Source organism: Desmodus rotundus, chromosome 2, assembly GCF_022682495.2.
Source record: "Desmodus rotundus isolate HL8 chromosome 2, HLdesRot8A.1, whole genome shotgun sequence".
Classification (NCBI taxonomy): domain Eukaryota; kingdom Metazoa; phylum Chordata; class Mammalia; order Chiroptera; family Phyllostomidae; genus Desmodus; species Desmodus rotundus.
Genome location: NC_071388.1, coordinates 163,138,644 through 163,427,001, shown reverse-complemented (window position 1 = coordinate 163,427,001; position 288,358 = coordinate 163,138,644). Strand labels below are relative to the sequence as shown.

General features: G+C 40.9%; 1 long non-coding RNA gene and 1 pseudogene across 1 annotated transcript; both read left to right on the top strand.

Moving 5' to 3' along the window:
- Positions 1 to 18,276: 18,276 nt before the first annotated feature.
- Positions 18,277 to 20,964, top strand: LOC123479821 (ephrin-A5 pseudogene; annotated as a pseudogene).
- Positions 20,965 to 153,467: 132,503 nt separating this feature from the next.
- Positions 153,468 to 269,505, top strand: LOC123479823 (uncharacterized). The gene is made up of 3 exons (XR_006655578.2): positions 153,468 to 153,661; positions 219,281 to 219,349; positions 269,448 to 269,505. It is a non-coding gene; the product is annotated as an uncharacterized lncRNA (long non-coding RNA).
- The last annotated feature ends 18,853 nt before the right edge of the window (positions 269,506 to 288,358 follow it).

Genomic DNA, 288,358 nt, shown 5'->3' with positions numbered 1-288,358 from the left:
GAGCATTTGCTGTCACCAAAAGAGAGATAGGCTGAAGAATGAGACTTCAGGATGGAAAGCAGTGTGGGGTGGAAGGTCATTTGGGGGCCTCTGGAAAGCCCAAAGACAACCCGGCATGAGGGTACTAGAGCGAGGAGTAGGTTAGTTCTGAGTCCAAGAGGCTGGGAAATGGGCTTTGCTAGCTGAGAGAGTGACAGAGAAACATCCTCTATCTTATCATTTTAGGTGAGACAGGTCCTATCCCATCTTCAGCACAAACTACTGTATGCCAAGTGGCAGCTTCTTTCAGGAAATGGGTCCCGAGAGGGAAGGGGGCCTGATGGATATCTCTCTTCGCCATGCTGCCTGCGAAGCCTGGAGGTAGGGCTGAGGGAAGCAGGAAAGGCCTTAAAGAGAACCTCTAATAGAGGACCTTGACCTCTGGCTTGCTAAGAAGGGTCTGGCTCTGATGAGTAGCAGCAGGTGAAGGTGTATACTTTGGGATGTGCACAGCTCTGATGCCTTCAGTTTCCGAGGGGGCTCTGCCTCACTCCCACCTTCAATTTTTGCCACATTGGCACAGATGTCACATAATACGGGGATTCACAGCAAGTAATTGGGAGTCAGACTGTCCAGATTTGAACCCCAACACTACCCCCTGCTACCTCTGTAACTTGGCACCAGTTCCTTAACGACTCCTATGTGGGAGGAGATAATACTAGTACCTTCCTCATTCTACTTGACCACAGTATGTAACAAGACCAGAGATATATTATCATTGTAAAATTCAATGTGGAGATTGTTTGTGTTTTACACACACACACACACAGAAAAAGACATTGGGATTCTATGTACTTTGCGCCTGCAACAGTGTATAGTGTCTCTTCTATTATGTCAGATTTCTCGCCAATTGTCTTTTTTTTTCTTTCTCCAAGGTTTTTTTTTATAAGGTTCTTATATGATTAAATTAATTATAATATAACAGAGAAACTCAAGAAGTCAACTATTATGTATGTATGTATGTATTATTAGAACAAGTGGGAAAATGGTTGAAAAAATAGAACTCAGGCTCAGAATGTAAGTGTGTACTGACTCTCTGTGATGTTGGTAGAGCGTGATGTAGATGGTGATAGCCCATTATACTTCCAAAAGTTAGTGGGTGAATGAATATGCTCTCAGTTGTGCTATCAATTCATGCAATGGAAATAACATTAAATCCCTAGGATTTAATGAATTATTTTTACAGTTGAGCAGTATTAAATCCAAACAATGTTATTCTCATCTCTGTAAGACAGATCTGCTTCTTGGTTAGTCCCTTGCAGCAATTCTGACAATCAAAAAACTGCAAATAGAAACAACATGCAGTTCGGCTGGTTCTCGGGGGTGAATACAAGAAGGAACAAAGAAGGACCACTGGCAGAATTCTGACGTAATGCTAGAAACGCTATGAAGGGCTGTACAGATAGAGTAGACAGAATCCTGAATACCTTTTTTCCCCTTTTTGTAAGATACAAGCAAGCTGCATTTGGGAGGACTGACCAGGTTGGGTTTAGAATGATAACACATCTCTGTTGTTGTTTTTGTCCTGTAGCTGCTCACAGAGTGTGCTCACTAGCATGTGCTGTGTGTTTACTTCACGCTACAACACCAACCGTGAATTCCGTTCAGTCCCAATACTACCATGGCCTTTGAAAGTTGTAGTTATAGTATTTTAAACACTATCTATTAGATATACTAGTGAAGCCATATTATTTTTTTTAGTTTACATCTTAGATTTCTTTAATTTTTATTATTTTAATTATTTGCATGTAATTATGCTCTTACTGTACTTTTTTCGGAAGGTTAATTACCTTTTGGTGAATTGTCACTTAAATCAGACGATATCGTATGAAGTATATGAAAGAATAATTATAAGTATTCTAATAGACAGTGATTTAAAGTTAAAGCAGTTTTAATGAATTCTGGAAATAAAATTTATATATTACTTCAATAATATTATTTTTAAAAATATTTTATTTATTTTTAGAGAGAGAGGAAGGGAGGGAGAAAGTGAGGGAGAGAAATGTCGATGTGTTTGAGTTGCCTCTCACACGCCCCCCACTGGGGACCTGGGCAGCAACCCAGGCTGTGCCCTGACTAGGAATTGAACCAGCAACCTTTCCATTTGCAGGCCAGCGCTCAATCCACTGAGCCACACCAACCAGGGCTATTTCATTAATATTGTTTTAAATTTGGACTTATCTTTTTAAAATTTTTTAAAATTTTTATTGTTATTCAATTACAGTCATATGCCTTTTCTCCCCATCCCTCCACCCCACCCCAGCTGAACCCACCTCCCTCCCCCACATCCACCCTCCCCCTTGATTTTGAAATTTGGACTTAAGCATTAATGATTACTATTAGGTATAAGATAATTTAAAAAGCAGAAAGCATTGTTATTACACAATACAGCAATAAAAATGTTTTGGGGGAGAGAGAAAGGACGTTTCAAATACATCTAAGCAGGAACCCAAGCAGCTTGATAAAAAATCATTTAGCATTAAGCACCTTCAAATGTTCAGAATACTTGTCTCCATGTGTGTGAGGGAGAATTGTTACAAATTTTGACCCTTCAATTTGAAATAATTTTAAGTATTTTCTCCTTTTGGCTAAAAAAAAAAAATGACCTTGATTTCTCAATTTTGAAATTACACAATCCTTAGTCTAGACCTTATAATAAGTAACAAAGACAAACTGGTCACATGCCAGTGTAATTGCTAAAGTTAGAACTGTATGAGATAGTTAATCTAAATTTCTACACGGTAGAAAACTGGCTCTCCTTTTATGAGTATTGCTATTTACTGAAAGGTGAAACAGTGTTACAGGGTGTAGCACCCCTCCAGCTGCTGGGTGTGCTCACTGCTCTACTCAATCAGAACCCTGCCTCCCACACAGCAATCTCTCTGCATCTTGAGTCTACTCTCAGTAACCACTCTGGGTTAATTAATTCCAGGCTGGGCACGTAAATAATTGTTCCTAGTAAACTAGCAGCATAGAGCCTTGTTAAAAACCAAGAGTTTAGATGGTCCATGAAATCCTTCCAAGTGCTGTTTTCTCTTCACTGCCTATCAGAGATCAAGCCAGCCCCACAGACCACCGGGTATACCCCCCGTTGTTTTAGACTCCGCTCATTTTGTAAGTAAGGAACAGAAAGTAACTCAAATTAGTTCAAATAAAAGGGGTAGGGACATGGGATAATAAAGAGATCACAAAACCAAATATAATCAGGCTTCATAGAAATAAGGCTGTAAACTGTGAAGCTGTCAGGAAGCAAAGAATCTGTATTCCACCTTTTTCTGTCTCAGTGGGGCCAAGTAGTGTCTCCTCTTCCTTTCTCTGCCCACATCTACTCCTTTTTCCTCTCTCATGTAGCTGGCACATTAATGCACATGTTCCCAAAACGGCAGACAGCCTCTACGTCTATATGTGACCTTTCAGGATGACCACCTTCAGGCTTTAGTGCATGTTTAAAATCTACGGCGGGTGGGGGACGCGGTGGGGAACAGAATGCCATTTCATACGGGAAAGCCAAAGGACAGACTAGTTTTACCTCAGGTGTCTGTCTTTGATCCGGTGAACCCCAGTGGCAGTTCTCCCAGACATTAAAGATTAATCTTGTTTATCACCAAAAAGAAAATGAAAAACAAAACAAAACAAAGAAAATGGAATATAAAAAGCAAAACAAACAGGAAAATCAATGGCTTTTCAAAATTGTAACAGTTACTACATTTTAACACTCCCTGACATTTTCTTAGCATGATAGCTAGATTTCATGATATCCAGTTGGTAGCAGCTTAAAATAAACTGTAGGAGCAGCTTTGCAGTGTGGATGGAGTTGGGTGATGGACCATTACTTTTTTATACTCTGTACTTGTTTCTATGTATGTACTTTTCTTCTTTATTTTATTTTCATTCAAACAAAGGCAATACCAAATTTCTAATTCTAACCCTAAATCTGCTAGGGAGGCATTTGATAAACCAAAACTTTTGAAAATATTTAGAACTATCAAAAGTACCAAACCCTCATGGCGGTTATTACAGTATTCTGGAGCTGGAAGACTTACAGGTCATTTGGTTCAATTCCACACTTTTACAGAAGAGTAAGTCAGAACATACACAAAGAACGTGAGTGGTGCAAGGCCACACAGACCACTGGACATGGAGCTGGACTTAACTTTTTATCCCTGCACTTCTAGATTCACAGATCTCGCAAGAACACTGCTGTGGACTGAATGTTTGTGCCTCCTCCCCCTTCATATTTTGAAACCCTAATTCCCAATGTGTTGGTATTTGGAGGTGTGGCTTTGGAAGGTAATTAGGTCATGAAGGTAGAGATCTCATGAATGGGATCAATGTTCTTAGCAAAGAAGTCACAGAGAGATGATCTGTCTTCCTCAGCCATGTGAGGACACAGTAAGAAGGCTGCCATCTGCAACCAGGAAGAGAGTTCTCACCAGACACCAAATTTGTGGTCTTGCACTTCCCAATCTCCAGAATTATAACAAACAAATGTTTGTTGTTTAAGCCATCCACTCTATGGCATTTGTTACATATAGCAGCCCAAAGTGACCAAGAGAGACAGATAAAATCTAATAAGGTTTTTATCTCAATATTTGATAATTTTAACAAATTTGCATTAGGTTGACAGGTTGACAGGTGACCAGGAGTGTGTTGCTTACTCTCTAGGGACAGTCCTTTTGAGTTATTATAATTCACTTTATCATAATGAAGTTCTTCTATGTGAGTTCAAAAAATGAATTGCCTGATCGGATTAAAGAAAGGATTCTATGCCTCAGGTGTTTCAATTAGGTCATTGTTATTCTGCTCTCACTCTATATTATTTATATTTTATTTTTTTCATATCGTAAGAGAAAGTTTATTTAGAAACTTAACAGAGGTAGTAAAAGTGAGCCGTAGAAGAAATGAGCTCAGGAAACAAGTTACAGAAATAGAAGAAGGGCCCTCGGAGTGTAGGGGAGGAAAAGGCAAAGAAGCCCCGGAGGGAAGGAGAAGGGGAAGGGGAAGTTGCAGGCGCGCTCCCAAGAGGGAGAGCCTGAAGTTTTATTATAATAGAATTTAGGATATTAGACCTGGAAGAAATATTAGAAATTATGTACTCCATCCAACTCCCTCATTAATTTATGCCATATTTTATTCTTCTAATTATTGATGCAATATGCTAGTGAGGTACTATAAAGGAATATGAAAAATCTGGAACTACATAAAATGAAGCAAGTTTTGGAGAAGAAACAAAACTCAAATGAGGCTTTATCTTTATCAGTGAAACATTATTCATTTACACCATAGTGATTAGTTGAATATTTATATAAGATAGAGTTTTGTTTTTTGTATTGCCTGAATCATAGTATTTACAGATATAAAATAAGAAGGTGGCCATGTTTATGGTTTCTGTTGTAGAAAATAAAACCAGCTCATAGGAATTCTCCTACATTCATGAAAGCCTCAAAAAACGTAGACTAGAAATACATCATTAATGTTGAGATTTTTCATTGTAGACAAATCTAAAGAAGCTTACTTAAGTTTTACAATAACTTTTGAACATCCTTTATGCAATTTGATAACAATAGCTCATTTCTATAATACATTCCTTAATATCCGCAGGGCTCTGATGAACAAGGCACCATCTCAGCTATAAGGAAAATGTGCTCTGATGTCCTGAAGCTAAAGTTCTGTGTGAAACACTTAAGTTTTGTTCATGTTTCGTGACCACACACCTTGGAGAACTGAAAGAAGTCTTTCAGCAGAGCAATGGCAAGGACAGACACAAGCTGTTTTTTGTTGCCAAGAATATCACATTCTAGCCAGTACGTTTTTTTACATGGTACCATGAGCCACGTCCAAGATGTCATTAAAATATCCCTTAATACGTGGAGCAAAGATTGTTTTTAAAAAGTGCTCATAAAGTAAAGTTTCTGAATAGTAAAAGCCTTTAAAAATCTATATTTAAATTAGAAAAAATTCTTGCTCATTCCTTTGAGAATCTGCTTCACTAGAGCTGAATAACTCCCAGGTAAGAACTCTGCAGCCGCCTCCCCCACTCCTGGCTCTCTGTCCATTTCAAAGTTAGGTCCTGGGCTGGGAGCTTGAATTTCTAAGCAATAAAGATAACGAGGTAGAAACGACATGGCTTCTCCTTTTCACCTATATTTAAAAGGTAGAAGGTGGCTGGAAATGTACATAGTTTAAGGGCCTGCTAGGTGCCAAAAGTGTTTGCAAACATGGTTTGAGTTAATCCTCTGATTGGCCATAGGTAGGTTTATTATGCCATTTAGAGATTAGAACACTATGTGTCAGAGAAGCTAAGTACTTTGCCTAAGATCTTACGGCTCATAAGAGGAAGACTGGAGGAAAGTAAGAGGTCCGGCAGGAAGCAGAGATAGTGCGAGCTAAGTGCGAGCTCAGTGCATCGCTGTGACAGCAGCCGCCGTGTCTCTGGGCCTGGCCTGCCCACTCACAGTGGCAGCAGCAATAGCTCAGGCAGCCCTGGGCCTCTGTGCAGGAGGAGGCAATGGCCATTCCACAGAAGCTTTAATTATCTGAACTACAGCCCGAGAACTGCCAAAAAACTTAAGATATATTATTGAATTCCTTCTTTTATTAGCAGTTTTGTAGTAAAAATTCTCCACATGGAGTCAGTATAGCTCATTATGCCGGGCGATGTGGGACACCTGTACCAGAGTTGCTTCCTCTTCTGGTGACTTCACATAAGCCTCGCAGGCTTATTTTTGTGCTTTCAAACCATTTCTCCATTTGATTCTCTCAATTAATTGGTAATTTGTTCCTTAAGACTCAAAACTGGCTTTTAGTAAAGATTATTTTTCTTTCCGAAGTGGTGAGAAGGTAGATGCTAATTGTGTTTTGCTCATCTAATTAGATGTGTGAGTTAAGGGGTATAAAATAAGCCACTAGCTACTTTCTCACAATAAATCTCTCAGATCGAAGAACAAAATGGCATAAATTGTAATCAAAATTGTATAGGATATCAGTTCATGCCAGAAGAATGAGTTATTTCCAAGGGCTCTCCCTGAGGAATGAGGTTGGGAGACTGGCTAAGCCCTCCCTGTGCTTTTATCCAGAAGAGAAACAAAGCATTTCGCAATGCACAGTTTAAAATGAAGTTATATTTATCACCTAGTAATCTCTTACCATATAATTTCTAACGTTTTCACAACATTTTGTTTTGACAATTTTCTGCTCAAAACAAGTTCAGAAGTAGAAACTATTGACTGTCAAAATCAACTCCTTGGCTAGATTACATACTAGGATAACAAAACAAAAAATTGCTGTACAGGGAACAAAGCCTTTGATCCATAAGAAGTGTACACAGCCACTCACCCCAAATGCCAGTATGTCATCTGCAGATAACAAGCAGTGCTGCTGCCCCTAAAACTCCTGGGAAGGCCTAAACAGAGCAGAGCCAGTTCTCTGCCCTCAAGTACCTTCGGCAAATTGGCACTTTTGTGATTTTCTTATGATAAATCCCCTCTAGACCATGCTCTGGCTGCCTGAGGCCCCTGAATCCCTTGCCCACACACCCAGAGCACATGGCAGAGCCCTCAGAGTCCCCTCTCTAGATCTCTCCTTCCTAAGTTGCACCATTCTGTGGGCTCTTCAGATGAACGGGCTGCAGTGAATGGGGTCCAGAAGAATACTGCAGAGGCTCCTCCTAGTGTGAGTCTGAGCAGGAAGTGGAAAGAGAAGGTGGGGGCAGCCTGCAGGCACTGGCCTTCCTTTGTACTCTTGCCCCAGGCCCTGCAAATATTACCTGTTTTCCTGGGGGAAACTAAGGTGGGCTTATTCTACCCACCCTGGGGCCAGGCCTACAATGGAAAGTGATTGCTGCGTGCAGAAATTAAAGTGTGTTGCTTTCTTTTAGGGTTCATGTAAGGAGTAATTTTGTCAATACCCCATTGCCTTGTGGAAGTTGCATGTTTGAGCACCCTGAAAAAATGTATACAATTGCCACAAAATACATTTTGATTTAAACCATCGATTATTTATATATCATGTATTGCATGGAAAGTAGAGAAGCTAGTTCCCACTGCTCCCCCCTGCATGGTGTAGCTGGCAGAAGGGACACCTCCTTATCTCAGACACGCTCTGATCTAATTCCATTGAAATGAGCAAAGGTCCTTGTTCTGTGCACACAGAACGGCAGCTGGGGCTTCCATTTGATTATGGTAATGGGCATACCATGCTGCTCGGAGATTTCGGGGAAAGAATTCTCAGGGAAAATGGGAGATGGTCTTCTTTTCCTCTGAACCTTATGCTACACTATGTCAGAGACATCTTATGCACTTAGATTCTTCTGAGCCCACAGGGCAGGTTGTTTCTTTTTAGCCCAAACACAACTGACTGGGGCCCCCGGTGGTTCTGCTGCTGGGCCTGACAAGTTGTTTGTGGGGAATGTTGGCTCTTCCTTGCGACTGCTGTGCCAGTTTTTGGGTTTCTGGCTCCTCCCACCACTCTGAGACTTGGATGAAACACCAGACTAAACAGCATGGTAGCTGGCTTCCCAAAAGGTTGCCTAAGTATCTGGATGACGTAATGCAAAGGGCTGGGGATTAACTACACATGGGATGAACTTCGATCAGCAGAAATAGGAGAGCAGGCAGATCAGTCAGGGTCTGCCTTCCATTGACTGCCTACGCCCCAGCGCTGTGTTTCCATAGAGGCTACCGTGCATCACTCCCCATTCTTTCCTGACTCTCCTCTCTCTCACTGACCTGGGTTTACACCTACCAAATGAAGCAAGAGCACTCAATCTCTCCCTGACTGTTTTCCAATAAACTGTGCTAGATTGTAGGCCTGCCATAGGAATATGAGAAAATAAAATTCTGAGGATACGTAAATTACAAACTCAGGTGGTCTTAGGAATAACTGATAAAAACCTATTTATTTTATTTTTCAATTACAGTTTATATTCAATAGTATTTTGTATTAGTTCCAGGGGTACAGCATTGGGGTTAGACAGTCATGTGCTTTAGAAAGTGAGCCCCCTGATATTTCAAGAACCTTCCTGGCCCTATGCATAGTTATTATAAAATTGACTACATTCCCTATGTTCTACTCTACATCCCCATGACTATTTTGTAACTACAAACTTGTACTTCCTAATCCCTTCATGTTTTTCATGATAAAGACCTATTTTTATACCAATATCTTCAAACTGCATGCATAATAAATAATTATTTCAATATAAATGTGGAGGAATAATAGTGTTTGGATATAAATTTCATCTCTTTTCCCTCAGTCTCCTAAGACCTATATCCTAATTAATCAAGAGTTCATCAGGCCCTGACTGGTGTGGCTCAGCGGATTGAGCGCCTGCCTCTGAACCCAAAGGCTGCTGGCTCGATTCCCGGTTGGAGCATACGCCTGCACTTCAGCCAGGTCCTCTGTGGGGATTGTGTGAGGGGTGACTGATTGATGTATCTCTCACACATCAATGTTTCTTTCCCTCTATAAAACATTATTTTAAAAGATTTTTATTTATTTATTTTTAGAGAGGGAGAGAGGGAGAGAAACATCAATGTGTGGTTTCCTCTCATGCACCCCTCACTGGGGACCTGACCAGCAATCCAGGCATATGCCCTAGACTGGGAATCGAACTGGTGACCCTTTGGTTTACTGGCCAGTGCTCAATCCACTGGGCCACACCAGCCAGGGCTCCCTCTCTAAAAAAATTTTTTTTAAAAACAGTTTATTGAGAATCGAGTAATGTCCAGCACTATGCAGAGCTTTGGAAACATTAAAAGGTCTTAAGACACCTTCTCCGTCCTCTGTCCTCATAATATTGTTAGGACAGGACGACAATATATGAGTACTGATTTGTGTTGTCTCAACTAAAATGCTGTACCTCAGCGAAATGGGGAAATAACCGACGGTCTCAAGGATGTGGGAAGATTTCATGACAGCCATGGAAGGGTTCTGCATCCATGGGAGGGGAGGGTTCCCCACATCTACGAGCAATTCTTAAACACCAGCTGTCCTAAAATTCAGCTCAGTTCTGACCCTATCTGCCCATAGATAGATTTTAAGACATCTAAAAGATATTCTTCTCAAGAACCTGTGTCTATTTTTTACTTTGAAATAAAATATCACAATACTTTTGGTAGGAGCGACACTGATATTTTTTGAAGTATCCTTCCTTTAAATGGGTTGGTCTGCATGGTCTCCTATAGGCAGCCTCAGGAAGACACAGGAACCTCTGGCTAGCATCATGTTGCTGAGAAAATGTCATTTTTAGGGTTAAGAAATTAAACATTTAGCTTACATTTAATCGCAAAAAATTACCAAACCTTGCTCATGTTAGCGTTTAGTAATGGGGTACTTTACAACCGTTTATTCTCATTTCCTCCAAGCTCAGTCAAAATTTGTCTCCTTGTGGGTTGAGTAATTTGACCAAAGCCTAACTGCTAAACACGGGCAAAGTCCAAGTTAAAACTCCACATTTTTATTGCTTATCTCTTTTGCTTTATTTAAAAAAATCCAAAGACCTATTGCCAGCATCTGAATAAAGTGCCCCCCCAAAAAAGCCCACAGAAGCTGTAAAATAATAAAAACATATTCATGAAAGAAACAAAGCATATTTCTGTAGGTAGTGTTTGTCAGCCGAGCTCCATGTGACACACCAGAACTAGAGCTCCCTCCCCTTCCTGTTGCGCCTTCACCGAGCTCTTCTAGCAACAGAATATCCTCTCTGCCTGTTACTTTCCTGAGGTTCATTAGCCCATATCTTCCAGGTTAAACAAAGAAATTTCAGTAGAGTATTTTTATACATGTATATATGCATGGTAGCTTCCTCTTCACTCCATCTTAGGACAAATTTTCAGCATTAACCAGGCACCTCTTCTGCCTTCTTTACATAGAAAAATGTTCATGAATATTTGTCTTGTTGTTATTAGGTACAATATAAAACATGATTTTCTTTTAGATTAATTTCCTCTTTCACTACTTATCTGGTTTTCCACAACTACACTTCTGACCTAATTGGATCACTCCTAATATAAAGATAGCTCTTGTTTGTTTTTTTATCTTTTGCACTAATTTTGCATTAGGTACGTCCTCCTGAGACTGCTGGTTAAGGGTCCAATCAAAGTTAAAGAAGATTAGATTCTTTGGAGGTTGTGGACAATTCTGTTCTCAAACTTGCCTTGAGATCTTATCATCTAACTGACCACACGATAGAACATAAAGGGAAAGAGGCTGCTGGGAATGGGAATTCGGCTGCTAATGGACCTAGTGTCTCAGGAAAGAGAGGGAGCATGACCTGTAAACTCACAGTGAATCTGCTCAGTGGTGAACTTGGCCTGATGTGACGTCTCAGGCTCAGATCAATCACCAAAAACATTTCCTTCGGGGACTGGTTTGGGCAAAGGCGAGAAAGGAAATTAGGAGAAAGGAGCAGAGACCTTGACTTTTCTAAACCTAAGAAAACAGAACACAATAAGGTTGCGGGGAGAGTGAAAGCCTATAAATGGCAGCATCGGGGTTGAAGTCGGAATGACAAGCAGGGTCACATCAAGGAGAAGCCTGAAGAAGGGTAACACCTGATACAGCCCTTTCCATTGGTGCTAAAGGACATATTTTTTCTAATTTTAAAATTACAGTTGGCGTACAATATTGTATTAGTTTCAGGTGTACAACTTTGTGGTTAGAATTTATACAACTTACGAAGTGATCACCCCAATAAGTCTAGTACCCATCTGTGCCACACAGAATTATGTCAATATTATTGACTATGTTCCCTACGAAGGGCGTCTGTATGGAGAGGTGTTTCCAATGGATCTAATCATGGTGCAGACCTTGATGCTGCAGATCTTTGTCTCCAGGCAGCATGCTGTGGAAAGTTTGCTCTACAAGTTATGAATTAGTCTTATGGGCCATTGTACGTTCTTTACAGTAAATCAGGAGGTTTCCTTTTTGTCAGTGCAGGTCCATACATTCCTTGATCTAATCTCATGGGTCTGCCAGTAATAATTTCAAATGGAGACAGTCTGTATTTGCCAAAGGGAGTAGATCTTAGGTGGAACAACACTAACGCCGGTTCGATTCCCACTCAGGGTACATGGTTTCGGGCCAGGTCCCTAGTGGGGACCACGTGAGAGGCAACCACACATTGATATTTCTTTCCCTCTCTTTCTCTCTCCCTTGCCCTCTCTCTAAAAATAAGAAAATAAAAATTTTAAAAAATCAGTAAGCATGTCCTTGGGTGAGGATTAAAAAGCAAACAAAAAGATTATATATTTCATTGATCTCTTGTTAATGTAATTAACAGTATGTTTTGCATATGTGACAATAAATCCTTGAATCATAAAAAAATACTTAAGTTTTGCCTATTGAGTTTTGATTACTCTGGTAGTCAGTTCTGTAAGATTGGAAAACTGGAGATGACAAGAACAATGGAAATGTTGCAAAATTGGCCAGATCTGACAGATTGTAGCAGTTGTCCAGTGAAATGACTTCAAGTGGGAAAGTCTTTTCCAGGAGTATTTTATTTACTACTGAGACTCTGGCTGTGAGGCATGCGAATGCTTCCACTAAAGACAAAACATAAATCATCATTAACACATATTTGTACCCTTGAGAAGGGGCAACTGAATAAAGTCCACTTGCCGGTGTTGCCAGACCTCAGAGTCCTGAATGCAAGGGAAAGTGTCCCACAGAGGTATGAATGGGCTTTCTAGGGTTGTGCTTTTGGCTTTTTTGGTATACCTGTGAAGCTATTTTTAGAGGTGGTTTCTAGTAGTATTGTTTTCCAATGAAACCATTTTGTCAGTGTTCCAGTGAGTTAAGTCATGAACAAATTATAATATATGATTTTGTATGCAATCAGGGAGAAGTGGTTGGCCATTTGGACCTGCTCATAGTTTCTTTTTGGGTCAAATTAACAGCCTTGTTCTAGCCATTTCTTTCTATTTTGTTCAACAGCTAAATACTGCACTTCTACCATGTTATTTTTTAAAAACCCAATTGCTTCAGCCAGCAGCATAGGTGCTTCCATTAGAGGCTGCGATTGTTTGAATGCTGCTAATTTAGCAGCAGCACCAGCCAAATGATTATCTCTACTTTCCTCTGCCTTAGCCATTGAATATCCAGGAATTTTTATGATTGCTAAAGATTGAGGTAATTGGATGACCTCTAAGAGTTCTGAAAGGTAAGAACTGTTTTTATCTTTTGTCAGAAAGAAGTCAATAACCCTCTCTGTTTCCAGAGCATACCAAAGTCCTAGGCAACCACGAAGGCCTACCTGCTATCGGTACGAATGTTAGCCATTTTATCTGTGCCTAAATTGCCAGCTCAAATTAATGCATAGAACTGCTTTTTTCTAAAATAATTTTTTAAAAGATTTTATTTATTTATTTTTAGAGAGGGGGGGAAGGGTGAGAGATGGAGAGAGAGAGAGATACATCAATCAGTTGCCTCTCTCATGCCCCCAGCCAAGGGCCTGGCTAGCAACCCAGGGCGTGTGCCCTGACCGAGAATTGAACCAGTGACGTTTCACCTTGCAGAACAATGCCCAACCAACTGATCCATGCTGGCCAGGGCAGAACTCTGCGTTTTTGTTGTTGTTGTTGTTGTTACATAGATTAACCCATTTATTATTGGCTAGCAATGTTTCAAATTGTGGAGCTTCTGCTGGTCTTTCAATTCCTTCAGGCTTCTGAGGGCCGACCTCACTGTGACAGCCGAAGTGGTGCTGAGGGCCAGGCACCACCAGCGACTGCTTTCCTGCCGGGCCGGATCCCCGCAGCTCACTTCTTCATCTCAGTTTTGCCACAAAAGGAGCAAGTTTACTTGGCGCGCTGGCTGATCTCGATTTTCTTCACCATTTTGCTGAGGGAGGAGCCATGACAGGTGCTGTATTCACTGACGATTCTCACTTTCTATTCACTGACGATTCTCACTTTCTCGGTGTGTTTAGCCTAGGCCTCAGCAGAGAGCTCTGCTTTTTCAACAGTAGTTTCCTGAGGCATTGGACTGACCTCAACGGTTTCATTTAGTGAGACAATTGCATAGCCTCCTTGATAGTGGCCCGTTTTGTCTTTTAGGTAAAAACCATCAGTAATCAAAACTAATTCAGCATTTTCAAGAGGTGTTTCCTGTAAGTCCATTTGAGAAATTAGTACTTGCTCTGTTAGTGTCGGGCAGCCATGAGGAATTTTGTCAGAGGGCAGAGGGAGGAGAGCAGCAGGGTTAGAGTATTACAGCGAGCAATACCCACAGCAGGTGAAGACCGAGAAAGAACTCGGTAGGAGGTTAGTCTGGTAGCAGAGAGGTGCTGAGAATGATTAAAGTCAAGTAAGCCTTCTGCTGAAGGAGGCACATAGAGAGTCAGCGGAGAGCTCATTATTATCTCTTCTACATGTTGTAGTAAGTTGGTGGTGGCCGCAATAGCTCTCATAGAGGTAGGGAGATCTTCGGCCACCCAGTGTAACTGTTGACCGTAGTACCCAATGGGTCTATGCTGGCTTCCATGTCATTGGGTCAAGATACCTAAGGCATTTCCCTCTCTTTCATGGACAAAAAGAAAAAGGGCAATTGATAGTTAGGAGGTCCTGAAGCAGGCAGGTCGCAAAGACTGCCTTTAATTTCACTGAAGGCCTTCTGGGATCTCCCTGTCCATGTCAGGGGCTCTGTCTGGTCAGCCTTGAGAAGAGGGTAGAGAAGTTGAGCCCTGACAGAAAAATGAGGAATCCAATTGCTACAATATCCAGCCAAACCTAGGAATCCCCTGAGTTGCCTTTTAGTCTTGGGGATAATGAAAAAGTTAAAATGCCCTGGATCTTATCAGAAACCAAGAGGAGACCTTTATGAGTAACTAAATGTCCCAGATATTGAACTTGAGGTTTACAGAGCTGAAGTTTCTCTTTAGATAGATACCTCAGTCCTTTTTTTTTTTTTTTTTTTTTGCTAGTTCTCCAAGGAAGTGGAGGCTATCTTCAAGGAAGGCTTCTCAGAAGTTGAGCAGAGGACGAGGTCATCCATGTATTATAAAAGGGTGGACTGGTAAGGGAATTCTGTATGGGCAATACCTGTCTTAAAAATTTGGGAAGAGCAAGTCAAACTTTCAATGTAGCCCGAGGCATTATTGTTCAAGGGTTACTTGGACAATACACAATCCTTTTCATGTGAAAGCAAATAAGAATTGGCTTTCAAGATCCACAGGGCTGCTAAAGAAAACACCACAAAGATTTAAAACAGAAACAAATTTACTTCCTGGTGGTATGGCTGAGAATTAGGAATGAGGGCTAGGCACAACTGCATGCTGAGGTATGACCCTGTTATTTATGTTCTTAGATTTTGAACAAATCTGCATCCCTTGCCGTGAGGGGATTTGGGGACAGTCCCGGGAGTTCCTGCCGTGGTTTCAGCATTCCTAGGAAGGGGAATGCAGAGGCCGGTGGGGTTAAGAACTGATAAGGTGGCTCTGGTATCTGCCAGGGCTTTGGTTACCTCTTTCCTAATTGTTAGATCTATTTCTCCTAAATAATTAATGAGGAGCATTGGGAAAATCCCCTTTTAATCCTTGGAACAACGCTATTGCTGAGAAGACTTAGGTTAGACTCCTTGAGGAGAAGTTGCACATTTTTATGGGCTGTTGGCCTTGTAATTATTACCCTTTGAGCTTTAAACTATCTTTGTCCCAACGTCCAGGCTTTTTGCAATAAATACAAACCCCATTGATTGGAGGTTTGCTTATGGACCTTGAAAGGCAGATTTAGACAACAATTGTTGTAATTGTGGGCTCATTACATTTGAGTTGCCTGAATTTGGGCATTTATGACGTGTGTAGCTTTCTTTTTTGGTGTCTTTTGGATAGTTTGGGAGAGCTGCTCAGCATAGTTTACTAAATCATGGATTTACACGGTGGTGCAATGAACTTGTAATTTTTTAACCTGTTGTTCAAGTATGTCTTGTAGACCCTCAACAAAGGCTGAATTAAAAAGTGTTGAGAAGTGCCCTGGCTGGCGTAGCTCTGTGGATTGAGTGCCAGACCGTGAACCAAAGGGTGTCTGGTTCAATTCCTGGTCAGGGCACGTGCCTGGGTTGTGGGCCACGTCCCCAGTAGGGGTGTGTGAGAAGCAACCACACATTGATGTTTCTCTCCCTCTTTCTCTCTCCCTTCTCTCTCCAAAAATAAATAAGTAAAATCTTTTTTAAAAAGTGTTGAGAAGTCATCATTGACTTCATCTATGCTGAAATATTGTTAAAAAGCTTTTTAAAATCTATCATAGTAGTCAAAAACTGTTTCATCAGATTTTTGAACTCATTTTTGAATTTTCTTCCAATCCAGAACTTGAGGAAAAGCCTGGGGTACCTTCTCATGACACCACCGAACCAGTTTTGAGGTGTCGTGCACGGCTTCCCCTCTTCGATGGGAAGAATCTCTCACAGAGTTTTGCCACCACACATTGTTCAGCCCTTGTCTGTCATTTCTTTGTCCTGCAAGCATGTGGGCAAACTAACAGAGGTCAGAGAACCTTAGCTCATACGTTTGGATAGTGAGCAGAAATTCTCCAGCAAACCCAATGGAGTCGTCCTTGGGATTAGAGAAAGCTTTAGTAATGGCACAGAGCTCAACTTTAGTCCATGGGCTGTAAGAAATTAAGGGGTTGTCATCCAGGGCGAGGCACAAGCAACAGTTTAACCACAAATGAGGTGCTAAAGCCAGTGGGGGGTGTGGTGTCTAATGGAGCCTCAGGCTCACATTACAAAAAGGGAAATTAGGGAGTGAAGGGTAAAGACAGGAGGACAGGCGGACAGCAAAGGAGCAGAAGGTGCAGGTAATGAGACAGCCTAAGAACATTTAAAAGTTTCCTCACATTTAGTAAGCTTCTGAGATAAGTCAGAATTTGCTTTGGTTAATTTAGATTTGTGTTTTGAATCATTTGTATGTTTGGAAGCCTCGAAATGCCAATTAAAATATTTACACAGATACCTATAAAGCAAGATATGTCCTTTATGAATTTTTTCAATACCAGAAATGATGGGTGATCAATGAAAACACGAAAGAATGCTACGACACCTACGTTGGAATTGCTCCCTGGCATTTCCTTATTATGAAAATTCATGCTCTAATCAATTTCCCTGTAGTGAGTTTCCCATTAGCAAGGGTTCTCTTTCTGTCTTCTACCCTTGCTCCTTGCAGGAGCTCTTTTCCCCTAAGTTAGTACAGTCTAGATCTTCTTCTATGGTTTTAGGAGAAACCATAGAAGGAGAAACCATAGAAGCCCCTCTCCCCAAGTCCTCCATATGCCTAGCCTCATCTAGAAGACACATCTGCCTCTCTTCCTTCCCTTCCTTTCCCAAGTCACCACTCCTCACTTCCTTCTAGGCAGATGGCGCAGTGACTCTGGTGGACATTTGCTTAGAGTCTCAGATAAGACCCTGCAGGGTGTATGCAAAGTAATTAAACATTGCCTGCAATGAAAAAAGACTGCCCATCTTTCTACGCCCTGCAAAAACCAGATAACAAAAACAAACAACGGCTCCATTGGTTGGGCGAAAGGTCATGGTTTGATTCTGGTCAGGGCACATGCCCAGGTTACTGGTCAGGGTGTGTGCGAGAGGCAACCAATCGATGTTTCTCACATCAATGCATCTGCCTCTCTTTCTCCCTCCCTTCCCCTGCCTCTAAAAATAAGTAAATAAAATCTTTAACAAAACAAACAACAAAAATGAGGGCAAACAGCAGCTCTTGGATAGCAGAACAGATTTCCAGAGCTTCCACACCTAGCAAGTGCTTAGCACATAGTCATCACTTTATAAATGTGTATGGAATTTATGAACTGGCTTAGCCTCTCAGCCAGGCTGCAGTCTGGGAAGGAGCACCTTCTAGGGCTCCTGTCTTTATACGTAATTCTGTGTACCTTTGCCTACCTGCTTCTCCCATTTGGTTAACTTGATCCGTGGAGAAGAGAGCTGCAAGCGTTGTGTGGGGCGTTCCTAGCATGTGCGAGGAAATGTTTATTTCTTGTTCCCTGACGGCATAATCCAGCAATATTTTAAAAAATGGAGTGATTATTTGCTAACAAGAAAGCAAACATAAAAAGAGAGGAGAAAACATGGGTGTTGTTAAGATGTTGCAAAAGCTGGGATTCCTCATCAGTTCTCACTTTTGTCCTTTTATCTCTGGGTGACTGTCATGCTCCCGGAAGCATTCTCTAACTGGGCATTTGTCTGTCACATGACTAGAAAGGACAGTGCAGACTCCCTGGGCTTTCTGAGACAGGAACATGAGAAAAAGGTAATTTGCTTCGGGCCTTCTGCCTACACTCCCCCAAATCAAAAGGCTGATATCCTTCAATTCCCAAGCTGAGAGGGCAGAGGATTAAAATGTGCTCCATTTCTGCACAAATTCCTCATTCAACCAGGCTACTTGTCTCCAAACTTACTGTACTTTTTGGAGAGAGTAAAGGAGAGGGAGTGAGTGAGGGGAGGGGGAGGAGATGAAAGAGAATTGAGAGAAAGAGATAAGGAAAAGGAGAGAGAGGGAAGGGGGGGGTTAGACAATGTCTTTGTGCTCTGGCTTTTATAACTTGAAAGAATTTGTGTGCCTTCTTTAGAATTCCGTATCATGGATTGCTGAGTCTCTGCAAGTTGCTGGGCTTGGGGCCGAACCCTGCGGAGTCGTGTGAGCCGCAGGGACGCTTCTCAGGGCTCATTCTAGGCTGTTGGTACTGCTGGGGCTGGGGGCTCCTTCTCGCTACCCGAAGGCGATCGAAGACTGACATCAGCCCATCCAGGCGTTGGAGGGATTCATCTGAAAGTGACTCTTTCCCCTCCCGCTCTCTTGCCCAGCTGTTGCTGTGGTGTCGTCCTGCAGGTGTGGGCGTCCCAGGTCGGCCTGGCGGGCAGGTTGGTAACCCTGCGCTTCGGTCACTGTGCACCTGCACCCGGCACGGAGAAGCACCTACGGTGTGGTCTCCGGCCACGGCTGTCGGACTCAGCCGGGGACCTGCTGGAAAACACAGAGAGCCAAACTTTTTTTTTGAGGTTTGCGAGGCAAGAGCGCTCCTCGACAGCTTAGCCGACCCTTAACCAGTTCCAGGACGCCGGCGGGGCTGGGTCTGTGGCTCTGGATTCCCACCCCTCACAGTGCCTCGCCTCGAATTCGCAACACAGGCGCCCAGTGCCGCATCCACACGAGCCCTCCTCCTGCGATTTCCCACCTGCCCCCAGAGCAACTTGGAGCGAAGCGGGGCGGGTGCGAGGCCTGGGCGGCCAGCGACGCTGATGGGCCAGTGCAGGTCTCCCCGTGGCCGCGGTGCTCGAGGGTGACTGTGCAGAGGGCGCCGCTGCCTGTCACGACTCACGCGGCCGAAGGCGCACCTCCTTCTGCCGGGTGACAGGCCAGCCGCCGCCGCCCTGGACACAGCTGGGCACCCCCTACCCGGCCTCGCTGCCGCCGCCACACACTCCCATGCTTCTCTACATCTGGTGATTCCTTTTTTCCTTACACACCCTCCAGTGGGGAGGGCGGGGTACGAGTTTATATTCAGCCCCTCCACTCCACTGCCTCTTCTCTTCTCGCTTTCCTCTCCCTCCCCAGCTTGTTGTGTGCCTCTTTCTTTTCTCATCCCTCTTCATATTTATTTATTCATATTTAGTTGGTTCCCGCTCTCTCCTTCCCACCCTCTCTCCAGATCCCTGCTTTCTCCTTGGAGAGGCGCGTCCCCAGTCCAGGCGTGATGTTGCACGTGAAGGTGTTGACGCCGGTGTTCCCCGTGCTTTGGTTGCGTGTGTGTGTTTGTGTATGTGTGTTCAGCCAGGACCAGGCTCCAACGCCATCGCCGACTGCTGCACCATCTGTTGGAACAGCAGCAACCCTAGATTTTAGAAGGGTCACTACCACACTGACGTCTGTATTCATGGCTACCTGGATGTTTTACGCTTTCATTGTGATGACGTGGTCAGGGAGAATAAGACCAAGCGGTTCTTCTCTGCATGGTGAACTTTGGCGGCTACAGTGCCTGCAACCATGCTTACAAAGGGTTCAAGAAATGGGAATGTAAGAGGCCTCACTCTCCACATGGAACACGAAAGTTCTCTGAAAAATTCCAACACTTCATGCCCTCTTATTTAGGATTTGAATTCAAGTCGGAAAATTTCTACATCTCTTCTGCAATCCCAGAAGACGGAAGAAGGTCTTGTCTGAAGCTCAAAGCCTTTATGAAGCCAACGAATAGCTGTGTAAAAACTATAGATGTTCATGATGGTGGTCTCGATATTAACGACAAGGTGGAAAATTCATTAGAACTAGCAGATGACACCGTACATGAGTCAGCCGAGCCATTCCTCGGTGAGAACTTGCCAGGAACACCAAGGATACCCAGCCGCCTTTTGACAATCCTACTGTTCCTCCTGGATGTGGAGGACAAGGGGCCACGTGAGAAACTTGACAAGGGGAGGCCTGCGTGACAGTCTTACAAACTCAGAGAGCGAAAGTAACCACATAGGGTGGTCTGAAATCACCTCCTATTATCTAAAAGCAGGTCATGGTGGGCAGTCGTTGCCCTAGGCCAGAATCTTCAGTGGTAAAAAGTCAATATTTACTTTACTCGAGCCTGTCTATTGTCTTTTTTTGCATCTGTGACAATGTACCTTTGGAATGTCAGGTATGGTACCTGGGAGCTGTGCACCTGGTCAGGCCACCCACGGGGAGACCTGCATTGGCCGTCCTTTTTTTCCAAACCCTTGGGGCACCAACACCACATGACAGTAGAGACCACAATCCCCCCCCCCATTTTTACCGTGATCATGTTCATTGTTGACTGTTAACTGCCCTGTACCCACCTGCATAAAAGAAGTACATGTTTGTCATTTTACCTTGTTATCCAATCCCAAAGTTTCTCCCCCACCTTTGCTTTCTCCAACCTCCCTTATCTATCACCAGTGGATTTCCTGTAAACCCCTTGTGCCTCCTCTTTCGATTGTAATGTATACAATAAGGTGCCAAACTGACATTTTCCAGAGCATTTTCTCAACCCGTTGAGGTTTTGCTTCCTGGCAATTGTCGTCAGTTTGGCTTAAATAAACTTGTAAAAATTCTTACAGGTTTGGATGTTTCTTATGTTGACATGGCGATGCTTCTGACACTATAGCATAGCCCCCTCCCATCAGCTATCACAGAAAATCACAGGGAACACCAGACAGAGATCCACCTAACTGCGCATCCTAAGAAGGGATGCTTTTTTTTTGGCAGATGTCTGATTTTTTTTTTCTTCCAGCCTGAATTCTAAGCAACAACTTGGGGCAGTGCAGGGCTAAACCAGTTGCTGCTTTCTCACCCTGAAGCAGGATAGTAAGAAGCTAGGAAAGTTCCTCATTAAGTAGAATGGGGAAACTGAGACAGATACAGAAGCTCACCTCCCTAGCGATAACAGTTAGGCCTCAGTTGTATTTCAGCCCCAGGCCCAGAAAAGCAGCAAAACCAGGTGGGCAATGCTAGGACCAGCTGCAGTAACAAAGGACCCCCTGCCCTGGTGGTGCTGACCAATCAGTGAAGACCACAACCCTGAAAGGACACATCTGGAAAAGCTGATAAATATTCTATTGAGATCCTTCCCTAAGACCTTCCCTCAACTCTCAGCCTTTAAAAACCCTCTAGCAGAGGTGTCCAACCTTTTGGCGTCTCTAGGCCATACTGGAAGTACAGTTGTCTTGGGCCACACGTTAAATATATTGTGACACATAATCACAAAAAAACCTCATAATGTTTTAAGTAAATTTATGATTTTGTGTCATAGCCATCCTGGGCCACACGTGGCCCAAAGGCCACAGTTGGACACCCCTGCTCCAGATGAAGGATGCAGCGCATGCTCTCCCTCCCTGGAGCATGCCCGCACCTTTCCCTTCCCTTCTTCCCCCACAGGTGTGCATCTCCTAAACTCTAAGGGACCTTACGAGACTTGCAACCAGGGAGCAATGGGCAGAGGCAGCTCATCCTGGGCTAACCCCCTGACCCTGTCTCCACAGCCTCTTTTTTCTGACTTCTCAGTGAGCCAAAGCAGCCCCACCTAGTTTCTCTCCTGTTGCTTCTTCTATTTGAGGCCCTTCCTTGTTTTCAGTGTCCCCAGCTTTTAATAAACATCCTCTCAAAATCACCTGGACTCATATTGCAAATTCTTTCCTACATGAAGTCAAGACACCACACACTACTGGCCAGCCCTAGGCAGACCTGCTCTGGGTGGTTCTGCTCTCGTAACAACCCCACCCTGCCCCCAGCCCTTGCTCTTGACTTTTCTTACCCTTTCTAAACTAAATGGACTCCAGATTAAAATGCCAAATTTTTCAGGTGACACGAATGGCCACCAGCTCCTGTGCATTCTCCTCTAATTGCTCACTGGATCAGTATATGGACAAGGAAGAAGAGTTGCAGAGGTAGCCAGCGATGGTGAGGCCCAGGAGGGTTTGACTCTCTCACCCAATGTGTTTGCCTTCTCATTCAGGGCGGTAATCATGCCAGGCATCACGTCACGTCAGGTCCAGAGGGGAGGTGATTAAGAACACATGTAATACTACACCATTTCCTCTAGGAGTATGTAAATGAAAAGGCTTCCAAAGGGTCAAGACATTGTTTGCTTTTCTTAAAATTTTTATCCTATTTTATTTTTTAAGATGACCTTCTTAAAGCATTCTTGACAGCAAGACCTGTGTTCCGATAAAGAAGCCTTTTTTCCTAGGAGGCGGGTAGGGAGTCGGAATGCTAGCACAGAGCAAGTGTGAAATCAGAGAGAACTCAAATGTGGTGGGGGTGTGTATATACAAGTACCTGTAATTTTTTTGGTGATTGGCATTGTGTACCAGATGTTTTTTTCCCTTTGAATACAGATCACCATGGTGCTACAACTATATTTTTAAAAAGAAACTCAAAGAAGCATTTTTTTTTTTTTAAATAGAGTGACCTTCCCCAGGGCTGACAAGCCAGGGTTGATGAGTGCATGAGGGAATAGCTTTGGATAATCCTGAGGCACAATATGTACCCAGGAAAAGATGCCAATGGCCAGAGAAGATGGGATTAGGCTTTGCTGGAGTGCCAGCGTGGTGCTGCGGCCTTTCCCCGACTCCCCCCGCTGGTGCCCACGTTTTGCTGCCCACTCCTTGACACAGGGGCTCGGGCACAAATACCTGTCATATGGGGAGTCAGTCAGCCCTATTTGGGAGGGCTGAAGGGAAATTTGGAATAAAAATTCCAAAGTGTGGAATAAAAATATTCAAGTGTTTAAAAAAAATTCCATATCACATTAAATTTGAGTCAAAATGTGTTAAATTATATACTGAGACTCTCATAGGATGAAAGGTCAAAAGGTTATTTGAATGAGTGGAGGGGAGTTTATTGGTGGTTACTAAGTTCCTTCTCTGTATTTTTAAAGTTCTATCGCTGAATCATAAGCCTAGAAAAATAGGATTTTAAGTGTTGGTAAGCAGCAATTTTGCAATCTTAGAGACAATCACCAAAAATTTCACTATACAAAGTTATTTTACTATGAGTTTTCAACATGTGTCCCTTGAAGCATTGAAGTAGAGAGAGGGGAAGGAGTGCTGGGAGTGCGCAGAGGTCTCCCAGGTGGGCTGATTGCCACAGCAGATCACTGGCCTCTCTCCCTACGTCCGTGTTCAGTGACAGCCATGATGGGGGCATCTACACTGCAGAAAGCAGCAAACCTCCAAATCAGGTTTTCTGGGAGAGCTTGTTAAGCAGTTACCATCACATCCCTGGAGCACGTTTGATTTCACCTGTATTTATTGAGAATGTCTATGTAAAATATAGCTTTTGAAAAACGCTTTCTGGGCCACAGAGAAGTTGGAAAACCATGCCTCAGTTGGATGTTTTCTTCCTTTCTGAGTAAAACACATAGTGAATATTATAATTTGAAGAACTATGAATCATTTTGTTATTTTACATCACTGTTTTAAGAGATGGCATTGATTTTATTATTTACTAAAATGATAGCAGTTACATTACATACCATTAGCTTTCTTATAAATCTACATAAAATGACAGTTTAAAGTATTTAAAATGTTTTAAGGTGTATCAAGAGAAAAAAACAAAAAACTTTGGTTGTGAGCTTGGAGTTTTGGAAATTCAGCCCTCATTGGATTAATGAGTTAAGTAATTACAGGAATGGATGTGTTCTGGAAAAATGCCACTCATCTCTGTTTTATGTGCCAGAGAACGGAGTTAACACTTCTTTAAGTTCTTGTGAACATTTTTGTTCCTTGCGGGTAATGGTATTGGGGTACTGTATTGATTTGTTCCACATTATGGCGCTCCAATTTTTTGTCTTCACTGGCTTGCTGTAGTGGGTCCCTAAAATTGCACTTTGAGATCATCAGGGTCAATCACAGTACCATAAAATGTTGGTAATTCAAGCGTTAGATCACTCTGTCTCTGCTCTCACTCCCCTTCCTGTTCCTTTCTCAGGCTTTATTCGGTCAGATTTCAGGTCACCATCTGGGCTATTTTTTACCTTGGTCTCTTATCCCATGAGACTAGCTGGCTTAAGGCATGGAAGATGCCAAGACACGCATTGGGCTCAAGAAGAGGAAAGGAACTCATTTCAAGTTAAGCCCAAACCATGTGCTTGGCCTATTAACCACAGAGCTCTGCTTTGGGATTTGAGACGTCTGGTTCTTGGAGTTTCCGTTTCTCATTGCCTCTAAGTATCTTTCCCAGGACCCGTGGGGCAGAGAGGTGACTGGGCGGATGCAGGAGTTACAGGAGTTAGGTACTTTTGGGTCCTGCCGTTTAGTAGCATGAACTTCATTCCAATCAAGGCTGCCATGTGCGGCTATCTACAGTTAAGTCCCTGTGCTCCAGCCTCCGCCTTGGCCGGGCTCTGATGTAGGGTGTCTTCCTCTAATGTATAGAAAGACACCCCTTGGGCTCGTTTTATAACCTGATAGCAAATCCTGCTTAAGCCTCTAACGAGATGATTCTGTTAGGTATACAAATTCTGACCCTGTGTCCCAATTTACTAGGCTGAAAAACAATTTTAAGAATTGTTTTGAGCCATGGCTGGTGTGGCTCAGTGGACTGAGCACAGGCCTGCAATCCGAAAGGTCATGGGTTCAATTCCCAGTCAGAGCACATGCCTGGGTTGCTGGTCGGGTCCCCAGCTGGGGGCATGTGAGAGGCAATGGATGTTTCTCTCACACTTGGATCTTTCTCTCCTTCTCTTTCTCCTTCTCTTCCCCTCTCTAAAAATAAATAAACAAACAAACAAATAAATAGCATCTTAAGAGAATTATTTTGAGCCTTGGCTGGGTAGCTCAGTTGGTTGGAGCATCATCCTGATGTGCCAAGATCACACGTTCCCTCTCCAGTCAGGGCACATACAGGAGGCAACCAATGAATGCGTAAATAAGTGGAAAAACAAATTGATGTTTCTCTCTCTCTCTCTCTCAAAAAAAAAAGAATTATTTTTAGTGCTCACTTCAGCAATACATGTACTAAAATTGGACCTATGCAGAGAGGATTAGCATGATTGGTGGTTGCCGTAGCTGGGGCAGTGGGGGTGGGCAAAGTAGGTAAAACGGGTCAAAAGATACAAAGTTGCAGTTATAAAAGAATTGTCATGGGGACGTGAGGCACAACATGGCAACTGTAATTGACAGTACTGTGTCATATGATTGAAAGTTGCTAAGAGAGTAAATCTTTTTTTATGTTAAAAAATTTTCAATTACAGTTGACATACAATATTATATTAGTCTCAGGTATAACTATGCATGGTGATGGCTGTGAACTAGACTTATTATGGTGATCATTTCACAATATATACAAATACTGAATCATTACGTTGTACACCTGAAACTAATGTAATGCATGTGGATTAAACCTCAGTTTAAAAAGAAAATTATTTTGAGAGGGGAAAACAAAGCAATCCTCCCATCATACCAGTCAGTCTCTGTCTTCCCTGAGAATGAGTTCTTTTGTTGGGAGACTTCTGCATCTCCCACATTCCTCCTTCTCCTTTCTGCTCTCTCCTAATTTGCTAGACTTGTCTGGATATGTTTGAACGAAAGTTGCAGCCCCAGTTTGAGTCCATTGCCAGGGGCCCCGTGGCCTTCTGCTAGGCCTGCCCCACCAGCTTGACAAACATAGCCAGGCGTGCTTGAACTTCACCAATGGACAATAGATCGTCTACTATGTGAACAGAGCAAGGGAACAGGAAGAGGAGCAAAGGTGAAGAAAGGAGAATGAAGGAAGGCTTCCTCAGGTCCATTTTTGATTTGCAATTTGGTGGTAAATTTGGTGCAAAAATTGCCATACGCTCACCGGTCTGCCTTTCTTCTCTCCATATCTTGGACCATAAAAACTCTGTGGCTCAGGTTCCTTCCTGGCCTAGGTATAGTGCTCATCAAAAATGCTTAAAAACACTTTGGACAAAAAAATCTCTTCTACCCAAGGAGCGGTGATCAAAAATGAACTTAGATGTGAAACTAAAACAAACATAAAAGCTTTTAACTTTGCTTTGAACTGAGTACATTGTCGAAAGAACAAGGCCCTTTCTGCAGTGACATAGTTCAGCTGTGACCAATTTCACCGAGTCCGTTCAAGGACGGCGGGATCAGCTGTGGTGTGTGTCTTTAAGGCTGGCCGCTCTAATTCGCGCTGCCAGCATCAGCACAGACACAACGGGAAAACAACTCCCCAAAGTTAGAATTGATCACATCCGTCCACTTTTCTTTAGTCTGGTCTTTGCAAGAAACAATGAATGTGCAGCCAAACTCCCTATCCTTGTACCTTGTATTTCTGGGACTGTTAATGAAAGATCATAGCAGATATTATAAATTTGTGCGGTGTTTCTTTAAAAGTAGTCAGATGAGCAAGTGAATGGAACGAGTACAAACAGTGTCATGTCAAATCTTGTTGCAGGTTATAATGAGGACTGTTGTCTTAGACTCTCTCAGCAACAGACATGTTGGGGGAGAAAAAAAAGCACCACCCCCACAATAAAATACATTCAGGTGGCCTCAATCTCTTATCATCCACAGCAATCAATATGCTAGTTACTTCTGCATTTGTATGAACGGTGGTCGTGGTGGTGGTGTGGGGGAAGTGCAGTCCTATTACCAGCATCTGTTCATCTATTTATAAAAGGAGTTTTTGAGAGTTAAGAACACAGTGGCTGTACCCAGTGTCCCCTTATTTAGTGAAACTGTCCACAGTTTTCCACTGCGCCTCATTCTCTTCATTCATTCCCCTTCCCTTGCAGCTCCAGGTTAGTCATGTGACTGTGCCCTGGCCCCAGTGGGAAGGGGTTGTCTATGTGGAAGGGTGACGGCTTCTGGGAGCTTCCTGCTTCCTTATGCTGGGGATCCTAGAACTTGAGTCCATGGTCATGTACACCTGCACAGCAAGACGGAGCACCCTGGGTCCCTAACACCAGGGGTCACTCTATCAGTTCTGCCCCACCCCCCCAAATTATGTAAGAAAGAATTTAATCTATGGCTTAACAAAACAAAAGCTTATTTCTTGATCACACCATTTGTCCAGTGCTGGTCAGCAGGGGTACTCTGCCCGTCGCTGGTATTCAGAGACCCAGGCTGAAGTGTCCCATCTCAACCAATGCCTCTACTATTGAGGAGACTGGCAACGGGGATGGAGGGAATTGTGTGCTCTTTAAAGCTTCCACTAAAAATATCACGTGTCTCTTTGTTGCCTAATGCAAGTCACCAGGCCTAACCTCAGAGGGCAAGGAAGTGCAGTCCCACCACATGCTCCAAAGGGAGGAGAACCAGAATGTGTGGACCGCCCTGATGACGGCTGTAATTTCTATCTCGTTTAAGACACTCTTGTTTGTTTTTCCCCCTTTTTATAGAATGTATTGGGGTAACCCTGGTTAACACAATTATACAGGGTTCAGGCACACAGTCCCACAGCACATCATCTGTGCACTGCACTGTGTGTTCGCTGCCCGAGTCAGGTCTCCATCCATCACCATTTATCCTCCATGCCTCCCCCACCCGCCCCACCCCATCTCCCTCTGGCAGTCACCACACTGATGTCCATGTCCATGAGTTTTCTCTCTCTCTCTTTTTCTTCTTTGCTTAATTCCTCTCCCTACCACCCAGCCCCCCAACAACTCCACACAACAGCTGTCGGCCTGCTCTCTGTGAGTCTGTCTCTATTTACCTTGTTCAGTTTGTTCATTAGATTCCACATATGTGTGAAATCATATGGTAGTTGTCTTTCTCTGACTGGCTTATTTCACTCAGCATAGTGTTCTCCAGGTCCATCTGTGCTGTTCTCCAGGTCTATCCAGGCTGTGGCAAAGAGTAAAACAAAAACAAAAACACTCCTTTTTGTGGTTGAGTAGTATTCCACTGTGTAAACGTGCCAGTTTCTTCATTCACTCATCTACTGATGGACACTTGGGCTGCTTCCAAATCTTGGCTCTTGTCATTATTTTGGGTTTTCAGCCACCTGCTGCTTCACTGAATCCCAACCGGCACAGGAATGATCATGTCAATGCTGTGATCATTCTAGGTTTACACCGAGTCCCATGAGGCGGGTTTCTGCTAAGTGTCTCCCTCATACTCTGCAGGATTTGCAGGGGTCGTTTTCTGCCAGGGTTTTATTCTGGAAAGGAAGAAGCCACATCTTTCTTAAGATTCCCAGTCTTTTTCTCTCCCCACCCCCATCCGCCGTGTCATTTGCAGCCACCCCAGAATCATTAGGATCTATTATATTGGAGACAATTGTCTAAATCTCTGGAATTCCCAGAAAACATGCTTTTATATATGTATTTCATGGTGGGATAACAGTAGCAGATAGAAGCAATAAAAGACTTAGTGAGACACAATAGAACCTCATTAGCATTTGGGTGGTTTAGGAAGGTGTTCTGATCCACTATAGGTAAACTTGTATTTGTGTCTGCCTTTGCCCCCAAACACATCTTTGGCAGATGGCCGACACTGATATTTATCCTTTTTAAAACATTCTTTTTTATTGACTTTATTTTTTCTTAATTTTCATAAAGATTTTATTTATTTATTTTTAGAGAGAGGGGAAGGGAGGGAGAAAGAGGGAGAGGAACATCAATGTGTGGTTGCCTCTCGAATGCCACCAACCGGAGACCAGGCCCGAAACCCAGGCACGTGCCCTGACTGGCAATAGAACCGGTGACCCTTTGGTTCACAGGGCAGCACTCAATTCACCGAGCCATACCAGCCAGGGCTATTTATTGACTTTAGAGAGAGGAAGGGAGAGAGTGACAGAGAGAGAGATGAGAGAGAGAGAGAGAAAGAAACATCGATTTGTTGTTCTACCTACTGATGCATTTATTGATTGCTTTTTGTATGTGGCCTGACTGTAGATCAAACCAAAAACCTTGGTGTATGGGTTGATGCTCTAACCAACTGAGCTACTCAGCCAGGGCCTGATATTTATTTCTTTAAATCAACCCTATTCTGTAATACATGTGTTAGATCTGTAATCCAGAGTGGTTTGTTTTTTTTTTTAAGATTTTATTAATTTAGTTTTAGAGAGAGGGGAAGGGAGGGAGAAAGAGAGGGAGAGAAACATCTTTCCGTTGTTGCTCATGCACCCCCAACTGGGGACTTGGCCCACAACCCAGGCATGTGCCCTGACTGGGAATTGAACCAGCGACCCTTTCCAGCACTCAGTCCACTGAGCCACACCAGCTAGGGCCAGAGTGTTTATTTACTGTGTACAGGTGTTACTTAAACACAGGCACAGTTCATTAAAAAAATTTAAAAAATCAGATTAGTCTCGTGGATAAAAATTTTATAGATTATCGACAGAGGAAGTCCTTTTTATTACTGGAGAGGTAGCCTGTACACAGAATGGACCTTGCTTGCTCTTTTGCAGTCTCATTCTTTAGCGGGAAAGCAGAGCTGTATCATATATGAATATGAAGGACAAAAGCACTCTGGAGACATCAAGCAATAGTCTATGTTATAGCTTTAACACACTCATTTAATTTCATTGGAAAAAATAATGAAACTGGTGAAAAGTATTTATGGAACCGGAGGAGAGCATATTTTGCTGGTTTTACTTTATGTTTGAAGTTTTGGGTATAGCTCTGCCCATAAATACTGAAATGCCTAGCATAAAGAACACAGCCTGGGGCATACCCCATAAAACTTACAGTGCAATTAAATGAGCAATTTCAACTGGAAATAAAACAGGCATGTTGAGTGGAATATGAATTAAACTCTGTATAGGACTCAGGCCTGCCCTAGGCTTTGGAGAGGGACCTGCTGGCTTCAGTAGCAACTGATGCAGTCCACCTATAGGTTAAGGCCAGTAAGTAACAAAGGATAACTAGTTAGCATGAAGATCAGAGCATTCCAAATAGTGGTTAATGTAGTTCCCCTGTCACGTCTCCAGGAGAGGCCCAGCCAAATTGAGAGCAAAGGATACAATCTGACCCTCCCTTACATTGCAGGCACTCTGAACTCCTTGTTTTGTTTGCTGTGCACAAATTTTGACACATTCATTACATTTTCACCTTCTGAATGTTCCCACCCACATCAAAGTCACCCAGGTGTCGTTAGATAAGGGTTTGTCAGTGGTGGCAAAAACAGCACCAGGTCTTAGACCAGTAGAGTCAGACCGGAACTTGGTTCGGCAACCTCAACACTTGAGTCCTGCTAAGAAAGAATTCAGAGTCCAGGCTCAAACTATAAGAGAAAGATTATTTAGAGCAGGGGTGTCAAACTCATTTTCACCGGGGGCCACATCAGCCTTGCGGCTGCGTTCAAAGGGCAGAATGAGATTTTAGGACTGTATAAATGTAACTACTCCTTAACAGTTAAGCGACAGCTCGGCACTGCCACCAGGTAGAAACAAGGTGGAGGGCCAGATTCGCCCTGTGGGCCTTGTATTTGCCACCTGTGATTTAGAAAGTCACAGGGGTAGAAGAAATGATTTATAGGAGAAACGGTCTCAGGAAACAAGTTAGAGGCAAAACAAGGGGCCCTTGGAGTTTAGGAGAAAGAGACGCAAGGAAAACGTGCCTGCTGGGGAAAGGTGGTGACATGCTCCGTGAAGACAGCCACCCTGGGTCCCCTATCTCGAGGTTATTTATATGGAAGTCTCAGGGAAGGATCCCAATAGAGTACTCATCAGCTTTCCAGGTGTGCCCTTTCAGGGTCATGGTCTCCACTAATAAGGTCGGTGCCAGGGCGGAGGGTCATTAGTCAATGCAGCTGGTCTTGATGTCAGCCATGACCTCGCTTGTCTGATTTCGCTGCTTTTCTGGGCCTGGGGCTGAAACACAACTTAGGCCTAGATGCATTTGATATGGGTCAGAACCTTATTGTTCTGGGTGCTTAATGATTAAGGGCCATTTTCCCTTGTTCCCTTTCCCCTCTAAGGAGGTCTAACCTGCATGATTAGCAACATGCAAGGACAGGAAAGTTTAGGGGAGGGTCTGAGCTGCATGGTCAGCAATATGCTAGGGGAGGAAAGGTTCCCCCGGGGGGTGAGGTCCTTGTTTTCCCAGTTCTGCTTTCTGCCCTGGTGATCTGCATCTGGCCCGCTGTCCTCGCTCCGCTCGGGCCCGTCTAACTGCCTACCACAGGTTCATAGAGATTTCAACTGGAAAACCATACAGCCATCCAAACAAACATCAGTTGGTGTTGCAGACCACACTGTCTCCTAGTTCACTTCTGGGGCTTTATTTGGAGACTGAAGGACAATGATTCCTTGTCCTAGGGGACAACTCAGCTCAGTAAAGGATTTAGAACTACAGCCCTGGGTGGTACCACATGTATATATTTAGCTCAGAGAGAGACTGGCTCTGAGTACAGAAAACATGTTTATCTCATTTGTACCATAGGGTAAAGAAAGTTACCATGACAAAGCTTGGCTTTCTTTCCTTTGAGGCATTAGGGTAAGGGTGAAGGAGGGAACACTTGACCTTTTTTGTCTTTGAAAGCCAGAGGAAAGCTCAGAGAGACCAGTTCCTTCCCTTCTACTCTTCTCCCAGGCACCCCACCTCCACTGTCCCAGGGGAAATGTGGGCTGTGGGAGGGCGGGTTGGTGGGTGAGGAGGGTTGGGTAATAAGCCTCGTGATTCGAATGAGTATTAGCAGCCATTTAAAAACTTCACAAGTCAAACTATAAAACATTTCTTTATAAAATTATGCTATTTCACTCTAGGTTTGTCTGGATTCACCTCCTCTTGCCAAAGTAATCAGTGTCGGTCATTTTTCTAATTGTAAAAATGTACTATATAGATGAAAATTTCCCAAATGTAAAAGAATATTATCCATGGCGGCATATACTATGAATTTTTCGCATACAATTTTGTTCTATCCAGGCCTAAACCTCAGCGTATCTTGCTTGCATACTGATACTTTATGTCGCGAACCAAACCTGCTCTTTCGTCCAGAGGCCGTCTTTCCCTAAAAGAGCAATTATGTGTTCTTAGAATGGCTGGCCAGCCCCTCCCCAAGATCTGCAGCGGTGGAAGTGTCTGGAAGGCCAGCGTTCTGCTTGTGCAAGAAGAGGCAAGGGCGGGAAGAGAGAAAGCTGCTGTCTTGGAGCATATATGCCATGAGAAGCAAGCTGAAGCTGGTTACAAGGAAGCAGGGCCTAAGCGTGAATCAGGAGCTGAAGCCAGTTTTCGCGCGTGACCCTGATGTGTTGGATGATTCTGTCTTAGACTAAAGGCATAATAAAAAAAAGGGACTTCATTTAGGTTAACAGAGCACTATATAACTGGGAAATTTTAAAGTTTTATATGTATAGTAAATAGCTCGTGGAGGAAAAATAGGACTTCCCCTTGGTTTATTATTTGGATGAGAAAAAGAGCCTTCGCGAATTCTTTAAGGTTTCAATGTTGCGTCTCTGCCTCCCTCCCCCTCCCTCCTCCCTCCCCCTCCCTCCTTCCTCTCCCATCCTCTCCCTCCCTCTCTCGCAGACAGAAGCTTGGAGGCATACAATGGAGGTAATTTTAGCTGGAACGGCAAACTCCGCGCTGCTGTTTTACTGCGTCTTCATAGTTAAAATTATTTCCTGTTTTCCTCCGACTTGCACGGTCAGTCGGAAAGCAGCTCAATTAGCGGGCCGAGGCGCGGCGAGTCACTGCATCTGTAGGGCTCTGGCGCCGGCTAGTGGCAGGACAGGGGAGCCGGGCTGTCGCTCTCCCACCGCAGCCGGCCTCGGTCCCTCGGTCCCGCGGCCTCGGGTTCGCCCTCGCCCCTCTGCGCCCGCCTCCCGCGGCAGTGTAACGGGGCGTCGCTGCGGTGTGGCTAGAGAGGGCGGGCGGGGTGATAGACGAAAGAAGAGAAAAGGCCAGGCAAATGCAGGCGTTTCCCCAAAGGATTTGAGAAGAGATCATTTACTTGAAATACTCCTGCCGTGTTGATGGAGCAGCTCAGTCTTTTGTCAGAGAATGTTTAGCTTTTCGTTTTTCATTTGTAGCTATATCTGAGTATATAGTTAGGACATGTAATAATTATGGAACTCCTCCACAAACACAGCACTGAGGACAGACATGCTGTAAGTCTCAGCTTGTGTTCCTTTTTAAGTAGCAAATATTTCTGCCGTGAACAGGCTGTGGTACCTTGTCGCCGGTACAACTCTAAGATGAACAACTCTCAAATGGTTAATAAAGCAGAAGAAACCTCTGGAACACAATGAAAACATATATTAAAATCTCAGGCACCTCCCCCGCCCACTTTATTTTGGATGTATGAAGTGAATTTAGGCTTAGAGCCCAATCTGTCCTCAAATTGAAATCGCTTATGATGATTTTCAGGGAGACTAAAAAATACAGTATTTATTTTAAGAACAAAGAATCTTTGGCAGGCCATTTTTCACATTTAATTAAGTCATAACTGATCTTACTAGGGTTATGGAGGGACTTCGAATGCTAATACATAAAACCAGAAGCTGAGGCATTAAATAGTGGAAGTTGTTTATAATTCTATTGCTAATGGTTAAAATCAATTATTAGTACTAGTATTCAAGGTGGAATCTATTATGAAAACAAGCTGAAGCTTGTAAATAACATTTCTTTTTAAATGTCATTCATGTATCTATGGCTCTGTTAAGGAGAAAAAGGATAATCTGAACTGAAATGTCTTGTAGTAATATTTTTAAAAGGCAGATCTAATTTAAGAGGAGGTTTCGGGCAGGAAGAATTGTCACAGTCTTACCTGGCATTCTAAATTATGTTACTCTTCTGTAACAGAGTTGCACTTTAAATACATTTCAAATCTCCGTGTGAAACATTGGATGGTAAAATAGCTGGTGTGGTGCTGCTGTGTGAGATTTACATAAACTACTATTTTAAACTTTTGCTAAAAGCTGCCTATTTCATTTAAAAAATTCACCTAACCTTGTTACCCACCATTTTACTTTCTTTTTATTTGTTTGGGGTTTTTTTCTATGTTTTTTTCTTTCTTTTTATTTATTTATTTTTTTCTTACCCACCATTTTAAAGTGTAGACATTTTCTTTTTGATTTTAAGTATCTTGTAACTTTTGGTACATAATAAGGCCATAGTTAAATATCTTAAAATCTTCAGTTTATCTGCTCTCCACTGTGTCTCTTTTATTTCTTTTCTGAGTTGAAAGCTAGGCCTATATAATTGAATATGAGTTTAAAATCAAGACCTAAAAAGGAATATTATTATTATTATTTTTGGAAAAAGAAAATTAATTTTAACAAGGCTCTTTCAGTGATGGTAGATTAATTGAAAGTAAATTGAATGATAGAATTGAATTTTCATAAAATTTTGAGAATTGCAGCAAGATAAAATAATTTATACTCTTTTAAAACAGCTTTGTAGTGTGTAAGTACTTATTTTAAATGCTGAGTTTGTGATTAGGTCTGTCTTTAAAACTGTTTAATGGTTGCCTTAAAATATTTTGATGCCTACTATAATCCTTATGTAATTTCCCACATGCTGCCAAGTAAATGCTTTGAAATGTCCTTCCATCATAATTTGAAATTTACTCATAAAGATTTTAAGATTTATCATTTAAGTTTAGTTTCTTACTACTTTTTGATATTGTAAAACTAGAAATTAACTCTATATTGCAAAATGAATACATTTGAAGGAAGGAAGGAAAACATACCTGAGTGTGTATATATATTTTTAGAGATTTTTCTGATGACTTTGAAATAGTATTATCGGCAAGTAACCAGTTTACTTAATTTAGATCCTCCTTTCATTTGAAATAGTCTACAGAATTTTTACAAAGGAAATAAACGTAGGGAATCATTTTTACTGTGGGTGTCTCAGAAAGTGACCATATATGAACAAACTTTCAAATAAATACATTCACACATCTTTCTGATATTCACACTTGAAAAGAGAAGGCATACTAAAATGCACACATACAACTAATTAAATATTTGCCCGGCCTCCAGATTACACGGCTGCTGAATAGCACAGCCCCCCTCACAGAGTGACACTGGAGCCCTCCACAGACTTCCTTAATAGGAGCTGTTGGCACAGGGTGAGAGGGACACATCTGCCGGCAAAGTGCTGCAGATGGTTCCCCTCATTAGCCTGCAGAACTCCGGGCAGCCATGGCGGAGGAGGCCTGGGATCTCGCTTGGACAAGATGTTAGGCTAGCCTCCTGTTCAGTGTCATTACGGTTTCTCCAAAATAATCCCCCTAGTGCGCCCTGTTGGGCGTGGGCTGGTCTACACGTCACACTCGCAGATTCAAGGTGGTGGCGCTGTGTCCAGTTTGCCAATAGGTATTATATGACTTTGAGATTTCACAGCGTTCCACAGCAAGTGTGACTTGGAAAACTTCTTCTTTTTTAAATCTCATTTGGGGATATGTTTATTGATTTTAGAGAGATAGGAAGCAGAGAGGGACAGAAAGAGAAACATCGATGTGAGAGAGGAACATCAATCAATTGCCTCCTGTACACCACCTACTGGGGATGGAACCCTCAGCCTAGGTATGCGCCCTGACTGGGAATCAAACTTGCAACTGATGCTCCAATCAAGAGAGCCAAGGCTGACATGGAAAACTTCTTCATGTAAATGCAGTGGCAGGACAGCCTTGGTGCTCCCGAGAAGCTCATCAGTGTAGCTTTTGAAATTCCATATGATGGTCACCTTCGTGTACACACTTACTTATTATACGAAGTGCGCCAACAGTCTCATTTCTCCTCTTCCCCTTGACCACCGATTTATTGACATTATGGCATTTAATTTTGTTTTCTTTACCCTTTGTTTATGAATCAGCCTTAAAAATCAGAGCACCAAGCCCTGGCAACCGGAAATGTTAGTTAAGTTTAGCAGTAGAAACAGCAGGGGGAGCCCATACAGAGCATAAAAGCTCTGCAGTTTTTCTGGCTGTATTATTATTATTATTATAATTATTATAATTGTTTTACATTTATAATAAAACTGTTTACAATCTATGCACATTTATAACATATATATTTAGAATACAGATAATCACCATGTGCTAGACTATCACAATTTTAAGTCAAAGAGAGTCCATTTTTATTCTTTAATTTACATGAAACTATTAGGATACCACTAAGAAGAATTGATAAGCGAGAACTTGGCAGTAAGAGTTTTCTTCTGTCTTTAAATCCAGGAAAAAACCCGTTCTGAATTTTGTTATTTTACAAAAGATGAAATCAGCTAAAATCTCTATGTAATCTCTGTGGCTGTTCTCTGGCTATTTCCCCCCCTGAAATAAAGCGTAGAAATGAAAACATACCATCTGACATATGTTTGAGATTGTGGTGGCAAGGGGAGGTCCCACCATGGCCGCTTGGTGTTCTAATGTGACTCAGACTTAATTTCAATTTCGAAGTTAATAAAATGCAAAAGCCCAGTGGCCTTTCATGTTGTTTTCTTATGCTTGATGAGGTCCTTGGGTCAGTAGGTTTTCACTCCTGTAAAATAATTCAGAATATCTGAATGACTTTTTGCTCTCCAAATAAACCATTGTAATGTCTCTGGGCAAACATTTTATTTGTTATAGCCCATCCTATGTTATTCTGCTCCATTGGAGGGGAAGGAATTCTAGAGTGATATTCACACACCTGCATCTGTGATTTTGGCCATAATATCAGAAAAGTCACCTCCCAATGTGAGTGAGATTTCATAAGTATGTTAGGAAGGGTTTTGTAAAATTAAACAATTTCTATTGAGTAATTTTTGAATTTCAAAAGAAATAGCTTGCTGTACTTGAACAACAATAAAAATTTTAAAAATGGAAAAAAAGAAATGGCTTAAAGCTAAGTATCAACTTCACATTGTCAAAGACATTGTATATACAACACATACAATTTTGTTTTAAATTAAGAAAGAATTTATTATTATTATTCCTTTGTCAAAACAGTATAAGACTTAAAATTCCATGATGGATCAACAGTTCTGTGAATCTACAGTTATGGTTCCCTTCGTGTTGAAATAAAAAAAATGCCGTCTGTGATGGGAATACTGTCAGGAGGAGTAGCATTTGAGCAGAGCCCTGGGGGTTGGGAAGAGCTCTACGGGTATGGTGGGGGGGCTGGAGGATGGAGTTGTGGTGGGAGGGAAAGATTCTTCAGGCAGAAAGAAGATCACAAAGGGGTGCGGTTGGAAAGGGGTCTAGTTAGACCAGGAACTTTGGGTACTTACGGGAGGATGGGGACTGTCAATTTTGGATGTGCAGCCGAGCAGGTAGGCCTTTATCCTGGGAGCAGAGGGAGCCGGGGGGGATTTTAGAGGGAGATGTAATGGGAATAATATTGCAGGGAGATTGATTTGGTGACAGGGAACAGGATCCTTGAAGAATTAATCAAATTGACTTAGCATCAGTGTTAGAAAGCAAAATAAAATTATAATTTAAAGTCACTGTTCATAGAATATATCATCTTCCTTGATGAATACAAGTTAGTGCTAAAATCCAGGATAAAAAGTCCAAGGAGAGTTGTGTGTGGGTATTTTCTTTGCATGAATATTAATAATAACATCTTGCACTTGGGGGGCATGTTTTATTATTACAAAGGCTAACATGTTATTTTGCTTTGTTCTTTCACCAACCTGGCGAGGTTAACAGATGCTTACAAAAATAACAGGTATTACTCGTCTCTCCCTCTGCCCCATGATCTTTTGATTTAGTATGTAAGTGTAGATTCATGGATTAGACTGAAGTCTACGGCTATTTTGGTTTTTCTGTGAAGAGCTGAGAATACCATTCTATGGCTACTTCTTTTAAATAAGCTTTGACTTTCATTTTGTAGGGGCCTTAACCTGTGGTACTGTAATTGATTCAATCACACAGTCATGGGAACCGCTTTTTGGAGGGAAATAAATTGGAGTGTTCCTCCAGTTACAAGTAAATGTTGTTCAGTGATGTTCTTTGTTTTTCTAAAAAAATTATGATTTATAGACCTGCTCTATTAATAGTGATATTAATATTATATTGTACTTGATCCAGAAAGAAAGAGATATAGTAACATGAAAAGAGTCCTAATTACAGATAAAGATTTTTAAATTTTTAATAAAATACAATATTTAAACATTTTCAGAAGAAAATACAGCATATATCAATAAATTTATAAGGCATACACTGTACTTTTGAAAGTACCAGAATATATGAGGGGTGGGGGAGCTCTCCAAGACACTCATTTTCTTCCAAACCACCTGACAAGAACCGGGCACTTAGAATATTTGTTTAGCTGCTCGGTGTCCGCAGTCTTTCCGTGCAGGACCTGTGTTTGTCTGTCGGCCCGAGAGCCGCGCCATTCAAGCAACCCATCATCTCTGGCTTATGTGGCCGTAATTGTCGTCTTTGACTTCCTGTCAATGCTTGCTTCCGTCTCACTGTACATAAATATATAGGGATCTTTAGACCCTGTGTTTGGCATTATCACAGTTTTTGCTTGGCTCAGACAGGGCAGGTTGATTATCATTAAAGTGTTATTTATTTCTATTTTATTAAGCCCCTTTTACGTTCATGTTACAGGTTAATTTATACTTTTATTTCATGCACTACTTGGCTTTACTGATTAATATGCCCCATGGCATTCAATAAAATCAGGCAGTGGAGGAAATAAGAGTGGTATTAATTTCTAACATTGCTATAAATTTGCCTTAATAAAACTAGCTCAATAACATTCCAGAAGTAATACAATGGATGCTTCCAAATTGTTAACAAAGATGCAGCTTAAACAATTTCCCTTCCTGAGTTTGATATAACCCTACTGCCTTTTCTTCCACGTGTTGAAACCTGTCATATATTTTCTCCCTCTGAGAGGTAATCTAGCAGCATAGTACCACAGCACACGCTCTTCATTTGACTCATTCCAATGCCTTTCTCAAGCGTTAGGTTACAAACTGTGCAAATTGACACAGGATCACAGACCACTGGGGGTAAAAACTTTATTTTTGGAAGATTTTTCAAAAAAGAGGAAAATGTCTCCAGCACCAGCTATTTGTCCTTCTTTGGTGTATTAATCCCCCATCCCAATAATAATAGTTACTGTGAAATCTGATCATAGGGCGGGGCTAGTAAAAAATTTACATGCTGGAATTATTTTTTTGTCAGTCAACCCACCACTCCCATCCCAACTGCTCAATTAAGTAAGATTAGAATTAAGATTTACAGGAACTTATAAAGACAAGGACACACTACCACCCACTGATTTTTGGATCACAAAATCTTGATGATAAAGAATGTACTCCAGTGAAGGGACTGAGAAGTACAAATCGGCAGTTAGCAAATAGTCGTGGGGATGTGAAGTACAGCACAGGGAATGCAGTCAATGGCAGTGTAATCACTGTGTGGATGCCAGGTGGGTACTGGAAGGCTCGAGGGAACACTTTGTAAATAAACTACATGATTGTCTAACCACCACGCTGAACACCTGAAATCAATGCAAAAATAATATTGGAAGTAAACTTCCATTTGAAAAATAAAAATTAAATGGGAAAACATACAATAAAAATAAATTAAAAAAGAAAAACAAAAAATAAATATAAAAAAGAATGTACTCTATTGTTAAGTAACCAAATTTATGTATCAGAAGCGAACACTTAGTCTCTGCTCTTCATTCATTACATTGTAGCCAGGCTGGCCAAAAAAGTTGTTACAAGTCAGAGATTTGCCCTCATTTTCACTATTCTGAATGCATCAATACACTTTATTCACCCTAAAATTTTCCCTTTCTTAGCTTTTTAATACTTTAAGTTCTAGGATTTATAGATTGGACAGAGATTTGATAAGAAAAAAAGCAACAAACAACATTTAACAATCCTCCTTTGCATAAAAATATCAGTTAGTGTGTTCACTCCACAGATGTTTATTGACCAGCCTCTGTGCCAGGCACCCATCCCATCCTGGGGATGGAATTGTGAGATAGTTATGGCCTCTGTCCCCTTGGACATACAGACTTGCCCTTTTGTTTACTTTCGTACAACAGTGAAATTTCACACATTAGTCAGGAGGATATTTTGGGACGGAAAAGAAATTCTTTTTCTGTTTGTTTTTGAATAGATGAGAAACTTCTAGATTCCTTAAATTCTCTTCAAATTACACCGGACAAAGTAACGGGCATCTTCGCCCACAAAACAGTTCAAGAATCAGTGAGTCATCCTCACACCCACGCTGTGCTCAGGGGCATATTTCTTGGTTTTTACTAAATCAATTTAATGGAGTGATGTTCTTCCTTCCATGCAACTCAAATGGCTCCCAGTCTATTAGAAAGGTAATATGATGTCATCGTGTTTTATCTTGCTTGGTTTTTGGTTAAAATATTTTTAAGTAATTCACATAATAAAAAGATGTGCCTTTTCATGTTAATGTATTTATGCAACCTCTAGCTTTATGGAAAAATAAAATTATGTCTTTGCTGTTTCTGTTACAAAGCCAGAACTAACCCTCTTTGCTAAGCAAAGAGCCCTGGCTGGTGTGCCTCAGTGGGTTGAACACCAGCCTTTGAACTGAAGGGTTGTGGGTTCGATTCCTGGTCAGGGCACATGCCTGGGTTATGGGCCTGGTCCCTGGTTGAAGAGCAACCAATCAACGTTTCTCTCCCTCCCTTCCTCTTTCTCTAAAAAGTAAAATAAAATCTTAAAAAATGAGCAAAGAATAAGCATTTCCAAATCACTCCTCAAAACAGTTTTTAGTAAAAGTTATTTTCAAGAGAGTAATCTACATCCTGGGTCCTAAGGATGCTGATTCAAAAGTAAAGCAACAGTTTTGGAGACTTGAAAGAGTCCCATTTTAGAAAGTTACTTTTAGCGAGTAAAGAACCATTTGTTTCCAGAGATCAATTTGTATCCTGAGCCTGGAAAGTAAGGGGCTTCCATTGGGTTCATAATCTTCCTAGAGCCATTTCCTTACAAATAAGCTGGCGTGATGAACCGACTCAGCCCACCAGAGCGTCTCTGTACTAGCAGGCACTGGCTCCAGAGAATCTGCTTGTTAACTACTTTGGGAAAAGAGTTTGGAATATTTTACCCAAGCTCATTAATTCTGATGTGTTTTGATGGATTTTATCAAGCAGGCAGACACAATGTAGTTTATTGTATTTAAGGATGAATTTGACAATGCTTTTGATTGATGATCAGTTTGTTAATATACAAAAGTAGTTCACACACACACTTCAGCCATTAGGCTAAACCAAAACTAAAGTTTTGCATTGTAATCAAATGAGGAAGTTTTACTTATATAAGGACGAGATAAGAATGAGAAAGTCAGACCCGTTGGTGAAATGAGTGAGGCAGTGAATGGAAACAGAGTAGAAGGTTATGTGTTTTAGCTAATAGGCAGTGAGAACACACTGCTCATAACACTGCAGGCATTCGGGCCCAGGTACAATTACATTGCTTGGAACTCCCCTCCCGTGACCATATTATTTAATCCCAAGTAATTACAAATGAAATAGAAATTAAACAATGCCCAAAATATTTCCATCTTCAATTCCTGTTCTGTAAGTAAATCTAAAAACTTTGTGAGTCTCTAAATCTTATTTCAATAAGTCATTCTTCGCAGAGATTTTTGAGCTGTGATGCTTAACAGAATGGGTGAATTGTAAAAATATAATAGTTTTGTAGATGTGGGTATAAAAAATGTCGGTATAAAATTATATGTATGAAGAGAACTTATTTAATTGGTGAGAACTAGAAAGTTTGTTGCCACTTTAAGTTTCAGATAGTTTCAACCTAAATCTTTAGTTAACTCACATAATCATAACTCTGCAAAATATATGCAAGTGTGAGATGAAGGATGCCAAGATTTCCCCCTCCTGTATTTATTCTTTAAACAACTAAGGTAAAGAATTACTACTCTTTGAGGATAAGGGTATTATTTTCTTTCTGAAGGGAAACACTGTATTCTATAGTATGACTCGTACTGTCTTTTGTGCCATTATTAATACAGTTCCTGTTTAAGGAAGTGACTTTTTTTAAAAAACGTGATAGTATAAGCTTAAAAATAAGTGTTATTGACTTTTAAAATGCCTTATCTTACCAATGTCATTCTGGGCATGAAGGATAAAGTGTGGAAAATGCTTGTCATAATAATATTGTCACGAGACTCTCCTTTTGGAATAAAGTGGCTTACGTTTGGTGTGTTTTGGGGGGAGCACAAATGGGAGAGGGAAAGTAAGTTTGGTAGATGAAATAAACAGACCCTCCACTTTTAGATTTTTAAAGATGCAAATAAATAATATACCTATAATATAAATGAAAGATCAGGGACACCTTCCAAAGATCTCGCCCTCAGATTTACAACGGCCGTACCAGTGTCCTCTTATAGTTCTTTCTCATCAGTTCTGTTTTCTTCATTTCTATTGTTTGTTGTTATTGTAGCTTTTACAATCACAATTTTAAATTTAGCGTTATTTGAATTGCAATATTAAGCACAGAAAACAAGAAGAGCAAAGGTTAAGTTTTATGGCATTAGGTTTTCATGTTGTGTGCTTAAAGTGTGTTCCTCCAGTGAGGAACATATATGCTTATTGTATTTAATAAAAGATGTCGATTCAACCTTGAAAATGCCAGTATTTACTGAGTGGAATCTATATTTTCATTTAATTTATTTTAGTTCAGCTATTTTTCAGTTATAAACTAAGCAACATAGTTATACTGTTAAATGTATATAATACAAGCATATGTTTTAGGTTTTTTCCTCTTTGATATATCTATGACTCTATCCATCTACATATCTATTTCTCTCTATAAAATACCTCTCTAGACAGAGATACAGAGAGAGAGAGAGAGAGAGAGAGAGGGAGTGTTCTTGAGGCCTTAATCTTGAAACAAAGGTGACCCTTAGTTTTGAAAAGTAGAGAGCACTATAATAAATGTTTAACAAATTATTGTCTATGAAGTAACTATCTTAATCATGCATTAATAGTAGATAATATTTATTGCATACTTATTTGAGATAGGCAATGTGTTAAGTGCTTAATGTACATTAGTTCATTTAGTCTCACAAGAAAGCCATGAGGTAGGTGTTTGACCCTCATTTTACAGTGAGAAAACAAAGTTGGGGTTGGGTGACTTATCCGGGTCCCGTGCTAGGTAGTGGCAGAGCTAGGATTTAAACCCACGGAGGTGCAATCGCACACACAGAGTGTTCTGTAAAGTTCTTGATTAAATGTAATGTGGAAAATATAATAATTATGACAAGACCAAGAAATGTTAGAAGGCAGGTTTAAAGGACGAGAATATGATAAATAACCCTTTTTCTCTTTAGAAGAGGGAGCGAATGACAGAGTTACAGAAGGAAAGGTGGCAATGGTAGTCCCGTAAAACTTCGGAAAGAGCATCGATTATTTGCCTGACTCATTAAGTTACTTAACTAGGTGTTTCGTGGTCATTGTGGTGGGTGGTGGTATACAAAGGTGAGTAGGAAACAGAACATGTCTTTAAGGAGTTTACTGTCTTATGAGGACATCGCACAAATAATTCAGTGGTTCAAGAATGATGAAAATCGTACTGCTTACAAAGGAGGGTACGTAATCCAGGAAAGGGTGCGTGGTAGGGGGGAAACAGATCTTTCCTGAGTTTTGAAGATTTGTAAGTGAGGCGAGCCATGTGGTGAAGGGTGGGTGGAGGGTGGGGCCTTCCAGGCAGTGGGAACAGGTGAAAAGACAGGAAGGTCCAAATGAGTTTGGGTATGTTAGCATGGCAATGGATGAGCCTGAAGACAGGCTAAGGATCACAGAGGTTCATGGGAAGGCTCTGGAGAAGAAGCATGATGAAATCTACATGTTAGGACAAACCCTCTGGCTAAAGTGTGGAGAGGGGCCCTGCTGGAGAGGTTAGGAAGCTGTTGGAGGACAGAGGGACATGATGAGGGCTTGACTATGGGTAGAGGTAGGGGTTTGGCAAGAAAGGAACAGCTCAGAGTATTGGAGAAACCAAGGGAAGACAAGTTTCAAGAAGAGATAGCTGACTGTGTGACTCAGTTGGCTGGGTGTTGTCCCGCAAAGCAAAATGTCCCCAGTTCAATTCCCAGTCAGGGCACATGCCTGAGTTGCGGGTTTGGTCTCCGGGCCAGGGCACATGTGAGAGACAACCGATCGATGTTTCTGTCCCTTTCTCCCTCCCTGCCTTCCCCTCTATCTAAGAGTAAATAAGTAAAATCTTAAAAAAAAAAAAAAAAAGGAAAGACAGTTAACAGTGTCAAATGATGTAGAGAAAAGATGTTCCTTGGGTGGAGTAACAAGAAGGTCCCTGGTGACTTTTGCTAGAGCAGTCTCAGGTGAGTGGGTCACAAGGAAGGCAGCTGGGTCGCAAGTAACACGGGATGAGTGGAAAAGAAATACAGTGAGTGTAAATGTTGAGCTTTCACCTTTTCTACTACTGCCTGTGATGATTTCCTCCTCGACTTCCAATCTTAGGAAGAAAAAAGACATTTATTGGGCAATTAATGAGAACCAGTACATTTCCTAAGTCTCACAATGACCCCATGATGCAGGGCCTACTCTAATCTTCATTTTACAGGTGGAGAGTGGAGGGGGTGGGAGGTTTATACACCAGTCCACGGCCCACAGTTGGCAAGTAGCAGTCCTCTAGTTCAAGTCCAGGTCTGTCTGATTCCAGAGCTTACAATCCTTTCATTACCCTCTTCTAAAATTTAATCTTCATGCTTGCTCTATTCTCCTTGCCCCCTAAGTCTGTTTACAATCATAGAGCTGATAAACTTGTTTTCACCAAAGCATACATAATGGATAAAGCTTAACGTGTTTTTCCTGATGCATTTTTGAATGATCATTGGATATGCTTATTTGATGTTTTTATTGTGAAATAAAATATACAGAAAAGGGAACACAAGATGGATGGTACAGTTGGAGGAAGCATTGCCGAGCCCCCAGAAATTGCCTGTGCCTCCTTTCCACTCCCATTCTCCGCCTCTCAGAGGCAACCACTAGCCCAACTTTTGTGGCATCGTTTCCTTGCATTTCTCTGTAGTTTCCCATCTGAATTACACATCCCTAAACAACAGAGTTTAGTTTTGTCTGCTTTGGCATTTTATGTAAGTGGAATTATGTGTATTCTGTGTCTTACTTCTTTTGCTCAAAACTATAATTTGTTTTGTCTGTGGCATTAGTGCATTCATTTTAATGCTGAATAATATTTCATTGTGCAAATTTACCATGTTTTATATCTATTTTGTTGTTTAGGAAAATGCAGATTTGTTCCAGTTTTGAACAATTGTGACCAATGGTGTCCCTTTCCTGATTAAGTCCAAGGCAAGAAGCTCTAAGAAGGCAATTTCAAACATCTTGAAATATTTCAGGTTGGGCGCCCTCTCCAATTCCCTCGACTTGAGCCCCCACAGGTGGTTCCCGTGAGGTTTCTGATTTGCTCACTGGTGAGGCCCACCCTGAGGCCCAGGTGGGGCATTTCTAAATTAAAATGTCTGAAGAGGTCAGGTGAACTGAAAAAACGAAGGAACAGTTCTTACCAGATCTCCCGTTTCCCCAGCTCTTCCACCGCATTGTTGCCGCCTTAGCCAAATGCAGTCAGCTCGCATATTTTCCCACGTCAGTCCTTTGATCAGCAAACTGATTTCTTTTCCTTCCTCTGCACAAATCTTTTGATTAGAGTGAGCTCATTCTTTGAAGAACAAACATGGTAAAAAATGCGAACAACTTGCATAATTTTAGCAACTCTCCTAAATGACTGATTTTGCGTGGGATAAAATGAGAACTATTTAATTTTTGTCAAGTGAGTCACTGAGCTCTGACCCAGCTGGCAATGAGTCCACAGTGGGCCGTACATTTAACAACAGTGCAGGACAGTATCTCGCGGTGGTCCAGGGCCTAGGCCCTGGAGACAGGCGGCGACCAGGTTCTAGCTCTGTCTCCTGCTACCTGTGGCAGCGGGGCGAACCTTTCAGGTTCAGCTTTGCTGAGCCACACGATAAAGCTGGGAAAAGTACTTATTTCATAGGGCTGCTGGGAGAGTCCAGTAAGAAAATGTGTAAGGGCTTAAAGCATAGGGCCTGCTTAGTAAAGCTCAATGCATGTTAATTACTGTTGAGATATTTAGCTCACCGAAAGGGCAGAGTAACTGGAGCATTTATTAACAGAGAGATAGCCATCTATTTACGTCATAGCTCTTTATTCAATATTTAATAGTCTCCGCTGCTGCAGCAGAGGCTTTGGATCATACAGAGGTAGTGTTTGTGAAGACAAACAATTAAGAGATCATAGACAAGTGGCAATATTATGGCAAAATAAACTTTTCATATTTTTCATAGTAAATATATAAACAAAGAGGCACGTTGACATCTCAAAGACTTCAAATTCATATTGGAAATCCAGTTCTGAAATTACTGTAAGAGCCGTTTGAGTAAATAATATATTCCTCTTTTCCTTTGTATTTAGATAAGCCTCCTTCCCCACTGCTTTGACTGTAGGTTGAAGAAAATTTTATTTTGCAGGGTGGCTTTAGGAAGTGTTCCCAGAATCTTTATATAACCCTGCAATCTCTTGCCGACTCCCCCAGATCGGGAGAATCCACTAGATGGCGCCCGGACCCACAGCTGCGTGTTGCCTCCGCGGGCCGCGGATCTGGGAACAGCTGTGGGTTTTCTAAGAATGGCCGGGGAGTTCAATATGGTCCATGGGGGGCAGCTGCCCTAGGGTCTGCTCCAGCACGCTGTTAAGTCTGGTGCTCCTTCCAACTGTTACTGTAATGGCATCACCAAATATGGGCAATGATGGTGTGGTTTTTGAGTACGAGAAAGCCTGCAATTGTGCTTTATGAGAGTTAGCCACAAGCAGTCACACATTCATAGGCAAACAGCGGCTAGCGAAGTAGAAGCCACATAGAAGCTGCTCCTTAATGCCCACATATTGATTAAGACGCTGCTATTACGGGAAAGGGAAAGAAAGACAAGAAGCTATCAAAAAGGAGAGCTTATTTTACTACTAGCTTTCACGCAGACGTAAGCCTCTATCATTTCTGTCACACAATTGATATGCAAAATCGAGAGTATATTCTGATGTAGATTTCAGATAGTAGGAAGTGAGGTGTTTTGCTTTTCTTTTGAATAGCACTGGGCCATTTCCTTTATATTGCATATAAAATGCTGATGGCTTTGTAAAATTGTTTTAAACTTTGTTAATATTCTTCTAAAAAGGGACAGATCTCTTCTTTCCAGTTCCAAGTAGTGGGTAATGACTTTGGCAGCATTTCCCTGCCTGTTTCAAGTTTATGGAAGCTCATTTCTCATCATTAGGCTGAGGATGCAGAAAAAAGGATGAGCCTTACTCTGGAGCTTGTCATCTCAGTGTTGCTTCTTAGGTGATTAAAAAGAAGCAGCGGAATCTCGGAGAAAACGTCTGACAAAAGGTAATGAAACCTCAGTAATGGACGAAAGGCAACGAGGTATTGGACGTAACTGGCCCGGAAAACTTGACCTAGTACACGTGTGCATTTCAGCCCAGGAGCAAAATAAGACTGTTCTTCTGAGGCTCTTAAAAAACCCCCTGCCCTTGCTGGCCCCACAAACTCAGCTTTATTTGAGGCTCCCCAAAAGTGATTAGACCCAGGAGGGGTGCTTTTCTGCAGGTTAGTTTAGGAACTAGCACCAGCCAGATGCTAAATGCCGTCGCTAGTTGGCTGGTTCAAAGGCATGGAGCTTCTTGAAATAAAAATCAGGCTCATTTTCATTTTGGTCAAAATAGATTTTATTTGAACTTTATGTGGAATGAAACAGTATTCTTACTTCCTTTTCTCATCTTTGCACAGCACTCGTTCCCATTCCCATCCTCGGCTGTCGCGATAATGGGATAAGGAATTCTGAAAATCTCCCCAGGGTTTTAATTTGGTTCAGGGATACACAGTATTTTGACATAAATATTTTGAGAAAAAACATAATTTGGGGTGTATGGAAATTGTATAGTAGTCACTGTGCCATTTAAAAAAATGTTTTAGTTAATAATTTTGATAGGCTTGAAGTAGACGAGTGAGCATCATATTCAATGCTGGAGCAGTGTCTGGTGTTCAGCTGGTTTGTTTATTGTTTCGAAGGAAGGAAATTGATATGCTATTCAATCCACAAGTAAACTAGTACTTTTTCTAAAATAAAACATTTATTTTATTTATTAAAATATAGTATTTCAATATGCAACTAAGAAAAAAAAAGGGTTTCTGGTATGTTATTAATGAAAAACCCAGAAGTGACAGAAAGGGACTGAAAAGCAGATTATGGCTAACCACATAAATCTCCGGCAGTAACATACTTTCCACCTCTGGGTGCCACTGTTCAACTGCTTCTTGTTTTTTACGACTGTTTAAAAGCCCGATGCTTCCTGTAGATGTATTCTTGAAAGAATCTGTTAAAGAGACATTTCCTCTATCTGTAGTCATCTGCTAAATAACTTTTTGGCACATGAATGTAAATTCAGTATGGTTCTGGTTTGCCATTTTAATTACCAAATGATGACCAAATAATGTTGAAGATTGTTTGTATGGGCGACTGGCCAGGTTAAAAGCCTGCGTCCATCTCCCATGGAAATGAATCTTGTACTTGTGTTTTTTGGTGTGCATTTAACCAGGAAAAGCTGATAAAACACAAGTGAGTTCTAGTTTAAATTTGTTGTCATTTGTAGACATAATTTTAATTCTGCACAAATATTTTGGTAGAAATCAATTTTGCACGAGGAAAACAATGGGTAAACATTGGGGGAATTAATTAAAATAGAATTTAAGGATCTAACATTAACTGAGATATTATTTTCCACTTAATTTCAAAGCTTAAGTACTTCAGTATTTCCATTAAAAATCCAGACAGAAATCTTTCTATATATTTTCAGCATTCTTAGTTCTCAGGTGTGATTATTTTAATAAGTAAAAATAATAACCATATTTGTAATTTTATAAAATATATGAATACTTTTTTTTTTTTACAATCTGTGAGTTGATATTCTGTACCAAGAGGCAAATGGACATGTTTGCTTGGGTTTAAATCTCCAATTATTTATTTTAAACTTGGGGTTCACCTGAAATGCCAGAAGAACGGGTTATAATGCCAAAGTTAATTTTGTTTTGTCATATACAAAGTAGTTAATCTAAAAATTATTGATTGATACTCTCCCTCTTTTAACTCTTTTAGGACTCAATATTTAAAGCCAAACTAATTTATCTAGGTGTCCTACAGCACAAAATTAATTCTACCGGGACTGGTCCAGGCCAAGCCTCATTATAGACCAGTTCCTCTCACTGAACTAGCTTAAGCCTGATTCTTACAGGGAGACTTTTTAAAAATTACTCACAACACAGAATTTAACCCTTGAGATGCTACAGGATTGACTTAATTAAGCCAGTTGATGGTATCAGGGACACAGTAAAATGAAAATATGTCTTCCCTATGTCGGTGCTGCCTGGGACTTGAAATTAGGCAATTTCAAGTGTGTACATTGGGGGGATTTTAGTCTTGTGATTTATATGCCTGACTTGAAGTATGCATTAAAAATTTTTTCCCCTGCTCCAGTCTGTCACCATAAGCACATTGCTGACCCTGTCTTTTTTCACTTACATGTAAGTGACGGTGAATTTACCTTTTTGCCTGGGTGGCCAAACAGTTCTTTAGATCACGCAGCACCGCTGACTGACATTTTTTGCTCAAATGTCTGATGGAATCATTTGGTTACTTCGGTGTTTTTGTACAGAGAGCCCAAGAGTGTAACTGTTAGACATCAGTTATTGGGTGCAGCCACAAAAATAGTTTGTTATCATTTATACTTTCCTGTGTGTGTGTGTGCGTGGTTAGTTTTCTTATAATTCTTATAATATCTGTACAATATTATTGGAAAATGGATTTTTAAAATGGCAATTTTTATGTTGACTTTTTGCCTGTTGTATAGCTGCTGTAAGGGTTTTCCACTGGAGGGTCTCTTGCATTTCAAAATTCTTTGCTCACTGTGGGCATCTCACCAAATTTTTTCATTAGAGTAGTTTTTCCCAAAGTGCCTCATTTTCCCTTATAATGTCACTAACTTTGATATACATGTATGTATCTCTGTGGCTGGTAAAAATATTTATTTGGTGGTAGCGAGGAGGCACTGTGCCCAGTCTACCAGGGAGGTCTTCCACCGAGAACCATACAGAGGTGAACTTGAGTGTGGATAGGTGTCTATGATGGAAAGTCAGTAGTTCAGTCTTGACTTGGTTGCTTGATCTACATACTAATAAACCCAAACCTGTCTTCCCCCTACCAAGAGCTGACAGATTTTCCTTAAATTAGTAAACTGACTTGGCCCTCATTCTCACGTGGATGTACCAACAGAAGGTGTTGCAGTTGTGTTGTGGAACCTAATTTATCGATTTCAACTCATTTGATCTGAAATGCAGTGACAATTGCTAAGTTTTCCTAATTTAAAAAATAGCCTAAATGAATTATTCTGGGCTATCATGAAACCACATTAAATAAGGAGATTAATAAATAAACATTTAGATAATTCAGTGGTGCTCGATAAGGAAATCCCATTGGTTTATGTAAAAATAAATTATAAAAATTACCTCATTAGGTCCTATTGTTTAAAATAAAGTAAGTTTAAAAAAAAGCTTTGTGAAAGCATAGATTAGCTAGTGAATTTGATTTCTCCATGAAATAATAGGTTTAATAGAAACTGGTGCCTTGTGAAATGGAATTCTCAATCTATAAGGTGCTTCTGATTAAATCCGTTGTAAAAGGTATTTAAACTGCATGGATGCCTCCACCCCCAGCCCCATTCTTGTTAGCTTAGATACGCTAAGAAAGAATATTACTCTATACTTTGTGGACATTTAATAAACATTGGTTTTCATGAACAGTTTAATTATAATCTCCAAATAGATATAGATCTCTTTTAGTTAAAATCCTTTCCCAATAAATAACAGGGTCCAGGAAACTCTGGAGAGGTTTATGGTTCCCCACAAGTAAGTGTGCTTAGGGCTTAGAAGGGAACATTTTACAATTTTTTTCTGAATCTTCCCTCTTTAAATATCAGTACAGTACTACCAGTCCACAGTGAAGGAAAAACCCAGAAAAAAGAATGCCCCCTCCCCAGTTTTCAATTTATTTTTTTAATTTAAGTTGGAAAATCCCCACTGAATGAGTTATTTAAAAAAAAATTAATGTATCCTGGGAACATGCTGTTCAGGATTTTGGAATGGGAACTTCAAACGAAGTTGGTAAGGGAGTCAAGTGCGTAAGTGGAAACTTTGAGGAAACTGGCAACGAGAGACTGGAAATTGGGCAGTCATTTACGTTTTACTCCACTCCTCTCGGCATGTGCGAGTACAAAGCCAGGAGCTGGCAGGCCTGTGAGCCAGAATCTCCTCTCAGGAACTGAGTGCAGAAGAGATTCCCAGCATCTGTTTCCTCAACTATCACCCAGAGGATACCGGTGGTAAATCACAGGGAATAAAAATAGCCTTAGAAGTCTAGTTCCAAACAAATAAGACATGGTGGATATTTGTTAGGGGTGTGGAGTCTCTTCCATCCAAATTTTTCATTAGCTAATTAATAAATATATTGGTTTTACATTAATGAGTTGTATTGCTTAAACTGTTGAGCAAAACCTTGACATATTAATTGATCTACATCGAACTATTTATTAGCTAAGTTACATAGTGTTTGATATTAAAATTTGAACCATGTAGTTTAGTCTACAATCAATAATCACAAATATTAAAGCTTCGCTTCAGAAACAAAAAAACATGTATTTCTAAAATTAAAAAACAACTCTGCCAGCTTCTTAGCATGATATCAGTCGCCAGTAGGCTGGTAAGATCGCGTCACTCTTTGGCTGCAGGAAATTTTATGGCTAGAATCTTACAGTTTAACACAACTTAGGACCCTTTAAGGTTATATTTTGCATATAAGGAAGTCTTTCTTGGGTCTGGCTAGAATTGTTGTAATGTGATATTAAGTTATAGCTTCAGATTTTCAACAAAAACAGCCAATTTAATAGATGAGATTAGCAAGTGGTGAAAAGTTCAAAGCATTTAAGGGAATTGATCTACTAAATTAGCATTGACAATTTTTAGTGGCTATCTTAAATATACATTATTGTCATGAAAGAATTGGTCCAATTAAGCCTTTACATTTGGAAGATGCCCACTCTGACCTTATCCTACTCAATGTAAAAAGTGAGAGGGTTTCTGGGATTATTTAAATTTGGTACTAAATCAGTAAATTTGGGGGATCTTTCCACTGCTATTTGGAAAGGAAAAAAATCCCTCAGAAACCCAAAGGCTCATTATGGTGATACATAGGTTATTAGAACAGTTATATATTGCAAATAAAAACAATGGCCAAAGAATAGAACAATATAACATTCAATAACTAGATCAGAAGAATCAATAAGAGTTGGGGTGTTTTCTTACTATTTCTTACTACAACCATATATTATTGTGTATACTGAACATTAGGAACAAAGGTCATGCATTTTAAACTGAAATAATGATATTGTATTTAATATCAGATTTTGTTTAGAGCATTCTAAATTAATAAATAACCAGTTAATTGCAAATATACATGAAGAAATAAGTGTAGGATTTTCCAGAAATTTACTTCCTATACATCCACAGTATATTTTGTAGTCTATTGCTATAGACCCTTAAATACCATAAAAATAAAATTAAGTTTCGCATTTTAGCCTTAATTGTGCAAAGCTTCTGATGACAGCTGATTACTCATATTTATTATGAAATGATGGGGTCTTGGCTCTGGAAGGGGCTTCTTGAGAGTCCAGCTCTTTAATTTACAGGGGCTTTTCTATAACCTTCATCACCGGATCTGTGTTGCTGGCTCTTTCGTGAAAGCATTCAGTAAAGTGTATTTTAGTTTTGTTGTTGCTGTGTTGTTATTACCCATTATAATATTTAATGGTCTATTTCCCAATCTAGGCTACAGACCCAGCCATTTGGGGACATGTCTAGTAGAAGACTACACATACTTGTGCAGGATAACTTCAGAAGTTGAGAATTGTAACTAATATAACCCTAGCTTTCTTTTTCATAAGTTGAATAATCCAGTTCTATAAACTGAATAATCCAATTCTCATTTATCAACCCCCCCTAGCTTCTAAGTTCTCCCCTGAATGGGCAGCAAATTATTCATATCCATCTTTAAATACAAAGCTTCAAGGGAGAGTTTAGTGCTCTAGTGGGGTGTGCTGAGGGAGATGGGAGGATGCTTTCATTCATTCTTTTTTCCTTTTTTAAAAAATCCTCACCCAGGGACATGCTTATTGATTTTAGAGAGAGGAGATGGGAGGGATAAATAGAGGGAGAGAAACATCTATGCAAGAGAGAAACACTGATCAGCGGCCTCTCAAATGCACCCTGACTGGGGACAAAGCCCACAACTAGGCATGTGCTCTGACTGGGAATTGAACTGGAGACCTTTTGGTTTATGGATGATGCTCAACCAACTGAGTCACTCCAGCCAGGAAGATCTCATTCATTTTCAAGGGCTTATGGAAAGCCTCTCTTGCTGGACTGCTAGGTCCTGGAACTACAGTAAGAAAACAAAACAAAATAAAAACTTGAGGGAGAGAAAGACTTGCCAACAGACGATGGCAACACAATGTGGTAAGTGCTGATGTGGGTGTGCAGAATGTGAGTTGTAGGCTGTGGTCTCAGTTCCGGACCCATGGTCAGAGCTGTATTTTAAACTGCTATTACAATGCATGCAAATTTCTATCTAAACAGTTCCAAATTGTTTCCCACAATCCAGGTATACTTAGAACACATTTTCATACTAAGTTTAATTCTGAATTTTGTTTCTGGTTATTTATACGATTTCACCTTAAATTGTCATTTTGCCTTCTAAGTGCCCCGTTTTGGGCATCTCTGTCTGTTGTTTAGTCTGATGTTACAAAACACCATTTGTGACCTCCTAAATTTGAATGCTTTAGTTATTGCTCCCCAGCCAGGCTGTAGTTAGCTAATGAACAGTTGTCTGCTCCTGGCCATATTTTACCAGCATGTCTTATAGGACAGGATCAGAAGCCTTCCTAAAGTCAAGCTAGGTTTCATCAATTTATTTTCTGTGACCTACCAGGCCTGCCACTTTGCTATGTAAGAGGCTGACTGTTTATTACCAAGACAGGACAAGTTCCTTGTGAAGTCACCTTGGTTATTCACGACTGTATAATTGCAAATGCCTTCGAGAGTTCTGGTTATTTTGGTGCCTTTTTTAGTCTTTAGGCATCTACTCTGCTCTTTGAGTGTTATACCAAAGTAGAGACAACAATTTTGTGCCTCTCGTTCAGGGTTTCAGACGGGAAAAATCAGAGCCAGCGCAGTCACAAAAGTGGGCAAGTCCTGCATGCTGGTCACAGCGTACCCATGGCAACAGTAACTCCTTCCTAGTCTGGCCCTGACCACAGCATGGTGCAAGCTTCTGTTTGGTCACCATGGGCAAGCTCTATGCCTGTTTTCGTATGCCCTTCAGGTTCATCGTAGTAAAACAGGACAGGATAGAGAGCAAAATGATAAAAAGCACAAAAACTCAAAACCACTTGTAATTCCCCTATCCAGAGGCTAGAATTATTAATATTTTACTGTACAGATTTCTGAAGTGTATGCACATGCCTGTGTATGTAAAACGTGTATGTAAACACATAGAGTTCATTTTTCGAAGGAAATGCACGTCATCTAACCACACAAATTCAGCTTTTCAATATCGGATCTCAGCTGTGTTCTTTTTATTGTTTTGTAGCACTTCCTGAATTTCCTGAGTAAAAAGAAACCTCTCTTTCATACATACGACTTAACTTTAAGGAGATTCCTTTTTTCCACAATAACTGTGGTCTTTGAGAGTGGGCTCTACGCACGATTTATTTTTATGTTCCTTACATTTTAGCTGCATGACAACTTTTTACTGACAAAAAGAGTAAGTGAACTTTAGTAATGGAGATTAAAGTCCTGAACCTTTCTGTTTTAGTCTGAGTTCTGCCTCTGATTTTAGTTGGTAACTCAGTGTATCCAGGGATTGAAGGAAAATAAAGCAATTTCTCACTTATCTAGTATGAAGTGTGCTGAAGAAAGTAATGTGCCACAGAATTGAAAACAATCTCTTAATACTATCCTTTTTGGATAAAGCTCTTTTTGATGCACTACAAAATTTATTACTTTTTTTAGGAAGTGAGACAAATTAGGATAAACATCTCAAAAATATAGAAAAGACAAAAAAACAACCTATAATCCTACTATCCAGAAATAAGCCATATTATTTTGGTGCATATTCTTCCAACCTTCATTTCTATCTATTCCTATGCATGTGAAATATGATTTCCACTCAGATTTTTATCAGAATGGGATCATAGCAAATTACTATTTACAACTGCTTTTTCTTATTAATATATTCAGTATTTAAGTTGCTATCTACTTTCTACCTCATACAGTACAAAGAACACTGTAATGAATACCTTGGGTACTTGTCAAGGAAGGGTTGTAAGTATCCTTTTTTAAGCTCTGTTTAGGTAAGCTTGTATTCCTTTTTCCTTCCATCCCCAAATTAAAACCAAATATATCTTACTTGTAGTTCTTCAGTGTATGAGATGGCCTAAGATTAAAAAAGAAATTATTAAATCAGGGCATGCTATGCCAATTGATGATAATGGAATTCCTTTCTGTTTCCAATTGATTCTAGAAGATCTGTTTGGTCTCATTTGGTCTTTTGTGACATAAAAAGTGGATTTCTTTCTTAGATTTAGTGCTATAAATGGAAGAATAAGGACCTAAACGTTCACATTTCCTAGAAGTTGATACCTACCTAAATCTTTGTGTAATTTTATAAAAATATAGGTTTGTAGAGAGGTTGGTTTCTGTAATCAAGCCATTCCCTGGTTTCCATTTATGCGAGTAGGGACAGCACCGATCACTCTTCTCACAGGGCAACGAGAGTAACGACCAACGGAAACAATAGTCAAGTCACCATAAATGGCTGTGAAAATGTGGGTAGTATTACAATAGCGCCTTCAATTAGAAAACACGGTGCTCGTTGCATCCATATCTGTGGGGGTCTTTTGCTTTTCTGACAATAGCATTTGCCTCAGTTTTGCTTTAGTGCTGAGCAATGTTTATAGCTAAGTTTACCAGACCGAAACATTTGTAAGAAAGAGAGTGGCAGAGCGGGCCGAGCACTAGCTGTGCAGTCGTGGGTCTAGGAAATCCAGTACGTTTCGTGTTGTCATACGGGGCAAGTCACACAACCTCCCTGGTCTTCACTTAGTAATCTGTATTTTTAAAAAATCTAATATTTGTCCAAGTGTTTCCTAAGTGATAGGTTCTAAGTGTTCTTCCTCAAATATGTATTCATATTATTTTACTTAGTCCTCACAAAACGAATGCAGTGAATGTCATTATCATTCTATTTTAGAGTTGAGAACTCCAAACTGTAGAAGTGAATCTGCTTGATCAGTTTCTCTGAGGAGAAAGTGGTGGAGTCAGGATTTGAACTCTGACTGCCAAATTCCAGAGTGTGAGCTCTTAACCAACTTCATTATGTTGTCTGTATCTTTTTTAAACAGAAGGGTAGGACTATATGATATTCATGGTCCCTTCTCTCTGTAATTTATAGGAAACTCGAACTTCACATATCTCTGTGGAAATCATCTGTCTTCTGGATGACTGATATATACCCCCAAACATGCAGATATCTGTCTTTTACAACTTTTTAATCCAAATGCCTTATGGTCTGTGTGTCCGGCCTTTGCGGTTTGACCCTAATTAGGTCTAGGTACAGAAACCAGAAACTGCAGGAGATGTCCACCTAGAAGCATCAGAGTTAAACCTCTTGGAAAACATTACATTTATTTCAGAGTAAGAACTTTGGAAATCAGGACTACGATGTTTATCCACTTCAGTGCCATCTACCACACTATGTTTTAAAAAGCTTAAGCCCTCTGGTTTGGCATAGAGGAAGCACTGAAGTAACATTTTGCATTTTTGGAATGAATAAAAAAAGAAAAAGTTGCTACTCTCTTTGCTTAAAATAAATCCCTGTTATTTAGAGATGGTGGGTTTCATAATTGGGAGCTAGAGAATCAAGAAAGATCATTATTATTATCTCAAATAAATCAAAGCTGTTAATTGAGATCTAGTCCTATCCAAAACACAAGTGCAATAAGAGATTACTTTTTTGTTTTGTCAGGTAACACTGAATAACATTAATTAAGTTTGGTTGATTAGAGAATTTTCTCCAAATAACCTGCCAAAAAGAAGTGGTCCAGGTTGTGATGTCTTAGAATTAAAAAAAAATCAAGAAATTGACCAAACTCCATCACGGTTTGTTTACTTAGTAAATCACTGTATTAGCAGAGGTAAATCTACAAACGCATCCCGGGTTTTCACCCGGCAATGTGGAACAGTAAGTTAAATGTGGTGGTCTGGTTGTGCAGGACTTACACTCTCCAGTGGCTGAACAGTTGTGTAGTTGGTGGCATCGTCTGTCTCAGCATACCACCAAAGAATAGCCTGCAAAGAAGGTGACAGGAACGAGGCAGGGGCAAGAAGGGAAGAAAAGAATCGTGGTTAATCAATGCAGTCTAAAGAGAAAGGTGAAAGACTTCTGAGCCTGAGGCCCAGAGTCAAGGTAAAGTCAGCTCTTACAAAGAGGCATTGTGGGATCTTCTGGGACCCGCAGAGCCGGCAGGGCCTCTGCTTTTGTAGGTCTCGTTGGGGAGATGTTCATGCAGTAAGTAGCACTGGACTTGAAGTGATCTCCCTTAGCAGGAGGCTACGAGAGCCTTGCTTGAGTCAGCAGATGGATGGCTCCAGTGACCGGGGCAAAGGGGGGTGAGTTGTGGTGTGGAGGGAGAACTGCGGGACAGGACGTGGGTTGGCAGGATTCTAACATCAACGCTGCGGATCACTGGCTGTGTCCCCGGCAAGCCTCTTCTCCAGGCTGTGCTCAGCTTCTTCTTGTGGAAAACAAGAAATTTGATATTGGATCCTGGAACAATGATCTCTGGGGTTATCTCCAGTTTTGGGGCATCCTGGTCTCAGCCAGCCTGGGTTCCCAGGGCTGCAAGTTTTGCTTGCTCTGGGTGACCTCAGTAGCTGAAAAGTTTTGTTGCGAGGCTTATGCTTTTTGTCACTGTGATGCTCAGGGGGAAGGGAAGATATTGGCGCAAATGCTGAGATGTTTTTGTAAGCTCATTTTGATATTTTGGTACATTTTATTCTTTCTTAAATTCTGAAGCTGGTCTTGAGTCTGTACCAGCAGCACATGCTCCCTGTGAACCTGTTTGTTTTGGAACTTCGGCCGAAAGAAACGCTATTAGTTAACACTTGAGGTTGGCAGGATGTTCTGGTAAAAAAGGAGTTGCTTTTGTCCTTCACCTGATTTTAGAGTTAGCAAGAACCAGAGAAAGTTATGCTAACATGAAGCTACCTATAAACGTCTTGATATTTGGGTTCATGAAATGTGATTCTTAGCCATTTACCCTTATTCTTTACCCTTTCACCATTGGAATTGAAGTATTTACAGTCCTCAGAAAATAGTATCCTTTCTATAACAAAATGACACATTGTTTAAAACATTTAAATTTTACTTAAATTATTTAAAAACAAACCGTGCTGGTGTAATATCTGACATTTCTATTGAGGAAATGTTTTCTTATTGGAGAAATTTGTAAAACAAATTTCCTAAAAACAAGTGTTTGGAAAGCAAGTGTTTCTTTACTTGCTTATGTAAAAATGGCTAATTAATCATTTGTTTTTGAATTGGTATGGATCCAGAAATGGTTCTTATGAAAAATTCTGGCTTTGCCTACAGGTTCTCCTTGGTCCAACTCTGCAAATTTCCTATGGCCAGAATTTTGTTCAGACTCCTTAATGTTCAACAAAGGTATAGCAATTTTATCATCAACTCATTCCATCACTAGTGCTAACAGATTTGCTTCAACCCCAATCAGGAATATTTGTGTTTTAGGTCACTGTGTGGAAATACCTGTTGCTCAGTTTTTATCAATTTAAAGCAGGAGTTGGTGAACATTTTCTATAAAGGGCCAAATAGAAAATATTTTTGGCTTTGCTAGTCTTAATGGTTTCTATTTCAACCATTTAACTCTGCTGTTCTGTAGTACTGTAAAAGCAGCCATAGAAATATATAAATAAATGAGTGTGGTTTGTCCCAATAAAACTTTATTTATGGAGTTGAATTTCATACAGTTTTCACATGTTGCAAAACGTTATCTGCTTTTGACTTTTTTGTTCAACCACTAAAAAATGGAAAAATCATTCTTAGCTCATGGGCCCCATGAAAAATAGGTGGTGAGGTAGATTTGGCCTATAACTTGCTGAAACCTCTTTTGCAAAATTGAAGTTATAAAGAAATGTTTGAAAGACACAACTGATGATTGGTGGCTGAGAGTGTTCTAAGGTGGAGCCAGTGGATGTGAGTGGAAGTGATGTATTTTCACTTTTAGGCCAGGCCCATAGCCTCCCCACCCCCATGCGTGGTTCTATGTTCTTTTCCCATGTGTTGGACATGGTGGCCCTCAAGGTGGAAGGAGCCTGGTTCTCATTTTGGCTTTACATACGTAAGAATTAAACTGCTATTCCCAAATTCAGTGTTAAGCCACGGAGATTTTGGGGGGTTTCTACTTCAGCTGCTAGTGTTATCTTAGCTAGTATGTCAATAATTCTTCCAGATGTTTTTGGTTTGATTCTTATACTAAATTGAATCTCAAAGACTGGATGCTTGGATGGATTCTTTTGTTATTGTCTGCTTCTCTCCTCCTCGTTTCCTTTTTACATTCAACTGGTACATGACAGGTGGGATGCTGTCCATATTTTAATCGATTATATTTGTTGGCCACTAGCTTTCACTGCGAGATGTTAGGAGACATAAGACACAATGCGTTCACCATAGAAATGTCGGTGAGGAAACTCCCCAGTATGAAGCTCACCTGAGAAACTTCTGGAACTCAAGGTCAGGAAAAGATTATCTTCCCCTGAGGAACTTGTATGTTTTCTTATCAACAAAGAGAGTATCGTTGAATGTGCCTGATTGTGTTCCCTTTTCCCTTTTCTCTTTGGTTGCCAAGAAGCTCAGAGCCAAATTTTTGGCTCAATTTTAAAAAACTTTGTAGGACCCTGTGTCCTACATACCTGCATTCTTAGTTTCCTCCTGGTCTTGACCTTCTATTCTGCTGTGTATTTTCCTTGTTCCTGAAGTTTTTTTTGTTATTTATGTTTTTTTAAAAAATTTTATTGCCTGTTTTCTTGTATGCTTCCTCAGATCCTTTGTGGAACAAGGTAGAATGAGTAAAAAATGGCTTCAGCTTATTAATAGAATATAGCAACAGCATTCTTTAATCACCTTAATTTAATCTGGGAACTAGAACTTCAAATGTATTTTTCAGGTGGTCTCCTTAGTCATTGTGTTTCATGGTTTGGTGAAGGAGTGGTTTTGAAATCATGAAAGGCAAATGCCTTCACATTTTTCCATTTTCCGCTAAAGGAAAGAGAATGTAATTTTACTGAAAGTCCCTGTTATTTGCCATAGAAAATGTAGAGAGTTCATAGATAAATGTGACTGACATCTGATAGACTAGGAAAAGATATTTATAAGGTTTAAAAGCAACAAAAATTAATATAAAGGATTTGCCTGTAAGTAATGGCCCGTAAATCAACATGAAAAAGATAAGCTCAACAGAGAGAGAAATGGTCAAAAGATACGAATGGGTTATTTTTGCAAGGATATATTAGAAAAGCTAACAAATGTATGTATGAGCAGATGCTGAAACTTAGCAGTAATCAGAGAAAGCAAATTTAAACAAGTTATCACCCCATACTTATCCAATTGGCAAAATTAAAAGGTGGATAATAACAAGTATTGGCAAAGATGTGGGCAATGGGAACCCCCATGTACCGTTGATGGGAGTCTGGACTGTGTAACTGTTCTGGAAAGCAGTCTGTCAGTATTTAGGTCAAGTGTGTAAATGTCTTATGATCTCTCCTAGGTAGATATTCCAGACAAGTTCTTTCATAAGTCCGTTAGTGGATACACAAAGCGCATCACCGCGTTGTTTGGGGGTGCAAGCCATTTGAGGCATCCTATGTGTCCATCACAAAGGGAGTGAATGAACAAAATGGGATGGATGTGTATTTTGTAATAGTTAGAAGCTATATAAATTTACAGTAATATCTTATGGTTTTAAAAATAGTGTTCAGTGAAGAATGTATGAAAAATTGATATCTGTAGCATAGTATCATTTACATAAATTTAAAACAGCCACAAAAAATAACACAACATAATTTAAAAGGATTCAGACAAATTAGGTTAATGTAGCACACCTATTGGAGTGTGTGCACGTCGAGTGGGGAGGAGGACAGATGATCACCGACCATGAACTCAACCACCTGTACTGAAGTTACGAAAAGGAGTGGATGTCATCTTGCTACCGTTGCCTTTATATGTTCTAAGATACTCAAGACTAACACGAGAATTCATTGGGGGCAGGGGCACAGAATATAAGGCACATTCAGATTCACTTGGCTTTGATCTCAGCAACAGCTTTGCATGTACCAGGGGTTGGCAACAGCCTAAACACAAAAACTTTGTGATAATCTCTGTCTTAGTAAAGGAAGCACCCACTTCATTTAATAATTCAAAGGGCAGCGTGATGGTTGACAGCATGGACTCTGGGCCAACTCCTGGCTTTGCTGTCACTTACTGTGTGACTCTGGGCAAGTTATTTAACTTGGCATTTCTTGCCTTTCTTATCTGAAAGATGGGAATAATAGCAGTTCTTACTTCAAAGGGTTATTGTGAGGGTTACACAAATTAATATTTTAAAGCTCTTAAAATGGTACTTGGGACATAGTAAACATTATACAAATATTCATGAAATAAATAAAGCCATTTAACAAATCATGTAGTGGCTAACACAGGCAAACACTAGGCTGGGTTCTGGGAATACATCTCAGAACAGAGGGCCTTCACTGCTGCTCTTGCCTTGTCCCGAACCAGGGTTTCAGGGTCCAAGTCCTTGCCTCATGGCGTGCCCCCTAGTCTCCATCTATTGCTATATGTGGGTCCTTGTGTTCTTCGCCTCTGCTTGAGTTTGTCTTTATTCTCCGAGAGATATCGTAATTAGTGAAAGACTGGGGGCCTGGGGAGGCTCCTGGGCGTGTGGGGTGCCACTCCAAGTTACTAGACTCTCCAAGGGTTAAATGCACACCTGGAGATCTGCTCTGAAGCAGGCTGCTCTTCCCCATCTGCCAGGCACCTGGCTCCTCTAATATTGCACGCGGTGGTCCCACTTGCCTCTTCTCCTTATTGCTGGGTCCTTGAGTGAACAACTCAGTGGGTCTGTCCAAAATTTTTGTCTTTGCTAGTCTTGCACATCACAGAAGTGGTCTTCTAGAGATTTAAGCCAGAAATCTAGGAGTCATCTTTGATTCCTCCTTCCCCCCCCCCCAATCTAATTCATCAACAAGTCTTATTATTTCTACCTACAAAATACCTCTTGAATCTGCTTTGTTCTGTTATCCTCTGCTGTCATCGCCCAAGTCCAGTATCTTCCTACCTGGTTTCCTTGCTTTCTGGCTCCTGGCATTTTATTCACTACCTGTCTTAAAAATGCAAATTGGATTATGTCAGTCTCTGCTCAAACCCTTCAATGACCTCCCACCGCACTAAGAATTAGTGCTGCTGAACTGTGATTTAGCTGACAGGAGCAAGGTTTGAAATCAGTGTTTTTGAATACTTGGTTCAACTCCAGAGCTTTTTGCTATGAAATTTTCAAAATAAAAAAGAGCACAATTACTACATTTGTCTAATTATCTTCTCTGTTGCTAGATATTTTGCTGCCAAACAGTTGGATGGGAAGGAGGAAGACGGAGGCATAACTGCTTTCAGTTTTAGCTCTGAGAGGCTGGTTTCTACAGTATTCAAGCAGGTGAGCATTTCTCCTAGCCTCCTGAGTCTTCTGTTTTGGGGGAAAGGGTTTGTGCATTTTCTGCCTTAGAACCATGGCCTTGAGAAAGTGTCTTCTAGTTCTGATCAGAATCAGCATCAAGGACCAGCACTGTGTCAAAAACATAGGATGTTGCTCTGGCTGGTGTGGCTCAATAGGTTGGAGCATTGCCCAGTAAACTGTAAGGTTGTGGGTTCAATCCCTAGTCAGGGCACATGCCTAGGCTGTAGGTTCAGTCCCTGGCTGGGGAGTGCACGGGAGGCAACGTTTCTCTCTTGCATTGATGTTTCTCTCCCTCTCGCCCCCCTCCCTCCCCCTCCCTCTAAAATCAGTGAGCATGTCCTCAGGTGAGCACAAAAACAAACAAAAAAGAAAACATAGGATGTGGGTGAATAAATGGAGGGGCCCTGAGTAGTCAAGGTTGGGCCGCCCGATAGTGTCTGCACCAAGGATAGCTACAGCTGGGGGTGAAGCAGACAGAGTCAGCAAGATGGGGAGGGAACCAGGCCAGAGTCGAAGCTGCTTGGTCAAGGTTTGAGGAGAGGGGCAGGAAGGACTGGAGGAGGTCGTCATAGCCTGGGGGAGGACAGTGGAGGTCTCATAAACCTGGCAGGGCTCACTGGAACCCTTTCTTCAAGTTACTGATTAGCTTCTTCCCACTGACCTGGTTTCTTTTCCTGGGGAGCCCGGTCACACAGAAACTTTGTCAGAATTTAATGCTCTCTTTAAGTTGGTGGGTCTTGATCTTATTAGAGTCACTTGGGAAGCTTTTTTTAAAAAATGGGATGCCTAGGTTCCACCCACCTGTGACCAATACAAGGAGTCCCTAGGAGGGTTGGGGTGGCATATGGCTGGTGGGGCTGGGCCCAGGCATACGTGATTTCGTTAAGAGTTTGCCCTGTGATGCTGATGCACAGTGAGGGCTAAGAACCATTGCTTTACACGCCCTTACTTTGAGCAAACAAGGATCGTTCACACTGTTTAAAATTATTATAAATTAGAGACTGTTGCCACTCGAGAATATTCTAGAGCAGTGCTTCTAAACACTTACGTGCACGTGAATCACCTCGGGGGAGGGTCTTGTTAGAAGGCAGATTTTGGTTTAGGTGGCTGGCAGTGGGACCTAACATGTCGCATTTCTCACAAGAGGACCACTTTGGTGCAGCCAAACTTTAGCTCTAACACTGATGGAGGGCTGACTCTGTGTCAGGCCCTGTGATGGGCACTTTGCAGTCACTGAAGTCTCACAAGTGTGAGAGAGGTGCTGTTTATATTTCTGTCTTACAGATGAGAACACTGAGGCCTAGATAAGTTCAGCAACCTTCCTGGGATTGTAGTGCTGGCAAGGAGTGGAGCCAGAATGGGGACTGAGGTTGTCTGATGCCTGAGGTGGTGAACTTGACCACAATGTAAATACGGTTTCAATGGCAGGATGGAGCATTCAGGGACTTACCTTGAACTTCCTTTGTATAAAAGCACATTATCTTTTTTACAGGTCATGTATTTATTTGAGGTGGTTCTTGGAAGAGGGGGATAAAAAGGGGCTAAAGAAGATATGAACAAACATGGAAATACATTTCTCCATTCATTCTTCACCCAGATGGTCACAGCTGTCCACTCTCAGGTAATGCGCTACACACTGGGGACGTTCAGGTGAGTCACACACAGTTCCTTTCTCTCGGGGATTCACTTCTTCTATCCGAGTAGCAGCAGTGCCATGCGCCATGCGGCTGACGAAGTCTGCTCCCACGGGCCCAGGGGGGAAGGACTGTCAGAGAAGGATTTGTGTGGAAGTACTGGAAGGACAGCTCCAGGCACACGGGGGTTGATTAAATCCACGGTACGTGACTGTGGAGTTTAACAGGGGACCCACACTGAGGAAAAGCCCTAAAAGAAGGAATTAATAGCTCATGGCATTTCAAAAGGTGTTGAACTGACAAACACAAGGAAAAAACCTGGTTTCATATCTCTAAGTAACAGTAACAATCTTCCAAGCCAGCAGAGAAAGCCTGTGTTGGCTATGGTTTGGCGTACTAGTTAGGATAGGCTAGGTGCGCTTGCAATAAAAATAATGCCAGGATCAGTGGTTAAACCAAGGAAGTTCATTTCTTGTTCACCCTTCATGTCTAATGTGGATGGTGTGTAGGTGGGTGGGGAATTCTGCTCTCGATTGCAGGGGGGTCAAACTCATTTTCACCCGGGGTCACATCAGCCTTGCCGTTACCTTCAAAGGGCCGAATGTAATTTTAGGACTATAAATGTAACTACGCCTTAACAGTTAAGTGAGAGCTTGGCGCTGCCGCAGGGTGGAAACAAGGTGCCGGGCGGGATAAAATAAGGTGGAGGGCCAGACTCGGCCCTCGGGTCTTGTGTTTGCCACCTGTGTCTTAGAGAGATGGAGATTTCAAAATCTTAAGACGTGACCCACCAGTGTAATACTTTAGGGCTCATCAAAGCAGAGATGAAGCATGGAGTCAAGAACTGCCAATCACTGCTTTTCCCTGGAAGTGATGCACTTCATTCTCACCCTCACTGCATTGGTCAGAAATAATTCTCTGGCCTTATCTAAGTTCGAGGGGATGGGGGAATAATAAGTCTTTGTGTTCCCTGAAGTAGCTAAATGTTTGAATGTTACTAATGTCTACTATAGCCAGTCTCTTCCGCTCCACCTGAGTGTGTTAAAAATAAAAGGATTGTGCATTTCACACATGAAGAAAAAAATGACTTCACTGCTATGCTATTCTTCTTATATATTAATATACAGGGTAGGGCAAAAGTAGGTTCACAGTTGTGAGTACATGAAACCCAGAGTTTATTCTTATATTATTATTATTTATTAATTATTGTATTATTTATTTGCATTACAGCTGTGCACCTACTTTTGCCCCCACCCCATGTGGGATTGTTGCCAATCAGATTTTTATTTAAAAGGAGTAGCAAGATCAGTCTTCATCAATATTAAAAGTATTATTTTAGAGCTTTGAAATTAAACTACCGTGGCTATTCCTTGAGGCAGCATGAATATGAATTCCAAATATCAGCCAGTGTGATGATCGAATGACAAAAACAATTGTAACAGAATAAATTGCCCCTGCCGAGCGCCCAGGGATTACAAGAGCCACTTCCATGTGGAAGCTACCCCAGTGAGCCGGCTTCCTGTGCGGGGCAGCAGCACAATGCAAGCACAGCCCCGCATTCTGAACACAAGATGTACTGTTTTTTGTTTTAATTGTCTTTAACATCTCTCACGCAGTACCACCTCCTTCCTCCTCTGTGCTCAGGAAATATGGGAAAGATTTGAGGAGGAGAAAGGAGAAACCTATGGGGGAAGAAATATGGAGTGGATTTGGTGGGACTAAAATTTTTTTTCTGAGAAATAGGGATTGCTGCGTTTCTTCCTTCTCTCCTTCTTAGTCGACACTTCAAGTGGTAAGGGAACCATTTCCCCTTCCTTAGCTGTGCCCTCCGGAGACCCGTGCTGTGCAATGGGTCTCTCAGCGTCTGTGCTGTTGAATGGGGTGGCCACCAGTGTGGCCCAGGCTCCCATCATGAACAGTGGGGGCCAGGGGACCAAATGATACCCAAAGGCTTTGCAGATATAAAAATGGGGACTATTATAGGGACCTCAGACCTGGTTGGTCATTTTTAAGGGAAGGCTATAGCTTTGGGTATGGAGAAAAAAAGACAGAGGCAAATGAACCTAGTGTGGTAACCTTTTAATGTAGCATGACTTCTATTTCTCTGTAATGTATTTGGGTATAAAATCTTTATTGTGCTTGAAATTCTTATTAAAAATTCAATGAACTTCAGTTTCACATTTGCAGCCTTTCATTCCTCAAATCATTCTTTTGTAAGAAACAATTTTTTTTTGATGGTAGTTGTTCCATGAGAGGCACAGGCAGTTACCAAAGGAAAACCATCCCCAGACATTCATCGTGTGCCGGGGCTGTGCTAATAACAGTGGCACTTCACAACACTGTGCATTTATTTTTTAGCAAAATGACTTCTTAGCTGTAAAGCCCCATGAGCGTGTATCCTGAAAGCCTATATACTTTTCTACTTTTGTTTACTGTTCCTTTTGGAAAACATTTACTTTTATTATACAATAGTAAAAATTAGTGTTCGTACCAAGCAATTTAACAAACCGAAGTGCCTCAGACCCTGTATAACCCGACTAGCCTTCTGGAGGTCCTTGAGCAGAGGCCAATACACAGTGCATTGACGATATCCTCGGATATTATTCTTGGGTCTTAACATGAAGGCAACAGAGTGAAGAGAGGTAGGAAAGCTAGTATGATTCCAAGTAATTTGATTTAAAAAAGACAGGAATTCTTTCAGAATTAAAAACTATAATTCACATGAAATGAACAAGCGCAAAGGAAGTTCTTTTCAAAACATAATATCCAATGACATCAAATTCCCCCCCCCAATGGAACATGCGTATAAACAGGAAAAATTTTTTCAGTGGAGGGTTAATTGTTGACACCACCACATTTGCACTCAAATGCAAGACCATTCCTAGCCCCACCCCCAACATTCCAGAGCCTGCCTTTATTTTACTTTGACAACGACCCAGCACCCAGCGTAAGACTTCGATATGCTAATTACTTCTCCAGATTATACCCCCGGTTCTGATACTATAGGACAAGTGTTAATGGTTTAGATTTTGAGTTCAGAGCAATTGAGTAACTGGTATCATCCTGTGACAAGTTTCCCCTTTTCCTGAGGTCTTTTGACTAATGGGCCTATTGTTATTGTTGGAGTAGCTCAAGCCACACAAGAGCCATGACGCACAAGCTGATCTTTGGTAGAAACGCCTCACGCGTTTATTCCCTCCAGGAAGCCAAAGGGCAACGAAGCCACATTCCAGGTTGGGAACCTGGCCTTTTGCACCGTGACCTCACCTATCCCAGGTGAAAATATTAAGTCAAAAGTAATTTTGTAGGAAAGCTTTTCCTTGGGTTCTTGCAGTGCTTCTCAGTCCTAGCTGCACATTGAAATCACCTGGGGGACTTAAGGACCCTCCCTCTCGCACCCCTCCCCCTGCCCCCCTCTGGGTCTCACCTGAAACTTTTAAAAACGACTGATGAGGGCATCACATACTGACTAAATTGAGACTCCATGGAAGGCCTGGAGTATCTGTATTTTAAACCAGAGTCTCAGGTGATCAGAGAAATTTGGTCAACCTGATTTAGGGTGCTGGTTTTGGGGAAGAGCCCTTAATATCACATTTTTGAAATAAATTTAGTGGTGCTAAAGACATTGCTAATGCTGATATCTTGTTTGTCTTATTTTACTTATTCACATATGAATACTATCAAAGACATTTAACAGAAGAGAAGGTTTACCATTTTTTTTTATCTCTAATCAAACCAGTCTCTGATCCTAGGGGATGCTTTCTTGTATTAAAAATAAAGTTTACATTTTCATATGGCAGCTTTCAGCAGTACCAGATAGTTAGTATGCTGTAGGTCAGAGAGTGGACTTCACCTTCTGCTTTGCGAGGGAACTTAATACTAACGGAAAGGGTCTTGGGTTCTTTTAGTACTGTGAGACCAACTTGTCATTTCATCTCTAAGTGAAATAGCAAGGAATTCATGAGTTTACCCATTTCTTCCATTTAACAAGTATTGTTTGAATATCTACCATGTGTCAGATTCTGTGTGAGGTGCTAGGCATACTGAATGAAGGAGGCTGGGGTTTTTCTCAAGGAACTGGTAGGTAGAGCAGGGGTTCTCAAAGTATGATCTTGGACCAGCAGCATCAGCACTCTGAGCTTGTTAGCAATGCACATTTTCGTACCCCACCCCAGACCTCCTGACTCGGAAACGCTGGGGGTGGGACCCAGCTCTCTGTGTTAACAAGCCCTCCAGGAGTTCAGATTCAGGAGCATCATTGCAGCAATTAGAGTACCGCAGATCCTCGAAAAAGGTCGTTTCGTTCAGTGTCATTTTGTTGTTATGACATTGATGAGAAGAAAAAAAAATAGTTTCTAGTTTGGGCCACTGTGTGGAATTTGCATGTTCTCCTAGTGCCTGTGTGGGTTTTCTCTGGGTACTCCGGTTTATTCCCACGCCCGAACCGTGTGCACGTGACGTGAGTGGGCGTGTCTACATTGCCCCAGTCCGGGGGAGTGGGGTGCGCGCGCGCGTGCGCTCTGCGGTGGAAGCGTGTCCGGCCGGCGGAGGGTCTTGCTTGGCTCCCAGAGCCTTCGGTCGTCCCCAGACCTGAATTGGAATCAACAGGTTGGAAAATAATTTTCTTACTTGTTTTTATTAATCTTTCTTAAATGTATACACACGCTCACAATTATTTCAATATTTAATATGAAAAGTGTTTTGGGTCTTTATTTAGAAGTTTGGTGATGTTTTTGTGACTAGAAATATGCTGTAGGTACTTAACTCTTGTTTATATCAATCAGCCTATGGGGAAATTGGTGTCATCATACAACGTTTCGCTTGCAGTCGCAGTTTCCAAGCATCTGTCCACAATGTGGAGTGAGGACTCACTGTACGCTGTGATAGGTGCAGTGGAGATGGGGAGGGGCCCGGCGGCACCAGGGGGCGCTTCTGGGAGAAGGCAGTGTTTGAACTGGCTCGGAATAGTTGTTGCAGAGTGGGGAGAGGTGCTCTCGGAGCGGTTGGCAGGGACCACACAAAGGAGCTGGTGTTTTACTGTGAAGCATCGTGGAACCTTTCTGACCCTCTAGTCCGGTCATTTGCTCTTACTATCATTTTTTGGCCAAACAAATAAAGAATGGACAAAGCTAGGACTTGTGAAGGTAAGGAAAATGTATAATGGGAACATAGCAGAGTAGGCATTGATTTCTGAGTGAATTGAAAATCCTTTGGTATTAAAAAGGATTACGCAAGACTTCAGTGGTTTAATCAAGGAAAATAAGTATCTCTCTCCATTTTCAGAGGAGCCAGAGTTCAAGGCTCAGAACTACCACGCGGGAGGGAGAGGGAGAGAGTAGTGCCGAGTCTGTCTGCAGTTCTGCCTATGGCGTTAGCATCCTCTTGGGTTTGCCTCCACACTTGCCCCATACAGTCACTGAACACTGACCTGTTTCAGGAACCCAGCACATACTATGTTTAGTACATTTAACACCTCTGAAAAGTAGATATTGTCATTCCATGTTTAAAAAGGAACCCAACATCCCAGGGCACTAGAGCCCAAGGAAGAAGATAATTTATCCAGAAATCATTGGTCAAAACATTGCTATCCACTCGGTCAGAGGTGAAGACACTGGGGTGTAAGGAGGGGGTAAGCGACTTGTTCAAAGTCAGCGTGCTGGTAACTGGAACGGGTGGGACCCAAACGAGGACTGTGTGAGGGGAATTCGTTACCCTGGGAGATCAGGGGGGCGGCCTGTTCTCTAACCTTTTACTGCCCCGTAGCTAACCCAACGATTTATGAAACCTGTTTTTACTTTCTTTATCCAAATAATAAATGGCTGTTTGACACTTATAAGGAGCAGTCTTCACAGATCTCAGTAGTCAGACTTTTCATTTTATTGCTGCAGCATTTATGTGACTCTCTCCAAATGGCATCTGGACTAGGCACAAAGTGCCCTGACTTTTCATGACAAAGAATTTTATAATTGAATTTAATGGTTGGTTTTAGGTCACTGCATGAATGTTGAAAAAACAAAAAGTATATATATACACATAAGTATAAATGTATGTAGGTGTGTGTATGCCAACAATCTATTTTATAGCACATTCTTGTACCTAGCACGGATTATGTAGCATATATTATAGGTTTTTGTCAAACTAAAAGGGAAGGGTAATAAATCACATATAAAAAGCTCACTCATTTAATTCTATTTTTTCTTCCTATACTCACAATAAACAATGAAAGAGATAGATTTTAGTTAAAAAAGTAAAGCTTTCTATAGTTTTATTTCAAACACAATTGGCAAATTTTTACATTAGACATTTCCTAACTTCTTATTTCTGTGTTCTCGTTTATTAAAAAAAAAACCACGGCATGACACAAGGTAAGTAATGAATAGTCCCCTTCTGTCTCTTCAGTTGGATTGTGAGCTTTTTTTCCCATCCAGACAACTGTAACTATGTTTGTTTATAATCTTTTACTATAGAAAATTGTGGGGAATATACTATGAGAGATTCAGAGGAGGAGGAAATCAGAAAATAGAACACCTCTTTCATATATGGGGCACCTGGTTTTGGGAAGTATGCTGGAGTCTGCTGGGAGTTAAGCAAGCTTGGGGAAGGTCTGCCTCCGTCTCTAGTGGCTCTTGAAATGATGGATAAATTACAAACTGACTCAGTTCAAGAGAAGAGTTTTCTCTCCTTTCCTAATCCTCTTTCCCTTTTCTTAGTTAAAATCAGCAGATAGTAACTCAGATCAAAACTCGCCACCTAGATATAAACAAAAGGGCTGATTAAATGGAACACTTTGCCAAGGGAGATGTAGCTGGAGTGCCCATTTTTCATTCAAATGTTTCAGCTTAGTGGAAGTAGCTTCCAGCTCTAAATATATTGAATCCCCATTAACCTACTGGAAAAATAGGAACACAAACACACACTTTCTTATTAGATGAACATGGCAGGTTGTCTAATGCAAACAATTAAATGAGAGCATTTGTTTATAGCTCTCAAAGGGTCTTGACAAAATTCCTTTTGTTGGAGGAACACAATTCTTTGCCTTTAGAGAAGCCTGAATGGAATCTTGACATGTGAATCCTTTGGAGTTTGTAGATTTGTATGTTGATTTGTTGGTAATGGATATTGGTTACAGTGCTCCATAGCTATTAAATGTTCCAGGTCCTTATAGCTCAAAGTATGGCTCAGACCAGCAGCAGCTAACTAACATCCTGTGAGAACTTTTTAGAATTGCAGAATCTTGAGTTTTACCTCTGATGTTCTGAACTAAACTCTGAATTTTAAAAGATTCCCCAGGTGATTTGTATACACATTAAAGTTTGATAAGCACCTTCTAGAAATGTTTCTGGAACTTTAACCTGGATCAGAAGAATTAAAAAAAAAAAGATTCTATTTATTTATTTTTTTAGAGAGAGGGCAAGGGAGGGAGAAAGAGAGGGAGAGAAAAATCAATGTGAGAGAGAAACATCCATTGGTTGCCTCTTGCATGCCCCCAGCTGGGGACCTGGCCTGCAATTTAGGCTTATGCCCTGCCTGGGAATCGAACCGGAGACCTGTCAGTTTGCGGGAGGAAACCCACCCACTGAACCACACCAGCCAGGGTGGATCAGAATAATTTATTAAAATAGAGATTGCTGGGTTCAATCCTAGACATTCTGATTCAGTAAGTCTGGGATGGGGTACCAGAATTTATTTCTCACACTTTTATTTAAATCAGTATGTCCAAAAATGTTATGATTTTGATATTTGATCAATGAAAAAGTTAGTAATGAAATATTTTACATTCTTTTTTGGTAGTAAATCTTTAACATTTGGTGTGTATCTTATACTTACAGCACATCTCAATCTGAACAGCCATATTTCAAACATCCAGTGGGGGTCAGTCACATGTGGCTAGCTCGGGCTGCCTTACCAGACAGCATACTAGGGTTGGTTTCCAAATGTTACTTCAAGGACTGCTACTCTTTGTGAAACTCTCACTGACCTCAGGAGAAATGAGAAAAAATAAGCAACATTTACTCAATTTAAATGATTCTGCTTTATTCTGAGATTACATTTTATCATTTTTTTCATGGCCTCTCTTTGATGCAGTGATTTTCAAAGTGTGGCTCCATAGGGCAGCAGCTTCAGCATCAGGTGGGAACTTGCTAGAAATGCAAATTCGTGTGCCCTAACTCGGACCTACTTAATCAGGAACTGTTGCAAGTGGGACCCAGCAATCTATGTCTTAACAGGCCCTCCACGTGATTCTGATGCACGCTAATGTTTGAGAATCACTGCTTTGGTGGTGAAATGGTGATAAAATAAGTGGTAGATTAAAAAAAATTTATAACTGTAATTGGCAAAATAAGAACTTGGTAACTTTGGGCTAGCCCCTCAATCAAAACTTGTATTTTTTGTTGGTTTATGAAATCTGAAAGTCAGAAAAACAATGTATGGGAGGTTAGGTAAATAGTATTTTGTGTTGCTGTTGATAAAATACAGTTTAAAAAATAGGGAAATGCCAGGAAAATGAGTGTGTATATAAGCATACAAATGAGTCCCAGAAAGTCAATGCTTGCTTCTCATTAGTAACACCTTTATGCATTACTGCTGGAAAAAGAGTATACTCACTTAACAACACTTACTACGAAAATTCACATTGCCTATGCAAAATAGGGAAAATGAGTCAGAAGAAAAATCCCATAAATATTGATGATCTCATTCTCCAGCTCTCTGGTAATTAGTCAATATTTGGCTGTTATTGCTACAAAAGTTGTTCTACAAAAATTATAATGTCTGGTCCTTACAAAATCAAAAAAACTACCCCCTCCCAAATCTTTTTACCAATTGTATAATTCCTTTTAGAAACATTACTAAATAAAGCATGAAGTTAGTATATTAAGTTTGGTTTCTTCAGTCAACTGAGAGGTGGGAGAATATTGGAATGAAGTAGAGAAGCTGAAATATGAAATAATATAAGGACTTCAGCATGAATGATTGGATAGGTGGAAGCAAAAGAAAATCTAATAACCTAAAGAAATATGCGCTTATGCTCGGGCGGCCTGTGGGACTTGGAATTCCAGGCCCGCGTTCAGTTTTGGTTGGCGTATGCGATGCTAGCCATTCTAGTCTCAGGCTCAGTTTTTCTAAATAAACATGAATTGCAAAGCCAGAATATGTCAAGATTGTTGATTGAGGAACCAATGTTTTAAAAAATTTTCTAGATTCCTGAGGAAAATGGTCTGAAGAAGTTCACACCATTATTATTTTCCATTTACAAGAAGTTCCTGTTAGGCTTAATCAAGAGGAAATTCAGGGATATAAAGAGGAAAGATGTGATAAAAGTGACCAGTTCTATTGTTCTGTATGAGTAAGTTACCTCCACCTACTTAATGCTAAAATTAGAAATTTTCTCCTTTGTTGTTTAGAGATCTAATAAGTCTCTGGGTTTGGTGGGTGTGTCTCCCCTAATTTCTAGAGCTGGAGCCAAGTGGATCGTTATTCATTTGGAGACTATAAAGCTGTGCTGTCCAGTATGGTAATCTCTTAAGCCACATGTGGTTCTTGTGCACTTGAAATGAGGTTAGTCCAGATCAAGATGTGCTGTAAATACAAAAGGCACACCAAAATTAAAAAAATTTACTATGAAAAAAATGTGAAACATCTCATTAGTAATTAAAAAATTAGTGATTAGATGTTGAAATGAGGCTAGTAAGAAAGGTTTTTTAAAAAAATTTTAATTGTTGTTCAAGTATTAGAAGCAACCTAAGTGCCCATGAGTAAATGAATGGATTGAAAAACTATGGTACATTTACATGATGGGATACTATGCAGCAGAAAGAAAGAAAGAACTCTTTCTTTGCGATAGCATGGATGGAACTGGAGAGCATTGTGCTAAGAAAGTTTAAAATTACATGTGTGGACTTCTGGTCAGGAAGGCAGTGTAGGTAAAGGCCTCTTCCCACAACTACATCAAAACTGCAACTAAATTCAGACAACCACCCTTCAGAACCACCTGAAATCTGGCTGAATGCAAGTCCTACAACTAGGGAATTAAAGAAGAAGCCTTATCGAGACTGGTGGAAGGGGCAGAGACACAGAACAGGCTAGTCTCACACTCACAAGTAACAAATAAAAATTGGGAGGTATACCTTGGCTGCAGAGGTCCCTCTTGAGGAGTGAGGGATCCCAGCCCCACACCAGGCCCCCCAGCCCAGAATTCCAGGGCCAGGAAGAGAAGTTCCCATAATTTCTGGCTGTAAAACCAAGTGGGGATTAGGCTGAGGAAGACAGGTTTTTGCTGGTGTACCAGCAGTTCCTTTTAAAGGGCCAGCAGCAGAGAAATACAAATAGGAACTGAATTTTCCGGCATTAGGGTGAGAGCTGGGGGGACAGTTTTCTCCCAGACAGAAGTGTTGGCAGCGACTATTGTTCCTTTGATGAGCCTTTCCCCCAGACGAGTGCCACATCTGAGCCTCTATCAGCTTGGCACATACCATTTCCCTGAGGCCCCACCCCAAAGAACTTTCAGGCCCACCCAAGCTATTTCCAATGGCTTTTCCATGCAAATGGCCTGTTTTAGCTCATGCTTCAGATTATAAAACAAGCTGCATCTGGCCTTGGCATTTCTTGTACCTATCAGTAAGTGGCCCCAGGCCTGGCAGTAGGAACAGCCAGACTTCATTTATAGCTAGGCCTCGCCTGGGTACTCCCAAGCCCAGCAAAAGTAGCAGCCATCTACAGATTGCTTTGTAGCTCTTGCCAGGTAGCCCCAGACAGAACACAGGTAGTGGCTGACCTTGGCCTACACCTTCTGGGAGGTCCCAGAGTCAGTACACCCAGTGGAGAGCTTTAGACCACCTTGAAGGATCACTACGCAACCACCTCCACAAAATGACAGACTCAAAGGGTGGATGGACTCAGTGGTCACCAGAGCCCCACTGAAATAAGTCCTGCTCCTAAGTCCTGCTTCGTGGGGGTGTGTTCCTGCACAGCTAATCCTCCACAGTGGTCAGAGGTCCATGGTCAGTGGTCACAGCCTGTCCTTGCAGCTGCTTGGCATGGGGTTAATCCTTCTTGTTGACATACCAACAGCAATCAAGGCTCAACTATAAGAGGAGGGCGTACTCAGCCCACATGGGGGGTACACTTTGAATGCCTAGCTTGGGTGACTGAGGAGGCTGTGCCATTGGACCTTACAGAACATCTGCTACATTAGGTCACTCTACCAAGACATGGAGTCAAACCAGCTCTATGTAATACGTAGAAACAAACACAGGGAGGCGGCCAAAATGAGGAGACAAAGAAACATGACCCAAATGAAAGAACAGAACAAAACTCCAGAAAAAGAAGTAAACCAAATGGAAATAAGCAATTTACTAGATGCAGAGTTCCAAAACCCCAGTTATATGGATGTTCAGTGAACTTAATGAGAATCTCAAAGCATAAAAAAGGACTAATCAGAAATGAAGGAGTCACTAACTGAAATGATAATTTACAGGGAAGTAACAGTAGAATAGATGAAGCTAAAAATCAAATCAGTGATTTAGAATAAAAGGAAGCAAAAAACACCCAATTAGAACAGCCAAAAAAAAAAAAAGAATAAAAATGAGGATGGTGTAAGGAGCCTCTGGGACAACTTCAGGCATACCAACATTTGCACCATGGGGGTGTTGGAAGGAGAAGAGAGAGAACAAGAAATTGAAAGCTTATTTACAAAAATAATGACAGAAAACTAATGACAGAAAAATTCCCTGACTTTATGAAGGAAAAAGACATACAAGTCCAGGAAGTGTAGAGAGTCCCAAAGATGAGTCCAAAGAGGTTCACACCAAGACATATCATAATTAAAATGCAAAAGCTTAAAGGAAAAAAGAGAATCTTAAAAGCATCAAGAGAGAAGCAATTAGATACCTACTAGGGAGCTCCCATAAGACTGTTAGCTGATTTCTCAACAGAAACTTTGCAGGCCAGAAATGATTGGCAAGAAATATTCAATGTGATGAAAAGTAAGGACCTACAACTGAGATTATTCTACCCATGAAAGCTATCATTTAGAATAGAAGGATAGGTAAAGAGGTTCCCAGATGAGAAGAAGCTAAAGGAGCTTCATCGCCACTAAAGCAGTATTATATGAAATCTAAAGGGTCTTCTTTAATTAGAAGAGGAAAAAAAGTAAATATGAGCAAGAAAATGTCAATGAATATATATCTATCCACAATTATATTGAAAAGCAAAATGAACAAGCAGAACAAAAACAGCCTCATAGATACAGAGAACATTTTGACAGTTGCTAGATGGGAGGAGGGTGGGGGAGGTGAATGAAAAAAGGTGAAGGGATTAAGCAGTACAAATTGATAGTTACAGAATAGTCATGGGGATGTAAAGTATAGCATAGGGACTACAGTCAGTAATATTTTAATAACTATGTGTGGTGTCAGATGGGTATTAGTGTTATTGGAATGAGCACTTGGTAAGGAATGTCATGTCTAATCACTGGGGTGTACACCTGAAACTAATATAATAATGCATGTTAACTGTAATTGAAAAATAAAAATGATTTTAAAAATAAAATCACTAGTTTGACTTATTCTGTGTTTCTATTAAATAGCACTGCTGTAGAATGATATTTCTTGAATATTATGAATGCTTCAAGAATAAAAGAATTTCTATAATGCCTTGATTACTATGAAAACATACACTGCTTAATTGAGACCTATTGCTAAATATACTGGGAATGTGTAAAAGTACCTCTTTAAATTTCAGACAAAAAAAAAATCCCAGTTTTGTGACCCTCTTTTACCAGTGCAAAATTGGAGATGGAAATAATTCTTGCAATTCAGGCAAAATATTTTTATCTAAAAACATCAGATCATCAAGGCAAATGTCAAATGTTTTAAATTTTTGTTATAAAATATAGCAAGTATACAGAAGAATGTATGAAATATGTGTTTGCAGTTTAAAGAAAAATTATATGTATGCACATATATATACATATACATATAATTGCTCTCTGTATAGCAGCAAGCCGAGAAATATTGGGTTGCCAAAAAGTCCATATGTTTTTTTTCCATATAATAAGAGACACATTTTTAATTTTCACAATAACTTTATTGATTTGGATATTTTGAGGATGCCAGCTATCTCCCATGTGGTATATAACATTGACTGTTCTCAATTAATGTCTTGATTTGATTGCTATCAACTGCAACTGGTCACCCGACTGTGGAGCATTGTCCAGAGAGAAATCTCCAGCTTGAAACTTCGAAAACCACTTCTGACACATTCGATCAGTCACAGCACCTTCTCCATACACTGCACAAATCATTTTTTTCCATTTCAGTTGTGATTTTACCTTTCTTGAAATAATAAAACATAATATGCTGAAAATGTTGCATATTTTCTTCCATCTTCAATAGTAAAATGGCTACACAAAAATTCACCAATTTTGATTTTTTTTTAATGCATGCTGATATAACAGGTGTCACAATACAATCTAACAAAATTGTTTCAAAGGAAGTTAAAGACAACTAAGCACTACTAGAGCCATCTTACACACACAAAAAAAATCAAATGGACTTTTTGGCCAACCCAGTAGAACATTATCACATCGCAGAATTCTGCTATGTGTCCTTTCCTGCTCTGGAAATATGGACAGTTCTGAACTGTTAATCCTTTCTTTCTTTTCTTCCTTTTCTTCCTTTCCTTTTCTTTTCTTTCCTTTTCTTTTCTTTTCTTTTCTTTTCTTTTCTTTTCTTTTCTTTTCTTTTCTTTTCTTTTCTTTTCTTTTCTTTTCTTTCTTTCTTTCTTTCTTTCTTTCTTTCTTTCTTTCTTTCTTTCTTTCTCTTTCTTTCTTCCTTTCTTCCTTTCTTTCCTTTCTTTCCTTTCTTTCCTTTCTTTCCTTTCCTTCCTTTCCTTCCTTTCTTTCCTTTCTTCCTTTCTTTCCTTTCTTTCATCATCACTGCCTATTTACATGTCCCCAAACATCGTATTGTTTAGTTCGGACCATTTTTAAACTTTATATAAATAAAAACACACTCTATATGTTCTTGTGAATTGTTTCCTTTTAATTTATTTTATTTTTCAGATCCATTTGTGTTGGTTTATAGCTATAGTAAATTAAATTTTTGGTATGGTATTGATTATGAAAAATGCCATGTTATTGATTTAGTCTGTTGAATTCATTGAGGTTGTTTTCCAGTTCTTTAAATTTTTAATCCTCACCTGAGGATACGTTTATTGATTTTAGAGAGAGAGAGGAAGGGAGAGAGAAACCAGAGAAACATAGATGTGAAAGAGAAACATCAATCGGCTGTCCCCCCACACTCCCCAACTGGGGATCAAACTCACAACCTTTTGGTGTATGGGACAGTGCTCCAAGCAATTGAGCCACCAGGCCAGGGCAGAGGTTGTTTCCTTGTTTCCACTGTAATAAACAGTGCTGGCATATACATTCTTCTACACGTTTCCTGGCACAGATAAACAAGATTTCTCTAGGACGTATACATATTGGATCATAGAGTATGTATGCACACTTAGTTTTACTAGATAATGCTAAGATATTTTCCAATTTACTTTCTCACCAGCAGAATATGAGGAGCATATGCATTGCCCCTCCGTCTTATAAAGAGTTGGTTGTACCCTACTTCTTAAGTCTGGCAGTTTTTGGAATGGCCTTTCATGGTTTTAATTTTCCTTATGCACTGTGAGATTCAACATCTTTTCTTGTGTTTATGGGCAATGTGTGCTTCGTTTTTCTATTTGGTTTGCCATTCTTGCAGATTCGCACAAGTTTTAAAATGTATTTTGCATTCTCATACTTAATGAGTTGCAATTATTTTCTCTCAGTTTGAGCTTGTCTTTTTCATTTTTTAAAATGCTTTTGATCAACAGAAGACATTAATTTTAATGTAGTCAGTATTTCCCTTTATAATTTGAACTTTTCATGTCTGGTTTAAGAAATCTTTCTCTACATTGAGACCATAAAGGTGCTGTACTATATTGTATTCTAAAGTTTTATAGTCTTACTTTTCATGGCTTAGATCTTTCATTTACCTGGAACTGATTTTTCTTTATGGTGTGATGAGGGAGTCTAGTGACGAGGGAGTCTAATTTGATTTTTTTCACATTGAAAACAAATTGTTCCATCCCTATTTACTGGGAACCCCCCATAATTTCCCTCCTGACCTGCAATAGCACCTCTGTCATATGTTAAATGGCAATTTCTACGTGGGTTTCTTTGTGGACTCTCTGTTCTGTTTCATTGATCTAAGGTTCTGTACCTCACTACCTTCTTAAAAAATATCCCATTATGTAGTTCATCATTAACTAAAATCTTCTTTAATATGTGTCAATAAAGTTTTATATTTTTCTCCTTACAGGTCTTACACAGTTTTTTTGCTAGGTTTATTCCTAAGCATTGTATTTTGATGCTATAATAAATAACATATTTAAAATTATTTTCTGCTTATTAATAGTATATGGAAATATAATAGATTTTGAATAATTATTTTGTATTTACCATATTTATCAAAATTTTTATTTTATTAACATAGTTTAGACAATCACATCATTTTTATATAACAACAGGTTTGTTCTTTATCTTTTTTCTTCCTTTGTTAGACTGGTTTGGACCTTCAGTTTAATTTTGCAAACAAGTGGGGATAACAGGTAAATGTTCTGATTTTTAAGTGGAATGCCTTCATAATTTCAAAATTGATTTTGTTGTTTGTTATGAGTTTTAGGGTAGATATCCTGTATCAGGTTAAGAAAGTTCACTTTTATGGTTTACTCAGAATTTTACTATTAAGGAATGTTGAGTTTTATCAAATGCATTTTATGCATTTGTTGACATAGTCATATGTATTCCCCTTCAATTTGTTAACGTAGCCAATTATATTACTTTTCTTTCTTTAAATACTTTGAGAGATTTGGATTTTGTAAGTTATTGTTTTGTCTGGGATTTTTGCATTTGTGTTAATAAGTAGGGTTGGTTTATAAATACCCCGTTTTGAATGTCATTGTTGAATTTTGGTATTATGGTTATGTGAGCCTCAGAAAATAAGTGGAGTAGTGTCTTTTTTTCTCTCTGTAATCTGAAATAGTTTCTGTAAAATTGTAATTTTCTTGAATGGTTAGTACAACTTACCAGTAAACTCTCCTGAGATATTGTTTTGGGGGAAGATTTTTAAACTAATGATTAAATCTCTTTAATAGTTATAGGAGTCTAATTTGATTTTTAAACATTCATATGTTTTATTTCTTCTTGAGTCAGTTAAAATAAGTTATCTTTTATAGAAATAAATTCAACTGTTTTTAATATTGAAATAATACTTACACATCTCCTAGCTATCTAGTATTTATTGGGTTCTAATATATGTCCATTTTTTATTTCATATATTTATGTAGTATTTTAATTTTATATATGCACTATTTTATTTTTATTTTGGGGTCATCTCTCTTGTTAATATTGTTACAGGTTTGTAAATTTTACCAGTTCTTTCACAGTACCAATTTTTGATTATTAAATTTTTTATTTTTTTAAAGATTATTTATTTATTTATTGTTAGAGAGAGAGGAAGGGAGGGAGAAAGAGTGAGAGAAACATCAATATGTGGTTGCCTCTCGTGCACCCCCTACTGGGGACATGGTCTGAAACCCAGGCATGTGCCCTGACTGGGAATTGAACCAGTGACTGTTTGGCTTGCAGGCTGGCACTCAATCCACGGAGCCACACCAGCCAGGTATAATTTTTTAATTTTCTTCTTCATTAATTTTTGCTTCCAACTTTTTTATTCCCTTCCTTTTCTTTTCTTTGTTTTCATTATTTTTTAACTTTCTTATTTTCTTTCTTTTTAAAAACATATTAAATTGATTATGCTATTATAGTGGTGCAGTTTTTCCCCCTTTGTGTCCTTCTGCCCGGTCTCCCCTTCCCTCCAGCATTCCTCCCCTTTAGTTCATGCCCATGGGTTGTGCATATAAATTCTTTAACTGCTCCATTTCCTGTAGTTTTCTTAACCTCCCCCTGCCTATTTTGTACCTACCAATTATACTTCTCAATCCCTACACCTTTTCCTCCATTCTCCCCCTCCCCTCTCCCAGCTGATAACTCTCCAAAAGATCTCCATATCTATGATTCTGTTCCTTTTCTGGTGGTTTGCTTAGTTTGCTTTTTTAGATTCAGTTGTTGATAGTCGTGAATATGTTGCCACTTTATGTCCCTCGTTTTGATCATCTTCTTTTTCTTAAAAAAGTCCCTTTAACATTTCATATAACAATGGCTTGGTGATGATGAACTCCTTTAGCTTTACCTTGTCTGTGAAACAGTTTATCTGCCCTTCCATTCTAAATTATAGCTTTGTGGATACAGTAATGTAGGTTGTAGGTTCTTGCTTTTCATCACTTTGAATACTTCTTGCCAGTCTCTTCTTGCCTGCAAAGTTTCTTTTGAGAAATCAGCTGATAGTTGTATGGGAACTCTGTTGTAAGTTACTCTCTGCTTTTGTCTTGCTGCTTTTAAGATTCTCTGTTTATCTTTAACCTTTGGCATTTTAATTATGATGTGTCTTGGTGTGGTCCGCTTTGGGTCCAACTTGTTTGGGACTTTCTGTGCTTCCTGGACTTGTATGTCTGTTTCCTTCACCAAATTAGGGAAGTTTTCTATCATTATTTTTTCCAATAAGTTTTCAATTTCTTGCTCTTTCTTTATTCCTTCTGGCACCCCTATGATTGAGATGTTGGTACATTTGGAGATGTCCCAGAGGCTTCTCATATTATCCTTGTTTTTTTGAATTCTTTTTTCTTCTTGCTGTTCTGATTGAATGCTTATTTCTTCCTTATGTTCCAAATCATTGATTTGAATTGTAGATTTTTCTTTATTTCACTTAGTTCAACCTTCATTTCTTCCTTTATGTTGTTGTACTCAATGAGTTCTTTGAGAATCCTAATCACCAGTGTTTGAACTCTGCATCTGATAGGTTGGTTATCTCCATTTCATTTAGTTCTTTTTCTGGGGTTTTGTTCTGTTTTTTCATTTGGGCCATATTTCTTTGTCTCCTCTATTTGGCAGCCTCCCTGTGTTTGTTTCTGTGTATTAGGTAGAGTTCCTTTGACTCCCTGTCTTAGTAGCCTGGCCTATTGTAGCCTGGCCTATTGTGGAAAAGGCACCTGTAAATTTTGTGGGGTGGAGCCTTAGGAAATTGCCAGCACGAGGCAACCTGCTTCACTGCTTTGTGGCTCTGTGTGTTGGTGGTGAGGGCTTGGAGAGGGGACAATGATGCTGCTTGGCTTCTGGAGGCTTCCCTGGCACTTGCCCCATTTCCAGTGACTTCACCCACTTCCTGTATGCTGCTGGCACCCTCCCAGCTGTTGTCCTGGTGGTGAATCCCAGAGAGGGTGGGTTTGTGTACGTTCTAAGTTCATGCAGGCTCTTTAAACGGAGTCTTCTGAAAATCTGGCAATTTCTTCTATCACCCCAATCCCCACTTGTTTTTATAGCCAGAAGTTATGGGGATTTATCTTCCCAGTGCTAGAATCTTGGGCTCTGTGGTTTGGCTTAGGGCTGGGATCGCTAGCTCCCAAAGTATCCCTCATTCCCGAGGCATCCCTCCTCATTTTTATCCATCATGTGTGTACACGGCACCATTTGTTTGGCAGCACCTCTCTCAGCACCACACTGCGTCTCCACACCTCTCAGCCCATCTCCGCAACTCCTCCCCTTCTACCTGTCTGGATGAATGTGGCTTCTTTAAATCCTTGGTTGTCAGACTTCCATACAGCTTGCTTTTCTGACAGTTCTGGATGTTATTTGTTTTGAGATCTAGTTGTAATTCTTCTTATGGTTGCACAGGGAGGTGAAGCGTGTCTACAACTCCATCTTGACTGGAAGTTCTAGCTTAACTTTTCTTATTTTCTATTTTAAGAATTTAAGGATACACATTTTCCATGAAATTTTCTTTAGCTTCATAATGTAATATTTTATCTGTAACATTTTGTTATTCAGTTCTAAATGTTTTCTGATGTCTATTATGATTTCTTCTTTGATCCTGGATTAATATAGAAGGGTGTCTTAATTTTCAAACATATAGGAATATTTCTAATTAGGTGTTTATGTGTTTTGGTTATGTGTCCAAAACTATTTTGGACAGAGAACTTGATCTGTATATTACCATTTTGGGGGGTGAGGAGGGATTTGGTGAAACTGCTATTGAAAACATTTGAAAACAGCATTTGATTAAAATGTTTTGTGAATGCTTGGAAAGAATATCTGTCCTGAACCATCAAGTGCAGTGTTTCGTATAAGTCCAACATGTATGTGTTAGTTTAAATTTATTCACCGTTTTATTTAAATCTTGTATAAAACAATTGGTTTTTATGTCTGTTTTAGCAGTTGCTGAGAAAGTCTTTGCCCCATTCTCCTTTCCTTTTTTGGAACTCTGATTACCTACGTTAGACTGTCTCACTAACACTGTCTTATAACTTCTGATAAAAGCCTGCACTTCCTAGACTTCTTTACTACTTAGTGTGGCCGTGTGTGTGATCCTTTCCAGCAACGGCTTTTAGGAAGTAGATGTGTGCACTTCATGCTCTTTCCCCTCCTGCCGAGGAATCCAGACAGTAAGGAGGCCCTCGGTTCGGGGAGATGGCAGAGCTGTGAGATGAAGGAGCTGCAGTCCCTGAACCACTGCAGGCAGATAGGCTCTCACAGACCATCACTCAGCTGGGCTCTTATGTGATGGGGAAATTAACTTCTGTTTTGTTTGAGCCATTTTGTATTTTGGGTATGATTCTTCCTGAAACTCACCTTACCTTAATTAATGCAGATTTTCAATTAAAAAAACATTTATTGAGAGAGAATTCATATGCCATACAGTTCACCCATTTAAAGTGTACAAGTCAATGTTGTTCTTCAACTTTTAAGTTCTTTTGTCTCTTTGATCTTCATTCTTGATAATTTCTTTTGTCTATCTTCTTGTTCACTAATTTTCTTTGTTATGCTAGGTATTATCTGTTGTTAAATCTGTCCATTGAGTGTTTAATTTCAAGTGCTCCTTTTAAAACTTCTAGGATTAAACATGCTCTTTAGTATTCTTATCTGATAATTCCAGTACCTGAAGTGTTTTGATTGTGCTTCCCTTTTGTTTCTGCAGTCTCTCACTCATGGCTTGATTGCTCATGTGTTTAGTAATTTTGAACCTTAGGTTTAGTTTTCCTTGGAAATTTATCCATTGAGTTTCACTGTGTCTTGGAATGAAAGAGGCAATTTCTTATCAGGGACTTGCATTTGCTTTTATTAGGCACCTGGTGCATGGCCGATCAAGAACCACTGCAGGTCTTATTTAGGCTGCTTCAGAAGTGCAGATTTGTGGTGCAATGCTGTGTGAGGGTCAACTTGTGGTTACCAGTACTCACTGTATAATTTCTCCCCACTCTGCTCGCTGCCAAGCTTTGAAACTGTTAGTGTTCTGTGCAATCTTTTGTTGGGGGCAGAAATGGGTGGTTTATTCTAGGCCCCTCTTTCACTGAGTGTATGCTTTTGGACCCCAGTTTTATGAAGGTTCTAATGTAAGACACTCCAGCTTGGGTGGTCCCTGGGCTGTGTCTTCTGTCTTCAGAGCATGAAAATCTATGCTCATGTTTACTGGGTTCAGCAAATGTCTCAGTGGTAAAGCTGATTCCGTGCTGCCTTCCTAGGTGTTCCTTACTGTTTTGTTCTCATATGGATGCATTTGAGTTGTTTTAAAACACAGGTGGCAAACACAAGGCCTGCTGACCAAATCCAGCCCCACACCGTGTTTTATCCTGCCCGGCACCTTGTTTCTACCCGGCGGCAGTGCCGAGCTCTCGCTTAACTGTTAAGGAGTAGTTATATTTATACAGTCCTAAAAATTGCATTCGGCCCTTTGAAGGCAACCTGGAGACTGATGTGGCCCCTGGTGAAAATGAGTTTGACATCCCTGAATTTTATCCAGTACTTTTAGTCATTACCAGGAAGGGTTGGTACTGACACAATCTGATATGTTGCCAAAAATCTGACTACCTGTTTTGAACTAATATTTTCCACATAAGTGTTCATTTTTGATAAAGGCTTGCTTATCATTATAAGTTTGTGGAGGGTCTTGGTGGTATGTAGGGTTCATGTAATCATTGGCTCTTTCCATTTGCTGGGCTTCTAGGTATAGCTGGTAAGGAAAGGAAAGGCAAAAACAATTGAGAAGACATGATGTGTAATTCCGTAGGGTTTAAAAGGAAAGTGGAGAGAGAAAGGAAACTACGTGTTGATTCTTTGCTTAATAAATATTAAATCATTAAGCTAGTACTTTACCTGTGTTATCTCATTACAGCTCTCCTATAAATCAGACATAATTACAGATGATATAACAGTTAATGTTTACTGCATGTCAGGTTATTGCCAAGTAATTTACATGTCATTTTTCAACTGACACCATTTTGTAGATGAGGAGACAGTTTTAGAGAGTCACTCGCCTAATGTCACTCAGGAGCCACTGACCAAATACCCAGAGTGCTTTTAGATTTAGGCTAAGATAATGGAATTTGCTGTCTGATTTAAAATCACACCTACTTTACCTCCTCATGTCCTGAAAAGAATAGTTCTAGAGTATTAATAACAACAACTAATGTTTGTTGCCTACCAGATATTTCTCTTACTGCTTTATATGTATTACTCATTTAATCCCAAACAACCCTGGGATTATTATCATTATCCCAATTCCCAAAATGAGGAAACTAGATTTTAGAGAGTTTAAGTAGCTTGCCCAAAGTTGCTAATAAGTGGGGAAGCGAGGGTTTGATCCTCACTGATCTGTACCCCTCGTCTGTGCTCTTGACCACCACACTATGCCGTTCTGAAACCGTGAACCGAAACTTTGAGACTGGAGAGAAAGGAGTTCTGCTTCGTGATGGAATCAGGATTTCTTGCTAGCAAGTAGCCCAAACATATTCACCAGAATCAAGGGACAGTTAAACAGGTGAGGGGATAAAGAAAGGATTGGTATCATGTTTCAAAACTCTCGATCTTAAAATGAATCATGGAAAGGAAAGGCTATCTGCCATTGACCAGAACGCTAACCAGCGAGAAAACTGTTGTGAGCGGGGAACAAGTGACCAGAAATGAATAGATCAGTAGAGGAAGACTTCTCCTGATACTGACTCACTATCAGTGTAGCCAGGTGAAAACTCTCAGGTGAAATGGAGAGTTACTAGAACTCGTGTGTGTGTTACTAATCTTAGAAAAAGCATTCCTAAGCTGCTCTCTCATCCTTCATAAGGGCCCAGAGGATTACCAATGGGTTAATATATTTTGCAAGCCATTTATGACACCATTAAATGTAACTGGTTCTGTTTGCCTGGTTTAAGTACTCATTTACTCTGTGAGGGTGAGCAAATGGGAATTTTGGGATCATAACAAATTATTTTGGTGAAATTTTATACCAAAGGAGGAAATATAATGACTTGCTATAACTAAAAAAATTATTTCTCTCAAAATAATAAACCCAGAGAGCCCTTCTCTAGAGGAAACTAAAAAGGTATTTTTTCTTCCAAAGTTAGCAGTTTCGTTTAGCCTTCTAGTAGGTGTGATTAATATTTATGGGGATCTCGGCTTGAGCCTGGGCTCGGGTTTGAATATGTGTGGATACATCTGGTGGACGCATGGGACAGCACCTAAAAAATATTTGTACAGGGGGCTGGGAGCTTCCAAGGAGAGAACTCATTTTAAAGAAAGGAGGAGCCGGCACGCCTGACTTAGTAATAGAAGTCTGGTCACTGTGAGGAGCAACCTGCCAATAAAAGTGAAACTGCAAACACAACCTGAAGTTCTATATGACCCAGTCACACAGACATCACTACTTTGGAAACTTTAAGCAGGTTGTAAGGTCAACATAGGCAGACGTCGGGCATCATCCCCATCCCACCATACATCTATGGTACCTCTGGTGACATGGCAGCAGGGACTGGTGACGTGGAAGTGCCCGGTGGATGACAGAGAGAACAATAGCAGATGCTGTGGGGTTATTCATGAACATGCCCGAATTTCAGAAGTACCTGACTTCAGAGAACACTTGGAAAGAGCCCTTGAGAGGTTCCACCAGGAGGAGGCAAGAGCCCATAGAATCTGAGTTCTGATTAGTAGTGTGATGCTGTTTGTATTCACTGGTGGGGAAGACCTGGGGAAACTCAGGTTGTGTCAAATTCGTATATGTGGGAGATTTTCAGTACAGCTGGAGGCTACCAAATATATATAATCATGCTGCTGAACATATAGATGCCATAGGGTTTGGTATCCTGAAAGAGCTTTCTAAAATGGGTGAAGGTGATCAAAAGGTAAAAACTTGCAGTTACATCAGATAAATAAGTTCTGGGGATGTAACGTACAGCTTGGTAACTATAGTTAATAAACCGTATTGTGTATTTGAAAGTTGCAAAGAGTAGATCTTAAAAGTTCTCATCACAAGGAAAAACAATTTGTAACTATGTGAGGTGATGGATGTTAACTAAACGTATTGTAATCATTTTACAATATACATATCAAATCATATTGTACATCTAAAACTAATACAATATGATATGTCAATATATATCAATAAAACTGGTAAAAAAGCTAAGATGCATTAATTGACACATCACTGTTTTGAAGTTTAGCATTGTTATATATATTCTTAGGTTTGAAAACAGAATCAGAAAATATGAGTTAAATTAAAAAACTTTACATTAATGATTTTTAATATTATATTTGGATTTTATTACTTTTCATTTCTAATTGGGTAGCGAAGGCTTTTGAGGAAGAATGGTTAATAGGCACCATCAGAAAACAAATGAGTGGTTTTTAAATTTCCACTGGCAAAATAAATAGATATTTTCTAACATCTATTTATTTAATAGTGTGTTTCAGAGAGTAATTGGTTAGTAAATATTTGTTAAGTAAATTTTCCTGATGACGCCAGTGGGCCTCAGGAAGTTTAATTTACCAGTTTCATGTTACCTAGCAATGCAGGGATTTGAAAACAAATTAGGAAGACTGAGCTTTCTAGTGTGATATCAGAAAAAACCATGAATGTGACAAAGACTGAAAACATACAATGTGAGCTTTCTTGGTTAATCTCTCTCCATGTGTTATGCATCCTTTGCTGTTACAGAAACCAATACTCCGAATTGTAGTAAAAACTTTTCTTAGTTGTTACTTCTAATTAGTGAAATTAGAGCATATCTGATTTACATTGAATTTTATTTGATTTTGTTTGAACTTTACATATTATTCAGGGAAATTCTTGGTAGTGTGGACAGGAAGCTCTGGGTGGTCCAAAGGTGTCCATTTCTTCTGGGGGAAGATGAGGGCAGGGAGGAAGACCCTAGGCAATTCTGCATGGAGACCTTGGGCAGGATTGGGTTAACCCTGCCCACATGAGGCAGTGTAAATTTTCATTTTATTACCAGTTGGTTTAATGACTGAAATAATAGAAATAGAAATTTTATGGCAAAATGGAATTTACCTGTTGACTATTTTGACAGAAAATGGAGAATGGGCTGCTAATTTAGGAGACTCCATCTGTGTTACTATAAATCATTATAGTAACTTTATGGTCCTATTAGCATTTATGAAGTAGCTGTAGTGGTAGGATCTATAGAATGATGATTTGAGAATTTGTGTAAGAAAAAAATGGGTCTGAACTCAGTCTCTTTCAAAAACGTCCCCTTTAAGAAGCTGTGTTCTGCACTACTAATTGAAGTGTTGAAATGTTCTTGTGTTGCATTACCGTACTGGCGGTGCCCATTGAAAGCCATCTTCCAGGTCTGGGGGAAGATCTGTTCAAAAGGATGTTCTGTTTCGCTTTTCTACTCTATTCTACACAGTCTTTAGGAAAAGCCCAAGAGAGTTACTTGTTTAAGTTTCTCTAATGTTTAATATGTCTCTAATCTTCTTTATTTGAAAAGCCTATGAAATACGTATACATGGTAAACTATATTTTATCAAGCTTTAGATCTTGAATCAGAAGGCAATTCTGGATCTCTTTTGGTTTCTCTGCTCCTATACTTTAGTCTTAAAGTACTTGCTCCTTTATTTACACAAACACATAAACCCAATTAAACAAAAATAATTCCCCTAATTACCAAATTGATACATATTTACTAACATAATGAAACAAATCACCCGTCTGCCCTTTTCCAGAGATAACCCCTGCTGTGACGTTGATTTCCTTCTTACGTGAATGTGGATGTGAAGACCTACTCAGAGAAGTGGAGTCAAATTATTATCGACTCACCTTTCTGATGCTTAGGGAGATAAACCCGAACTGATAATAGGAATCAAAATATTCCTTAGCCAAGTTATACTGATATATGAAAACTTTCTAATTTATTTACTGAAAGCAGAGCATCATAAACTGAAACATGTTCATTGTGGCTAACGGTCCTTTCCTATGGCAGGATAATCACAGCAGTATTGTTCAGGAAATTCTCTGTGTAATGGGGGTCGAAGTTGTATGTAGTTAGTTCTGTGTCAGTGTTTCCACTCAATTTTGCATTACCAGCATTTTCCATGTCACTAAATATTTTTTCAAAAATATTTTTTAATGACTCCATGAAATTTCATTGAATTGGGAATACCATCATTTATTTTTTACTTTCCTATTTTTGGATATTTTATTTGTTTCCATGTTTTAGAAACATTTTTTTTTTTTGCTTTTATAACACTGTGGAGAAAATACTTGTGTATAAACCTTTGACCTTATTTAAAACTATTTCCTTGAGAATATATGCTTTAAGGACCCATTAACCTCTTAATTGGTCTCCATAAGTTTAGTCTATCTCCTGCCTATTGCTGCCAGAAGAATTTTCCTAAAGCATCAATTACATTACTCATCCCATGCTCAAGAGCCCTCAGTGGCTTCTTATGGACCAGAGGGGAAAAAAACCCTTCTTGATTCTTTAGCTTGGGGATTAAAATTCTTGACAGTCTTGATCCTTCCAATTTCTGTAATCCATGTACCCTAAGTAACTATGCTCTTTGGGATGGACCTGTTCTCATCCAGCATCCACTTTGAGGATTTTCACATATTATTTTTTACCCTCCCTCTCTTTCTCTCCCTCTCTGTCCCAAACCAAACATAAAGTACAGCTCCAGTGATTCATGGGTTATGTTGCCTGTCACAAATAAAATATTTTAATGCATCTTTAAACATCTCAGTTCTTGCCCCAAGTTTTCTCCTTCCAATTAACCTTCTTCTTCTTCCACCCCCAGCTTTTCTGGATATGGCAGAGTTCTGTGTGTGTAGCTATTGTAAAAGGTCTGATAGGATACATACCAAAATTTATCTATGGGAAAGGGCCCTGTGGTAGAAGTTATAGAGAGGATCAAGGGAAACTTTCACTTTTTACTCTGTATACTTCTGTGTTGTTTTGAACCTTTTCAAGTATTTATTTTTAATTTAAAAACAATAAAATTATATATATTTGTTAAAAATTCCTTATAGTGTTGTAAGATATAATGGAGGTAGGGTGTATGAAATTGCTTTCTGAAGTTTTAAAGCTTACAGAAAATGCCAATTGTGGTTTCATCCATGGCTTTGCTCTGATCCTCCAGAAAGCACTTTGCATTCCACTCCAGTAGTTCAGCTCCTACCCATCTTTTATTTTTTTATCTTATTTTTTTATTTTAAAAATCCTCACTGGAGGATATGTTTATTGATTTTAGAAGGAGAGGGATGGAGAGAGAGAGAGAGAGAAAGAGAGAGAGAGAGAAACATTGATGTGAGAGAAACATCAATCAGTTGCCTCCTGTACACACCCTGACCAGGGATTGAACGCACAACCTAGGACATGCCCTGACCGGGTATTGAACCTGCAACCCTCTGGTGTACAGAGATGATGCTCCAACCAACTGAGCCATCTGGTAAGGGCACGTACCAATCTTTTAGAGCCCAGCTCAATTTCTTTTTTTAAATTATGCTTATTGATTATGCTATTATAGTTGTCATGATTTTTCCCCTTTCCCCTGCTCCACCCAGCACCCCCTACTCCCTCAGGCAATTCCCCCACCATTGTTCACGTCCATGGGTCATGAGTATAAGTTCTTTGGCCCAGCTCAATTTCTATAGCTTAATAGAGCCTGCTTTGATTACTGAAACTCACAGTTGTTTGTACCAACTCATGTGAAATCCACTTCCTTGGTCTTCATTTTGGGGGCATGTGATGACAGATAAAAAAAGTGCATTTAGCAGTAATCTGAATTATGAAAAATTGTTCAGAATAACTCTTTACTCATGTAACTCTCTTCTACCATTTTTTGTACTTATAAGGATTATTTATTTTTTGCTTTTTGTGTTTAGTGAGGGGAAATGACTGCAGGTGCACTGCTATCTGTGTGATCTTGGGACTTTCACGTGTCCTTTGGGGTTTTTTTCATCCAAAATATAGAGGGATTGAAGTAGGCATATCTTCTAATGTAACCTCTGGTTCAAAACCTTTGTGATTCTGTCAGATGATGTGATATTTATTGGATAAGTGCCTTAATATGAAATGGTACTTTCTCTTAAAAAGATTTGGAGTGACCTTTTTTTTTTAATCTAAAGACGCTAAATAGGACAACTCAAGATAAGTAATCTATTTGATGTAGTAAACAGGGCATTGACTTTGAAATTGAAAAGACCTGCATTTGAATCCTAGCTCCACTATTACTAAGTCCTGTTATCTTAGACAAGTTACTTGACCTAATTAGTCTGTTTCCTTATTTATAAAATGAGGATAGTCATCTTTTCTTCCCTGGACTCTACGTGTGTTTGCATTCAAGACAATGCTTGATACATAGGATGCTCTCAGTATGTATTAATTGTTTCCTTTCTTTTTTCATGAGTAACTTTGATTTGTAAAAGGCATATCTTAAAAAGAAGCAAATTCTATTTTATGTATTTATATATCTATACAGGAATCCAGAGAGAGTAGAGTGGGTGATTAAAAACCGAGATCTGACGAGTGTGAATACGCGTGAAGCCTTTGTGAATCGTTATTCCAACTGTATGCTGAAGTGCAGAGCCATGGTGGGCCTGTATGTTATTTCCCTTCTTATAGGACTCTAGACTGTGGCTAGTGACAGAAGGGTTATACAAGTGAAGTGCATTTTGATGCCATAGACTGAGTTGGTGAAGGTAGTCAGCAATTAGGAACCCTGTATCAAATACCGTTGTGCCTCCAGTGCTTTCTAGGAGGCACAGAAACACTGTGCCTAGGGCCCACACTGTTGCTAGGGGCCCATGAAATTATTTTAATTTCTTTTAAAATCAGAAAAATAAAATGAGTGTTTAGATGGAAGAAAATATCTTAATATATAACATTAATATATACGTCTTTATACCAATGCAGTTGGAAATACAGTTTTTAATTTTTTTTAATGGAGGAGGGGGACCATGAAAGTCACAGTGCAGCCCCGGATGTTTTAATGAAGTTGAACTCTCCCAGGAAACACAGCTCCTGCGCAGTCAGGCGGAGGAGTGGCCACGCTAATTTCACGCTTTCCGGAGGCGCATCAGGAAGGCGCTTGCTGGTGTGGTCACAGACCCATCCCACTGTATGGTGTCTCTGTTTTTCCCCTGGCTCCAGGAGAAGGCAGGAGATAAGCCTAACATGGCAACAAAACAATAAAAATGTATTTACAACAAGGCTAGTAGTAAGATTAGAATTGTGGGAGCAGAGACTTCCCTCTTATCATAGACTTATATAAATTTAATATATAAACACCATGAATATTAATGAATTTGTGAGAGATGGCTTTGGAAAAAATATTCAACAACAACCGAAGAAATGGTAATCTAATTTTGGCTGAATAACAGAAAATAGGAACTGCTTACAAGTACGATATGTATAGTAGAGATAACCGTCTGAGATGTGGAGAAGCGGATAGTGTGAGAAAGAAGCTGCTTGGCATAATGTCTCAGATGAGAGGATTCCCACCTAAAGTAGAACATTTGGTCACTAGATTAAGTTTGAAGAAATATTGAAGCATGAGAGGGTGGAGTAAGGTGGAGATCGGCCACTGTAATTCAAGGCCAGCTGCTCCGGAGAGCTTGGCTGTGGGAGACTGTCTGAATCTAAGAGGCACCCTTACTCAGAGGGGGTTAAGTTGGTTGGAGAGAAAAGGTAGAAATTGTTTTCTCCCACCACTGGGTTTGTGAGTTTTACTTTTCATTTTAAACTGACCATATTACGTTAATAATAATTTGTGCTAATAATAACTAACATATCAGGAGCACTTAGTATTTGCCGGACACTGGGCTGACTACCTGGATTGACTGTTTAATCTCCCGCAGCCCTAAGGAGTAGGAACTATTATCAGTCCCATTTTACAGATGAAGAAACAGAGTTTAAGGAGGTTGAGGGACTTACCTGAGGCCTTCCTCCAGCCGGGAGCTGTGACAGGGCGCTGGAGCCTGCGTTCTAACCTCTGTCATTACCCCAGCAGAGTCCATCTCTGCAGATTGAATTAGCAAAGCGCAAGAGTGTTGAGGAGTATTATGGGTTTGCATTTTGTTCCCCTCTAAATTCAGATGTTAAAGTCTTAACCCTAGTACCTCAGAATGTGACTTTATTTGGAGACAATATCCACAGAAGTAATCAAGTTAAAATGAGATTGTTAGGGTGGCTGCTGATCCAATGTGACTGTTGTCTTCATCAAAAGGGTAAATTTGGACAAAGGGACACACACAGAGGGAAGATGATATGAAGAGACATAAGAAGACAATGGCCATCTGCAAACCAAGGGAGAAGCCTGGGCCCTGGCTGGTGTAGTTCAGTGGATTGAGTGCTGGCCTGCGAACCAAAGGGTCACTGGTTTGATTCCCAGTTAGGGCACATGCCTGGGTTGCAGGCCAGGTCCCCAACAAGAGGCACATGAGAGGCAACCACATATTGATGTTTCTCTCCCTCTCTTAAATAAGTAAGTAAATAAATAAAATCTTTTTTAAAAAAAAAGAGAGAGAGAGCAGCCTGGGACAGATCCTTCCCACAACTCTCAGAAGGAAACAACCCTGCCAACACCTTGATTTTGGATTTCCAGCTTCCAGATAAAGACATAGATTTCTGTTGTTTATGCCACTCAGTCTGTGTGTGGTACTTTATTAATGCAACCCCAGCAAAGTAATACAGGGACTAAGGCATCCTTGTGTGAACTACACCTATAATAAGATAAGGTCCCCCCAATATTATTTTGGAGGCCTAAGCAGACTCTTTTTTTCTCCTTGTAGGTAGAGAATGATCAAATGTAAATACCATATTTTTTGGACCATAAGACGCACCTAGGTTTTAGAGGAGGAATATAAGGGAAAAAATTTTGAAGCAAAAAATGTGGTAAAATATTTAATAACATAAATAACATAACATTTCACCAATGTAAATGTAAGCTACATTTGGACTATAAGACGCACCCCAATTTCCTTCCAAATTTGGGGGAAAATAAGCGCATCTTATAGTCTGAAAAACATGGTAATAGTTTTTAAGAGTTTTTGACAAACTGAAAATAAAGGTGGTCCGAGGATTTGGAGTTAACAGTGTAAGCGTCTTGAACTTCTAATTCATGGCAAGTAAGACTTGGTATGTAGTAGAATTAAGTTGTCTTCTCTGCCATTCATATAAATGACTCCTCTAACATCAGACATTATTAGCCAAAATAAATTTCCAACTTAATCCCAATATTTACCGACAGTAGTGATGATGGTAGAGTCATCTGTCCTTTAGGACGTTTGGTCACTAATTAGGGGCAGAAAGAAATTAGACTGAGCTGAAGTGCTTTAATCACAATTATGTATATGTCCAATGATACTGGTTCAGATTGCATCAGATGCAGAGTTGTTTTGGTCCAAATAATCCAGTGAAAAATTTGATAAGATAATTAAAAAAAGCTTTTTTTCCCCTTTCAGGCAGATTAATTTAAAATATTTTGTGTAAGACTTAAAATATTATAACCACAGTAGCAGGGTTGCTCATAATATTTGCACTATATATTTATTTGCATATTAATGAAGGGGGTAATTTACTCTTCCTAGATTTCTTCCTCCTTCTCCCACAGCATTTCAACACTGTGCTCACGGCCGTTCTGTGGAGGAAGTCAGAGTCATCTCCAACCACCTGCCTGATGGGGGGCTGCCTACGGCGCTCACTTGATTTCTTCATGTTTCCTTAGAAGCTCTCATTTAATATTTATTTAATTCTGCTAGTTTAGAGGGGCTTTAGCAATTGAAAGTTCTCCAGAATGTCGTTTCTTCTTTAAACTAGTATTTATTGTTTTGTAATACTATCAATGAAAATTCATAGGTGAAAATTCCTAAAAAAAAATCATAAAACTCTTACATATGTCTTCTTTAAAGGAAACCTGTGATCAGAAGATGTTTTTTTTCTTAGTTGTGATTTGAAGATAGAGGCAGGATGTATTTAATTATGGTTTTGAGTCATATTTGACTAGGAAATAGTACACAAGACGTCTCAGTGCACATGATCTGTGTGTCAGACACTGCTCGGTGCCACCTCAGGTCCTTTACCTGTTTCCCTGGAACTCCGGTCTCCTTCTTTCAGTCCAGTTGCTGAATGGAAACTGACGTGGTATGACCCCAGGGTGTAACAGATGGGAGGAAGCTGGCAGATAATTTCTCTCTCCCAGCCCCTGATGAACTATTCCAAGAGAAAGCTTTCTGTATAACTTATCCCAGGAGTCTGGGTCTCACTGCCCTGGGATTACATCTCCCAATAGAGTTTAGAGTTCAAGCCTTGCCCCAGCCTCAATTTTCAAGGGAACTTATTTCAGGACAATCAACATTCCATAAATGTTTAGTAAATTGAAATGAATATGGGCTAAATGAGGGTTTCTGTTTAATCATTCTCATCTTTCTGGGCTCTGTAAGATCTTGATCTGCACCTCCCGATCCTCTTGTGGGCGCCTCTGGATGGTAGGTATGGTGCTGAGAAAGAAACAACCAGCAAATCAAAGTCTATTTAATTGCTAGCAAGTGGTTGACCACATGACTCAAAGAGAAGTTACATTTCTAAAAGCTGATATAATAAGGGAAGAGTAGGAGTGACTGATTCCAGCTGAGAAGAGCGCAGTCCTGATTGTGGGCCCGAAGCCCATCTTTTCCTCAGAGACACAGCTCACTTCTAAGTGAGTAATGGCCACCTCATCTAGGTACCTTTCCTGTGAGAAAAACTCCTACAGAAATTCTGGCCTTGAGAAGAAAGCCGAAGTATTTCTCTAATTTCTATACAATTTCAGTGATTTTATAATGTGTACATGAGACTTGAAAGACTGAAAATGTGAGACTCTTCTGTTAAAAGGACAATAGAAAAGAAAATTAATTTTTTTTTCTTTTACTACTCTTGGCTTTAGTAAATGGCAATTGTTAGGACTTTCCATAGAAACTAAAGGAAAATTGTTGAAGACATTCAAGATGTTAAAAAACATGATATACAGCATCTGTCATATGTTTTAGTGCATGTTGGTGTCTAGGGCCAAGACCTTTGTGCTCTTGGGAAGAAACGCAGGCATTATTGTTACTTTTATTGCCATCACTATTATTAATAATAAAGAAGATTGTTACAGAAATGAAAGAGGCACCAGCAAAGCTGACCTATACAAACCCTTTGTAATTTAATGAAAAAAGACAAGAAGAGACAATGTTTAGAGTATTATTGTATCTATTTTTTTGTGTGTATATGGAATTGGGGTCAAGTAACTATATTCACAGGTAATATTTTTTAAGGGCCATGTAGTCATATCCATGTTAAATGAGGGAAATTATAATTTTGTATAATTTGGCAACTAAAAAGTATGAAAAGGAAAGCCCTAGTAGGAAACTTTAAAAATCCTGAAATGTCTGCTTTTATCGAGATGCATGTGGGGGAGATTTATTAAAAATCAACTGATGGGACTATGACTCATCTTCAGGGATTTTACTGGAACTGGCTATTTGGATCTTACCATCATTGAAGGTAATGCTTGATCTTTTCACTGACCATAAAGATGCTGAAAAACAGTGACATAAACTGCACTCGATAGAGTCCACTGAGGCCAACTGCAGCAGCAAATGTATTTACGTGTTTAGTCCAGCAAAGACGTGATGTGCATCTTGCTTTGACTTCTGCTACAGGGCAGAAATGAAGAAACATTCATCCTGGCTAACATAAAGTCATTACAAATGAGGCTAGAGAGCAGCGGGGCAGAAAGAGCCAGCAGTCCGTATCATTGGGAAAACTAAGGGAAGTTGTGGTTCTTCGTGCTGGCGGGGTGGAATGGGCCGGATTCGTATGTGCATCCCTCGCTGTCATTTCTAAGCTGGCAGGAATCCTGGACTGACACAGCTGATCTGGGCAGGGATTGTGCTCCCAAGTTGCATCAGTGTGTTTGGCTCTAAGTGACATGTGGAACAGAGGAGTGTAAGCAGTAGACAACATAGACAGGCTTTGGGTTCAGGGAAAGGAGAAAGAATTAGAAGTAAAGTATAAAGGCAGACCATCCAACCTAGACTCCTCTTCAAAGAAGAAGTCCCCTTCATTGTGTCCTGGAGTAAAGTGTGGTCAATGGTATAACCTGGTGGGACTCTTAATATCTGTCAGTGGGTTGGCTGCATCAGAATCTCCCAGGGGAGATTCAGATTCAGTAGGTCTGAAATAGGACTTGGGATTCCGTATGTCAAAAAAAAAAAAGTCTCCCCAGGTGTTTCTTATAGGCAGCCATGTTTGGGAACTTCTGATTTGAACTCTATGTAAGCACCAACAGTAACACTGAGCTCATTACTATTCTGTTCTTGGTTCACTGATGTGGTTATAAGTTGCTATCTTGTTTCAAGCCAAATTCTGCATTTTAAAAACAGCCATATTTTGGTTCTCTCTGGGACTTTTGGAGTAATTTAAAGGTCTTAGATTAAGTTGAAGAATTTGAATTTGTAGTGGACTTAATTATCATAGTTTTGTGATTGTGTCCAACAAGGTAGCCTGGGCGAAAAAATGTGCATGGTGAAGTGATTCAGTTTGGGGGATTGGAATGGTGGGCAATCAATGAACTGAAGGATTTTAGGGTGGTAGAGAGGGTAACATTGAAATCACCTTCCATTGCCCGGGAGACCATTGAGGCCTTCAGGGCAGGAGTGGACTGGTGCATGGGGAGCTGCTAACTGTCTAAGAGGTTAAAGAGTGGGTTAGGCTGAGAGAGGACATTCAGAATGGCTATGTCTGCCTTTAGCTTGTCTTCCACTGATTTTCCAGGCCCAGATGCAGTAGGTTCTAAATAGGCTTTTTTTTTTCTGGACTGACTTCTTATGGTAAAGGGTAGATGGGATGGATATATGGGGATGGGAGAAGAAAGTGAGCAGATTGTATTAGAGAAGGAGAATTAAATAGACATCTTAGAGATGATGAGAAAATCCAAGTTATAGCTAATGAATGGTGGAGTTGAAAGTGAGAGCTGTTGAGAAATTTTATGGTCATCAGTATAGATGATTCTGTGATTGAGAGCAATGGCCAGAGATTGGGGAGAGGAACTGTGACTTGGATGCTGAAGTGTTTGAGTGATGGAGGTGGCATGGACGTGAGCTAGAAATGGAAAAGACGCTGTAGAGAACACAGAGTGAAAGCTCTGTCCTGTGGGTGAGTTTGGGCAAGTCCCACATCCACTCTGGACTCCCACATTCTTTCGAGTCGCTGACATCCTCTCCATCTCCCAGAGAGTTGTTGGGAGCTCATATGAGATACAGTGATCATGTATGTAAAAGCCACTTTGCAAAGATAGATAACCTCTAAGGGCTGTCCTAGTTTTGAGATCGTGCAGCTGAACTATTCCAGTTACTACAACATATCATAGGTATGAGGTGTCATAAAATGTATTATAGTAAAGCTACAGTTTCACTTGGAAGAAAAATGTCGAAAACCAGTACACTAGCACAACAGCCAAACAACCATTAAGCTAGGTAAGTGACCTTTATTTCTGGAATTAATAGGTCAAGTTTGGGGAAAATGGTTTTAATATTTCTTTTTCTTTCATATAACACATATTGGCACCTTTTGAAATATCCAGAAACCCACATGTTGAACATGAATTTGGGGGTGCTGTTGTTGAAAATGTACCTCCTATAACTCGATCTTCTGTAATGCCAATTACTCAGGCAAGAATAGGGTGCCACTGACTGGTCCTGTGAGTTTGGTGTTTCATTTTCAAGTTTGTTAGAATTAGTTATAATTCTGTAACTCTAATAAGTTCTAGAGACTGGACATTTTGCTTTAATGTTTCTTTACATATTTCTTGAATTGTGGCTCCTTTTCTGCCTTTGGAATATTTAAAACTCACCACCCATTCTCAGAGGAAGATGCAGTTACAAAGATTAGTCTAAGCATTTCTTACATTGGCTTTATTTTCTATGTAGGGAACCGGTTTGTTCTAAATCTGGCAAATGTAACTCAGCCCTGTATGGAAAACCGACCGGAGTGAAGTGGTGGGCAGGAGCCGGACCATCAAAACGGTTTTCCCATGGGAACCAGGCCTAGAAAATGCATCCAGACTGTTTTGGCTTGCTCTTGCTAAAACTCCCTCACCCTGGTCTGAAACAGTAGATGTTCACTGCCTATCTTCAAGGTAATTTCCAAAGCCTGTATGAAGTTTCCCAAGGACGGAGCATAATCAGCTCACCACCTTTCCCTTCTGCATTTTTTATTTTTGTTTCCTTGATTGTACCTAAAATGTAGACAACAATATTCTGTGTAATAGATAATACATCCTTCTTTAACGTAAGACCTGAGGAAAACAATAAAAGCCTGTCCAGGCAAGGGTTGGGGCACTCTCCCTTTGAGAGAAGTGGCCACAGGACTCTCATCTTAAGAGAGTACCGTCCCGTCCCTTTTTCTCCACAGGACTGCTGTAGGCTGTGCTCTGTTCTCGTCTTCAGCCACAACACGCAGACTCTGCTGGCCGGAGTCTGCCACAGTTGCTTCTGTTGTGGAGCACAGTCTCAAATCTCACATACATCCAGAGATGGATTCAGATATATAGTTTCTTTGAATTGGTCTCTTGTCCCTCATTTCTCATAGAGTGTGCAAGTTAGTCCTTTAGGTGGTTCAAAAGCTTAAAACATACACTTTTGGTAAAAAAAGGAGATATTCCCTGATTCATAGTGTTCTTCCTTGAAGTATAATGAAAGAAACCGAAAGTCCATTTCTAAGAGCCCAGTCCTTGACAGAAGCAATACTTAAGGCATAAGAACATCGCAAATACCCTGGTTTCTTCATTTTGAACCCTCCTGAATGGTGTTCTAAGAAATTGGAGGCCAGAGGTGAAGAGAGGAAAAACATTCTTCTGAGAAAGATGTGCTCAAAATCCAATATATGGAAGGATTTTTAGCAATTTACAATGAACTCGTGTCTGTTGATACCATGTACATCTGTTACTCTCAACAAAATAAGATACAAAGCAATTGGCTGCAAGTTATTCCAAACCCTCTTGCTAAAGAAATAACAAATACAGAAAACTCAGGGGGAATCCTGGACCTAACAGAAGAACCTATTTGGGAGCTAGACATCCCAGAACAGATCTGGATGAAAATGTTATCAAGTTGTTCTCTGTGCTTTGAGTTACAGAGTTTGAAAGTGAAAGGATATTAATGGTAGCTTGCAGAAAAGGAGATTAAACAATAGTTTTGGAAGACTAGAATGGGAATCGTTTGTGCTGCTTTGGCATTTTTTCCTGGGCCTATGTTACTGTAATATGACTATGGCATTTCCTTGCTCTGTTTTGCTCAAAGTTTTGCATACTGTATCTTATGGATTGAATTATGTCTTCCTGAAATTATCTGTTCATACTCTGGTCAGTGTGACTTCGTTGGTAGGAGCATCATCCTGTAACCAAATGGTTGCAGGTTTGATTCCTGGTAAGGGTGCATTCCTAGGTTGTGGATTCCATCTCCAGCCCTGGCACTTATGATTCCTGGTCCATGTGTGTGTGACCCCCAGTCTGGGCGCACGTGATCCCTGGTACGGGTGTATATGGGAGGAGACCGGTAGATGCTCCTCTCTTGCATAGATGTTCCTCTCTTCCTTCCTGTCTTTCTAAAAGCAATGAAGAAAATGTCCTTGGGTGAGGATTACAAACAAAAAAGATCCGTGCAGGTCCTGCCCACCTCAGAACGTGGTCTTATTTGGAAATAGTGTCTTTACAGAGGTGACTGAGGCCGTTAGGGAGGCCCTAATCCAATATGACAAAAGTCCTTATCTAAAGGAAATTTGCACACAGTTGTAGACATCCATGGAGGAAGGACGATGTAAACGCACACAGGGAGAAGACAGCCATGTGAAGATGGAGGCAGAGGTTGGAGTTGTGCTGCCTCAAACACCTGAGGCCAACCAAAGCTAGATTTTCCCTCATAGCTCTCCAGGGGACCAATTCTGATTTTGGATGTCTAGCCTGCAGGACTCAGAGAGACAATAGGTATCGTTAAAGCCACCCAGTTTATGGTACTTTGTTATGACAGCCCTAGGACGTTAATACACTGTACTTCTATCAAGCCTGGGAACTTCCTATGTTTCCTCCAGTCCTTTGCTGCCTATTGAGAAGTAAAATTTCAGATCCTTTAAAATGCCCTCAACTTCATCTTCTACCCAGTTTCCTCTGTACAGCTGTAGATGAATGGCAGGTAAATATAGTCTCTTTTGGGAAGATTCCCACTTGTCCAGATAGGTTGAACTGTGTGACATGAATTGCATGTGAATTGTGATGCAGATTACTTCCTGTCAGGATCAGTAAAACCTTAGACCTTAAGCATCTCCCAGATGAGGGAATATCGACTGATCTTAACTATGGAGAGGGTGTTGTGATAACGACTCCCTCCAAAGAAGATTCAAACAGGGAGTCAGTAACATGAACATCACATCAGCTGCTCCAAGATAAAATACTAGCTGGGGCGTCGACTAATCAAGATTGTCTTGTCCCTTGTGTTCTTGTGTTGGGAAATAACTTAGTTCGGTATCTTTAAGATTTATTCACCTTGTATTTATTTGCACTGATCACATTCATTGAACTGTGGACTGGAGCCAAGAACTATATATTGAAGCTGAGCTGGTGAGAGGCAGACTGTGTCTCAGTCCTTGGAGTGAATCCAGCCACCTTAAATATTGAAGTGTTTCTTTATGATGCTCTAGAGACATTTTCATCATGCTGTATTTTTTTGTGACCTGCTGAGCCCCACTTTTGCATCTGAATGCTTTTCTAGGACAAGTAGATTCTCTTAGTACAGATTACTTCATATCTGGTGTAAATGAATGGCAGAAAATACCCATAGGAACAATCAAGAAATATAAATAAAATATACCTGGTGAAAAGATAAATATTTTGATTTAATGCTTAGGTATGTGTGTCCATACCCATATCCATACTCATATTTTTATTCAAATCTAGTTTGTATTCTAGAGAGAAAGGACTGGAGCTTTAAAATTCATTTGCGTGTTCATGAGTACCTCACTTTGTCATCTTAGTCCTCAATCCGCTGGATATTGTTAACCACCATTGCTACTCCTAGCAGTGTTGGTCCTACTGCTACAGTTGCCATTTAGTGGGTATTTCCTGAGCACCAGGCAGCGAGAGAATTGCTTTGTCTGTGCAGTCCCCTTTATCCCTTCAATAATCCTATGAAGTGTATATCTTTGTGCCCATTTTCCAGACTAGGAAACTAAGGTTTAGAGATACTAAGTAGTTTGGACAAGATCACATAGTAATTGGTGGAGCAGGGATTAGAGGTCCAGATCTTTCTGACCCTAATGCTTGTATTCTTACCCACTTTGCAGTTCAGTCTCAAGTGCACTGTTGGGAGCACAAAACATTGTATTAGGGCAGGTAAAGACCTGCTACGAGAGCTCAGTTTTTTGGCAGAGATTAGCACAGAGCTGATGTAGAGGGAAACAGCAGGAGTGCCTCAGAAACAGAACAATGCAAAAGCAGCGCCAGTGGAGAAAGAAGCCATTCCTGGTGCAAAGCAATCAGGAGCAGCACCTTGAAATGAAAGGAATGAAGACTCAGCCACTTAGTGTACCCCTTGTGCAGCCATAGATGCAGACTGAGAACCTCATGCCATGAGGGCCCCGATTCCGGAAGTCACCTCCCACACAACGCTGCAAGGGAGAGGAACACGTAGGGAGAGCAGATCAGGCAGAAGAAGGCTAGCAAACTTGGGTGACATGAGAAGAGGAAATGGGCAGGATGGGAATAGCTATAACTATCTTGGCCACCTTTGGTTTAGAAGAGAAATTGTGTTAATATAAGAAACCCATACGTAACTCTTTTAAAACATTACCATGTATCCTTTGATACTCTTCTCATGCAGAGGTAGGGGTCTGTGTCTCTTCTGGAATCTGGGAAGGCTAGTGACTGCCTTGGCCAAAAGAGTATGATGGGAGTGACACTGTCACTTCTGAGACTGGCTCACGAAAGACCATGCAGCTTCTGTCTACCTCATCACTCTTACTCTGAGGCTATCATCCTGGAAGGGTCACATGCAGGTACTCTGGCTCAGAGTCCCAGCAGAGTCCAGTCTTACAGCCATTTGCTTTCCTCTTCAAGGTGTCAGATGTGTGATTGAGGCCACTGCCGGCTAAATACAGCAGAGTGATCACCATGAACACCATGGAAGATGGATCACTCAGCTGAGCCCAACCCAAATTCCTGATCAGCACAAACATGGGATATAATAAAATGGCTGTTGTTTTAAACCACTGGGTTTCAGAATAATTGTTACGTAGCAGTAGATAAGTGGAACCCCTAAGTATGGACTTTACTGACCTGGTGGAATAATTGCACGTGGAACTTTGGGGTGAGACGTTGAACAACAGGGGTCTCCATCGTGAGTGAGGTGGTGAGAGCTCAGAATGTATTAATGTGCAGTTTTATTGAATAACATTGGTTATATGGGAAAGTGGTCTGCTTGGAAAAGTAATGGGTTGGGAGAGTGGAGACTCAAGTATGGGGTAGATCTTTGTGGTTTGGACTCTAGCTTTAGATTCCCCTACAGATGCACTGTCAGCACTTGGGCAAATCTTGCAACCTTGGTTAATACTTGGTAGCAATATCTGCTGTACCTACCACCTAGGGAAGGAAATGTGGCTAGTATGTGTGAAGCAGTTTAAAAAGTGGGGAGTACTACAAACATGTATTACTTCTCAGTTCATTCATAGAACTGCATTTATACTGCTGCCTCCCACTTACGACATTGTGTTCCTTACTTCTTGTACCTAGAATACTACAAAGCTCATAGTAGGTGCTTAATAAATATTTGTTGAAATAGCTTTTCAGAGTTACCACTAGATGAAAAAGAAAGACTGGAGAAAATTTAGTTAGAGACTAGTGTAGATTTCCAATGGCATATTTCACAGATCTAGAACAAACATTCCAAAAATGTATATGGAACCCAAAAAGACCCTGAATAGCCTTAGCAATCTTGAGAAAGAAGAAAGAAGTTAGAGCGATCACAATACCTAATATCAGACTATACTACAAGGCCACTGTAATCAAAACAGCCTGGTACTGGTATAAGAACAGACACATAGGTCAATGGAACAGAATAGAGAGCCCACAAATAAACCCATGTCCTTATGGTCAGTTAATATTTGACAAAAGTATACAATTGACTAAAGACATTATTTTCTATAATAGGTGTTGGGAGAACTAGACAGATACATGGGAAAAAAAAATGAAACTAGACCACCAACTTACACCCTACACCAGAATAAACTCAAAATAGGTAAAAGACTTAAATATAAGTCTTGATATCATAAAATTCCTAGGGGAAAACAGGTAGTAAAATATCAGATATCTCACATAGCAATATTTTTGCCAATATATCTCCTAGGGCAAGGGAAATAAAGGATAAAATAAACAAATGGGACTACATCAAATTAAAAATCTTCTGCAAAGTTAAAGAAACCATCAAAATGAAAAGGGAACTGACTGTATGGGAGAACATATTTGCCAATGATACATCAGACAAGGGTTTAATCTCCAAAATATATAAAGAACTTACATGACTCAACACCAGGAAGACGCATAATCCAATTTAAAAATGGGCAAAGGGCCTGAACAGGCATTTCTCTAAGGAGGACATATGAGGGTCCATAGGCATATGAAAAAATGCTCAACATCACTAGCTATCAAAGAGATGCAAATTAAAACCAAATGAGTATCACCTCACACCTGCCAGAATGGCTATCATTAATAAATCAACAAACAAGTGCTGCCGAGGATGTGGAGAAAAGGGAGCCCTAGTGCATTGTTGGTGGGAACGCAGACTGGTGCAGCCATTGTGGAAGACAGTATGGAAATGCCTCAAAAAAACTAAAAATGGAACTGCCTTACGACCCAGTGATTCCATTGCTGGGAATATACCCAAAGAATCCTGAAATACCAGTTCAAAAGAACTTATGCAGGCCAATGTTTATAGCAGTGCTATTATTTACAGTAGCCAAGATTTGGAAACAGCCTAAGTGCCCATCAGTAGATGAGTGGATCAAAAAGCAGTGGTACATCTATACAATGGAATTCTACACAGAAGAAAGAAAGAAGGAGCTCCTACATTTTGCAACAGCATGGATGGTACTGGAGACTATTATGCTAAGTGAAATAAGCTAGTCAGTGAAAGCCAAATGCCATATGATCTCACTTATAAGAAGAATCTAATAAATAGAATAAACTACTGAACAAAATAGAACCAGAGTCATAGGGTCATGGAACAGACTGACAGCTGTAAGAGGGGAGCAGGGAGACAAGGACTGATTGAGAGAAAATGAAGGGATTAGTCAAACAACATATATGAATGACCCATGGATGTGGACAACAGTGAGGGGACTGATTGTAGAAGCGGGGGGCAGGCTGGGTAGTGGGGGTGAGGGGGAGAAAAGTGGGACAACTGTATTACCATAAATAATAAAACCTTAAAGAAAAAGGGGCTGGAGAAAATTTAGAGACTAGTGTAGATTTTTAAATAATGTTTGTAGTATAGAAAGTATTAGAAATAATCCATTCCCATCCATCTTAATTTTCTAATGCACTCAATAGACTACCATGTATTTGAACTTGAGAAATACTATTAAAAAGCCAGATGAGGTCTGTCATCCAGTGGTCGCAGTGGGTATAATACTTACCAGTTTTGCCTTAAAATAGCAAGATGCACGTTAAGAGAGAAGAATAAAGAGAAGAGATAAAGATGTGCATTATTTTATTTAATTTTAATTTTAATTTATTTTTTAAAAAGATTATTTATTTTTAGAGAGAGGGGAAGGGAGGGAGAAAGAGAGGGAGAGAAATATCAATGTGTGGTTGCCTCTCCCATGGCCCCCACTGGGGACCTGGCCCACAGCCCAGGCATGTGCCCTAACTGGGAATCAAACTGGCAACCCTTTGGTTCATAGCCCTTGCTCAATCCACTAAGCTATACCAGCCAGGGCTGTGCATTATTTTATGTCTAATGAATATAGCTCTGTCCAGGAAGTTTATGGCCTGGAAAACCTACCTGCTAGAAACATTGCATGTCCTCTACTGACAGGAAAATGCCTTGGATGCTCTGAAGAGTTACAGAAGAAGTTCATGGGCTGGTTCTGCCTTAGTTCAGATACACAATCACCGTGAGCCCCTGTTGTGCCAGACCCGCTCCCGCTGCTCCGAGTACAGGCATGCCAAAGACACGGTCCCGTCCAGTGGGAGTTTACACTCCGCTGGGAGGACACTGCCTTCAAGTTGTTTGCAAACGTAGGCTGCAAAGCAGTGTTTTTGATGCTCATTCCCCTGCCCAGTAATTTCTTCCTTCCAAGATTTTGGAAATCTAGTAACAACAGAAGTCTACTGTAAAGCTGTACAGATCGGGGGATCCCTTCGCATTCCATTTTCTGTCATCGTTTTGGCCCTCAAGTTTCTCCTCTATGAGGTGGGAATACTAGGGGTTTTTTGTTTGTTTGTTTGTTTGTTTACTGTGTTGAGAACAATTTAAAAAACAATACAGAATATATCTAAAACATTGCCTGTAACGGCAGCCAGGCAAAAACTATTCTTTCCACAGTCTCCCTTTTCTTCAAAAAGATAGAAGGGCTCTGTTTGTCTGCACGTCTGTAATTTGTGCAGCCCTCACAAGGACTACGGATGTGTTTCTACAGTTTGGCCCAGTTCCTTACCTCTCGGTGGCATTGGGGTGGTGGGTGAGAACAGTTATTTGCATGGCAAAGTTTGAGGGGTATCCTTATCTCTAAATGGTTCTACCTCTGATGATCCCTGAAATGCCATTAGAAATCTTTTTTGGAGAAATTTGGTCTTTAGATTTCCTGTTAAAATGCAAAATTTCTCTATACCAGAAGGAGGCAGTATGGTGTAGTTGAAATGGGACTAAGCTTGAAGCCATACAGAACTGAATTTAAATACCTGATGCTCCACTTTGTTGCCTTGGGCAAGTTATTTAGCCTCTCTGAACTTCAGTTGTTTTATGCATAAAATGTCTTGGATGGTTGTTTAAAGGTATACAAATAATGTCTCGTAGACAAAGCGGGAGACAGTCAGTGATGGTGGTTCTTATTCCTGAGCCATCATACCGGCTAACCAAAGCTACCACAGCACAGGGTAGGTGCTTTGGGAAGGAAGAGCCAACCAGAGGTGTAAAGAGGGGGCAAAAAAGGAAGGTGCATAGGCCTTCAAAATGTTCCCTGAGCCGCAGTTTGTCTAGAACAGAGGATCCGTGAACTCGGATGGGAAAAACAAGTTGTCTTTGCTTTCACTACACTCTAAGTGAAATATAACATTTCTTTTTATTATGTATATAAGCCAGAAACCCCAGTAATATCAGCAGTATCTGTGAATTTGTCACCAATTGTAGATATTTTAATAACATATTACAGTGGTTGCAGATACTTCAAAATATCATTTATACTAATCACTACTTTAAGATTATGATAGATCTTAACTCCTGCTGTCAGTGCTTACTGTTTAATATGCTAATAAAAAGCACATATAACGCTATGCCACAAAGTCACTTTAAAGTATTTTTATAACAGTATTTTAAGATAATTATCTCCTTTCCCATCCTACTCATTTGCTTTACGAATTCTGAGAAGGGGTTCATACCAGTCCCATTTCCAAAAGAACTGAAGTCCAGACCCAGGAGTGACATCTGCACCGCCATGTTCATTGCCGCACCATTCATGATAGCCAAGACCTGGAAGCAAACTCAGTGTCCGTCCACAGATGAAGGGTTAAAGAAAACGCGATAGATGTGTGTGTGTGCATGGGAGGCATGTATGCACACATACAATGGAATGATGTTCAGCCTTAAAATCGAAGGGAATTCTGCTATTTGTGGCAACATGGATGGACCCGGAGAGCATCATGCTAAGTGAAATAAGCCAGACACAGAAAAACAAGTACTACATGACTCCACTTACATGAGGAATCTAAAATACACTCATAGAAGCAGAGAGTGGAATGGTGGTTTCCCCGGGGCTGGGAGGAAGGGGAGATGCGGCTAGTTGGTCAAAGGGCACAAAGTTTCATTTACACAAGGTGAAAAAGTTCTTGAGATCTGTAAGGAAAGTGTGTAAAGTTAATGATTCTGAATAGTATACTTAAAAATTTGCTAAGAGGGTTGATCTTATGTTAGATGTTCCAGTCCCACACACACACAAGAGGGTGAGAGGAAATTTTGTTGGTGATGGATATGTTTATGGCCTTGATTATAGTAATAGTTTCATAGGTGCATGTATATATTATCTCCAAACTCATCAACTTGTATACATTAAATATGCACAGGCTTTTGTATGGCAGTCATAACTCCATAAAGAAGTTTTAAAAAAAGGAAGAAATCTTGTCATATGCAACAGCATGGATGAACCTGGAGGACAAAATGCTAAATGAAATAAGCCAGTCATGGGACAAATACTGCATGATGGCACTTGCATGAGAGATCTAAAGCCAGCACCAATGGAAGAGAACAAATGGTGGTTACAACTCTCAAGTTGTTCAGTGAACGTAAAGTTCCAATTAAGCAAGATGAGTAAGCTCTAGCGATCTGCTATACAACGTAGTGTCTATAAAATACTGTATTTTATACTTAAGAATTTGATCTGTACATGAGTACAGTTCTCATGTTAAGTGTTCTCACCCCAATTAAAAAAAAAAGTGGGCCCTGGCTGGTATGTCTCAGTGGATTATGTGCTGGCCTGTGAATCAAAGGGTTGCTGGTTTGATTCCCAGTCAGGGCACATGCCTGGGTTGTGGGCCAGGTCCCAGTTGGGGGCACTTGAGAGGCAACTGCACATTGATGTTTCTCTCTTCTCTTTCTCCCTCCCTTTTTCTTTTTCTAAAAATAAATTTAAAAATATTTTTTAAAAAGGGGTGGAGGGATGGGGAGAAAATGCAGACAATTGTAACTGAATAAAAAAATATTAAAAAAAATAAAATGTAAAAAAAAAAAGTGGTACAGCCACTCTCGGGGGTGGGGCAGGGGGGAAGAATAAGGGTCTGAGAATAAGGGGCTTCACAGAAGGCCAAAGGGGGCCATGGTACAAAAAAATTAAAAAATTTGTCTAAAGCAAGAGCCAGGTGGGCAGTAATACTAATCAGAGACACTGAGGAGTTTATCATCTTTTCTGCGGATTGTTGGTAATGACGAAGACTTACCACTGGGGCCTTGCAGAAATCAAGCAAAGGCAATGGGAGATCTCTGTTTCTCTATGTCTACATCTGTATCTATACCTGTACCTACATCTACATCTGGATCTGCATCTATGTATTTTTTCTCCTCATTTTCACATTCAGGAGTGGTCATCACGGACAATAAACAGAAGTGTGCCAGTGGAATGCATTACAAAGAGAAAGTTTAAAAAAAGGTGCTGCTCTCTGTGACCTTGGACATCATGTGTATTTCTTATGAGTGGGAAGGAAATATGAAGTGAGTCCAGTGAGTAAACTGGAGTAGAACCAGTTTATTATTTTTTCTGAAGCAGTTGAGATACTCTGTCTGTTCATTCCAGCCCCTCATCTATAAGGTAGTCAAGATATCTGGGGTCTTTATGCCTGGCTCCCACAGCTTCTCCCTCTACTTTTCTGTCTTTCAGGTGGGTTTTGTACTGGGGGAGCTGCAAGAAATACTAAACACTAGGAACGAAGGCTCCTCTCAAGTATAATGACTTGAGAAAACAGGAGGGTAAGGCTAGGAGAGGGGTGGGTAGGGCTTGGTGCAAACAGGGAGAAAGTAATGAGATCAAGAAATTTTGCAAGTAGTTCGACCTGAAAAGAACTGGCTTCAATTTTTTGCTCATGTACTCGGTAAGAGATTTTTTGAAAGATTCTTTGAGCCTGATCGGTGGGGTTCAGTTGGAGTATCAGCCCATAAACCAAAAGATCACCAGGTTTGATTCCCTGTCAGAATGTGTGGTTCAGTCCCAGGCCGAGGTGCCTGTGGTTGGGGAGTGTGCAAGAGGCAACCGATCGATGTTTCTCTCCCTCTCTCTCTTTCTCCCTTCCCCTCTTTCTAATTCAATAGGCATGTCTTTGAGTGAGGATAAAAAACAAGGCTGTTTTTAGTTGACATTTAAAATTTTTATCATAAATTTAAAGAGTTGCAAAGTACATATTAGATGACGTGCTGCATATCATATCCATGATTAAAATATATCTTCAGCAAAACTTCGGCGCTGCAGTTTAGCTTATTAAATTTATGGAGAGGGTCCATCATGTAAATTCATTGGTGAAGTTAGTCCTTATTGTTAAACCATTCTGCCAAATTGGACTTATTTTCTGTCAGAAAAAAAAAATCTTAAAAAAAATTCAAATAAATGTGCTTATAACATTTTTTTACAACTTGCAACTCATTGCAAATTTATTGCTTCTGAATTCTGATTCCAGGGAATAGAGGAAAGACTGGAGTGAGGGAGGGAAGAAAGAAAGAGGCTTCCCAGGAGTTTTTCACCCCCCTGCAATATTTATTTCTGAAGCTCTCTTGCTTTTCTAGTAAAGGACTCTCCCTTAGGAAGAAGCTATGGAGGTTTCACACGCCAGGACAATGCATTTGAGTAAGACTATAGTGGGTGAGTGTGTGCTTCTCTTTTGCAAAGTAAGAAAAGGACTATAGGGAAAAAAAGAGTCCTTGTGGCCCCATTTTAGGTAGATTAAGTTCAGGGAAGAGAACACGCAGAAGTTGAAGATTAGGCAGTTGATTAGCCAAAGCCATCCCTGCCCTTGAACCCCTTGGAAAGTCTCCACGCACCCGGGCAAATGTACCCGTATGCCAGTATAAAGACCCCTGAGCTGGTGGAACTTCATCACAGTTGTTTATTGCAATTTGCCCCAGTCCATGTTGATAGTGGAGGAGAGCAGCACAATCACTGAACTCTCCCACCACTGCAGCTCGCACGGCCCCAGCGTGGCCGCAGGCCCTCGGAATCAGGTGGGTGGGTTGAAGCACTGACATTACCTAGTATTAACCAAGTTTATGGGTGGTGGTGATGATGATTCTTTGTAACCTCCTCATGGCTGACCAGCCTGTTTTCATTTCACAGTGCCCTGGCTTCTTTCCCTTTCTGAAAAACACTCTGCCTTTGTTCTCAGTCCTGCTGAGAAGCACGGGAAGACAACTTCTCATTTCCCTGCTGTCCTTGCCATCGAGCAGCAGTGTGGAGCCAACAGCTCTTTTGAAACACAGGAGTTGTTTATGCTCAGAGGGAGAAAAGCTGAACAAACAGATAGGTCTCTCCCTCCAAGTGGTGCTTCCACACCCCACGGGAGTGGGGAGGGGGTGCCTCCTCAGTGTGGTTGTGGGGCCAATTGCATTTTTCCCCACAGGCACGAATTTGCATGGAAATAGCCGCACTGTGTTGGCAGGACTCTTCTAAACATTTCACCCAGAGAATTATACTCAACATGGGAGTTTGCCCTCTGGGCTGTATCTCTGCTGGACCAGGAAAGTGAAATTCCTCGATGAGAAAGGACTTGCCTGGAGTCTCGATTCAGGAATTAGCAGCATAACACTCCAGCAGATTTTATCAGTCTCCTGAGTTGTCTGTGTAAATGTCGATGCTGGGGTGGTGCAGGGTTCTGGGGTAGGGTTTTCATCTTGTCTGAGTGACTGGAGGAAGTGTTCAAATAGTTCCCCAAATTCTCCAATGTTGGCAGGCAAAAATACTGACTGCTGCAGAGCTGGAGGAGGAGCAAGTGGGAGCAAGGTAGGAGAGAAATGCAGGCAAAAGAGGGCAGTGACTGTCACGTCTCCGGTCTCAGGTACCTCGCCCCATCCTCGGTGGGCCTCCCACCTGCTTTGTAGCACTGGGTCTTTCCTTTCTCCCACCATCAAACTGGCCCTTCAGGAGAATGGCTGACATTGGGTAGTTCCCCCTTAGAATGGATCAAAGTTTGCTGAAGCGTTTCCTGGGGCACCAACTTCTGCACCTTTGTGGTGGAATGGAAAACTCGGCCTGAGATTTCAGCCATCGCGAACAGGTGGGGAAGTTTTTAGTTTCTATCGGATATTTGGGTAAATCTTGGTATACAGGTAATTGCCTACTGTTTCTTGACTCAAGACTGGCCTTGTTTTTGACATATTACTCCTGTAGAAACTGGAAAGGATCCAGGAAATGAGGGATGAAAATGCCTTAGTGTTGGCGGAGAGTCGAGTCACTGAGGTGCTGGATAAATATCTACAAACTCCCTCAGAGGGCTTGGAGTCTCAGTCACTGTCCCTCAGGCAGGGTTAGAACCCCCAGGAGGTCCAGGGGGGTGCCAGTCAGATAAATTGTCTGAATGTTTGTGGAGAGGAGCTGGGGGCATTAGGGAAGTGACGGGTTGAACAGGGGGAGCTGACAGGGCTCTTCACTTTAAGAACTTAGAAAAGATACAGTGGCAATATCAAACAGGAATAAAAAATAACTCAAAGATGAGCCTTTGAAATATTTATACCTCCCAAGTGCCTACAGGCAACAAAGGAGTCTGCTATGTGGCTTTGAATGCAAGGCTTAAAAGTTTTAGTCATTTTGATTTATCAAAAATTACTTTGTTGATTTGGGAGTTTGGTCTCTTTATATAATCACTATCATGGAATTTTGATAAGAGGGCAGCATTTAGAGAAGGGAGCCAGGGTTTGGACTGAGGAATTGGGATGATGTGAGTCAAAACAGAAAAGGAGAAGGCGGGGAGTAGCCAAGGGGGAGGGTGGCGGCTGTAGAGAAGGCACAATGAAAAGGAATAATCGAACAAAAGGAAAGCAGAAACTGGGCTTAATTTTTGAGCTTAAGGCAGGGATTGTAAACTGGATTGGTAATCCATAGGTGAAGGTCGTATCTGTGTGTCCATTGCCAAGGACACACATAATTTAAATTATTTAAAAATTGTTGATAACTTTTAAAAACTGAAACTTTACAGAAAAACCTGCGTTTCTGAGTTCTCTGGGAGAATCAGAGGAGCTGGCAACGCTATCCACAGTCCTAAGTAGTGATAACTGGGCTGACCTGAGAGGCGGCTGGTCCCCCTCCGCAGGGCAGCAGGAGCTCAGCAGGAGCTCTGGAGTTTGCAAGTGTACTCCTAACCAATCCCCTTGTTGCTGTCAATATTTAACTAATTATTAATAAAATAAAGGGGAGCAAAGGGGCTTAAACATTGAGCTTAATAAACTGGGGAGCATGAGTTTGCTTGCTGAGCCAGGAAGCTACAACTTCACACCCCGGGGGACCACCACATTGCCCTGCCAAGGGAATTAACACTCCCTGCTTCCCCACACTGGTACTGGATTGTTGGGGGACACGGGGGTGGGGTGGGGTGGAGATTGACCAAAGAAACCTATTAGTCTAAGTAGGGGGTGGGTCTATCCAAAGCCCACAAAAACTTGGGAAATTGATTGGTTCTTTTGAAAAAGCACCTGGTCCATCCCAAATCCAAACTAATATAATCCCAGGGGAACAAAGAAGCACTCTCCCTCTCTTGCTCGCTCTCATGACCTGCACTCACCCAGTCACTCGCCCCAGGCACTCGCCTGTTCTCTCCTTAGCCATGTGGCCCGAACAGCCGCATGGCCTGCGGCCATGCAGAACCAACACGCAGGCTCCAGGAGGGAGCCCGCATACTGCAGCACAGCTGTGGACCGAAGCTGGAAACACACGCTAAGCTAGGCGGATGCTGGACTGGACTGTACTTTACAATGGAACAGAAACCCTGCGTACTGTCTTTTGCTTTGGCCTCGCTGAGGACAAGTTTGGACCTTTTCCATGGTGAGATGGACAAAGATGGGACATTGAGAAGATGGACAGAGATGGGACATTGAAAAGTTAGATGGACAGAGATAGGACATTGAGAAGATGGACAGAGATGGGACATTGAGAAGTTAGGAAAGGGAACCCCTTTACATCATTAATAAAGTTTATCATGGAAATCCGCCCTCCCGTGTGGGTCTCAGGAAATTTTTCCCTTGCAACACCACAAGATCTCCACTTCCACCAGTAACACCCTCACTCATGTACAGCATCTGCTCTGCCTGTGTGGCACTTAGTTTACAGGCAGTGGATTCAGCCCTTCTTGGCGCAGGGAAGGGAGGCTGGCCCAAGGCCTGGCTTCCTGGGTGAGTGAATGGTCCCTGCTGATGTTCCTGGGAACTCCTCTGGTCACAGTCATCAGTGTAAAGGACACTGGCCTTGGTTCCTCCCTCTTGCTCTCTTTTATCACCTGTGGAGCCAGGCTGCCTTTTCCAAGCTTAGCTCTGAAGTACAGAACCTCAGACTGAAGTCTCCAGAAAGGCTGGGCCTTAAACGAGGCAGGGCATGGGCATGGGTCACGTTGCTACACAGTGTAAAACCAACTTTGGAGTCAGTCTCTAGGGCACTTGGTTGCCTGCATTGACAACCGTTATTTTAACTTACCACGTACCTTCTTTCATCTTTATGCTCCTGTGGTGTTGATTTCCTTTCCATTTTTGCCAATTATCATAATTCAGGTAAAGCTAACCAAATGATAACGGGTACAAAGGAATAAGCAAACGGTGTGTGACATTACAGCAACAGCAATGGAGTGGAATGCAGATGGCACGCTCTGGACTGGCTGGAGAGGGAAGGCCCCGTGGGGCAGGAAGGGGGTGCTGTTGGGCAGTGAAGGGATAGAGTTGTAGACATTTAGAAAAAGTCTCTCAGGAGAGAGGTCCTCCTACAATTGCGCTGGTCAAGGACTGCTGCTGATGTTTACGGATTTGAGAAGGTCAAGAGTACACTTTTCAGTGGGGTCTCAGGGAAGGTAAGGAAATGCGCCATGACACCAGGGAGACGGCAGTCACACGCTCTGCTGTCACACGTCTGGATCAGAAATTGGACATGGCGCTCTGAGGAGGGGAGTTGCCAGCCGCAGACGCAGCTCCGAGGTGGTGATTTTTATAATAATGAAGTGCATTAATAAAGCTGTGAGAAGAGAGATCGTCCTGTACTTCAGATAGTTCCAGCAGAGCTATTGAAAGTAAATCTAACTTATGTAGCATTCCAATAAAGTAATGCGTCTAAGAAATACATAGATACTAGTGAGGCGAAAACTCAAACCTACGTATCTTGTTTACTGAGATGCTTTATTCTCACATTCATGGTGCTCTGAATCCCATGCTTAGGCCTTTAAGACTATTGTTTTAAATGAACAGATTCCCATCCCTCTGCATAACAAGGTAATTCGGCCCCTTTTACAGCAGGGGTTCATGATGGTTTAGTAGGCAGGGCAGGCACTGAGATTAGCCTGTCTGGGATACCTGAATTCGAATCCTGTCTTTGCAATTTATTAGCTGTTAATCTTGGGGTATTACTTAAACACTCTAAGCTAATTTCAAAAATGAAGGTAACAATACATAATAATTGGGCTGCTGTATTAAAGGATAAAGTATTCTTTATATATTTACATGGCTATTAGAAGAGAAATATATAAACCGTACAATTGATCGTATGGGACCTGGTTAGTTTCAGTAAATGGTGGCTTTTATTGTAAGGTGATCTGTGTAGCTCTTCTCAAAACCTTTGTCAGAAGGTCTCAGACTCCCTGGGTCATACTAAGTGTGAGCCTGTCAGGCTGTGTAGCCGCAGGGTGAGATGAGACTATGAGCAAAGTGCACAGAGATGTGATTGCCTTCACCATTTTATTCTCTCTCAGCACCTTTGCAAAGCACCCGTAAAACTTGTGCTTATGGACAAACCCCAGTGGGTAAAAAGGGAAGAGCTAAAATAGATGGTTAGCACCAGCTCTGAAATATTAAAGAAAAGATAAAGGAAGAAGAGAAAGACTCTTTACAGTCTCCCAGAGCATGCCTGGCGGAGAAGGAAGGCAGGACAGAGTTGAGGTGCTTGCACTTCACGCTGGGATCCTGCTGGCTGTGCTGGGGGAGCGGTTGGCTTGACTGCCTTCCTGTGCTTTGACTTTCTGCCACAGCCTAGGAGCTAAATGAGCCTAATTAAAGAAGCAAGCAAACACTGCAACAAGGGGGAGCTGTACGGGAAGCCGCTGGGTTGGGAGCTTTAAAAGAAAATTAAAGCTGGGGAAAGCGGGTATGAGGGGAGCTGGATGACCAGGGAAGCCTTGGCCAGCAGTGGCTGTCTGCAGGTTCTCCAGCGTCCGCAGTCACTGGGCGGCAGGGTGGAAGCACAGTCCAGGCTGATGACAGCTGCTGGCGCCAGTGACCCTCTCCCTGTGAGAGCAGCTCCGTCCCAGATGGGGGGATGTGATCTGTGTTGGTGACCAGCCTTCCTGGGCTCCTTAAAACTTTGAACAGAAATTTCTTCTAATGGTAGTTTATTTTCTTCTAATCAATCTTCTTTGTGAATCATGTGGCCAGTATGCTTGCAGGTGAGGGACTTGGGGCAGCTTATTGGGTTGTCTAAAGTCCTTCAGGTTTCTGAATGGGACTTAGAACATGAAACTGCTGACCGAACCAGCTAAGAGGGACCCTGAGAACCATGCTTTCAGAGAAGACATGGTTTTGAGATTTGCGGGGTATTCCCCCATCTTATTTTCCCTGCCTCTCCTGCTTCAACAGCTAAATGCAGAGATGACCCCCATCTGTGAGTTCAGACTGGCCCTATACCTGGGTCAAACTAGAAAAGGAAAGACATTAAATCAGTCATTAAGAACCTCCCTCCCATCCCCCATCTCTGTGTGGGCTTAAAAGCAAGTCAAACTCTGCAGACTCAGACCTGGGAGTCCAAAGCATGACTTCTGGGCTCAGCATCCTTCTCTCTCAATGTTTTTGGTTTACCCAGCAAATTCACTTGTTGCACTTGTCCACCCCGCTCTGTGCTCTTGTGTGTCCTTCATCAGCTGGGCTCCTCCCTCCTCCTCTGTTGCATCTGGCCAGTGGAGAGAAGAGCAAGAGAATCTGTAGCATTTACTCCTGGGCTCCCTCCTGCCAGGCCAAGTGTTGGCGGTGGCTGTGCCCCTCCTGAAAGGCCACAACTGCTGTGTGCCGGCCCTCTCCCACTGCTACATCTGGCAACTCTCTAGGTCAAAACTCCTGAGAGAGTTCCTACTGGCTTTCTTCCTTTTGACTCTTTAGGTGTGGGGAGAGTAAATGTTCCTACTCCCTTGTTCTTCCTCCACAGCACATTGGGTCCCTTGTCAATTTCCTTTAACCCTGTCTCCTTCATGGAAAATAGTCCCACCACAAAACACTCCCTTTTCTCTTTAGTGTGTGCATCGGTTTCCTTCCAGGACCCCAGAGGATCTGTCACTCACGAGCCCTCCTTGCCCATGTGGCTTCCTCCTCACTGGGATCTCTCCCTCTCTCATCTCAGTCAGTCCAAGGATGAGGCTTCTATTTCCCTCAGCATCACAGGCTTCCTAGTTACTCTTCCCCAGACCAAAGCCTGCTTGACCCACACCCACCCAGTCCCTCTTCCTGGTGTGGGCTGTTTTTGCATGACTCTATAGACAGGTCTCCTAGAGTCACGACTACAGCCTCAGACCCCTAGATACCGGGACACCTTCTTCTTCTCTACATGCTCCCTGTCTCCCAGATCTGGTTGGAAACCCTCATCGTGAGGGCTGAGTCCCCTGCACCCCTTCCCCTCACTGTACCATCCTCCCAGTCTGCTCCAGCACCCATTCTAGCTTCTTCCATTCAGCCACCCCTCTGCACCTGGCCTACCTTCTCTTAATGTGAGCCTGTGGTGTGGATGGCACATCCCTCCTTTCTCCTGGGTCAGCCAGAGCTGTGATGGAGAGGCTGACTCAGTGAGCAAGTGAGTAACTCAGGCAGGGTAAAGACTCTGATGCCATGAAAAGTGACTTGCCAGGGAGCACAAGTGCATTGTGTTTTACATCACCCTGATTTGTCATGATGCTAATTGTTGATTAAATAGTTTCCTGCCCTGACTGGTGCGGCTCAGTTTGTTGGGCATTGTCCTATGAAGCAAGGGATTGCTGGTTAGGTTCCGGTCGGGCACATGCTTGGGTTGTGGGTTGCATCCCTGTTCAGGTGGGTACAAGAGATAGCCGATTGATGTGTCTTTCCCTCACTTCCTCCCTCCCTTCCCCTCTCTAAAAATAAATAAAAATAACATCTTAAAAAAATAAAAGAACTATGGCCAACTAATTTAAAAAAGAAGTATGGGGTTGGCCAAAAGTCTGTTTAGTTTTTTTCCATAAAATAAAACCTGGTTTTCACTTTCACCAATAATTTTATTGATTTGGATATTTTGAGTACGTCGGCTATCTCCTGCGTGGTAGAATGTTGATTGTTCTCAGCTAATGTCTCGATTTGATTGCTATCAACTTGTCTACCTGACCGTGGAGCACTGCCCAGAGAGAAATCTGCAGCATGAAACGTTGCAAACCACTTTTGACAGATTCGATTAGTCACAGCACCTTCTGCATATACTGCACCAATCTTTTTTTCATTTTAGTTTCATTTTTACCTTTCTCAAAATAATAAAGTATAATACACCAAAAATGTTGCATATTTTCTTCCATCTTCAGTATTAAAATGGCTACAAAAAATTCACCAATTTTGGTAAGTTTTTAAATTTAAAAAAATTTTAATTTTATTTTTAATTTAACCTTTATTATATTTTTTTACATTACTTTTTAGTTCCCTTATACTCCCCCTCCCTCCAGCAATCATCACACTGTTCTTCATATCTATGAGTCCTTTCTCCTTTTTGCTCAATCCTTCTACCCCTAAGCCCCTCCCCCACTAGCTGTCATCTGCTCTGCATCTATGAGTCTGTCCCCGTTTTCCTTGTTAGTTCAGTTTGTTCATTAGATTCCACATGAGAGTCAAATTGTATGGTATTTTTCTTTCCTTGATGGCTTATTTCACTTAGCATAATGTTCTCCAGCTCCATCCATGCTGCCGTAAATGGTAAAATTTTCTTCTTCTTTTTTTTATGGAGGAGTAGAATTCCATTGTGTAAATGTCCCATAGTTGTTTTATCCACTCATCTACTGGTGGACACTTGGGCTGCTTCCATATCTTGGTGATTGTAAATAACACTGCAATGAGCATAGGAGAGGTTATGTTCTTTCGAATTAGTATTTTGGGTTCCCTCGGATATACTTCCAGAAGTGGGGTCTCTGGGTCAAAAGGCAGATCCATTCTTAATTTTTTGAGGGGTCTCCATACTGCTTTCCACAGTGGCTGCACCAGTCTGTATTCCCTTGGTAAACTTTTAAAAAATGCTGCTGATATGACAGCTTTCACCATAGAATCTCACAAAATTGTTTCACATGAAGTTAAAGACAAGTAAGCACTACTAGAGCCATCTTACAGAAAAAAAACAAATGAACTTTTTGGCCAATCCTATACTTTCCTAAAATTTGTAGAACTGAATAAAAATATAATAAATATAAATGTATACATATGTGTATATAGCAATCTATTATAAGACACTGTTGATATATATTTTCTCCTTATCAGAGTGTAATTGTGTACTTTTCGCCAATGAAAACTGTCAGGTCAGCCGGGACGTCCCCTCTCCCCTCTCAGCTAAGGGGCATTAGCTCACCACGGTGCCAGTGCAGCCAGCAGTGAAGCTCCCTACCTCCCTCCCTTGAGTGGAATGTATTCTTCGGTGTACGTGTTTACTTCCTTCACTCTAATTTAAAGAATACTTTTAGCCCCTAATGGCTGATATAAATCCACTAAGGGATACTTCTGGACTTGTTGCAAAGAAATACAAGAAAAACACCACCCTGGTGTTTGTAAATGGAGGAAATTTCAAGGAAGTGGTAGAGGAAGGGCAGGCAATAGGGATGGGTGAGAAGCCTTTACCATCTTGAAGAACCTCAAAAACGTCCCTGTAGCCTGGGACATCGTCCAAAAATGGTAGGCGTGGTAGCTGGGAGAAATAAGCTAGGAGGCTGTCATGACTCAAGAACCAAGGAGGACCTCTGTCTGATGACTTTGGTACTGATGTAGGGAAGTTATTCGTCATTCTTCAAAGAGACTTGCTCTAAGCACCCAATACAGTTCCAGCACTGTTCTGACCCTGTGTGCTAAAAGGGCTCCAGGAGGCCTTTCTTTCCTGGTCTCTGTAACAGTTACTTTATTTCCCTTATCAGGATGTGTTGTGATAAGTGACATAAAGGGAAAAAAATAGAATTCTGCATAGAGCTAGCTGCAGCTTTGCAAAAGAGGCCAAAGAACGCTAGCTACAGCTTTGCAAAAGAAGCCAAAATAAGCAGCTGTCATGCATTCATCTAATTCAGGACTCTCCCAAGTATTAAATCAATTCCATCAAAGCCATTTTATTGCTGATGGATGAGTGGATTGAAGTAGATGTATGGCTTTAAAAGGGCTTGCCATTTGGAGTAGAAAGCATACTGTGCGGCCCAGTGGTTTGGCTCCATTCTTTCAGAGTCTGACAGTATTACTGAGCAGGTTCCAGCTTTGTTGCTCCTGGGCTTACTTTGTTGAATTGTGCCATTTTAAGAGAATTCTATTTTCTAAGAACTTAGGATCAAATCCAGAACATTTGTATGGTGGGTTGTAAAAAGCCATGGCCATTCACCCCGAATCATTAATGTCTAGGTTAGCGCTTGCCTCCTTAGTTTTTCGGTGACTGTAGCAGAGGAAATAGTATCTGGGTCTAACTTTATTACAATAAATTATCTTACTGTTTCTTTAATTAGCAATTTGACTCTTTAAACATGGGTGACACATAGGAGTCTCTCACCTTACTTATTTATTGTTGAAATTTGAGTGGGAGTGAAATAAAAACAGTGGACCCTGTTTTATGTCTGAAGACTAGCAAGGCGTAGTTGTTTTTATTTCCTGGAAGCAAGGACGAGTTTACATTGGCCTACTTACTTTATTTCACCCAGTCATCATGCTTGTGTAAGAAGGGGCTGGGGTTTGTGCTTCACACCCCGGGCACACGAGAGGTGGCCTGTTAACACAATGAGTTGAGCACTGTGGCTCAGCCAAGTGTAGCAGCTACAAAGAGCCCTGGTCGGTTCCCTTGATTTCTTGTGTCTCTGGGTGTATTTGTATTTTCTAGGGATTGGCAACTGAATAAAGGTAAGTAAGGAACAAGGAACTTTCACCTAGCCGTATGGAATAACTTTCTCTTTAGCCATTGCAAATAATCATCTTTAAGATGACATTCAGTGTACTTTTTAAAGGAATTTTAATGGGGGACAGTTTGGGTGAATGAGCAGAATTTCCCGATATGAGAAGAATTCTCATAGCATATTTTCCATTATGGAAGTGCTTTGTTTATTAGCTCTAAAGCTGTTCAAAGAAACCAAAATGACCTCCTTGAACTTGTGAACCATAGGAGCATAAATTAATCGAGCATAAGTTGTTCAGAGATGAGAATACTAGAAGGTACTTGCCAGCTCCCTGAAGATAACTAGAAGTAAATTTCAAATGGAAATAGACATGGGAGAGGGTTTTCTCGTTGGAGAAATTGGTAGACACTGAAACGAGCTGCTTTGGAAAACTATTGAGTTTTTTGTCCCAAAGACTTTTAAAAATAAGAATAGCTCCTTATTGTTCTGTACTGTTTTGATTCATAGATATAAAGGAATGGTCTGGAGCAGGACTTTTCTCTCTGTGCTCAGTGAGGAGCTTCTCAGGGTGGGGTGAACTGGTGGGACAGGCTTGCCTCATAGGATGTGCTACTAGACGTAGAAAAGAGATACAACCCTCATCTATTTACTTAGTTGCAAATTTTAAATTCAGACAAGAGATGATTGGGAAGAAAATATTAATGGTTGAAAAGCAAGGAAAATTCGCTTTGAAATGAGAGCATTTCTTTAAATATTGTGGCTAAGAGAACTTTCCTTCAATTTTAGTGTATGTATGTTAGATATATTTTATCAAGAGGTACTGTGTGGCTCATAGTGGGTGCAGAGGAGAGCAGACATAGCAAAAATACATTTGGCTTTTTATTACTTGAATGTTATTGCGTATAAAAGTGGTCAACATATTTTTCTGGAAAGGACCAGGTAGTAAATATTTTAATTTTGTGGGCCATACTATCAACTCTACTATTAGCTTGAAAGTAGTCATAGGTAATACCCAAGTGAGTGGACATAACTGTTCCAACAAAACTTTATTTACAAAAACAGATAGCATGCCAAATTTAGCTGTAGTTTGCTGACCACTGGCATAGAGCACAGGTATGATCAAACCTCTCAGCTTCAAAGTATACTGAGGTTAATCGATAAGAGTATTAGGTGTGAGAATTATTACCAGTAGTGGCTTATTGTTGGACCCACATTTTGTATAAAGAGAGTTCTAGACTTTTATTTCAGAATAGCTGGCTAGAAAGCAACTGCAGAAGATATATCAGATAAAATATTGCTATGAGCAATGTCTAAGATTTTACTGCCTATGTTTTCTTCTACAATTTTTATGGTTTTGGGTCTAACATTTAAGTCTTTAATTCATTTTGAATTTATTCTTGAGTGTGGTGTAAGAAGATGGTCTAGTTTCATTTTTCTGCACCAATCTGTCCAATTTTCCCAACACAATTTATTGAATAGACTATCTTTAGCCCATTGTGTGTGCTTGCTTCCTCTGTCGAATAGTACTTGACTGTAAAGGTGTGGGTCTATTTCTGGGCTCTCTGTTCTGTTCCATTGATCTATGTGTCTGTTTTTATGCCAGTACTGTGCTGTTTTGATTACTGTGGACTTGTAGTATAGTTTGATATTAGGTAGTGTGGTTCCTCCACCTTTGTTCTTCTTTCTTAGGGTCACTGTTGCTATGTGGAGCCTTATGTGGTTCCATATAAATTTTTTAAATATTTGCTCTAGTTCTGCGAAATGCATTATTGGAATCTTGATAGGAATTGCATTGTATCTATGGATTGTTTGGGGTAGCATGATGTGGACTCTGGCCAATGGGGTCTGTGTGTCGTGGCTGCGATGAACAAATTTACACGGACTGCAGAAGTCCTGTGGAGAAAAAGGGACAGCATGGCCACTCTCTGAGTGAGAGACGGCCCTGACCCATGCCTGGACAGGCTTGTATTGCTTTTCTGGGCACATTACATCAAGGATGGTCCTCATTTACTATGCACAGGTTCGCTTTAGGTGGTTACCTTTTACAGATAACAAAGGAGAGGAAGTTGCTAATTACTACAAAGAAAAAGGATATTTGCAAATGCAAAGGAAAAAGTGGTTGAACTGGTTACACTCCATCCTTGGGAGATTTGGCATAGATTTTAGGAGGTTACTTTAAAGATATGCAGTAAACACTTGCTGCCTCAATTCAGGGTGAGGGAGTTTTAGCAAAAAGCAAGCCTCAAAGCAGCCTACATACAATGCAGGCCTGATCCCCACAGGAAAACTGATCTGTGGGCTCGTTTCCTGTGTGCCAACTCGCTCCCCATTGGTTTTCCGAGTCAGGGGATGGGCTACATTCACCTTGCCACATGGATAGGTTCCCTATAGTAGCATGGATTTTTTAATGATGTTAATTCTTGCTATCCATGAATACAGTATGTGCTTCCACTTATTTTTATCTTCTTGAATTTCTCTCTTCAGTGTCTTATAATTTTGTGAGCACAGGTCTTTTATAGGCAAGGGAAACAAAAGAAAAAAAATAAACAAATGGGACTACATCAAACTAAAAAGTTTTTGCACAGTGAAGGAAACCATCAACAAAAATAAAAAGACAATCCATGGAATGGGAGAACATAATCACCAATACATGTAATAAGGGGTTAATATCCAAAATTTATAAAAAATTTATAAAACTCAACACCAAAAAACCATACAACCCCATTAAAAAATGGGTAAAACACCTGAATAGACACTTCTCCAAAGAGGACATACAGATGGCCAATAGACATATGAAAAGATGCTCAATGTCATTAATCACCAGAAATGCAAATTAAAACCACAATGAAATATTGCCTCACACTGGTCAGACTGGCTATCCACAATAAATCAACAAACAACAATTGCTGGTGAGGATGTAGAGAAAGGGGAAGCATTTTGCACTACTGGTGGGAATGCAGATTGGTGCAGCCATTGCGGAAAGCAGTGTGGAAATATCTCAAAAACTTAAAAATAGATCTGCCTTTTGACCCCGTGATCCCACTTCTGAAAATATATCAGAAGGAACCCAAAACAGTAATTTTAAAAGAACGTAAGCACCCCTATGTTCATTGCAGTGTTATTTACAATTGCCAAGATATGGAAGCAGTTCAAGTGTCCATCAGTAGATGAGTAGATAAAATAACTATGAGACATTAACACAGTGGAATAGTACTTGGCCATCAAAAGTAGAAAGCTTCACCCTTTGCAACAAAATGGATGAACCTGGAGAACATTATGCTAAGTGAAATAAGCCAGTCAGAGAAAGAAAAATAAATACCATGTGATTTGACTCACGTGTGGAATCTAATGAACAAATTGAACTATCAGGCCAAGCAGAGACAGACTCAGAGAGCAGGATGACAGCTATAGGTTGGGGTACGGGGTGGAGGGATCGAGCAAAAAAGAAAAGCAACTCATGAACATAGATTACAGTGTGGTGATTGTGCAGGCAGGGAAGAAGGGTGTAAGGAGAGTAAATGGTAATGAAAAAATACAATTCAAAAAACAAAACAACTGCATATGTATGTTGGCATATGTTTATTTCATTTTGCTGTCATTTTAGCAACCTTTTTGTCTCAGCTCTTTAAACTCCTGCAAGGTGCTTCTACATAATAAAACATTTGAAAAATGGATTTATCATTCAGAATGAGAAGTGTGATTTATGAAAAAGCTTTTGAAAATGGATGTGAAATTTTTTTAATCCATAGAATTAATTCCCTTTCCTTCTAAGCACAGACACAGCCTCCTTTCTGAGGAAGGAGCCAGCAGTGATGGAGCCAGAGAAAGTCCATGTGATAGCACTAGGCAGTCAGCAGGACCAAAGGCGGGATGTTGAGCACATTGCTGGCAGGAGCAAAGTGGCTGACTCATAAATCAGCAAGGGCTTTGTAAACATCTCATGTGCTGCAAAGCTACTCTCTTTCTGGGAACCCTGACATATTTATTCTTATTCACTCTGTGTCTTTATCTGTGTCTCTCTCTTTCACACACACACACACACTTTTTCAATAATTACTGGCATGCATTTTTACTTCATTTTATTACTATAGTATCTCAGTGTTTTTATTGACTATGGTAACTGCATTAGTTCAAACTATTCCAAATTTGAGCCACTTTATAAGTAGAACATTAATTATTTTGAGTTAGAACAGTAAAAGGAAAGAATTTTTTATACTAGGTGGATTTATGATATAAAACTATCTCATTAACCTTACCTACAGAACCATTAGCATGTTCAAAAAAATCCAGGACAAAATAGTACTTTAGTACACAACTTTTCTTTTTTTTTCTTTTAGCAATTTATAGACAACTAGGGATAAATTTTATTTATGCAAATTCATTTTTTAAAATGTCTGATAAGTAGCAAGTAGCTAATGATTATAAGTTTTCATAATTGTGTCTAGAAAGTATCTGGAATTTTAGCAAATTTGGTCCTGGGATTTTCTGTGGACCTGAGTAAGTCTTTTAGCTTTTACCCCAGTTTTTTCACTTGGAATATGGAGTATCATTTTTGGAATCACAAATTTGAGATAATGAGATGTGGTAGGAGATTAAACCATTTGACCATAGGCCTTTATATTCATTTTATGTTATTTTATTTTTCCTAATGAAGTACCTGAAACTCAGGTGAAATGACTTGTCCACAGCCTTATAGCTCATTGGACTTTTAGGGGTTCAGGGGTCTTTCTCTCCATCAGCTTGCTCTGTGGTCTCACAAGAACAGGGAGTTTTTGCCAAAGGCAGGCAGTTCAGTCGGGGTTGTTAGATTATTCACCTGTTGGTCTTACCAGCCTTCCTCTGGTTCCACTGTCCCTGCAGCCTCTCTGAAGTCAGCTGTACTGACTGATGGCAGGGAGGTTCTGTCATCCCTTGTTCACGTGGGGCCAGTGACCTGCATTGCCTCGGTAGTCCTTTCAGCGCTGCATCATTTCAAGGAAACAAGCCATTTCTAGCTTGTGGTCTGTAAAACAAGATCATAACTAGGACATCTGGTGCCCAGCACTGTGCCAGTAGTCTGGGCTTTCACAGTTAATACGCGCATTACACATTTTCAAGGGGTTAGGCAAGAGCAGAGCAAAGTACATTCTTCTCCAAGATATAATCTACTTTCTTGGAGAAAAATCACCAGATTTTTGGTGAAGAGACTTGGTTCTAACTGTGGTTCTTTTGTTCCCTGATCTGCTGTTATTTGTAGCCTTGGGCTCGTCACGTGGCCTCTGAGCCTCACCTTTAGGAGGGGATACTCCTGTCCACCTCAGGGGGTGGTGATAACGGAAGAGCAGTCCCAGCTTCACTGTTTCCTAGTACTGCGTGACCTAGGGGAAGTTACTCAACCCCTCAGTGCCTCAGTTTCCTCATCTATAAAATGGAAATAATAAAATAATATATGAAGGCCCCCCCATAAGGGAATTTATTTATAAAAAAATGTGTATTCTTACCTGTTTAAACTTTGGTCACCTTCAAAGTACTCTTTATTTCATGCAATACACTTCTTGAGACATCTGATGCCTTTTAGTGCTTCTGTCACATCAGGAAAATGTTTCTTTTTGAGGGCTTTTTCTAATCCAGGGAAACAAAAAAAGTCTCTTGGGGTGAAACCAGGTGAATAGGGAGGATGGGGCACAGGGGTCATGCCATTTTGCAGTGTGGGCAGGTGTGCTCATAAATCACCCATCATGAAACAGGTAAATGCATTGAAAGAGTCTTCAAAACTATTCTCTGAAGCTGAATGCATCCTCTGACAACAACGCCAGCTGGTGCACTGATACTGGTGGGTTCCTAGAACACTCACCTAGCAGGGGAACCCTGTGCCACAAGGGGCCTACCCTCCAGAAGATAATTCCTTTTTTTTGGATCTCCCCCGCCTTGTATACCTGGTGGAGTTTTTGTGAAGAATGAGTTACTGCACGTCACACACTTAGAGCAATGCCTGGCACATAGTAAGCCTTAATAATTCTCCTCCTCCTCCTCTTCCTTCTTCTTCTTCTTCTTCTTCTTCTTATTATTATTATTATATAAAACTACTCTAACAATAGCCAGAGGGGAGTGGGGAGGGGATAGTGGGGAGAGGGGTTTTCAGGAACTACTATAAAGGACACATGGACAAAACCAAGGGGGCGGGGCAGGGAGGTGGGATGGCTGGGGTGGAGTGGAGGGATGAGGAGAAAATGCAGACAACTGTAACTGAACAACAATAAAAAAAAAAATTAAAACTGCTTTGAAAGAAAACTAGAGTAAGGGAAATAATTATTTATTAGTATCTAAACTGCACATGTAAGAATTGGGTTTAAATACATTTCTCATAGTGTGGGAATCCATCGGTACTTGGTAGAAAGAACTTGTTCCAATATTACTTCTCCATGTCCCTCATTTTTCTTTTTATTGAAGTCTTTTTCCTTCTCCTTATCTTCTATTTCTCTTCATTCTCTGGAAAATGAAAAGTGATCTTGAAGGGTGGAAGATTAAATCTCTCAACTCCTCAGTAAAAAGAGGCTATAAAACTGCAATATAATAATGCTAACAATAAAAATAATATGTAGTCAAATCTGCAAGCAGTGAAAACAAACTCAGCCCAGTTCTGTAGTTGGTGTGGCTGCCGAAAGCCTATGAGTTTCTCAAGTGACCTGCAGGCTGCTGAGCACAGTCCCAGCTGTAAGGCCTCCCTGCAGGGCAGCGCAACTGCTGGGAGAGGTGGGGACGGGTTTTGTAAAATGTTTCTCTCGCGTGTAAGATTGATATGTTTGATATGACACAGAAGGTTTATTGGGTAAATAGATTAAAAGTCTGTTCAACTGCGATGTGTTGGCTGGGACTAACACAGTGTTCACAGACTATTGGGCCAGCTGTGTCAAAAGTGGGCGTCATAGGGGTTGACCATGGTAAGGATGTGGGTTATGTGTTACTGAGAGTACTGGGAAGTGAGTAGGAAATATTTTGATAGATACCCTATCGGTTCCTGCAGAGTGGCTCCTGTCTAATTTACACAGCTGGCTCTTTGGAGAAGGATTCTGCCGGACACTCTTCAGCTGCCTGTAAATACCGAATGTTCCTACATAGAGAAGAGGATTCTGAGACCAGCAGAGAGTGCCTGGTACCCACTGCTACCTCCACCTCTATCTGTCCACCCATCCACCCACTCACCCACCCACCCATCCATCCATCTACCTATCTGTGATCTCAGAATCAATTGAATTCAGAGAGACCGTTGTAGAAATTGTCAAGAATCCAAACAAAGTGAGGAGACACTGTCTTCATCCACATTAAGGGCAAACTGTGAAATGGGTTTGGATGCAGTGACTCTCAGGAGACCGTTATATCCATAGCTTAGTGAAGAAATGACTTATTTGTAAATTGAGAAAGTCCCCATTAAAGCAATGTGATTTAACTGATAAGATCAATCCAGAAATTATACTGAGCTTGAGCAATAGTGTACATATTTAAATCCCCCCAGAACGTGTTTATGCAGAGAAGAGCAGCAATGGCCTATTGTGCCCATAATCTGTGCATTAAAGGGCCCCACAGTGCACATTTACACAGCAGACCGTGGTCTGACTCCAGTGGCAATGAGCTGTGTTCACTCACTGAGAGCTACCAGGCACTTCCCCTTACTTGGTAGTAATAGCTCCAGTGGAACCCTTACACACTTAGGATCTTAGTGTAACAAGCAGGATGGAATGAATGCATTTCCGCCTTTACTTCTATAAAGTTTTTTTCCCCTTTTATAAGCTCATTTCTATTGGCATTAACTAAACACAAACATTCCCAGAAATCTAAATTGAAAATGAGAGTTGCAATGTATACTAACAATGTTATTCAAAGTTGAATCATGTTATAATGTACCATATATCATATGTTGTCAATTGTTTTGGCATGCAGACATAATTAATAATAAGCTAGCCATTAATGGTATGATAGATGATCTAGGGACCTTTACTATAACAAAACCAACTAATATTTATCTCTAATGTGCTATAATCCTTATATCACAAAGCATTAACAAAAAGTATATTCTTTAACGCTACACTCCTGAGAGTTTATTTGAACTTTTTTTCTGGTTTAATTAGCTTCTTCATTGTAATTAAAGTACAGTATAACATTTACATGGTGTTCAATCTGAAAGTTAATCCTGTCTTCTTAAAAGATTAAGTACAGTAATAAATATAAAATAATAGTGATTGTATCTCATAGGACAGTACTTTGGCTACATGAACAACTGCTGCAGGAAGTAGAAACTTTCTTCCCCCCTCCCTCCCTCCCTCCCTCTCTCTCCCTTTCTTCCCTTCCTCCCTTCCTCCTTCCCTCCCTCCCTCCCTTCCTTCTTTCCTTCCTTCCTTCCTTCTTTCCTATCCTTTTCTTAATACATTAATGCCACAACAGGCCCTAGCTGGGTAGCTCCGTTGGTTAGAGTGCCATTCCATATGCCAAGGTTGCAGGTTTAATCCCTGGTCAGGTCACATACAAGAAGTAACCAGTGGAAGTAAAATAAGTAGAACAACAAATCGATGCCTCTCTCTCTTTCTCTTTCTCTCTCTCTCCCCTTCCTCTCTCTCTCTCTGAAATCAATGAAAAAAAGACAGTAATACCATAAGAATAGCTTTTTAACCAATTAAGAGCTTCCATAAAAGCCAGATTCCCACCCTGCTGCTCACGAATATTCACATCTCTTGGATTTGAGGTGGAAGCCCAAGGCCTGCTCAGCTGTCCCACAGCCTGTATGTGTGTGTGTATGGTCCACTCCTCTCCTAGACTCTCCCCTCTGTGCCCAGTTCACCTTGACCAGAGAGTCGGATCTTTCTTAGAGACAGGCATGCTTGTCGAAAGCATTATTCTCTAGTCCAGCTCTTGCTTTTGTCCAAATTCATTGCCTCTGTGGGCAACCTGTACAATAAGCACCCTGTCTCTTGGCCTTTGCATTGATGATGACATTCTCTTCCATTCTTAGCCATTCATTTCCACGGTCACATTGCCAGAGACTGCATCACTTGGAAGTCACTTACTCAGACATGCTGTTCTTCAGCCATTACTTCCTTTCCTTCCTGCTTCCACTACAGAAGTACTTCATTAAGACCTCTAGTCCCTCAACTTCTCCATCTCCTCCTGTCTTTATTTCCTTCCCAGTTCACCTACACTTCATGGTCATTTCAATTTCTTTCTTGCAAATACCCTCGGTTCCCTTGCACCACTCATTCCATAATAATACTTCCTCTATTGGATGAAACCAGTCGTTCATTCATTTACCTTCCCCATGTCCATTCCCAAATGGAATCTTGCCCATCATTCAAACATGCTTTTGGACTCCCACTTGAGGGAGTTCCCCCTTAACTTCACCTTCTCATCAGTTGCGTCTTTCACAGTCAAGGTTGTACGAAAACTTGTATACACATTTTTACCTCATTGTCTTCTTATTTGCTCTCCAACCAGTTCCAATTTGGTTCTCGCTCCTACCTCTCCACCAGAATTCATCTTGCTAAGGTTCTCAGTCACTTTCATCTCACCAAATTTAATTGACACTTTTAGTCTACATCTTCTTTTGCTTCACAGCTGTCTTTGTCAGAGCTGCCAACTCCTGCCATTTTGAAATACTCTATCTTGGCTCCAGTGACACTAGCTCTGTTTTGGAAAAAGTCTCCTCTTCTATTCAAGTTCTATGTAGAATATCCCAGATCTTGTCCTAGGTGCTCTGATTTTCCCAAATTCTTGATTTTGAATCCTAAAGGTTCAAATGCTCCTATGTGAAAACCACCAGTTCACACAAAGACCTGTAGGTGAATTTCCATAGCAGCTTCATTCACAAAGCTCCAAATTGGAAACAATCCAAAAGTCCACCCATAAGTAAATGGATACACAAAATATGTTATTCATAGAATGGAATACTACTTAGCAATAAAAAAGAATGAACAACTGATACGCACGACACCATGGGTGAATCTCAGATGCATTGATAAGTGAGACGAGACTGGTATAAAAGAGTACGTATTCTGTGATTCCATTTACTAAAGTTGTAGAAAATGCAAGATAATCTGTATGACATAAAGCCAATCAGCATTGTCTGAGGCTGGGGCAGAGGGAGGGATGGGCTGCAAAAGAGCACAAGGAAAACTTCTGGGGTGATGGAAATGTCCTGAATCTTTACTGTGAGGGTAGTTTTGTAGGTGTATAGATCAGTCAAAACCCATGAAATTGAACACATTAAATAGGTGCAATTTATTGTAAGTTACACCTCAATAAACTTGATTAAAATCTGCTGACAATTCTTACATTTAAGTCTCTAACATATATCTCCCTCACAAGCCTCAGGCTGTGGATCTAATTATTCACATGACCTCACCATTTTGATATTTCATGGGGATTTCAAACATAAATCTAAAACTGAACCCTGGATCTGTTCTCCACGGGCTCCCCCCACCTCAGCAAATTGCTGTCTTAAGAAGACCTCAAAATACAGTGGCTTAAGTGAAATAGGAATTTATTTCTGTTTCACACAGGTAGGGGATCCCAGGCTGGTTGGGTGACTCTACCCCCGTCCTGAGCCCTGGATTCCATTTCTGGGTCCCAGGAGTGTGTCAGTTCTCATCCTGTCCCAGCCAGCAGGTGCCGGAAGTGCCTGCTTATTTCTCTTTCAGGGGCATAACCTGGAAATGTCAAATGGCCACACTTCATCTCAAGGGAGGCTGAGAAATATTGTTGTTACGTAGCGATGTGTTCAGCTAAATCTTTATTCCAATGGTAGAAGAGGAGAATTGATATTGAGAGACCCAACTTTCTCCATGGTGTTGTGGCCACTTAGGAAAATGTTTTTGTGGGGCCCCTTTCTATTTCTTCAATTTGATTAAAAATGAATGACAACATCCATGGGCCTATGTGAAGTGTTTTGTTGTTGAAGATTTAGGAAAATGGGTAGAGAAGAGTTGCTGCCGTATTGGTGTGTTGTCTAATCAGTGCACAGGCTCTGGCATCTGTTCATGTTTTTATGGTCAGTTGCATTGTTCCTGGCCAATTCTGTTTTGCCCATGCAGTAAAAGAAGTAGCTCTTTGTTACTGTGCTTCCTTGATGATGACTGCAAGTCTTAGCCAGAGGAGTCAGGAATATGCAAGCCATCATTTTCGTGTAGCCCTAAATTTTCCACTTCTAAATTTTGGCATAAAGGTAGAACAACACGTCTTCCAGACATGTGTTTTCTTGAACTCCTCAGGTTGGAATCGTTGCATCCATAGAATGTGATCTCTTACAATGCCAACTGCACTTCTGCCAGGCACAGGGATGAGGTGCCTGTGGTAGAGAGGAAGGATCCATATGCACAAGGAATGAATGTCCATCCTTCAGCACAGCTAAAGACTGACCTGAGAGAGCAAGGCATCACTGCCTTCATCAGGGGCAAGAGCAGGTGTGGGTTACAAGAGTCTGTTGTCATCTGGAAGCAGGGGTCTTGGCAGCCTCAGACAAGATAGTCACTCCTCCAGCCCAGGCTTGAGGTGCCTTTCCTGTCCTCCTCAGTGATGGCCCAGGACGCAAGCTGCTTTCTTCTACTTGTACATAGTGCCACTAGCCACTTTTTATGTTTTCTCCAGATGACAGCCAATAGTGTGGGACACAGTATCCTCAGCCTTTCCTGACTTCCAGCTGACTTTGAAGATAAGCATCCAGTCCCTTTAATGGGAAAAGTATGGGAAAGGTACCAAGGGGGAAGCTATAAGCTTTTAGGAAAAAAATGATTCAGTCATAATGACTAAGTCAGGATTCCTAGGCTAGATACCATCGAGTATGGTAATTGGATGGCCCTTTGGAGTCTTACTCGTAGTTTAAAAATGGCATTTCTCAAGTCACTCTTTTTTGAATAGTTCATTTTTTATTGTATTTTTTGTGTGTTACCAATTATTCAAGTCACTCTTAACACAGAAGGCTTCTTCAGCTCCTTCTGGAAGTACCTTCCAGGCCTGGCTAACCAGCCTTGGCAGAATCGGAGTTGTCATCTTGTATCTTTGCGGTCCTGAGGCCTGCCACATCAGGTGTCTCTCACCAGTTTCCCTTGTATGGTGGCCTCACACAGTTTCGAGTATAATGGAGTCTGTAGACATCAATGCAACAAGACTAATGGAAGGTCTCCCTGTTAACATTTTACAATTATTATCCCCATGGTACCTCCAGCAACATCATGGGGAATGATCGTTTTCTCCATTTTAAAGATGGGTAAAGTGAGAGGCAGAAAGACTACATAATTTTCCAAAATCTGTCTGACTCCAAAGAACTCAGTGTTTCTATCTCAGTTATTCTCTCGAAGGGAAGCAATAAAACACAGTTTATGTGTCTTACCCTGATGCCACCACAGAAACGGTTTTGGAGACATTTTGACTAGTCAGTGCCAAATTTCTGTCTCATAGACTACTTGTTCCTGGAGGGTGTGAGCTATGAAAAGAACTGCATCTCTGCAGGAGATTAAGCTGGACACAGCCTGGCCATCTGCTCTCCTGGCAGGGGCTGACATAGGCCGCCTTATGGATACGGGAGATGGAGCAGGGCACGTCACTGGCCGACAGCGAGGCATGGAGGCAGACAAGCTCGCAAGCTGCTGACTGCTGTCAGCATCTTAGAGCCTGTAGACTTAGTGAAAACTGTACATCTTGAAGGAGAAGGAAGAGCTGGAGTCCTGATTGCCGTACAGCTCCAGTGGTGGGAGGGAGGAGGCCCCACTTTGGCCAGCAACCCTGCAAGGTATCATGCTAGGTGCTGGTGTTAGAACAATAAATAAGAGAACACGGCGGATAGAAAGACATTAAGTAGGTGTTATTGCACATGATTATTCAATTGCGATTGTGATAGACTCCATCACACAAAAAAGTAGATGTTCTTTGAAAGCATATAATGGGGAGATCCAAGACTGGGAAGGTTTCCTGAGAAAGTGACATCTATATAGCAAATCCTATCCTCATTGATCTGAGTCAATAAGGGTGGTCTCAGGGCCTTGCCATTGATTGACTGAGGCATGTGTTAGCTTACCGCATGTGATTGGCTAGGACATGTGTTACAAGTTTGGCTGAGACAAAAGAGGAGTCTGCTAGAGGGCTTTTGGGTGTGGGTTACTCTTTACAAGGAAGAGGCACCCTTTCTGCCTGTGAGTGCTGTCATGTCTGAACTTCAGTGGTGCTCACCTGAGGAAAAATCCTGCTCACCAAAGGCAGAGGAGGAAGATGAAAAGGATGTGGGTTCTTGTTGGCTTCCTTCACTGTGTAAATCAGCATAGAGCCCCTCCAGCTTTGGGCTTTGCAGTGTGCGCCTCATTATGTGAGCCAGTTGGTTTGAGTTTCTGTTTCTTTACACCTGAAAAGATAAGTTATCTAGGTAGTAAGTGTGAGTGGAGAAGGCCATTCCAGACAAAAGAACAACACATGCGCAGCCCTGAAGTGGACTTGGGAAGTAGTCCCACGTGGCTGGGAGAGCAGTGAGTGTGGAGGAGTGGAACAGGATGAAGCCGGAGAGTTGGTGGGGCCACTACCATTTTTGGACATTAACTAATGATTTATATTTGCACTCCTTGCAGACATATTTAGGCTTATAGTTCCTTGTTCTGAATGACTCTAACAGAACACAAGATGATTCTTTTCCTTCTGTATTGTGGAGAATGGGGATAGTTTTGTAGCTTGATGGCCTACAATATGAACAGAATTCAGTAATTTGCTTGTTTTATGCAATGATAGCCTGAAGTGATTTCTGTCTGCTGCTCCTGGATTTGCTATCTAGTGGGACTGCCTGAGGGTTACTCAGTCTCCATGGCGTTGAATTGGGTCCTCAGCATTTAAGCATTTGGGACGATACTTTAGAGAGTAGTTATGCTGGTTGAGTTTGTTATTATGAAGCTGGAGATCTTCAAATTGTTTGGTCTAGGGACCTGATGGAGAATCTGGGAATTTTGTAAAGTAACCAGGTTGAAGGTCCAATGACTCTTATAGAAGAGTTCCTGTGTGGTCCCAGCAGGTGGGAGAGGCCCAGGGGAGTAATAGGTCCAAAATACAGCTACGGGGGAGTGTGGTTTCCAACAAGTTCTATTAAGAGACCTGCCTGCTTTGCTCACCCTTGCCCAGTGTCTTTGGTTCTTCTGCATGTGTAGGGTCTTTGCTCATTTCTCACCGTGCTCCTCTGGCTGTCTGTGTCTTCTGGCAGGGCAGCCTTCTCTGGGTGGTGGACTGTAAGATTTGGATCCTGGGTTTCAAAAACTCAGGCCTTGGAAGCAGATACTGCTTAGCACATTATGGAACATCTCCAAGCCATAGTTTAGCCATCTGTAACATGGTACTGATAGCACCTAACTCACAGAAACGTTGTGAAGGTCAAATGGAATAATCTGTGACAAGTGCTCAGCATGGCACAGATGTTCAGTCTGTGATAGCCGTTATTTAAAATCATCACTGCTCGTTCATCATCACTGGTACTGGCATTCGGGGGTTGGGTCCTGACCCTCCTATGGTGGCAGTATGGAGGACCCCATCACCTTTGCCATGGCCCCAGTTAATACAGAGCCACAGCACACCTGTTTAGTGAGCTGTGTGCCAGGCACTGTGCTGGGTCTGGGCACTTAAGAAAGTAAGAACAAACGCACAAACAAAACAATCCCGCAGCACTCAAAGTTCCGGACAGAAAAGCTTGGCTTTACCATGAGCATTTATTTCTCACAAAAAGATCTAAATCAAGAATGTGATTGTGATTGTTAGTATGAATTTTAAAAATCATGACTATAAAGATCTTTTTAAAAGATTCCTTGCAAAAATGTTTAGTATGTTGATCTGTGCTCTTTGATAGGAAGGTTGAGCCTCTTAAATCTGCAGATTCATTATAAGTGCCTCATATTCAGAGAGAGGGTTTTCTTGGGGGGAGGGTGGGCCCTTCTGGGATGTCTCCAGCATAAGCACAGCTCTGAGCAAACCATGCTTTGCAAAGTCAGTTATTTGTTTTACTTCTGCCAGAATATTGAAAGTTTGCCTGGTGAACATTCCCCGAAATCAAAATGACTTATTATCAGGCTTCCTTTGCTTTTGATCCGGCTGCAGGATGGTGTGTTTTCCTAATGATGCAGAATCTCTCGTTAAGTTCAGGAAACAGGATATAAGGATAAGTCAATTGACTCAATTTATGGACATAATAAAATGGTCCCTATTACCTTCAGCAGTCAAGGCAAGACAAGGTGAAACACAGTGTTGTAAAGTTATTATGACAAAATAGTTTAGTATTTACCTGACCAAATAAAGTGAAAATACTGCATTTATTTTTGAAGCGGCATTTCAGACATTATGACCTAAAATTAATAGCGGTAGACGATCATTTATCCTGTCGCACAGGGATATTGCAGAGTTCACTCAAAGCCAGGAATATCTGCTATTAAATCATGGCAAACTAAAAAAATTTTTTTGAAGTATTTCCTCGTGTCTGCTCTATGTCTACTGTTGGCCCCACCGAGCCAGTGTTAACAGCTAAGGCATTTCTTTTTCCATCTTGTAATATAATTAAAAACAACTTTAGAAGCAGAATAGATGTTTTGTTCGTTAGAGCCCTGTTCGTTTTGAGGGAAGGCACTGGCAATGTACACAGATGTTTCTGACAATTACAAACTCAGAAGAGCAAAAAAACGGTGGAAAGAAACCAAACTGGCCAAATATGGTTGCCTTTGTCTTCCAGTGGGAAGCAAGTCTTTGGGGTGCCATAGGAAGAACAGATGTAAATCAAACACTTTTAACCTGCTGCATTCCGTAAGCGATGGACATAAAGCCAAGGGGGTAGAACTGGTTTCAAGTAGTTGAAGACAGAAGACATTTAAGGGTACATATGGTATCAGTAGCTTAGGAAAATACTTAAGGTTTGGGCTAAATTTCGGCTAACTTCTGGCTTTTGGTTATTTTCTCAACTCTAGAGTTTAAAGCCTAAAGTGATTTTGTTTCTGAATTAAAATGGACTATGACTTCAAGTTACATAAGTAAGACTGTGGGCATAGAGCAGATGAGAAAAAGTTCAAGTGTTGGTTTGAGTATCATCTGTTTGCATATGTTGACTGTGAGTTGCAGAGTGATCGACAATTAGATCCTTCAAGTCCTTGCTATCAGCTGCATAAGGCCTACCCCTGACAACTCTTTAAAGTGCATGTGGTCAGATGACAGCTGGTGGGGGGCGCTTAGGGGGTGGAGGGATTGAGCAAAAAGGAAAAGGGCCTCATGGACATGGACAACAGTGTGGTGATTGCTGCGGGGAGGAGGGTATAAGAGGGATAAATGGTGATGGAGAAAAATATAATAAAGATTAAATTTTAAAAAATGCATCTGGTCATGCTCCCTTCACTGCCCCCACTCCTAAACCATCTTACCCACTGTAGCTTTTTCTTTGTTATAGTTCTATCACCTTCTAACATTCTACATAATTTGCTTTTTATGTTTGATATTATTTTCCCTCTCCACTCCCCATATGAGGCTGGGTGGGATCTTTGATTTGTTTGTTGATGTATCCCAAGCATCCAGACCATTGGCTGACACATAGTAGGTGCTCAATAAATATTTGTTGAACAAATGAACCATATCCTTTTTTTTTTCCCCTGCCTAAAACATGACAATAGTTTACATGGGCTTTGTGATAAAAGTGTAACTTCTTTACGTGGCATATATGATCCAGTTTACATATCCAAATACATGTTTCTTTTCATTTTTTCCCGAGTGGTTTCAGCTCTACTAAACCATGGCCTGTCTTGCTTATGGGTCTTGTTCATGCCGATTCTTTTGCCTGGATTTCTTTTTGTTCTCTCTCTTCCTGGCTAACTCTGATAAAGTTTTTAGGACTCAGTTTAGATTTTTTTCCCCTAGGAAACTTTGCTTGGCTGTCCAGGTTGGGTTGGGAGCTCCTCCAGTATGTTCTAAAGTACTTTGTACTTCCCTTATTTGCCGCTTACAGACTTCTTACAGCTATAAACTCTGTGGGGTCAGGAGCCAACCCTGCCTTGTTCATAGTTTCCTTTGTGCCAGATGCCATGCTTGGCACTTTGCAGGAGGTGCATTAACTATGTTGAATCAGTGAATCCTGAAAGGAAGGCTGTGTAACTCAGACATCAGCTAGGATCATCCTACCCAGTAAGACCTGGGGAAGCCTGGCCTAATGCCTTCGTCTAAGGTATTTTGACTATTTCTAGGGGCGTATCACTTCTGGCCCCGATGTCCATTTTATATTCTTATTTCCCTTAATTTAGTATACTGCAGTGCAGTGCCTTGGTGAAGCACATGGCCCTGGAGCTCCACCATCTAAATTCCAATCCCACCCCTGCCATTTATTACCTTGTTAACTTCTCTCTGCCTCAGTTTTCTCATTCGTAACCTGGGGGGGATTATGATAATAATAGCACCTACTTCACAGTAACTTGTAAGGATTCAATCTGTTTGCACATGTTAATTACAAACAGTTTAAGACATCCTAGTTCTTAATACATTTTAGCTCTCCCAATCAACGACTTAAACAAGGCTGATGCATGAAGTAGAATTTGCACTGAAGGTGTGCAGGACCCAAGGTTATGTCACAGCAAATAAATGAAGACATCTCTATTGGAAATAGTCCCTGTGTGTGTTCCACCAACAGTTTCTCCTCAGTGCACTCCCTCCCAGCAGAGGGCTCTGGCCGTTGGGTGTCTCACCAGCCCCTTTCTTCCTCTCCTCTGCTTTTGCTTTTCTATAATCTACATGTCTGCCCCTCTCCCCACAATGGCAGCTGGAAACGCCCGATTCTTCCCTCTCTCTGTCTCTTTTGTAGTGTATCTAAGCTCTACTGTTCCAGGCTGACTTCTGCACTAGACTCTGCACCCATCTCTACCTATATGAAGCTCAGTCCAATGACAGGGTTATCATCGCCAGCTTCAGCAGATGCCTATGTCCCCATTAACAAGGCCATTTTCCTTAGGAAGTAGCTCTAGATAATGGCAAATTTCTTTTCTTTGTTATGAGTAGAAGGAAAAAATGATAAGTACCTTCACATAATTTGTGCAGCTGAAAACACGAGGGGAATAGCTACTCTTTAGCATGTGCTTCTAATATGATTCAGTTGTCTTTTGCATGAACAGGACTGTGGAGGCCTCACAGCCCGGAGATGGCATCCTTTTGCTTTCCCCTCAAAGAAGGCGTTGCCTAAGTGCTGTGTTGGAAGCAGCCACATTAGCAGGGCTGAGCTGCTGCTGCAACATTGTAAATGCCAGCAAATAAAAGTGTCAGCAGCCTGGGCTGTGGGAGGCTGGCAGGGCCTGCAGTTTAGTGCTGTTCTGTCCAGATCGGCCTTTCCAGGGGGCTGGTTCATATCCAGCCCACACCAACAGTGATTCAAAGTTATTTCCTACTGATGGCTCTTCCTAACCCCAGGAAAAGGTGTTCGGAGGTCTCTAGCTGCAGCCCACCAAGGAGAAATACCTGCTCCACCTGAACTGCCCTCTCTCTCCAACAGATGGCTCCATCCCGGTTAATGGGAGGCATTTTGAATGGCTGGTAGATGCTTCCCCACCACTACCTATACCGGTAACGGAATTTTTGTATTCCTTCTCATGGGACCCATAATCATGTGAAAAAAAAATGTTTTCTTTTCACCACTGGATGTATTTATTTACAAAGAGGGACTTTAAATGGCCAGAGGCACACACTCACTGGTAGTAAAACTCCATCCTGTGATTCACTGATTTCTGGGGCTGTGCTTCCGCCTGCACGGAGGGTCTGTAACATCGAAGTACTCAGTGGGAGCTTCAGCCACTTTTGTGTTGTGCCACTGGACAGACGAGTCCTGCGTTTGGTGAGTTTAGCAAAAGCAAATAGTGTTTTAGGCCTAAGAGTACATTTTACATTGAATCTGAGAGAAAAATGCAGCCTTGGCCCTCGAAGTTGTGGAGGAGAAAATGCCTATTTCTGGGTAGTGGATATTCAACAGCCGTGCCCCCAGAGCCTGCCCACCCACTGACGGCAGGATCCTCGCTGGGTGGCCAGGCAGGGTCACCCGGTGAGGTCCCAGCAGAGGCAGGGCCCAGAGCCCCGTGTTGCTGAATGCTCTTGGTAATGGGTGTGTTAACGGCTTGGAAATCACAGACAGCCATTTCAAATGATGTTTTCAAGGAGTTTTTAAGACACAGGAAAATGCCTCAGTTCATTAGTAAGTGAGGGGAACAAGTAGGATACAAAATAGACACAGTATGATCTAAACTCTGAAACAATAATTATTGAGAGGGACAGAGACCAAAATGCCCATAGTGGGTGGTAAGCTAGGAATCTCCTTTAGTCTTGTGTCTATTAATAATGTCCAGTGATTTCCAGGCTTCCTATAGTGAGCCTAAATTACTTTTAAAATCTGCATAAAATAAATGTTTACTTAAAAAATAAAGTGGAACAATTTACTCCCATCAGTGACAATTTTAAAGGGTATAATTTTTTATAATGCAGCAAACCTATTTTTTTCAAAGATTTTATTTATTTAGAGAGAGGGGAAGGAAAGGAGAAAGAGAAGGAGCGAAACATCAATCTGTGAGAAATACATTGATTGGTTGCCTCTCACAACTGGGGACCTGGCCCACAACCCAGGCACGTGCCCTCACTGGGAATTGAACCTGCAACCTTTTGGTTTGCAGAACAGTGCTCAATCCACTGAGCCACACCAGCTAGGGCACAAAGCTATTATTATTCCCTTTTATCGTTCTCTGTTGGGAGGTAAAATGGCCCCATCCTACTGTAGCCAGCTCTTGTGATTTTCTGTGTGTATTCTCACCTCCAAAAGGATGTTTTACATGCGACCTGAGTTAACATTTGTGATAAATGCCAACTTTTGGGGTACAACTCAGGACTACTTGGTTTTAGTTTTGATGCTAAAGCTTTTATCTTTTCATCTTAGAGTAATGTGATAAAATTCTATAAACAAAAATTGCAAGGTATACGCATACAGTTAATATATTTACATATAAAAATCTGCCAGTGTTATTACCATTATAAAATCTTGTTTAAAAAAGTAGTCAAGTAATTAAATATCCTAAGTTATTGAGCTTTTATTTTTGACATTGACTATTACAGGGAAAAAAGGCAAGTTCCGTTAACTCTAATACCCTCTCTCCATCATAGTAAAGCTGGTGTATAAGTTTTAAATGCGCAGTTTATAAGATATATCCTTAGGTCATATCTGTTTAGCCTAATCTCATGCACCCTTCACATCTACATTTATGTTCTAAAGTAAAAATTCTAGAATTATATTTTGTGGAATAAACAGTTCCATGACATATTTGTGAAAAAGGACTGTGTGTATGAAAATTTGGGGAAACACTATGTACTACCATCTCTCAACTCAATTCTCAATTCGTATACTCCATTAAATGTTCTGAAATGTTCTGCAGCAAAGAAATCTTTTAAACTCTGTTTAAACCAGTATTTCCCAAATTTACTAACAAGGATATCGGAAGTACTATTTCCAAAGCACTGCAAGAGCCGTATCATCAAAGAAATATTAAATGACTTTCTTTTACTGTACTGAAAAAGAAGCAGGAGGGTAGACGATAAAATGAAAATTTTCTATAAAAATGACTCAAAAAGGTCTTTATGCTTACATCATAATCCTCTGCCCCAAGCCCTTTGATTAACTGTAGAACCCTCCAGATTCTTAAGTGACTAGAGCAAGGATGGCTTTAATTCAGGTCACAGACACACTAGAAGCCAGAGTGCAGTTCTCCTTGGCCATCTCTGATCATTTCAGTTTATTCCCTAACTTACAGGTAATGCTTGCAATAGCTGCAGAGTTGATCTGTCTGGTGTAGAATGTTAGCATCCCACTCTCGCTCCAGCCCCACCCCCAATAAACTCACCCTTCTACCGTTTCTTTCAATTTCTGGTCTTTCTTGTTTTGTTTCAGACCCCAAAATGACTGTGAGTACAAGGCGATCTCTTCTTAACACCATTTGTTTTCCTAACTCTATCACGTATGAGCATAGGCCAGTAGATCTCCATTCTAACAGGTGCATGCTTGCCCTGTTTAAAGGACAGGTTTTAGGCTTTATTTAGTAGTGACACTTTGAAGATATTACGTCTTCGAGAATGTCCACAAAGTCTTCTGGGCCTGCTTCGTCTGTGACATTTATAGCTTTTCAAAGACTGTGGCTATATTTGTTTGTATAGTGCCTAATGTATTGGAATCTTCCATTATTTTCTCTCGGTGCTTTTGAAACCAGTCCCTGCAGGGTGGGCAAATCCAGAAACAAAGGGAAGTGGTTGGGATGCCATAGTTGTTTTGCAGAAGGTACCCACGACAAGGCTAATTGATTCAGGGGACTTCATTTTCAATAAAGAAACAGAGATTAGTTTACTGTCGATCTTAATTATTCCACCCATCAACTATTTGTTGCCCTGGACAACTGCCCCCATCTTTGTTTCCTGCTAATTTTTGCTCATTTTACTTTAGTGAGACTTATTTCTTTTGTTTCATTTTTGTGTATTTGGATGAGGAAACAAGGACCTGACATTTCTATGGGTAAAATTCTAAGCTGTGCCATGCCGAATTCACCAACAAAAGATATCTCTCTCTGCCCTCCCACCCCCATTTTTTTACTGCTTGGCTGAAATTCATAAACTATATGAATGTGGGTATATGTGCACAGAGTAACCAGTAAATTAATATAAATAACATGAACCTGTAAAGGAACATAATCTGCCCTACTTGCAAACAAGCCAAAATAAGTGAAGAGAAAATATAATTACCATAGCCAGAGGATATTTGGTCAAGGTCTCAAAAGTGTACTGAAGTCTGGCTCTTGGAATTTATGTATGCCCAGTGTTTTTTTAGTTATATTACTTTTAAATTAGTTTTTGGTTTTGTTTTGCTGAACTCCAAATGCCACTCCACCTTTCTGCTCGTCTCCCCAGTGCCGTTATGCATCTTTGCCTTGTCTGCCTCTGCACAGCACGGTCTTCACGGACCACTTCGAACATGTGCGGTCTGGATGGAGGCGCCTTCTAATTGGAGCCATAAGTGGCAGAAGGAGAAGAAAAGACAGGGATGTGTACTGATAAAACACAATAAAATACTTTCAGAAAAAGGACAACCACATGGCTAAAAACACTGGGAACCTACTTTGGTAAAAAAGTACAACACAATAATACTCATTTAAATACTGAGTTTAGATTTTCACTTGTCTGGAAGGTAACCTTGACTCATTTAGAGGCAGCTTTGTTTATGGAGGGGAACAGAATTACAACTGTTTGGTCGCTGCTCTTCCTTCTCATTGTTCTCTATTCTTGGCATCTGACTACACTGTGTAAGTCTGCTCATACATATGTCGAGTTTTCTAGAGCAATCACATGAGATTCATAACAGGCTAATCCAACGTATTTATGTCTCTCCTCTTTTTTTTCCCCTACATGGTAGTTCTCGGGTCACATAAATGACACCTGTGTTTGTCAGATATACTATCTGTTGCAAGGATCGGAAATTCAGTTAAGAAAGCTCAAGTCAAAATAGTGTTGACTTAAAGGGTATAGGACCACTTTCATGGAACCCCCTTATGAGAAATGTAGCTGGGCTTCCTTGGGACTCGAATGCCATCAGGAAATTGCTCTCGATCTCTCTGGCTCTCTCTTCAGGCCAGCATGGTCTTTCATCTGTGTATTTGTCTGTGAATAGAGAGATACTCCTCTGTGGCAGATCAGCTTTCTGTCCAGGCTCCTGGGTTTTGCTCCTTCAAATTTCATGCCCGCAGGGTGTCTGACCACCACTTCACATGCTCTCAGTTTCCTGCCCAGGCCCATTTAATGGGTTCTCACCGACTCCTTGTTTTTCTTACTTCAAATGAAGGGTTATCGTTGGTCTCCCCACGAGGCTGTGAGCTCTGTGAGGGCAGGAGCCGTAACTTCATTGCTCACCAGTATATTCTCTTTGGCACAATTCATGGCATGTAGTAGGTGTACAGGGAATTGGTGAGTAAGTGATAATGCCAATATCTAGGTATTCTGGGGGTTCTTTCTGTTGTCTGATATATTTTTATCTCTTGGTTTTGGTTAAATGATGTCTAACTGAGAGCTGAACATTGTGTATGAAAAATTGAAGAGATAACTGGAGATTCTGGATGATATTGTCCCCTCATCCCCCAGAGAGGACACATTTTTGCTTTTTTTGTCATGGTTTTATGTATTTTTTTGGTTTTTAAATTTAGTTTTTATTTTTCAATTACAGTTGACATACAATATTATATTAGTTTCAGGTGTACATCCACCCCAGTGATTAGACATTGTATAAGCTACTAAGTGATCATCCTGATAAATCTTGTTGGCACCACACATAATTATTTCAATATTGACTATATTCCCTATGGTGTACTTTATATCCTCATGACTATTCCTTAACAACCAATATGTACTTCTTAATCCTTTTACCTTTTTCACCCAGTCCCCCAATCCCCATCCCATCTGGCAACTGTCAAAATGTTCTCTGTATCTATGAGTCTGTTCTTGTTCTGCTTGTTCATTTATTTTGTATTTTAATTTTTTGGTGCATATGTATTTATTGCCATTATATTATTTATATTTTTTGATCTTTTTCTTTTTAAAGAAGACCCTTTAACATTTCATATAATACTGATTTGGTGGTGATGAACTGGGGAGCTCTTTATCTGCCCTTTAATTCTAAATGATAGCTTTGCTGGGTACAGCGATCTTGGCTGTAGGTCTCTGCTTTTCATCACTTTGAATATTTCTTGCCATTCCCTTCTAGCCTGCAAAGTTTCTTTTGAGAAATCAGCTGACAGTCTTATGGGAAATCTTTTGTAGGTAACTACCTGCTTTACTCTTGCTGCTTTTAAAGTTCTCTCTTTATCATTAACCTTTGGCATTTTAATTATGATGTGTCTTGGAGTGGGCCTCTTTGTATCCATCTTGTTTGGGACTCCCTGTGCTTCCTGGACTTATATGTCTATTTTCTTCCCCAAATTAGGGAAGTTTTCTATCATTTTTTCAAATAGATTTCAATGTCTTGCTCTTTCTCTTCTCCTTCTGGTATCCTTATCCTGCAAATCTTGGACCTCTTGAAGTTGTCCCAGAGGCCGCTTATACTATCCTCATTTTTTGGATTCTTTTTTCTTCTTCTTGTTCTGATTGGTGTTTATTTCTTCTGTATGTTCCAAATCATTTATTTGATTCTCTGCTTCTACCTTTGTTTTCTGTAAATTATTCTTTATTTCAATTAGTGAATCCTTCATTTCTGACTGGATCTTTTTTATGCTGTTCTCACCAAAACTCTTGAGCATCCTTATAACCAGTGTTTTGAACTCTACATCTGATAGACTACTTATCTCCATTTCATTTCACTCTTTTTCTGGAGTTTTGATCTTTCATTTGGGCCATTTCTTTGTCACCTCATTTTGGCAACCTCCCTGTGTTTGTTTTTGTGTATAAGGAAGAACTGCTATGACTCTCTGTCTTGATAGTGTGCCCAAATGTAGTAGGTATCCTGTAGGATCCAGTGGCACAGCCACCCCTACCACCCAAGCTGGGTGTTCAAGATGCACCCTTCGTGTGTGCTGAACATACCCTCCTCTTGTTGTTGAGCCTTGGTTGTTGTTGGCAGATCAATGGGAGGGATTTATCCAGGGCAGTCAGGTGCAAGGATTGGCTGTGACCACTCACCACCAACTTCCACCCTCTGTGGAGGATCAGCTGTGCAGGAATAGGGTGGTGGTTCTCCGAAGTGGTCTTTAGCTGTCGACTGGGTGTGCTGGCCCTGGGGTTTCCTGAGTGGCACAAGGAAAGTTCAGCCCCCACCTGTGTTCTGCCCAGGGCCACCCTTCCTGAGCTGTAAAGCAATGTGAGAAGGCTGCTATGTGTGCTGGGCTTGGAGATTCCCAGGTGCGAAGCCAAGCTGTGAAACTAATCTGGCTGTTGCTAGTGCCTGGCCTGGAGCTCACTGAGGCCAGCTATTGCTTGTTCTATAGGTTTAGGAAGTTGTGAAGCATGAGCCAAGACCAGCCATTCATATGCAAAAGTAGCTGGGTGTGCCCATAACTTGGGTGGTACAGAGTCTCTAGGGATATCTAAGGTGGGTCAAACAGTGTTAACTAGGTTGACGGAGTCGTAAGTAAGGCACCAGCCTGCTGGCTCCATGGCTCTGTAGGTGGCAGCTCAGAAAAGGAACTGTGGCCTCTGCTTGCCTTGATGCCAGACACTTCAGCCTCTCCCAGTATGCCGCTGGTGCCCTTCAATGTGCTACCCTGGCTCTGGAGCTCAGAGGAAGTGAGACCAAGTAGGTGAGTCCATGTGTGTGTCCTTTAAGAGGAACTGCTTGGGGCCCCAGCAGTTCCTTCCACTGACTCAGTCCCACTGGTTTTAGCAGCCAGCAGTTGTGGGATATATCTTCCTGGCACTGGAACTCTGGGCTGGGGGCTGGTGTAGGTCTGGGTCTCCTCCCTCCAAAGATATCCCTCCCAAGTTTTTATCTACTATACATGGGTGAGAGACCAGCTCGTTCCATGTCTGTGTCCCTCCTGTCAGTCTGGATGAATGTCGTTTCTTTAATTCCATAGTTGTCAGACTTCCATTCAACTCGATTTCTGATGGTTTTGAGTGATGGTTGTTATATTTTAGTTGTAATTTTGATGTAGTTCTACAAGGAGGCAAGTTGTGTTTACCCACACCTCCTTGATTTTGACTGGAAGTCCTAGAATCTGAATATTTCCTGCTATTCCCTTCTGGCCTGCAAAGTTTCTGTTGAGTAATTAGCTGACAGTCTTATGGGGGCTCCCTTGCAGGTAACTAACTGCTGCTTTTCTATTGCTACTTTTAAGATTCTCTTTTTGTTGTTAATCTTTTGCATTTTAATTATTTCTTGGTGTGGGCCTCTTCAGGTCCATCTTGTTTGGGACTTTTTATGCTTTCCAGACTTGTATGTCTATTTCCTTCATCAGGTTAGGAAAGTTTTCTGTCATATTTTTTCAAATAGGTTTTCAATTTTTTTTCTCTCTTTTCTCTCGGCTCCCCCATGTGAATGTTGGTGTGCTTGAAGTTTTCCCAGAGGCTCCTTCACTACCCTTATTTTTTGGATTCTTTTTTGCTCTTCTGATTATGTTTTCTGCTTCCTTATATTCCAAATTGCTGTTTTGATTCTCAGCTTTATCTATACTACTATTGATTCCCTGTAAATTATTCTCATCATTTCAGTTAATGTGTTCTTTATTTCTGACTGTTTTTTTTTCTTTTTTTTCTTTTTGTCCTTTGTAATGCTGTTGAACTTGTCTGTGTTCATCTACTTTTCCTCAAATTCATTGAGCATCCTTATAACCAGTGGTTTGAACTCTGCATCTAGTAAATTTCTTATCTTCTTTTTGTTTTTTTTTCCTGGAGTTTTGTTCTATTCTTTCATTTGGGACATGTTTCTTTGTCTCCTCATTTTGACAGCCTCCATGTGTTTGTGTCTATGTATTAGGTAGAACTGCTGCATCTTCTGGACTTAGTAGCATGGCATAATGTAGTAGGTGTCCTTTGGAGTCCAGTGGTACAGCCTCCCCATTCATCCTAGCTGGGTACTCCAGGTGCCCTCCCCCTATGTGGGCTCTGTGCACTGTCCTGTAGTAGTTGAGCCTTGATTGCTGTTGGCATGTCAATGGGAGAGATTTACTCCCAAGTTGGTCAGCTGCAAGGACTGACTATGACCACCATGGAGGATCACAAGCCTACCCCACAGGAGCAGGATTTACTTCAGTGGTGCTCTGGTGCCCACTGAGCCTGTCCCTTGACTATTTTGCTTGTAGAGGTGGTTGGGTGGTACTTCAATGTGGTCTGAAGTTTTCCATCAGGTGCACTGGCCCTAGGATCTCCTGGGAGGTGCAGGCTAAGGTAGCTGCCACCTGTATTCTGCCCTGAGGCCACCTGGCATGAGCTACAAAGCAATCTGTAGATGGCTGCTACTTGTGCTGGGCTTAGAGGTGGCCCAGGGGAGGCCATGCTGTGAACCAAGGCCAATTACCACTGGTGCTGGGCCTGGGGCCACTTAGTGATTGGCAGCACTCTGAGGCCAGGTGCTGCTTGTTTGAGAGATTTTGGGAGTCTGAAGTATGAGCCAAGACAGTCCACTCATATGGAAATGCCACTGGAAAAGCTTGGGTGGGCCTGCAAGTTGGGTGGGGTGGGGTCTCAGGGAAGCCTCAGGAGTCTCAGATATGACACTTGTCTGAAGACTCTGTGGGTGGAGGGCTTAGAAAAGGAACATTGGCCTCTGCTAGCACTTCTGTTTGAGAGAAAGATGCCCTCCAACCCTGGCTCCCACCCTTCAGTTCCTCCCTGTATGTCCCTGGTGTCTTTTAAGCTCCTTCCTCAGTGCTGGAATTCTGAGCGCTGGAGTTCCAGTAAGTCTGGGCCTAGCCCTTTAAGATCTTCCTGAAACTCCAGAAGTCCACTCAGCCACAATCCCCACTGGTTTGTACAGCCAGAAATTGTGGGGAATTCTCTTCTTGCCACTGGAACCCTGGGCTGGGAGGCCTGGTGTAGGGCTAGGATCCCTGGGTTTTCAGGGGGTACTTCTGCAGCTGAGGTATCCCTCCCAATTTTTATCCACCACACATGGGTGTGGGACCAGCATATTCCTCATCTCTGTCCCTCCTAATAGTTTTGATAGGGCTTCTTTAAATCCTTAGTTGTAAGACTTCTATTCAGCTAGATTTCAGGTGGTTCTGAATGATGGTTGTTCTGTAGTTTAGTCGTAATGTTGCTGTTATACTTTTGTTTCTGAGGCTTGGACAAAACTATTAGGATAGAGGCTAATTACCTTAATCTAATCTGAAACTTATAATTGGAGTTTCTGACAGCTAATATTTTTTTCAAATAGGCTTTTACTTTTATTTTTGTAAAAAAATTTTATTGTATTTTTTCCATTATCATTTAACACCCTTATAACCCCCACCCCCTGCAATTACCATACTGTTGTCCATGTCTATGAGTCCTTTTCACTTTCTGCTCAAGCCCTCTACCCTCTAACCTCACCTACCACCGCAATAGCTGTCATCCTGCTCTCTATGAGTCAGTCTCTGTTTGCTTATTAGTTCAGTTTGTACATTAGATTCCACATATAAGTGAAATCATATGGTATTTGTCTTTCTCTGACTGGCTTATTTCACTTAGCATAATGTTCTCCAGGTGCACCCATGCCTGACAGCTAATATTTGTTCTGGTTCCTCAAGTCAAGCATCCAGGAGGCCGGATGGTTTAGGACAAAGCACAACTGAGCAGCAGGGCAGAATGAAGGACCGGTGACAAAATGAGGCTTGATATGCATTAGTATGAGGCACCACCAAATACCTCTCTTACCTAAAATATATTGCCTGGGAGTCCCTGAACAAAGGCTCAGAATGAAAATATGTAGGTGAACTTAAGAGTTGATAATAATGCACACATTCTTGCTTGGCTAGCAGGTTTGAAACTCGGAATAAAAATGAGGAAGAGGTGCTTCATTGGGGAAAACAGGAGCAAGGCAATGAGTTAAAAAATAAGGCTTTTCAATTTTGCATATCAATTTTGCTTCAGCTTATTTTTATTAGAGTCTGGAAAAATTGAAGCTATACCCCAGAACACTTTTTGTCCTTTATGGCTACCTAAATTTGCCACTTAAATATAGCAATAACATTACCATTATCATGAGAGCTAACACCTACTGAGAACTTATTATGTTCTTAATATCCATCATTGTTTAATTCTCACCACAGCACTATTTCAAGGCATTGTTGTGACCACATTTATAGATGATGAAACTGAGGTTAGAATGGGTAAGTAATTTTCCCAAGGTCACTTACAGCTTACTAAGTGGCAACGGCAAGTTTTTGAATTCTTGGACTGACATCAGAACTCTTAAATGCTACACTACACTGCCTCCCTGTGTACATGTAATATGTATTAAAATGTTTGTTTTTATGACTTTCTACACAGTAAGAAAAGTGTATGGGGAAGTATGATTTTCCATAGGAAAAGATTTTCTGTGTATTAAAAGGTTAAATTAAAATGTCCATATTTGTGTATTTACTAACCTGCTGTTACTATATGCAGTGACTCACAGAAGACAGATGCCCATTGCTCTTTCATCTAACAACCCGGGGGAAGTCAAGTGTCTGACATCACCCAGGAATTGAGGTTATTTCTCTCTCATTCCTCTGCCGGTCCCAAATGTGTTGCCCATGTCCGTCCAGTTGAAGCTGGCTTTATGTCCACATTCCAGCCCATGGGAAGGGGGAAAGAGAGAGAGCAGAATACATATTCAGACTTCATCAATGCCAAGAGCTGGATGTTGCACACATCACTTCTGCTTACATCCTATTTATAAGAACTTGGTCTCACGGCCACACCTAGCTGCAAGGGAGGCTAAGAAATGGAGTTTTTATCTGGGTGGTCTGTGACTTGTTAAAACTTAGGAGGGGATTTTGTTTCCAAAAGGGAGATTGAGCAGATGAATACTGGAGCCCAGTTAATAGCCTCCGCCTGGTTTCCAAATTCGTAACACAAACAATATATTTATGAGTTTGGAATTTTTCAAGTTAGCTGTCATTGGTTATGTGATTTTTTTCCCCGCTTTATAATAAAACTACCCTGTCTTGGATATAATCAAGAAGATCAGAATAATGCTGTAACTCAAAGCAGTTTTATATACTACATTAAAACCGGAAGCGATTACAGGCCATTGTTTTACGGCAAAAGACATAATAAACATCATTAAGATAAACTTCACTGTATAACTAAAAGATATTTATAGACACACATCATATAAGCCCTTGACTAGATATTTGGAAACAGCTTACAGGGATTAATTATAAACATGCTATCTCTTCCCTATTCGATTTGTGAGATAAGATTGATGGGGGTACACACAGAACAAAAGGGGATTTAATAACAGGGTTCAGCCTCACACCAAGTAGGCGGTCTGATTTAAAACAAACACAGCAGTCAGCACACCAGCTCATGACTCTAACCCTCTAGGCTTGATTAGCATCCTTGGGCCAATTAAGAAAATTTCTTAAGGCCCCCACGGGGGCCCATACAGAATGCAGTCATCTGAGCTGCTATCAGCCCAGGAAAAATGATGACATCTAGGCCTGCTGTTTTTATTTCCAAAGAATGTTTGCTTTGAAAATTTCTGTGCATGCATGTGGATAAAGATTCACAATGGTCCCAATTACCGTGTAAAACAAAATGCCCTTTTGGGTGCAGTGAGCCTCCGATTTACTGCCATTTGCCATTTTTGGAGGGTGGTTTGGTCTCCAAAGTCAGAGCTTGTTTGTTTTGGTGATTGCACATTCTTTTTTCCCTCATGTAGTTTTGTAGTCCTTGCCTGAAGTGATCATTAGTTTTAGTTCATGGACCAGGAAGGAGCTTCTCTAGGGATGGGCACTCAAATCATAGGACATGAAACTGTAAGCATTTCACAAACAGTCCACCCACGGGTGGGCAGTTGAGGGGCTTCATCGTGGCTTCCCAGCCAGGGCAGGGCAGCTGGGTCCAGAACCTGTGTGTCTGCACTCCTAGTCAGTGCTCTTTCCCAGTCTCCCTTGGATGTATTAATTGCGCATATTAGGCAGTTTGGGAATTTAATCAAAGTTCTCTGATGTCCTATCTATTTGTCTAAAGTCCACTTTAGAGTCTGAAAATTCTCAAGTAAATTAGGCATTTCCTGACACACAGGGCCTGTCCCAAGGCCAGGAAGGTCTTGCTCTGACCAAGGGCTTTTATTTGGACTTGGACGTTATTTCCAAGTGAGTTATTTATATCCAGTCACAGTAATTGTGTGTATGTCATTTCAGTACATTCATTTGTTAACTCTGAACATTTAAATAGACCCAATTTTTATAACTGTTTTGGCATAATATATTTCGTTTTAAGAAAACAGTAGCCTGGACAGTTGACTGCCTCATGATCTTTTAGAGATGTTTGGGATGTCGCCTTGCACAGGTACAGAGTGGAAGCGGAGTAAACATTTGTTGAACCGAGTTTGGGTCCCGGTCTGAGAATTGAGCTTCTCCTCGATTGCTTTGCTGTTGAGTTCAGTCCTGGTGAAATCAGCGAAGCACAGCAGAAAGAGCATGGGGCCTGATGTGAAGACATGAACATCGAAAACTGACTCCACTGGTGAGTTATGTAGCCTTCAGCCAGTCGTTTATTCTTCCAGAGCCTCAGTTTTCTCCTCTCCGATATGGGAATAAGATATTCCCATATTGTTTCCACAGTAGCATTGTGAAGCATGGTTACATCTTCAAATAAGATGTTTGCAAAAGTCTTTTGAAACGGGAGGCGTCATTCAAATGTGAGGCATATTGGTTTTTGTTAATATTGGAGTAGCTTTATTACTATACTACTTCAATTGTAGTTGATTTCCAGTTCAGTGGCCTACGTTCTAACAGGGTACGCTGTGGTGAGCTAGATGAAAAAATGTGCCAACCTGAGTATAGGGAATTGTGTGTGGCCCACACATTCACACAGCGATACTAGAACCTGACACCCAGCAGCATACCAGCAGATCCAGAATATCTTTGTCCACTGATGTGATACCTTTTTTGAGCCCACCCCCCTCCCCACCCCAACCTGCTAGGGGAAGCCACTCAGCAGCTTCAGATGCCCCCAGAAAGTAAGGATGAGCTGTATTTAACCGCCAGCATGCTCCTTAACCGCCATCTATTCTCTGCTAACCACCTTCATCTCCCTGGGTCTATGTGATCATAGTTAGGTGGCCAAGGGAGCAAACACTGTCCCTGATCAGTCACAGCGACCTTCCTGTCCTTTGAGCATGCATGACATTGACAATCTGAAACCCTCTTCCTATGTTGGCTTTTTTTTTTTTGGTAATGAAGTCTCACAAATACAAAAATCGGAGGGCATTTGTTCCAGACATAAAATGCTCCCTCCAACAGTTACCCACTTCCTTCTTTGAGCTCTACCTTTGTCAAGGTTCTCATGTTACTTTGCTGATTAAAGTGAGGAGAAACTCTTAATGGTGGCCTGGCAAGGAAACTGCACCTGCAAAAGTTCAGAGGTCATTGAGACCCTGGAAGTCCAAGTACTTGAAAGATTCGTTGTGTGAGGCACTGAGGCAGGAGAGGGCAAAAGGCCAAACAGGCTGGCCTTGTAAGCCAAAGAAGAGAGTTTGCCATTGCCCAGTGGGCAACAGGGAGCCGCAGAAGTGTTTTAAGCTGGGAGATGACAAGATCAGGTTTGCATTTGATCCCTCTACTCCTCCTCTGAACCTTCAGTGGGAGGCACACAGAGCTCCTGGGCCTGTGCATCTGGGAAACAGAGGAGTGGAGTCTGCAGGCATGTGTTCCAGAAAAACACAATGGCTTAGTGGGGTAGAAGGGCAAGCAATTTCCTTGAAAGGGAGAAGTAATAACGAGGCAGATTATTTTTGGATTTATGGCAACAGAGAAGACTAAGCACTTTGAAGTCAGGAGAAGGTCCTTGTGGTCAAGGCCCTGTGGGAGGGGCCGTTTGCAGAAGTCTTCCTGGGGCCTGGTCACAGTCACATGCTGCTCCCATGGCCTGGGGCCTGAACACTTCGAGAACAAGTTCAATTCTGATCAACCCTAACCAGACCCGTCTCCAGCCACCCTGTGCATAGCAAGCTAACTTTACAGTGTAGCAAAGCCTGGTCCAGAAATCAAAGGAACCTATACCGAGACCATATGGTTACCGCAGAGTCACTGTGGGATCTGAAGTTGTCCCATGCTGTAGGTAAACACCGTTGGCCTCCCAAGACAAACACAGCTCTTGGCACTGGGATCAGTGTTCTGGTTTACATGAGGGCATGTTGGTAGTTCACAGAGGAAATATGTCCTGAGCGTCATCACGGGAAAGGGCTCGGTGTCGGGGCACAAACTCCACAGAAAATGGGGTCCTGTGAATTAATCTTTGACAGACTTATGTAATAATTTTAGCATATTTTATCACAAACTATTGTGATGGAATTAACACCTTAATCTACAAATTGAAGAGGAAGTGGGAGGAGCCGAAGACTGGAATGATTTCATAATTTTGCCTGGGTTTGGCCTTGGTCTCTGTTTTTATCCTGAGAACCAGTTAGGAAGGCCTTTCCTTTTGGAAAACCAGACTTGAGGTGTGTGTGTCTGTGGGTGGGGGCAGGAGGCGGGGGGCTATCCTCTCCCCCCCTCACTTATTTTAGTTCAGAAAACAGGTTGCTTTTGTTACATGCAGTTAGTAAAAAACAGAGCAGTTCATAATTTTGCCGGGGTGGTTTGGGTTAGGTGATAGATTTGCAAGGCTATCTGGAGAACTGCTCTTTCTTTCAGTTCCTGCACACAGCAGTGGCGGCACTCCGAGTGAGAGTTACGGGGACAGGAATTCTCTTACTTCAGGGCGTGTCTGACTCACCTTTGGGCAAATCAGCGAACAGAGGTGATAGGCTGGCATCTGTGAGAGGGATGCTGGGAGGGTATTCTGATATCGATGGAGGGTAATGAGTGTAGAAGACCTTCTATGGTCCCCTTTAATTGTAGGGCTCTGCACTTTGGTGGGGGCATGGAGGGGTGGGAGGTGTGGAGAGAGAGACAGACAGAGACAGAGACAGGGAAGGAGGGAGAGGAGGAGAGGGAAACAGCTCAGGCCTCTCCGAATTGTAAATGTGCGAGCTGAAGTTAGGAGAGATTATCATTGCAACTATTGTGTGAAGCCTAATTGAATTTTCTTTGGATTTTTTTTCCTCTTGTTTTCCTTCCTTTTTGTCCTTTTCTTCTCTCACTTTGCTGCCCCTACTGCTCCTCCTTTTACTTCTCCTTCTCATTTTAAAAGAAACTGGTAAATAGAACAATTTCCCAATCTAGTACGACATTATTGTGAAAAAATCAAGTGTTTATTTTATCTTGGGATTTTAGGAAATCTGACTCTAGTAAAAATCATGAGAATGTATGTGGTGGAACAGAATTGTGAAACACACAGTCAGTTACACAGGTATTTTAAAACGGATGGTTCCGAGGGGTGATTTGATTAGGTAATTACCCTTGTAAGGAAGTAACTTAATCTCTGAGACACTCCCCCAGCAAAAAATTCATACTGCTTTAGTTTAAAATAATTTCTTCACAAATTGCACTTAAAAATAATTGGAAATTTTAAAAAAGCAAATCTAATTTTTCAATAAAAAAAATCAACTTTTAAAATTCCTCCCTGGTGGTCCGGTATTATTAAATATTCTTCTGGATTTTTTTTTATCTTGCTTTATTGGAAGGAGAAAAACAATTATCTGTAAACGTAATTTTTAATGCATGGTAATAAAAATAAATGGCATAGTTCTGCCGCAGTTCACCTAAATCTTCTTCCCTGGTGGTCTAGTGGTATTAAATAATCGGTACCACATGTATTCATCATCCGCTGACAGCAAAAGAAAAACTTTGGCATTTTATTGTCTAAAAAATCAGGCATGATGTTATTTAGGCTTCTGGGGCGACTGTGCTGATGGTCTGTGAAGAAACCTTCATTTTCCTTGCTGATGGGGCTGTGCTTTTGTGTTAATTTACGCGACAATTAGTATAAAACCAGAGACAGGCACTCTTACAAGGTTGATTTGAGTTCTCGCAGGTTGCCCCGAGAATTTTTAAACTTCTTTCTGCATTAATTTGGGGCAGTGGAAATGTTTTATATATTGTTAACTCTGTGTTGGGGGGGACTACTGCAACTGGGTAGCACCTGAAAAATGGTACTGAGTAAGTGCTATTTTCTTTGCACTTGTGTTGAAGGTGAATCGTTAGCCATCTGAGGAGAGCATTTTGACTTTGCTTGTGCCTACTACCCCTTTTGCGTGGATGAGGCTGAGCTTATTACAACTTATGTACATAGCAAATTTCAAACTTGAGAACTGATTCATATTCCTGCTTGTGCATATTAGAAACAATACCTTGTATTCTTTTGTGACAAAAAGACAGACTTATAAAAGCTTAAGTAAGATAAGGCCCTTACAGGTGTGTATAGTAAATACAGCGGTTATCTGGAGCGCAAGAAAACATTGGTTATGATCTCTGTGTCAGGTTTTAGAAAGTGCAATGGAAGGCAAAGTGATCACATTTGCACACTTCTTTGTTTATACATATTTATTGCAAAAGCAGTAAGTCCTTTCTCCCCCAGAAATACATGCCTTATATAATCGCAGAGATTGGTGAAAAAGCAGAGTGCCCCAACCAGGGATCGAACCCTTAACGATTCAATCTCTGGGACAACGGTCCAACAAACTGAGCCACACTGGCCAAGGCTCCTATTGTTATTCCTGATGGGGTGGCACTATATCATAGCAATAAACTTCCAGACAGTGTTGAGTTCGAATCCTACCACTGTTCCTCATTAGCTGTGTCACATCGGGCAACTTAGTTAAACTGCCTGAGCCTCAGTTTCTTCAGTTATGGAATGGAGGGTAATAATACTTCCCTTACTGGGTCTGTGACAGTTGAGTAATCTCTTGGCACAGTGGCTGGTACATGCTAAGGGCTCAGTATTTGCTAGTGTAAAAAACAGGAAATTTATAGAGCAAATTAGTAGTTTTCATTTTCGGTGGGACAGTATATTGCTTTGAATTTGTATAATCCTACTCAAAAATTACTCTAGTCTTGAATCATTCCATAAAATGAGATTTTTTTTAAAAGGGAGAAAACTTATAAAATCATAACCTCTAAATCAAAAAGGACAATGCTCTCTGAGCCCATTTTCCTGAGAAGTTTCCCAAACTGCCTTCCACACTGCCTTTTTCTGACCACCTTAAGCCCTGGAAAGAGCAGAACATTGGACATTTGAGGTTGTTTTAAATGTTCAGAGCTTGCTGTATTTGAAAGAGTCTGTAGGTACTACTTATACTACATACTATCCTATAGGTACTCTACTATATATACTAGATATTTATACTTAGAACTATAAGTACTACTAAGAAGTACTTGTTGGATTATAATTAGATGCAACTTTGATTTCACTATTCAAGAAGGTGTGATAACTTAACTTAAACCAAAGTTGCAAAACACTTTTTAAAGGTAAATTTCCCTTTACCAGGGTCTCAACACTTTCCCCGTCCTTGGATAGGCCATGTGGGAGGTGGTACAGCTTTCTTCCTGAGAAGTCCAACTACATGAGCTGTAGACATTCCCCCTCAAAGAGTTTCTCCCACGCTAGCAGTATTAATTTGAACTCTGATAGAAATCTACGGGTTGTAATTGGAAACATGTGTGCTGGGATCGAGTGGAGCTGTTGCTGCCAAGCTGTGTGTGGCAGGAGTGAATCTCCACTGAGCTCCAAAGCATTCCTGATTTTATGGCAAGTCTCTCCATTGGAGTCCTTATTAATAGGTTTTATGTAGGTGGCTTTTTGATGATCGACTGGAGAGTGTAAAGCTTTTTGTACAAGGGTTGAAAAGCAACATTAAAGCCCTGGAGGGAACAGGTTTTAATTTTGTGGTGTTTTGATTTTAAATGATATTGGATGCTATGGCTTTGCCTTTAAACTTCTCCCCCAGTTGATGCTAGCAGCCTCTCTGGACTTGTGCAGGGAAACTCCCTCACAATGTAGCAATTACTGATTTATGTTCCAGTGATAAGAATGTGTTTTATTGTGGTCATAATATTTGTTCAATTTAACTACTATGTACTATAAAGTATCATAAAAACTTCTCCTCTGATCAAATGTTATGAGACAAAGGATCATCAGCTGCTCCTGATCCATGCACTCTACTCCCGTGGTGTCTACGGCATGCCACCACGAAGACGACAGGCTGTGGTCCTGAGGGCAACTTTCTGTGTCCTCCAACCCCTATTTTAAAGTCAGTCCCCAATGGTTGCTTAAGCATTTCTGATGCTTTCTTGCCATCAGTTGAACTCCCTTTCAAGACTATTACCTCCCCCTTTGTAAAAAAGTTTGGAAAGACTCTTCATTTCTCACCGCTAGCTCTCAGCTTCTCATCAGTCTTTCCCTGGAGCGCCTCTTTTGGAAATGAATTTCACTGAGTTTTGCTGTCAGTATTTGAACCTGAGTTAGGTTTTTATATGTTCTATGATCATATATAAAGAAAAGGAAAAAAACTGAACTTTCCCCCCTTCTTTTCTTTAATTTTGATTTATTAACATGAGGGGCCATGGAGAACCTCAACTATAAGTAGGCAGGGCTCTTTCCCCAAAGCAAGGTCACCACCCAAGCTCTGGGGAAAGGACTTCTCACCTTGCCTCCGTCCTGCCACAGCCAGTGTGCTCTTCCTGGCTCTGAATTCCCCAGCAACGCTCCACAGCCTTCAGAGTCAAGCCTCCATTAGTCTCTAAGGCCTGTGTGTTTTTAGGCCATCTCTAGGACACCCCATCTCCTCCTCACCATCTCTTCTGCTCACTCTTTCTATCCTCCAGTCACAGGGAACTATGTCGATTCTCCAACAGATTCAGCACATCATATTCTTCAAGCTCAGCCTTGTCTAAGAGGCCTTTCCTGCTGCTCCAGTGGGCTCCCACAGCCTTCACTGTGGACGAACTGGAGCTGGACCGGGGGTGGGGGATGTGCTTGATTCTGTAATAGAACCACTGTGAGAGGATTCTGCGTGCTGGTCCTGATCCATTCAATGTGAAATCAAACAGAAATGATTTATATGCCTCTTTACATCTCCCTATAGACTGGAAAACATCACATTTTGTGTAAGCTCTGTCCCCCTTCCATCTGGGACTGAGCTGAGGCCAGCTAGTTTTTCCACAGACACTGCTGAGGAAACCCAGGAGGGAAGGACAAGAGCAGACACGGCCTTAGTGTCGTGTTGTGGGATGACCCTCTGCTGCCTTCACCCTGCAAATCGTGACCTGAGTGGGTCAGTCCTATGTAAAGGGAGAAGCACAGACACAGGATGAGATGTGGTCAAAGGCCAGGGTTCCTTCTGGGCAGTAATTTGTATTCATCTTTTGCAACCAGGTAGGTATTTCTATTCATTAAAAAAAAGAGTTGATGAATTTGATCGCTCTATTGATTTTAAATGTCATTTTTATTATAATAAAATGCTAATAACATTATATTGTAAAAATTAATCATTAAACCTCTAAAAACTGTATTCATAATCATTGGGCCTAACAGTTACGGAGGGGCTACGGAAGGGAGTGGGAGGACAGGTTGAGGTGAGATAGCACTGTGGTAGAGCAGTGGGCTCTGGAGACCTGCTGTGTGGCCTTGGCAACTTCCTTAGCCTCTCTGTGGCTCAAATTTCTCATCTGTTAAAATAGGGAATAATAAACGTACCTACCTCAGAGTTTCGTTATGGGGAATAAATGTGTTAATTTGTGTAATGTGCTTACATCAGTGCCTGACACTTAGCTAATATTTACTGGGTACTTCCTGTGATATTTTTTGGTCAATTTTTTTTAAATAGCAGCTGCTTGTCTTCAAATACCTCTAAAGAAAAACCAACTGTGCCCGTTTACTTGCCTTTCTTCTGACTAGATTCTGAATTTCTTTAGCCATCTTTCTGTCCCTAGCACCTACCCTACAGGAAACACCCATAATTATTTCTTGAGTGAATTAATGAGCAAATGGTAGTGAACTACTGCTCTTCCTGCTTTCTATTTCATCATGGAAGAATGAGAAAGGAACGTGAATTCTGCCACAGTGTGTGATTACTCTCTGGGGGTTGTCTGACCATGGCAATTAAGAATTCACAAAGATGATTAATCGTACACGGCTGTGCTAGTAAAATAACTTTGATAGGCTCGTTGAACGGGAATTTCCCTAAAGGGTCATAGAAACCATCTTCCTGCTTTTGGGCAGGTGGCTCTAATATAATGTAGAAATGTTATCTGTGTACTATTTCTAATAAATCTCCCAAAGAGAAAATTCCTTGTCTTTCTTGGTGCTCATATATAATAATTTAGTGGCCTGTATCTCTTAAATAGGAACTTCATTGGGTAGTTTTAAAGGCACTAAAGATTTAGGTGAGGTATAATGAAAATGAATATCAGACATTGGAATAAATTCTCATCCAAGTATCTGTCTTTCCTGCTTTAGAGAGTCTTTGAAAATAAAGCTGGGTAAATGTCAGTCCTGCATGGCTTTGTCCTACCTAAGAAGAGGTCCATTGATACACCAATTGATGTGCCTTCATCAGGTGTCTATTGCGTGCCTTCCATGTACCATACTGCATGCTCTGGACTGGGATGTGGTAGTGTATACTGTGCACTTGGTCCCTGCCCTCTTGGAGCTTGTAGTCTAGTTCTAAAGCTAGACTTTGAACATGCAATTAAAAGGGTACTGTGTATTTTAAAGATCTCGGTCAAGGGAATACTTCTGGGTGGGTGTCCTTTAAAAAATAGAAAAGGGGAGAAATTCACTCAGACAAGGATGGAGAAGTAGTCAGGGGCCAGACCATGCTGGATCCTAAGACCATACCTGGTGGTTTTGGACTATGTATCCACCATACATAGTTTTGGACAGTGAAGCTGTATCACGTTTCCCAGAAATCCCACTCCCTGTATGGTTCTGTGTTAGTACAGGTCACAAGGGACATTTTGTGGGAGCTTTGGAGGGTAGAAGTGAAGCATCACTCATACGTTTTATGCTCTGAAGATTGGCATATGGCTCTATGTGGCAGCTCATGCATGCTGTCCTTGGTCTGCCAGCAAACCTCGTTAGTGTGGGGCAGCACCTGGATCTAATGCTCCCCCCAGATCGCTTCCTTCAGCTTCTTCGAGTCCAGGGCTAGGTGCAAGTGTAGCTCCACGGCTAAAGTTGAGGTTGGAGGTGGTGAGAGATGGACGTGGGTTCCATGTGCCTTCACTATTTCCGTTGCCCAGTTCATTCTCATTGGGCTCCAATTTGTCGTGGCTCTTGTCCACACCCAGCTGGTTTCAAATCAGCAGTCTGGTTGGTCTATGATAACTTCAGGCTCAGAACTGGATGCAGAGGCACTGGCCAACATAGGCAGCTGCCCCATCAGCTCCCACAACTGTGTAATAATAATAAATCCCTTTAATAAATAAATCTACCCCATAATAAATCCCTTTCTTTATCATGGTGGTTCTTCTTGTCTAACCAAACCCTGACTGATGCACCATGGGAAGGATTTCAGTGTTTGTCCTAAGAGAAATGGTGGCCATTGAAAGGTCCTAAACTGGAAATTGTGGTCGGAATTTTTTCTATTCTGTCTGGGGTGTGGAGAAGGGCTTAGAGCGCGGTTGGTCAGAACAACAGCAGATGTGAGGAAATCTCTGGGCAGCGAATACTAATGCTTACCAAGAACCACTTTTTTTCCTTCTGGCACAGCATTAGATAACTTTTCCAGCCCTTTCACAATTTGGTAAGGTTGTGTGGCTGGGTCCTGGCCAAGCAATGAAAGTGGATGTGATGTTTGCCAGTGCCATGCTTGGCAACTCTCCACGTTTCTCTCTCTCCTCATTTACTAGCCCGAAGCAGCGGATCCAGTGGAGGACTGGCCTTGCTAGGCTGTCGTCCTCACTTTCTTCCTGACCTGGGCCTCTTCGTGGAAGATAAAAGGCAGGGTAAGATGATCCTCAGGGACATATTTTTGTTCTGTTTTTTTTTTTTTTTTGTGGAATGTAATTGTCAAGAGATGCTCAGTCTATTTCTAGAGGAAAGATGATTGCTAGCCTCTACTGTTAGACACAATCTTTTATGTCTTGGAGGATATTGATAATTAAAATGGACAATAGTGATTTTTCCATTTTTACTGGCTTTGGATATTGGCCTCTGAAAGTAGTATTAATGCCCATGACCAAATAGGCATGCACTGATTTTAGTTTTCATATGTCACCTATCAAGTTTGGATGTAAACCAGTAACCCAGATGTAGGACACATAACATCCTACCACTAATCTCTATATCCATAATCTTTATTTTCTGTGCTTGCCTCTCCTTCCTTCCTCTGGGTAACAATTTAGACTGGTCTAGACTCAAAATGGATGGAAGACTTAAATGTAAAACCCAAAGCCACAAAACTCCTAGAAGAAAACATGGGCAGTAAACTCTCTGACATTTCTCTTAGTAATATTTTGTCTGTTATATCTCCTCAGGCAAGGGGAACAAGAGAAAAAAATAAACAATTGGGATTATATCAAACTAAAATGATTTTGCATAGCAAAGGAAGCCATCAACAAAACAAAGAGACAGCCTACCAACTGGGAGAAGATTTTCATCAATGATACATCCCATAAGGGGTAAATATCCAAAATTTATAAAGAACTGATTCAACTCAACACCAAAAAAACAAAACAAAACCCAATCCAATTAAAAAGTAGGGAGAGGACCTGAATAGAGACTTTTCCAAAGAGGACACACAGATGGCCAATAAACTACAAAAAGATGCTCAATGTCACTAGTCATCAGAGAAATGCAAATTAAAGCCACAGTGGGGCATCACCTCACACCTGTCAGATTGGCCATCGTCAATAGATCCACAAACAACAAGTGCTGGTGAGGACAAGGATGTGGAGAAAAGGGAACCCTCGTGCATTGTTGGTAGGATTGCAAATTGGTGCAGCCACTGTGGAAAGCAGTATGGAGGTTCCTCAAAAAATTAAAAATAGAACTGCCTTGTGACCCAGCAATTCTATTTTTGGATATTTCTCCAAAGAAATTCAAAACACTAATTTGAAAAGACATATGGACCCGTATGTTCATTGCAGTATTATTTAGAATACCCAAGATATGGCAGCAACCTAAGTGCCATTCAGTAGGTGATGGGATGAAGAAGTGGTACATATATACAATGGAGTATTACTTGGCTATACAAACAGCATGGATGAACCAAGATGGTACAATCTAAGTGAAATAAGAGAAAGACAAATACCATATGATTTCACTTATATGTGGAACCTAAAGAACAAAATAAATACACAAACAAAACAGAAACAGACTCATAGACAAAGAAAACAAGTTAATGGTTGCCAGAGGGGAGGGAGGTTGGGGGACTCGATGAAAAAGGTGAAGGTATTAAGAAGTACAAACTGGTAGTTACAAAATTGTCATGGGGATGGAAAGTACAGAATACATAGAGAGTACAGTTAATAATATTGTAATAACAATGTATGGTGTTAGGAGGGTACTGGATTTATCAGAGGGATTACTTCAATAAATTATATAAATGTTCAACCGCTATGCTGTACACCTGAAACTAATATAATATTGAATGTCAGCTGACATTCAACTGATAAGAAAACAAAAACTCAGATTGGTCTAAGTGTGTTCATTTGTTCACTCATTCATTCAACTAATAGTTTGTTCCTACTATATTCCAGCCAAAGAACAGAGTGTGGGGATGCAGAACTCAAGAAGATAGAGCTCCTGTGTTATAGTTCATATTTCAGTGAAACTATATACAAATTATTAGGGAGTTTTGATCTGGAGTGGGGAAGTGCTATGGGCACATGTGTAAAGGGAGCCAAGCCCAATCTTAGAAATCAGGAAGGTTTACAGAGGGCTAGCCGTGTAAGAGTGAGAAGGTGAGGTGTTGGGGAGGCAAGGAGAGGAAGTGCTTTTGCTGAGGAAAAGCATGTGCAAAGGGGGCAATTTTCTGACCTTACATGGGGTGGCCGGTGTGGCTCCACACACTACCCACAGGAGAGAGGGTTCTCAGACTGCCCCGCACTGTTCACAGAGGACTCTCCCAAGGGAACTGGAAATAGGAGACATCTACAGCTTGTTCCTCCTTTCAGGTTTGTGTAGGATGCAGTTTTTCCAATATTTTGAGTTTAAACTTGTTTCTGGATGTGTGTATATGTGAGTGAGTGAGTGAGTGAGTGTGTGTATACATATTCATGTCCTCAGACCGCAGAAGAATGCCCAGGTACATTGGGTAGGGTAAGACCTGGGGCTGAATTCAAATACACATTGCTGTCATTCTTCTACCGATGCCTGATCGTGGTGTAAGGGAGACAATGGTTAAAAACCCAAGGCGGAATGGGTCTACATTTTAGGCACCAACGTCCAGGGGCAAATGTGCTCAAAAGTGGTAGTCAAACAACATGGCTTCTGAGGTGAGTACGTAGCTGTGGTTGGCAAAAACAGGATGGCTGGTTTTTTGTGTCAATGTAGGAAAGAGCTGAGGTGGCCTTGGATAAACAATATTTGAAACTTCTCTGGGATTCCCAAGGAATGCTCAGGGGATTCAGATTCAGAGGTCCATGGGGCACGATTTTAGGAAACAGTGCTCTGAAGAAATCAGCTTAAACAAGAGGTTTAATTTCTCTTTTTCCCGCAGCCCCATGAAATTGTTTCCCGTTTGTTTCTGGCTCTTCCTGAAGACATTTCCACAGGACGACACAGGGAGGGCCCGTTTGCAAATCACCTGCAGGCTGGCCAGAGAGGTTGAAATTGAAGTATCAGCGGTTTGCAAAAGGAAGGCTTTTTTCCTCCCTCCCCTGCTCTGTTATCACCTTATTCAGTTTACACTTTATTTTGAAGCACTTGTGTAGAAATAAGCAAATTATTAATTCAAGCTCATCTATTTTGTGCTTGGCCTGCAAACCCCTAACATCTCTCCCAGTTCCCCAGGCGGACTGCTGAAGGCTTGGTGATAGGCTGCCGTGGGCATATTCATTATTCAGTGTGAGCTGCAAGCACTTTGATGTTTCATGTGAGCATGTGGCAGAACTGGGTGGGGGGAGTGCCATTCAGGGGAATATGGTCTGGGCTACTACCATTTTTGTGTGTAGCTGAAGGCTTACCATTAGCCGTGCTCACATTTCAAGGGTAATTCCATTGAGAATCTTGGTTGCCACCAGGTGTTTTTGTCTCTGTGACATGTCCTATTTCTCTGCGCAGGGGAGCACTTCTTGAGCCAGGCCATATGCTCGGCATCGTGGGGGCTGTGTGTGTTCCTGCTGGAGCACTGGGAATAACGAGATGCTGAACAGCAAAGGGCAGAGTCCTTGGGAAGCAGCCATACTGTGGAGTTGGGGGCTGAGGCTCCAGGGGCATTTCTAGATGGTGCATGCATCGTCTGCCAACACCTCTATTTCACTGGTGGGCACCCACCCCGTTTGAAAGAGCCCTGGATCTTATGCTCCATTGTAAGAGAAATGTGCTCCACATTCTTCCTCACACACCTAAAAATGTCTTTTCCTTTGCTTATGAACTTGTAGGTTGTCACCAAGCTTAGGATCATAGAATTTTAGAACAGAAAAGTCATTAGAGTTCATTTGTTTTACAGCTCCCCCCACCTCCCCATTTCTACCTCTGTGGGAATTTGGGATTGCAGAGGGTTAGGGGATTTGTCTGGGACACACGGCTAGTTAGATGCAGCCCACAGACAGACCCCAGAGAGATGGATTCTTCAGTTGGGTGCTCTTTGTGCTAAGATAACAAAAACCCAGAACAGTGCTTGGAACACAGGGAGAGCCTCAATTATGTATACAGAGAGGAAAGTATTTTTTGTAAACTACAATATCTCCCCAAATGTTTGGTCTAAAATGTATTCATTTTCAAAATCTTTTCATTTTCAAAACCTTTTCCGTCAGAGGGTCTGAGAAGTGCTGTCTTGGTTATCTGAGAGAGCATGTCTGCAGCTTTTAGAGTTCTGGAGGCTGAATGTATCCCCCCTCCCCCTTTCCCTGTGTTTTATGGAGGGACGGACGGCTCAGGTCTCCGTGGCTGATTTGTGAACCGAGTATTATCAGTGGTCACTGTGGGATGAGAACAGTGTGTTTGGAATAAACAATGAATAAGCTGGCATTGAGTTATCAGGAAAAATAACAATGAAAACGTCTTGGGTGCCCTCATCCCAGCCATTCTAAATCTTTTTTTTTTAAGCAACAGACCTGCATCTAATCTGCTGGGCTGCTTCTCTGATTTTGCTTGCAGCGGACTCAAGTGCCAGGTTAACTGGCAGACAAGGACACTTAGGGCACGGACAGAATGTAGCCAAGGAGCACGGGAGATGGGGATGTCTTAGCAGAACTGCTGGGCAAATTAGCACAATGCTCTCTATTAGGGTAAAAAGTGAAGTGAAGAGACATGAAGACTTAGAAACTGGTTTTCCTCAGAGCAATGTTAAAGAAGCTTCTGAATTCTCAGCTTGCATTTGTTTTAGCTTCAGTTTGTACACACACACATGCACACACATTCTCTCTCTCATACACACACTCACACTCAGGGTTGTGTTCATTGTCACACACCAGGTGTGACTCTAAAGCGGTGGTTTTCCTAGGGGGGTCGAGGGACCTGGGGTCCTGAGACCTTTCAGGGAGGCTGTAAGATCAGAGTATTTTCGTCATGGCATTAAGATATTATCCATCTTTCACACTCTAACCCTCTTACAGCGTGCAGTGAGTTTTTCAGAACATAAGACATGTGATTGACAACAGATTGAGCGTAAGGGCAGGACAAGAATCTGGCAATCTAGGGAGCCAGACATCAAAGGGATTTGCAAAGATATTAAACAATGCCATTATCTTGCTAAATTTTGTTTTGTTCTGCAAAAAATGTATTCATTTTGCATAAAAACATGCTAGTTATATATATTAACATGTAGTGGGTTTATTATTTTATCATGAATCAACAAACACTTCACACATTTCTCAGTTTTAATTTCTAATATGGTACAAATCAATAGCTATAGTTCACATAAACTTCTTTGGAGTCCTCTGTAATTTGAAAAGTGTAGGGGAGTCTTGAGGCCAAATATTCAAGGACTGCTGCTCAAAAGCAATGAGACATTCTCTGTCTCTTTCTCTCAAACAGATGCTGAACCATACATCAAGTGAGGGTTTTCCCTTTCCAAATAGTTGCTTTGAAATCCTATATTCCTAGTCTAGTGACGTCGTTGCTCAGTCCCCTTCTAAATCTCCCCTTTGGAGCTGTCTTGTTGACCAGTTTTTGAGCTTCCCGGAAAACCCAGTTTTATGATTTTATCTTCAAGCTGGTTTTTGATCCATAATGCACTGTCTCTATTGAGAACCTACGTTGCTAATCAAACCAGGCTTCAAATGACTTTGGACTCTTTCCAACAATGAAATTCATCACTCAAGGGACCCACATCTGCAACCAATAAGTTGTATCAGAAGGCTGTGCCTGAGTTCAGAATGCAGGTCCTCAAAAGGAGTTTAAAAAATGTTTAATAACAGCAGTATCATGGGAATTATGTAGCTTTCAAGGATTCTGCTTTGGGAAAGAATAACTTTTATTGAGAATGCTTAAGTCCTGGAATAATTGTTAAAACTTGTTCTCATTATTTTAGGATTTTATCTCATGAAGCTCAGAATTACAGGACATGCACTCAGAGTTTGTATTTTCAAGCAGAATGCTTATTTGTATACTAAAATGAATTCTTGTGAATTTTCAAATACTTTTTGGCTGAGTAAAGATTAGATCTTGTTTCAATCTCTGTGAGAAAACTCAGAAGCAGATATGCTCAGTGAATTCCTCGCTCCACTGGTGTCTCATTGACCCTCAGCAGGACGGCACGCCTGTTTGTGATCATTTTAAAATGATGCATTATGTTTTCTGTGTTCGGTTGCCTGGTGATTCTATTTGAGAACAATTTGTACATTTTTTAAAAACCTCGCCTGAGGATATGTTTGTTGGTGAGAGAGAGAGAGACAGAGAAAGACAGAGAGAGAGAGAGAGAGAGAGAGAAACATTGATGTGAGAAAGAAATATCGATGGGTTGCCTCTTACATGCATCCTGTGCCTGGACCAGGCATCAAACCCACAACCTAGGTACATGCCCTGACCAGGGATCAAACCCACAGCCTTCTGCTGTACGGGATGATACTCCAACTGAGCCACCTGGCCAGGGCTGTACATTTTTCTAGGGAAAAAATATAATGGTACGGTGCTTTGCAAATCTCTTAGGAAAGAGCAATCTCAGCATTTCTTGTTAGAATCGCTTTCGCTGGGCTGTGTAGCATCCTTTGCAGGTGAATCGCCCAGGGCAGTTTTGGTGGTGACTAAGGCAGGCGGCAGGCGGCAGGCGGCAGGCGGCAGGCGGAAGTGTTAAATGCAGTCAGTACTCTGAACAATGGAGGATTTCCTTTTCTGCTGTCGGGCTCTTTTGCTTTGTTTATCAATGAATTTTAAACAGAAAACACCTTAAAAATACAGAGGATGGTGACTTACCAGGAGCAGAGGCATTTTCAGAAACATTGGGGCCCACGTCTACATTACTGTAATATGTGACGTTAGTGGGTTTTTTTTTTTTTTTAAATGGGAAACTACATAAGCTGATGGATTAGAAACTGCCTCTCCTATCTATTTACTCCAGTTTTCTACTTCTTCAGATGCAATCTCTGGCATATGCAATTTACTTAGAGATATCAGTATATCATGTGTTCCATATACCTACATACATGAAAATAAAAAGGGAACAACTGAACACTTCTTATGTTTGCTTTCTTGGAAACATTAATACATTATAGTTATTATTTTGTGTGTACATTTCATTATGTATTTTGTGTTCTTGCATAGGACTACTACTTTATCATTTCCCAACAGGACACCAAAGCCCAGGTGAAGTACCTTGTTTATAACTAAAGGCTAACGATGAAATTGAGTTTTAGGGTCTGTTTGGCTACAAAGCACAAACTCTTTGCAGTCCATCAAGTTGTTTATGTCCTCCCTTAGTAAAACAGTTGAGATAGAAGTTATTTTGTCTTTCTTTTTAAATAGTGTAAGAACTGCTCTGAGAAATAAATCTTGGTGAACTGTTCTGGGGCCTTATGTCTTCCCAAAACATACTACTTAAGTTCATGACCAGATGGGTACTGATTTTTTTAAAGATATATTTTATGGATTATGCTATTACAGCTGTCCCATTTCGGATGGGTACTGATGGACCAGGGGTTGGGGAGGCTAGGTGTTTTCTTGGGGAAGAGCCCACATTGGGCTAGAGAGATGAGGCAGTACATTATGATTTGTTGTAATTTGTATACACATTGTATTAGTTTCCTATTGCTGCCACAACAAATTACCAAAAATTTAGTATCTTAAAACAACAAGAATTTTTTTTTTACTGTTCTACTGACATGGGTCCCAGTAGGCTGAGATCTAGGCATCGGCAGGGCTGTGTTCCTTTCCGGAAGCTCTAGGGTTAGCTGTCTCATTCCTCGACTCTTTCAGCTCCCAGAGGCTGCCCACCTTCTTTGGCTTGTGGCCCCCTCCTTCAGCCCGTCTTCTGTGGTTACACTTCTCTCTCACTGACTAGGGAAAGGTCTTTGCTTTTGTGAGTAGATTGGGCCCACACGAATAATCCAAGATAATCTCCCTGTCTCAAGGCCCTTAACCTTAATCACATTTGTGAAGTTCCCTTTGTCATGTAAGATAACATTCACAGGGGTGGGGGCTGTGGGTGCTGATATCTTTGAGAGTCCATTATTCTGCCTACCACTTTTACAACACTTAGCTAAGCATGTGGGAGTGCCCATGCACCAATCTGTGCCAATAGAGATGCCTAGTGTCAAAATGAACCAAGTTTAATGCTGAACTAGTGACTTTATTCAACAAGTATTTATTAAGTTTATTGAGCACTCAGTGTTTATTGAGACTTTTTTAATGAATAGATTTTATATTTTCTAGAACAGTTCTAAGGTTATAGAGAAATTGAGCAGAAGGCACAGAGAGTTCCCATGTACTTTTTCTCCCATCCCACTCATTACCCCCTATTATTGCATTGGTATAGTATATTTCTTTCCTTTTTTAAAAAAGTTTTATTTATTTATTTTTAGAGAGAGGAAGGGAGGGAGAAAGAGTGGGAGAGAACCATCGATGTGTGGTTGCCTCTTGCATGCCCCCTAATGGGGATCTGGCCCTCAACCCAGCCATGTGCCCTAGACTGGGAATGGAACCAGTGACCCTTTGGCTCACAGGTTGGTGCTCAATCCACTGAGCCACACCAGCCAGGACGGGTATGGTACATTTCTTACAACCGATGACTCAATATTATCTTTAACTAACCTCCATAGCTTACAGTAGTTTCATTCTTTCTGTTGTACAGTTGTCTGGATTTTGCCAAATGCATAATGTCATGTATTCACCATTACAGCATCATACAGAATAGTTTTACTGCCATGAAAATCCTCTGTGTTCCACCTGTTCATCTTGTTCCCCTGCCCCTGGCAACCACTGATTTTTGCAGTCCCTAGAGGCTGGCCTCTGCCAGGATTTCGTACAGCTGGCACCATGTAGACTTTTCAGGCAGGCTTCTTTCACTTAGCGATATGTATTCAAGATTCCTCCATGTCTTTTCATGGCTTAATAGCTCATTTGCTTTTATTGCTGAATAATATTCCATTGCATGGATGTACCATAGTTTATTTATCCATTTATTTACTAAGGGACATCTTGGTTGCTTCCAGGTGTTTGCAATAAACAAAGCTACTATTAACATTTGTGTGTGGGTTTTGGGTGGACATAAGTTTTCAACTCATTTAGGTGGATATTTAGGAGTGTGATTGCTGGATCTTATAGTAAGACTCTGTTGAGCTTTATAAGAAAATTCCAAAAGATCAATGGTTTTTAACTTAGAATTTCCAAATAATTGGGGAAAGTTGAACTGGCAGTGTTTTGGGCCTGCTCTCAAAACTTAGACTAAAAAGTTCTGACTTAATGAATTTTATATGTTGAGGTTCTGAGTTAGGATTGCTTTTACAAAAGAATTCTGCTGCTAAAAAACAATTTGGCTCTGGCCAGTGTGGCTCAGTTGGTTGGAGTGTTGTCCCATAAACCAAAAGGTCACAGGTTCGATTCCAGTCAGGGCAGATGCCTATGTTGAGGGTTCATCCCTGGTTGGGCTGTTTGTGGAAGGTGACCAATTGATGTTTCTCTCCATCTCTTTCCTTCTCTTTAAAATCAATAAGCATGCCTTCAGGTGATGACTAAAACAAACAAACAAACAAACAAAAAACACCAAACAAAAACAAAGAACTTGAAAGCTTTTGAAAATCTAATGTGGCTACTAGAAGCAACCTAAGTGCCCATCAGCAAACGAGTGGATCCAAAAACTATGGTATATTTACACAATGGAATTCTATGCAGCAGAGAGAAAGAAGGAGCTTATACCCTTTGCAACAGCATGGATGGAACTGGAGAGCATTATGCTAAGTGAAATAAGCCAGGCGGTGAGGGACAAATACCATATGATCTCACCCTTAACTGGAACATAGTCAATAGAAGAAAAAAGCAAACAAAATACAACCAGAGACATTGAGGTTGGGAACAGTCTAGCAGTGGCCAGGGGGGAGTGGGGTGGGGACAGTGGGAAGAGGGGATTGCAAGAACTATTATAAAGGACACATGGACAAAATCGGGGGGGATGGTGGGGGTGGGGGAGGGAGGTGGGTTCAGCTGGGGTGGGGGGGGGAGGGAAGGGGAGAAAAGGCATACAACTGTAATTGAATAACAATAAAAATTTTAAGAAAAGATTGATGATAATATCTGATATATAATAGATGCTCAATAAATACTGATTAAAATCTTAAAAAAAAAAAAAAGAAAATCTAATGTGCCATTACAAAGGTCATCTCCTCTCACCTTCTACACTTGGCCCTGACCCTTCAAAGTCCTCCACTCTTGAACTTGACTGGGAGCCCCAGAGGTGAACTGCATTGTATGGGGTGGGGTGTAACTTGAAGGACTTTGATTATCACCCTGCAGTGGACCAGGTGCTGATCATACTGGTAAGAAGACAGGCAAACCTTCTCTCCTGGAGAAAGATAACATTGCATTCTGAAACACAATGAAATTACTGTCCTAACTATAACATATGAGAGTGCTCTGCAGCAGAGCATAACTCCCTAAGGGCTTATAACTCTGCCACTATTTGTCTAGATAAATATACATACCATACACCACACACTCACATACACCCTACTGACAGCTGATACGCACAACCTTAGTTGACTCTTTTAAGTTGCTACAGAGACTGTGTCTTAGTAATTCAAAGGGGTGACTTCAGCATGGGTTTGAATCCTAGTTCCATTACTAACTTCCTGTGTGACCTTGAGAAAATTATTTCTCCTCTCTAAGCATCAGTTTCCTCATCCACAAAGTGGAGGTAATATAACATTTACCTTGTAGGGTTGTTGTGTGGATATCATGAGAAGCACGTAAAACCCATTTCTAAGCACATAGTAAGTTCTCAGTAAATGCTAGACAGGCAGAAGACTACCTTTCCTTTTTTTAAATTTAATTTTTATTGTTATTCAGTTCAGACTACCTTTCCTTTCAAACTCCCACCTTGTGGTGAGAGGGGCTGTTTCCCCCAAATGAGATTCCCACAGTAGGATGGTATTTAATAATCTCCATGTTCTCTCACTCGAGAATTCCTTTCACCCTGGCAACTGATTTATTTAACCCCTGTTCTCCACCCTCTCCACCTTTCCAGCTCATTCCTTCCTAGATTTCAGTTCCATCCCTGACTCCAAGAAGATGGTTTTAGGGCATCCAAGGATGTGTGCTCGTTGGCCTGGTTTGGTCAGTTCTTGCATCTGGTCTCAGTCTGTGCCTGACAGCTGAGCTTTTCTGTGGCCCAATTGCTGCCGTGTGTTCCTCTTCCTTAGTGATATTAGATGTTTTTTTTTTTTTCTGGGTGTTTTATTTCCTGCATGGATTTCTGCCTCTGAACTCAAGTTCAGCACATACCTGGGTCATCAGAAAGGTGCCCCCCACCAAATCTGTGCTCACCACTGAATGCCTCTCATCCAGCTGTAAGCTGGTCCCTGTTCTGCCCCCGACTGGAACACTTGTTAGCACCTGGACTAACAGTTCTTTGTGCCTCTTATCCTGGATTGACATGCCTTCAACTACACCTTGCAAGGCAGTCATGCCTCTTAGCCCAACTACATTTTTTGACTCCCAAACTCTACTGTGTCTTGCAGTCTGTCTCAACACTTGGTCCTGACCCTTCCACAGTCTAGCCTACTCCAGTATGGTCAGAGGCCTGAAACTTACTAGGACCTCAGCTACTGCTGGCCACAGAACCTAGCATTATAAAAAGGCATGCCCTGACATATCTTAAAAACTGGTCAAAAATGTATGTTTTCATGTAGGAAGTGAATTATTCAGGACCTTGGCAGCAAACAGATGGCATATTAAAGATGGTAGTTGAGGGGAGATTAATAAATAGGCTATCTGAAAATGTGTGGGTAGGGTTTGGGGAAAGCAACAAGGCACAGGGCGGAACTGCTGGGCTAATCCCAGCAGGGAGTTATTATACCACCAGGCCTGGTGAAGCAGGGGAAAAGCAGTTACTGGAACCCAGAGAGAGACAGAATGTGCATTATGGGGCCATTGACAAGTACTGGGACCTTCAGCTGAGGCATGCAGCCAGCTCAAAGCCACTATGCTGGGAGACTGTCAATAAAATAGATATCTCCTCTTATTCTTTTTCTTGCCTTTGATATGCTGATATTCCCATTGGCTGAGCCCACCTGGAAGACTGAGATGAGGAAGCCCACTGGTTCAGTTTACACAGGTTACCCAGTGCAGTGAGAAGTGTGAATAGTGAATCCTGAAAAGGCAAACAGAAGCCAGGGGCCAGCATGCTCTGCGTGATGTCTGGCCATGTATGGCTGTGTTCTTTAAAAACGCCGAGCATAATTATGTCAGTGTTAGTATTAAGGACGTTCTGCACCTTCTCGATGACCTTATGGTTTATATTGACTTCTGTGACGGCTGACTACAATTCAGGCAGAATGGTGTGAGATTGCAGATCTACTGCTTAGCAATAATAACCATGTTGTTTTGAGCCTATCCTTTTGGTGATAGATCAAAGGCAATGGCGCCTTTGAAGAGATGTGGTGAGGGTGGGGAGAGAATCTATTGTTTTCTTTATGATTATTAAGTAAATGCCATGGGTTGAGTCACAGTACTCAAAAAAGGCTTGTTTATTCAATTTCAGTAATTTATAATTTTATGATCTTGTAGAAGTTTAAAATCTTTATTCATAAATTCAAAAGGTGAGCTACTTAAAAATGGATAATACCGGTCCAGAAAAACTAGATTTTCAAGATAGGTAAATGAAGAAGTTATTCATACCAATATATATTTCTTCTCAAAGTGATTGAATAGTTGAATCACAGTAATTAAACATGAAATATGACTTGATTTCCAGAATGTAATTTTCCAGGATGCATTTTTGAGTAACGAAAGGTAGATTGTATTAATAATATTTGTAAAAATGGACAATATGTAGGATTAGCAATAACCTTATGGACTGTGGTTGGAAGGCTCCTTGAGGGTATGTGATGTGTCCACTCAGCTGATGTCTAAATGCCCTCTTCCCTAACCTACAAAGGGCCATCCAAGCTATGCTTGACCTTATTTCCTCAGCAAATAACAGTTGTCACGGTTCAGATAAACTTGGTCTTAATTTATCATAATAATATGGCTAATTGCATTATAATTGTCTATTATTAAGATAGAAACTGGCTAGTGGTATGAAAATAATTAATTAGATTTGAACTGTAAGAGTCCTCATTTGCATCAGATAGTTTTAATTGGGGGATAACAAGGTAGAGGACTGGCTGGATTGAGATGAAACTGCTGACAGAGAACTTGAAAGAGTAAGGAGCCTAACATCTCCCTTCAGGTAGTCAAGGAGCTTGATGCCCATTTTACAGATGCTAGAAGAGGCCTCCCAAGGGTAAGCATAATGCCCAAGGCCATGGAGTTGGTGAGTAGGAACTTGAACACAGAGCACCCTCTTGAAGGTCAGGGTTCCTTAGATGAACTTCTAAGGGGCAATAAGTGTGGGGAGAGGCCATCTGGCTGGGATAGGGGTGTACTTCTCAGAGTGTCCTTTTGCTCTGTGGCATTGTTGTGAGGCTCCTACCTAATAAGGGGAATAGAGGCGATCATTGTTCAACGTTGGCCTGGTGTTAAAAACCTGTTAGACTGGGTTCGAGAAATGGCCATTTTTCATTCTCATTTCTAGAGGAGGAAGGAAAGGCCTTTATGTGTACTTGTAAATTCTGTCTTTTACAAATAGCCTAATGGAACAAAGAAGTTAAAAATAGCCAATGCCATTTTCTTACTGGATGCAATTAGCTGACCAAATGTGTCAATTTGGTAGATTCATCCGTTTAGTACAAATATTACTGTGGTTAATATAACTGAGTTCTTTCCTCTGTTTTGTACATATTATTGTGGCTTCCACTTTTCCTGGTAATTAATCCCCTGGAGTTCTCATTCTGACTTGTCAAAGGCAGGCCCAGTTTTCGCAGATCCCATGATGATCCCCACTGCCAGGCCATAGATGATCCCCGGCCCAGCCTCCTTCAGATTTCTGGGGCAGGTTGCCAGGCTGCCTTCTGGAGATGCTAGCCCTGTGGAACAGATCCCAGAATCTGCATTTTTAACAAGTTCTCCAGATAATTCTGAAACTCCTCTAGGTATGGGGACTAATGGTCAAAGATTATGTTTCCAGGAAATTCCAGATATAATTTTCTCCCCAGCCTTTAAGAGTCCTTGGAAAAAATATAAGTGTTCTACATTAATACTTAGGGCCTTTCATTTTTGTAGGGCAGAACTATGGGGCTGGTGGGTGGGGAAGTGGAGAGCTGGTGGGGCTGGGGAGGATGGTGGCGGTGACAGGCCTGAGGGATGAGGACTCTGCAATGAAAAGGTCTGGGAGATACTCAGAAAGAAACTTGGCCCTGACTGGTGGCTCAGTTGGTTGGATGTCCTCCTGCAATGAGAAGGGTCACCGGTTCTATTCCCTGTCAGGGCGCATGCCTGGGTTGCAGGTTCTGTCTCCCATCGGGACGCGGTGGGTGTTTCTCTCCTATATTGATGTTTCCCTCCCACTTTCTCCTTCCCTTCCCCATTCACTAAAAAGAATAAAATAAAAATAAATAAATAAATCTTTTTAAAAAAGAGAGACACTTGTCCCATTTGACAAGCATGCTTTGGGTCAGCTCTGGATGAGTGAACACAGCGTGTAACCTTTGATATCTTACTTCCTTTGAGATGAAGATGAAAATAGTAAGTGGGGTGGAGGGTTTTTAAGTTTCAAGAATTGATATGGTATTGTGATTTTTATATTCTTCTCAACCTAAGGAACAGAATCGAATGGTTATGTCATCTAACCAGCAAGTCTGAGTGCTAAATGCAGTCTTTGAGAACTTTTACTAGGACTTTTTAGATGTGAAAGTATCTGACTTAATCGTGAGGAGGCCACATTCAGAATTTGATGGTGGAAAGTTGAATGTTCCAGTCTGTAAATATTGTATTATTCTTGACTTTGAAGAAAGTAGATACATAATACTTGAGAATATTCAACAGCCCTAAAAGGAATAGAGCCCTCGTGTGTGGTGGGAAACTGGAGGCTGGTGTAACCATGCGGTTCCTGATGGGCCCTGGGTGCTGGGTCCCAGGCTGAGACTAGGGGGACGGACACCGGCACTGCCCCTCCCAGCTGTGTGGACAGCAGCCAGAGAGTCCAATGATAGGCAGATTAGTTAATTGAAAAGTGTTGTCATTTAAGAAGAGTTACCGATGCTTTTTGCTCAAGAATTTCAAAACAAAAAGACCCCATTTTCTCAAGTATTTCAACATTTTTTTAAGTTATAGGAGATTTCTCCCCAAGCTTAAGACTTTAGCTTTTCCTTGAATTGTGCATTGTCCATTTTTCTTAAGAGTACGACACATTAAACTGTGATTTACTCATCGTTGTAATTAGATATAGTGATTAGAATACCCTTCCTCTTACTCTGCACTTTTCCTTTATGGGGAATTATGAAAGAATAATAGGTAAAAAGTTCAGAATGGGGTAAAGAATAAACAGAATGCTGAATGGTAAAAGGAGACAGAATGCTGAATGGATAATAAAATATTTAGTGCTTTTCAATTAACTGTTCTCACGATTAGTACACTAGTATATTATATCATAAAAATCATGTCTATTAATTTTTGCAGCCATTATCTTGACTGTGATTTACTCCCCTCAAATCATTAACAATGCCATTAAAAAGGTGGATGGATGAACGTCCTGGAGAGAGTTCGGGGATGTAATAGAATTATTGTTCAGGGTCACAGAGAGATGGAAACCCAGCAAATGGAGGGAAGGGGGTTTGGGAGTGTGGTGCTCACCGAGGGGAGAGAAGAGGGGAGAGAATAGAAGAGGAAGGCCCAGAGCCTCAGGGTTTGAAATACAAGTCGGTCACTTGGTGCTGTGTCAGGGAAGAGTGCCTTACGTGAGGCCATGCTTCCTCAATCCGTGGGAGACGTGGGTTGTGGAAAGCCCAGTGACTTGGACAGCATAGTTTTTCCTCATGGTGGAGTTTCATATGCACAGGGAGGAGAAGATAAATATGTGTGTGTATAAGAGTCCCCAAGGTCCTATTGGAGGCAATGAAGCATTCTTGTTCCAGGTTATACTGGCTGCTTGAGGGCAGCGTTTCCATCCAGCCAAAGAAAGGGCCATGACTCTTCATAAATAGTTCTCTTCTTTGGAAAATGAGATAAGCTGTATCACCAGAAAAGTGTTAGCCAAGGGAAACCCACACTCTGTAGGCTCGTCCTGCTGCTGTGAATTTTGAGACATTTACTCGTGGAAACTTCTTTCCTTCTTTTTATCTACCTGTGTGTCTCTCTTCAGTAATCAGTTAATCAATATTCTGTTCATCAATCTATTATTGGTTCTGCATTATTAGAGTCTTGAAGTGTCTTTTGGCTCTATTTAAACTGAAATTTTGTTACAGTGAAAAGCAATGATTGGAAGAGTCTCATTCTGCTCATTAGTACTTGGGACAACCAAAAGCTCTTAGTGAATCTAGAATCTATTTTAGTTCAAGTTCTGAAATTCTGACTTTCTATTGGAGCTGCTCAGAGTGCATGCTGCAGAAGGCCAGTGAGTTCATTTTATATTTGTATCGTGCAAGTCAGTGGTAGAGGCCAGAATCTGAAGCCTCTGGTATTTAAGTTTTAAACAGATCTTTTCCAAATAAAGTTTGGCCACAAGACATGTCGTCATAAAGCAAGTTAATCTGTCACAATTTCATTAGCAGGAAATTGGGACAGACTAATCAATCAGACAGCATTTTTAGCAGCTTAGTGTACTTATGAGATAATAGCATTTTTAAGTTTTTCATTTTAAGCAGGAAACATAACATTTCTCCTTACTGTTAATACCAGTTGGGGAAGTCAGCATAGTTGCTCATAGCCTAATCTCGAAAGACTTGTTCAAAACATCAAGAAATCCTAATAAAAAGTTAAAAAAAAAATCCTTTCCCAAGGACATTTTTTCATTGCTTTTAGGGAGAGAGGAAGGGAGAGAAACATTGATGGGAGAAAGAAGCACCAATTGGTTGCCTCCTAGATGTGCCCAGACTGGGGATCACACATGCCCAGATGGGGGATGGAACCTGCAACCCAGATATGCCCTGACCGGAAATCAAACTTGCAACCTTTTGGTTATAGAAAGATGCTCCAACTGAGTCACACCAGCCAGGCCTGAAGAGAAATTTTAGTGATAATATTTTATAACCCAGGAATTCAGGTGTTACAGGTATTTTTCTAGATAACTGTCTCCGTAATTCTCATTATGAGATTATATATAAAAATTATGTATGTAACAGGTATTTATATATAATTCATTATATATTTATTTATACATAACACAAATATATACAAGTTATATTATAAAATTTATATTTATACAAGTGATATAATTTTAATACATAATTTAATATGATTATGCATGTTATTATAGATTTGTAGTGACTCTGGCAGCTGTGTAAGTGGATGGCTGGACAGTGGTCCAGACCACGTATGGCCATCACTTTCATGCTCGCTCTGATCATTTCATCTGAATCAGATCACGACCAGTCTTCGTCTTCAGACTAAACCAATAGCTTATCTGTGTTAAGTTCTGGTCATTGGTGTAACTGTAGAGTCACAAGTGACAGAGGAATGAAGGTCCCACTTACCTTATGGTTCCCATGCTTCTAATAGTGTGAGCTCCCTTCGGAAACATGGGGATATTTCCTTCATGGAGTACCCAGCAGGCTGGCACCAGCTGTATAAGTTACAAGAAATCTGTTTTTGAAGAATGTTTCTTGTAGCAAAGGAACTTTACAAAGCACATCCATCCTGCCACATGAAAATCATAGCACCAAATGTCTGGCAGGAGGCAGCCTACCACAGGCCTTCTCCAAAGCCCTCAGTCAAGACCTTTTTGTACCAGGGACTTTCGTGGTCGTGAACTCCTCCACGAAGTTGGCAGCAGCACCCTCTACTCTTATTTTCTCTGTTGGCATGCTAGAACGATGGTTTTCAATGTTGGCTGTGTATTAGAGTTTTTAAACTACAAATTCTTGAGCCCTACCTATGGAGATTCTGATCCAGTTGCTTTGGGGTAGGCCTTAGGCAGTAGTATTTTTTAAAATCTTCACAAGTGATGATTACAATTTCCAGAATTAAGAGTTAAGACTTACTGCCCTAGGTAGTATAAAAGCAAGGCTAATATTATCTTATTCGCACATACAACAGGCAATTTAAAAATTTTGAAAACTCACAAAGGAGCTGTGAGTATCAAGCAATCTTCTTCCAGCAAACAGCCCTACTCATTTACAAATAAGGTGGGTAAATCTTATGCCTAACTCTAGGGTCCTTCTTACCTCTTACCAATAGAAACTGTTGTCCCTTCTCTAATCAATCACTCTCTTCTAGTCTAGAGGTGTGCAGAGCATTCTTTGCTTACTGTTGAACTCTCAACAGAGGGTGCGTGTCCATTGTCAGAAGGAATCCAGGTGGCTGAATCCTGGTTGTTAATCTCCTCTCAGATGAAAGGGGTGCTCAGCAGCTCTTAGGCATGTTGATCCTGCCTTCCACATGGCTCAGAGAGGTCAAGCTCATGGTTCATACTCTTACAAAGCATGGCCGTATTTTGTTACGCCATGTCTAGCCTAGGAGCAGTTGGTAGACATTATCCTGACCATAACCAGGGAATAACTCACCTGAATAATATGCCAAGTGTTATTTGATATCTCTGGGGAAGGGTTTCTTAACAGCAACACTAATGAAATTTGGGATTGGATGACTCTTTGTTGTGAGGGCTATCCTGTGCCTTGTAAAATGTTTAGCGACATTGCTGGCCTCTTTCCACTAGATGCAAGTAGCGACCCTCCCACCCAAGTCATGACAATCACAGATGTCTCCAGACAGGGCCAAATGTCCCTCAGAGGACAAAATCACCACCAGTTTAGCGCATTTACCAATGTTCCAAAGGGAAACTTTGCAAATTAGTCATTATGAATCATAGCAGGGCTCAGTGTTAGCTCTCTTTGTGTTGCATTACATCCCTTTGTTACTGTGTTTAGAATGGTACACTTCTCCAGATTTATTGGGGTACTGCTGGAATGCTGTCCTCCAATAGGTCTGCTTACCTGAGATATTTTCCTGAAGGTTTATTGAGGATGTTCCTGGGGTACCTGTAGGGAACTAGGGAGGAGGTTTGGATAGAGGAAGACATTGAGCTGCTGGGCAATTGAGATAGGGCCTCAGAAAATTCTATGAGGAGTACTGGAGCTAGGATGATGTTTCAGAGTCGTCCCAAGTTGAGGTGAGGGGGCCAGACCTTTGAACGTTCTCTAGTAGCCAGCCATTGAGTTCCAGCTTACCCCTTCCTTCCCACCCCAGGGTTAAGGGTGGGGGCTAATCTCAGTAAGGCAACTGCCTTTAGTCAAGGGCAAATCCTGTAGAGGGACTTGGCTATGATCTCCTCAGGGGCCAACACTCCAGATAGCAAGGTGAAGGAGAGCCTTGGCCCTGAAGGGTGATCTGGGCAACAAACTACAGGCAGAAAGAAAACAGGTTGAAGGCATTTAAAAGAAGGTCTGGGGCCGGGAGTATGGGAACAGAAGAAAAATTGTAATCCACGTGTAAGTGGGACTATACTGGAGACCTATTTGGGTGACACCAACCAAAGGGCATTACTAATGCAGAACATACTCTTCTGGTTTCTTATTGGGAGTGATCTAGTCTTTGTCTTCCCTGATCTGCCATCTCAGAGCCAGAAATTACATCAGTGAAAGCACATTGTGAATGGTATTGAAAGAACATGATTCCCTCAGAAAGGCAGATAGTGCTAAGGGGTGACAAATGATGGATGATCCCTGACACTGTTTAGGCAAAATGTCACCTGTCACCATTATGGGACAGTGTTTGTAATAAGAAGACTGCTTATCACAACAGACTCCTGGTAGCATTGCCAGGCAGGTTCCCATAGCTGCAGAGGCCATGGTTGGGGCATATTTAATACTTAGAAGCAGCCTGCTAGCAACAGCTAAACGTGGATTTGGAGCATGTAGCTGCATGCTTAGAAAGTTACGTTGGTTGGAACATTTGTGCCAGCCGTGCCTCATTCAGCAATGCCAGGGAAGCTCAGAGGGCGCAGTTAGCTCTTGAGATTTGTTCCAGTTGCACCAGAGAGTAAGAGAATGAGGACGAGGAGGAGAAAAAGAGAGAGGGAAGAGGATGAGGAAAAAAGGGAAAACTAGAGTAGAGGAGGAGCTGATAAAGAAGATTCTAGAATGCTTAGTTTATTGGAAAGGGGTAAGGTTTCATGGTATAATGCTTGTATAGCTAGAAATATTTTCTGCTGTTTCATTCGACACTCCAGGTTCTTACTGTGGGTCCGCTCAGCTCATTTACTCTTCTTCTCTTACTCACTGTCAGACAGACACACATACCCCTCTTACTTTATTCACGGCAGAAACAGCAACCCCCCAGAATGTGATGTTTTTTCTTTTGCTGTTCCTTTATACTGTCCTCAATGGTGTTTTTATTCTTCTGGATAGGTTCTAATTTGCTCTTTGGAAAAACCTTGTGCTCAGAGGCGGCTGCAGGATTACTATCTGACTGGGTGAGGGAAATCAAGGGAATTGTCTGGAAGTGGCATTTGTGTAGCAGGCATGCTATTACATCTATTTATTGGGGTCACATGGGAGGTGGCTTATAGAAATTATGGAGAACCCCTCAGCCCCAGGCTAACCTTAGAATGGCCGTGCCTGCGATGTGGGAAGACAGGGTGATATCATTTTTACAGAAATAGGGAACTGAACCAAGTTTCTTATTATGAAGGCATCTTCAAGTTGTTCTTTATCTGAGGCCACCAGGCCCTTCCCAGCCACCTGAAAACATGTGCAGCCTGTTCTCACGGCATAACTAGTCCTGGAGATGAGTCACGGCTACCACATCTACTATCCTTACCATCTTGTTCTGCTAGGGACAGAGCCCCCGAGGAGACTTTCCCCAAGAGGCCGGTGCTTTTACCAGCAGCTTGCCTGGTATGTGACACAAGAGCTTTCAGTGTGGTGAGGAAGGAGACAGGACGGACTGGAGGTGGCAGGTACAGATGGGTAGTCTGCGGGGAGCAGAGTTTGGCAATTTAGAACTCAGACAGCCCGACTGTGCTGTGTGGGCCTTGGTGAGCGCTTCTCATTTTATCAAACAGCACTCTACCTCCATCCCCACAAGCTCCAACAGCTGTCCTTCCGAGCAGTGTGGGAAGACAAAAACAGCTGTGCGTGTTAGCAGCTTCAGCTGTTCCCACAGCAGTGCTGCACCGCAGCATCCCAGGAGTCATCAAATATTTAGGAGGATGTTGTAGACCTTTGTATCTCAGCCACAAATGCCATGTGCTCAGGTTTGGATTCCACTGGGTTCTTGTTCATGTTACCAGAAAATTGTGAGAAAACTGGAAAGGGCTCTCTCACCAAATGGTACAGGGCTGTCAGATCAACTCTGTCTCCATGCTCAGCATACAGTTACAGCTTTCCAGTGTCTTGTTGGAGAAAACTAAACCAGGACAGTATTGCAGTAAGAGTCTATCTGTCCCAGATGAAGAACACTTGAGAATATTTCTTCCTTATGCTAATCTATTCTCTAAATGTCGTAGCCTGGCCCTCTGGGAAGAGTCACACGCTATAACCCATCCTGGAGATGAGATTGTGTATTTAGAGTTGGCCTTGGCTATAAATTGGGAAAACTACAAGCTGCCTGAAAATCCCCTGGTGACTCTGGATGCTGAGAAGGCAGCTGCGGGTGCTGAGAAGCATGTGCTGTTACAGCAAAGTGTGGTCTAAATTTTCACTAAATATTTCCTCTCAGATGTGTGACTTCTTTGAGGGAGAGGTATATAGTTCTTGTAATCTGGGACTAGAATACCCACTTGGGATAAAATTTGTTCTCCATTTAAAGCTCTTTTTTTCTTTAACAGCTTAAATATCTTTCTTAACACAGCTAAAATGGCTTTGGAGTTTTGTCTTTTCTGGATGACAGGAAAGCCAATTTTTAGAGATCTGCATTGCAGCTTAATATTATGTCATTGGTTCGGTGTCAGCCAATGGGAAGATTAAGTGGATTTCCATAATGGCCGAGCTTGATCCAGTCCTAGTCAACACTTCCTTAATGACTGGGATGATGGAATAGGAATCTGTTCATTAATTTTGCCAATAAAAACACCTGGGTGGGGTGGCTCATGTCTTAGAGAGCCAGTCTTGAACTGTATTTTGAAAAAAAGAAGAAATGGGTGATTTAAAGCTACAGAATTTAAGGGTTAGTTACCAGATAATATTAGGGAGAACCATCAATCTGCATAGCATAAAGGGGTACCTAATTTCTGGGCAGAGATATTACAGAAAATAATCCAAAGTTTATAATATACCCAAAACTATAGCAAATGGAAAATCAAGATGTACGTCTTCACATAACTAGGTTAGCATGTGTCTTTCCAACACTAGGTTTTTTGACTGTTGCCTAGTTATACTGTGCACTGGGGATAGTGGAAACAAACTTCTGTACAATTTCGATGAGGGCTGGTGTTGACTTTAAGAATCCAGATTGCAAAGATCACTGGTGTAATGGTTTCAGTGGGAGAAGGACCTGACTAGATATCTGGATTTTGAGTAAGGAAGCTGTTAATGCTCTCAGGTGAGACAGAAGATTCAGACCCTGGCTCATACTTTGACTCTAACTAGCTGAGTGACTTTGAACAAGTCTCCCATCATCTTGGGTCCTTCATTTCTTGTCTTGGCAAAAGGGGGTTGGATTAATATGTTAATTCTCAATCTGTGGTCCTCAGGGAGTAATGGGAGACTGAATTATTTTCAGTGCTTTAAAAGGCCTAAAGAAATAGTATACTCCTTAGTAAAGAGGCCATATAGACTGCTATTTAATGAATGTAGGTGGTAGACAAAAACTATTAAAACATAAATACACATAGGAAAAATGATACAATTCTTCTTGGTAGTCAAAGTATAGGAAGTATTTCAGCCTCCAAACTAAGCTTTATGATGACCTTGATTGCTAACAGAATTGAGAAAGCTTGAAGGCACTTGTTGGTACTACATACAGAGGGAGCTAGGGAAATATCAGTGGGCAAGTGAGTTTGTTTGCAAGATTAGAGACAAGGCAGAAGGTATCGCTTGTAACCATATGCCAGCCACTTTTCTAAATGTGTCAGTTTACTTAATCCTCAAAACTGCCTTCTAAGGCAGTACAGTTAATATCCCACCTTGAAGATGAGGAATCTGAAGCACAAAAGTAACACAATTAAATTCATTAAGTATTATCAGCTATTACTAATGATCTGGATCGTTCCCAGGGATATGCAGCCACTGATCCCACAGATATGAGAGGCAGGTGAAGAGAGCAGAAACAGGGCTTCTCATCTTCAACTTTCTTCAAGGATAAAATTAAGGGCTCTGGACGAGAGGACTGTGCTGTAGGTAAGGCTCTGGTACTAAATTCCTGTGTGACCTTGGGTGAGTTATTCTAACTTTCTGAATCACAATTTGCTTGTCTGTAAAATGGGGTGATATTCCTGCTGTGTTATTTCTCTGGATTATTGGGAAAACATGGAATAATGTATTTGCAAGTGGCTTGGAACCTAGAAGATGGTACAAACACGAGAGAAGGAGGGGTGACCTCGGGCCTCAGCGGAGCTGCTCCCCAGTGGCATCGGTCACTCGTTACCAGTTACACTCATGGTGCGCCGTGATGTAGGAGCAGAAGGAAATAGAGGTCCTGTGGTGAGATGAAGAAGTGGCAATTGTTCCCTTGTACAATGTCATTGCTCAGATATTCTTGCTATCAAATAATATCTTTAAATGGCAAAGTACCCTAAATCTGCTACATCCCAGTTTCCTGCCTTTGGCTCATGGTCTTAATTCTTGAGTGTCTACATGTTCCTGCTTTTACCCCATTGACATACCTCCCAGTGCTCTGTGTTGTCTTTGCCGCTCAGCTCCACAATCAGTCTGTGGTCTCTGACTGATTACACCCCTTCTTCACCGTCCCTCCACAAAGTTATAGCAGACATTTCAGATGACCAGCATCAAGACCAGTGAAGAGTTCTTGACGTCCCATTTGGGAGGTAGGAGGGGCAGAATCATTTGTATACGTACTTTCGTGGTTATGCGTAGCCACCAGCCAGGTGCAGAGAGGCATACATTCATTTTTTTAAATGAATTGCATTTTATGAATGACAACAGCATTCACATGTATTTGAGAAAGCATAGGTCATATTATATGTGAGACAGAGATTCTGTTTAGAGACGGTAGTTACGTGTGTAGGTTTTCAGGCCATACCCTGAGGAGCCCCAGGCCTCCCAGTGGTTGTCTGCGGACAGGTTCATTTAAGGTACATGTATCGGACCCCAACTTATCACTGAATAAATGATTAATTGAATCAAGCTACTATTCAAATATATATTAATCACCATGTTAAATAGACTTTGGACAAAGAGCTGCCCTCATGGAGCTTATAATTAAGTAGAAGGAAAGAGGCAAATCTAAACCTACCAATGAGAACAGGAAAACACGGGAAAAGTGAGGGGAGCAGGTCTGTGGGGATTAGTGGTCACATCAAACCCAGCAGGGAGAAGCAAACGTTGCAGAAAGGTCATAAGGTTCCTGCTTCATCTCCAAGGACAGGTGGGCCTGGGGGAGGCAGAGATAACCCTCAAACCTGTGGCCTTCTCTGCAGGAGGGACTGTGAGTGTCACTGTGATGGCCCTCACAGTGGCCTCACCGGGTTCAGGAAGTTTCTTTACCTCCCTTATGAAGGAAGAACCTGGGCTTAGACAGAGGGCCAGAAACCTGGTCCAAGTCAAACAGCTGGAAAAGGTTGGTCCTGGTTTATATTCTCAGCCGTTCTGACTTTGCCCTTTCCAGGTTAGCAGTTTTTCTCAGTTTTCAGTTGTTTTCTTGCTGCTTTAATAACTTTTTTGGCCATCCCATGTACAATATTATTTATCTAATATGTTTTTGAATAGACTTCCTTTTAAAAATATTCCTCCATGAATGCATTTTAAAAGCAAAGGCGTACATTCATCTCAATAATTGAATGCTGTTGCTGCTGTGTGATAACAGTGGGCTGGGACCGGAAGGCAAGCGGCTTCTCGTTCTTACACGGAGAACACGGTCTTACTTTAGATGAAATGCCCTCAGCTTTCTGCTGTGATAAATTATGTCCATGGAATGCCACAATCTCTCAGGTCATAGGTAATATACTAATTAATGCCATCTCTGTGTTGGAAACTCTATATTGAGCTTGGAATCCAGAAGTCCTCTGCTTGAAATAAAAAACCTCATTAAGGGCTCTTTTTCTACACCAGGCCACGAATAACCAATACATTGCGCCAGATGGGCACATTCAAACTCAGTTGCAGAGGGGGCCTAGGAGAGGCTGGCATGGAAGAACGAGGCACATGCATTGTGCCTGGGCAAGAAGGTGTCATTTTAAAAAGGAAATAGAGACCCAAAAGATCCAGGGGTTTGGTGCACAGATCCCTTTGAAATGAATGTGAATGCTAAGAGAAAATAAAAATAACTAAACATAAAGCACTGGGTGGCTTACAGAGAGGACGCCATAACAGGTGGGCTGAGTGAGAGCTGAGAAAACAAATCAGCAGTGTTTCTTCTGTTTTCACTTCCTGTGCGCAATGGCAGCTTGTGATTCTCTTTTAAATATGTATATTCTGTTGCAGATCTTAAGTGCTTAGCAGCTCTTTGCTGTTGCCTGTTAGTAGCTATTGATATTAGTATCCATGTTCTCTACCTTTCAATATCTACACCATCATGTATGTGTCCCCTTATAATATTTAAAAAATGTAATTATTCCCATAGTTGTCATGCTCATTGAGGGAAAAAATATATCTTTATGATAAGTTCAAGGTTTTGGATGTAGAGAGAGGCCCAGGTTGGAATCATAGTTCTGGCACTTACAAGATGCAGGAACTTGGGCAAGTTATTTTACTTTTGCAGGCCTTTGCTCTTCTGACATAACATGGGAAATAACAGGTTCTTTCCCACACTTCGGAGACATAAATAAGATAGTGTCTGTAAAAGTACCTGGCACTTGGGCCAAGTGATATTGTTTCTCTTTACATATATTTTTCTTACCTTCTTGAGTTCTGGAACCAAGCATTATGTTTCTTATAATTCATCATAGACTGTTTATTGGGTACTCAAAAATACTACTGAATGAGAATCTACTTTATGTTAATATCAAAGACATCAAAATGTCACTTTCTTGCCTTTTTGACTTACCTTTTTGATTTAAGGTAGAATGACTCACCCCAGGTCACACAGGTGTTTAGTACCTGAGCCTTACCTAGAGCACAGTTCTCTGGTGCAGAGCCCTTACTTTTAAGTCAAAAAGGGAATTTATTTGGGGGCAGTTGATTGTTCATCTTTGATAATTCTGTTTTATAGCATTTTTCCCTCTTTTATTGCACAAAAGTGACATCTAGTAGGTAATGTCATAACTGAAAATTAGTAGCCAGGCCAGTTATAAACCACATGTAGGTTTACACTGACTTGTTGCTTTAGCTCAAGCCAACAAGCTATAGAGAATGAATAATGCTATAGATGGATCCTTCAGCTAAACTTTTCTTTATAACAATTATATTCTTGGGAAAACTGAGGCAAAAATATCTGCCCAGCGAATGCCTAAGATTCCACAGTAAGTTCCTGTGAGAGCCCCAATCAATTTTCTCAGGCCTCCTTGTTCTCAGTAACCATCGTCTCCTGCTACCAACAATCTCTTTGAATGATGTATCTGGACTGGGAGAAAAAAAGGAACAGGGTATGAAAATATTCTGAAGAATTTTTCAGAAAGAATTAGGCAGGGCCTACAGCAATGGCACTGGGCATCAGGTAGGCTCTTCAAGGTTCTAAGAAAGAGAGGAAACCAATGATCATCATGGACGAGGGGTTATTCTAAGGTTGTGTGGGAATGTTGGGCAGCTGCAGGAACCCTCTTGGCAATTATGTGGTTGTTTTGGGTCCCAGTGCTAGCGTGTTTAGAGCTTAGAGGGACATCTTTCAGTTCTGGGTACCCGCCTCCTTCTTGGTCACCTGGCATTTATCCTGCCCAATAAGTGGGCTCTGATTGGGTAGGTTTGCCATTGTACAACACAGCTTTCCTGCAGGGTACAAGTTTTTTATGTCACCCTGAGTCATTGATCTCTTCGGTGTCCCTTTGGCTTGGGAATCATTACTCCAGAAATGGGGATATCGATTTGGCAGTCTTGCAGGTGATAGGAGCCAGGGAGAGGGAATAATATACACAGAAGCACAGATTGCTGCGTGGAGAGTGTTTGGGGGAACATCAAACAGTTCATGATGGTGAGAGCAGTGTTTCTCAGTCAGGAGCCTGTGAACTTCTCATGGGCCAGGAAGGTGTTATTAGGGCAGCTATGAGTTCTCTGTAGGCAGTGTTATAATTTTAGTTTAAATTCTATAAGATAACGAACATAAGCACAGTTTTGGCCATTGATGTGGCCACACCTCATCTGTATGATCTGCTCTGGACCATGCTTATGTTCAGTCCTGTGAATTTGATTACAGCATCATGATTGGACACGCTAAACAGAAGTTATTGGAATTTTATTACTTTTGTGAGCTTATTTGTATTTATTTCAAAAATAATTTTTGATTTGTAATTGTTTATGAGCATAAGTTTTTTTTTTACCAAGTTTTTGTTTGCTAGTATTTTTAATAACATTGTAGTGAAATGATTTAATTCAACACTGGGCATTTGAAAGGCTTTATTAAAAGGGATGTATATTTTGTTCAAATTAAAGAAACAGCTAAGGTGGGACTTAGCACATTTTTTTCCGAAAAGAGCCAGATAGTAAATATTTAGGATTTGAAGATCAAGAAGCAAAATTTAGGATACTATGTTGGTGCTTACATAATAAAAGAGAACGCAAATTTCCACAAATTTTTTTTTGATGAGATACAAATTATAATACTAATATTTGAGTATAATTGTTTGTAATACAGACTTACAGATAAGAAGAATGGAATTTCTTTTTTGGGGGGATAACATTTCATCGGTTCAAAGTTAGTGTTCCCTATCATCAAATGGATTGCAAACATCCGTCTGTAGAAACCATTCTTAGCTTGCAGATTGTACAAAAACAGACAGCAGGCCAGATTTAACTGTTGGCCACGTTTGTCAACATTTAAATGAAAATACAAGGTATTTGTTGAGGGTAGAGCAATTTCCCCGACCTCTCCACGTCTGTTTGGCATTTTGTAAGCTCTTCTACTGGAGACACTAAAAGCAGCAACCTCTTTGGGCTGTTGTAAAGATTAACTGTGATAATTCTTGAGAAGTACCTTGGTCACTGTCTTATCATTACATTAAATTTCAGAGAATATTTTATACTTACTTTCAAAAGTAATATAGGTCACTGGAGGATATGAACAGGGAATAACAACACTGGGGCTGCACTTTGGAAGGGCCATTTGGCAACAGCATGGGGGGATGCACCAGAGGAGGGAGGGCCAGGAGGCCAGGAATCTAGTTAGGAGACTGGCAAAATACCTCTCAGTCCTATCCCAGCTTCTTAGTACTTTCATCCATGTTGGTTATATCCACTGCAAGTGGGTAGGGAAAACCATCTGTGGTAGGCAGAATAATGGCCCCAAAGATGTCCAAACCTGAATCTACAGAACCTGTGAATATGTTACTTTACATGGAAAAAGAGATTTTGCAGGTGTGATTAAGGTTAAGGTCCTTGAGATGGGGGGAGTCCTTAAATGTGGAGAACCTTTCCCCACTGCACAGAACCAGAGAGATGGCAGTGTGAGAAAGACTCAGCCCATCCCTTTGAAGATGGAAGAAGGGGGCCAGGAGCCAAGGGATGCAAGCAGATTTTAGATGCTGGAAAAGGCAAAGGGATAGGTTCTTCCTTAAAGCTCCCAGAAAGAAATACAGTTCTGACTGGACAGAATGAGGATACCTTGATCTTAGCCCTGAGAGATATATATTTGATTTCTGAACTATAGAACTGTAAGGTAATAAATTTTTGTTGTTTAAGTCACGAAGTTTGAAGCAGTCTGTTATGGCAGCAATACAAAACTAATATACCAATACTATCCAGTTATACATGATAATAAGAGACTGGAATGAGAGAGTTCCAAATAAGCCTAAATATTAATTTATTCTAAGCAGTTTCCTTATTTTGAACATGAAGATTATTGTTTTTATTAACAGTTTTTCTTGACCCCACTGAATAAATGATAAACCAATATTTAAAGAACATTTGTTTCAAAGGCACCAAATTATTGGCATACATGATGTCTTAGCATGGAAATATGGAGAAGTTTCCCCAATGTTAGTTCAACAAATTCTACCAATATTTCATGAATCCTTTATTCTGGGATGGTTTCAAAAAATGATTATTTTATAGTGTTTGCTAACATGCATGGATATGAACAGGAAATATGAACCAGGTATTATAGGCAGAGAGTTTCTAAGTGTTCCTAGGAAGTAGGGATGATGCCATACCAGTTGACATCCTTGAAGGTGACCCCAAGTGCTTGGTCTTAAAGGACAAGCAAGAGCAATTGGAGGGGGAGAAAGCCAAGGGTGGTCAGGCAGACGTACCCAGGGCACAATGGAGTAAATGGGAGGAGCCCTGGGAAGCCCTAGAGAGCTCTGACATGGACCTGGCCAGGCTGGGACTTGTCCCTGACCGTCTAGCTGTCATGGTTCTGTGGAGCCGAGGTGAGTGGAAGAGGGGTGTTCTGGTAGAAGGTCTCAGTCTCTGAGCACTGCATCTGGCTTGACCTGCTGCTTGGCCTGTCCCAGATTCTTTTCTTCCCATACTTGTCACTTAACATTTGGAGAAATTGAAAAAAAATCCTATTATTTGTAGAATTCCAACAAGTGTTTTTTTCGGTTATGTAGAGGGAAGGAATGTTTAACTAGTCTACTGGTAAACCTACTTAAAACAGGCAGTTACAGGGGAGAGTTGAGTAAATTGAATAATATTTATAAATAGTTCATAAATTAATCATGGATGACTGACAGAGTTGGTCTTGTGAGGGTGGGAAGGTATGACAGCACCTGAGATAGATGAGGAAATGAGTGAGGACAGAGATAGAAGGACAGGTCACCCTGGATGAGGAATGGCAAGGACCTTCATTAGCTTTGAAAGTTTTTTCCAGGAGGTTCCTTTCCCAAGGCTGTGGACCCCAGGGTTTGAGCAGTGGAGAAATTGCCGAACATGGTAACTCATTCACAATCACATCTCTTAGCCGAATCTGTACAGTAACCCATAAAGCTGCCTCATAGCAGTTTACACAAAAGTTAGACACATAATTCATAAGAGAGCTTCATGTACTTCTAGGTTTCCTTAGTGTCTGAATGGAGTCCACTTGGTTCTTGAGCTAATCTTACTTTAGTAACCACAAAACCTAAGAAGTCACGATCACTACCCCCAACATCACCACCATCCTCAGTAACAAACACTTAAGATTTCTAAAACGAAGTGTAGTTTACAAATACCTTCAGCTGTATGAAACCATTTGCTCTTCTTTGTGCACCTCACATGGCCAGGGGGAGCCTGGGAGAATGCTATTGGGTTACTGGGCCACTGCCTGGGGTAGGCCAACCAAAATGTAATGTTGAATTAACTGCACCCTAAGATGAGACCTGTTTCTGAGGCTTGCTTTCTTGAACTGGCCTCCCACATTATGGAAATGAGAGGGAGTCTGCTGGCCTAAGGCATGCAAACAGCAAGGATTGAAATATAAAAGTAAAGAGAAGAACTCTGTATGCTAGTGTTGTGCTCCCAAGTGTCTCTAGGGATAGGGGTGAATTAGTATAAACATAGGGGTGAGATCACATGGGCTAATCAGAATCTAAAACCTACCCTGGGACAACAATGTGGGACTATAGTCTGCAATGGCAGCACTCGAAGGCCGTCGTCTCCCTGTCACAACAGCAGTAATGAAGCGAAAGTCAGCACTGACCTATCTGACTTGTTCTTCATGAATTCAGTGTGGTGACTCGGGGAAGGGTGGCTGCTGTGTTCTGGACTCCAGTGTGCATAAAGGCAGTTATTTCCTGAGGATTATCAGAAGACTTAAAAAAATTCAAAGACAAAAACTGATGAGAAAGATGAACTGCAGTAATTAGCTAACTATGTCAGTAGCAGAAGCCTCGGGATGGTTGTCCTGAGTTTTTGCTGCAAAGTACTTGTCTGCAATATTTTAAGGGCTTAATAGAATTTTATTTTAAAGCTATGACATTAGCACAGTTAAGCCAATCAATGTTTTTTAATAGCCTTTTAAAGGTGCCGTTTTAATTGTGCTCTGTGGGAGGGAAAGGCACATGAAGACTGGAAAACATCTAAAAATGGCTTAGTCAGACCCTTTCAAAAATATTTGCAAGTGCAAATTTCTGGCTTGGTTTGATTGCTGGAGAAGTGGGGTTAGAGTGTGAGATCTGAAGGGCCTATTCCCCAGTGAAAAAGCAAAGACTTAACTCTTGTGTAGATTCATTCAGCTCAGCACCATAGCAAAATATTTGGAATCTGTACTCTTTTCCCTTTAGAGCAGCAAGAGCGGGAGTTGTGGTTTCCCTTAGAGGAGAAATAGCTCTTTGCAGAAGTTTTCCTGTCCTCCTTGGGGCCTGGGAGAGACAGAGGGCGCTCACATTGCTCCTTCCAGCAGTCCTTTGACCTTCTGAATGTTTGCCAGTGATCACTTCAGTTTTTATAGGTAGAATGTGCTTAACATCTGGAAGAAAAGCAAAAAGTGCCATTAACTTTCAGCTTTCTTGTTGGCACCATGCCTACACTGTTGGCAGAACCATCGTAGTCCATCTCCTTTTCTTTATAGCTTAGTTTTGTGTTGCTTTATTGTTTAAAAAATGCTTTCATATATATAATCCTGTGGGGAGCCCCACAATAGCCATGTGATAAAAGGAAGTTATTATTAGTTTCTGTTTTATAAATGTAGAAACTGAAGCTTGGAAATATGGAGAGGTTTACCCAAGGTCGGTTCTACAAATTCAACCAACATTTCATGAGTAGTGTAGAATGTTTTATGGGTCCCAGGAGGCTTTCAAAAATGATTATTTTATAGTCCCTGCTAACAAACTAGTGAGTCACAAATCTGTTAAATCTTCTTACTTCTTCTCTATTGCTATTTCCGTGAAGTCGTGTTGTCTCTTGCAGGGCATGTGGAATTATCTGAAGAATTTACTTCTTTAAAATTTATTTTAAAAAATTTACTTCTTAAAAATTTTTCAATCCAAGTATTTGGTGGGTTGGAGTTGCAACATAAAGATAGAGTATGGTACAGATAATTTGGGGGAATGAATTAATCATTAGAAAAGAGTTCTTGGTCTTGCTTTTTGTTTCAGTTTCTGAAAGAGGACTCATTTTGAGGATTTGTGTTTTCAGGCTTTTCAGTGCAGTGTTTCATCACAGTGCCGAGTGTTGCTGTATCAACCCGTTCAGTTCCAGCTAGAGGCCATGAGTGTACACACACAGTGGGACAAACTGAGCAAGGTAGGGAGATGAGCTGGAGGAGAAGGGAAGTACCGGGAAACGGGGCCTCCATGGCCATCTGTGGCCAGGCAGGGACTACTCTAGTAGATCTTGATGCCTTTGCATTGGACCTGATACTTGGCTAGACCTGTTAGCAAACAACATGCTTGATGGTTTGTTATTTTCCTTAATTTCCTAGAAAGAAGGTCCTTTTGAAAATTCTAGACTTTTCTGTTAAACTAAGAGGAACAGGCTTTTACTGCCTCCTGCAACTAGTTTTGATGGATACACTTCTCACTCCTTAGTGAGAAATGTATCAGAACCAGAAAGTAGGGGCGACTCCCAGGGATGGTGTAGTATTGAAACCAAGGAGAGGATCTGTTCTAGGGCAGAAGAGTGTGGTGTGGTCTCCTTGAGCTAAATTAGCACACTAACTCTTCTTTATGATTCTTGGGCATTTAACCTTTCTGGGACTAAGTTTTCTTTTAGTAAATTTGATCTAATAATGCTGATTTTAATAGGCTGTTGTATGGGTCATGTGAAATGACATATGTGAAGGGTTAAACAGAGTGCGTTGTATACAGCAGGTACTCAACAACGGTAGCAGCTTCTATTACTGTGATTGTCATTCTCACTACCACTAGTGCAATCGGGACAGACAGAGCAGAAAACTAGGTTAACTCTAGTCTGCCACCTTTTCCGTCTCTTGGGTCCTGCAATTATGGGTAGAAGGGACAAGACTTCTATCAAGTAAACTTCAGTTAGAAATCTATGCCTCAAATACTAATACTTTGGCTAAAGAGGTAGTACTGCAAGGATTTTTCCAATAGTATTTTAAAATTGACTTAGTCTAGCAGGGTATCCAACCTTTTGGCATCTCTGGGCCACACCGGAAGAAGAGTTGTCTTGGACCAAACATTAAATACACAAACACTAACAAAAACCGATGAGCAAAAAAAAAAAAAAAGGGTTTTCAGTACATTTACAATTTTGTGTTGGGCCACATTCACAGCCTTACGGGCCGCATGCGGCCTGTGGGCTGTGGGTTGGACCCCCTGGTCTAGTGGAGACACCAGGCACCAGAATTTTAGGTTCCAGTTATGTTCTCCATTGTGATTCAACTGTTCAGCCACTGTGGGGACAAACATCAGTTTTCTGGATTTGAGTTTACCTTGTGCTAAATGAGAGTGGAACTACATCTCAATCAAATAAAAATGGTAGAAATGTTTGAACGATACAAGCCAAATAGTCAGTGAATAATTTCATGTGTGTCTCCTCTGTTCCCTTGTCCCCCACCTCCATCACAAACACACACATTCCCTCTCTCTCATTCTTTTTGTAATAAATGCTTTGGTACAGTGTAAAGGCACAACCAGGGAGTTCATGCTTTCATTTGTTCATTTATCCAAGGACCTTTTCTGTGCAACTATTACATGTCAGGCATTGACCTGTTTAGGGAAGTGCTTGGATTCCCTCCGGCATTGTAATGGAGAGCACATGAATTATGGGTTCATATGTGATCTGACAGCATAAGAACTTTGTAAGTGGGAACAGTGGGTCAGGAAGAAAAGACGCAAAGTCCATCTCTGCACAATGAGAGACTGCACTCGGAGTGATGCACTGTAGTCTGAGAACCTCATTATTAGCAAGTCAGAGACGTACTGGAGAGTGTTCAGAGAAAAGCAGCAAGAATGATAAATGGGCGGAAAGACTGATTTATGAAGACTTACACAACAAAATATGTATTCTTAGATCAACAAAGACTTCAGAAGAAATGTGATCACTATCAACAACTCTCTGAAGGTTGTGAATACCCCGGGGGCACCCCAGAGGTGTTTAGCCCGATATCCAAAGTAATGACAGTGAGTCAGAGGATGGCAAATTTACCTACGGATCAGAGAAACAGGAGGCTGGTAAATCCTGTGTCTTATTGACAGAAAGTAGCTTTTAAGGGCAACATCCTTAACTTATTTTACTTCACAAATATATTTCTGCAGTTGTAATGATGTATAATCATCTGTTGTCTCTTTATATTCAGGGATTTTATGTGTGTTTCCTATTTACACACCTTCCCTGAAGATGTCAAGAATGAAATATTTGATTATGTTTTTTACTTTCTACTTCAAAGGCTTGAAGATAAAAGAAGCTGAGTTATGGACAAATTGTTTTCTTAAACTGAAGTTTGCATGCTTAACCTTTGGTAAAGGTCATTGTCATAATGTAGGATTTTATTCCTATGCAAAGCCGAGCGAGTGACTCTTTGTAAAACTGTACAGTTTATACAGACACACACACACATGCACATGATATAATACAAAGCTTTTGAAGGCTATCAAATAAAAATTAATTTAAGACAGAGTCCAATCTCATGCAATGTTATTTATTCTGGATTCCTGTAAGAGGGGCTGTTTTAGCTATGGGGTAGAAGTGTCATACTTCAAGAAAATAACCCATGTGGGACCGGGCCACAGGCAGTCTCAGAAGAGCTGTGGACTGACAGCTCTCAGCAGTCTCACTGCGAAGTGCTGGGAGAGGTAACTGGATCCAATGGAAGACTGCCATTAAATCTATTAAAAATACTTGTTGGCTCCCAAACCCCGATTTCCATTGATGATCTAACTGCTTTCTGGGCAGTGACTCCATGTCTGGATTGGACCTGGGTTGACGCAGGGGTTGAGCACACAGCCCAGGCTGAGACTATGAGGTCCATCCTCCTGGCCACAGTGATTGGTTCAGGGGTGAGCATGTGACTTGAGCTGGGACTCAAAAGACATTTTTTGAGAATGCTGCAGCCCAGATCTCCTCGTGAGCAGTGTCGCATGCAGGAGGCTGGGACTGCTGGGGTGAATTTGGCTCTCATGGTGGGAGCCAGCCTGAGAAGGAGGCCTGTGCGTGGGCAAACACCAAGACAGAGCCCTGATGACAGAATGTCCAGATCAGGTGCTACCTGTCTGTGCTGTTTTCATTTAGTAGAGCTAATAAATGCCCTTTATTTATTAAGCAATTTTGGCCTCGGCTTTGGTCCCTCATGACATAAAGAATCCCACTTGCTGTTTGAATAAGCACCAAGTTGTGTGGTAGAGATCACAAATTCTCTGCAAGCGTGGAGGAGGGAAGGTCCATGTGAGCTGGGAGGGTCGTTAGGGTGGAAGCTGGAGCATGGAGCATCAGAGGGAGCAGAGGGCAGGAGGTGGCCAACAGTCTAGTGTCCACTGTGTTCCAGGAACTGAGGTGGGGCCCCACAGTCTACCCTCTCAACATCCCTGTCCTGTTTGTCTCATGGTCCTGCTTTGTAAATGAGAAAACTGAGGCTCAGACAAGTTAAGTAACTTGCCCAAGTCACCTAGCTAGTGAGTGAAACTTCCAGGATTTGAACCCATGTTCCTCCCTTCCTCAAGTCTACAACTTGGGTTCAGAATATCTGGGCTTCTAGCTGTTCACTTTTGGACAAGTCACGTACATTCCGTGGGCCTTAGTTTCCTCTGTGTAAAGTAGTGATGATAATGCCCACTTCATTAGGATGGTGAATATATGGGCATGTTGTCAATTGTGCTAGGTGATGGCGAGGCATTATTTTTAATGAGAAAGGCTTCAGGGAAGAAAAACCACTTGAAACTACAGATAGGAGAAGAGGTAGATTTTGGTGGGGAGCTAGTGAGGAAAGGCTGGCCTGAACAGATTGACCTGGGCAAAGGCATGGAATGTAGCCAAACATGAGCCACTTGTGCAAAAGAAAAGCAGCTGCCTTAGTAGTTCCTGATGGGAAGCTTTAGGAAATAAGGTCAAGGGTAGTTTTCTTTTGTTCACTTATCCTTCCATTTTTTCAGGGAGAAATATATTCTCCTAACACTCCCTTTAACTTTCTTCTTCCTGCCTAAGTGCTGGCGCTCTACTGAAGTTATTCGATATGTGTGATCTGTCTAGCTTCCCTATCCAAACGGCTTTCTTTCCTCCTTGTATTTTTATCCTTATCTCCTATACTGTATAGTTTTATATTTTACTTATTTAGCTTATTTGTTTCTTCCATTAGAATACAAGTTCCACAAAGGCAAGGATTACCCCTTTCCCTCATTTGTTTATAGTCCTATCCCAGTACCTTGAAGAGTGTCTGGCACATGGTAGATGCCAATAAAGATTTGTTGAATCTCAGAATGAACCCCTTTTTATGTCTATCCTGCCTGGGGTGGGCAGGGCATGAATGTTATCTGAAAGAAAACTCTCAGCTGATTAGCTCACACGAAGAACTTAGAAATTGTCAGTAAGCATTTCTCTCCTTGTCCTGTGAGTTTGTCTGGCCTCATCTGAGAAGAGGAATTGTCTCCTGTTTCTGGACCACCTTCCCTTCAGCTATTACGAATGTCGTTGGCCTATTTTCAACCTTTCCTTCCTTTCAAGGTGCTGATTCCATCTTGGAGGGGCTTTATCAGGGTTTACTAGTTTTTTGGGGTTTTTTTTTTTTTTTGAGTTCCTGTGCATCACTTAAGAAGCCTTATGTCTTTCAGAGGCTTCACATGTACAAGACAAACTTTCCCCGTGCTATTGCTGATCTTCTCTCGGTCTAACCTTGATGCGCTGACGTACTCTCATGGCCTTTGTCTCTTTCCTGGGTCTTTTCAACAACAGCCCCCTTTATGGGAGAGGATGAGGAAAACCGGGAAAGAAGGGAGAAAGTGAGAAAAAAGAATACTTCACCCTGTCATACACATAGTCCCCGATTCCCTAATTAAGAGAAGACCTAAAAATTGACCTCTTGACTTGTCTTAATTGGGCTGAAGGTATGTTGGGTGACAGACCTAATGCTGGGATCACTCATTTTATTTCTCTCACCCCTACCTTCTTTTTGATTTAATGATGCCTATTGGTAAGTAATGGGTAGACGCACAATGGAATATTTTTTACCAATGTAATGGCTAGCATATTGCATTAAATAAATATGAAATACCTGTTTAAATGTACCTCTGATAACATTTCTTATAGTAGATAAAGCCTTGTTAATTTCACCTACTTATTTTCACTAGGTGACACAGATGTTCTAGTCATATCATTTTTAAATGAAAATATCTATGATGGGCAAATGGAACCCTAAAAACAAGAAGAAAATAATTGGTAAAGTAGCAGACTTTACCAATTTAATTACCAAACTCTTGGAGTTTGTATATGTACTTATTCCAATCCCTTTTCAATTGGAAATTTCAAAGAACCACAAAATAAGAGATGGACAAATGTTATTAAGTCAAATATCTGTGTGTGTCGTCCCCCCCGCCCCGCCCCATGCCAAGATTCTCCCATTGCAGCTCATGCCTTCATACTTTTTCTGTTCTGGATGCACAGTCAGCAGATAGCTCTTGTGTGGCATTCAGATTAGATCCTTCTGTGTGTGGTCAAGCAACCACCTCTCCGTGGCATCCCCTTTATGGCACTTTGACTTGGCTGTTCTTCCTGGAGGCCAGGGATGCTCCTGTGGACTTTGGGTTCTCTTTGGTCAAAGAGAGCCCAGTGTCAAGCTTTGGTCAGCAGTAAACCTCCATCTGGTAAACAGGGGTGATGTGATCATTCCGTTCACTCCTTGGTGCTGCCAAATCTGGGGAAAATCTCACCAGTACAGGCTTCCTGGAGGCTTTTAGTGTTTCTTGCTTCTGGCTGGAAACCCAGAGGACACCAGCAGTGAAAAGTAACAGTGTGGAGAGGTGCTCTGCTCTGTGTGCTGGTGATGTTTAGAAGAGATTTCATCTGGGGGTTGATTTTAGTTTTAGATTGACCATTAATCTTGCTGTATGTCTTGCAGGGAAGAAAAGAAATATGTTTTATTATATTTTTATCCATGTATGCTTCATGCCATCGTATTGATTTTTAGGTGGAAACGTTATTTTCAAGGACATCCTTTTGTTTCTACTTGCCAGATCATGCCAGTGTTAATTCTTAAACTTTAGGAAAAGATGTATGTCGAAGCAGCGGGCTAGACTCAGATGGAAAGCAGGGTCTTTGAAGATCATCTAGACTACAGAGTTTAAAATGCTTATTTAATTATTATTATTTGTGTTTCAGAAGAATCAGATGTGAAGCAGTGAAGGCCAAGGAGGCCAAAGTGATATATTCAAGTTCAAAAAGCCAGAGTCCACAAGGATGGTGGGGTCATGGTGCTTTTCTGCAGAGAAATACCACCCAGCTAGTTTCTTATGACTAATGCCTGAAAACATCGTCCACCTGCATCTCTGAGCCTACTTTGAATTTGAACCTGAACAAAGTCATCCAAACCCCACCTCCCACATTCTGTCCTCCCTACCATTGTCTTTGTGCATGGGTCCTTTATTCGTGTTCCTTGACTTGACCCTTTCCTTTCTTCCCCCCATCATTCTCCTCCCCTCTGGTCACTGTCAGTTTGCTCTTTATCTCCATGTCTCTGGTTCTATTTTGCTCACTTGTTTTTTTTTGTTGATTAGGTCCCACTTATAGGTGAGAGATCATATGGTATTTGTCCCTCACTGTCTGGCTTATTTCACTTAGCATAAAGCTCTCCAGTTTCATCCATGCTGTCACAAAGGGTAGGATTTTCTTCTTTCCTTCTGCTGCATAGTATTCCATTGTGTAAATGTGCCAGTTTGTTGATCCACTCATTTACTGATGGGCATAAATCTGTTATGCCAGTATCAGACTGTTTTGATTACAGTGGCCTTGTAATATAGTTTGATATCAGGTATTGTGATGCCTCCTACTTAGTTCTTCTTTCTCAAAGTTGCTGAGGCTATTCAGGGTCATTTATGATTTCATATAAATTTTTGAAATATTCTACATCTGTGAAATATGTCATTGGTATTTTAATAGGGATTGTGCTGAATCTATAATTTGCTTTGGCTAGTATGAACATTTTGATGATGCTAATTCTTTCAATCCATGCACATGGTATATGCTTCCATTTGTTTGTGTCTTCCTTAATTTCTGTCTTCAGTGTTGTGTAGTTTTCTGAGTACAGGTCTTTTACCTCCTTGGTTAGGTTTTTCTTAGGTACTTTGTTTTTCTTGTTACTATAGCAATGGTTTTTTTCCCCCTAATTTCTGTTTCTGATACTTCATTGATGGTGTACAAAAATGCCTTTTATTTCTGAATATTGACTTTGTATCCTGCTGCTTTGCCAAATTCACATATTGGGTCAAGTAGTTTTTGGGTGGAGTCTATAAGGTTTTCTGTGTACACTATCATGTCATCTGCAAACAATGACAGTTTTACTTCTTCCTTTCCAACTGGATGCCTTTTATTTCTTTCTCTTGTCTGATCACTGTGGCTTGAAGGAAGTTTGTACCCTTTGACCAACATCTCCCCATTTCTCCCACCCACCAGCCCCTGGTAACCACTGCTGTATTTTCTGTTTCTATGAGTTTGGCTTTTTAGGTTCCACCCACAAGTGACATCACACAGTATTTGTCTTTCTGTGTCTGACTTTTTTCAGTTAGTACAATGACTACAAGTTTCATCCATTTTGTTGCACATGGCAAGATGAAATGCTCATCCTTAAATAATTATCTGAAAGCATCAGCTTTTCCTCCCATGAGTAGAATGACTTAAGAATTCTTACTTGTAAATTCAGATCTTAGCAGTATTACATGTAATGTCATAAAAAGATATTTCTATTCTGGAAATGAATAATCCAACTGAGTGTTAAGATGTTTTTCAATTTGATAGTAAGTCATAAGGGGAGAAGCCTGGAAACCACAACTTCATTATAGAAAGGGAAACAAATCCAACTCTAGATTGAGGTACCTGGGAAATAATGATAGGTTTATTTTGTAGCTTCAAAGGGCGTAACTAGTACAAGTCAACGTTATCAGAAGAATATCCACCCAACATAGAGATTTGTAATAGTTGAAAATGTTAAAAATGAATGGGTCACCTAGTAATTCGGTCAGTGGGATATGAAAGACTGCTCACCAGTCAGGGCTGTGTGTGGAAGTGGAGTGGATGAACATTGACAATATGGGGGAATGAGCTTCAGAATGGGGGGCAGGTAGGGATCGGGGCCTAGAGATGTCTTATCAGTGGAGCTGGGAAAAAAAACCCAGAAAAAAATGAGGCCAGTATGAAGGGAATGGGACAAAGGCCATGTGCTAATTAGTCTGTGAGAGGCCTGAGAAGATAATGGATATGAATGATCTTTCCCAAATCTTGCCTTGTTGCCTAAATAATATATTTGGCTTCTCTAGCCCTGTGAGAACTTGTGAAAGTACATTCATTCCTGGTGGACTTGCAAAATCACCTCACCCCACTGGGCCCTATTCTTAGTTTCCAAGACCATCTTTTATATTTCACCCTCTTGATAACAGTTATTGGAAGCTTGACTGACCTTGTCTCAACATTGGAACTTTTCTAGTGTATTTAATATGGGGAGGGGAGAGAAGGAATAGCAATAACAACAAAAACTAAAGCCACAACGACATGATTTATTACAGAACATGTTCCTCAGAAGAGACAAAAAGAGCATCAATGAAGAGCAATCATAGGAGGTTAGCAGTTGTCTCAGAGCCCATTCAACAATTCATAGAGGGTTGACTTCATATAAACAGCTGCAGAAAAACAGTTAAATGATTTTCTTCACACTCTTGGGGGGAGACTGGGTCTAATCTGATGTGGTTGCTCCAAAGGAGTGCTGTTAATGACATCTACACCAAATATCAGTTCAATACATTGCTTCCCTTCATTAATCTGGGTGTCAGTGTCTGCATTAATGGTGTTTACACAGCAGAAGGTCTCAGGGAAGGATAATAAGGACTCATTTTTAGTGACATGTGAGGGTGGCCCTGTAAAATCAAGCAAATACATAGCTGATTCCTTGACTCCAGTGAATCAAAATCACTTTATTCATTCATTCTTTCACTCCACCACTATTCTTTGAATGACTACTCTGTGCCTGGCACAGTGTTAGGTTCTTACATAGTAATTTGCCTTACATACAAAAGTCTTCAGGGAGCTTATAGTTGCGGGCAAGACAGAAATCATCACCCACGTATATGAGGGACTGTGGTGATAGGTATAGCAGAAAAGGACAGATTTCTTTGAAAGAGGAACAATGTAAACAAATTCAGATAGAGATTAATGATTTCTCCAGAAAAATCAGGAGTCTTTGGGAGTCTATAGAAATGAATACTATGCCTCTCTAACCATCAAATCTGAGTGGGACTGTCTCATTCAGAATGTGGAAGTTTCCTTATTGCAACTGTTAAATAACAGTTCTGCCTAGGTGCTTATAGATGAGTGAACATTTGCATGGATAACAACAGGTCACTATGAATGAGATTGAGACACAGTGTGTCTCTGAGAAGTTGTATAATTTTTAGGTATTCCCCTCCCACCCCTGAGCCTTAGGTGGATTAAAAACTACTCGTCCCTATGCTGCCCACTGACTATGGGTGAGCATTGCTTCAGAAATGAATTGGAGCTGCCTCTGGACAGGGTATTTTTTCTTTGGTGTCTGTGAGGTGGCTCACCTGATTCAGGTGTTCTAGAGCTTTTCTGACTCACCTTGAGAATGACATCAAAGGTCCTGACTCTGACTGGTTGTCAGGGGGTGCAGAGGAGAGGGGCGCTCTGGCTTAGTCCTAGCTACAGTAATGCTAGTCCAGGAGGAGCAAATGCATGTCCAGGAAAATTCCACTCACTGATGGGAACACTGTGACACCTGGAAATCTCACAAAATAGCATGAGCATATACCTACTATTTCTGCCTCTATGTCACTGAGTGAGGGAGTAGATATTATGGTGCATCATTATGTGACTCAAATGTATCATCATTACAGCCTCATCCCCCACACTGAAATCTTGTACATCAGACACTATTTTAGAGTCTGTCTGTCTGCTTGTCTATCTGTCTGTCTGTCTGTCTAACTATCTATTCATTCCTCATTTCTCACAATGGATCCTCAGAGTATAACACCCAAACACAGGGATTTTCTTGTTATAAACGAGAAGATATTTTCTAGTTTTCAAAAAGAGACAGTTAGTAATTTAAAGTACAAGGTATCCCCTTCCCCTGCCTTCCCACTTGTCTCTTAGAATGTTATTCAGAATTTGACAACCATGTTGGGCTTCAAACTGGCCAGAGGAGGCCAGAATAGTTTGGGGCAATCTGCCAGGTCCTTTGAGTTCACAGGTGCTTGGGCACATAATATACAACTGTATACCTGTGTCTCCCAGCTATCTTCTCAGGTTGGCAATGACCGCAAGCCTCACGAGGGTAGAGATTTTTAGCTACTTTTTCAATGGTTATCCTCCACTCACTAGAAAATGCCTGGCTCAGTAAATATTTGTTGAGTAAAAGGAGATATTTTGTTGAATAAAAGAAAGAAAATCTGGGTTTCCTAGTTGGAACCACTTCTAAATTTGTGTAATTTTGGGCAAGGCATCTGATATTTCTGTTTCTAATTTACCCCTTTATTTGGTTAAAAATGAAATAGTGGTTGGAAGCCTCATGGAGCTTAGAAGGTAAATAGTTGCTTAAGAACTAAATATTTTTCATTGATTCATTGAAGGTAAGAGAAACAATCAGAAGTCACCAAGTGGCCTTAACAGTTTGGTATGTGTTCACCCATGTTTTCCCATAACTCATGTCACCTGGAAGCTATGTGCTTTAAATCTTCCTCTCCTTTGCATTCCTGTTGGTGGTGGTGGAAACGAGGGATGTCATCAAGGCATTTGCGGTCATACTTGGTGTCTTTCAGCCCAGCAGAAGTAGCTTGGAATCCTCAGTGCCAACAAGATGTCATGAGCTCCTGGTGTTTTATGAGCCTCTTAAAAGGGTGAGTATCCAGGAGTGATACCTGAGCAGTTTGTCAGGGCACTGCGCAGTAACTACCGTGGGGAGCTGCCTCTTGGACTGAACTCAAATTGAGATGGCTCCACACAGCCAACGAAGGTTTTAATATCAGTCCAGTCCATCACCCACAGACAACACTATTAATAACCAGGTAAAAGCCTTTGTGTATAAGCCGATTCCATTTACAGTTACATCATGTCAGGTAGATGTCGGTGTCCTATCTTGTCTCAGTCATACTGATGGCTAATATGATCCATACAGGGTAATAGATGGGGTGGGAAGGATTACGGAGTTAAAAATCAATCAGGGTTTTCTCATACATTTCTATGCTTTTGTGGCTGGTTAAATCATCAAAGTCTCAAGATTGATTTTTTTGCTTTAGTAATCAATCCTTCACAGTCTGTTACCTTTTTCCTCCTCCTTCTTCTCCCACCCTACTTTTTTTTTTTTTAAACATATAGACAAGAGTTAAAAATTTTTTTCCTCTGGATAAATACAAAGATGCACTTTTTGCCCCAGAGGGAAGATTTATCACATTTTGAAGGCAGAGCTGAAAAGTTGTGTATGCCACTACACTGGACAGGCAAGATATGAGGGTTGATAAGTATGAAGTAGTTTGTTCTTTTCAGAAATGTCATTTATACTTGGGCATTTGGTATTTTATTTTATCAGCTAAAGAAAAGTCTCAGTTTCTATCTCCAAAAAAATCTGGTTGTAAGATTTATACAGTGGGAAGCATTAGCATGAAACACTGGGATCCTCAAGCACTGAATGCAGCAAGAAACCATGTCTCTTGGGCTTTGAGACGTGTATATATGTGTGTGCTTATATTCACCAAGGTTCTATGACGCAGTGATGAAAGCACTAATCTGATACAGAACACTCAAAGGGGAAGCCATATATCTGCTATTCCTGAGAAGTTAGAAATGTTTTGACAAAAACCCATAAAAATCCAGGTAATTGTTTCCAAACAGGTTCACAGACTTAAGTAGATACATGAGGGGTAAGAAGGGGACAGAGTGGGACTTCGAGATTGATGAGAGGTGGACTAGCAGTGCTGTGATGAGCCCATCTCAGGAACTGGGGGAGATCCAGTATGTCAGCATAACTTGTGATGTGGAGGGACTGTTACGCGTGGAGCAGTTGGTGTCAGGGAGACACAACACAGAGCAACAGCATTCCCTATGTGTGGGAACACAGGAACCTGGAAGGGGCATTCACTCATTCACATACCACAGCCTTTCACTAAATAGGCACTCTTCTGGGAAAAGCAGATGCAGACGGACATCCTCAAGGACCCATTGTCTCATGGGGTAAAGGGATGTAAACAAATAATTTGGGTGCAAGGAGATAACCTCCACAGTCGATGAGTGCAAAAGACCTGGGATTCTGAGCAGGTGGGAAGGCTTAGGGTTCATTGGCAACATACTGGGGACAGGTTAGTAAGAACAATCCAGTAGCTGTCTCCACAGCACCTCCAGACATAGTCTGTATCCAGTCTCTTCTGTTTGCCTCTCCAGAATCACTCAACATTCTTCACTCTGTGTGGACCAGTTATTGGACTTGCTTTCCCTCTGGCCAACAGTGAGTCCTGACAGGATGTTGAATGACTGGGTGAATGAATGAATGAGCGAATCAGAGGACCCAGTCCTAGAAAGAACAGAGAATGAACCAAGTTTCTAAGACAGAGACTCAAGCAGGAAAAATAGAAGAATTGGGCTCTATTGGGCTCCTAGAACTGTATTTCTTGTTAGAAACAGATATAAGCTGTGTTTTGGAACTGGGTTATGTGATAATGTCCAAGTAAGAAATCCAGAGGCATGCTGGGGTGGGAGTTCTTCATACTTTCTGTGTGTGCGCGCCATGGGTAGCTTTGGAAGGCTGATGGAGCCAATAAACCCTTTCTCAGAGATATGCTTTTAATGCACAAAATGCAATACCTAAAAGTACAGGGAAAACTATATTGAAACAGTTACCAAATGTTCTAAAATTGTGGCAGGAATATATATATATGTATGTATATATATACACTTTATTAATAGATTAATAATAAAATCTAGTAGTGTATCTGATAACCATCAGAAGTTTGAAGTAGTCATGAATGTAAATGGTATTTCGAGATAGCTGCATGAACAATAACGATGACATGAAAGTATATATGATTTCTGTATGTCCTAGATGTGCTAATTCTGCTCTGCTCATAAGTTGAGGAAATACGGAATTTAGTAAAACTTTTTTCTAACCCAGCTTTGCAGGCATCCTGATTTCTATCCATCGACCCATGGGAATTTGTTTAGAACCTTGATGGGGCTGGGCCTGGAGGTGGAAGTCCAGCAGCTCCTCCAGGACAGCAGGGTTGGCAGAGGCATGCACTGCTGGCAGACGCAGCTTTATGAGAGCACTTGAACGATGCCAGTGTGATCAGAGATTACATCTAAGGATACGCTCTTGAACCAGACCCAAACTTCTATCCTTTTAAAGATTGAATTTCTCTGGTGAAAATCATGAAATAGAATACTGTCTAGTGTGATATTTGGGGCGTCCTGCTTCCCAATAGTTGAACAGTTCAAGGAGGAGTCTATATACAATATCTCCGTGTGTTTTCCTGGTCCATTTTTATTTCCATACATATCAACATTGGGAAAATAAAATCATGCAGTTGTGCAGGACATTCCACACATACCTGCTATAAAAAAGATCCCTCTTGAAGAGTGTTTTAGGGTAAGGCATGTAGCTCTACCATTACACCTAGAATACATAAGCACTTACAGATGGGGTTCCTGAAGCTCATTCATCACATTTACGATCTATAGATTCTCCCCAAAGTAGTTTCTTCTTTAACCACATTGGTTTGGGATGTGTGGAATACATCTGCAATTGATCAGAGTTGGAGATGCTCCCACTTGCCCCACTTTAAGAGGAGGGTTCACTCAAATGTGCCTCCTGCTCCAGGCTGTAAGGAAACAGACACAAAGACACACTTTTCAGAATGCAGACTGTGGCTTAGTATTTACCTGGACGTCTTGCTCCTCATCAATCAGAGGGCTTTAGTAGAATGCAAATTTCTGTTATATAGAATCTCTAAAATTAATGGAGGCCCTTTCCCATGTATTTTGTGTTTGGAACTTGACACAGAGGTTTACAGCTGGGGGAAGCTAAAGCTCTTCTAAAGCCTGTAACAGTTTGGCCCCGTGATAAGATTGTTTTGGCCTGGTCAAAAGAATAGAGAAATTCAAATGTAGGCCCTGAGCAGTCGAAGGGGCCTACAATCCTGATGCGTCTTGAACAGAAGTGTTGTTTGGTGTGCAGATCTTAGAAATCCTGGTTTTCTTGTATGCTGCCCATCCGCGTTTCCTGTAGTGGGAGGGTTTCCCCGGGGTAACTAATCCTAATGCGTTGTGACAGATCTTGGCTTTGTGGCAAGTTCTCAAGTGGATTTGAAATGTTTAGGGTTGTTGAAATAATTCACTGCAATGTGGCTTGACATGTGACATCTTATTTTATTAAGCAGAGAAATTGGAATGGAAATCAAGAACATGAAACATTCTTTGCTAAAATAAATCAGCAGTAATTCCCTATAGGTTTGGAGTAGGAATAAGGTTTAGTCTTTAAGCCCGCCCTTATGACATCTGACAATCAAATTAAAACCAGGTGTAACCTGTATCACCACAGCCTGTCCCGTCCAACCACTTCCTGGTTTTTGTTGCTACTATATGTGATTCTGATAAGTAGCATATGCTCTCCTGGTAGGGACTTGCAAAAATATTCAGTAGAAATCATGAAAGCATGTAAAAGGGCAAAAACCCACTTTTGGGTTTGAATTTAGTGTGGAGTGCTGAGAGCTTGTTGCTCATGGGAGAGATTATTTTTCATCCTGTCTACTCCAGCCCAGCCAGTTGTTCTGTGCTCCGATGGCCTCCCAGGCCATGGTTCTCAGAGAAGGTCAGATTGAAACATATTACACCTAACTGGAATTGAATCCCCAGGGACAGGAAGTCACGGCTGAACCTGACATAGAGTTGTGGCCCAGGGTCTTCAGAGCTAGCACCTCTTCCTCTGTTTCTACTCCTAGGTTAAATGCTTATTACCCTTTAAGCCTAAACTTTTAGAAGTAATTAGCAGTTGAATCTTCTCTGGGCTCAATGCTCTTATCTATTTTCTAACCAAATTCCCATTGAAATCAACAACTAGGCTTATTGATTTAATTTAGACTAATTTAATTTGAATCAATAACTAGCAGTTGCTTCCACTGGAAGTTTAAATTGAGAAAGTCCCAATGAAATAAACTAATGGATTTTGGTATTTCATAAATATTTACCTTTGAAAGGCTTAGTTGTATCTATAGAGGAAATGGACTTCTTGAACTTTTAGAAAGCACAAGAATCAAGCAAATGATTTGTCAGAAACAACAGCATACTCACTTTCAACCCCTGACTTCTATCCACTGTCTAAAGCCTTATTCTCCATGTTGAGAAGTGATTGGTTTAAGAATAATTTCCCACAAGCCACTGCCTTGGACATTCATTCACCTTGGGAGCCAAGTCAGAGTGAGGGTAGCTTTCTCAAGGGATCCGGTCCTGACAGCACACATTTCATTCCTTCCGGGTTGCTCAAAGAAGAGAGGTCCAGGTCTTGATGCTGTTTTATTGTTTTAAGAAAAATGATTAGTCTCTTTCTTGCTCTGAAAACTTTAGCTCATTGACTTTCAGGACTTAGGAATAATCTGAAGATTGGACTTGCTTGTTGAAACCTCTGGGAAATGCTACAGAACTGACCAACATTAACTCATGTTTTAAATTCTGTTTGGTTCTCCCCTACTTCCATTCTGAGTTCTAATGTCTTTTCATCCCGGCCAGAAGCTGCAGCTATTTTTCTCCATGCTTGACCTAGCCATTTATCCCACTTTCTTTTGGCAGAAGAATAGAAAACAACATTTGCAGCATCCCTAAATTAATTATACTTTTCTCAAGCTAAAGAACTGTGACAGAGCCACAAAACAGCAACTGAAAACTAATTCCTTAAAAGAATATGAAAAAAGGAAGTTGTATAAGATAGGGTAATTAATCTTGCAATAAAAATAATTGTTTACAGTTAAAATTAATGTAACATGCATTCCTCAGCAGATAATAAATTATGGACTTTCTCATTAGCATTTGAATTGATTTCCTGTAATTTCTGAGGAACACATGAGCATGTGACTAGATTAAGTTTAATTGGACTACAGCTGGTGCTGATTGTATGCACGCAGGGCGGGGGCTTTGCTGACTGATGGGCTGTCTCTGCATTTTGTTTCCATTGTCTTTCTCTTTCTCTACTGGTTTTTCCCCACAGGTAGAAAGATACATGTGGGGAAAATACCAGGATCTTAAAATAGGATCAACTAGTGGAAGAACTATGATTTGGGCTCTGAGGCAATGAGCTCCTACCAAGAATGATTATGATATAATCTACAATTATCATATAAGATAATTGTTATTACCATCTTCTCATTATTATGTAATTATTATTTTGTCAACAGCTAACTTACTGAGCATCTACCATGTGCCAATATTGTACTAAGTACTTCACGTTATTTAATCTGTGAAGCTTTATTGTAGGTGTTCATTCTTCCCATTTCATGAATGAGTAAATTAAGGCTCAGACGGGTGCAACGCTTGTTAGAAAGTCATGGCTGAACCTGACTTAGGGTTGTGGCCCAAGGTAACACAGGTGGATATGGAAGAGTAGACATTAGAAGCCAATTAAAAAAAATTCTAGGGATCATGCACTTAGTCACTTTATTATTCTGGTTATTTGAAGAATCAAGCAGTCTAATTACCCTGTGGATGGGAATGAAAAATGGGTAGGGTATGTTCCTAGCCAGGCATCTGGGCAGGCAGTGTAGCATGTACAGGAGGTGGAAAGCAGCTAAGAAGGGGTTAACATAGGGCTGATGAAGGACTATAGCATCACCATGGAGATAGGCAGGGTTTCTAATAGGCCCATAATTAGGGGGGAAAGAAAGCATGTGTCCAATTAATACTGGAATTGTAAAAAGTGGAAAGAAACCGATATTTCAGAAAAGGCAATGGGAAGAATTGGTAAAATTTAGGTTCCCTTCTACTAGGGTGTGTCTGATAAGAGCTGAGAAAATTGAAAGTGAAATAGTAATTGTAGATTTTTTATTATACAATTTGATGTTTTATTAGAATAAATTTCTTAAAGTAGGAAAAAATGTTTAGAGCAATTTGAAAAATAAGCTCCTCCAGAGAATTCTACGGAACTTCCGTGGTGCGAAGCTTTGTGTCTCTCTCATTTAAGGGAGGACTCAGGCCCCCTCCCAGCAGAAACAGCTCAAGCCTTTTGCTTTCTGATATACCAGAAAAAGTGAGGGTGGAGGTTCTTCAGCAGAAGATCAAATACTTTTTGGTGAATTTACTTGCTTGTTCTGGATTGCCATTAGCACCTGTACTTAGCTCAGGGTCCTCATTGTACTCTTTCTTGTCATACAGTAAATTGTTTACGTGATAGTTCCCCATGGGCTCTGGGCTCCTTGAGGACGGGGCCGACATTAGGTATGATGATGTAGGTACACTAAACTGCAGGTATTTGCTACAATTCTCAATAAAACTTTCCTAATTTTGAACAAAGTTAGGTCTTCAAGTTTTTCTGCCCTCTCTTATTTGCTGAATTATCTCTTTCTACATGGTGTTACATTCAGTGGGGTGTTCTCAAATTCAAGATGATGTTGACCATACAGAGAAACAGAAGTTGGTCATGGTACCCAGATCAGCGTGGACAATAAAAAGGAGACCTTAGGAAATGTTATATGTGTGTGAGATTATAGTCATGCTACCTTGGAGTAGAAAATTTTGTGCAAGGTAGAGACCTGCTGGAGTATTAAACATGGGACCCATATTTTAAACACACAAACACACACACACTTTAGGTCTGGGAGAGAAACAAAATGTGACCCTGGCCTGATGTGCTACTGTTTTAGCTGAGCGCCTGTGCCCAGTACAAGGGTCATGGAACCAGCCTGCTCAGAGCCCGATCCTTGGACTTTTTGCATTTTTTACTAAGTTCTTATATGACTCCCTTCTTTTTCACTCTCCTCTTGTTTGGAGCTGTGAAAAATCTGTAATCCATATCCCTTGTTTCAGTTTTATCATAAGCTGGAATACAGCCTCACTTAAATTTTCCCAATAAACAAAGTGCCACGTTGTTGCAGCCTTGCCTTTCACCTCATTATGGTGGGAGCGGAGTGTGATGTCACACTCGACCCAATACCAGTCTGCCCATAAATGATACAGCCTGTTCCCCCTTTGCTTCCTGGCTCAAGTGCCGGGAAGGAGCTTAGTATGAAATTCATGCCGTGATGACAGATTTAAAAGTTGCTACAAACCCTAACAGACAGCAACTGCAGTTTGTAGACATACACAACATGTACCGCTCTCTTGTATTCTTAAGTGATGACATTCTTCGTTTAAAGAGTTACGTTTATATAGCTCATTACTGTTGCCTGTCTATGAAATGAGGGTGGTAGAGAGAAGGGGAAAGAAGCCTAAATTGGATATGAAGACATTTACCAGAAGAACTTTCCAAATGTTAATGAGCAGCTTAAAGGGCTGCACACATGTGTTGCGATGTAATTGGGTTTGATGCCTTCTGGGGACTTTGAAGCTTTTCCGGTCTTGCCCATTGTGTTTTGAGAGGTGGAATGAGCCCCTCAGATTTCTAACACTTTTGGCTCTGAAGATCCACGTGGTGCGATATTGTAAATCTGCAGACAGCCAACAAACAGAGGGCCAAGCTCCAGCGACTCTTGTTTGGTTTGGGCTTTTCAAGCAATTAAATGAATGGCAGTCTCTAAATGTCTTTGGGGAGGTACAACGTGCTGTGAGGAGAATTTACTGGAAAGGGGCAGGGAGGGGCTCCTACCCTGTTACTGGGGCTTTTGCTGGGGGAAAAAAGCAATTATGTCCAAATGTGTCCTGAGAATTTGCCAACCTGCTCCTATCCCTTAGTCCCCATCACCTTCATAGTCTGAGTTCTATTGGGAAAGCACTGGGGTTTTTTTCCCCTCCATGTGAAGCAGTCATAACACAGAATGAGCTTACATTATAGTTAAATGAGTCTATGTTTTTAAAGATTCCCTTTGGTCCTTTTATACTCTCTTGGAATGTAGTTATGTCTGTTCACCAGAGAAGGATCAAGATGCTCCCAGGGCTTGGTCCAAGTGGGCAAGTTGTTCCCATTGTGGATTGTCTCCAGATTTCTGGCACTGGGGGAGAACACTGGGAGCAGTGAGGCTTTGGGTGGGGAACCCAGATGCCAGGGATCCTGCCCTTTCAGAAATAATGCTTGTTGCCCAGTCTGGGTGAAGTTAGTTATGACTGTTGTTATAATTCTGAGGAGACTCTCCATTTGCATTCTTATTTAAAGCTCAGAAGAACAGTCTGAATGTTGGGTGGTTTACCAAGTTCAACAGAGTCTTTAAACTATAATAACAACTAAGAGGCATCAAGGATCATTAACTACTCTTTTCCGCTCCTTCCTCAGTATGGCCAATTATGTGTGAGGCTCTATTTCAGGTGTTGGGAAGACATGAAGAAGTTTGTTACACGCTTTGGTCCTAAGTAGGGAGTGAAGATAGACGCAAAATCATCGAATATTGGAGGTGGCTCGACAGTGTGGTGGCAGAAATGTGCTCTTAGAATTTGGGAGGACAACTCACTTCTAGCTGGGATGGTTGGAGAAAATCGTCACAAAGCTTCTATTGGATGCTTTCACGCACATTATTTTATTTAATTCAACATTCCAGAAATGCAGGCATTATGATTTTCATTTATCTAATGAGGAAATTGAGGCTCCTGAGATTAAGTAATTCTATCAAGATCCCAGAAATAGACAAGTTAGGATTTGAACCCAGGTCAGACCATGTCAAATTGGGGAGCAGCATTATAAGGAGGTGGTGGAAAACAAGGGTCAGGAGGCAAAAACACACACCAGGAATTTAAAGTTGATGATGCAGTTCTGTAGGTCTGACTTTGAGGTTTGGGTGGTATGGGGATCTAGCTGGGAGAGGATGGGGTTCTACTCTGGAGGGCTTGGAATGGCTGGCTCTAGTGCAGGCGACCTTTGAGTTGACTGTGAGACTGTATCTGTTAGGTTCCCTGTGGGAGTCCCCAGCACCAAGGACCAACCCTCAAACAAAATGGGCACTCACTGGGTAAGGAAGGGAGAAAGGGAGGGGCGGAAAAAGGAGGGGGGCAGGAACCAATAAATTTTATTCTCTTGAGGAGTTTTTATTCTCTTGAATGGTGTTTCAGGACATCTAATTTGACGCAGACATTTAGAGAGGCATGTGGTGGGTAGTAGATCCTGCAGGCAGAGTGAAATGGTAGAAGAGAATCACATTTAAATTACATGGTCAAATTTGGATTTAGAGAATTTTTGACTCACAATCCATATGTGATTGTTGTGCAAATTTTTTGCTGTCTTAAAAATCTTAGCTGAATTGATGCTTCCTAAAACAATGCCATATCTGGTTGGGACTCTCTCACCTGGATAAATAATGTGGAATCACTGGAGATGAAGTGCTTAATCGCTCGTTTAATGTTTCCAATATATACACAGTTGGGACTGTCTTGATGCTGCTCAGCCTTAAAATGTACTCTTTCGAACATTTCTCTTAATAAATGCCAGCTTATTTTGGTAATCAGGGGTGATTATTGTGATAATGGCCAATTGCACATGAATCGTTAGGCCATCAGGGTTCAGAGCTTTATGTGATCAGTCAGAAATTTGAGGAAAATAAATTTGAATTTCACTTTGGCCTCTGGGGCCGGAGGAGTGCCTCGTGCTCAGTAGATATTTTCCATGGGAATGAATGGTACGATAGTTGATCAGACCCCTTAAACTTGACCTGGCTGTTGGATGGGAAAAGCAATGAGTTAAAATCAGTTAATGATGCACTGTAATTTTCTCAAATTAATGTCTGAGTTTTTATTGTGATTTCTGCCTCCTAATTCTAGGTTCATATCATTTATAGTTGATTTTTTTGCAGTAGTTTAACAGCTGGTTTTCCTGTTTTGCACCATTTTTTTCTCTTCTTTCCCTGAAATCCATAATAGTTCATGTTCAGATATAATAAGCTTATGCAAAAATTTTCATGTTTGTTCACTAATGTATTCGTTTGTTTGTTCATTCTAAAATTATTTTTGAATGCCTCTCCTGTGGAAGGTAATCATCCAGGTGTGATGGAGGGTAGGCATGCAGAAAGGGAGGAGTTACAGGACTGAAGTGGGCTGCCCCAGGCTACATAAGCAGCTTTTATATGATAAAACCAAGCTCTCCTTTTTTGACTTTGGAAAGTTGAGAGGTAGAGGAGGAATAGCCTATTCACCTGTGATGAAACTTCTCATCCTGATCCTCACATCTCTTGTATCCTCTTATATCTGTTCCTTCCCTTTGAGGTATAAGCTTTATCTTTTTTTTTCTGCAATAGATCATTCAGTGGCTTCCCAAAGCAAATCACATCCCCCATAGGTACCATGCTCATTTCTACTTTTCTGTTCTTGTCGAAGCTCTTGCCACCTTCTCTCCTGGCATAGCATTTCTCCCTCCTTTCTGCCCACTCGTTCTTGAACATCCAGCTCAATTTCTGTTTTTGCTGCTGAGCTGTATTATGCCACAGCCTATATTTACCTGTTCTTTCCTGAACCACAGAATTTTGCCTTTTAGTTGTATTTTCTATCATGTAATTATTTCCCACTTAAGTTTCTCCACTCCTCCTTATGGATGATGAATTTTTTGTCAGTGATTTTATTTTTGGTTTTTGTGGATGCCTCGCATTTCCAGCACTCCATTCCATTTAAGAATCACTGACCAGTTTGAGTGGGGTCGCCAGAACACTAGTTTCTTTCTTAGGTCAGGGTACAGTTGTGAAAGTGGTGAATATGAGACTGTTGTTAGCATTTTTTAAAAATAGCACTTAATAGAATACAGAAAATGAGAAGACAGCTGTAAATTTTTTTATATACTCAAGAGATCAAAATGAAGATTTATCTTACACAGCTGTTTTTATTACATGGAAAGGTTCCTATGACTTATTCTGCCAAAATTATTCCATTATTGTTGTCATTGTTAATTTTATTGATTTAAAACAGAAAATTTTAAATTGCTGTTAGCTTTCATAAATCCCCTATTTTATGACCCATTGAGAAGACTATTTTGTTGCAGAATTTAAAGAGTGCTGAACAGGCATTATGAAATCAGAAGGAATTTGGATATTTTAAAGCCAGCTGTACTCTCCTGACCAGGGGTCTAGATCAGCAACGTATCAAAGGGAACTCTGTAGGGACCACGTATTGGCTCGCTAAAGCAGGTTCTCCTCAGTGAAGGTGGAGGTCATCCATCAGGTTATGGTGTTGTTGTCGCTCTACCCTTCGTGAACTTTGGGGTTCCTCTGTAGCATCTCCAGGAGAGGAGAGAGAAACTTTTGTAGAAGGCGTCACCTGCAAACAAGCTTGAATGATTTTCGGTGGTTTTATCCCTTGTGTGGTCATTACCGAAACATTTCCAGCCAAGCTCTGGCTGGATCTCTCCTCACAGTTTGAAGCTGTGATACTTGCATCCATATTCTGCAACAGCTTGTTAAATTGTTTTCTGACCAAATTAGAGTTTTCCATTGGGATTATGTTATGTCGGGTAATAAATATGGAATACACAAAGTATCACCTGCTAATTGGCATGGACGAGATTTTGAAAAGATTGATTTTTTCCCCTTCAAAAATATTGATAAATATGATAACCAAAGTCGTCATTAAATTTTTTTTCTAGTAGTGGTAAAAACTATGGTTGTGTAATAACTATTCTAAAATATGTTTTCAAAAGTTCTAATTTGATTTCCAGGTGACATTTTATTGTTGACAAAATGAGCAATTCATCTTAAATCTCATAAACTACATAAAAGTGCTAAATTTGCGTGTCATCAAAGAAAAGTACACAAAGGGAAAGACTGATAATTTGACTGCATTAAAAATAAAGCCATAGAACAACAAAAACATACTTCATAAACAAAGGTAGTGATAAAGACAAACTGGAAAAAGATATTTACAAGGGGATACAAATAATTTGATATGACAAGGGGATTATATCCCTAATATGTAAAGAGCCCCCACAAATTAATAAGAATGTAAACATGACAATAGAAAAATACAAATAGCAAAAAAATATGTAAAAGAATATTCAAACCCACGAATAAGCAAAGAACTACCAATTAAAATAGCAATAGATATTTTCTCCTATGAAACAAATAAATATTGAAAATCTCAATGCTGGCAGAAAAATAGGAATACATATTCTAATAAACTTTTTTAAAAGGTTTTACTTATTTATTTTTAGAGAAAGGGGAAGGGAGGGAGAAAGAGAGGGAGAGAAACATCAATGTGTGGTTGCCTCTCACGTGGCCCCCACTGAGGGACCTGGCCCTCAACCCAGGCATGTACCCTGACTGGGAATTGAACCGGTGACTGTTTGGTTCACAGCCCTCACTCAATCCAGTGAGCTACACCAGCCAGGGAAAAACATATTCTGATGAAGTTTTGATAGTGATAATAATTGGTCTAACGTTCTGTTGGTAATTTAGCAAATTTTCAGTCTTAAAGAGGTGTATACCCCTTGGTTCAAGAATTCTCCTAGAATTTTATTTAAAGGGAATATCTGAAACACATAAAAATGTGTGCTTGAGAGTATTCATTACAGCATTGTTTATAATAGAAACCAAAATCCACCTAAATGACTGCCAATAGTGACTGGTCCAATAAGTAGTCACACCACCATAGATTACCTATAGACATTAAAAATGCAGACATTAATTTCTATTTATTAACATGGAAAATATACTCTGTATGTTGTTCAATGGGAAAAAAAGGTAGGCTAAAAAACTGTAAGAATTTATGCCCCCACTTTTTCAAAATAATGAAAATCTATATTTTCGTTATACATTGTACACATCGAGAAAAGTTTTAAAAGATAAAAACAAATGATAATGATCATTAATCTGATTATTAGTGAGTAGTATATTAATTTTAAAAAAGAGAAGTAATGAATCTCTTTTTATTTTTGGACAAATACATCACAATGTGTTTCTGTCCATAACCACAGATATAACGACAAAATCGTTTTTTAAAGATGGCATCCCCATGTCTGCTTCTTCAGGTAACTCCAAGGACGTGGTCACAGCCGGGCTACTGGAGGGTGAAGATCACTCTGAACTGGAAAATGATGGTAAGTCAGTGAGACAAGCATGGATTTAGGTGTAGGGCTTCTTGATAAATATTATTTTGGGTTTTAACATAACACTAATGTCTGAGAATGAGAATACAAGTCTCCAAAAAAAGGCATGGGATGAGGAGTGTGTATGAACCAGTCAGGAGAGATCTTCTCACCCCGACCCCCTACCCCACAACACCCACACAAAGCATGTTCTGTGCACTTGTGGGGGCATTTAACACATCCAGCACTGTTTCCCAGGCATTTCCCATCAACTGGCAAGCTGCTTCAGCCTGCAGAATAGACCTCACTCATCACTCATGCTGTTGCATTGTGCACTGAGCATGTAATATGCGCCAGGCACAGAGCTAGGCACCAGGAATACAAAGGTCAATGCAAACAAACCCTGTGCCTCCCAGGAGCCCTTGGGTTATGAGGCAGACCCATTAAATAGGTGATTTCAGTGTTTTTTTATTTTTAACATTTTTTTTATTGTTGTTCAAGTACAGTTTTCTGTCTTTCCCCCCACCCTTTCCCACACCACTGTGCCCTCTCCACCTCCCTCCCCTATTTCCACCCCTCCTTGTTATTGTCCATGTGTCCTTTATAGTTGTTCCTGCAAACCCTTCACCCTTTCCTCTATAATCCCCTCCCCTCTCCCCTCTGGTCACTGTCAGCCTGTTCTCAATTTCAGTGTCTTTGGTTATATTTTGCTTGCTTGTTCATTTTGTTGATTAGGTTTCTGTTAAAGGTGAGATCATATGGTATTTGTCTCTCACCGCCTGGCTTATTTCACATAGCATAATGCTCTCCAGTTCCATCCATAAGGGCTTCACGAGGGTTGAGTGTTGAGCTTAACTCTGTCCTAACCTGTTTGTTTAGTAGAGGTTAGGGAAAGCTTCCTGGAAAGCTATCCAAAGGGGAAAGATGAGCAGCAATTAGCTGGGACTGGGGATGTAGGAGAGAGTGAAGACAGGGTTCCAGGAAGAGGAACTTTTCAGTACAGAGCCTTGAGGTGAGAGGTGGCAACTCCCAGTGTGAAAAGGAAGCAGTAAGCCAGGCTGCTGGTGAACAGGAACAGAAGTTTTCAGTCCTGGCCTCAGTGAGAGATTAAATAAACAACAAGCCAGGAAATACAAAACATACCTCCACCCAGGTCCCACTCCACCCCAGTCTAATTCAATTGGCCTCTGTGTGGTGGGGGGTGGTCTTTGAACCTGGTGCCCCAGCCTGCCCTGCAGGACACCCTCCCTGCTATCTGCCCGTCAGGTCAGAGTCCCCCAGGCTGTGGTTCTCTCCCTTTATCTAACAGGCCCCTGGGTTATTGCACAGCATGCAGGGAGAATCAGGAACATGGGGAGAGTATGAAGGGCCTGGTCACCAGGCTAAGAAGTTTGAATTTGCCTTAAGGACAAGGGAGTGCCTGGCTGAATAAGTCTATATGCCACAACCCACCATTAATAATAACGTTCAGAGAGCCTTCAGCTTGTTTGCCAAAGATCTGGGATTTTTATGGTGACCACCTGGGTATATAAATGTTTTGTGCAAGGGAATGGGGTATAAGGAAACACAAAAATAGATATGCGATAGAATGGGCTGTAAATCTATACTTCAGTACACTCAGAAGATTCATTTCTGAATAGGTGCATGTAAAGTGAAAACTTGTAAAGCAAATCATAAGGCCACCTGGGGAAGTTGCTGTTTAAAAAGTCAGTGAAGTAAAACCTACTGAAATGTTAACAATAACTCCTAATTTATTTGTTCTGCATTATTTGGATTTTCATATTCAGTAATGAGTTTTTAAAAGATGGTACACACATGGAACATTTGCATATTTATGTAAACCATGAAGTGTATTTCACTTCATCAGAGGAGAACTAGTCGGGGCATTTGGGAATAAACATGAACTCATTTTCAGACTTAAATTTGAAATTTAGGGATTGATTTTGAGAAAATGATTTCACCTTTCAGAGACTTTTTTTTCCTTGTTGATAAAATGGGAATAATACCCTCACCCACCTTGCAGGTTTGTAGTAAAGGCTTATAAGCAGGTACAGCAAGTAAAGCATCTCGTGTAAGTCTGGTGCATAGTAGGGGCTCAATAAATGGCAGTTATTATTAACCTGCTTTCATAAGAATTTTAGGGGCCTTAAAAAGTCAGGGGCTTCTTGGAGTTTGAACTTCCCCAGCCTTTCCTAGATTCTGTTTCCAAAGCAGATTTTATGGGTGAAAATGGTTGGTTGTTGCTAGGTGTTTCTCATTTACTTAACAACGTCCTGGTATCTAACCAGAGCCAGAAAGAATAATTCAGCGTTACCCATAGAAGATGAAAATAATTGTTTTTTTGGTCAGCAAGCTCCAAAACTCGGTGAACCTATTACATAATTCCAAGCGGTTAATTGGGAATGTGTTTTATGGCTCACGCCTGTGAGCCCCCTGGGAAGCGGCAGAATTCCCATGCTCTGGGTCAGATGAAGCTCGGGAGTGTTTTTGAAGCTTTTCTGCGGTTAGGGTGGATGACTAGCAACACCTGCTTTGAAAATTTTCCAAGCCAAACGATTTCTGTTGTGCTGTACGTCATGGAACCCTGGGGCCTGAGCAGAGCATTTTTCATGTACTGGAACTGACCCCAAGCTGCTGAAGGGGGACAATTCCGGCTGCTTTTGCTCCAGGGGCTCCGGCAACCCACCCCCATGTGGGGGTTGGGGTCAGGGGCACCTCCAGTTTTTAAAATAGGTGGCTGCTGGTGCATTTTCCATCCTTAATCTCCCTAATCGAGAATAAACTCTGGGGACCCCTGAGAGGGGATAATTTTAAACTTTCTGCAATCCAGCTTAATAACCCCCAACATTTTAAAATTACATTTTAGAGTGAAATTAAATAGGGTGAGCAGACATCCTGGCTTGTGTGAGGCAGCCCCAGTTTGTATCTATTGTCTCTGTGACCCATGTAATTAATAAAGCCCCCTCTCCCACTCTCAAGTGCATTCTGGTTAATAACACACATCATGTCATCGCCCAACTGTACTCTGGTCCATGCAGCCTGACCTCTGCCAACCTCCCACCTCATGTCCTACTTCCGCTTTGCCCTCTTGGTGCCAGCCATTTTGGCCTTCTTTTCATTCTTTGAAGACATCAGGCTTGCTACTGCCTCAAGGCATTTGTCCAATGCCGGAGGGCTCAGCCTCAGATCCGTGTGGCTTGCTATTTCTTGTCATTCAGGCCTGAACTCAAGAGTCATCTCTAAACTGGCCCCACTCCCAGTCCGCACACTATCACTCCACCTTGTTTATTTCCTCCACTTTATATTATAACCTGAAATTATTCTCTCAATTTATTTGCGTGTTTATGGTTTATCACCCTCCGCTAGAATGCAAGCTGCATGAGGACAGGGCTCTCGTCCACCATGTTTGCTGTCCCATACCAGCTGCTGGAACAGAGCCTGTTACACAGAGGGTGGTCAGCAAATGCTGCTGAGTTAGTGAATGAATGCAGAAATCCGGTTTTTGTCAAAAAGTGGAGAGAAATGGTTAAAACGGGATTGTTTAGACATGCAATTCATTCACTATTTTAAAAAGTTTTATTGAGATTTAACTCATATATCATACAATTCACCCCCTTAAAGTGCATGGTGGTTTTATGTATATCTGCAGACTTATGCATCTATCTCCACCATCAACTTTAGAACATTTTCACTACCCCCAAAGGAACCCCACACCCAAGTCACCTGTACTCCCCGCCCAGACGGCTGCCAATCTACTTTCTATCTCTATAGATTGGCCTATTCTGGACATTTTATATAAGCGGGATCGTGCAATATGTGGTATTTTTTTCACTTAGCACAATGGTTTCAAGGTTCATTGATATTGTGTTATGTCATGTACTTGTTCCGATTTCTGAATCGTACCCCTGGATCAAGTTCGACCATCCGAAGACGATACACACTGGGGTGGTCTCAAAGGGCCTGAATCATGGCTGCTCATCAAAAGCTCCTCCCCTCCCCCAGCTCGTGGAACTTTTAGAAAACCCAGAGTATGGCTCTTTTCTAGAGTCTGTGAGGTGCAGCCTGAGTTGAGAACCCTCGGTTTAGCTAATTACCTCCACTGGGTTGTTATTTAATGTTATGCATTTGACTTTTATTTAATATTGCAAGCAGAGGTCATGCAAATCTTGGTGCTGCATGTCCCCTCACCAGGATGTTGGGAATCAGATCTTGGGTGTTTGTCATTTTACAAGCATAGAATAAGGGAAAAACCACAGAGCTGGGAGTTCTGACAGGCTTACATCCTAACGTGAGCTTTTTCCTTTGGCGAGCTGTTCAACCTCTTAGCACCTCAGTTTCCTTCCTGTAAAATGATCTATTTCCTAGGGTTGTTGGAAGTATTAAAAAAATTAGTGTCTGGAAAGTACACCAACAATTACAAAATGTATAGAAGTATGATTTGTTCTTCTTGTTAGAATCATGGAATCTTAGGTGTAGAATAGGATGGAGTAGAAGAAGGAGTAGTCTGAAAGTCGAGAATTACTTCTACGTCTGGTGGTCCAGGAGCTGAGCAACACCCTCACTTCCCTCTTCTGTAAAATGTTATAACACTTGGGCCAGGTGATAACTAAAGACCCTTCAAATGAAAAAATTATACCAACCAGTCATTCTCTGACCCATTACAGGTACTCCTCTCTAATACCTCAAATGACTTCCTGTGGCTTGAGCTGACTCCACCTTGACATGACTTTTAACGTACATGTGACTACTTCCACTTAGTTATTACGCAGATCTCTTGTGACCTCTGCTTCCAACACTTGCCCCACCCAAGTACTTTACTATTACAAGGAAATGCTACACGGAAAAAGAGAGGATACAATATATTGACCAACCATAAACCCACCCTATGTAAAAGTTGGTCATATTTCTTTATCTTATTTGGGAACTATTTTAAAGGAAGTTATTGATTGTATTTGACTTCAAATATTGCAGAATGCATACATAAAACAATCATGATATTTTCCTACATAACCATAATAGCATTATCACATCTAATGAAATTAAACATTTTCTGGTATCATTGAACATCCAGCCCATATTCAGATTGCCGCTATTTTCTCAAAAGGTGTCTTAGAGCTGCTCTGTTCAAACCAGAATGTATTGCAATATGTGCCTTTACAATGTCTCTTAATCGAGAGTCCCCCTCTTGGGCTGTTTAGTCTCCATGAACTTGACATGTTGAAGAGACCTGACTAGTTTTTCTGTGGGGCATTCTTCTTTCACTTTTTCAGATCTGCCTATTTCTTTGTGGTGTCACTGAACTTTTTCCTCTATCCTCTGTATTTTCTGTATGCTGGGAGTTAGATCTAAGTATTGATTAGATTTAGTTTAGGCAATTTTGGCAAGAATACTTCATGACACTGAGTGTTTTCTTTGCGTCCCATCAGGAGGCAATGTATTATTACCAGAGATGCAGAGGACTCCCAACTGCTCACTACAATTGTAATTCATTGGTATTGGTTATGACAACACTGGAGAAAAATCAAAGTAGAAAAAAAGAAAACATTTTATTTGAGTGGCTACTAGTATTATAAATTGTATTACTTTATGGGAGCTGTTTACTATTCTTTCTTAATTAGAGAATAACACTATTATGATTATGTATATCATTAAATCATGTGCCAGAATCATTTTGAGATAAGTTCTATTTACTTAGTCTGAAAGACCCTGCACATGCGTCCTTGGTCTTCAGAGTGCTGTTGGATAACTCTGTGGTTTTCTCCCTCGGTAGTTGCTCCCTCCCCCAAACCTAGAGGAACAGTGTAAAACATTTTCACTCATGGGAATACACACACACACACACACACACACACACACACACACATGCTTTCTCTCTCTTTCTCTCTTTTTTATTATATCTTTCATTTTCGATGTCGGGGTAACAATAAAAACCAACATAACATTAGACATGATATATTAAAAACAAAATTTAATTACTTCTGACATACAAATTATTCTTTTAAAAATATTTTCTTTTTTAAAAGATTTTACTTATTTTGATTTTTAGAGAGAGGGGAAGGAAGGAAGAAAGAGAGGAAGAGAAACATCAATGTGTGGTTGTCTCTCACATGGCCCCCACTGGAGACCTGGCCTGCAACCCAGGCGTGTGCCCTGAACTGGTGACCCTTTGGTTTGCAGCCCGCACTCAATCCACTGAGCCACACCAGCCAGGGCCAAATTTCTCTTTTATGCCCTCTTTTCTTTGCCACAAAAAGAAATAATGTAAGAGTCTATTTATTTAGGATTTACTAAGAAATTAGTCTATTTGAAAGGGAAAATAAATACAGGTGGGAAATCTTGGCATCTTTTTGTCCCGCTCTTATTATTCAGTATAGTACAGGAAGGCCCTCATCTGTTTTCTAATTGTTTCTTGCACTTGGGAGTGATTTTCCCCCCTATGTCTACTGCCCCTTATAGTACCTATAAGAAAAGCCCAAAGATTTCCTTTGAGCCACCATCTCGATTTTCTCTGATAGCGATTTTATCACTAGACAGTTCACTGCTGCTTGATTCTTGTTCCTTTTTAAATTGTCCTTAGTTATTTCCTTGATCATCAGAAAGTTGTAGTATTATGTATTTTTACATCAAGCAATCTTGGTGCTTCTCTGATTAATATATTTTTTATAGAATCTTTTTCTCTTTTCTCTTTCTTCCCTTTTTCTCTTTCTTCCCCCTACTGCTTCATATTCTCTGTCGCTTCTCACTTTTTGTACTTTCAACTTGCTTGCTATTGAAAAAGGAGAATATGTTCTATTATTTGCCCTGTATCTTAAATTCTAATTGTTTAAGGTAGGTGTGAATGTTTGGGGGCAGCTTTTCTTCCTGAGGGATTTGTATGTTATCAAGAAACCTATACTAAAAAGTCGGTTCTGTGCCCTGTGAAGAACAGTTTGAGGAATTTAAGTAGGCTGCTGCCTTTATCTCCGCAGTCCTCTAGGCCCTCTAAACACATGATGATTCTCGCTTTTCAAAACTTGGTATTTCAGTGGACTCCTCTAGTTCCTGTTACATCATCTTTGACAAATGCTTACAAGATGAACACATTTCCAGTCAGCCCTGTGTGCATAACTTATTATTTGTGAAACTGTGTTATTAAATGGTCCTGGGCAATTAGTACAGAAGGCAGTCACTTCGAGAAATATGAGAAATGGTTCAGTTTAAGCCACTAAATCATTAAGTTTGGGATTTTATCATGTCAATAAGTTCAAGATTTCCTGCGAAAATGAGCCAACTTCAAAATATACAAGCTTCTAAAGTTTTCTGATACAGTTTTTAGAAAGGCAGAATTAATTTTTCACTCTTCCCTCTTTCCCCTCCCTCCACCTCACCTGGGATGGGCGGATGGTTCACTCGACTCTGTAAATTTACTGCCAATAAAAACTAACAAGAATATTTGCATTGAAACAGTTGTCTTGTGATGTCACTTCTTAAATATAATAAATGAAACAGATGATGCATAGCTTATGCATACTCTTTGCATAGAGGTGAATAAGAGATTTACCATTTGGTGTAAGATATTTACATCCGTTCATCAAAATACGACTCCCTTTGTAGTCTTCTAAAGCCGTGCCTATAATATACATTATTATGGTAATTTAAAAATGGAACATAGAGTGGAAAAAGAACATGATAAATGCATATCATCTTACTTGTTATAGCTCTAGTAAATTTTGTACCTTAGGCTATACTGAATACATTCTGAGTTTCTCATGCAATAATCATTTGGGAAATGTGTCAGTCAACAGGCTTCCTTTACTCATTATTATTTAGCCTAAAGATCTGAGGAATCTGTTTTTATTCTGTTATCAATTTATTTCCAAGAAATGCCCCTGCCTTTACCGACTTGAATGAACATTTCCTTTCTTCCCATTTATAACGATTGTAAAGCTAGACCCCTTTCCACCCTCATTTCATCAACTATTTCCAAGGGCTGCACATTTCTTTTTCCACAGGATGCATTCATCTACAAATTAGTATAACAGATACTTCAGAAACAGCAGCGGAGTCTCTGAAAAAGTATTTGTCTCCTCTCTTAAAGCAACGGGAAGAGAATATCTTTCAGGCATTATTTTTCTATGTTTTCTAAGCATTAAACCTTTTGCTCCAATCCTGGAAAAATAAGTGGGGATGCATTTGTTGAATTACACAAAGGGCAGGTGGTTGTGACCTCGGCAGGAACACAGGCTGCAGCCTAGCTGTCCAGGCACTATCCTTCCCTGCAAAGGTGAAATGATTTAGAGGCCTAGAGAAACTTAATTTTTCTTGATCACCATGTGCAACCCGGAATTTTAATGGCAGGCATAATTAATTCTTCTGATGTTAATCATCAGGGCTGGGCTCCACAATTATCAGTCTGGTGCAGCTGGGGCATGGTGCAGACATGAAAAATTAGGAAAATGAATCAGTAATAGGGTGGCAGATTTAATCTGCATCATGAAAACAAAGTTAAAAAGAAGAAGATCGAGAGAATTTCAGCTGAAGCTTTTGTGCCAATGCGCAGTGACAGAACTGAAAAATGTTGCCGATGTCCAAAGTGATTGGTAATTACCAAGCCATTGAATTTTTTATTGTCAATTTATCATTGCGCCAGAGGTTAAATTTAACATCTTCTTCTAAAGCCATCACTCTAAGAAGGCTCACTGTGTACCACGTGGCTCAGAGTCAGCGAAAGGTTAATCAGGTATTTCTTTAGTTTGCATGTGTCTCCAAACTCGCCTTCCGCCTAGGCTGTGCCAGGCCATTGCTGAGTGCCTGCCATGGGAGATTTTCTGCTGTTTCTTACCTGTGACTTTCAGATAAATATCAGGTCATATTGGCCACACACATCCCTCTCTCTCTATTGGCATTTACTAAGAACCCTGGTGCAAGAAAAGAATTATTTCTCAAGTAAGAAAAAAATCCCATCATTTCAAGCCCTGGGGATAGTTCATTAAGGTGCAGCTGAGACAAGGGGCTCTTCTCTATGTTTTAAATGCTATTTTGTCAGAGACATTGGGAGAACTGATACAACCTCTTCTTAAAACAAAATTGCACAATAATTTTATATGATTCATATTTAATTATATTTTTTACTTTTTTTAGCACAAGATATCCCTTTATTAATAGTTGCAGAAAGCTTAGTTTAAGAGGAAGGAGATATTTATCCATGTGAATATTGAATACTTCAAATAACTGTTTCTTGAAAGATCTTTCTGAAATATTTGAACAGATCCAGAGCAGATACTGAAATTCCACAGGAAAAACTTCTTATTTTTAAAAAAATGACTTTGCTTAATTCAGTCACTGCCCCAATCTTTAACATCACCCGTTTCATCTGTTAGTTATTTGCTTGATTGTACCTTTTCTTCCACATGTATTTTGAAATATAGAGCAGTCTCTTATTCAGGGAATGGTATATATTTTCTGTAAATTAAAAATGGAAATAGCCGTAAGGGAGAATTGAAAAAAAAAATCAATGTGTGCATTAATTAGTGCAATTCATTACTCAAATAAAAGTGGGTTCAACTTTGCATTGGATACAAATTTAGGGACTGAAGATGTTTGTAAAAGACAAAGCCTGTGCTCGTGATCATGTTAAATTGCAGATCAAAGACTGTGAATCCACGCCTGGTAGAAGCTCCTCAGGGGATAGGCTAGCGGGGCTCTATCCCAGCAGCGGGCAGTGAGTTATTACTGCTGAATACAAAAGCCGGTCACGTGACTGTCACCTACCAGCAGTGGCACGAGTCCCTCTCCTGCCTGGGCTTCCTGACACCTTGCTTTTCTGAGCCCTTGCTTTTCTATAATTAAATCTGAACCATAAAAGCCATACCTGTCAAATGACCTCCAGCTGCCCTCATAAACAACACTGGAAATTTTGCTGGTAGCAACTCTTTGCTTTTGGAAAGATCATAGGAAAATATCCTATTTAGCTAGAGACTTCCCTTCCCTCCCCTCCCCTCCCCTACCTTTTTTTCCAATTCTCCCCACACTGAGCTTCCTCTTTCCTTTTGGAATTTAAGTAGAGGACTGGAAAATACACAGCAAATAAAAAATACAGTATAATTTATTGAAAAGATTCTGCTGTCTTCTCCTGAATTAGTAACCTGTCCTTTCAGGAAGAAGAGAGAAAAAGTGGAACGAAGGAATGTAATTTTTCTAACAGCATTTGGCTGCCTTTCTTTGATCATGTTTTATGACTGGAGGATAAATTACCATGTGAAGGTTCCTGTTTAAAACCTGAGCATGTTTAGCATGATTTGAATCCTGCCATATTTTGCATAGCTGCCTTGTGCCTGAGCAAGTTCAATGCAAAGATCAGCAGCTCAGAGCATAGCACATATTAGCCCGTTCTTTCCTGCTATTGGAATCCCCCCACTATTTTAATTGGATTTTTTCCAAAACTGCAACTAATTAAGAATCAATTCAGGACCATTAGCAAGTGGGACAAGCTAGCCAGTGTTGCATATTTCAAAAGAGTTAGTTTTAATGAGAGGCATTACTAGATGGGGGGAAAAGAAACAGATTAAAGATAGTGTAGGGACCTTCTTCAGCTAAACTGAACAACTGACTAATGGTACATGGAAAGATGCTGAACTTGTAGTCCTCTGTAATTGATCTACTTACTGTTCTTAAAGAAACTTTAAAAACATGAATGCAGGTATTTAGAGGTACATTAGAGGCTCAATAACGATTTTTAAATGTTACAAATTGTTGGCTTCTGCAGTGGAGTGCTCCTTTTATTGGAGAAACATATGCTGTCTGCTTTCAGACCCGTTAACCTCAGCATTGCCAAGCCATTTTCTCTTCCCTGGGCTTTGCACTGCGCACATCTGCTTATCCAGACTTCGGTGCCTGCAGATGGTGCTTTTTAATTTGTTAAAGGGTTAGCAGTGCCATATTTTTGACAGCTGTTCTCGAGTTCCTTTAACACAAAGAAAAACTTTGCTACAACCTGGTGCTTAGGGAGAGTAATTTGATGCTCAGGTCCTCATTAGCTTTTTGGGGTTTTTTTCCTACTCTTTCTTGGATCTCAGTATCCAACCCTTTGTTATTATGAGTTGTGTGCAGGCTGATGTTTTTCTCTAGAGAATGAAGGTGGAAAGTTAGTATGCAGTGGACCTGCTTTGAACATTAGAGTACGACTGTATATGTGGTTTTAACGGTGCAATGAATATTTAATCATTAGAAAGGATAGGCTATAAATCAAGTGTCTCAACTCGGATGACTTATCTGATGTGCCTGATTTCAGGCTTAACCTCCCTCATGGACTTCTGTCGTGAGAAATTACCTGGACTAAGTTTCTTCATTTGAAGTAATCATAACCCAACTACAGAGCTTTTATGATTGTAAGATAATAGCCAAAGAAAGAGACAGAGAGAGATAGATTCTTGGTTTCTAGTAGTGGAGACAGATAATAAAAATATATTACTCTATAGAAAAATAATTTTACTAAGTTTAGGTTTGATTACATGTTTGAGATGGTGTGGAGGAGATATTGAAAAGGCAATTACAAGAATATTGGAGGCTTGTAAGCTTAAAGGATTCTTTAGAATGTGTAGGGCTAAGGGAAGGCATGCATACTTATTGGGTAGGTTTTTCTCTAGTTACCATCGTTATCAGAATAATAGAGTAGCTCCTGTGAATCTAGGTGCTGTTATTTACAATTGGGCTTGCAACATGCAGAAATGTCTTTCCTCTGCAGTGCCATCCACCCAGTCACCTGGCAGTTGTCCTTGATTCCTCCCTCACCCTGCCTTTGCACGTATAATCATCACCAAGACCTGTGGGTTTTTCCGTCCGTCAATTCTCACTTCTGGTGCTTTGGCTCCACCCCTTTTCCCTCTTAGTTTGGACCTCCATTGTTTCTTGACTAGAGCAGTCTGGATCTTTCACCTCTGTATCTCCAGCCCTAGCACAGTGCACACAGTAGCTCAAGAAAAGTAAATTGCTGAATGAAATACCTCCAATTATATTTTAGGACTTGTTCTAGGTTCTGAGGATATACTTGGAAGGGAACTCACAAAAATCTGTGTGTTTATGGATTCAGGCCCATGTGAATGAACATGCAATGAATAGTCAATCTCAAACGCTCACTTGCCTGCCGGCTGAGTGCAGTGTGTAGGTCGTTCTAGCACACAGTTGACCATCTGAAGTACACACAAAAGAAGCCAGAAATGATGATGAGACATCTTCCAACCCCCGAATTAAACATCAGTAAATGTCTTAAAGATGTTGAAGAATGAAGTCACCTTTGGGTCAAGGATGTGCGGTAGATTGTAGTAATGACCTCCGATTTGTTCATGGCTTCCTTGTACCCCTACCCGTGGACCGTCCACTCTTGCACAGACTCTGAGCCTGACATGTGACTTTCTTTGGTGAATGGTATAATAGCAAATGTGAGACAGTCAGAGAGGTGACAAGTGCCTGCCCACTGGAGCTTCCCTCTTTTCTTGCACATTGGCCTGCTGCTACTGCCGCTACGCGAAGAAGCCCAGCTAGTCTGCCGGATGATGAGAGACATGTGACTTGGTTACCCTCATTGCTCCAGACAACTGTAGATCATCTTCTAGACACACGAGGCCATCTTACACCATCCAGCTCCCAGCTGGCCAGCCAGTTGACCGCGATGCATGAGCAAGCCCAGGAGCAGCCAACCCTGATCCACATCAGCAGTAGTGCCCAGCCTACCAAAGACTTGTGAGCAATATAAAAAAAAAAGGCTACTGTTTGAAGCCACCAAGTTTTGGGTGGTGTGTTATACAGCAAAGACTAATCAAGGTGGCAACCATCTCTTCCATTCCAGCTAGTCAGAACATACTGGGAGACTAGATATTTCATTAGAAGTCCCAACTAGAAAAATCCTAGGCATGGGTTGGGGTGGGAAAGATTGTTAAAAAGGAATTGATTTTCAACCCAGGGATGTGACATTTTCGGTCTTAGGTGTAGCTTGTTCACTTGCATGGGGATGTAGAAGATAGGAGGATGGTAAGCAGGTACTGGTGGTGTGGGGTGGGGTACGCTGGGACTGAGACTCAGGAACCCAAAGTGAGCAAAGAGCAAAGCAGTACAGTGCCAGGGTGGGTAGACCTCAACTAGAGCTACCTTTCTGCCTAACAGTCTGAAGTTTTAGTGTTTTTAAAGACCGAAAGTCATGAGTGCATCATGGTTTGTAGCTCATCTCTTGAAAATAAATAGTTAAGACTTCATTCTAATGTTCTGAAGTTGCTAAGAAGTAATAGAGAAGCAGACATCATTTTCAGTTTCTGCCTTTTGGAGTCATGACATTGAAGTTTTATTTGATTCACTTGTTGAACAACTATTTGCTCATTTCCTATAGGTGCCAAGGGTCGTAATTTGTGCTAGAGGTACAAACTCTCTTTCCTCAAAGTGCTCTCAACTCCAGAGGGGCTGACAAACAAGTGAGCAGAATAGATACTTACACTAGGGCAAAGGCAAGAGCGGCCCGCTAGGGGGCACAGCGTGGGGTGGGGAGCTGGCTCAGCCTACCAGGGAGGGTGAGCCAATTGGCAAGAACAGAGCCCCGAGGACATTTATATTAGAGCACTTTGCTGTAGCTGACCACAGTATTCCATATAGAATGATAAATTGGAGAAACGTTGAGGTACCAGTTCCCTCTTTACCTTCAACCTTATCTCTCATGCTTGCTTTCTGATCGGTTCAAATGTGTTCTTGCTGGAGGAAGCCCAGGTGTTCCAAATCAAGGTGGCCAGCCACCAGCCTGAGGACCCGCCTGACCAGGTCACACCTTCTCCTGCCTGATGGCCGGAAGGACGAGGCCTTCACAAAGCCGAGCCCTGTGTATATTTAGGGCTACTTTTTTTTCTCTTGTATATTGAGTTTCATGTCTGAATTTCAGGACGACTTGCTTTATGTTGGTGTGTGAGGGATTTATATTAGGCTCAGATGTTACCTTGTAAAAAAAGAGAAGCGCATTTAAGGAAGCGGTTTAGAGAAAGTCCTTTGTTGAAGGTGTCTGTTGTTTTGGAGGAGCTGCCTAGCTTTGGAGTCCTCTTAGTGCAGGCACTTGTCAGTGTGTGACACTTGGCACGGCCTTTCCCATTTAGACAAGCTGGAAGACACTAGGTAACTTTTTTTTTCTTTCTGATAACCTTTCCAATTTTGTCAGCTGTGAGAAGGCACGTAGGGCTAGTCAGTCAGTCTCGTCCCCTGGGGGTGCTGCCGAGGAAGTGCTGCTGTGCAGAGCCAGTGGCGTGAGTTCCCTGCCCGGCTCTGGACATTTTCTAGGCCTTTGGTCAGCAGTGTGGATGGGCACCCTGCCTTGTGGCTGCCCATGGACTGTGGTTTTGCTCCTGGGCTTCCCTTTGCTTCTCTTTTCCAAACCTGGATCCCTAGCCCTCCACGTCAATTTTGCCCAATGTCCTTCAATAATTTTTTTCCTTTAAACAAGGCAGTTACTTACAACTAAGGATGCTGACTGATAAATACTTCATTATTCTAGTTTTACTAGGGTTGGGACAAAGCAGGCTGGCTAATCATATTGCTTGAGGTTAAGTTGCTGAGAACAGAATTCACTTTAGCCAGTTTGAAGGGATTTAGGAGAGGGAATTAATTGACTTGGAGAATCATATGGAGGGTTGAAGAAGTAGATCAAGGTTGAGCTTTATGAAAAACTCTCCCAGTTCTTTACTTATTTATTGTGTTGTTTACTGTTTATCTTCTCTCTTAGAGTGTAAGCCCATAAAGGCAGCAACCTTTGTTTTATTCTCGTATGCACTCCAAGCTCTAAAACAGTGCGTGGTAAATGTAGACACTCAGTAGCATTTTAATGGTGATAACAATAATAAAAGGTACATAGGGAAAGATTTTAAAAGAGAGAAACCAGAAAAAAAGTCTTTTAGCCTATTCCCAAATACCATGTTATAAGTGACTTTTCTGAGTTGAAAGATATTGCATTGGCCACAAATTTTGTTCTGTTTTAAAGTACAAATAAAAGACTCCTTTTTCATTTTCACCAATGACTATATTGAACAATGTATTCACCATTTTGTTCCACTACCTTCTGCCATCTTTCAGGCAACTTCATAATTCCATGTTCTCAAAACTTTATCTTTTTGTGCAAAGAACTGTTCCAGGTGCCTTTTGTAGTCTACCAGGGAATTGAAATATTTTTCATTAAGAGAATTTTGTAAAGCCTGAAATAAGTGGAAATCTGAAGGTGCAATGTCTGGTGAATGTAGTGGATGAATCAGAAATTCCCAGCTGAGCTGTAATGGTTTTTGCCTGGTCATCAAAGAAACATGCGGTCCTGCATTATCCTGATGGAAGATTGTGTGTTTTCTGTTGACTAATTCAGGACACTTTTAGGTGAGTGCTCCTTTGAGTTGGCCTAGTTGGGAGCAGTACTTGTTGGAATTAATTGTTTGGTTTTCTTTAAGGAGCTCGTAATAGAGGACTCCCTTCCAACCCCGCCATATACACATCACCTTTGGTTGAAGACCGGTCTTTGGTGGTGTTGGTGGTGGTTTATTTCACTGCTGGTCACAGTTTGTTTTAAAAACAATGTTTAAAAGAACCCCAAAACAATGTTTTCCTTATGTTTTAGTAGAGAATTGCACATGGAAATACAGTCAAGAAGGTTTTTTTCACTTAACTTATGTGGAACCCCAAAATCAAAATGATTATCAAATGATAACCAAGCTGGTGCAAATGATGTTCGATGCTTAATTTGGATGTGTTGAGTACGTCTGCTATCCGATGTGGTATAACATTGCTTGTTCTCAATTAATGTCTCAATTTGATCACTATCAACTTCAACTGGTCCACCCAACTGTGGAGCATTGTCCAGCAAGAAATCTCCAGCATGAAACTTCACAAGCCACTTTGACACATTCAATCAGTCATAGCACCTACTCCATTCATGGCAGAAATCTTTTTTTCTTGCTTTTCAGTTGTGTTTTACCTTTCTTGAAATAATAAAGCATAATATGCTGAAAATGTCCCTTATTTTCTTCCATCGTCAATATTAAAATGGCTGCACAAAAACTTAGCAATTTTGATGTTTTTTAAAATTCATGTTGATATGACAGCTGTGACAATACAATCTAACAAAATTGTTTCAGATGAAGTTAGAGACGACTAAGCACTACTATAGCCATAGCATGGAAAAAATTAAATGAACATTTTGGCCAACCCAATATTTGGTCACATGTTGGAGAATATCGCCAGATCAGACCTCAACTGTCCACTATAGGGAGCTATTTTTTCCCCCAAGAGGATAAATACATATAAATATATATAAATATATAAATATATATCTATTAATGTGTATAATTTAGGCTCTCTCCCATTTAGACATGAATAATGTATACTTCTAGTTTGTATTGCTTAAAAATTTTGATTAGAAGTTTTTATAAATAGATTAAACTGTAGCATTATAGAGCTTGATATAAAGATGGGTTTACTTAAAAATTTGGAAAAAATTTGGACCAGGTAAGCCTCAGTAATAATGCCAGAGTTTATCGATGATAATGACTTTCTTATGGATCCAGAGGAAGGGCTTGACAGCCTGCACAGGTCCGGAGACCAGCGGAGGAAGGGCATGACAGTCTGGGCTCCACATGCAATCCCCATGGAAGCAGTTTATAAGGCTTGGCCTCTACTTTACTACTTTAACTTTGATTTTTGGGTTACAGAACATTAACTTATTTTTTTTTTTAAGATTTTATTTATTTTTAGACAGAGGGGAAGGGAGGGAGAAAAAGAGGGAGAGAAATGTCAGTGTGTGGTTGCCTCTAGTTTGCCTTCCACTGGGGACCTGGCCTGCAACCCAGGCATGTGCCCTGACTGGGAATCAAACCAGTGACCCTTTGGGTCACAGGCTGGTGCTTAATCCACTGAGCCACACCAGCCAGGGAAGCATTAACTTATTTTTGGTATGCTCTATTCACCATTATAATTCTGATGATCAAAGTTTTTGCAATATTGTGTATAATTTTTGTTTTATTAGTGTCATAGTAAGGTGACTAGGTCAACAGGGGCAGGAGAATGGAGAACTCTGTACTTTATAGCATGTCGAGTATGCTCTATAAACATCACTGTCATTTCAGAAGGATTGATAACACGAGAGCAGGAATTTTAGAGATTCTATAAAACATCAGCCTGTTTTTTGCTTTTCACTCTCTTTTAGTTTTAGTTCTATTCTTTTTCTAAATTTAAGTAACATGTATGAGAGTAGTCCAAGAAATCTTAAAAACCAATTAAATTCATTTATTAAAAATTCCATTAACATTAAAAAATCTACTGTAATTCAGTAGGAGCCAGGGAGGGGACTTGGAACAAGTCTGACACTTCTGTTTTTAATCACTAAATTTTTATTGACAGCCTTCATGACAGTAATTTGTTACTTAGTTAACCACATTTATACCCCAATAAATCCCACTCCACTGTCTGTTCTTCCCCATGTCCAAACAAAAAGAAAAACTGCCTCAAGAATGTCACATTGCTGAAACAAATGCTAGAGGCTGAATAGTTATAGAAATAACAGTATAATTAATTGTGCCCGAGTTAGCAAGTTGCCTATTTACAATGCAGTTTTAGTTTAACAATGGACTATTTTTGCCTGTCAGTAATGCAGGCTCTCAAGATGAATTTTCTCAGTAGGTGAAACATTTCACTGTGGCTGGCTGGCTGGGGTCTGCTGGTCCCTGAGCTGTATCAATTAGTTGCTTGGTTTTCCAGTTACACAGGAAGACCTCCTCCTCCCAGAGACCTGACTCTAACAAAACAAAACAAAAAAACAAAACAAAACAAAACAAATCAGGTATGAAAGCTTGCAAAAACCTTGACCATCAGAATTACAGTGGATATTAGAGTATCCCAAGATCAGAGAATCTGGTTTCAGTGCAGATCCGTCCTGTCCAACAGCATTGTTTTCAAGCTCATTGATGTTTCATTTCACCCTCTCAACCACCTCACGGTCTGTTTGCAAACGATCTTTAGGTAGAAAGATTGAAATCACTTTATTTTTTTACAACCTGTTGAGAATTCTTGTAAAATCTTTTTCTCCAAAGGGGAATTCTAAAACTTACTGCTTACAATGGTATTTGGGTATTATCAATGATCTATCAAATCCCAACCTTAGGACCATCTTCTCCAATGAGCCTCCCTTCATTGTTCCGGAGAGAAGTTTCCATTCAACAATGTATCTTCCTTAATATCCTTTTTATTTACATCTTATTAATTACTCTAAAAGACAGCCCCCCATTTTTTTGCATAGTGGTGTAATTTAGATACACAGTATCATTAAGCTTACCTACCATGTATATTAAATACTTGTTTGAAGTAAATAAAACTTTAAGTGCACCTTGCAGATTATTCTTAGAGGATCATTCAGCAACATTCACTCCTGAGCATCTGCTCTGTACAAGGCATCCTGTGGGATTCAGCAAAGAAATCTTTCCTTAAGGTTTCTTTCTTTCTTTTTAAATAATAGAAAGAACCAACATCTGACTTATCCGATTTTGAAGTTGGCTATTTTTACAAACTGTGTAAGAGATGAAATTTTATTGCTATATAAGAAATTTAATTTCCATCTCAAGACTTTATTTTGCCTGGTGGAGAACTTTGTTCATTCAAGATGGGCCAAATCAGGATGATTCTCAGTTAATTCAAGGATTCTTTCTCCTTTCTTGCTTCTTTACCTGAATTCTTAGTACTTACACAGAATCAAGGCAGTGGGGAGGCCAGGGCACTGGCGACTATGATGTCATCTCTCCACGCAGAGAGGTCCTATGCTGTCCGTGGTCCTGTGTGGTTTGCATCTGCATCTGTTGTGTCTTCTCCGTCCAGCTAGGCAGCCTTAGCAGGTCATCTGTCTCTCGTCGGCATTTTATTGCTTGGTGAGGCTGCCGTAAGTGTTCTCTGCTAGACAGCTCCAGCAGGCATTTCTACTCAGTGGAACCAGACTTACAGTGGGGTCAGGCAGGATCTGGACCTAGCTGCTCTCCTGGGCCCACATGGAATGAGGCACTGGCTGCCTCTGCCTTTGTTTCCCCAGAGGCATCAAGGGAAGCCCTGATGCTTTGTCTCCTATCCCTGGAATCAGTCTAGGAGCGATGGGTCAGGGATGAGGCCACTTCTCAGGGAAATTCACTGGAGTCTAACTATCTTGCTTGCTCTCTTACTCTCTTTCCCTTGGCCTGACTCTCTCCTTTCTTCAGGGTTTAGAAAAACTGGCCTTATTATTAATCATGTACTCTCCAAATCTTTTCTGTCTTGAAACCTGGATTATGGCTATAAAATGTTTGATTCTTTTATCCCCTGAGACAAAGGCTATCACCTCGTTTAATTGCAAGAAAAAAAAAAGGTTGAAGGGCAAAAGTTTCAGAAAGCCCATATGCTGGTACACCGCAGTGTTATCCAGCTATACTGGGTTTTCTTAAGGCCCACCGAACCTCCTTACTGCTTTCGTACAGTAGTACCCCCTATCCACAGTTTCACTTTCCACAGTTTCAGTTAACTGCGGTCAACCACGATCCGGAATTATTAAATGGGAAATTCCAGAAATAAACAATTGGGAATTTTAAATTGTGTGCGTTCTGAGTAATGTGATGAACTCTCACGTGACCTACTCTGTCCTGCCTGGGACATGAACCATGCCTTCATCAGCATCTCCATGCTGAATACGCTCCCTGCTGGTTAGTCACTTAGTAGCCATCTTGGCTGTGGGACTGACTGTCGGGGCATCACTGTGCTTGTGAGCAAGTCACCCTTACAGTCGCCTAACACTGCATCACGGTATCTACGTCATTCACCTCGCGTCATCTCGTCACGTAGGCCCTGTGTCATCTCTCATCATCTCAAGCAGAAGGGTGAGTGCAGTCCAGTAAGATATTTTCCATGACTGAGACCACATTCACATAACTTTTATTATAGCCTATTGTTAGAATTGTTTTAGTATCAGTTGTTGTTAATCTCTTGCTGTGCGTAATTTATAAATTAAACTTTATCATAGGTATGTATGTATATGAAAAACGTATATATAAAAGTTGGTACTATCTGTGGTTTCAGACACCCACTGGGGGTCTTGGGACATGCCTCCCATGGGTATGGGGATTCCTGTATTTCTAAGTTAGTTCTCAACATTTTCTTTATGTGTCTCTGTGCTTTGCAAGGTCCACCTATCTGAAGGTCTAAACTTCTACCTGTTTTATGACACTTGCCACAACATGTATAGGGACGGATAATTCCTGATTTCCTTTCCAAACAACCCAGAAACCTGAGCAAATCAGCCACTCCCTCCCTCCTGAAGCCCAAGAATCATCCCTGGAGAATAGGATTGCTGTAAGTTATAGTGGAAAGAGTTAGCCACTGATGCAGTTTTCTTAGTTGGTATAAACCACTAGCCATCATAGTTTTGATGACAGAACCTAGTCTTCCCTGGTCACGGTTGCAGGAGAGAAAGATAATATGAAGATGACTCACTTATGAATGAGATGAGGTTGGGTTGCAGTACTCAGAAAGGTGGTGGGGGGTGTAGAAATTGGGTTAGAGGACAGGGACACTGGGGTTGGCGCTTGTGCTGATTTTTAGGATGCTCAGTGAACAGTGCAGGATTTTTACTTGGCTTTGAATTTTCTTTGCCTGTTGTTATGTATATTGGCATTTACTTCAGGATACAACAGCATGTAACATTGCGGAAGACAATACTCTCTACCTGGACCCATCCCTTCACCTGGCAATCTATTATTTCAAACCCAGGTAGATGTTCAGGTATAGGCCATGCAGATAACAAAACAAAAGCAATAAACTAAGGCACAAGTGGAGGGCTAAGTGACCCATAAAGCTCAGGTTTTCTTCAGACAGACTCTCAGTAAGCACTGCAGTTATGGTAGAGTCAGAATTCAGTGGTTTGAACTGAATTTGAAAGGTCCACAGGACGATTCAGGGCTTGGCCTCTCCAGAGAGTGGTCCTAACAGAGAGTCACCTACTGGTAACTTGACAAGTATCTGGGTCTTAACAAGTGCCTCTTTTCTTGGGAGGTTCTACCCTCCACCAAATTCCTCACTCTTCCACGATGTAACCAGATCCTTAAACTCAAACTGGAACCTTAGGATATCAAAACACTTGCAGTCATGAAATCCTGTTGCCATATATTCTTCTAATTCACTGGGTTCCTAGAAGCACTCTTCTGATTTACGGACATGTCCCCTGAAGGACTCTCGCCTGCTTATCCCTTAAGCCTAACTCCAAGCCTCCCCTCAGCCCTGAGGGGCTTGCTGGAGTCTAGCATGGCCTTGCTACTCCAGATTCACTAAGCTGATGCCTAAGCCCTGATGATGAAGGTTTAACTCTCTTTGCTTTAGTCTTCCTATGTGTCAGTGGGGTTAATTTCACCCACTATCCTACAGGGAGGGTGTGGTTGGAGAGCTAAATCTTGGAATTAGGTTGCTTTGGTTTGAATCCTGTGTTTGGCAAGTTATTAGCTTTTGGGGCAGCTCACTCAACCCCTCTATAAGCCTCAATTTTGTCATCTACAACATGGGCTAGTGGGATAAGTCATGGGTTATTGTAAATATTCACGGAGATAACATATGCCAAGCATATTGCATAGCGCTAGGTGCTTGTGGATATCCTAAAAGTTAAGTGTAAGTAAGTGATTATGATACAGAATATGATTCAGGGCTGCTGTTCAGAAAATTCTGAACTTTGTGTTTGCTGACTGCTAATATTTTATCAGTATTACATTTTTTAATTATGAGATGATTTACGAGGAAAAAAACATGGCCATTCCACAGAGGAGTGAAAGCATACAAATCTAGAGTAAGAAAAAAAACCAGTTTAATTCTTTTGAACCTCTTCAATAACTGACTCTTGTGTGGGTAATATCATTACCAGTGGAAAAATGAATAAAAACTCAAACTCAATAAATTACATTTTCATTGAATTTTTTTGCTTACTTTTTAAGGGGATAGGATTTTGAATTTTTGAAACACTGTTTTGCCACTTTATTTTTTGTGCTCTAAGGCATGACACAGTATGCATTTTAATGTATTCATTCATGTCCAGTTTCAACAAAACTGGGTGGGAATTGGTGTCCCATAATTCATGTGCTAGGGTATCTTATTACAATTATAAAATTTTATTATAAAATGTTTTTTAATATTTATATTGCTAATTAAATGACAATGGATCCTTATAAATCCTAAACAGAGAATTATGGTTCATTAGTTCCTGCTCAGACTTCTTATTAGCCAATCGGAATGTCTGATTTCTTTTTCTAACATACTCAGGTATTTGATGGTAAAGCTTGCTGATGATGCTGATTCCTTTCTATACCTCTGGAGTCACTAAAAGAAGAAAGCTCTCCAAGAAGTTTGCAACAGTCTTGAAGTTTTTACCAGGTGGTCATTTTCTTGGGGATGTTTTTAGAGCACGTTGTGATAGTTAAAAGAAAAAAACCCCTGCTTTTGACCTTCCGTTTCTAAGGAGGTTTTCATACTAGGGACAACATGTATGGTAGCTATAGAAACTGCAGTCGTTTCCTGGTATAAGGATTTCTGTCCCCTCCACCCACATGCACACACTGTGGTCCCCAGAGCTGTTGTGATTGGACTTTAAGGACTGATGCAATGATGTAGGTCGGGAGCCAAGAAACCCTAAGAGAGTGATCTAGACATGCACTGCCCAATAACGTAGCCACCAGCTACATGTGGCTACTGAGCACGGAAAATGTGGGTATTGCCACTGAGAAAAATTCTAAAAAACATTTAACTTTTAATTAAGATTTACATTTAAGTAGCCAGTGAATTTTTAAAAATTCAGTTTCTCAGTCACACTAGTTCCATCTCAGTTGCTCGGTAGGCACACGTAGCTAGTGGCTGTCAGGCAGAGCAGCGCAGCTCCAGGACATTGCCGTCGCCGGAAGTTCTGTTGGGTGGCACTCATCTTCGGAGTCAAGGGTGGTGTTAAGAAGATGTCAGAGTCTTTCTCTTTTTGTTCCACCTTATTCTGTGGCCCGGCATCCACAACACTAGAGAAATGGGAGATTCAGAAGCAGCGAGGGGGACTGATAACACAAATCTCAGAAGTGGGCTGTGGGGTGGACAGGGCTGTAGCCGAGTCGCTGGGAGAGAAAGCTGCTACAGCAAGAGGGCGGCCGCGTCTTCCAGGTGCCGCGGTGCTGATTGTCAGGGCCTGCGTTCAGTGAAAGACTGCGAAGTAGTTGTGTTAAAGAGGAAAAATGTTGACAGTAGCTGCCAGCAATACAAACCTTTTCATCTTTCTCTCCCGTACTACTCTTTCTCGGGATCCAAGTCATCTTATTTGCATTTCTTTGCAAACTTCAATATTGATATCAGTCACCTGGGGAATCTTGTTAAAATGCAGATTCTTATTCAATCTGTATTCTGACAAGAAACTAGATATTCAAATGGCCGAGGACCACATTTTAGGTTGCAAGGATCCAGAAGGTCTAGAAAACATTTGCACTTGAGACCTTCTGTATAAACACTGTTCTAATTACTGGTTTAAACACAGACGGTTACACCTCCCCAGAAATCAATATGCCTTTGGTTTCAGACTCAGACGAGGGAAGTTTGTCTGGGAGTAGGTAGTGGAGGGAGTCTGTTGTTTTTGGAGAAATTAGGCTCATTACCTGGAATCCCAAGACTGGTATAAATATGTTCCCATGTTTTCATACAGAAGTAGGAGATATTTAAAAGTTGAGGAGCACTGCCCTACAGAAAAAAAAATCCATCAAATTTCTTACATAAATAAACAAGTTACATGTTTTGTTTTAGTATTGTTGTTACTATTTTTGTAACACTAGCCCTTTGAACAGAAAGTAGTTTCTATCCAATACTGTGATTTACAGCTAGTTGAAGAAAGAATCGATTGTAGGTAGAGGCCAGCTATTGATCAGAAAAGGGAATGGGAAACTGGAACATTTCTCAAATAGAGAAAACTTCAGAATGAGAAGCCAGAAGGCAGGGAAGTTACTGTTTGGAAAAGTACAGCCAGTCGTTTTCATAATATTTAGATACACTACAGGACTTTTCTGCTTCTGATAAAGATGGAGAAGCTGGGACTAGCAGAGGAGCAGAGGACCTAGAAGAGAAGAGGTGTCTGTTCCTTTGTTAAGGTCTGCAGGGCAAGCTGGTTGGCAGAGGAAGCACAGCTGCTCCAGATGCCCTGAGTCTAAAGCACAGGTGGCAAACACAAGGCCCGCGGGCTGAACGCAGCCCCCTGCCTTGTTTTATCTGGTCTAATACCTTGTTTCTACCCAGCGGCTGTGGCGAGCTCTCGCTTAACTGTTAAGGAGTAGTTACATTTATACAGTCCTAAAGTTACATTCGGCCCTTTGAAGGCAACTGTGAGGCTGGTGGCCACCGGTGAAAATGAGTTTGACACCCCTGGAAAGCATCCTTATGAGACTATGCTGGGAAGATACAGACCCAAAACGAAAAGACACCTGCTCTGTTATATCTGCGCCTATCTAGAGAGGAACCAAGATCGGGTGGAGTAGAAACCTCGTGCTCCAGACATCCCCGTAAGGTTCATGCTTTGCTTAGTTGCTTTTTAAATAAAGTGTTCCATGTTTATGGAAAAATCAAAATCAAGACGACAGGCCTACCATTTAGATTTCCCATTTATTCATGCTCAAGGGAAGCTGAGATACTAATTTTTTCATTTGTTGTTTAACAAACAAAAACCCTTTTCACCCAGTAGCAGCAAAAACAAACAACAACAAAAGGGTCTCTATATCCGAAAAGTAATGGCAAACAACTCAAACATGATAACATTGTAGTAAAATAATGCACCATTAGGTTACTGGGCCGGTGTGAGAGAGAGGGAACTCCACTGGCAATTAGGAGACCTATTGCCAAGCATAAAAGAAAATCAACTCAAGATTTAAGAGAGCTGATAGAGCATGTAGTGGATGAAACATATGGCCTTTTATCTTCACGGGCTAACTCCATCTACTGTCCATATCTGGGACCCACTTGCTCAGGTTGCTACCTTTGGGGCCACACGGTGCTGAGACAGCTCCACCTCCCGAGAGGAGACAAGAGAGCTTCTGCAGCCACCTCTGGGTTTACCTTTGCCTGAAATCCTTTTCCTCTTCTCCTTCCTCTTTTTTCCTTAGGGGAGTTGGGTGTCTCAGTCACCTCTTAGGAATCCCTCCTTTATGTTTTCTCAGTATACTGCTAATTTTTTTTCAATTCTTTATAGGTGACAAATTATCTCCAAAACCTTTGTAGATGTTACCTCTTCCTCTTTCTTTTTTTCCTACTCCTTTCTCAGTAACTTCTTTTGCACTTTCAGATCTCAACTTAAGTGTTATTTCTTCCCAAACCTTTCTCTGATGTCACAGGTTAAAACAGGGCCTGGTATCCATGCTTTTGCCACATTGTTGTTAAAAATCATGCATTTATCACACATTTTTGGTAGCTACTGACTCCCTCAGAACACCAAACTTTGAGCAGGATCAAGCCTAACTTTCTATGGCTTTGAGTTCTACTGTACAGTAAATGCTTTGTCTGAGACGGAACAGGCACTCAGTACATATGAGTTAAATGAAAGAAGGAATAATTCTTTTCCTCTCTGTATCTCTATCATTAGGCACAGTGCCTACACATAATAGATGCTTGGTAAATATCTGTTGAATAAAGATAATGCTTTAGTTTTAACATGGCAAAGAGTCTACAACTTTATAGGCAAAATAGTGGCTGATTGCAAATTATTGAGCATCTAGATTCTTATGAAAATTCTTTGCAAAATACAAAGATTTTTGAAATAGGGTCAAACTACTTCCATATAACAGATTGGAAATATTTCCACTACTCCAGACTCTGAGCAGAAAAGTGCCAGACATTCCGCAGGCCCCTGGGCAAGTGTTCACACACCTCGAGGGCAACCCTACCCTTCTTCAAAGCACAGCCATCGAGTTAGAATAATGTAGCAGTTAGCAGATGAAAACCATGCTTTATTAAAAAAAAAAAAAAAGAACGTGAAAGGTAAAGCAAGCTGGCCAGTTCTTTATAATTGCTTACTATTTCCCTATTGCATTTTAAAAATGTAACGTTTCAAGGGGCAGCTTTTTAATTTGGTTTAATTTTCTGAGGCAGCACTGCAAATAAACATCACTCAGAGAACCCAGATTCCTGCCAACTCTTCATGATGCTAAGGAGCCATGTGCAAGTGTCTGAGTTCAAATATAACTTAAGACCATTGTAAAAAGAAATCAGGCAGAGTTGAGCTGCACCGTGAGCGAAAGCTGTTCTGTTTGCCCAGCGGGGGATCACTGCGTCCGCAGCAAGTGGTAAGAAATGAGAATACCTGCCGTGGAGGTTTGAGAGGGAAATTGATTGCACACATTTAAATAGATGGGTCTAAGATTTTTCCATAACAGTAAAACCCCGGAATTGTAAGATGAGGAATTTAAGGACAAATGCTTTGAGGTGGACACGGGAGGAGCGGGGACTCCCTTTTATCCTCCAAACCTGAGCATCTTGGACGCAAGCCAGGAAGGTTCTCAAACTGCTGGAACAACTGTAAATTTGGGGCAGAGAGTGCGCCGAGTCCCTGCTGTGTGGCCTGGGAACCCTGCTTGCTGTTTGCTGCAGAGACCACCTCTTCCAGAGGGAGCTCATCTGGAAGGCTGTGGAATCTTGGCTCTGGCCCCATTCATTTATTGGTTGGAGGGAGAAGGTGATGGAAAACGTGCCTTGGAAAAACACAGATGGGTTTGTGAACCAGCAACCTTGTGCTTAACCCTTGATGGCCTAAGGGAGTGGATCTCAGAGTGTGGTCCTGGAACTGGCAGCCTCGGCAACAACCTAGGAACTTATGAGAAATGAACATTCGCACGTGGGGGCTGACCGTAGACCAACTGAATCAGAAACTTTGGATGTGGGGCCCTGCACTCTGTGTTTTAAGAAGCCTTCCAGGTGGTCTGGGCACATCAGAATTTGAGAACTCCTTACCTAAGATGCTCAGAGGACATGAGGAAGATTGTTTACCAAAAAGAATAAGATTATGATGACTCAGAATCCATCTGTTACACTCATGAAGGAAGGGAAAGACCAGATAATCACGAATCTTTTGAGGAGGTGTGACAATGTCAACATCATTAGTATGAGTTAAAGTTATGAAAGGTCGATGTAATAGTTAGCTATCACTGTGAAGTTGGTGCGGAACAGACACGCACAGCATCTCAGGGGCATACAGCAGCAGACATTTTCCTCCCGCGTCTGCAGGGCTCATTTGACCTCAGCTGGGCTCCCTCTTGTGTCTGCAGGTTGGTCGATCTAGTTTGGGCTTGTTTTGGGTGACTTGCCTTTGCTCCTGAGGCCGACGGGTAACACAGGCATGTGCTTGTCCTGGCAATGGCAGCAGTAGAAAGTGACAAGCAGAAACAAACAAGGCTTCTTGAGGTCTAGGCTTAGTATTGGCATACCTGACAGTTCCACTTCATTCTGTTGGCCAAAGCAAATTGTATGTCCAAGACCAGACGCAAGGTATGAGGAACTAGACTTGCCCATGTAGTAAGAGGAACTGCAAAGTCACAGGACAAAGGGCATGGATACAAGTGGAGGTAAAGGATTGAGGCGATTCATGCAATCAACCACAATCAACAGTGAATAAGCTGCTCTTTGAATTTATAAGCTGTGCTTGCACAGTAAATCCTAAATGTGAATTTGACTTAGAAAAAATTGTATCTTTCTTTTTGACCCCAAAAGCATACTGATTTTTACTGATTTCATTTGGACTAACTGCATGATTGAAAAAAGTTCTGTGTATAAAATACTATCAAACAGCATCACATGCAATAGAGAAATCGTTCTTGAAAGGAAGAGTCAATGAATGAGATAAACTTCAATGTTGTCTTGTTTTAAGGAATTGCCAAAGCCATCCCAGCCTTCAGCATCCTCCACCCCGATCAGTCAGCAGCCATTAACATTGAAGTAAGACGCTCCACCAGCAAAGAGATTACAGCTCTCTTAAGGCTCAGGTTAAGGTTAGCATGTTTTAACAATAAAGTATTTTTAAATGAAGGTATGTGCATTTTAAAATACATAATGCTATTTCACATGTAATATTCTACCGTATAGTGTAAACATAAATTTTATATGCATGGGGAAACCAGAACACTTGTGATTCACTTTATTCTGATATCGCTTTATTGCGGTGGTCTGGAACTGAGCCTGTGATATCTCCAAGGTGTGCCTGTAGTTAAGTCACTTTGTTTCTCAATAACATATCAAATCTAGTCCTTAAAAGCAAACTGAGGGACAAGACCTTCTTCTCTACTTCAGACTTTCATGCTTCAGTACACTCCTGGCATTCTGCAAAAGGTCATCTGATGTATACCTCTGTTTCAAATAGAACTTTCAAGCTAGACCCCAGCACAGCTTTCTGGGTGACTTAATGGTTGTAATACTGCATTCCTAATTAGCTGCTGACACGGAAGTATGGGGGCCCGGGCGGCTTGCCCATCTTCCAGGTCTGACCACGCATTGAGCAGAGATTGAGTCAGGGAGAATTAAGTATCTGGAGACATGCTGCAAGCCCCCAGAGTTGGGGAGATGCCTGCCTTTTCCCCTCTTGTCTCTTTGAGATGTGGATCCAACAGAAGAAATAGCAAGTAGCTCCGGTGTGATTTCCGAAGATGAGCATTTCCCCATTTTGGTGAACAAACATACAATTTCCTTTTTGTTTTCCACAGGTAATGGGAATGAAATTATTTTTTTCTCATTGCCCTGAGTCTTAGAGTTGTCTACAATCTCAAAGAAACCTCAGAAATTTTTAAAAACCCTCTTATCTTCCTGGGGAACAGACAAGGCACGTAAAGCAGTGATGTAACTTGTTCTAGGTCACCAGTTGGTTAGGAAAGGCTAACTGCAGATGCTAAGTCTTCTCATTTCACTACGGTTTCCTTGTGGGAGGGGAGTGTTCACGATTGGATGGATCACGTCCAAAATAGCGAGAGTGTTATGGTCTTGGACATTAATGGAATTCGATTTTCCTATTTGTGAATTGGAGATAAATATTTTTGTAAAGTGCTTAGAATGTTTGAGTCAGCAACAAGTTCTTTTCTTTTAAGGCTGAACAATTGTCATTAAACGATTTGGAAAAAAGCACCACTGGCCAATCATTTGAAGTAAACTCATGTGGCTAACAGTGAAATCTAGTACCAGAATGGAATATCCTAGGAACAGAGTGAGAGATGGAGCTCAATGTCTTTTTCAGCATGTGTAGTTACCATATTTTGCTGTGTATAATGAGCACTTTTTGCCAAGATTTTTGAGGGGAAAATAAGGGTGCACATTATACATGAGTTTAATGGTTACACACCATGTGTATAATAATGGGTATCATAATCCTGTGTATAATGTGGACAAAAACCGTGGGCGCTCATTATACATGGCAAAATACGGTATTTGTTTGATTAGAAATGTATTTTAAAAGATCCTTTGGGGTACCATACGAACAGGGGGTAGGGGAATCAGGACTGCTCAACACCCACAACTAAGGACTCTCAGGGCACCCCGTCTATCCCCTTGAACCAGGGGCTGCCAGAAGCCTATGCCTAAAATTTGCCTGGAATCCATCCCTTCTTCCCTTTCTTTTTTATGATGCTGAAGCTGAGGATGAAAAGATAAAGGATTGCACGGCTTGGCACATGAATGCTTCCCCACTGCGTGCCGCTTTTGTGGGGAGGAAGTAGCAGCCACCAACCGCTGTTTTATTAATAATGAGGCATTCATATAAATTCCATGCAAAATTGATTTTTGACTGTTATATAAGAATCAAATACCAGGCTTTAAAAAGTAATTGAGAAATCTATTTGTAATTTACTTTGCCTATAAGAACCCGCTGTCCTGCCATAAACAATTTTACAGTATTTTTCTCCCTGTTAAACAGCCATTTTTACACATCTGTTTGGACTCTCTTAGATGACATGCAGTCAGGAGGTGTAATGAATACAAGTTTGAAACAACATGTGGCCACAATTTCTTTTAGTTTCATCTTCAAGGGGATCTCTTGCAAGTCGTGATATCATTTTCATCACAGTACAGGTGAAGTATGTTAATGGCTAATCATCTGACACTGGTTGTTGATGGATGAGTCATAAATATGCTTTGTGGCAATAGGAAAGCGTGATGAAATAACCAAGTACTGCCCCCCAAAATCCCGAATCCAAAAAACTGACAAACCAAAACAATCTTTCTCACTTATCTTCTAACGCCTTAATCGGCTACCGTCTAATGAAACTCTCCTGTAACAAAGATTTCGTCTGGAAACTTATTTAATATCCAGTAGTTTTGTATATTAAAGTCAGCCAAAGGTATGTAAGGGGTAATTGATTTATTTCTAATATTTCTTGAGATGAAGATTAGAGGGACCCCCAAAAATAGCATCAAAAATCACTATTTTATATATTTTGTGTAACTTGCAGAAGGAAATATACTTTTGTTCTTATGCCAGGACATTTTTTTCTTTCTTCCTTTCTTTAAGGGATTCAGAAACCCTAGTAATTAAAAAATAATTTCACCCCAGTTTTGTTGAGACATACCCTTCATAGGATAAATCCCAAGTGGACAGATCAATGAATTTTGCTAGTTGTATGCAGTGGCATAGCTGTTCCATGATCAAGCTAGGACATGTCCGTCACGGTAAAATGCTCCCACACGCCCCTCTGTGGTTAATCCACGCCCCCACCTCCTGACCCCAAGGCAACTGCAGACTGACTTGATGTCGCTGTAGTTTTGCCTTTTCTAGATTTTCATATAAATGGAATACTAGTATGCAGTCTTTTGTGTTTAGCTTTTTTTCGCTTAGCATAATGCTTTTGGGATTCACCCATATTGTTGAGTGTATTAGCATTTTTTTCCTTTTAGTGCTGAGTGGTATCCCACGGTGGGGGTGTGCCACGGTTTGTTCATCCACTTGGGTGGTTTCCGGTTTTGGACTGTTATGAATAATGCTGCTATAAATACTCACGTAAACATTTTTGTGTGGACACACATGTTTATTTACCTTGGGTAAATATCTAAGGGTGAGATTGCTGGGTCACATAGCATGGATATGTTTAATATTAACATTAACAAAACTGTACCATTTTATAGTTTTAACAGGAAATCTTTGAGAGTTCCCATTGCCTCACTTCCTCACCAATACTTGGAATTGTCAATGTGTGTTAAATAACTTATGTGGTCTTAACAGGCATAATAGGCACAAATTTAATAGGCACAAATTCCACATAATTTGTGTTGAGCATCTTTTCATATGTTATTGGCATTTGTATGCCTTGCTTTGTAAAGTCTCTGTTCAAATATTTTACCCATTTTTTATTGGGTTGTTTCCTTCCTATTGACTTTGAAGAGTTCCTTATATATTCTGGATATAAGCCTTTTGTCAGATCTGTGTGTTGCATGTATATTATCACAGTATTTTGCTTGCTTTTTTCTTTTTATTCCAGTTTTATTGAGATAATTTTAAAGTATAAGATATAATGTGTAAGTTTAAGGTATACAACATAGTGGCTTGACTTATATGTTGTGAAATGATGCCTTTTTGTCTTTTTAACTATTTTTTTAAGAGCAAAACTTTTGTCGTTGTGCCAGAGCTTTCCACGCCCAGCCATGGTCAACCCCTCCCGGGTTTTTGGAAGGCAGGCCCTCGGGCTGCCTGTCTCCTGTCTCTGAGCTGTTTGCAGACAAAGTACGAAAGACTGCAGAAAACTTTCATGCTCTGAGCACTGGGGAGAAAGGATTTGGTTATAACAGTTCCTGCTTTCACAGAATTATTCCGCGATTTATATGCCATGGTGGTGACATCACACGCCACAATAGCGCAGGCAGCAAGTCCATCTACGGGGAGAAATTTGATGATGAGGATTTCATCCTGAAGCATGTAGGCCCTGGCATCTTGTCCTTGGCAAATGCTGGCTGCAACACAAATGGTCCCCAGTTTTTTATCCGCATTGCCAAGACTGGGTGGCTGGATGGCAAGCCTGTGGTCTGCACCCACACTGGGTGAAAGGCAGTGTGGGGGCTGTGACAGCCACGGAGCACTGTGGGTCTAGGAATGGCAAGACCAGCCAGAAGATCACCATTACTGACTGTGGACAACTCTCATAAATTTGACTTGTGTTTTATCTTAACCACCTGACCATTCCTTCTGTAGCTCAGGAGAGCACCCCTGTCACCCCCATCTGCTTGGAATGTTCTGTAATCTTTGTGCTCTCCCTGCAGTTCATCGGGTTCTGTGTTTTCCTTACCCTTCCAGGTCCAGCTGGATTGCAGTTAAGTTTATGATGATGAAATAAAAACCAAACAACAAAAAAGAGCAGAACTTTTAATTAAAAAAGTCAATTTAATAAATATTTTCTTTTATGATTTGTGCTATTGTGCTTTTCCTAACTGGATGTCACATTTTCTTTTATATTTCTATCCAGAAACTCAATACTGTTAGTTCTTATGTTTAAACCTATGATCTTGTCTCAGTTAATCTGTGTATGTGTTGTAGGGTAAAGATAGAGGTTTTTCCCCTACAGAGATCCGTTGTCCCAGCACCATTTTGCTGATTTTCCCATTTAATTATCTTGGCATCTTTGTCAAACATCACGTGGCCATGTAAATTTGGTCGTACTTCTGGACTCTACTCTGTCCCGTTAATCTGTAAGCCTGTTCTCACGGCAACGCCGCACTGGATTGTGGTAGGTCTCTCGTAAGTCTTAGAATCAGGCAGGGTAATTCTTCCAACCTTATTATTCTTTTCCAAAACTGTTTTGGCTAGTCTAAGTCCTTAGCCTTTCCATACACATTTTAGCTTCTACTTGTCAATTTCTTTAAAGAAGTCCACTAGAATTTTAATTAGGATTGAATTTAATTTATAAATGAATTTGGGAAGAATTCATGCTAACATGTTAAATACACTTCAAACTATTACTAAAACTGTAATAACTAGAACATGCACATTAAAATGTGAGGTGACCATTTTTAACACAGTGGAGAAAATTAACATGTCAGTATGTACAACCAGGTAACAAGTCTTTTTCACAGACAGAATACATTTTTTTCTGTCATTTGTTTCATAAAGGTGTGACTTGAGATCACAAAACACTGTTAAAAGACTGTTAAAACCTCTACAAAAAGACATTTGCACCTACTGACTCATTTTTTATTTTTTATTTTACTTATTTATTTTATTGATAGTCAAGTACAGTTGTCTCCATTTTCCCCTACCCCAGCCCCCAGCCCCAGCCATCCCCACCTCCCACCCTTGATCCTACCCCCTTTTGGCTTTGTCCGTGTGTCCTTTATGCATGTTCCTGACAGCCCTCCCCCTTTACCCCCCATTATCAAATGCAGCATGAAGTAAGAGGCAAGAGCTAGGGTGCCTATTGTACCTGTGTTTGTCAAGGCAGCTTCATTATTTCATTAATTGACTTTTTATTTGTATCTTTCCAGCTTTTTAAAAAATATGTATGTATATATATATATATATATATAAATTGATTTTACACTATAAGTGCAGTATTGTATTCTGCCTTTTAAAAAAGATTTTAATAGCTGCATAAGGTTGTGCTGTCTTAGACTGTGTGCCAGGCCAGTAGTCTGTTGTTATTTGAAATATTTGGTTTAAAGCAGGTGACGCAGACACTGTAGTCATCTTCTTACTCCACAGCAGTGCCCCTTGTCATCTCACCTAAAATGACCATGATTTTGTTCAGACGTGTGGAAATGACTTGTTCAGTTATTTATCTATTCAAATGACGTATTTACATTTCTTGACACAATCGACGATTTCTATTGCATTTTGAAGTAATCCAGTTATTATTTACAAATTTATTAACATGAAGAATAATTATCTTTTAATTGTGATGTATTTGTTATGCCCTCCTTTTTCTTCTTTTTTAATTTGAAATGGTTTTTATTTTATACTAACTGCTGGTAAATAATAATTTCTGGCTCCCTTATGATCCTTTCTGTGCATGGGTATAACCAATCATACTAGCATAGTGGATCGATTAACTATTTAAAAGTACCTGTTACTTATTTTGCATACAACAGTGGGTTGGCTGCTCTGGTGCTGCAGAGACACCCCTTTAAAGGAAACACGGAGGAGCCTGCAGTATGAGAGCAGGAGGCCCAGCTGCTGTACTCGGCTGACCGTGCACTAACAGTTGGACATTCAGAGGGTCCCGAATACCCCATTTCCCTCCTGCAAGCCCATGAGATGCATGAATGCCGCCCTGTCGGCCACAAAGGAGAGAGAACAAGCTGCTTGAGTGATAAAATAGGGACAACATCCTCCTCAAATCAAATAATATTCACTGCGTACCAGTAAGTGATATGTTTGTGTAGTCCCTGAAGGTGTATTTGGTTGACCCTCACAGTGACCGAAAGCTTGCAGGGAGTTCTGCCTTTCAGATTTTTATAAGTGACAAATTTAAGGATCAGAGAATTGAATTGGCTTTCTCAAGGCCGCAAAGGTACACATCGGTAGAGGGGAGACCAGATTTTGTTTTCTCTCATCTCCAGTGCTCTGTTCTTTCCTTCTCCCCAGCATAACCTTAGTAATACCAACATAATGTTGCTGTCCAACATTTACTGGATTGGGCGCACTTTACACCTTACAATCCCATTTTCTCCTCGCCACAGGCCTGTGACGTGGGTACTATCATGTCCCCTTTCTACGGGTGAAGCGACTAAGGCACGGAGTCTACTATGGCAGCGTACCAGGTATAGTGGGGACACTCCAGGGTGAAGAATGACCCAGAACTTGCTCTCAAGGGATTTACAATCAAGTCAGGACAATGTATCATACGTATTGTAAAGGACAATAATAACATGCCTGAATAATACTTTGATAGTGGAGTACTTGGATAATTGAAGAGCACATTCTGAGGGTCCGGTACTGAGAACAAGCAGCAAATCAACACAAGTATACTTTTGATTAGTGGGGCAGTTTGCTTATGCAAGTCTTCTCCTAAACTCTTTTTGCAGTAGATGGTTCTGGCGGTAAATAAAGCCCTTTTGTAGGTCCTGTCTTTTGTGAAGGGATTACAAGGACCCCCTCATTAGTCGAGTGATGCCCAGTCTCCCCACATCTCTGGCGAGCATCGCTGCTCTGTGAATCAGGGAAAGATGTTTCAGAGCTCTCAAATCTCTGAGTTCCTGTTTTCTTTTTCTCATCAAATTTGCCCTTGTTTTGCAAACTTGACTTCCAGTTGCAAGAGGAAAGGTATCAGAGAGAATATGAAGCTGGGGGTTTCCCTTGCTGGGCTAAGGTGAAGCCCTTAAACAGTGCAAACCCCCAAGTGAACAGTGTTTTCACTTTTTGGACCAAAGTTCTATTGGCAGACATGGATTCCCTGCCTACTGCTTTCCCTACTGCTTTCATCCGTAGAACAAGCCTAAAACTTTTAGATTTGGAAGGGGCTGGAAATCGAACCCACACCCCGCTTATTTTATGCATGAGGGTGGGAAAGCCAGGGACCAGAGGGAAAGCCAGTAACAGGTATGAGGTTACCTAGTCAGGGAATGTCAGTACTCAGAGGAAAACTCCGGTATGTGACTCATAGTTCAGAAGTCATAACAAATAGTGTATCTTCAGTTGTTGCTAGAATATTTAAACTTCTAAGCATAGAACATTGTAATTATTAATTTTCATAAGTCTGGGCTTGATCTGGAGACCCTCTGACCTGGCTGGTGGTAACTGTGGGAACACAGGGGGCACATGTGTGGTCATGGATCACACCCGCATGCCGCTTTACCCTTAGGGGACCTTCAGTCCACGTTTGCTGAGCTCTGTGTGCAAATCACTTGATGGAACATGAACATCTGGCTTTGCCTGCACCCCTGTTTCCCATTCCCCTATTCTCTGTTCTATGTGCTGACCACTTGGAGCCTTGGTTCCTCTGGCCCATCTCCCAATGGAAGAAACATAAAGTAACTGATTGCAGTTGTTCAGCTTCTTCTACCAGGTTCCAGCGAGTGACAAAAGCTTGATTGTCCAAGGGTGTCACATGGAGGAGCAAAGCAGGAGTGCCATTTTGTTAATGTCAGATATAAATATTTTTATGAACCTTATATGTCTGGATTCATTAGCCATTGAATGAATTTGATGCACAGATGTTCAGGAAATTAGGAGCAACTGACTTCATTGGAAATTATAGTGAGCTTGGTGCCATCCAAGGTATCAAAACCATGCTGGTCCTACAATCTGCCAAGAAACAAGGTGTAGGAATGGTCTCTGTGTTATATATAAGCTCACTATTAACACTCGATAAATGTTAATTGTATGATAATAAAAATATTGAGCACGACTCTTCCCAGTGGAGATCAGGTTGTGGACATAAAGGGACGTCCTCTGTCTTCAGACTATATTTTTCCTTTGGATTTAATTATATTCACCTGATGGAAAGTAAAAGCGTTGAGAAAGAGCTAATTGGTGCCTAAGGCTGAGGTTATTCATTTTGAGTAAAAAAAATTGAATTCGGCTCACTGAATTTGCCATCAAAACAATCGTATCAAATGTCTTGATTTGCTCTGCCACTCACTTTGTGGTTCGCAGACTGTGAGTGAAGCACGAAGCGGTGAGGAGAAAGGGCATGGTCAGGCCAGCCCAGGCACTGAAGCTGGCTGTGCGGGGACATGCTCACCTAGCCTAGAGGTCGGCATCGTTTTCCAGGGTAATTGTCCTGCGTTATTGCTAACTTTGTCCTATTATACCTTTTAGAGGCACCAATATGGAGGGGGGAAAAAGGGGCCAAATAATTCTATGATATGTACTTGAAAATGTTCTTCCTTGGTAGTGGTATGTTGATAAATGTTTAAAAACTGGCTTGCTCTCTCTCTTTGTAAGTAAAAAGCCCTGATTTGTAGTGTTTGCCTGTTTTCATGGTGTAAATGCTCCCAACTGTGGCCAGTTCCAAGTCACCAGCTCACAGACTGCCCTGGAATGTAACAATCAGCTCTTGCAAACTGATACAAACGACTCTAGCAAACAATAACAGACAGCTGTTCTCTGTATACAGCGTATGCGTGGGTAGCGATTAAAGAAGCTCTGGAGTGGGTAATTCCCAAGGTTAAATTCTAGCTCTTCCTCTTACTGGCTCTGTCATCTCTAGCCAGCTAGTCTACCTCTCTGATCCTCAGTCTCCTGGGTGCCACGTGGAAATAATCTCATAAGCTTGATACTTGTATAAGGCAGATAACAAATATAAAGTGTCCATCAAGGTTCTTGGCATGTATGTGCTCAAAAATGCTAATTGTTATTAATATTTTTGTATCTTAAGGTTAACTATGACAGTGCCCTATGTGGAAATATTACACTTATCAGAAAATGTGAAATATTGTAGGTATCAACTTGGCCTGGCATGTGAGTTATGGGAAATTTTTCTTAATATCCACCGGATATTTATTATAATAGTCTGGTATACATAGATGGGAAAGCACCTCACAAATATCCTTAAAAAGGAAAATATATGTGCTTTATTTCTGAGAAATACAAAGAAGAATCCACAACATGTTGTTTTAAAGATGCTGCTGTCAGTGCGGATAATGCTTGTGGCATCTTCTTTCTTGGTGACTTGTTAGTAGCTTTTATCTTTAAAATTCAGTCTTTTGAACCAGGTGGGCATAAACCAATAGTGGCAGGTGCAGAGCTGTTTGAATGTCCTGCTTCTCACCAGCTCGAGAGGCCCACGTCTCCTAACTCAGCTCAGAGACTTGCCGACCATCTGGCGGGGGCCACTGCGCACCCCTCCCGCCACGGTGCGCATCTCCTCCCCTTGGAACACAGAGCAGCTTGACAAATGGAAGTTCTGAGGAAACAGGCCTTCTTTCCCCAGGGAACCAGGGAAACCTTCTATCTCTCTTTCTCAGCCATTTAAAATGATAATTGGTCTAGCATTTGTACTCTCTGAATCAGTCCATGGTGTTGAAATTATCTGAATGACAATTGATGAGGAACACAAATGTGCAACACTTTGTAAAATGGGAATTCCCAGTAAGGGAAAGAAATTCTGAGTATCGCAGTTAAGCATCCCTCAGTCTTGCCATGCCTTGTTAAAGCATCCCGAATAATTCTTTGGCTTTCCCTCCCACCGTTGTCTGGAAAAGCTAGTCTTCTGTCACCAAATGCTAGCTAGCGTAAACTGCTCAGGGCTCTATTATTGTATGTCACTAATTTTATTTGATCCATACTCAGCAAGCTCTTTCTCTTTGTAGCATGAAAGCATTTCAGCAGGGCAGCCATTAGTGCCACGAGTGGGGATCGTGAACAATCACACACACAAAGAAGTTGCAAATAAGAGCTATATTCCTTATATCTTCACATGGCTGACTGAAGTAAGACAACTCCACAAACAATGCATTTTAAAGCACATTTGCAGGGTGAATATATTACAAATATGGCTAGGAAGTGGGCTGCTGTAAATCTTCAAAAGTGACTGATTTAAACCCAAACTTAATGTATTTTGGAGGCCAGCAATAATTTGACTTGCTGAGTGGATGGGATTTATGGGTATAATGCAGTGCAAATAAAAACATCCTCTTTCAGTCATAAAGGTGTATGCTGTGTCCATGCTGGGAAATATAGCTTCCCTTACCCCTGACTTCTGGTGAGAACTCAGGGGAATAGCTAAGTCAGACTAAATGCATTTTCTTTGTGGCCTTATGGAAATACCCAGTTTTATTTTTGTGTGTAAGAGGGTTTATAGTGCCATCCTTGGATCTGAGCTTTTGTGTTTGAGAACCAAATAAATAAGACAAATCCAGACATGCACAGCTGAGCCACACTTTGTTGTCTTCATGAGGCAACCAGACCAGGTTGAAGGGCAAGTAGAGGGAAGGGCAAGTAGAGGGTAGGACAAGCGTTCAGGACACAGGATGGCCACAGGTATCCCTCAAAAGGATGACTAAGGATAACACTGAGGTCGGTAAGAAACACACTGTCAAAGGACGTCTGACTCTGGGATCTCCTGCTTTTGACCTGTTTGTTCTGATGTGTAACCCTAAGGAAGAAACCGCTCATGGTACAAGTGGCCCAATGTCCACGATGCACTGAATTTGAGGTTAGAATATAGGAAGTGATGAATTTCTGTGGGTAAATTGTCATGAAGTGAAATAAAGCCTGTAGGCTTCCTCTTCTGCGTCCTCAGTGTTTGAGAGAAGCCCTTGCTCTACCCCTCAGCTCTTCACCATGCAACCCCCACTCCCCCACCTGCCCCACATCCCCAACACTTCAGCTTTTGCCCACACAGCCCAGCGATTCCAGGGGGAGGAACAAGATCAGGTCTGAGGAGGTTGATCATGGGCACTAGGGCAGGTCATTTCCTCTCCCAGCCACTCTTTACTCATGGAGGACCTGGAATTTTCAGCAGGAGGCTCCACCCTCATATCCGGTAGACTGATGATGTGATGAAATGCAATATTGTCAGAGTCCAGGGGGATTCGTACAGCATCAGAAATTCACGGTTTACAGGCCTGCAGTGAAGGCAGAAGAAAATTACATTGGTGTATTCTCAAGGGTTTTGTATTCCCTGATATATTTTCAGCACACATTGCAGCTTTTGGAGAAGACATAGTCCTGGGCCCAGTCCAATAATTCCATCAGTTTCTTGAGAAAAATCATAAAGATCTTTCAAGTCAATATTTGTTTCAGAGGTCTGGAACAAGTAAACGTTTGGATACTCATGACCACCCTCCTCTTACTCCACAGTTTACGGTTAGTCTCATTGGCCTTCCAGAAGTGGACACTTGGAGGGAAGGAAGAGATGCTGGGAGAAGATGTAGGGTTACTGTGAAATCACGACACAGGGAATAGCCACAGAACGTTAGGTGCTTACTGAAAAGTTCAGAGAGTTAGTCCAAATTTCCACTGAAATGTCTTTGCTCGAAGGATTTTTTGTTGGATGGATACTATTCCTGTAGCTAATTAGTGAATCAGCCAGAATTTATAGCGCCTCCTTATTGTTTAAATTCATTGTGGATTTCTAGGGTGCATCTCAATAATAGTTTTCCTGAAGGAGAGTGGCAGCTTTTAAACTCTATGGGAGGTACTGGAGACGGGGAAATGGAGCTGGTTTCAGATGGTTCTACCTTTGCCTGTGGTTCTGGTCGTGACTTTTTCCCAACTGTCAGGCTAGGGGAATACATGGCCCCCTGTGTGTCCGGCCAGTCCTTTGTGTCTGTGACCTGTACGCTTGAATCCTAAGCTGGTTCGGGTGTCCAGAAGTCTGAACATGGGGTTGAAAATCCATACTGCAACAAGTTCAGAGAGGTTTGCTGCTGTGACATGTAGTTAAAATCTCTTGCCCTAGGCCACTAACATATCTTTTCCCATCCTCTCCCAGATTCCTATCCCCTATTTCCTTAAAGCATCAGCTAATACAAGCCAGCAGGCTTCTTGGCTTTCAGAGATCCCTTAAGCTTTGTCTAGGATGACATTAGATTTTGGGCACCCTTAAGATAGCCCAGATTTGGGTAATATATAGACTGGGGTGATGGAAGACCCGGGAGAGGACACTCTAACTACCCATGTTGGTGGGGCCTTCCTGCTTTCTGGATTGGCCCTAAAAATTGGCTTTTTAGAATGAGTTTCTTGAGACCTAGGGAAGGATAAGTTATATTAAAATTTTGGTAGCTGGTTTTTGCCAGCTAAAACTTACTTTCCAAAGTTGATAGATAACATCCCTCTGCACTTCTCCCTGGTGCCGGTATTTTGTTAGGTTGCTATGTTTTGGGAGTGCTTGTTCAGGCTGCTCTACGGGGCACTTGGGAGGGAGCTGTGATGAAAGCGAGCTGGGCTGATCAGAAGGCCTTTGTTAGGCAATATATGGGTGGTTTGCTAATAGTTTTATTTTTTAATGGCTCCTCAATACCTATATCTTGACAGAAAGAAATACTTCTGGAAAGGTATTGTTTGGTTCTCCTGCAGAACTGTGTTTATGAAGTTACCCTTTGGTGTGTGCTCATGGACTTTGTTTGAAAAGTGTTCTGTGAAACACAGCGGTGTGTTCACGGGCCTTGTGTTGAGGAGGATGCTGTTTGCCGCATCATCGAGGGCTGGTATCTGAGAAGCTGGGGAGCATTCTCTCTGGTCTTAGTACCCGCAGTCATTGTGCTTTTGCATTTCTGCTTTTGTTTTGCTTTGTTTTATTTTAATCACCCAGGCATGGAATTGTGGCTGATTATGTTCCCCTTTTTGTACTGGCTGCCAGGGACCTCAGAATCAATTTTACAGTCCACCTACTCATAGACTGTATTGTAATCTTCTTGAATACATTTTATTTACTACATTCACTCTTAGATTTAGTCTATTTTTAGTTACCATCTGCCATAATTTGTTCTCTTTTGTATTTTTGTGAGGTCCTTTAAACCCTTTCTATAGTATGGAGGAGGAAAAATAATTTTCCTTCTGCTCTTCTAAGTTCTCCTGGCTGGCCTAATAATCAAATTAACACAAGGCAGATTAAAGAAGAAAGGAAGCGACTTTGTGTGTATGTACCTATGGGGGTTCTGTACAAACATGTGACCTGAGGACAGATCAGGCCGATAAAGCTTATATGCCCCCGTGAGCGAAGGAGAAAAGTGGGGGTTGTGGTTTGGGGCTTCAAAGGAAGGAAGGCAATTCCACATGCAGGTGGCAAGACACATCTTTGCCAAATAATTGTTTGCTGAGCCATCTTTAACAATGGAGTGCAGGGAGGACTTGGGTCAAATGGGCCTTGCTAAGTTCCTCCCTATCACACACTAGTTCCTATTAAACCATAGTTGTCTCTGATGATAGCTCCCTTCCTGGAGCAGGTCCTCTACCTACATTCTTTTAGGCAGTTAGGGGGAAGGTCAAAGGTTCCTCCTGAGTCTTTTGTTTCCTAAAAATAATGAGCTTAAAATAATCAATATACCATAAAGGCATATTTTGGAATAGTAAACTCTGCTCTCCCTCAATAGCAAAGCAAAGTATAAATATCTAAATAACCACAAATGGTGGTAAAAATATGGTCAAAGAGTCAAGGGGAGAACATATGGGATTGGAGACCACCTCTTTCCTGAATGCCCTATTACACAGGGCTAAGGGCCCCTACTTCCTACCACTGCAAGCTAGCCTTATTCACCTCTGTCTCCCCAGGTTCAGAAAAGTATCTGGCATGCAGTGGATGCTCAATAAATACTTGCTGTATAAACAAGAAAAGTTTACCTTCAATCATAGACAGTGGTTATCACCAAGGTATCTAACTTAAAGTCTTTGCTATTTAAAAAAAATATGATGAGATACAGACTGGTTTAAATACTATTTTAGACTTTACCTAGACTGAGTTTTCATACTGATTTTAATTTTTAAGCTATACAGATGGGATTTTAAAAATCAATATCTAAGCTGGGCAAATATTTTTTCCTTATACAAGGAGGAGCTTCTTTCATGCAGGTGGATGCATTTGTTATTACCTGACAAGAATCATTCCCCAAGCCATAATTTTTCAATTATGGTAATAAAAAGTTAGTGCTCCTATCTATGTATTGAAACAGATTTCATTCATAGACACCTACCCTTTTACTGGCATGTAGCCATGTTATTCAAGTGCTTTTTGAAGTTTTATAACTTCAGCTGCAAAAATTAATTTTCACCGCCTGCGCCGTGATCAATGTCGCTGCCGCAGACTGGCTGACTCTCTGCCGCCAGAGCTGTTTTGGAATGAGGAGGGGTAGAAATAAATAATTTTGCGGAATTGGTTGATGGAAGGTCTTGCCAAATCAGGCTAAGAGTAGAGATCATTGGCATGTATTTTCATTCAGATTAGTGACAAATGTGTAAATCATGATTTTTTTCCCAACACAACATTTTTCACAGATATGTCTTTAAGGGGAATATTTATTTTATGAAAGATGCCAAAGAGGCCACATCACCTCGTTTCCTCGTCTGTAAAAGGAAAGGCGTGGGGGAGACCGTCATGAAGGTCATTTTCAAAGAAGGTTAGATAAGACACCCATGGGCCATGGAAGTACGACCCAGAACGGGAAGATCCTGCATGACGTTGCTTTTATTTTCACTATTCCCTCACCTGAGGGTGGGGAATGCGTTCTTCAACAGAGATGGGGGATTGAACCCTATTTTATATGGAAATTGGACCTATGTTATTCTGTGCTTTTGTATCTTCAGTTGTTTGGAGACAACCACCTTATCAGCAGGGCCAATAAAATCATTAATGGAAAACAGTGTTGTGTCCAGTAGATCTTTACTCCTTGATCAATAGTTATTTACTTCGGAGGGGTCACAGCTTGGTTAATATAGCCGCATAATTTTATTGATAGAAAACATAACAATGAAAAATAAAGTTTAAAATAGAAGATGAATGAATATAGCCCTTTCTTCAGTGGTGAGTATTATTATTTGAACACTGTAATAGCTGCTGGAAAGTTGGAAGGGCAGACAACAAAAGCATTGAATAATTGTCCTAGGACTATAATCAGACTTCCATTATTGACCTCTGTTAATATTCTACTGTAACTGTCTGCTAAATTGGTTCCTTGGGGCTTGAAATATACAGTGATGTTATGCGTTCCTATCGTAAATTGCCACACAGTAAAGTAGCGAGTCTCTGGAATAGTGTTGGCTCTAGTTTGATCAATACTCAATTCAAAGCAGTGCAATAGGCAACTGTTTCCATAGAAACATTGATGTCACAGAGGTTGAACAGCGGCTGTTACAACAAATCATTTCCTTTGAGCAGTTGTAATTGACTATATGTACAGTTCGCTGTCACTTGAGACCATTTACATCAAGCAAGTAGCAGAACCGCATTAGTTATTCCAGGAGTAAGAGGGTTAGCTCTTCCTTTTGTGACCTTACAAATACCTAGGAGGATATTGCTATAGCAACCAGCTATATAACAGGAGGGACATTAAGGTAGCTAGCTGTCTTAATGCAGTAGCATTCTTTTGGAAGCTGAAAGGTAGTTTTAATAAAGTTTACCCAGTTGTTACATTACCACAAATCCTTTGCACCCCACAGTAATGACTGGGTTCCTCTCTCACAGACATCACCAGTAACACAGACATTACAATTCCATTTGCACTTCATTTCCTGTTCCTTACCTGTGATTTTCCCCTCGGCATCTGGCTGTGCAGGCGGCACACAGCACATTTGGCATGGTCTTGTTGATGGAATACAGAGTGTGGCCCTGGAGAAGCGCTGAAGTCTGAAGTGCTTCAGAGTTGAAAAGTGAGATTGTAAGAGAAAGGAATCTTGACAAAAAGTTACATTTTTACTCTGAGTAAATAATTTCCAAATTTTAAGGACATGAAAGAGAACAGAAACAGATGCAAACTTAGCTTACCTTTGTTGTGTTCCCTCAGGCTAAAATCATCACCAAAGTTGAGTTTCCTATTCGAGAATCCTTCACATTATCCCACTATCTCACCACAGTTTTCCTGGGGTGGCTGTGCCCATGGGCACATTTGGAATATTCCATATACTTTTTGGGAAATTAAGAGATTTGTATGTTCTTTTGTAGGTAAATAGGCAGAAATGGCATCAATATGTCATCAAACTCCATGCCAAATCAAAAAGCATAAGCTAATATGAGTATTTCTAGAATTATGAGAATTAAATATGTCCAGACATAATATCTAGTTTTTAAAAATCTTGCCAGCATCTCATCTGAGCTGATGGGTGAAATTATCAAGAATAAGGAGCTGTAACAGCGTTAACATCGTGGGCACTGCCATTTGCCATGGGGTTAGGCTTAGAGAGAGTTTGGGAGATATGTCAGGGTCTCAACAAGCAATCGCAGCCACAACCAAGAAATCAGGCTTTATGTGGGAGAGGCAGGCATTGCCTGTCTCAGCCATACCTGCAGGTATGATTAGCAACACTGTCATCTCGGCATCTCTAGAAAAGAAAAATTATACATGGTCATCAATGAAGAGAAGAAGCAAAAACCCTTATAGTAGGTGTTTACTTGCAAAGGGTTTTCCAATACAGACCCACAATGATCAGCCTATAGATTTTTGGCCAGTCTGCCCTACTCCTCGGGGTGAATCCTCAAAGGTAATAAAATTGAATTGCAATCAGTATTCTTTGATACTGGCCTGCCACAGACTGTTATTCACCTTGAACTAGAGAGCAACTATTTATAAGATTGTTTAGAGACACAAATCCAGTAAATTACTCTGTTTGGCCTTAAAAGAATGTTTGACTTGGAGCATAGATATGGCTATAAATCTTATAGGAATAATTTATAGGACAACATAGTGAGTGGCAATCTTCTGGTTACAATGGCTAAAGAGAGACAGTTTGAAAGGAAAAAGTGTTCCCCTGCCCGAGGTCAATGAACTTTTCCAGAGCCCTGCATACAGGAAATTTAGTAATGGCACCTGGGCATCCTGAGAGAGAAGGGAAACAGCTGCCCTTTGCACGTATGCACTTTCCTGGAGCAATTCTTTTCTCGTTGCTGGCCGTCTTTCCTTTGACAACATGGCTCGGCCAGTGGAAAAGGAGAATGAGTCAGCCGTTGCTGGTACCCAGAGGGGCCTGTCAGTCAGCGGTCGGTCAGTGGACCAATAACCTTTCACAAGGTGTTGCAGTCAGAACAGCTGGCTGGGTGTGTGTGTGTGTGTGTGTGTGTGTGTGTGTGTGTGTGTGTGTGTGTGTGTGTGTGAGAGAGAGAGAGAGAGAGAGAGAGGGAGAGAATATGACAGACACTGCATTCTAGCTGAATATGATAATTCCTAAACATAAAAAAGTTGGTCAGTTTTGATATAGAGTTTCATTGATTAACACATGGTATTATATTAGAGGAACACATCTTAATTTTGTTAGTAGAAGACTCTATTATTAGTCCTGAGAGTGCAGATAGTCTAAGGATAGAAAAATAATATAGTAAAATAGAGAAGACAGGGAATCAGGAGAAATGAGTTAAAATTTTGTTTTTTCTAGTTGCTGGTTTAATATCTGTTTTATTTCCTTCATATGAAAATAAGCCCTACTGATAAATTTATGCAGTGAAATAGTCAAGGGGTAAAGATATTTTAATAGGACCACTTCATCCAACCTAGAGACTTAAAAACATATTAAATTGGTTATTTTTGAGCTTAGGGGAACAAAAGAAAGCATCCCAAACTCATTGCTTCTTTTCACATCTCGTGTCTTAATTTAAAAGTAGTTACATAAAGAAATGGATTATTTCAAAAAGTATGTAATCAAAGCAGGTGAGGCTAGTTTCTTGGTGATTTAATTTTTGATTTCTGAAACTCATAAGAGTATCAAGTCTATACAATATTGCCAAGATAAATTTGCTGTGAGACTATCTGTAACCAAATTACTTCATTTGAATTTGATTAAGTAACCCTAATGAGGTAATATCTACCTCATAGACTTGTTGATAAGATGAAGTGGAATAAAGCTTTTAAAAGTATAAAATTTTTGTTAAGTATAGAGTATGAGCATAAGTAAGTATTTCTACAGTGGTTGGGATCCTTAATATCAGGATTATTATCTCAAACATCAGTTTTTGCTGTTTTGTGTGGCTGGAAAAGATACAAGAGTTGAGCTGAATCTGGATAGACCCCATATTTCTTTGTTGACTAAATCTCTAAAATGTTTTTTTTTTCTTTGGCATTTTCCCCTCCCTGTTTCAGAAATGGAAGACAGGTGACTAAACTCTGGTTAACCAGACTTCAGGGAGCTGGCTTTCTGCTGGTCAGTGTGGTGACATTATTGTCACCAAGCATCATGGCCCTCCTCTGAGACTGTGGAGTGCCTGAACTATGCCTTTTTGGTGGTGGTGTGAGGGGAATGACTCTGATGAACGTGATTTTGACTTAATTTTTCTCAATTTGACCACTTCAATGTCTGTGATGCCTTGGGACTAGTCTTAGCCAGTTAGTCTCTGGCCTCCTATTGCCATTGGGTTCTGCGTCCTCTCTGGCACTTTCTGACAGACCGTGCCAGCCTGTGCTGGAGCGTCATGCTGTGCCTGCCCGGAGGTGATGAAGGCGGGGGCTCCCGAGTGTCTCAGTTGCTGGCTTCACTGCCCATCACCATTCTCTGCTTCTGCATCTCTGTCCTGCCTCGGGCACTATAGCCCATCCCCTGTTCTTGACAACTTTATCCCCATCTTACTTCCCTGATATTTCTCTTCGTTCTTTCTCTTTCTCCCTGACTCCTTCTCTCCCTCCACCATTCCTCACACCTTGTGTTTCCCTGGAATTAGCCTTTGGCCTTACGCCCACTCTAACTCTGTCTCGAAAGGCTTGCATTTATTCCCATAGCTTCCATTCCCAGTGCCCCATTCTGTCTGTCTCCCTGTGTGGTGGATTCTGAGACATTTGAATAAAGTCAACAAAGGAGGTAATCCAAGGTGGGAGGCCAGTGTGGGAGGGATTTCGTCAGGACACTTTGGAGCCTATACTTGGGGTGGGGTGGGTGTCGCCGTAGGAGAGACACCCGAGGGGAGTGGCAGAGCCTACAAGGGGTGGCTAGGCCCTGCAGCAGCTGAGAAGTCTTCCAGTTGTTAGCAGTGATTACACCACCACTAGTGTAGTACTAGTACTAGTATTCCCACTCCTATGGGAGTAGTAGTAATACCTACAGAATTGTAAATACCCTTTAAAGGAGTAACATTTTACACTATTTATAGTCACTCCATTAAAAAAGATGAACTCAACGACTTTCTACGACCAAATAAGTGCCTGAAGAATGTGAGAGGCCGATACCCAGGCAGTGAAGAAGGCGGTGTCAGGGAAGGGGCCAGGAGGTGAAGAAGCAACCTTCCTGATATCCTGACACCTGGTCACAATGTTGTCACCCTCCCATGTGAATGTCTGTGTCCTCCTCCTGGCTCTTGTTTTCAGATGCCTCACACAGCCAGCTGACGTCAAGGCCGCCTTCCCGTGATACCATTGGGTCTCCAGTCACAGACCACTGTTTCCTGCAGGAAGACTAGTGACTCTTTCAACATGACAATATTTCCTGGGTTCTGCTGACATGGCGCAGCCCCGTGACTGGGTTTTCCAGTCTGCATTATGGTATTTGCAAACCTGTCAAGGAGAGACCAGGAAGGGGACCTCACATCTCCTCAACTCATATGTCCTGCAGCCCGGACTGGAGGGCTGCACTCGTCCCAAATTCTCAGATTCTCAGGAGAGAAGTGTGATTGGCCTAACGTGAGCCAGTGTCCTCCCCCCTATTTTTTTTTGAAAGGAGATAATATAGTATAAAAAAGCTGCTTAGGGCACACTCAGAAGGGTGAGATAGGTGGCAGCTAGACAAAGATGGCCAGTGGGGTCAGAGCGGGTATTTCAAAGTCCTTTTCTACATTTAAGTAAATTACAAATATAAATAATACTTCTAAGTTTTTCATTTAATAGTATGGGTGCCCAGTGTGTTATCAATTGGGTGTGTGTCATTTTATCCTGCATAATGGCTAATGTTGTTTAAAATATTTCTAAGGGAGCTGACACACAAGTCTAATGCTAAAACTACCTGTGGGACTTGGGCAAGTCACCTGAATTCATAGTTAGTCTGATGCTGATGACTCTTGAGCAAGGACCTGAGTTCAACACCAGTTGAGTTCAGTCACACTGGGGCTGGCAGCGCCTGTCTGTAACCATGTAAAAGGGCAAGGGAAATGATTCAATTTGAGGTTAAGTTCTGAATTTTGCTTAAGGCTCATGAGTGTCACCTCCAGTTAATAGAAGTGAATCTAGGGCTTTTGTGGGGGGTGGTAGTGAGGATGGGAGGGTGGTATATTTAGGGATTTTTAAATACACTTACTTCTATTATGTCACCATAAATTTATAACACAGATTTTTATACAATGACTACTTGTTTGGGATGGAAAACCGGCTTTTCCAGACCAAGGTTTTTAATACTCAGTTGTGTTTTGTGTGTGGCGGGTTTTGAAGCATAGCTTGTAGCCATGACCATATAATAATATAACCCATATGAAACTAACTGAACTTGAAGAATGACCTGACAATTTGATTTAGATATAAAAAAATTTTACAGCTTGGCCATAAGAATGAGATGTTTTTTCCTTCCTCAAAACTTGTATGCAGCATCTCTTAGGACATAGCCAGGTAATCTTCCTGGGGCAAAATGAACATTCTCCGGCCCTATGTCATCTTTGTGATCCTGCCATAAAAAGTAGAAGAAACCCAGTAATGAAAATGTGTTATTTCAGCTAAAAAATTTTTGGTTTTGGATACTCAGGGTAATGAAGAAAAAGGCATTTTGGGTAGAGAAGGGGGGTTAGACTCTAATTTGGCCTGAGGTTTGCAGAGCCACTTTAGACCTGGTTCTGTTATTTGTAATTCAGTGGGATGGCTTTTAGGTGACTTCTGTCTTTAAGGTTTCAATTGCTGGATTTGTACTTGAGCCTAGTATATGTGCTGCCAAAGTGAGCATGGTTGACTGTGGTCTAAATCTAATGTTATGCAGAAGCCTAGGAACTAATCTGTATTCTTGGAGCCAGAACAATACTTATAGATACTTATGAATGACTAATATGTGACAAGCAGTATCCTAATATTTTGCATGTATTGATTCACTTAGTTCTCAAAACAACCTCATGTGGTAGGTGGTTTTTGTTTTTTTGTTTTTTTGTCCCCATCTTACCAATTAGCAAACCACAGAGAGGTTAAGTCAATTGCTTGAGGTTGCCCTGGTGGTCAGGATTAGGACCAGGATTCAAATCCCAACAGTCTCACTTCAGAGCTGAAATGCTTCTCCACCATGCTGAACCCCCAGGAACCTTTTGGGCTCTGAGAAAGTTGTTTAATCTTGTGTCTAATTCCTTTGTCTTCAAAGGGCTATAACAGCACTTCCTGCCTCCCCAGCTCAGAGAAGTGTTCTGAGATTGATAGCGGTGTGTGTCCATTTCAGTCTCTGTGGGTCATTCCCTTATGCACCGAGCTCCCTTTGATGTCAGTAAAAGCCCTATGTGTGTGTGTGAAGGGAAGCAGGGCCCTTGGCGGGTGAGGGGATGTGTAAATATTGAGGGACATCTATAAATCACTTTTATTTTCTTGGAAAATGATCTCTATAAACATCAAATAACGTGAAGTGCTTTGTATTGTGTGCTTGCAGGTAACATTCTCCCATGTGTGATATTCTCATTTTGAAGTCACAGTCCATGGAAAGTGAGTAAGTAGGGGATAATTTTATGTTTCTAGTGTTTGCTGCTCCCATAAACTTCTCACCGGCAAGAACTAGGTCTGATTCATCTTTATTCCTAAAATTTCCTTACCTTCCCCTTCCCACTGCCTTCTGGCATCTGCTTTGGTACTTGGTACATAGTAGGTGCTCAGTAAAGCCTTGCTGAGGGAATGCAAGCTGGGAGAACTGGATTTTGTATAGTGATTTCTCAGTTTGTTTCATTCGTAGGGAGGACACCTAGAAGGGCAAATATTTGGGGAGAATTTTGACAAGAGCAGTTTTAAAACACTAATTACAAGAGGGAGTATGAGAAATTGTGGCTAGAGACTAGGAAGAGTTTCTTGACCAAGAAGACTGTGAAAAGCTGGAAATTGTCTTATGGGTCAAGGCTGAAATCTTTCCTTACAGACTTTGAATATTAGGTTATCTGGTATATACTCAGTTCTACCTAGAAGTAGAGGGTAGGTCAAGGGAGGAAGAGGTAGTTCCCTTCTCAGCTCCGATTCCATGACTGGAGCGTGGAAGCGGCAAGGAAATCATTGACCACAAATGGAGTGCAAAAGAGAGGAGATTTGCCCTGACTGATGTGGCTCCATGGGTTGGGCATCACCCGACAAACCAAAAGGTCGCCAGTTCCATTCCCAGTCAGGGTGCATGCCTGGTGTGCAGGCCAGGTCCCTGGCTGGGGGCCTGTGAGAGGCAACCGATTGATGTTTCTCTCTCACACTGATGTTTCCCTCCCTCTCTTTCTTCCTCCCTTCTCCTCTATCTAAAAATAAATATATAAAATCTTAAAAAAAAAAAAGAGAGAGAACAGATTGTCAGACAATGGTTGTGCCACGAGAAACTGTCACTAGGGAAGTGTTTCCCCAGTCAAACTTTCTCAGACAGAATGACATCTCCTCAGGGTTTGCACAGCAGGGCTGTTTTCAGACGGTAACCTATCCCATTCACTTTAACATTTATCCAGTCCAGGGACAAAAATCTACTGAGAAGCAAGTAACTACTTTCTCTTGGGAACTGAGACTTAATACCCAGAAGAATTTCATCCTGGGCATTCATCCCCCCTGGAGCTCATTAATTTGGGCCCTTGTTTTCCTCATTATCCTAAGCGGGACAAAATAATCATGGCAATTTCAATTCCTAATGACAGAGAAGATCAGTGACTTTCACTTTCATTTTCCAATCAGTTAATCAGTAAATTAATCAATATTTTTATAACTGTTCTGTGACAGTCATCATGCTACAATTACATTTAATATCAAAAGAACAATTTAAGGGTAAGGAATGATTCAGGAATACAAGGATAGGTCAACATTAGAAAACTTAACAAAAGGGAAAACCATGTAAATCTCATAAGGCAGAAAACCATTTGATAAAAATCAATATTTAATCTTAATAAAATCTTTTAGTTATATGAGATTATAATGATGGTACTTTAAAATAAAAAGTATCTGAAGACAAAAGCTAGAGGAATTTGCATATAAAGAAGAGACAAGACAAAATGCCCACTTTTACCATTATTATTCAATACTGTTTGGTAGTTTTAGTCAATGCAATCAGACAAGGCAAGAAAATAGGAGGTATAAATACTGGAGATAAAATAACAGCTTTTTTTTCAGATAAGAGTCAAATCAAAGACTATTAGAATCAGTAAGAAAGCCAAAAAGGCGGGCAGTTATAATTATACAGATGAAACAATAGGTTTGCAAATTGACTCTTGTATTTTCAACTAAATATTTCTAATTGAATAGAATGAAAAAATTCCATTAATAATAGCAACAAAATAGGAAATTTATAGAAATAAAAAAGAAAAGAGCAAGACCTAAATTAAAAAATATATATGTATATGTAATTTAACTATAAGAAATAAAAGAAGACTTTGATAAATGGAGATTAATTCTAGAGGTGCAGTTATAGATATAAAATATCATGTTCTTAGAAGGGTTCAATACAGTCAGGAGGTAAAAAAATTTAATGCAAATATAATCAAAACCGTAATAGATTTATTTTGAAACTTCACAAAAATAATTATGTAATTTGTTTGGAATAATAATACACGAAAATAGATGAAAAAACCTAGAAGAGTAATGGGAGAGATGCTCTAAATGAGATAAAAGTGTATTTTAAAGGTTTGCTGATTAGAACAGTGTGATACTGGTCATATAAAATAGAGGTAAGTCAATGAGTCAGAACAGAAACCCGCAGAACACATGCAAGTACTCGTCGGAATTTATTGTGTCATGAAGGTAAAGTAGAAGGATGGGTTAGGTATTAGGGCAACAGGCTAACCTTTAGGGGAAAAGTTTAGGTCCTTACTTCATAGTCTAGACATAACTAAATTTCAGATAAGTTAAAGTTTTTGTTTTATTTTATGTTTCATTTTACTGTAGAAATATATGAATATTTTTATAATCTTCTAATAGACAGAGACCTTTCTAAGAAAATGCCAAAGGCTTAGACCACAAAGTTTTGATAGATCTAATTATATAAGAAACTAAAAACTTTGGTATAAAGAAAAATCAACCCCAAATGCCTCAGCTAAGGTTACATGCTCCAGATGTGTGCTTGTACCATCCATCTCATGCCAGCTCTGATGGTTACATTATCAGGAACTTTGCAAGCTGATTGTTAAACAGAGCCATCATTAAAAATTAAATCAGAGACACTTGGAATTAAATAAATTATATTAAGAATAAACTGTAATAGCATAATCAATATATTTTTTAAAAAAAGACCAGAGGTAATACATAAACAAAACAGCCTATCTTTTCCTAATTATTTTTACTGCATTTTGCTGTAGAGTTTACATCTATTATATCTGTATCTGGGAGTATGATCAGATTACAGGGAGGAGGACACCTGGAACTGGGGCCTGGGATGCACCAGCACCTTTCACCGGCCTTCCTCATCCTGCTCTGCTGCTTTCTGCATGCCAGCACCGTCCTCTTCTATTGAAGACCAGTTTCTTTATGTGGCTGGTCCCCGTTAGCCGGCAACTCTTACGCTTCCATCTTTAATTCACTGCCAGAGAGGCAAAGAGCCACTGAAACTGGCTTTCTTAACTGAAGATAACAATAGCCCAGAAAAAAGCTCTAATTGGTCTGTTTGGGCTAAGTGCCATCCCCTGGACCAGTCGTTATGGCCAGAGGGATTTGCTCGATGATTGGCCAAAATTTAATAAAGTAGCTGGTCTAAGACCAATGTGAAGTGGGAGTTCAGCTCTATTAGAATGTGGCCCCTGCTTTTTGAAACACGTATTAGAAAGAACATTTCTTAGAGAAGCATTTTGTTTCGGACAGAGAAAAGAATGGATGACCATGACTCTGAGCTTCTACCTAAGTTTAGCCAACTTTTTGAGAAATCCCTTCTTAAATTATAGGACTTGTAAACCACAAGAAATCGAGTTGTGCTCAAGCCCAAAGCCTACATTGTTATAAAAGTAATCGGAGTTTGGGATACAGAGATGCTATTGTCTTCTCCTCTAATCTGATACTCTTCTACCAATCCTCACTGCCATTGTCAACTGAAATCATAAACACTGAGAGCCTTAAAAAAATTAGCATACATTTATTTCAAAGATACAAACATTAACTAACCAACATTAATTCCTAACTGATATTTTGGAAACCATGAAGAAAATAAAAACTATCACCATTTTTTCTATTTAGTCTCCTAAACATTTATTGTAGATATGAATTTAGTAAACATTTATTGAGCACTTAATTACTATGTGCCTTAGGGTGATACCAAGATAAAAAAGTAACTTCTCTCAGAGCCTGTATCTACTGGGAGACTTGATGTAAGTTCTACTGGCTTTGTCTCAGGCTGAGATCCCCTGTTGGTCATGGAGAGAGAGTGGGAGAGAGGGAGAGAGAGAGACAAAGGGAGGCAGGGAGAGAGGGAAAAAAAGAAGCAGACTCCTTATGTTAGGATCCCCATGAATCTGAGGGTCTGATAGCTCAGTTGGATGAGTGTTGAAACTGCTTCCCTGCCTTGGGGTAAAGAGCTAAGAATCCAGGCATGAAATTAATCCCTGCTCATAGACCGTGGACCTAAATGAAGTCTTATAGCACCTAAAGAAAACTAAGCAGTGGACCTCAAAGCAAATTAACATCTTTGTGCCGTCCATCTACTTTTGCGCTGTGGTGATTTCATAACCTATGATGTTCAACAAAGTGAGAATTATTACTTCTTTCTGTTTTTATTTATGCTCTGTTTATAAATAAAAATCCACATACAAGGAAACATCCTCAGGTTGTCTCTGACAACACTGACAATATGGCTGTTCAGTTCTGGCTGTGGACGGGTGTTTGTAGGATTATGTTAATGCCAGTGATTGGGGGTTTAAGAAATTCAAGAGCATCTTGAATAGTGGTATCTATTATGCTTCATCTGGATGCCTAGGTTTTGGGAAGAAATGGTCAAATATTGATTTCAGTATTTTACCCAGCTATGGAAAGAATTAAAGAAATGGGATTGTAGGAGGGAGAAGGGAGGTGGTACTCAAGGTGGAAAATTCTAATTTTAGAGGTATGGTGGAAGTTTCAGGGGCCTGTCCATCTTGGCAAGCCCATTCTAGGCTGACACACACAGCCAGTTTCATGAGCCTCTGTAGCAAGACAAGGATTTGGGCCTCTTCCTCTGACTTTGAAAACGGAGGCTGCTCCAGGCCAGAGATGTCAGCATATATAGTTAACTGTTATGGATCTTACAATAAAAATTTGTTGAAGGTCATTGAACACTCATCTCTTTATGTTTATTACTTTAGTCTTTTATTTGTTCGTAGACATGGATCGTTTGATGTCAGTTACCACCACACTTGGCATTTTATGCAGTAAAGGTCCTTATGGTTCTTGATGGGTAAATAAACAAGCTAGTAAAAAGCTACAGTGACAGTGGCTCTTGCATTTCTGCTCCCTTCGCCTGAAATGAGAGTGGGAGGGTCTGTCTGCAGCTGTGTCTTCTGTGAGTGAGGCTTTGGGTGTGAATCCATAGCCCCGTGCTGCTCCGCTCTGGTCCCACATACTTTCCTCTGCGAGTGCTACAGTGGCCTTGGCAACTCCAGATGAATTTGGGGCTTGGATTTTCCTTTCTTCTTTTTCCTCTTCTTCTCCTACTCCTCCTCATCCCTGTCCCTCCTTCCTCTTCTCCATCTTCTCCTCCTTCTTCCTCTCCTCCCCTTCCTCCTTCTTCTAAGTCACCACCACAAAGCAACTTGTTTACATGGAATGCTGATTTCTTTAGCACTGTATGAACAGGGAAGTTTATTCTTTTGCCCAGAGTACCTTTTTTTTTTTTTTTTTTAAAGATTGAGGTCAAGGCATTTCTTTTCTTCCTTTTTCATTTATTTTTTTTCATGATGTATAATTCAGAGTGACCCTCCTTGTGTAAAGTCCATGTTTAGAATATTTAGCTCAGCGTCTCCTTAACTACACACATGATTAGATGTTTTCTCATGCCCCTATTATAGCCAGTAGGCCTGAAAGAATATATTAGTTACTCTCTTGGTGTGTGTATCCTGTGTCCATCTTTCTGCTAAATATTCTGCCTACATGATCTGATACCCTTATGACAACACTATAGGTAGGCAGTAATATAACCTCATTTTACAGATGAGGAAACTGAGGCAACCACCTGCTCAAGATCATACAAGTAATAAGAAGCAGAACCAGAATTCCACATCAAGTCTGTCAGACTTGCCAGATACGCTCTTGAGCACTTTGCTGAACAGCTCAAGCTTTGTTACTTGCATGCCTGATACAGCAATTATTCTGAAAAACAACAACAAAAAACAACCCACCAACAATTTATATACAATATTCAGAAAAATTTCAAATTATGATAAAATGTACTTAGCTCTCAAATGATACCTACCACAATTTATTCTTGCTTGAAGGTTTTGTAAAATTCTCTGAAATCTTTCATACTATGAAACACCAATTATCCTCATGTTGTGGATATGAAAAGATGCTGGGTAATAGAAATTGTTATTTAAAAAAATCCACATAATCCACATAATCATAGCAAACACTGTATGTGGTATTTAAAAAACCTTTAAAAAATTAATGTTGTGAAGCTGAAGATGGAAAAGATGGGGCTGTCCCTGAATTTCAGTTAAATAACGTTAAAAGAAAATGTAATGAGCTTAATGTTGACGAATAGGTAGCCTGCGCACATTAAAATAATTATTCATTTCCCTTATTTTTGGAACTCCATTTCATAGTGAGATTCATTCATTGTATAGTTGGTCATGTAATGTTTATAACATGGTATGAAGAATCATTAGTATTTGTTTTAAAAAGAAAAATAGTTCAGGAACCAATTTTATTGATTTATTCATTACATTTATTAAATACCCACTAGCTAAAAGCTAATAATAACCTATGCTTTCAAATATATAGATCATTTTGAAATTATACCTAATAGTCAAAACATAAACTGTTTCTTAAAAGGAAAAATGTTTCTTACTAAAGAAACCCTTTGTGTGACAATACCTGGGAATTCTAGGTCTCTACCCAGGAACACTTGAATATATATTTGGTGACTTCCTCTTGAAAATTAATTGCAGTTCCAGGAAAACAACCAGGTGAGGCAAACCATGCATATGCCTTTGTCTTCAGACCTGGAGCATCTCCCGTTTGAGTTACTGCTGCTCTTTGCCACTGTGTTCTTATCACCCTTCTTTTTTCACTCACCTCACTTAGAGTGAATTAACATTATCATCTTTTATTTACAGGCACACTTGTCATATTTATTAGAACTGGCCATTTCATGAAAAATATTTGTACGTTAACATTAAGCATAAAATGTTATTTGTCAATAGATGATGAATTAACCATCATATTTAAATCCTTTTTGTACATTTAGGCATATTAACATGTCTAATGCATTTCTATTTGAAGTGTGTAAATCTTTAAGTGCAGCATTGCATTACCCAACATAGTTCTCTTAACATTTTTATGTATATAAAAAGCTCACATTCATGTAAAATGATACTTTTCCTTCCCAAAATAGGAAATGAGGGCCTAATATAGAATGTGCTATACATTTCTCTCCCAAACAGTTCATGATTGACTAAAGTCTAAGCTTTTAAAAAATTCTTTATACTTTTATATGTATATGTAATATATTATATACATTATATATATTATTGTTGTTCAATTAGTTTTCCACATTTTCCCCCATTACTCTCCCCTGCCCTACCCACCCCCTACTTCCCACATTCAACCTCCCCCCCATTGTCTTTGTCCATGAGTCCTCTGTACATGTTCCTTGACTTGACCCTTCCCCTTCTTTCCCTCATTGTCTCCATCCCCCCTCCCCTCTGGTCATTGTCAGTTTGTTCTTTATTTCCTTGTCTCTGGTTCTGTTTTGCTCGTTCATTTGTTTTGTTGATTAGATTCCACTTATACGTGAAATCATATGATATTTGTCTTTCACTGACTGGCTTGCTTCACTTAGCATAATACTTTCCAGTTCCATCCATGCTGTCATGGAGGATAGGAGCTCGTTGTTTCTTTCTGCTGCATAGTATTCTATTGTGTAAAAATACCACAGTTTTTTGATCCACTCATTTACTGATGGGCACTTAGGCTGTTTCTAGCACTTGGCTATTGTAAACAATGCTTCTATGAACATTGGGGTGCATAGGTTCTTTTGAATTGGTGATTCAGGGTTCTTAGGGTATAATCCCAGCAGTAGAATTGCTGAGTCAAAAGGCAGTTCTATTTTTAGTTTTTTGAGGAAATTCCATAGTTTTCCACAGAGGCCGCACCAATCTGCATTCCCACCAACAGTACACTAGGGTTCCCGTTTCTCTACAACCTCACCAGCACTTGTTTGTTGATTTGCTTGTGATGGCCATTCTGACCAGTGCGAAGTGGTTTTAATTTACATCTCCCTGATGGCTAGTGATGCTGAGCACCCTTTCATATGTCTATGGGCCCTCTGTATGTCCTCTTTGGAGAGGTGTCTGTTCAGGTCCTTTACCCATTTTTTAATTGTATTGTTTGTCTTCCTGGAGTGGAGTCATGTGAGTTCTTTATATATTTTGGAGATCAAACCCTTGTCTGAGGAATTATTGGCAAATATGTTTAGCCATATGGTTGGTTCCCTTTTTATTTTGCTGATGTTTTCTTTAGTTGTACAGAAACTTTTTAATTTGATATAGTCCCATTTGCTTATTCTTTCCTTTATGTCCTTTGCTCTAGGGGACATATCGCTGAAAATAGTGCTGTGTGGAACATCTGAAATTTTTCTGCCTCTGTTCTCCTCTAGGACTTTTATGGTGTCACTACTTATATTTAAGTCTTTTATCCATCTTGAGTTTATGTTTGTGTATGGTGTAAGTTGGTGGTCATGTTTCACTTTTTTGCATGTTGCTTCCAGATCTCCTAACACCATTTGTTGAAGAGGCTATTTTTACTCCATTTTATGGTCCTGTCCCCATCGTTGAATATTAATTGACCATAGAGACTTGGGTTTATTTCTGGGCTCTCTGTTCTGTTCCATTAATCTGTGTGTCTGTTCTTATGCCAGTACCAGGCTGTTTTGACTACAGTGGCCTTATAATATAGTTTGATATCAGGTATTGTGATCTCTCCTACTTTGTTCTTCTTTCTCAAAATTGCTTAGGCTATTCAGGGTCATTTATGGTTTCATATAAATTTTTGAAATATTTGTTCTATATCTGAAAAATACGTGATTGATATTATAATAGGGTATCTGTTGAATCTATAAGTTGCTTTGGGTAGTATGGCCATTTTGATGATGTTCGTTCTTCCAATCCATGAGCGTGGTACATGCTTCCATTTATTTGTGTCTTCCTTAATTTCTTTCTTCAGCATTGTGTAGTTTTCTGAGTACAGGTCTTTTACCTCCTTGTTAAGGGTTATTCCTAAATACTTTATTTTTCTTGTTGCTATAGCAAATGAGATTTTTTCCCTAATTTCTGTTTCTGATATTTCATTGATGGGGTACAAAAATGCCTTTGATTTCTGAATATTGACTTTGTATCCCTCTGTTTTGCCAAATTCACTTATTAGGTCGGGTAGTTTTTTTGTGGAGTCTATAAGGTTTTCTGTGTACACTATCATATTATCTGCAAACAATGGTGGTTTTACTTCCTCCTTTCCAATTTGGATACCTTTTATTTCTTTTTCTTGTCTGATGGTTATGGCTAGAACTTCCAATACTATGTTGAATAGAAGTGGTGAAAGTGGACACCTTTGTCTTGTTCCTGACCTTAGTGGGAAAGCTTTTAGTTTTTGCCAGTTGAGTGTGATGTTGGCTGTAGGTTTCTTCTATATGACCTTCATTATGTTGAGGAATGCTGCCTCTACTCCCTCTTTTCTGAGTGTTTTTATCATAAGTGACTGTTGTGCCTAATGAAGTGATTTTTCTGCATCTATTGATATGATCATGTGATTTTTGTCTTTCCTTTTGTTTATGTGATATATTACATTTATTGATTTACAAATATTGTACCATCCTTGCATCCCTGGGATGAATCCCACTTGATTGTGGTGTATGATCTTTTTAATGTATTGCTGGATGTGGTTTGCCAATATTTTGTTGAGGATTTTAGTGTCTGTGTTCATCAGCAATATTGGCCTGTAGTTTTCTTTCTTTGTTATGTCTTTATCTGGTTTTGGGGTTAGGATGATGCATATAAAAGAGAAAGAGTTATCTTGAATCATTCCAATACGCAGCCAAAGATTAAAAGTCAATGACCATATAAAAAATATGTATTTGTGTCCTAATCTGAAATCTCTTACTTATTTTTTTCATTTGATGAACATCTCCTTTTGTATTAAGCTTTCCTGAATTATAAAATAACTATTATACCATAATACTGTAATTGTATACTGATAACAAGTGATACTATTTAATATCTTAACCAATAAACAGATAAATCAAATTCCAACTAAAATTTATGTTTTATAACACAGAACACCTCCACTAGTGACTATTTCTACTTAAATTAACATTGCTGGAACTACCATTCCACTTATTCTCTTATCTAAAACTGGACCTAGATTCAGAAGATTCAGGCTCTAGTTCTGACCTACCACTTAAAGAGTTATGTGACCTTGGCAAGTCACAATCTGTTTAAGGTTGAGTCTCCTCCTACTCCCCATTAGTTGCAAACATGGTTTATATATTGTAAAGGGATATGTAAGTAAGTAGCATTAATTCATTTTATCTAAATGTGTCATCCTCTAGAAATACTTTGGATGAACTATCTTCAATTCTTTAAATAGCAGGGGTTACATTCTTTACCTTTTTTCTTCGTGTCATGAAGATTTCACCCAGACCACTATGGTTAGAAATATTTTAAGAACAGAAAAATCAGGTTCAAAATGAGTGCCCCTTGGCTTAACTGAACAAGATTCAGGTGCAACAAAAGAATTTGGAAACATCCTTGGTGTTGTAATGGATTTCATTCTGTATTGTAACAAAAAGAACTAATTTCGACTCATAATTATTGATAAAAATAGGAGGATCTTATATAACCAATGCCGCACAGGTCCAGAATATTCAATTTTGGTTAGTGAGTCTCAACCAGGAAGAGGTAAGAAAATGAGAAATCTCTAAGTGGGTTGGTGGCAAAGTGTTTGGGTTTGAGAGTCAACAGCAGCTGGATTTGAATTCCTCCTTTGTCATGTATTAATTACATGTTCATGGGTAAGTTACTTAAAGTCTCTAAGCATCAGGTTCCTCACCTGTAAAATGATCCTGTATATAGAGGTGTCGGGAGGATTGTTTGCGATAATATTAGCAAAGTGCTGAGCAGAGTCCTGGCATTGTGCTAAGTGCTCACTCTCTGTACAGTAGCTACTTATATGGGCTTGATGTAAGGGGCTGTACTTGGCACTTTACAAAGTGAGGTCAAGACAGCACAATGGAAACTCCAAGAGCAAGCAGTCATAAGCCCCCTGCAGCTCTCCTTGGGGATAAATCCATTGAATAGAGACTACTGTTATTTAAGTCAAGTTGAAGTGATAGGCATTTATAGAAAGCACAAGGCCCCCTGTTTGTAGTAATTTCCACATATTGTGATTATTTTCTGAACACTGAGATGCCCCTTTAATGAGATTTTTAAAGAGATCTTTAGCAGTATAGAAGTTCCTACTTTTCAGCAAGATGTTCTATTGGATAGTGAATTTTAGAGTATATTGTAATAAATGCAAAGATTAAGTAATTATAAACATTTGCTGAAATAACCTAAACCCTAAAAACTTGACATGAATGGTATATCTGCATTTTCCACAAAGCACCCTCCGGGTCCCCTGAATTGCTATCTGCACAGAGGCTACCTGTGTTACATATGCTGTGTTACATATACTTTACATGTATTGTTTACTTTCCTCATCAAAGAGGCCATTTGTGCTAAACATTATTAACTTCCTTCTACAGATGAGGAAACTGAGGTTCAGAGATTGAAATAACTTACCCAGGTTTAAATACATAAAAAGAAGAGGAGCCAGAATGTGAATCCAACTGTGTCTAAATAAAAAATTCTCATTCATTCAACCACATAATAAAAAAGAACTCACCAGAGGTCAGCAGGTGGGACCATGTAGGAAGATGTTACCCTCCTTTGCTTTGATGCTATGCTCTCTGGTAGAATAGATAGGCCATTGATATGGCAAAGAGCCTCAGCAAAGAGAACCGTGTTATATGTCAAAGTTACATTCCAGGAAAACACAACTCACACCCAAAAGACATGAAAAGGCCATTCTTTCCTGAGAATGAATGAAGCAGAAGGTCTAGATTTATTTCCAGAACACTACCACCCACCACTAATAAACTCTTAGCACTGTTGTATACCTTATTGAATAACACTTGACACTTGACATCACATAAATAGTAAAGAAATATTTATTCTTACCTTAAAAATGTTGGCTTGATGGATAAATTTTGCTCTAAAGGTAATGACCATGAAAACTTGTAGATACAGTGACTTGGGCAGGAAGAGCAAGAACAAAGATTTTTCTACCCCCACACCCAACTCCGTGAACTCCACATCTGCATCCAGGGGGTGTCACACAGGGGAGTCTTCCCCCTTTTTATCTTTCCTCAAGACAGTGAAGAAGGAATAAAGTGTCCACCTGTGCACTTAGCATGGAGAATCGCACAATAACATACTGTTGCCACCCACAACTAGTTACAGCGTGGCACACTATTCGCATAGCTTAAAATGTTGGCTTAAAGCAACATGTAGCCTGTATAAATGAATTATTTAAATGTGAAAAATATAATGTGGACTCTCCTTGTTTCTTGTAACATTTGCTGATGGTACTACTTTTCTCTTGTCTCTTTCTACTGCTTTCTATGTCCCTTCTCAACTTTGCAGCAATGGCAACAAATAAAAATAGTTAACAAATAAAAACAGAGCTAACATTTGTTGAACACATTATAATGTTCTAAGAATTAAGTACTTTACATGTATTGTTTACTTTCCTGTCCACAAACTCTAGTCATAAAAAATGATTGCCATTCCCATTTTACAGAAGAAGAGACCAACATTTGGGAATTATCCAGTTTTTAAGTATCTAGTAAATGCTGGCTCTCATTAAGATTTAGTAAGTACACACTACCCTGTTCATTCTACTGAGGGAAGTTACAGAACCTGGACAGAATATATGGAGCAGTTATTGGAAGACACTGAAAAGTGAATAATAGTAGGCAGATTGGGAAGGAAGACCAGAATTTGAAGTGCCACTAAACAGGTCATTGTTTCACTCTCTGGTTTGAACTCAGTGTTCAAACTGCAGAAGAGGGCACTGTGGTACAGAGAGAGTTTCCAGAGAAATCCTTTATGTCTGGATTGAACAGCAGGAAAGGGAGCTCTTAACACTCAGAAAGAGTGGGGGAAATCACCCATTTTTCTTTAAAAAAGTGTTCTCTGTATTTTCTACAGAGAATGTAGAAGCCCTTGGTCTTGAGGCAGCCCTGTCGCAGTAGTGTGAGAATGAAAGCCAAAACTTGGAGAGAAGGAACTTTCTTCTCTGGTCAATAGAGCTGTGGTCCTAGAGAGTTTGTATAACAGGGCAAACCCCTGTTTACTCTGCTACCAGTTAGAGTAACTAAAGGCACAGTTTTCTGGCCAGAGGACTGAAAGTATGGGAAATTATTTCGTCAGGAGTTCACAGTACCAGAAACTCTTTGAAAGATCATAGAGTAGAAGAAACTTTGGAAAGTGATCCCCATAAAATTGCTTATGATCTCTAGGGCTCACCCTGAGCTGTGCATGCACAGATCTGGTCCCTATCAGCATACAGACTATTTTGAGAAATAAAGTAACATATAGATGCTGCCCAGATCCCAGACTGACCACTGGGTGATAGACATGTGGGATGGATCTGAGAAGTGGTGTTAAGGCTTTGAAAACTGAACTGACATCAAAACTTCTACCCACAGGAAATGGGGTGCAACTTGCAGCTTAAACTTAACCAGGTTGATTGCCTGCTAAAACAAAACATATCAACACTCTCATAGGATTTAAACAAGATCCAGAATCTCATAACAATACTGAAATTGTCAGATATATTCAAAATTACTTAGCTTTCAAAGAACCAGGAAAAAAAAAAATCTCAGCTCACCTGGGAAAAAACAACAGATGCTGATTCCAAGATGACACTGATGTTAGAATAAGCTGTAATAGACTTCAAAGCAGCTATTATAAAACTCTTCAACAAGTGATTGCAAACACTTTTGAAATGAAGTCGAAAATAGAAAGCTATAACAAAGAAATAGAAGGTACAAAGGAGCATGAAAAGAAAATTTTTTAACTGAAAAATACAATAGTGTATATTTTTACAGTAAAAAACTCACTGGATGGGCTGAATAGCAAAGTGGAGATGACAGTAAAAAGTAATTGAACTTAAAGATAGATCAATAGAAATTATTCAAGCTGAACAACAGAAAGAAAAAAGTTTTTAAATAGACAGAGTCTTCCATTTTCAGCTCCAACACATAAAGAACTTGGAAGTCACCATTCTCATTTCTACAACAAGAAAAAGTGAGATCAACTAAAAAATGAATGCTTTTCTGGAACTATCAGGTCACAAGGCTAAACATTACCCTGATATCTGGAGAGACAGGTGCATCCAGAAAGACACAGCTGAGATGCGCCTGGCTGAAGCAGCAGCCACTAGAGCCATAAACCAGCAGAATCACTTAAATGATAACTTAGATAAGTTGCTGGAGGTTGAATGTGGATGAATATGACTGTGAGAAATTCCTGGGGGTTGCTGTCTTTCATGGGCTGCCTCTCTGGAAGCCCCACCAAGTTCTCCCAACAATATCTGAAAAAGATCACCTTGTGGCTTTGGCAGGGGAGAGGAAAAGTAATTATTATGAAATGTACCCAGAACCTTCTTCATAATAAAGTCTCACTCTACATGGGAAAGGAATTAGCCAGGGGTTTTTCCCACCCCCTCCAGCCTTCCTGACTCACCTTAGGGAAAGCAATCACAGTTACCAGAAGTCAGGGATTCAAGGAAATAAAATAGAAATGTTGCAGTCAGGGAAGGGAGTAAAGGGCAAGTGAGGAAAAAAATTGTACTGGAGAAACACTTGTAAAGATCACAGCCAAGAGGTGCAGGCCCACTAAATGATGATTTAATCAGAAGATTATAGAATGTTCTTCCTCACCCACAGCTTACCACCATACCCCAGAACTTCAGTATAATAAGTGGATTGCAGCAGAAAGACCTGTAAGACTCAAGCTTAGCAGGAGAACTTCGGGAAGTTCAACGATAAAACAATGACACTAAAGAAATTTGAAGCATCTGCACTTACGGCTACAGCAAACATTATACACAGCTTAACTCCTACCCAGATTAACATAAATCCTCACACTAAAGTCCCATTTACCCCATTTCCTATTACTCAATATAACATCTGCTCTCAACGAAAAATTATAAGGTATGCCAAAAGGAACAAAAACAGTCTGAGGGGATGAAGCAATTACGTGAATAAGATTCAGATATAACATAGATGTTGAAATTATCAATCAGGAAATTTTAAATAACTGTGATTAAATATATTGGAGCATTTAATAAAAAGTACACAACATGCAAGGAGACATGAGTAATACAAGCAGAGATGGAAATTCTAAGAAAGCATCAAAAGGAAATACTAAACATAAAAAAACCCCCTAAGAAATAAAGAAGTCTTAGTTGGACTCATCAGTAGATTTGACTCAGCTAAGGAAAGATTCAGTGAACTTGAAGAAAGAGCAATAGATGCTTTCCAAAATGAAATGCAAGGAGAAAAAGAATGAAACAAACTAGAATAGAACAGAACATCCAAGAACTATGAGGCAATATCAAAAGATATAACACATATATAATTAATATACCAGAATGAGAAGAAATGGAGAATGCAGCAAAAGAAGTATTTGAAATAATGATGGCCAAGAAATTTCAAAAACTAAGGACAGATAACAAAACACAAATCCAGGAAGCATAGAAAACACCAAACAGGATAAATACCAAAATGTGCACATGGAGGTATATAAAACTACATTAAAACTGCAGACAATCTTGAAAGAAGCCAGAGGTTAAAAAAAACACACCTGTACAGGAACAAGGATAAAAGTTACAGAATATTTTCTATCAGAAATCAGGTAAGCAAGAAGGGAGTGAAGTAAAATGTTTTAAGACTTGAAAGAAAAACATCACCAACCTAGAATTCTATATCCAGCAAAATTACCCTTCAAAGCGAATGAGAAATACTTTCTCAGACAACCAAATATTGACCAACAGATTTAGCAAAATGTAAGAAGTTCTGGAGAGAACCAAGATGGCGGCGTAGGTGGACACACTGCGCCTCCTCTCACAACCAGAACTGACAGAAAATCGAACGGCAAGGAAGTCCGACACCAAGTAGATAAAAAAGAAACATATATCCAGACCAGTAGGAGGGGCGGAGATGGGCAGCCAGGGCGGAGAGGACTCGCGTGGCCAGGCGGACGATACTGGCGGAGTGCGGGACGAACGGGGCAGGCAGTCTGACCACTAGCAGGCCCTGCGGCCCCACATTCCCGCAGATAAACCGAGAGGGCTGGACTCAGAGTGGCGGAGAACAGGGCAGGCAGAGCGGCAGGTAGCACCCCGCGGCCCCACATTCGCGCACAGATAAACCAGGACAAATGGCGGGGAGCAAAGCAGACCTCGTAACCCAGGGCTCCAGCTTGGGGAAATAAAGCCTCAGACCTCTGATTGAAAGTGCCCGTGGGGGTTGGGGCGGCAGCAGGAGAGACTCCCAGCCTCACAGGAGAGGTCGTTGGAGAGACCCACAGGGGCCTAGAGTGTGCACAAGCCCACCCACTCGGGAACCAGCACCGGAGGGGCCCAATTTGATTGTGAGTAGCAGAGGGAGTGATGAAAATCCGGTGGAGAGTGGAACGGGTGCCATTGCTCCCTCTCCACCCCTCCCCCACGTACAGCGTCACAACGCAGCGACCAGCATTACCCTGCCCCGGGGAACACCTAAGGCTCCTCCCCTTAAAGTAATAGACGCGCCAAGACAAAAAAAAAAAAAAAAAAAAAAAAAAAAAGGCCCAAATGACAGAACACTTCAAAGCTCCAGAAAAAATACAACTAAGTGAGGAAGAGATAGCCAACCTATCAGATGCACAGTTCAAAACACTGGTTATCAAGATGCTCACAGAATTGGTTGAATCTGTTCGAAAAACAGATGAAAAAATGAAGCCTGTGCTAAGAGAAACAAAGGAAAATGTACAGGGAACCAATAGTGATGCGAAGGAAACTGGGACTCAAATCAATGGTGTGGGCCAGAAGGAAGAAAGAAACATCCAACCAGAAAAGAATGAAGAAACAAGAACTTGGAAAAATGAGGAGAGGCTTAGGAACCTCCCAGACGCCTTGAAACGTTCCAACATCCGAATTATAGGGGTGCCAGAAGGAGAAGAGGAAGAACAAAAAATTGAAAACTTATTTGAACAAATAATGAAGGAGAACTTCCCTAATCTGGCAAAGGAAATAGACTTCCGGGAAGTCCAGGAAGCTCAGAGAGTCAAAGAAGCTGGACCCAAGGAGGAACACACCAAGGCACATCATAATTCCATTACCCAAGATTAAACGCAAGGACCTACATCCAAGATTACTGTATCCAGCAAAGCTATCACTTAGAATGGAAGGGAAGATAAACAAAGAACTTATAAGTATGACCCATGGACATGAACTATAGGGGGGGAATGTGGGAGGGAGGGGGGTGGGCAGGATGGAGTGGGGTGGGGGGGAAATGGGACAACTGTAATAGCATAATCAATAAATGTATTAAAAAAAAAAGCCTACCTGAAATCCTCTTTGGAAGTAGACAAAGTAGAAATGAACAAAAAATGCAAATAAAGGACTGCACTATCAATACTTTATATGAATTGATAATGATTTATTAGGAATAACTGTAAGTATGAATATGACCAAAATAACTTGTAGAAGAGTTTGGAAAAGCTGCTGGCTTTATGATCAATGGGGCTGGAAAAACCAAGGACACAAAGAGACAGCAGCAGCCGGAATTAGTGACCGGGAGTCTCAGGGTCTCTCCAGCTCTCGGTGGGGAGTGGGAGTGGAGGGTTATGAGAGGGATGATGCCCCAGCCCATTAGGGGTTTCAAGCAGATGTTTGCCTTTTCCAAGTGTGGGAGTCAGGGCAGGTGCTCTTAGCGCTGTACCTATGGGAAAGGTGAACCTTGACTTCCTCAGCAGAATTCATATGAGGAGGAAGCCTTGGAAATAAAAAATGAACTCATTTCTGTAACCATGACTTCTCCACCTGAAAATGCCCGAGTCCGGTATGGGTGTGCTACCGAGGGGAAGGGGTGAATGAGTGTTGGGGGTCACATGTGATGGCAGAGGCAAAACACATACGTTGCCCACCTATTTGCTCTACAAGTGTGTCTTTTTTTTTTTAATTCACAGACTATTAAATTAAGACCAATTCTTTTTTAAATTTAGAGCCCAGGTTTTTAAAATTAATTTTCGATTTGCATGCAGGAGTAGTCATTATTTGGTCTAGTGTTCTGTAAGGTTTGACAAGTGCCTAGAGTCATGCAAACCTCACCACACTCAAGTTACCCAATGGTTTCTTCACCCTTCCCTCTCTGACTACCTCATGCTGCTCCTCTGTAGTCCAACCCTTCCCCACTTCAGCCTCTTGCAACCTCTGATTTGTTGTTTGTTCTTGTAGTTTTGCTTTTCCAGAATATCATGTAACTAGAATTACACAGTTTGTAGCCTTTTAAGACTGGCTTCTTTCACTCTGAATGGTGCATTTGAGATCATCAATATGGTTGCATGTAGCAGTAGTGCTATGGACTGAATTGTGACGCCCCACCCCAAATGCACAGTGTTGAAATCCAAACACCCAGCATCTAAAATGTGACATGGAATGGGATCCCTTCCTTAACTTCTTCCAAAAGGAAAGAAATCTAGAACATGGGTTCAATATACTTTCCTTGAGACTTTTAGGGACCAGGAGGGGTTTACATCACAGCAAAGTGAACAACCTAAAGTCAAATTTACTCGTTTCCTTCTTAAGAGTACTTCCATAACGATTACCACCACACGAGATGTTTTCTCCAGGTACTTCATCTCCAAGTGCTCCCATCTCGTGCCATTTTCCAGGGTTCTCTGTCCTTCTGGTTCCCTTTCCTTTGCTCTCCCCCACTCCCTGTGAAGAGCAGTTTTGACTCTCTTTGGCTCCTTAGCTCTTGCTAAATATGGGTCCTCTGGGTTTCATCATCTTCCCCTCAAAACTTATCACAGTATTTTCCTAAAAATAATAATTGACTTCTTAAGAGTAATT